This window comes from Argopecten irradians, chromosome 10, assembly GCF_041381155.1.
Source record: "Argopecten irradians isolate NY chromosome 10, Ai_NY, whole genome shotgun sequence".
Classification (NCBI taxonomy): domain Eukaryota; kingdom Metazoa; phylum Mollusca; class Bivalvia; order Pectinida; family Pectinidae; genus Argopecten; species Argopecten irradians.
Window position 1 is genome coordinate 21,549,553 of NC_091143.1, and position 288,358 is coordinate 21,837,910.

The window sequence follows — 288,358 nt, forward strand, 5'->3', positions numbered from 1 at the left end:
TAAGTGTAAAACATAATATAGCTTTCACTGAATGTGACGAGAAACAACGTCACAACGGTATAAATGTAGAGTTAAAATTTATTATTTTTATTAAATTCATATCGTTTTTTAATCAAAATGATAAACAGCAGTCACTTGTAAGGGGACTTCTATTTATCACATAACTCGCCTAATATCCAGTGACTTCGTTCGTGCAATATCTTTGCTTCTACCACAATAGTTTAATCAACTCTACTCTCAGGACAATGAATAAACACTGCAGCTGTTGATTAACACTTTGTTTATACCACACGTGGTATAAACTCTGAGCGCATTCTGATTGGTTGACACGGTGAACTTTGACCGAACTACTTCTTTCCTAGTGTCACGTCTTCATTGTCAACGTCCTCAATAATCAAATGACGTCATTTTATGTTGTGATCGCCGCTTGACGTCCAAAACTGCTGTTGGTAAGCGTATGCGTCGTGGTCGTGTCAAAATGTGTGACGTTTTCATACTTGTAAAATTGACCTTTAGTACTAATAATACATCTTGACAGACAAGAATATTACTGATGAGTTTCGTAGATTTAACGTGTATGAAACGAAGTTGATATTGATGGTAATGGATTGATGATTATCTGGCAGGAAATAAACGATGTGTATACATGTAGTCTGCCATTGTGTTTTAATTTCTGGAAGCAACTATGAAGATTTGAACTCAATAAGACGTTGAATGAGTATTATTTAACCCTAAAGATGTTCCCAATTAGAAGAACAAACATCGATGGATTCATTATCAAACGGTGACTTTTGAATACTAATTAGTGTCTTTTTGCTGATGAAAATATTACTACACCTTTTTTCGGTAAATACATGTTACCGTATCCCCGCAGTATTTCTATCGGCTAAAACGAATATGATTGTGATAGAAACAGGTCACACTACACGTGGTTGTTGAATATTAAATTTATTCCACTCTTGTAAGTTATGTTTTAAAAGTTACAAAAGACACTCGCTACAACTTGTGTCTTTTGTAACTTTTAAAAAATAACTCACTCGTGTAGAATAAATTCCATATTCAACAACCACTCAATGTGTAACATCTATATATACCACTAGTGTAACATAACCGAGTTCCATTGAACATGCAGTGTTACAACCCACTATGAAAAAATAACGCACTTTCAAATATATTTTCAAAGTGCGTCATTTTTTTAAAGTGGATTTTAACATATGCAGAGTACCCTTCGTGAAGTTGCAATAGACACTCCTAAACTTATTATGTAAATTTTCATATGAAATATAGATTCATTTTAAATACTATATAATTACCATTGACTGCTACCATCTCCGGTGATTATTTATTACTGGTAACATATCAAGCATTTACATAAATACAAAGTCCGAATTAAAAGTATAAATATACCCGTTTATTATACAGCTGTTGATGATGATGTTTATCTTTGTGGTAAATCATATATTAAAGTAAGATGATAATCAATAGTTTGCAGCCCTGGCGAGCAAAAATCAAAACTTCGACACGAGATTCATTAAATCGCATAAGAAATAAAAATTTAAGATACTTTTTATCATATAACTACGTATACCACAACTTACATTTCGATACGTATTGCCAATGGAGGCCGATATTTTCTCCAGCCTTCCTCGAAATCCTGACGTCATGTCATTTCTCCTGATGTCATATTATTGTTTCTGTCTGCACATCAAAATAAAGCCTGCCAATAAAACTCGCTCCAGGTCATACTACACACAAATGACATATGTAAGATCATCCCACTGGATGTCAAGCAGATAAGGTGATAAATATTGTTAATAACGTTTAAATTACTATATGTTTGATTCACTGATTTTGTAAATCATCACATATTAGCATATGGAAAAGTTAAGAAAATTTCTGCTAAAATCCATCATTACTTTCTTCAAATCTTAAAGTATACAATTATTGCCAAAACATGTAAAGAAACTACATTAACAAGTAAATTTTTGTCATAATAAATAACAAAAATAGAAAAGTTAAATCGTTCGTCAGGAAAAACGTGTTCTCTCTTTTCTTACTGGATTTAATCCCGGTTCTACCACAGTAAGCGTCTTGATGATACAGAGAAGACACAGACAATCAATGGAACAAACTATTACCTCGATTATGTCTGTTTCTATCAGAAAATAAAATGCATTATACCGCTTTACGACGCTTTAGAATCACAGTTACATGTACAGTATTCAAGACACAACACTCTTTGACAGTTCCTAAACGAAACAACAGAATAGAATCTTCTTGACTTTGAGTCAGAGTAGACTAAAAGTTGAAGTGAGGGTATCGTTTGAATGTAACCGTGTAAGCTTACTGTCACCGACAGGATATTCTTTCCTTATTTGATATGTCGTATGTTGCTATATTTTGTAACTGTGCATACTGAAGAAAATTAAGAAAAAAGTGCGATGTGCGATGTATAAAATAATGCTTAATCAGTGTATTAAGTAATCACTTTAGACCTTTTTAAAGTTTAACTTTATAACCCAAATCGTATGCTGCTGTTTGTCGTGTTTTTACTGAAATAGTCCTTGCGGACTAACTGCGAACCACACAACTGAAGTAATCGCGGTAATGTAAAGTTCATCAATAGGATTTAACGCTGTGCTGATATAGTTTTTAACTTGATCGACATATTTCTTTAAAAGGTCGACCGAGTTTGATTAATCAATATATTGTAATACAACCTTACACCAACAATACACAAGTATTCTGAATAGTCATGCCCCACATGTTTTCAAAAGGTTAAAGGTTAATGTGATTTATGGTCATGAACGACACAGGGAAAGTCTTACGTTTCTACTTGTACTAGAACGGTGTGGTAATGTTGGTGTCTGGTTACCAAATATCACTAATATATACTAATGTTGCGTTTTGTATTATCTCTCTTATTGATAGATATTTAAAGATAAGCACTGAAAGGGAAATTTCGCTTACGCTAAAGTGTATATCAAAATTATCCTGCATTTGAATAATTTCTGAACGAAAACGCAAATACTCTTTGTGTCAGTTAAAAAGGATCGTAAATGTGATATGTGCATATATATGTGTACATATCACATTGCATTTCGTAGATTTAAAATGCTTTCTTCTATTCAATGCTTTGTTATGCCTGGGATCTGCGCATACATTCTGCTACAACACTAGGCTCAGCTATGGATTGGATGTTAGGTCTGGGGGCCAATGAAGAAAAATTAATTATTAGCAGGGCACCTTTAATACCGTGATCTATCCTATTCGGCGTAATGTCGGACCTCCGCTCGCACTAACCTTTATGAGTAGTGCATTGCGTATGGGACGTATCCACGCAAAGGTCTGTAGCAAGTTGTCCCCTCGTTGCCCAATATCGTGAGAGTTGACAACCCTAATAACACTAAATAAGTTCTGCTAGTCACAATTAAGTACAACCCAGGGATGTTAGCCATTGTTTTCGAGTTAAGTGCTTTAGAAGAAGCATTATTTGATGTTTGATATTTGCGGATATTCCGTGTCCGAAAATGCATAATATCTAATAAAGGATATACGTCTCAAAGCTAAAAGAGCTTTGATACCAATTCGATGCCAGAAAGATTGATAACCGTTCAGTAGGTCTTTAATCGTCGTTAGACAAGAGTACACACTCGGTTTCTTCCTGTTTCCGCACATATTGAAATGTTACATTGTATATATATATAATACGGAAATGCTTCATGCACTTTTTGCATTGGACTGGCATGAAGACGTTTTGATCAAAAGTATAATTTGTACATGCATTTGACATATATTTATGTTTTATTTTAGTAAATGAGGCAAAATATACCACTTCTACATACCTTATAGTCATTGGCGACATATCTCTCGTTGGTGCTGTGAAATACACAGCGCTTTTTATATCAATGTAATGTATCAAACATTATCAATAGTTATTGTATGGACGAGGAATATGGATAATTGTAGCATTTTCAACGACTTGATAAAGATACTAACATCGGGGACTACTTTAACATCCATTAATGTATTTATAGTATAATCGGTATTTAACAGATTTGGAAGAAAAATAAAAATAACAAAAATATTATTACGGCACTTTTTATGTTCACACATCTTTAAACATTATATCAATTATTGTAGACTTTTGCAATGTGACTGAGCATGTATAATCTACGTCGTTTATTTAAGGATTAACTTTAATAGATTTTTTATGTTATGGAAATATGACATAAAAATCTGAGTGTACTCTAAATAAACCGCGAAGCGGTTTATAATGAGAGTAAACTCAGATTTTTGTGTTATATCTCCATAACATAAAAAATCTATTCAAATTAGTCCTTTTAATCAATTTACTAAATATAATCTCTTCAATACATTTTGAGACTCTTTTGTCTATGAAATAATTACTCCGTCATCTCAGCCAATCAGAAGCAACATTTCAAACGGCGACGCAATTTTTTCCATTATGGGCTGATAAAGTAAATTTTTAAGCCAATGAAAATGCTCGTAACAAGCAAAATTGAATTATAATCATATAATGTTATCAGAATCAATTAAGCATACAACCGTACATTGCAAACGAGGTAGAAAAGGGTCGAAAACCTCACAGGTGAATTGAGCATAGGATGCTACTGTGGTTTAGGATGCGTGTTCATTTTGTGTGGCATTAAATGACTTTTGATTTTATTCAAGGATTGATTGACAATCGTGTTGCTTGCATCGACTGATGAAGGAGTGCTAATCAAGTGCAAAGGAAGTGAATTTTAGTGTAACTGATGTACCTTTTGCACGAGATTTACTTCCTTCATCTGTCAATGCATGCAAAACCATTGATAACAATCAAAATCTACATTAAAAACAAAATTAAAATGTCGTCTGTCAAATAAGTCGCATTCAACGGATTCTATATAACATTGTGTGTATATTTGAAGCATAATCCTAAAAAATGTAGCTATCATACACCAACGGAACTACCTCCGGTAAAACTATATTATCGTCGTCAAGGCATCTTAAAATATACATCTGCAACTCCGAAAAACAATGCTTTTCACTATGGTGTTTAAACAATGTCTTTTATAAACGTAATAGCTAAGACATGATCAGAGAGGCTTGTCTGTATCTCTCCATCTTCGAATTCAAGGAGTTACTGCCACTGGCGTTATACAACAGTGTGATATATTTGGGATCTGATCACTCGTGTCTCTGGGTCCCAGATCTATTCATGTGTTTGATTGATGAAATTAACAGAGGATAAATCCCAATACTTAGTGTCCTTCCATTATCAAACCCTTTTAAAATAGATATAAATGACTTCAGAATGAAAGTAAATGTTCAGAAATATTACATATCTTAAAAAACTTTATTTTCAAATTTGTTGTAAACCCGAGTTTCTATCTTTAATCTACGCGGTTCGGTGAGTTCAAAACGTGTTAAACATGGTAGTTGCAGATTCTTGGATACTGTCTGCCGTTTATAATGAGGAAAAACCATTGTTGACTGGCGTTTTGGGATTTGACATCTGAATTAAAGAAGCAGATACGTTGACGGCAATCAACGATGTTCCTTTGTGTCGTGTTTAACTAAAGGGAATATGGTTTGTTGATAATAAACGTTAGTCCTTGTCTAAAGATAATCACAGTTTGTGCATTTGAACATGATTTCATGGACGTATTTTCTCACCTGACCCTGTATGTATATTATTCATTTTCGCCGATTCGGTTTCAATTTCGTCGATGGTGATCTCCAATAAGCATTACTAATAGTGCTACTATGTGTACAACAAAAATGGGCCGCCTTAGTGTATGCTTATTCAAAATTGAAGGGACATAAAACTATGTGCATATACAAAATCTGGATGTGCATTCTCAAGCCGGTCAACGCGTGATACATAGACTTCATTGAGAAATGAGATCAGAAACAATTTACTAGTTCCATTGCGGTTAAGTTAACTGAAATTGTGAATATCTGAATATCAATACAGCTCAGTTTTACAGACAATTGGCATTTTTTCTTGATTTTTGAAATATTGGGTTAAAACAAAAACATGGTAGAAAGTCAATATGCCACAATTCTTGTGGTATGTTTTGTATCGTAACATACAATGTAGACATCCTATCAATGTAACAAGCACATGTCTCATCATCAATCTGCCGTAGTTACACAAGAACACTACCTTCTTATACATATCCCTACTACTGCATTTCTTTAATGCTATTTTCAGGTTTGTTGTGATGGCTGTACGTCAATACCAATTAGAAGGTGGGCAAATAGACGTGACGTCAGTAGCGAGTGCCTTTCTGTTGGATCCATTCTACTGGAAAAAGTATTGTTGCAGCATACAAACCAGGCAGCAACCTATATAAACATTTATTTCCCAGTAAATTTCAGTCTTTAAATTCTATTAAGCGCTCAATGTAGACTCAGATCAACAGTTTGTTCCGGTTATAATAACTTCTACAGTCAGGCATGTATACCCGGAAGCATGTTGCACGCGAGAAACATGGCGTGTTTAAGCAATCTATTGAGTGTATCAGTTGTATTAAAGGAAGAATATATTTAATGATTAGTATACATAGCTAGATTGTGCTACAGGTACACGAAATATTGTAACCGACATAACTTTAGATTACTTGATCCGAATTTTACATTATATGTTATATCATGTTAGATATAGCTAGTATAATAGTTTGTAATCATAATAAACACAACCTTCCTTCACTGTGAAGGTTGTGATGATACATGACACACATTTACATGATAAACTTGTTTTGTGGCCATTCGATGGGGTTGGATTCCAAGAAAAGGGGCATTACTATATCAAGACGTTTTACTATCTCTATACCGATGTTTAAGTGTACATTTGGGTCAGATTTTCTCTTTTAGTATAGGATTCGGTAAACGCTTAGATGCACAATGCAATTTATTTCATTGCTTCTGTTTACAAAGACAACTTATTGTGTTACTTCCGTTGTTCTACAATGTAACTTAAGTATTTTGCACATGATATATGTTAAGTACTGCATTTGTAATCTAATGCAATATACGCTTCATTCATTACTGCAAAAGAAATACATCACACATATTATCACTGTCTGTACACTGTCAATGCGATGGACGAACGCATTGTTCAGCACAAAGCATTCCGTACACACACCACAGTACAGTTTACTATAATGCATACAACTGATAAAGAAGACTGTATATCACCGTGCAATATTTACAATAACGTACAATATTCACCAATTGATTGATGACTTCAGATCAACTGCTCAAACCACCTGCCAGTTGTCCATAAGCTGTAATAATGATTTTACCTATTATAAGTGCATTACCCTTACAAATCTAAAACTTAAACACAAACAGTGCGTGTCCCTATCAGACGAACGGCATCGTTATTTTGAAACTCTATCAAGAGCACAAAGTCAGTCATGATAGGTTACACATGTAAACATGTCAACACACCTCACTGCTGATGTGGTATAAATGTTTAGTTTAGAAGGAAACATATTTATAAAAAATCACTTTATACACACGGTGAAATAAGATTCTAGAACCATGATTAGCATTTTAATTCGACCGCGTGTACTCGCTTTACTGCACAGTAGACGTAAATATTATATAGTTATGTATTTGTCATTACTGCCTAATTCTATTGTCATTTATTGTCACTTGTTTGTAAAATCAAAACCTATGTAGTGTAAGTATTGTAATATTCACAGCGTTGGTAACTCTTGATGTTTGCTTACAAATAAGGACGTCTTCATGATTTCCCATGTATGAAATTACGACATGCACATTAAACTGTAATAGCCCCCAATGCGAGAGGATGAAGATCACACAATTTCGATACAAAACATTAAGCGAACCTCGGTGGACAACCATTGCGAGTCACCATTTCATTTACTAAAGACATATATCCTGGTTCTCATTCTTACATGTTCTTAAAACTTTTCGTTATAGTTTGGCTAACGTCAACAAAAGTTGGGATATGCATGTACAATAAAGTATAATTTAAAATGAACAGTTAATTCCTCTAAAGAAACTGAGTCTGTCTGATAGTGTAAAACTGAGCTAGACGTTGCTGGTGGTATACAAAAAAAGTTAATTAAGAATTTCAAGAAAATGTTCTTTTTCTAAAAGTTATACTTTTAATTTTGCAAATTGATGAACTTACCATGAATGAGGGCCAGGAGTGCGGCCCTTTACCAGTACGATATGGTGAACTTATCATGAATGGGGGCCAGGAGTGCGGCCCTCTCCCAGTACGATATGGTGAACTTATCATGAATGGGGGCCAGGAGTGCGGCCCTCTCCCAGTACGATATGGTGAATTTATCATGAATGGGGGCCAGAAGTGAGGCCCTCTCCCAGTACGATATGGTGAACTTATCATGAATGGGGGCCAGGAGTGCGGCCCCTCTCCCAGTACGATACGGTGAACTTTATCATGAATGGGGGCCAGGAGTGCGGCCCTCTCCCAGTACGATATGGTGAACTTATCATGAATGGGGGCCAGGAGTGCGGCCCTCTCCCAGTACGATATGGTGAACTTATCATGAATGGGGGCCAGGAGTGCGGCCCTCTCCCAGTACGATATGGTGAACTTATCATGAATGGGGGCCAGAAGTGCGGCCCTCTCCCAGTACGATATGGTGAACTTATCATGAATGGGGGCCAGGAGTGCGGCCCTCTCCCAGTACGGGCCAGGAGTGCGGCCCTCTCCCAGTACGATATGACTACTACTTTAAAGCTTACTTACGTCTTGTATCATTAAACACACATTAGCCAGATAGCACAATTACAAAACCATATGTCTGTTTTCCAAATATTTGTTGGACATGTACTCTTCCGTCGGTACGAAACACCCTATCTCCCAATTACCCCGCAATATCATCTAACAACGACCTCCTTCCCTTGGCCAGGGGTCGGTAGTGCTACATTACTAGTTAACAACTGCGAATTGTCGTGCCAGATTTTGTCTAATAGGCCTAGACGTCCAATTAAATACCAAACCCAATATATTCTTATTTTAGTTATAATTAGTTTCGGACGAATTGTAGACACACTCTTGGATCCCATTCCTACCAACTTTATAAATGTGCCGATCAAATGTACAGGTGTGTGAACGGATACGAAAGCAAACCAAGTACGATACTGGGTATGTTCGACGTACAACTGTATATATCTAAGTGACTTTTCTGCGAGTTATTTGTGTTGTTCCTTATTCTTAGATGTTGTTCTCCATCATTCGGTTCTTCCTGTTTTCAAAATTGTGTATATTTTTAACGCTATCAATTTACCTATGCTACGTGTGTTTATTGTTAAAGCTTAGAAATAGAATAAATCCTGTTAGTATGCGTTCTGTAGCATTCATCTGTATTTGATGTAGATTTAGTCTTTTATACGATGAGTATTTGCAATTGTGTATCCTAAGCGTCCGTGGATTACATCGCGTTTTATTCTGTGTTAAGAAAGCGATGTTTTTCCGTCTATTTCCAGAGCAATTTCCAGATCACAAAAGCAAAGACATTTATTTTTGAATATGCTGCATACATTGAGCTTAAGTTATCAATGTTTACGATTTTCCGAAGCGCTTTGCCATATGAAATTTTGTGTTAAAGAGTAACATTTTTAATTTATCGCAGGCGTTCTACTGTAATCGTTTTGCATTAAGCAAATAAAAGTAAACATATTTGTGACAGTGAAAAAAGACACACAACGCTAATCATACTTATAAACATTAATTGAATGAACTACAGTTATTGCAATAAGTACATGAATCTTAAACAATCTAATATCCACACTTGTGAAATGCTGATATCAAATATTGGCAATTCGGTTTACTGAAAAGCGAAGGCGACAAATACGGATGGCATCTTCAATCTATATTTTATTGAACAGAAACAGTTGGTCTTTTCTCTCCCATTTTTAAGTGTCAGGTCTTTTCTTTCCCATTTTTAAGTGTATTGCAAACGAATTGTGAATCTTTATTTCTTCTTTTTTAACTACAAATGTTATAACTATACCGCCTTTTAATACATTTTGTTACAGTTCATACAGCGTATATATAGTGTAATATCATACAAACTACGCAGTGTTTAGATATAATGATCTTATATTGCTTCCATACAGTGAGAATTACATGATACTAAATGCTTTTTAGAAATTAATTTCGAAATGCACTCGTGTGGAACGGAAAACATGTGTTTAATCCCTTTTGTGAAAATATTGGCAAATATTTTATTTTATTTTCTTGTTGATTCGACCAAGATTTTCTTTTATTTTTTTCTCTCTCGTTAATTCACCAGATTAACATTCCAATATAAGTATTGTGTTAATTGACAAGGACCGGGTGGGGAGAGGCGATCACTCACGGGTGTCAAACTCTGATTTACATAAGGTGTTACACATTAATATTTCAGCACAAATGTTTAACCCTTGACCTCTGGGATTGTATTTCAAATGCGACTTTGTAGCAATGTGTGGGTAAGCTGAGGATTAAATGACGATTCTCCTAAATAAGCCATACCCGTTCTACATATGCCGTAAACAGCCGTCGTGTGTACTTCAGAATGTATAACTATGACTCTAGCGGTATATGATTTAAGTGACAATGTCCCGCTGTGACATTTTAACTCCATTATCCGAAAATCACTTCTATCCATAAATATATCCCGGTACCCGTAGGTGATATGCTGATAGATTTACGACTGCCACAAACACTCGAGTTATGTATAGAATAACAAAATAAGACGGAATCTTCTAAATTTAACCACTTTGCCCTTATGGCAGATAAATCGGTTTTATTTTTGCGATATATATTTGCTAGGATGTTTTTTTCCTGACAATTGCTTCCAGGATGGTTCCCAGGTTGATGGAGTGATTCTGTGACACGCAGACGCTCGGATTTTATAGCAGTTCCTATGTAATAAAAACTTTTATTTACTGTAAAGCTTTCCGTGTATTTGATTGGCACTTTGGCGCGAGGACATACCCATTTTCTGTCCATGATACCTTGAATCTTTAATTGAGTCTGTTATTTCACAGACTTGGCGATTGGTGAGTGACACGTATGATGATCAGGATATGGTACAATCTAGTCCGTGTCGCGAGAGGTATGGAGGTGACGGGACAGTAATCAGCACCACAGACACGACATTATTACTTACAACACAGACATGGATCAAGGTCGACATCAAATGGAGGATGTAAAGTGATGTGTGATTTTAACAAGAAATAAAAGTTGTCTGCGTCCGTTCCCCCTGGCCGATCATGTTACATTGACAGTTATGATTAGATTGACTTAATGTAACATTTAGCTCTGTTAGTGTAGGCAGACAGCAGGACCTTATATCAGAAAAATATAAATTGTGATATTAAAACAGTGTTATTGCGAACCTCTAAGGACCAACAAAATTACATCGTGATAAGCATAGTTCGTTATATACAACGTGGATAAATCTCGTAGGAATATTGATAGGAATTGGAAGCTTCTACGTTATAACCTTGAATTCGTCTTGTAAGCGTGTTTATAATAGGCTTGAAATCGGCTTTCATTATTTGTTATTTAATCCATTATTCAAATAAATGTTATGGTATATATGGTGCGAAATGGTACGATATTAACTTGAATTGTTATTCTACCGATTCTCTGACCAAAAACCATATTTTTTCCAAGTGATTACCTAAGACAAGCACCATATAGATGATTTAAATGAATTACATTAAAGGTAGTTATTTTCGGCAAATGATATAAACATGTGTGCAATTAACAAATGTTGTTAACCAATACAAATTGATTACAGATAACCTTATTTGGTTTAAGGTCGTATTGGTTATGGGTACACTCTAATACGAATTGTATACTGACAGTTTGTCGTTGTTGGATTGTACTCTTACACTGCAACAACACATAATATCTGTTAATTATATTGTATATTGATATGGTTGATTTAAGTTACATACTATGTCTTCATTTTGAATTCAGTGATATGTCTTACACGTATATTGACTCCAATATACTGTAATACAGTTTCCTTTGAAAGTAATACATTTTGTTTGATTTATCTGTGCTTATCATATGCATACATCATTTTCATCTGATAAATTGCATAAAAGTACGAAATATTACATATATTGCTATCACAAAGCACAATGATAACTGCACGTCAGGAGTGGCATAGTTAAAAATATTTCACAAAAGACATAAAAAATAACAATGGTTAGATGACGTCTTCGAATTTACATTCGTAATACTACAGTATTAATGTACCCGATTAAACCTCCCCTATTACTGTAACACCCATTCTCACTATCGGGACACGCCGAGCTGTGATGACTGTCAGTAAGGAAGTGTGAGAGCATAGTACTACACTTAAATACCCTGAACGTTGTGCTCAGCCTCAGTAGCTGTCCGACCTGAACAGTAGCACGCACGGATCACAGGGATCGCTGGAACCTGGTCTAGATGGGGTGCCTGTTAATAGCGGTGTATTGATGAGGTTGTAGATCACTGTACGAGCAGACTAGTCAACAGTATAACAGATAACGGACACTCATTTAAAATAGATTATTACCAAGGAGATGTCAAGTGATATCGAGAGTAGGCAAATGTTGTTGATTTAGTGAGCAAAAGTTGCTTATATTGTGTTTGATAACCACTTGCTATTAGACATTTACAAATATTTGTTCCTTGCAGATACGTAGGTTTAAATGACGGATATAAGACCGGCATTGGTGTCGACTTAAATATTACCAGATTGAAAATGTGTTGATACTATGTATTAGATTATTTTAACAAGAATTTAATAACGGAACTTCCTGCATTGTTTAAAGGATTAACTTCGAGACTGATTCCAATGGATTATTTCTCTGTGTAAACTCCACCCAGAAAAACTTCCTAAAGTTTTAGAATTATCGGGTGGGTGTATTTGGTGCGGGCTTGTTTACATATATGGCCTACCCGTCACTTGTTACATTTGTGTATAGCGGTACACGTGTTTGTGATTTGTTAGTCCGAGAGGACAGTTGAGGAACACTTACGTATCGGGTGTACCATATGAGGACAGACATTATGGATGTTACAATGATAGACACCTTTAGGTGTGCTGTTAATACACGGAATATTCTTCTATCATGGATAATATTGAGCCTGATGACAGGTAGGTTACTTTTTAAATTGAATATTAATACCTTTTAAATTTTCTCATTCGAATTTCAAATGCGGGTAACCATCCTTGTGAATTTTGTACAATGTAATTTTACGCTCGAGTAACGTATTAAGGTTTAGTGTAGAAATTATTCAATTCTAAAAGTTAAAGATGTTACACTCAGATAAAACATCATTTAAGATACTGTCTAGAATTTAATGTAACCCCGATTACATTAAGAGAAAGGAGATTAGAGGAACACACACATCAGTATAATGTAAGTGGAATGCATACGGAATTAGAGAAATCTGTCATGTGATAAGACTTATAGAAGATACGAGCACTGACATTTACTCTGTCGGGGTAGCCAGTGGTTTACATGCGTGTATACGCGCGTCAAGTTTAATAAATCGCAGAGGATAAAAAACTAATCCGTATTTCTTTTTAAAGGGGATAACAAACCGAGGGCTGTCAAGATAATGTTGTCAACATATATGTTTGTTTTGTAGGGCAAATACCTTTACCTATTCGTTTGGCTTTTGGCAGGAAAATAAAATCTATATACATTACGGGTTTTAGTTGAAATGTAAATGTTACTTATATAATACACCTGCACCGAGAGTGTCTAGGCTGTTTCTGTTTAATTATATATTTCTTCATTAAATTACTTCCACTTAACGATTACTTTATTCTTAACCTCTAGCTAGATAAATATGTTGTTAAACTGTGTAAATAGAAAATTAATTTCTACAATATAATGCTAGCCTGTTAGGGTTAAATAAATTTCAGACAATGTTAGAATTGAAAGCATGCCAACACGATCTTCGGAACAGTAGCCAGTGACATTTTGTACCTATTTTGAGAATGACAAGAATAACCTTTCCACAATGAGACGGAGAAACTGAATTCAATTTGGATTCAATGAAGGGATTTAGCTGTTCATTGGGTAGTTTACGATATAGTTGTCTGGCTCATCAGGGGCAAGGTGTTGAAAGTGTTATCGGCGTAATATATTGATAGGTAAACAACACGCGTTATTGATGAAAAGAAAAAGGAGATCTAGATTAAAAGATAAAAGATAATGTTGTTCAACAAAAACACTGCTTGTTGGGAAACATAAAGACATATAGATTAAATTATTAAAACATAATGTTGTGCAACAAATCACTGCTTGGTGGAAAATATAAAGAAATCTAAATTAAATTGTTAAAACATAATGATGTGCAACAAAAAACACTGCTTGATGGAAACTATAAAGAGATCTAGTTTAAATTGTTAAAACATAATGTTGTGCAACAGAAACATTGCTTGATGGAAAACATAAAGAAATATAGATTAAATTGTTAAAACATAATATTATGCAACAAAACAAAACAGAATGATTGTCTCAATATAGACGAACCCCTGACTTTTTCATTTATAACATATAACTGATACATATAAATGATGAAATCTATTTCCTATAAGGCTTGAAGTGTTTATTTAGATTATTTCTCCTACAAGGTGGTATATGTCCCCATACCGTTTTACAACCGGATAGTACCTTTCATGTTACACTTGAGGATAAGGGGCTCGCAGCTGGCCACTGCTTCCAGCGCTTAGTACTTGTACTAGAACTGGGAAATGCGACGTCGTTACCGTCAAGCTTATAGTACCCATCATTGAATTCTCGTGTTTTCTCAAAGAATGGAACGCCTAGGCAAATTGTCGACATAATGCACAATATTCGTTTATTGATGAATGGTCGCGTTTTTTATCGAACATATGTTACTATCTGAGCACATGTTGAAATGACATCAGTAGGATAATTACTTGTGTTGGTAGATTTGCCTTTCTGGTTAGATGTTGATGTAGACCATCGAGTAAGGCCACAGAAGTGGATCACTTGACTAGGACTGGGATGCTTCAGTGCGCTTATCTCGATGAATGGATAATTCTGATTAAACGTATGCAGTATATCCTATACTCTGCTATAGATCGTTAATGGTAAGGTGATAAACAGGTTATCACAAAGACAAGCATACTCCATCTTATCAGCGTCAAACATGGCGTCCTAATCAACTCAAAGTTCACACGTTGTATGACGTTTTTTGATGATTCTTTTCACACAAGTGCATAGTGTTTTTATCATATGCTTAAATGACCTCCATATGACCTATCCTAAACTTAACGTTATGTATCTTTATCTTCACACAGCGTCTTAATTATTGTCGTCACACGATGTTACGGTGTTTCTAGACGTCGAACCATATATACAATGTATATATATAATTGTTGATTATAAATGTGTACATGAAATCAATGGTAATTTGATGACTACTGTTTACGTCTAAATATTTTAACGAAATTGTTTGTAATATACTAATCCGGATCTCCTGATCGGTCCCATGGGGTACAGATAAACAAATAGTACTTTATAGTACAATAATTGAACATGTATGGATGCAGCAGTACGTTCAGTGGGTCGTTATCCTCCCTTAGACACTGTCATTCGGTGAAAATGATCAAAGAAGCGAGTATTTAAAAATTCATGTGCAATCAGCAATATATAATCGAATAGATGTATGATAAGATAAGCAGGCTGGTGACTTTACGTCTATACAGTTCACTTTGTATACCCCTACCGACATCAAAGTCTTTATGGTAACAATACTATCACGAGATAAGTACGTTTATTGTAGCAGTGATATTGATAGTGTTACAGTATCAAATCGGAATGGTAACAGACATCCGCGCCTTTCATATTACTACATTTTTCTAATGATGAAATAACCTCATTAAAAGTCAAAGAAAATAATTCAGTTTTTAACCTATAAGTGTCTTACTTTTAAATAGTTTTCAGCATTAGAAATCTTACTAATAAAACAATGATAACTTTAATATTATATATTTGTCTCCATTTTAGACAATCATTTGAAAAAGCAATATTAAAAAAACATAGAAAACAATGAGAAAAGAATGTCCTCCGATGAAATTGGAGCATCTTTTCCGAATAATATAACAGCATCGCTAGTTTCTTACGTTTTGAAATTATTTCAAGTATTCAAAACCGTATATGCATCGATATCAACACTAATGAAGTTAATAAAGAGAAGTGTTTTATCTAGCCATCATTAGTCAGATTTCCCGAGGGTAAAGCTAATGAGATTTTAATGACATTGTTTTCGAATATTTTTTCCTCATTTCCACATTCTGCGACAGAAACAAACAAAATGACGTTTACGCATGACAGTTGTATCGCATAAAAATCTGAAGAACTCCACAAACACTTTAATTGGTTTGTTTTTAGATTTGTCATGATGCGTGCTTTTTATTTATATTATAAACATTCAACATAAAAAGCCATATCTAAATATACCGATGAAAATTTTCCGTCATAAAATACATATAGATTCAATCAATCTGCTTATTTTCTTTGAAAGCAATATTTCAGTATTGAACATATTTATTGTTTGATTAAATATACTGGTCCTTTTCTCACTCTCATTCTGTCTCATCCATTCTGATTAATAAACATACTACATCATAAAGAATGAGAATGATGTTCATTTGTAGTTGGAACCACGGTTGTTAATACCTTTGCTTTATTTGAATAACTTCACGTTCCAGTGACGAATAGGTCCACTCTTCTCTCGAAAGGTAATTGCTATTGTTCAGAGCAGACGTGAACAATTGATAAATGTGAATTTCACATCACAAACAGAGTTTGCATACTGGTTGAATAATAGTCTGCTGCATGAAATATCCATCAAGTAATATTTATAATAATATTGTAAAACATGTCGCGCTGATGACATATGAAGTGGTCTGAAAAACAACAGATTACATCTCTTTTAAAAATTTGATACTCACATCATAATGTCACACACTCGTTATAATAACCCGTACAATATACTCGACTCTCAAACTTTAAAAGAAAGGTTTTAAGAAATATTCTTAAAAGGAATTGACATGTTTTACCTAATGATCGCTAGAACATTTTCTTCTTTTACATATTTGTTTAAATTTTAAGGTTTTCATTGATATGAGATAAAATCAACAACTTAATGATTAGGACCAGGCGTCACTGAGACACAGGTGCATTCTAATTAAATCATAACGGAATCCACAATACAACTGTCTACCATGAAGGTAAAAATTCTATGGAAAGCGAATTTTGACATTGTACCACATGGTAAATCTTATCAATTTCTAAACATACATCTTATCTTAAATAGATATTTCAACATCCATTCCTTATAATGGCGTTCAATTATCAATGATGTAAGCGTTACTATTCTTTTTATGTCCGATGATGTAACTTATGTCAAACAATAATTGTTCACTAGTGAACGAATTCCCATCGTTATGCAGTGGTAAGCATTCATGGATTCATCTATTATCTCAGATATAAACATAATTGATAAGGACATGTCTACCGAATTTTGCTGACGTACGGTTCTGTACTTTACCAGTAAACAAATGTGAACAGACTTCCGCTACATACAACAATACCAAACCTCGCGACTACTGCTGTAAATGAAGTCGTTTATAACTCCACAGGCGGTACAACAGTAATGATGTAACTCTATACTCCATTAATTCATTGAATGACATATAAACACATGAACACTTCGTCAACCTCTAGTGCAGCTTCTTTACATCTAACACAAAACAATACTAACACAAACGTATAGAAACTGGCTAGCGTTAGCTGTATACCCGGAAAGTAGATTCGAGAACTAAGTTGGCTTGCCCCAGGATACATGTCTGCTTCCGAATACTGAGTAATTGTATTTGCAGTCAATATAATCTAATCAAATAAGTCGAAATTATATTCTTCTTTTGACCTTGCTAATGCTGGATTAAACACCAGGCGGTCTCATATTAGTCTTTTCCTTAAGCAATGATACCGGCCAACGATAAGTATTTTTATGTAATATATTATCATCAGATGTCTGATGTCATTTTCTGTATCACTTTGTGAAGCAACGTGTGCCCGTCGACGGTAACATGCTTTGGGTGTGTTGTTCTGTGTTTTGCAGTATGGTACAGTGTGATACGATGTAGCACCATATATTACACAATGGTTCTGTAATTATAAGAGAACTCACAGAAAGATGTTCTAAACAAACCAACACTTACATCATAATGTCACCCTGGAATTCCCTATCTACTCATAAATAAAAAATAACAATTATATCAAACATGTTATTCATCATAACACCCTATGTAAATATTTAGATAAGGCCTTCGGACTGCATCCTATTCCTTTTGACGATATAACAAAAATTACATTATAAAGTTCGGTTCAATGACCCATGCTACTAGGGATAGGATATATAATAGGACGTGTTCGAGTGACATCTTTTAAAAGAAGAGAACATGTATAAACCAAAATTATATTCGCCTTTTCTATTAACAAACCCCTCGCCAAATTTGCACTTCAATAAAAGAGAGCTTTGTCTCTGGTAATTTGTGTTTGAAATTAAGCCTTCAGCTTTATGAACTGTTCCTCACAAGTGTACAATGATATGTGGCAATTTGCATGTCACTACTTGTGAAAAGCACACGTCTCTTTGATTGATCACGCACCATAACAACAAAGGATTTTAGAATATTTCGAATTTTCCATTTTGTTCACAGCCTTTTCGATTATTTAACAGTTTGATGATAGCGTGACAAAAATCACTATACAATTCTACATATGCTGGGCGTGACAGAATCCCAATACAATTGTTACATATGTTATCAGGGATTGATATAATCGGAGTGTAAGCTCGGGACGATCACGATACACAGTTCCGTGTGCGATTCCTACCAGGGAATCACCCGTTTATCCTCTGTAGTCACAAATCATACCTTTGCCATTCATGCAGCCATTGGCATCAATTCCTTTAGGCTGGTTACCGTGCACACGAGCAACAACGAAACAACATAACTATATGCCATGCATTGGAGTCAAGAACTGGGAAATATACGGTTTTTTTTACATCGGCAATGACACGTTTGACTATAAAATGTCAATGGACAGTTAGAAGTGATATAGTATCATGCTATTACTACAACTATATTGTAACGGTGTTCTCTAGCTGATAATTAGTCTCGTGTAGACCTGCTAGGATGTAAACCTCGCTAGCTTGATATTTAACCCTGATTTCGTAATTTAAAGAGAACTGGATCGTTAAATATCCCATATATAAGATTATGGCCTCACAAACAAGACTATGCAGCTGAAATGTCGAAAGAAAAACATTGTATGAAATTAGTATGCTTAGCAGGGGATGTAATAAATATTTAAATAAATTCCCTCTTCCACCAGTTTCGGGTCACATTTACGCAACATGACGCGGATTAACAGTAGGAAATATGATAAGATTTAAAATGCAATTGTGTCGAGTATACTCCCATTATAGTGGCCTACACAGAAACACAGCGTTGTGGAAAAATCTATGGAAGGTAACGAGGGTTCGCCTTACCTGTCTGAGATAAACGTTAAACTATCGCCTCAGACAGTCTCATTCCCCTGGAGTATATTAGCCACATCTTGGCGCACTCGTGGTATCCGTTAGGCGTCCGGGTTAATGAAACAATTCAGTAAAGGTGTCAAGTTTATCGCGGCTTTCTTCTATCGTGAACACATAAACAGGTTTAGCTTAAACTGCAGAGTACTAGTAAGGACAATGCGCCAAACATTCGTATAGACGTCTGGTTAATTCGTGAACCTAATTAGTATTGTTTATTTATATCCCACTATGTTGTATCTAATCTTATACTCAAAATAGATTTTTTCTAACGTCTATGCATGATATGATTCCTTCTCAATGACCTGGAAAATCCTCTGACCAGCAGACAGGTCAAAACGATATCATTTTAAGTTAGATGTAGACATAATGTCAATACGGGTATGTATTAACATTTCTAAACCTGCGGAATTAGTTTCGGAAGAGGCAAATTTTGAATTTCATCGAATGCGTTCGCAAATCAAAACCAACGGGATCAAAACTGTAACTATTCTATTTGCTAAACGAAAAAGTGAAAACAATCATAACTGATTTATATCAAAATTTAAGTCATGGCCGACATGCCCATTTTCCACAAGGATAACATCAGGAGTATTTAAATATAAAAAAAGAACGGACGTGCTGGTGATCTCTTAGATAATAACCAAGAACAGGTATCATACGAAATACATTCGGATTTACAGTTCTTAACGAATTCATGATGTAGCCTTAGATATCTGATGCATAAATATAATGTTCTTAATTCTGTAATATAATTTTGCAGGTTCATGCAATGATACATGTAATTCAGGGCAGTTGCTTGATCAACTATGATAAAAGTAATAAATGTCAATTTATCTGACATACAGCTTGATTATCAAGAATGGTAAACATTTTAATTAAAAAAGATCATTGAGTTTGTAATACAAGCCGTGATAACATTTCATCATGAAAAATATAATTATGTTAGGAATGTATAATATAATATTTAGAAGTGCTATGTGTGCCTCTATACGTGGTAAGATTACCCTATATTCCATAAACATAGTTTCGTCTATCATTAAGATTTGTTACCGAGATATTTTTTCTCTGGATTCTGGTTACACTCCCACGGCTGTGATTGCACGGAATGCTTTTATACTACATCACAGCCTTGTCAATAGTTTAGCGAGCATTGCATTACCTCCTTTGGTGCACAACTCTTGCCATTTCTAATCAAAAACGTTACAAGTTAATATTATACGTTGTGTTTATAACCAATTGAATTTAGGTGACACCACAGATGAATATTATACACTGTTACATGTATCGTTTCATTTACATATCTCGGTAGGTTAGATTAGACTATATTTAGTGGTATTCTCGTGGAGTTCGAGTAGCATCAGTATGTATTTTTATCTATTTATAACCTTCGGTCAACAGTTTCTGGATAAACTTATCTTTATATTAACGAATATATGTTATCCTGTGGATTGATGAAAAGTTTTAGAGGATAAATATGGATACATATATTCAATGAGAGCTAGTGTACATTGAAATATATATCAAGTGTGATTTTAGAAGACTCATTTACGTCCGCTGAGATTTTTTTTCTGGTTTTGAAATTACAAAATGTTTTACCCCCACATCCGGGTCAAACGCATATTACCATCAGCTATTGTCGAGATGTCATTGTTACACATCGGTTTTGTCACACTTGTCTAGGTAAAGTTATTCTGTAGGGATGAAAGTCAGACGCTTTCCTTACAAAGAAGAGTGTAACATCTAAACACACGACACATTTGCTTTCTCACAAACTACACTCCAGTGGATCTTTGTAAAGCCATTCTGTATACAGATACAGATTTTTTTAAAATCGTGTCTCTCTTCATTTTTAGGACAATCGATCTTTAAAAAAACGAAGTTTGTATGATTTATTTATCTAAAGATTGATAATTTTAGAATATAGATAGATGTATTTAGTATACAACGCATCACTTGTGATGTAAGTACTATCTCTACGCCCTACGATTCATAACCGACAGAGACCGGTAACCGCTTACAGTGTTTCGCGACTATGGTTTGTGTGTTTGTACTTAAGATTTTCGGTCAAGTCGTTTTGTATTTGTGAGACAGATGTCGGGCTTGGAGTGAGGTCCCGTGGAATTGATATCACCTCCTTAAGTGGTGTCTGGATGGCTTTGTTGTGGTCACCTTCAGTGTTAGATGGAGAGGAAACATTGATCCCGAGGCCACTGTAAATTGTCCTGTTAAACACCCATAAATACACACTGTAACCACTGTCCTCATCTCCATCGGGAAATAGTATCGTCACAATAGACAGGTTAAACTATTTCTTATCGAAGTGTACAACACTTTAAAACTGATTCGGTGCTTTTGTAGTCATTTAAACATTTTACTATAGTAAATCAAATTATGAAATAAATTTTTCCACAAGATAACCTAAATAGGTCGATTTGCCTTTTCTTGGTCAAAACGACACTATTTTAATTGATAGCGCTTGATAGCGATATAGGAACACTTTAAAAACAACGCTTTAATATCAATTGTATATATAATTTCGATGTTACTGTAGTACATTTAAATATGCATTTTTTACATTACATTTATACATGTTGATGGTTTATTTTACTCGATAACAAGTTACATAGTAATTGGTAATCTCTTTACGTATTGTTCACCCATATATAAAGATTGTCTCAGGCAATCAACAATCCAATCAAGCTAAAACGATATCAAACAGTCTAATCGATTTTAGTTGTTATGACAACATTCTGCCGATCTCTTGGAAAGTATTTATTCTCTGTCTGTGTATAGGAGTTAGGCTGATGATATTGTTTTCGGTTTATTATACCTTTAAACTTTACACAAAAATCTTTAAAACATGCATTTGTCGTTATCTAGGTTATTACACCGCACGCAAAGCCAACAATACGCTGGCCACACGTAGCAATGGTCATATTTATATCCATAGTTATAATAGTGATTTGTATGTACTCGTCATACTATTACAAGAGGTGTTAGATAGACTGGCATGTTGTCCAGTACCCATTGTCGCTTACATCCAGAAAATATTAAGCAATGACCAGACTTTATATTGAGACAAACTATTTTGTCTGAATAAATAAAGATGTACTGGGTGTTCTAACACTCCCCTCCTGAATAATTATAAGTGTAGAGTAGTTGAGATTTAAACACAAATTTCCTATTGATTGTCATTTCTCACAGCATGACTGATCTGCCTTGTTCACAGAGCGTTTTGTAAGCAACGTTCAGACACCGCGAGATGTCTATTTTAGTAGAGGAAATAGGCATTGATTGATGTCGACTTGCTCTAACAGACAGACTGTCTCATATAAAAAATGTTATCGTAGATATATCCCCTACTTTGGATATCCCTCGCTGAATATTCCAAAACTGCTTAAATATTTTCAGAGGGTAAATATCTGTTTACATATATGATTACTAATTCCAATTAAACTTTAACATCACTAGCCAGATGTTTGTCCTGAGGCTGAATGCACGATGTTCATTGAAAACTTTTAAGGTATTCGCTAAGCTTAGATTAAAATGTATGGTTTGTTATTGCGAATCATAATGTATTATTTAAATATCGTTGAAAGTCATTCACTTTTAGGACTTCCCTCACACTTAAAGATTTAATTCGAATTAGTATGAACTAGATTTTTATACCTGTGTGTCAGAACCTTTATATGTATGCACTTATGCTATTCACTCCTAGTCTCCGACTGAATCACACTCCGGCTACAAATAATATTCTAAATAGTTGATATCATTGGGTTGAAAATGATATAACAACCAAATTGTCTATTTAAAATTTGCATTTTTGTCTGTGCGATTATAATCAAAGTTCTAATGACTGTGCCTTCGGAAGTCATATTGATTATCCGTGTCTCTTTGTTGTCAGCAGAACGCCTATTATTTTTTATCAGCCTGATTGACTTTTCAATAAAGACATTGGCAAGTGTTCTAGTTATCCTTTATATAACCCTTGCTGATTGATCCACCCCAAAAAAGGATTCAGATGAATCATGTTTCTTTGTCATATTTGTTCTTTGTCTAATGTTCTCCAATCACTCAGGATTGTTGTCTTGTTTTTTCATTACTGTCTCTGGTGATGACGTATCACGGCTATACCCATATGTCTTTAATCCTTATGAAGCAATAGCGCATGCGTCGATGCATTCATCCATAGCGAGATCAGGGTAACCGTGACGCTTAGTCACCAGCATGAATTATATATCTAAACCATCCGTCCAAATGACTCGCTAGAGTGCCTGGAGCGTGTGGCCAGCGTAAAAATCTAATAATGACTAATTGTTTCATCCAGATGAAGTGGCTAACACCTGCCATGACCGGCCTCTGATATTTGTTTATTGATCTGAGGTCAAGGTTCGACACGTCTTTGTTTCATCACTGGTAATGACTAATTTGTCACCATTTGTACACGACGTAATCTGTAGAAACCAGCAACATAGCAACCTTGTGCATGTGCACGGATAATTGATTTCGTGGTATTTGTACCAGATTGATCCTACTTCCATGGACTTTTGATGCCAATAAAGAGTCCATTCTATTTTACACCAAAAGGAAAAAAATAACAACAAATCAATGTAGCAGTAACGACATTTGTACCTATACATATTGATGCCGAGATTTGTTTTTAAACGATTTACCTTTACAACATGTAATCCCAAAAGAGGTCATAATATGACAACATAAATCATGTTTAAGTACCGGAGCATAGTCCGTATACTAATAATGAAAACAAAAATTGTATCGATACAAATGTTGCATTTGATAACGGATATTAACATTTCAATTCCAATGCATTGTCAAAAAGTGGTAATGCTGCATTATCATCAGATATGTAACTAGCAAATATCAAATATCAAATATCAAAAATAGCAAATATCAAAGAACGACCGCTAGCACCACATTGTTCATATAATATGGAGCTGAGTAACTACATATATATACATGCATTTGTTCCTCATTCGTTTTAAAATCTGAAACAACATAAAGCAATAAGATGATTTATTTTAATATAATGCTAAAGATAGTATTGTAGTCCAGCTCCAAGAATAATATCACAAAAGAATGGGAGATAAAGTTATGTGCCTCCTAAATACTAAAAATATATGTCTTTGTGGAGCACACATAGAAAAAAATCGCAAAAAAACAACTGAATTGATTTTATTGTACTCTGCTGATAAGCGCTTTATGGATGGGTAAGGTTTATTTGAGAACTGGATGGCAGATATAGAAATCACATCTAGACATATGTCTTACTTGGGACTCGTATATACATAACAAAGCTTACTGAAAGATACCTTAACCTGTGAAGGAGAACCGGCGTCTATCCTTTCATTGTTTTGATATAAATAGTAACGAAAAGATTATCTTAAATTTCGGATATATCAGTAAAAATCCAAAACAATATGTTACTCTGATGTTTTCGCCCGAAGCCGTTTGATAATTTTATTTCTTACTCGCATACATATATATATGATATAAGAACTAAGTATGCACTGCTACCTAAGGAAATGTCACCTTTATGGTAAAACTATATATACTCATTCTGGACGACTCTGCTTCCTCGGAGGAAGCATTCTCAGACCGTCTGTTTTTATGATGCATATATCCTAAGAATGGGTGTTATAGTGATATATCGTGTTGTTTGTCAGTAACCTTTATAAACAATGTCATTGCGTGTATATTCTATTCCCACATTTAAATCGACTGATGTTGACATTTCAGGCCCAGATGAGTGTGTTAAGATAACATCTAAAAAATCATAAAAGTAACGCAACTGTCGCACCACCGACTGAGGCATGAGCTCAATTGTTGCCACCTAGATGAAGCCAACTGCCATCTGTAGAGAAAGTTAGCGGGATAGGATATAATTTTAATCAATATTTCGTTGATAAATCCGTGGATTTTTATCGCCGTATGACAAATAACTCCATTTACACAAAAATGTTTTGCTCTGATCTGCCTTGCTTTAGCATTGTTTTTTAAAACATTGTACAACTATTTGGGAAATGCGGATCACAATGAAATAAACGTTATCTACAGTGTATATGATAATTATGTATGTATATCCAGCACATTGTACTAAGTAAAAATTACAGTAAATGAATGAAAAACAATACCTTTCGACATAAAATGTGGTCTTATGATCATAAACGAAAATACTATATGCAGAATGATATAGTTTATAACATACTTATCATGATACATTCAATTTTAACATTTATCAATCCTATCGTTCTTTGATTAACTTTCATAATTTTCGATCGTTTTCAAGTCTGACAAAAACTGTCATGGATTACTGGATAGGTTGTCTCTGTATTATATCTTGTTGATATACTTGTATTTCTTCATAATAAGATATTTCTGCTTGTTCAAATAATCTCCTATTACCGATGATGTTTTCTTGTTCCTTGTAACCCGATGTGGACATAAGGTCATCTAAGATCCTTTTAAAAATAATATATATATAACGAGGATATTTATCTTTATGAAACCTGTATAAATTCTATACGAATCTCACCAATATCTGACGTATATGTCATTCAAGTTTCTTGGTTTATATCATTCATTTTATATCATTATATCATGGATGCGTATACGCTTCTGAAGAGGTGCAAGGTTACCATAGGCTTGATCAGAATCAATAGATGTCTTTGAGTCCTAAAAAATTACCCATAACAGCGAAAGGCAAGCTTGAATGAACGATGGACCGCGGACCAACGCAAGTCGATGTACCGCTCGCTGTGTGATAAGGGCACTAAAGCGCAGTCCATCACCCGATGAAACATGGAAAACGAAACTTTGCGGAAAATTCACATTCAAAGCAATTTTAGATATAATAGAAATGTAAAATGGGTTCGAAATTGAGAAAGAAACGAGATTGTATCGACCTTGCTGGACCATAATACAGCCGTAAGACTGGTGAAAATCGACGAGAAAGATAATTCCTTTATTGTATAAAAATGGTTGCGTGACTGACATGGAAGTCCACTTGCAGAGGAGACTTGTACACAATAGAATCACACGCCAGGCTGAAGTTATCCTATAACGTAACGGCCATGCATGTAAAAACGACAAAATATGACACACATTGTTGATGGCTTCCGATCACTTCTGGAGCATTATCAAATAATACCGGTAGTTTAATACAATACCGAGGATAGAATTAGCCGTAATCTAGAGACAGGCGACAGGCTGCTTCCAATATCGGCACGGGTCGGGGTATTGTTCGGCTGCAGGGTTGCATCAACAGAAAGCCACGCAAAGATATAATTGTATAACGGGTAATGATGAGCTGCATTTGGAATTCTGGAGATCGTGTCACATCAGCCAATTGACATGGACAATTCGATATAATAACAGGGGTGCTTTCTCCATTAGAACTCTGCTCAAAGTACACGCAGGATTATAAACGCATTGTTATTTTTCATATAATTGAGTTATGCTTAATAATCCAATGAATGATAATCAAAAGAAAACGCCAAACATGCTATAAAGATTTAGAGTATCTAACTTAAGATTTAAACCAATTATATATAATGTTTTTAAACTGCTTTCAGCGTATTGCTTAGAAGAGTGAAAATAACACTACTTCGCTCGCTTATAATTAGGTACTCCCTACCAAATCACATGTATTAGAATTTGAATCGCAAGTGTTATAGATCGGACTACTATATTTGGCTCGTTAGGGAGGTTCTTGACCTTTCTGTTGCATGAGTCTACTGTGATTATCTCAAATCGTGATTTCTGTAGTTTACATTAATCCATGTACAACTAATACGGCCGTTTGGGTATCACGGTGCATGCGTACCAATCCTTATCCAGTTCACAGTTCACAGAATGAGGATTCCTGAGTTCGATACATGGAAAATAGATACTGTGAATGTAATTTATACCGTTAAGCCGTCTTTTTATGTTTCATTTATTTATCGTGTTTATTGCCTTAGTTATTTTAGTATATAGAATACGTTGGCGAAAAACTTATACACAATACGTTGGGAAATAAATCCATTATTCTAAGGTCAGTATGATATTGTCGCCAGACCAGAGTGTAAAGGCTAGTCAAGGTGTCCTCTCTATGTACCTACCCTACATATATTGGTTGAATGGTAAGTCTATTCATAGACAATATCTTCAGTTGATTATTCATCAAATGTACTTTCTGAATGTGAAACATATCTATAATTTACAGGGATTCAGCGAGTTGATAACCGATAAAATAAACCAAGAATATATCTGCTACAAATTACGTCGTTTATGTGTTAATAGTTAGTAACTGCAAATCTTTCTTACCGTCTTAGACAGTCATTTATTTACCCAGTTTAATAAATCATCAGGGACTCGATATTTACTTTATTGTTACAAATAATTACGAAAAGATTCCATATAGAAACATGATTACATATACTATACATGTATATACTTAAATACACATTAAGAATAGATCAACGGTATCGCACCCATAAAAGTGCACATCATCGAAGCATAACACTTTCTATTGATGGTTCAGATAATGTATCATACACTGATGGCGTTAAGCGATCAGGTCAGTTAGGCATGAATGTTGTAATTAATGTATTCTGATAGCTTTATATGTGTTAAAGGTTCTTTTGTATCGATCTCAGGTTCTCTTAATTACAGGAGTGGCATGTAAAGTGGGTTTGGAAAAGTCATGGTAACATTAATGGTGAAAATCTAATTGAGATGCTCGGAAACATTATCCCACCGCAATACATTTGTTTTTCTTCTTTTTATTAAAAGATCAATTAACTAAAGTTCATGTAGGACATGCCTGACCATGTGATGTGTTTACATTCAAACACCAAAACAGTTGGTAAACTAAGGTTTTGGGTGTTCAATCTGATTATGATTTATCAAACTAAACACTCTTTGCGTACAAAGATGATGTGAAGATAAAAATTTGAAATCTGTAAAATATAGCAGCAAAACACTTAATATACACTTAACAGTACATTTTCCCACAAAACAATCATATTGCCATAACTACCTTAGTACTATAGCATTACACTTTTATGTAGTTTTTCTTATAGATTCCTAAGACCATACTAAGGTTATTTTTTTCACTTGGCATCCAAATGTACTATGATTGCATGCCTTACCGAGAAGATTATCGCCACTGAAACCAGTATACTGCTATCAAACTCCTATCTATACTACATTTTGTAGTATGCGTAAAAACTCGAATGGTACACCTAAGACAGAACGACAATAAAGTCAGATTTCCAACAATGTCACCAATTCGGCCATTTCAACATTTGACACTTCAACTCCCAAGATTGAAATTTTCTACTGTGCTTTTCAAATTGTCACATAAAACGTATCAAGCATAAATATTAATTTCCCTTCTGTCACCAAGTGCGGTCACTGGACAACAGATGGCGCTCAGTATCTTATTTCCGTTTCTTCTGCCGAGGACATAAAATGAACATTTGACTGGTTATTTTGGGAAATGAAGCAGCACTAATCTGAAGGTTATAGAATCAGATACTAACAACTGTAGAAGGTCATTGTGTCAACAGATAATAAAGACGGACCCTTCTAGACTAATTGATTTTATATCTGTCGGTGATCTATGAAACCATTTGTGATTATCGTTTTCGTTTCGTTTTATGTTGTATCAATATCACGATTTAATCATAAGTCAAAATTGCATGCCTTAAAGGGCCACTACATTTCCGGAGCAAAATTTATAGGTTTCTTAAAAACATTAATAACAAAAGAAAATATATATCGATGGCTTAAGATGAGGTTACAGCACCAAACATATGCAAGATTTCCTGTCTAATGTACGATAACAGTGGAAATTCATTTCGCTGTTTTGCCGTCTGGCGCAGTGATAGTCAACTACCGCGCGGCATTTAGGACGACGGCGGGAAACATAAAACGACCCGCGTTATGAAAATTAACATTTTATTTATTCTAATTAAACAGTTCTGAAGGTGGTGATAAGTGTGCTAGTAAACGTATAGTTAATAACTTCTGCGACTCTACAAAATTATTGATCTCGTTTCACATTCCTATTTTAAAAATTAAAAGCCGTTTCGGAAAGGTAGTGGCCCTTTAATGATATCCATAATTAATGAAAAAATAGCAACCAAACGATAATTGCATACATACCAAACTATTATTATTTTAAACTGTGACACACCTTTGTTTCAATTGTAGAAATAAATAAGAACAAAAGTAAACACTCAGTCCCTGTGTTGTTTTCTAAAATATAAGAAAAAAAAATCCGGAAAATATGTTTAAACATTTATGACATTAATATTTTTGATATCATGAGACTTGTTATACAATAAACAGTGACTACACTGATACTAAAGCAAGTCGAAGAATGCATTATATGAATTGCAGATAATGGCGATATAAACTTTCAAGGGATTGGCAAAGCATCGCCCACTTAATATAGACGGAGCGAGATACTGGAGCGCGTGAACGAAATCAGTCCCGTGATATATGGGCTGGACAGTGGAATGTACTATAGGGAGACAAATCACATCGTTTCCTAGGATATCTAGGGAGAAATCCACGGGAGGTCAGACACGTATTGTTTATGCAAGGAAATTATGAAATCGTACATAATATATATGGGTCTGCTGGAAACTCCTTGTTTGGCGTTCTATTGTCGATGCCTCTGTTGGATTCAATGGCTGATAACACACAACGTGCATCACGATGATTGTAGTGCTGCACCAGAAAGTTATTCACCCTAATAAACAACACTGGAGATTAGTACCAACGACACGTATACTACAGTATATAGTCACACAGCTTTTACATTGTGGTGTTAGTTTGTCGTTCTGTCGGAAAAATGCCTACCGTCATTGACACAAACTCTTATACAAAATTGACTCGTACAAAACTAGCAGTTACAGTTACATAATGTTTTTAATGGATTTTAACATGTTGACAAAATAACGTTTTATAGGTAATATTATATTGAGACGTTTCTCATTATAAGATATCGAAATTCACTCGAAAAAATACTCTATTCACGTCGTACGGGATACTGGAAATTCCTTTGTCGAGTCCCAATGAATAAGTTAAATCAAGATACAGTAGAAAACAAAGGATGATATCGGTTTACAGCCATAAGTCCCTTGAAAGGGTATTCACGATGAGATTGGTTTTGAAGACATTTGACAACATGGAGATGGTGAATGGTGATCGTTCGCAGCAATAGCATTGCTCTCTATGATTTATATAGCCCTGTACTAAAATATTAATGTTTCAAAAACATTTACAACTTTTATATTTTGATCTATATTATCGCAGGACAAAAGATAACATCTTTCATGCAATAACATTAATATTCCTAGGGCCAATATATCCACTGAAGTACTAAAACTCGAGTTCCCTCGCATTCGAAAAGTAATGGAAAAGTGCAAAGCGTAATATAGAATAGAACAAATTTTGTTTACAAACATTTGTCAGAGCTTTGTAGCTGACATCTAATCAAGCATTTTTGGCGAAGGGTTTCTATTGCTGAATTTTAACAAATACCCATATCTAATTCACACCAAATCAAGCATGTTTGCGTTGATTTTCTATTACATTTGTTGAATTTGATGACATATTAAAGCTCGTGTCTTTTCAAAATTTGAAAATTAACTAACTCGAGTTTGATAAACATAATAACCAATAGTCACTTGTTGAGGAACCACTATTTAAAACATAAATATCGTTATTTGTAACTTTTAACCGTTATATAGTAATTTGCTTACTGCTGGCCTTTTTGTAAACATCATCGGCAATACAACGATTCCCATCTATAATTTTAATCATTTCTGGTTTAATACAGAACTATGGAGCACGTTTTGGACTTATTTTGTGAACTATTTCTAATGAACATGAAATCAATGCAGTTTTCATTTGTTATTAATAATATTGTAACAGGCGAGGTTTTCACCTGTCTAGATGTGAACAAATATAGTTACCCAGGTTCGGTATTCTGGGTTCCGTACCAGTTATGACATAAAACAAGAAGGCAAATAAACATTAACTAACATATATTTATTATACCCCGTGGATATTAGACAAGTAAATACAATATGAAAGGCTACAGAATATTCCCTATAACCTACATGTCAAGCTGCCCTCACAGTAGTTACTATATAACTTCACATACTGGGGACAGTGTGCGTGCGTAATAAGCCACCCCCGACCCGGTTCCACAGGACAATTTACTTAACCTATAATAATACCCCTACACGTGCGTATATACCTAAATCCTACATTAGAAAAGGAGAGAAAGTTAGAAAGGTGAGCTGACCTGCGACTCAACGCATCCGTCTGACTAACGATTTACACGTGCGCTCGCTATTTATACCCATAGCTAACAATACCCTGTGTCAACCAATGAACGATAAGGTTACATAATGCTTACGGAATTGATTCAAGAGCGGAAGTAGATAGACTTCCGGAATATTACTAACGACGCTAACTGCGAACACAAGGTGAAACATTTAAGTATATATAGATTATCCATTCCCGTTACAATATGATTAAAAAGAGTGATGGCTAACAATACACTGTTATAGATTATAGCAAGCATACCTGTGCAATAAAATGCGGTGTAGATAAGGGAAAGAAAGAAAGGAGAAGGATTAGAGTGTCGGTTTGGTTGTATTAGGGTCAAGGCTAGTGTGAACGTGATGGTGAAAAACAAAAAGGAAATTTCATTACCCGTGGAGACAATTGTCGTGTCATAAACCAGGTGTGTGGGTGTGTAGAAGTAATTCATTATTTTGGTTCGCAATTAAAGAAGGCGATGTCGGTACTATACTCAGTAGTGTTTCTCAACAGAAATAAAAAAAAATGTCATATGTAAATATGTTTTCAGTTGAAAAAAGGTTGAGTTACAAAATATACAATATAATGTATTGCGACTAACTACACTTCCGTTTCATTTCAAGTAAATACGATGTAATTTAAATAACATTTTATAATAAAAAAAAACTTTTTGATACGAATGAATATCATGAGCCAGTTAAGTAAACAGTTTGCTCTTGTAGTGAGTATGTGGTGGATGTTTTATTTTTCCAAACTTTGAACCTTCATAAAGAAACAGCGTGGCATTTGTGTGGATGAATGAAATTGATATCTGGAGCAGGTGTCCACTCCCTACAAGTGCTATCTGAGTGGTTGTTAGACTGTATGTTTTTCCTGTTACGGAGAAAAATATTACCGCTTCCTTACGGCATCACAAAGCAACAAGCGGAACTGCTAAGGATGTTGACCCCAGACGCATCGTCACTACCAACGATACAAAGTCAATTAAAAATTGTATCAATCTAATAGTATGGTGTTACGATTACTGAAAATAAGTATAGATTCAAAACAAGAATAATCAAAGACGAAAAAATATAAAACGAACATCGAATGCCAAACATAGACGATAGCAAAGATACATGTAGGTTATTGTTAATGTAAATCTGATGCTTCAACAGCGAAGAACGTTTCTGTGATAGAAGCAATTTAGTATCAAATAATGGTTAACGGACTTAAGCGATATGTTGGTTAAATCCATGATTTAGATATATTTTCTTGGTATTAAAGGTAATGTGTACGAAGACTTGGCTAATGACGCACTCAATTGTACCGAATGACACTGTGCGGGTCTCTGTGATTGGTAGTCGTTGGGACAATGCCTTGAGGTTAGAACAGGTGTGATTGGACTGTCTTCACGTTGGCCAAGCACCCGTATTCTAAGTCTCTCTCCTCCTTTGTAATTACCCATAGTAATTTATCACCGGTACATGTGTACGGGGGCTAGCTGCCCCCGGGGACATTGGGCCTGATAGGAAATGTGCTCTGCTTTCCTAATCTATCATGTGCTGTGTAAATTAGCCTATATTCTGGGTCTGTTGTGCCAATAGAGAATACCAATATTGTCTGTGCCAGCGAATGCTTTAAAGATCGCGTAGCTTTAGACCTTTCAAATTTTATATACATTTGATTAATACGGCCTTATTTCTGACGACCGAACTATCCCACTGACATTATATCAGTAAGATCTGTAAATACACTATAGATAGAATCTCCGATAGGGACATTAAAAACGGGGGAACAAGTGTTTGTTCTTTCGATTTTCATAACATGGATCCGTAGGAATTAATCAGTGCGATACTTTACCCGTCGATTTTATAAAGTTATAACGTTCCGAGCGCGGATATACCGCTGATCCACTGATTCCCCCACGAGACACGGCACGGTTTCCACCAGACGTGCCAGGAAAGGGAGAGTCTTCTGTTTGTGTATTCATGCTTAATTGACCTTTGCCAGCCAAGCAGAATACTACCAAGTCGTCAGACCTAATGTGGGCATCCCGACACTGAGGAATTGATGAGTTTGAAATATCTACGTTCTCATTTGTGATTCTCGATAGTTAGCGCTGAATTGACATCGATTAGCGATCTAAGTTTAGGTCGTCTGCCGATAAAGTGACGGAATCACTACCGACCGATTATTGATGCGCTCCCTCATTTACAGTCGGCGGGGTACGATTTTACGGTATCGGCTCAATATCTTTGGTCTCATTTACTTCTGATTCTGCAATTTGTTGTTTAATGTTACGCATGCATATCAGTGTCATAAACACACTCCACAAATACTGTAATAATAATATAAGTACATTTTATATTTCGTTTCTAAACCCCTAATATACGTTCATTACACAATATATGCAAAATAACCCTCCATGTTATTGAAATATTTTGACAGACATGTACGAAAAGAAGAACGTTGTTGATATGAAAAAGCATTGTCCTTTTCTTGAGATTTCCTACAATATTCAAAACAGGATATTTAAATGAATGTTCATTGTAAAACTTTACGAGAACATGAATACGCGAAAAGAAGTTTGATTATTATTTCAGTATTAATGATTCATATGTACCATTCGTAGGAACCTTGTGAAGTAGAATAGATATACATTATAATGTATACCATACACCATTTACTGGCTCTATCCTCTCAGGACATTTCATTAATATTTTATCCATAAAATGGGGATCTGTAGATGTTATTGCTGATTTACATGAACAGGTTTACGGTGTCGTTACAAGGTAACCAAGTATTCCCTCAACACTTGTAGTCGGTTTTCGCGCGGTATCAGTGACCGCTAATTAGCATAGATTAAGAATACTAGTACACTTGGGTTAATTATCGAGGGACTACGGAGGGATATAAACTCTTGTTCTAATTATATATGCATGAATGATTTTGACCGTATCAAATCCGGAGTAGATAAAGTCTTCGATAGAGCATAATAGCGTGATATCTGTTTCAACGATAAAGAGAAACTCCTAGATCAGTGGCTTAGCGCCCGTGCACGCTTGCATGCTCAAGCATGCAAAAACAAAATCTGACTTACATTTTTGAACAGTCAGAAAAAACACAACATTTGAATACACGTAACGCTGCAGAATATAAATACATATGTCCAACTGTATGCCTGACATAACTTTGTGCACATTTGAAAGACTTGAAGATTGGCCATTCTGGAATTTTATTAGAATAGTCTATATATTTCCGGTTACCAAGTTGTAAAATATGTTTGAATTTTGTCGAAGACAATATTAGACTTAAACTAAAGAAGAAGACTTCTTCACCAAAATCCATCAAGCAATTGTGGATTTTTAATCGGGAAACACTTACGAATACCAAAATAAACAACATCGCATGAAAAGTTAGAAATATTCTAAAAACATATACTCATCTTAAAAATGATAGCAAAACAACATAATTAAAGCAATTGAAACATGTTCTTGGCCTTAGTAACGAAAAAGTGAATTGATCAATTTTGGTTCACTTCCCGCCCCGTTAAAACGAGTGTTAATCCGTGATTTCCGGTGTCACGAAATAGTTTACTTTTATTTTTGTCGAATATGAACAGATTTTTTTTATTTAGAAAAGAATTTTTGTTGTTGTAATTGTTAGAAATATAACAGAATAAGTAGAAAAATAGGTCATTAATACAATATATTTTTTTTATTGAGGTGGTCGAGGACTGGTCCCTTCTTACGCAATTTCCACCATTTTGACAGTGGTCTTTGACTCGCTGTCATAAACAAACCAACACGTAAACTTAATTTTAATTTTGTTTAAAATATTCTCCATAAGTTTTTCATCAGTTAAAATAACACAAAATTCTCTCATTACTTACTAATTTGATATTTACAGCCAAAATCCGTGTTTTTTGTTCGAGCACTTGTCACGGGAGTTTAGTATGTATACAATGTATATAGATTTACATGGTTATCACCTAAATATCGTGACCTCCATTTAACCATTGGTAAATACGTTAAAAGTTACCAAAGAAGTAAAATGGTTACTACATTGTAACAATTTCCCGTCAGCTTCTGGGGGGGCTTCGCCCCCCCATACCCCCTACCGAGGCTTCGCCCCTGGACCCTGAGCAGGGGGCTGTCGCCCCCTGCACCCCCAGGCATGCAGGCCTATCCAGACCTAGCTACGCCGCTGTAAATAGGGAAGCAATGCCGATGTACTTACTTAATGCCTTCACGTGCATCTGTCGATATCTGTCCCATATCATATTCATTCAATAAGAAGCGATAAAATAGTTTAATTTATCAATAAATCATAAGAAATGCTGCTATCGGTACTTACAATTTCTCTTTATGCAAAACTAATTCGATTAGCTTACGGTTTGACGTATTTTGCTCCCTTTCGCCCTTATCAACAGTGAAAAAATTCATGTTGTTTTTCAAAAAATGGAGTGTCATCACATTTCAATTCCTCCTACATACAGTGAATACTACTCCAAGGCATTTAAATACGACTATATTTAAAACACTTCCTCTTTTTCGTTTCTCTTTTTTCCCCACGATATTTAGTTCATTTTTTTAGATTTTAATCATACATATTTCCAAGCACGATGTGATTATTATTTTTAATGAGAACCCACCTTCACTCACCAGTAACATTTTTGTACCGTTTTAATCAAACTTGATACAGATATGTAACGTGTATGATTTTAAAGTACAACGTGTATGAATCTAAAGTAGCATCTACCTGATTCCAAAAAACATGGAATCTCATATTTGCGAAACACGAATGTTGAAAAACAATCTAAAGTTGATATAGGAATTTTTTGATATCGTATTCCTTGTTACCGGATGCAAATACAAGTGCACATTACAGACAAATGCGTATAGTACTACTTTTTGTATTTCTGCATTTTTCGAAATGACAATAACATATCATTTATCATTTTATGATTGATGTGAAAATCTCGAGAACAGTATCACATTCGGACATATCGATATTAAACATAAAGCGAATACCCGCTGCGAGTAGTTATTGTTTTAGATATTTGTACAGTTAGTAATACGATGCGCGTGAACATTTATGATCAATTCCTGCTCCACCTGCTTCCCATGTCACTCACCATAATGGTCGATTTACAACCGATCTATCATGTTACCTAATCCCGCAGTGAATCACCACGGAACATCAGTCCGTTTGTAATTCCGTTATCGCTGATTGGTATAAACGAAAGTTAAAACATCAATGCTCAATTATCCCCATCATAAAATCCCATTCAATGCTGGGTTTTTTTTCGAAGACTACAATGCTTCCAATTAAGGTTTCGCAACGTTCTGTTTTTTGCCAATAGTTAATTAAATTGTTGAGCAGACACATGGCTAAGGTCTGCTTTAGCCTGCTTACACAGGCTTTACAAACCGATCCAAATCGTGGATGGAAGCAATTTATCCTCTGCGATCGGGAGACAAATTGATTTTTTCTTGCTTTAAATGAAAATTAATAACAGCCGGGGAAATCTCTGTGATTGGGTCAATGTCGACACGAGCTCTTATTTGATATGCTTTAAACCCCGGAATTCCGTGATCGGTTTATAGTGGGAAAATGTATTGTCTCTCGTCAGTGACTGATTAGAAAACAGGTGTCCTAACCATCTCAGTATTCTGATGCATGCACTCGTGATTACCAGATGTCAGCCGGCGTAATAACATACACGTTGTTACCGAGCCCCATCCTGGTTTGTTTTCTGATAATTGCATAATGAGTCATTACCTTGAAATGCTTTGTATCAAATTAGAATGTTTAATTTTAATCAAGATGTTCAGTTTTGGGTGTTTTATTTCAATCAATAATCAATATATCTTTACAGTGTCAAAGAAACATCGCCATTCATTAATTAATATCAGAGAAGTGGTCATCATTCAAAAAATGACAGCGGAAACTGGCGAGCATAACGACCAACTGTTTCTCATCTTTAACAATAGTTGCACAACCAAGGGATTGTAAAAAACGGTGTTAGTGCATCAAGGTGATGGTCCGCTTTATCGATAATAATGATCCAACCTTTAAACCTGATTGTATTCCTTCTGACTCTAATGGCTGCATTATAGTAAATGACAAATATTAGTCAGAACTGTTAAGATGATATCCGCTTCGAAAACAAGAATTAGAATGTAGTGATTGACGTATTCTTTAATCATAGTGATTTTATATAGGGTTGGTGTAACATAGGCCAGAGCAACACATCTAGGGTGGCCGAAGGCTACTCGTTCTGAAAATATATATTTATTCTTTACCAACAAGAAATATATTTAGTCTCGAGAGTAATCCCAATAGTGGGCAGATGGATTTGCTACACAGGTATTGATAATGTTTATTGTATAGTTTAATGAAGGCTGAATGAATTGCAAATAAGTATGCTTGGTTTCATTGTGTCCACGATATTTCAAACTTACAAAAATACAAAAATAAGTATAAACAAAGACCAAAAACAACGAAGCACTGATTTACAAAGGGCAATGATAATGAATGTAGCTCTTGAATGAGCTGGGTAGAAACGAAGCCATGTCTGTAATTTTTATATGAGTTAAATAGCAGAAAAAACTGATATTTGATTTCTAAATTTCAGTATATTAGGGAATTCTGTCATGATACGACATTTCTTTTCACTTTTCATTGTCGGGTCAAGATAGAGTTTCAGGTATTTTAAATAAAGTTTGGAATTTTATATTTCAGGTCTGTAATCTTCTAATTGATGATAATACACCAGCTTTTAAAATACAAAAATAACAGTCTGAAAATTGGACTCCATCTCACCACGAAGGCAATATCAAAATATTTAAATGATATTTCTGTAAAAAAAATTAAAATCCAATACACTGCATTACTATTCAGCGTGTATCCAAAATCGCTGATTGATAATAAAACCGATTCAAGTCTTCTCTCTTCAAATAAAACGTTCAAAATCGTTTGATTTTATTAAAAATATCGTAATTACTGAATGATAATGTGTCAGGTGCCTCCAGATTGCAGCTATCGGAGTTCTAGATGGCAATATCTCTTGAAGGGTTAACACTAACGAAATGGCATGGGATCACACTTGAAATAAAACGAAAATTAAAATTGTTGGAACAGAGAACTTTCTCTCAGATAAGATGACACTTTGATGTGGAATTATTGTTCATCAAAACGGTTTTGTATTTTAAAGGGATATGACAGATGGAAATTAATTTGCTAAAAAGTCATAGCATGGCATTTGTATCTGTTGATTTCACCTGAAGGAAAAGGTTAATGAAATTCGCAATCTGGCGAGACAGGACAGCAAGACAGTGCACAACCCTGGTCCCATAAGGCGTAGGTGCGTAAGCAAAATGCTTGATTAGAACTTCAGCAAAGTCATCATCATTAGGTTAGAAAAACGTGTCAGGTTCAATGAGGAGGAAACCCAAGGGTCATAATCAATTGACTAGTATATGACGAGTATCGCCAATAGGAGAAGGATGGGTTATTGTTTTAGCAAAATGTTCCCTTGAGTGTTGAAACGTACGGAAATTAAGGTGCATATTAAATTGTAAAGGCCTAAAGATCTCGATCTCAAATCATTTGTAATGTTCAGTGGACATAACGTAAACTATACGTGACAGACAGTGCAGTGTTTAACATTCATCAAATATTAACAGCTAAAGATAGGATACCAAATTAATCATAACTCTCATTTTTTCCAAGGTTGAAATAATGATGCCATACTGGTTATGAAAGAAAGCATGGTCGGTGAGATATGTTAACAGTGCACCCGTTGACACAATTGTCGGCCGACGATTTAAAACATCATTAGAACCTGCAGCCACAGCTGCCAGTCAATGAGGCGTGTTGATTAGACCTAATGTGAATTTATATCACGAATGCTAACAGGTTTTCGATCAGCTTATATTTAGCTCCTCCTCATACATCTTTGAAATGTTAATGCTAATAAATCCTTAAAACACTAGCACTAATCATTAGCCTAAACTCTTTTCTATCGATATCTTTATTTCTCTTTCAACTTGATGATTCATTTTCATTTATTACTTTTTGCAGCTGATTTTTCAAAAGCAAGTAAACCAACGAGAGCAAGTACGAGGTCCGAACATCAGTCATCGTTTCGACGGATGCATCCAAAGGAGAAAGGTTTGTATAATTAGAAAATTGTCTCAATTACGTTTTTTACAAATGCTTTTACCACTACTCGTTCTGGTTAGGGAGTGGACACACACAGAGACGTGATGTCCTTTAGCAGTGTGCAATGATATTGAATTTTGCAGCGTGCAATTTTTACGATTGACTGACCTAAAGTAGACAAACTCTCAAATTATCTTACAATTCCCTGGATCTCTCAATAATAATCCGTCAATACCAAAATACAGTGTTGCGTTACCAGATTGTTTTTATACGCTAAGTTTGATCATTTCGGTGTATATAAATGTATGAAAGCAAAAACCAGCCTTGCTGGCTGAGAGCAGCTCAGACAATATCGAGTAAAATCTTTCGGAGAACAAAATCTTTGAAGAGAGTATAACAATCGGTGGAAAATGAGATAGATATTGACAACTAACACAGATAGCCTTCTCCCACGGAACGTTTATGTCGATATTATGACAGAGGCACAGCAAACGCTCGGTTTATTTGAAAAGAGAAGCCATTTACGTCTTATTCAAAAACCTTCATATGCATTCGTTCGTACGTATCGATCCTCACGGTAGACTTGCATCCATGTAACCTTTAACTGTACCTCTTGTGACAATCGGAGATCATGTAGCGTAGGGCGTACAGCTCTCCCCGTTAGTAACTGCTATGTAGTGAATGGTTCAACATCAGCCTTTTAATGTTTGTAATTGTGAATAACATTGTTTCTTTAATAAAATAGGCTGTTTTAAAAATTCACATTGTGTCGAATAATATCATCATTGGATATTTTAGTTTCATTATAAAATTATTTCTATCTTTTTATTCGAGTGAGAGTATTTAAAATTCATTTTCTTCGGTGGCTTTTAATTTCATTTCAATTGAATAATGTATTCCTCGGTGGGTTAATAGTCATGCTTTTATATCCGTTCAGTCCTCCTTTATAGTTCAGCTGAGTACTAAGATGACATACATGACATACATAAATGCACTGACCGATCGCCAGACGTTAAACAGCGACGCTCGTGCATGCACACGCGCACATACCCATCCAATGTCAGAACAAATTCCGCAGCACACAAAGTGTAAAATGCAATGTTAGATGCGGTGGCAAGGTGGTGTGATAGACAACTAGCGAACCGTCACTTGACAGATGTGTAACAGGGACTGCTAACAGTTTAGGTAAAATATCCACAGATAACCACGAACCATTACTGGTGGTCATAAGTAGCTGTCCAAGTTACGTTTGACCGTCTTTCATAATTTTGACAGCTTTTCCATCATTATGTTCTATTTTTGACAATTCTATCCGATTTATTCTCCCATAACACACATTGTCTGTCTATTCTGTACGTCACGTGACCAGAACAAAAATGTCGTGCCACTTGATCGTAAGGTTATGACATTCTGCTATCAACTCATTCCGTCTCTGTGGTGTTATTGCTTACAACAAGCAAATGTTCAAATGACTTCCACTATCAACTGACATTAATAGCCAACTGAAGTCATAATCAAATCGAACTGAAATTGAATTTTAAATGCATTTTGAAGATGAAGTCTAAATGGCGACTTCTAAATCCGTAAACATCTATGTGTCTGCGAATAGACTCTCTGTATCAATCTTAAAACTTAAATGATGTTTTGATTGGCTCCAGAGGAAGATCATTACATTTATCGTTCTTCATTTATCGAAACTACAAAATGAGGTTGCCGTATAGCTCGGACTCTTTTAACGTTAACATGGAATGAAAATAAATACGAAAGGCGAGAATAACACCAGGGGAGTGAAATACAGCTATAAAACAAGATACTGCAGCCAATGCCAAAGGTTGCAGGAAAGAACCGCTCTTTTCTGAGAATATTAGGAATGCAAAGTTTTTCCTTTTTGTACTGTATTGTCTAGAATGACAAAAGTCCTTCTTTTTCGTTGATGCTAGCACTTGGCTAGACTTACACAAAGCACTATAACAGGTTTTTATAAAATATTTTAAATCACCAAGCCTTATTATAATCACGAATATTTCCAGACCAACATCCCAATGAAAGATTATTTGATACTGTATAGAATTGAAAAAGAAAATCAGTAAACCGATCGGTTCAATGAAGATATTTATCATTGAACCTGACGTCCCAGTAGTGTTAATGATGTATATGATGGCGATGTTATTGGTAACTCAACTGTTTAAAAATAACAATATCTGCAGCATGATGTTGTGTTGTAATATAAACAAATAACATGTATTTCACGTGGGCGTTTATGGTTAATTATGCATGAAACAATCCATCAAATGGCGGACATTCCTTGTCGACGCGCCTCTCCTCTGAGCGTTTCCAATCATTAGATGAGATTTTAATCATTGTATCATATACCCCATATAAACCTCAATATTATTTTATTACTCCTTACAATCTTGTGTCGATATCAACCGAGATGTCATTTTATTACTCTATATCCTTACAATGTCGTATCGATATTAACCGTAAAATCGTTTTATTACTCTATATCCTTACAATGTCGTATCGATATTAACCGTAAAATCGTTTTATTACTCTATATCCTTACAATGTCACATCGATATCAACCGAAATGTCATTTTATTACTCTATATCCTTACAATGTCGTATCGATATTAACCGTAAAATCGTTTTATTACTCTATATCCTTACAATGTCACATCGATATCAACCGAAATGTCATTTTATTACTCTATATCCTTACAATGTCGCATCGATATCGACGATATTAACTTACTCGGTGTTTGAAAGAAATTTTGTTTGCAAACTATGTGAATCCGCGTAGCGTATTCTCACAAAAGCATCAATGCTTGAAATTTATTTTTAAGACTACTTGATAACATAAAATACGTTCAAACGTACGATTTCACTGATTTTCTTCGTGGATTATTTTTTACTGAAACAATACACAACATCGACATCTCTATCGTGACGTCATGATAACGTCGGTGTTTCGCGCCATTCTCGGATTGAATAAAAAAATCTGCCCTTCAGAAAGTCGGTTTTAGTATGAAAAAAATTTAATTATTACTCTATATCCTTACAAAATAGTATTGATATCAACCTATATTTTACATAAGTTTGACAACCAGAGTACATAGTTGATTCCTTTTCAGATACATCAAAACCCGATACCCTATGTTGTCTTCAGCGCTGACCATTCGAACCTACACATTGCACTACCCGATTATTTTGACATTTGTAGCCGCTAACTGATCATAAATGTCCCATCAGTCCACTCCAGACTTGAAGGTCCTCTTGGGATGATCATTAACAGTAGTAATATGTATATTAGAAATTCTGATAATTTGGTATTTTAATATTCATAACATAGATAATGATGTTCGATTTTTCCATTGTCTTTCTCAATCAGGTTATTTTTGTGTAGGCCAAGTGTACTGTTATCGACGAGATGTCTAACAAGGATTAATAGTTTTTATAACTTTTATGGCCGTCTCTATTTTTCAACTATTATGTATGTAAAATACACTTTCCAAAATCTCCAGTTTTTGTAAATTAAATGTAATTTGTAAATTAAACTTCTAGAAATTTAGAAAAATCAGCTCTAATAGTTACTATTATGTTCAAATAAAATTTCATTTCCGGGGGTCATTCCCTAATTATAGTTTTGTTATTGATAATTGTACACAGGAGCAACTATGTTCTCATCGCAGACCAAATCATCTGCATATACGAATCTGTTCTCGCCCAGATCAAATATTTTACGACACAGATTATTCCGATCGGCCGACAGACTTACCAATATTGGTCTCCAGACATGTGTGCCGCTGCTTAACGGAAGTTTATATACTAGAGCGCAGTTTGCCATAGCAATGCCTGCCCACGAGACACTTAACATAAACTGCGGAACTTTTGGTCCTCATGGATCGGGAATTGTCACGACCTAACCATCGTTCTAGTAAATCACGGACGCATAAGTTAACTCCTTGTATATGAATAAGTAAAGTACATACACACACTGTCATGTCTCGGCAAAACATTTCCGTTTATAGAAGTCTCGAACGGATTTCCGGTCTCATAACCTCAATTTTCATTACAGTATCATATGCAATTTGTCGACATAGATTTTCTTCATTAGTTCTTTTCTTTTGTTATATACTAATCAAACGACGTCACTCACTGCATTCCGTCTTTTCATAAACAGTTTTTTTACTATGGAGTATTTAATACACCAAGTATTTATAAGGCTACAGGCCGATCTTGGTAGAATTTCATTAGTAAAAATACAACTGTATCTCTAATGTGACACTCGCTTACATGTATATGTAACAATGATATCCGTGAGAACATGTCTGCTCAACATTTACATCTTAAAAACCAGTAAAGGTATTCTTTACACTACAACATGCCTTTTTTCTTCTATGAGAACAAGTTGTATGTCTTAGTATGTGATATCAAACGACACTTAATTGTACAGGCAATATAAGAGTTATTACATTTACGTTTAATTAGTTAAACAGTTACTTGTCTAAGCTATTTGTTTTCAACAAACAGACCTACAAATACGAGTTATGGATTGGTTAACAAACTGTCGATAAAGATATTTATGATCATTCTAAGTTATATATTCATATACATACATCGATCTGGTATGCTAGAGTGAGTTTTCATCATCTGACCTGGTCACAGCTGGCGATGTAATACAATATGGATGAGTGGTTACATTTGTGAGATATTTACAGCTGCATACCCGATACAGAGCTGTAACACAAATGATAGTGTGCATAAACATTTGTATGTTTAAAGAACCTAGAGTGTAGAAACTATTACCACTATTAGATATGCGTTGTTTTTGACATCGCAATTAACAGTAAAAAGTAAGGAGTTTCCTAAAAAAAAAAATTTTCATCAGTAAGCTTAAAACACAAAAGGAAATAATTAGACAATTATGTCACCTGGGATTCTGATCGTATGGTGTTAATATTGAATACAATTCCTTGTTTTACGACGATGTAGGAAGTTTCAATCCCTGGACACTACACCAGATCATTTCAAAGTTCTGTCGGCTATAGTTCAGGCTCCGCTTCCACGGCGCCAAGACAAGCCCGACTGTGTTAACATTTGGCCGGTGGTGAAGAGATTGCTATTTAATAATTTAAATCTTTACTTACTGTTCATGTTCTGGTTTTCGTGTCCGACAACATAACGTTACCTTAACTCTTCTGATTAGAAATTATGGTGAAGCGCTTTTTGTCCAATCCAAGTCACTCTTACATCATTTTGTCCTTTATTTTTTTTTTTTTTAAATTTGTTTTGATAATAGTTTAATTGTTTTCCAATGTTTTTATTTTCTATTGCTCACGTACAGTATTAGATAGGTAATTTCCGGGCGATAATTCCACTGGGGTTAGCATCAGGAATTTAATGACATCCACAGCGATAATTGGAATTCCCTTCACCAGTCCAATCTTACCAGATATGTAAACACGGCATGTTTTGCTTGTCTATCGCTCCCCCACCCTCCCTTGTTACCATATTGATTGCTGAAAGTAGTTTGTTAACACCATAGATAATGTATTACGAGACAGGTTTTGCATGAGTTGTGCGTTCATGCCCTTAAATTATGATCCCAAGCCGTTTCTGTTTCTAATAAGTTTCACATGTCATTTTTTAATAAACCGCGGTGTCGACAGAAAAAAAATGATTGATAGTCTGTCACATGTTTTTTTCCTTTCTATTTTTTATACTTATTCTTGTTCAAGGGAACCTTGACATAGACTCCTCGTTGGCGTTGAGAGGAATTTTAAAACTTTCACAACAAATATTTTGTGTTTCCAGTGAGACCAGATACAAAAATAACTAACGGATTCTCACAAAAATTTGCATAAAAAATATTTCATAAGTCGATGGAATTAACAAATAGTGACATGAAAGCTTATAAGTATTTTCCAGACTACTTGATAAAATAAAATACGTTTACACATATAATTCCATAGATTTTCCAAGGTTTTTTTTCCAAATCAGTACGTAACGCCAATGTTTCTATTGTGACGTCAAGATAACGTTAGGTTTCCGTGTCTTTCTCGTATTATTTTCAATAGTGGTATGAAAAAATAGTTCGCCAATCAGAAAGTCAGATTTAGAATGAAAACAGAGAAAATTTAAACATATGCAAAACTATTACACGTGCGATGCCACTGGATATCAGATGAATCATATGATAAAAATAAAAACAATTTTCAATTCGAAATTGACAATTTCTTATAGGTAACGCAAAATCCCAGTTCAACCAGTGAAATCGGTTATATTTTAAGTATTTCATTTGATTATGTATTTAACTCCACTTAGAAAAAGTAAATCACAGTAAAGATATGTACAGTCCTGGTGTTCCGCGACCTATAAAAGTAACCTTAAGTCGTATGGTTGTTAAATAAATATATAATAATGGCTAACTGTTGTCAGAGTACGTGCACCCCTCGTGTGTTATCATTATAGTATAATCTGGGAGGGGGACAATAAGTGGTCTAGTCTGACTGCTATGACACACACCAGACAGTCGAGGCTAGCGACGGTGTGTCCGGTCATTTCACTTCTTGTCTCTATCATTACACATCACTTCCAGTCCATACAGTCTCCGACCTTCCCCCACTACCGCATCTTAACCATCATTCTTTGTCAATATTTGGCTTTATTCCCGATCCAAACTTTGAGTAATTCAAAATTTTGGAATCTTATTCGACAATCTCGAACATAGGGAAATAATTTTGATATCAATAATGCTAATCAATACAAAATGTTTATTGAAATTTAAACCTGGTTCTGTTCTGTTGCCTTCCCTCTCAAAAATCGCACTGAATAGCAGAAAGCTCAGCATATTCAATAGCAGAACAATGCCAACTACACAGAGTGTATGTTGTTAACTTTACAAAATTATACGTCTGTCAAGATATAATGCACACCACTGTTTAGTAAGTTTCAGCATGTTTGGTATTTTGATTTATTCTGTAACAAATGTTTAATACATATCATACTTTCCTGATGGACGGCGCGATATACAACTATCAGGAGGCAACAACCGTAACGTAATACATTGTAACGCCTGCACATGCCTGAGAAGCATGTGTGGTAGTAAGCTACGTTATCAGTAGACACGCAGTCGTGAGGTTCGGAGCGAGGACGGATTGGGCTCCCGGCTGCTACTCTCAAACGACCGATTGACATTCGAATCCTTCTGCGACGTGATATATATAGTTCGCCTGTCTAGCTTATTGTTCTGGAATTTATATATAGATATTTGTCATTATACTAGAACGTATTATATATGTAAATTGTTCGAAATATCCTTGGTATTACAGCTATTTTACCGTAGCTATTGTCGATTGAGCATGAATTGCTATACCACAACTGCATCTATTTGAAATCGACATTGTATTCTTGCAAATTAAATAGACTTGCTTTAAGTTGAACCACAAGGAATGTTGCCAAGCATTAGTATATTAGAATAATATATATCAATCAATATCCTTCAAAACCTAATCATGTTTGGAGTAAAATCATCTAAGATAAAATCTAAACTTTAGCAGATACAAAATTGATTGTTCCGAGTTTTACTTGTTGTATACGACAAATGAGATAAAATGCCATAGAAATCCAAAAATAACATCATAAATATATCAAGATTGCTTTTAGTCAGCGGTTGTAAGATGTTTCCCCATTAACAACACAGATCTAAACAAACATCAGACCCTGGACACTGGGCAGTCCTTCCTCCTCTATAATCTGTACTCAGTCTGTACTCTATGAAGCTATGAATTAACTGTCGTATTTTGTTTCACGTCACAGGCTCCGTAATATGTCGGCTGTCAAACAGCCTCACATCTGAGACCTCTCACAGCGGAAACGTGGTCAGCGGAAGTGAGAGGTTAGACCAATCAAATTTGCTGATCTCTATCGGTATTGACATAGTGTACGCGGTCATGTGAAAGTCGTTTTATTCCACAATAACATGTCGGCAATAATCGGCCTTTGATATATGCACTGCCTGGGATAATATTGTTATTAGTGATACAATGGTTTCCTAAAAGAAACTGTCTGCTTCGGCGTGATATTTGATGGTTAATCTATAACCAATGTCGTTATACCCAGGGTCGACAATGTTTCTCTTTATCGAAAATTATTGCGTCAGAGGAATAAAATGACGTTTCAACATTTATAACCCACTTTAGATACGTCCTTAACATCTTTTATCTGGACACTTTTCTGACCATTCACACAGAACATATAATATTAGTTGTAAACTCCACCACGACCACGGACAGGACAGTTATGATATTATCAGTGTCAGGACTGTACAGTACAAATCGTTACCTTGGAGACAAACCCAGCCAGTATTTAGTTTCGTATAATTTGATAACAGCCACCCTCCGTTGGGTGTTTAGTAGTTATTTAAGACGACAGGCGAAGAGACTTCTCGCGATCTAGCGCCGCCCGTATTTCCTTGTGGAATATATATAGTGACATTAAAGTCTTATTCCATCATGTTTAAAAGGTATACTGTTGTTTTAGTTGCCCGTAATTTATTTTACTGCGACCATAATGTAATTAGTAAGTATATGTGTCAATGACCTCTGAAACTCAGTTCAAATATATATGTATATATATAGTGCTTACCGTCAAACCTCTATGTAAGGACAGCCTGCTTACCACTATCTTAGAGTTCCAAGTTGGTAGTCGCTCTATGTATCGCTTGGCTACATTGTATAAAGACAATTTTTCCTGGTTTCTTCGGTGGTCGTCATAGATCGGATTGACTATATATATTTTAATGGTTAAGATAGGTAAAGTGTACCATTCCCAATCATATGAAGGCTGCCATAAGTGAATCAATGAATAAAATGATACATGTTTTCATTTTTAGAACCAGGAGTATCCGCCTTTCTGGTATTACATACTATCTATAAAGTGAACTCTACCAGACGCGATTGAGAGAGTTTTAAACGCACATGACATAAACATCATAGCATATATGTAATGTTACAATTTATGTCCCAGACAAGATATTCGGATTTTGTAACAATTGCTTGATAAAGTGTTCCGTGATATCAAATTCTTTGTACCTTCCAGATTTCGAATTTGATCACAACGCTTTGCAAAAATTACCTTACAAGTGATGTTATCTCTGTGTGTTAGAAAACATTCCTGACAACCACCGTGTGTCACTTTACAGCACATGATTGGTAAATTCATAGATATGATAAGAAATGTGGTTTTATAATCAAAGAGGTAATAGTGAAAACAGCTGGTGATCAGATAAGTCAACATGTTTTCTCGCTCAGCAAAAAATGCCACAGAAAATATTTGCACGTTATTTTAGACATTGTGATCGGGTATTTTAATTAAGACATGTGGAAAACTGGAAGTTTATCAAAGACACATTATTTGATATTGTTATCATTAAGTATTGCTTACAAGGTCACATAAGACACATTGGTCAAAATCAAAATATTTTTGATATATGTCCTGACCAAAACTATAATATAGACGACAGTATAACATATTTTGTTTGGTTTCCGTGGACGCAAGGAGGAGATTCTAGCTAAATTCGATACGTACTACCCCACAATGTAATATAATATTTTATCACCGCCTAACTGTCATTCGTTAATGCTGCTTTAATGATGGTAATTTTAGAATTTTGTATTTTCTTGATAACAATCTTAATAGTGCAAATCCTTTGCTGAGATATCATTAATATGAAACGGGGATGTGTCACTTTGATGGGAATATCAAATTTTATATCACTGCGAGATAAAATTTTATCGGCCAGAATGAGAGAAAGCAATAATTAGGTTAGAATTTTATTGACCACAAGTCATGTCGATGGTGAGTTCGCATTCGCTGTGAATGGATGTGTAGAGTTTAATACAGAATGGCGGTCAGTGTGAAATTGATCTGATAATTATTTTTGTTTGGTTACAGGTCATCGTTTCTTTACAGATCGGGGATATGCCACCCGGACACCGGAAATACTCGCTACAAAGAAAAACTATACCGTGAAAAGGGGTAACCTCGCTATCCTACACTGCACGGTCCAGAACTTAGGTACAAAAACGGTAAGTACCATCGCATAACAAATAAATAAACAATAAGATTAAGGCCAAACCTTAGGTACTAAAACGGTAAGTACCATCGCATAACAAATAAATAAACAATCAGAATTTGACTTATTGGAATGATAGACAAAATAGACATACAAATCATTGGTTTTGTTTTGTCCCCAAATATCTGGTGGTTTTAATCAAATTATCATTTATTATACAATATTTAAAACATTAACATTTTAGATTTTTTTTATCAGAAACTAATTGATCAGAGTTGATAAGAACGACTGCTTGTTTATATAACTATACTAATGAGAATCGGATAAAGAATGCTGTGAAATATTTGATGTTAGTAGATAAAAGATAAAGAAATGTCTACCGATTATGTAAGCTGGGGCGTTTCTTGCTTTCAAACTTGCTTTGTCATACTGAGGTTAAATCAAAGGTCGATAACTCCCGCAATGCATATCAAACAGTTTCTTCTTACATTAATCTTATGTATGGACAGAAAAGACATTTAGTGATTAAAGGATTCAATGAAAAAATAATACAGCATTGATCTTTAAATCCTGATAGAGCGCCACCCAACAACAGCCACACAGACAGGAATTGTTTCATATCCTGAAAAGTGTGTAGTGAGACTCCACAGTAGGCCCAGAGAAGCGTTTGTTGCGTCTGTCAGATGAATGAAAATATGATATTGTTAGTGTACTGAGAGTGTATTTTAGGATGACCTAAGCATTGGCAAGCGACATTTTATTGGAAAGAAGTTATGAATACATATATAATAACATATATGTATGTATAGTCTGCATTGGCGTTCTTTATAAGACACTTCTTAACGAGGACGCTGCACTAATCTGATCTATATACTAGTATACAGTACAAATGTACCTACAATGTAATTTCTATGTATCTTTCTGATGCTTCTTTGTTATCTAACTTTTCCTAAGGCAAGGATTTAGCCGATGCGTACTCTGTGAATTGTGATCGTTTCCTGCCTAGCCTACATCTATATATGTGATGAGGGTTAGATACAGTGCTTTTGATGTAAATAATTTATTGTATTGATGGAAGCATCAGTCGATTGGGAGTCAGCCAGGCCAATATAAACCCAATCACGATAAGCTTGTTCTGTATATAAACTGACAATCCCCGTGCTGTCTTCATCTTAAATTGACTGCCAATCTCCATTACACTGCGGCTAAGGATGTCGAGGCTTGGGTAGATAACGGGTGGATTAGTATATCGTTTTATAGGCTTCTTGTTGTGCGAATTGACGGTTTGACGGCTTACTTTCTGCCATAAAAGAATTTATAATTTTGCTTTTTGTTGAATAAAAAAAACTTTTCATGCAACCAATGAAGATTATTTGCTTTAATGGATAATAATGTTTGTAAAAGGCTAAACTAAAGTTATATTTGTTAATAGTAACGTTATGACTACAAATGTAACGTTACCAAGTGCATCAAGTCTTACTCTTATCCTCTCATTTGACTATTTGAAGTGAATCTCATTTTCGCTTCACTATAGTCGTGCCAACTATAATGGAAGATGTGACAGTATGAACTGACCGATCCACTCTTGACGATAACAAGTAGTTTGTTCATAATAGTTGCGAAATATATCTAAATGTTTTAAGATGTTATCATATATAAATAAACGTGTACGGCATTGAACTGCATTTAGACGATGATTTACAATTAGACGACAGCAAACTGTTACATTATGTATGTTGAAATTTCCGTTGTCAAGTTGACATTCGCGCTTCCATATTTTCTAATTGAAAGTGGTTAATTCTTAAATAGCACAAGAAACATATCTATATAATGCTTTTAAATTGATAAGTTGTGTACATCGATACAAAACTGATAGTTTTTGCATTAAAGATATTAATTTTTATCCAAAATTTCCTATCGTTGTTTGACACGATGACATTAGTTCAAAAAGAACAAACTGAAACTAATATAATTGATTAATGGAAGCTTCCTTCATACAACTTTATTTATGCATGATATTAATGGACTTAAAGCATAAGGTATATATATTTACATTTTTGTATACTCTTTTCTGTATAACCTTACCAACTGCGAAATCGTTTACACTTGCATAAACGCAGTGGTTGTCGCGTAAGAATACACACACCGGAACACTGACTTCCGCAAATAGTGTGAATGCGCATCCGATTAGGCCTATTGTATCTGTATAACAAATCTTCAATATACTGCATGTATGAATGTAATGTAAATTTTAAATTAATAAAATATTTAACAAATATTGTATGAATGGGATGAAAAAATATAGTAAATATGGAACTATATTTTGTGTACACTCTAACTTTGACAACATTTCCCGTAAAATTGAAGCCAGCTGTTCCGGGAATCCATCAATCGACCGGCGGTTGTTCCAATAATAAAATAACATTGAAAAAAAACCTGAGTTTTATTTTATTTGATCACTTAATTTTTAAAGATGCTCCACCGCCGACAGAGCATAAATGATATTCATCATTTGAACAATAATTGGTGTTTCATCGTGTATATATATGTCTTATTAACACAAAAATAATAATAAATAATTTATTTTGCTTTGGTGCATGCGCAATCGGTACATCTTTCCATATAGAATATAGTGCCACGGAATTTTTTCGGGGTGCAATTAATTATTTTTTCATATTTTTAACTTGAAGTAAAATTAGAAGCTCAAACTTTTCAACGGTGGTAATGGTGTAAAGTAAGTAACTTTTATAACTTAAGAAAAATGCTAAATCAACTACTCCTGTTTTTGATAGTGAACAAATACCATTTGTAAGCGGTGGAGCATCTTTAATGAAATGGTCGGTCGAAATGTAAATAAAAGGAATGATTGTTATTGTTTGTTGTTTACTGGTGTGTAAACTCCATTTTTTATATTATTTCAACATGACGCGTCATTTAAAATATCTACACAAAAATGCAGTTAACACACCAGTAAGCAACAAACAATAAAAACCATTCCTTAAATTAACAATATATTACACGAATACAAGGCAACGGTACACATGTAAAAAGAAAGGAATAAATTATGCCATACGTGGTATTTAACTTATGAAATCGTCATTAATCATTTTATGACATTTATAGTTTAGTTAAAGTTATATATTAGGATATATGTACTCAGTGAGACAACAATGAGTTACATAGCTTTTTTTCTTTCTTTTGGTTACTACTATCAATATATGATGATTAATGACAGTACTTAGAGGATTAAGTTCCGGCAAATCACAACCATTGGGTTACTGACGCGTAAGAAAATAAGCATTGAATGACATGCCGGTATATGTGAGAAGCATCGATATCCTGTCATATCTAATGACACGGCCCATTAAGGACAACATGAAGCGAATTATTAGGATACATTGACGACAGTGTAGCATCTATAGCATGGGTTCAGGGGTACCGTTAACGACATAGTATACTGGTCAATAGCAGAGATTAGAATATCTCTTTAGATTATTCAAATGACCTATCAATAAGAAGGCAATCTCGTTATTGTATCAGTCGACATGGAAGTGGTAAATGAGGCGTTTTTATTATCAAAGACTAGTATGGTAATTTTCTCTTTAGTAGATGATGTGCAGCATTGTTTACATACCAATAGATCCTTGAGTAACGTTGCGTAGTTTTGTGATATGTAAACTTATAGTAAGATACTGGGATGATATGGCCACAAACTCACGCTCTGGAAAATTGAACTTCAGCCAAACGGTAGCAGTAATCTATACCATGACTTTCATCTTCTATTGTGTGTTTCAGTCGACTGGACTCTTTATGCAATAACTCAGACAGATAATACGGTTAAATGAGGGCTTTGTCTGCAAATATTGATATGTACTACTTAGCATTGTAGCTACATACCCGAACATGTTATAATGGGGCCTATAATAGACATGGTCATTAACTTCAAAGATGGATTGTAATATCCTATTAAAGCCGACTGTTAAATTGTCAAAATGAGCTACTGCATACTAGTCATGCTACATGCATCATGATTAATCTGTTATAAGCGTCCGTTATATAGAGTCACAGTCAGAGTGGTACGGTTTCCGATAGTATACGTTCATTATCATTGAAAGTACCAATGTTACATCTGTAATAGTTTTGTTTCAATAGAAGGTATGATACTCAAATTCACGTCTGTTTCCTTGAAATTCTATTTACCATCTTAACTTATATTGTCTCAAACAAATTAAACTAAATTACTGAGAGCTCTAATAGAGAGAAGTTCCATTTCAACGTAAAACATGAATCGATTGATGCCGATTTGTTAGTGTCAAAACAACATTTTAAAATCAAATGACCATTATACATAGTATTACTATGTACGTACATTATGTGGCAAATTATAAAAAGAGTATGAAGTGGACGATTTTGCTGAAATTGCATATACAGATGAATTAACTACCTGGAATGGTAAGATAATGAAATAAGATTATAGGTGGTTATCAGTAAAGGAAAGAACATAAGGATATAGTGAAGAAAAAGTGTTTTTGATTAAGTTCAAAAAAGCGTCTTACGTTCACATGTTTAATTTTGATAAAGAAATAAAGGTAATAGTTTCAACGAAATGTTTATACACCTGTCGTAACACACCTCAATTAGAATGTGGTGTATGTGATAACAAATGGTACATTATAGCATAATTTTAATTCATAAAACCATAAAAAAAATATAAAACAAAAACATGTCAGTAAAATTTTCCATGACACTACAACCACAGCCGTAGGTAGCTAAATGATTCAATGCGTGCGGAGGCTACTATCATACTGGTCATCATCTACCTCCATATTAAAGGCAAATACTTCCAATCAGATTTGTCTATTTATTTACTGCGATTACCGAACATATATATTGTTGCTTACGGTGTCAATTGCACTTCTAAAAGTGCATATTATTACTACAGTCCTGACTGTAGTTCACAACATTTATTATCTTAATAGATAAGCCGTCCTTGGAAAAAGATGTTGTAATTGTTCAAATAAAGCTCATGAAATATTTATGAAATTTATGTTAGAAAAAAACTTTGAAATTCGATATTTCGTAGCCTTGACGATGCTAATGACTATATTTTGGGGAAATTATTTCCGGAACTTATATTTTTTCTACAATAGGCCATCTATCTTCTTCATTGTAAATTATGCATAGTTACACGAGAAACGTTTTAAGTAAGAATGATTGATATTCCTATAAAGAGCACCATTACGCCGAAGCATGCTCAGTACACGTTCTATTTGTCAACTTGTCATTTTAGGAAATAACGTTTTTTATAAAATGGGTATTATCAAAACCAATTTGGCTTCATGACCAGTTGCTCCCGGTGGATGGTGAATTATAAATGTCCCTAACATGTATGCCGAAGTATGATTAATTGTAAGATTTTGGTATGGCGTGACAGAAATTTAACGCAAGTTATTTCTGTTGACCTTGCACACTAGTACCGTTCGTATAGGAGCACTGGATACATACCTAGGGGCATATCTTCAATAATTTATCAAGGCATTCTGAAACCTACTCGAACATCTCACAATCGTTAGGGAATCAAAATGTGATAATGATTTACCTGTTTCACAAACCGTACAAACAACGAACAAGGGTAACGCACCTAGATGCATTAGATAATCCTGCACTAAAACTAATCTTATACTAACGCGAAATGTTACATGTAACTTGATAAAAACACATAGGCAGCCTAAATGGATTAACACTGACTTTAAACCGCAACATTACGAGTATGAAATCTGTTATTAATTCGTTTTAAGAAAGGTAAAAATATTTTAGTCCTTTAGTATTGTATGATATTTCTTTGATTAAAAAATAAGTAATTACGAAGTTTCATAACGATAAGATGTCGATATTTATACGAGGTTTTTTAGATATCTAAACGACATGAGTGAAGTAGGCCTTCAGTTTACCGTCGATTAACCCCACCTTCCATTTGTTGTGACAACACACATATCACGTCAACTTATGACGTCATAATCACCGGAAGGTGAAATTAATCGATAGCAAATTATATTTTACACACAACATTTACATATATCGAAACTTATTATGAATAATGTAGCGTATGACTTAATGTTATTTCGAACATATTGATAAATTGGTCGCGATTGAAAGTGCACAGCCATATACCATATGATATTATTTCACGTGATCTATACTATTATTAATGATAATGCACCATAATTTAAACATGAAATTTTACAATAAAATTAACCAACTATTTTATTCCACGTCAACATTTCCAATATCTTTCAAGAAATATACGCTTGTAGATAATAATAATACCATTCTTAACGCAAGTGTGTTAGTAATAACATTTCCTCCTATTTTGAAAAGGAGGTGTTAATACAAATAAAAATATATTTTCCTATAGCTAAGTACTTAACGAGCTTACTAAGTGTATTATAATATAATTTCCTGGAAGTGACGATAAAAGTGCTAACTTCCGTTTACACCCCCATAAGGAGATAACACTTTCCTGTCAATTACAGAGAGTTCACACTAAGTCACGTGGCTTTTAATGCACGCTGCAAGTCATAAGTGTTGTAAAAATAACCACGGCGTAATGGTATTCAAAACTAAGGAAAATGCATGTCAGCTCTTTTCCCTTATGGTATTGCTTATCTAAAGTACATTGTATTCTATGAGCTCTTTAATCATTCAAGCGACGTCTAACTGAAATCCATTAATCAATACAAAAACATATACACTATTGTGTTTTACTAAAATAAGATAAAGAAATATAGAATACAACATAGACAATATAAGAAAATGAATGACAAAACTAGGCCACCACAGAAGAACGAATTGATATTGCTATGAAACACCAATATATCTGTACAGACCCTTATTCAATTCATCGTAGGGCAAGCTTTCGGAAACAAGTTCCTTTCAATTGCTTCCAAAGATGTGAAATAGTCAATTGGATTTGAGTATTGTGCGAATACTGATTATATATATCAAACTGAGATGCATCAAGCACCTAATTCGTTATACTATTAATTAGGTTTGCTTGGCGAACATGTGTGGGGGAAAGCAGCAATGCTCAAAACGCATTACCAATGGTTCGTTACAGTGTTATTGGTTTCTTAGAAAATCATGGTCCTCTCCACCAAACACTTTTGTATACTGGTTAGTAGGAGGCCTTCTGACTTGCTGTCCAGTTTGTATTTCGATTGTTTTCTTCAACAAACAGAAGGCTGAAGAAACTAACGACATTGGAACTTTCTGCCTAGAGTTAAAAATATATGGTTTCAAACAACAACAGGAAAGCTTTGCAAAAAGTGGCTTCCTGAAGATATATGAACGCCCAGCAATCAATAAGTTTAGGATTTGTCCTAGAAACATTTGCTTAAAAAAGCTTTATGCTTGACCTCTGAACGTCCTTGCCACCTTTGTCCTGTGTGAGTTTATGGTAGTGCCATAGAGAACGTGATGCCCACTTTTCAGGATATATTTATATCTATGTCCTGGTGACCTTGGAACAGTCCTGACTGAATCTGTGATGTATTAAGGTCACGTAGTTTCTTAATCTAGCTTCGATCATCATTCCACCTTGTAGCTTGTGTATAAACGATGATTTGTAGCTCTAAGTCAGGTGTCATGTTTTATTAAGAGTATGTGTGTTTGTCGGCTTTGTGGTGCTTTTCTGTTAAGCAATCCCTAATGGATGATATCATTACCATGGTTTGAAAAATGTCCTCACACATTCGATTGGCTTCGCTTTGAACCAATACCCTGGCGGACTTTTTCCTTTTGCTCATTTTCAACTGGTCCCATGGGTAATAAGAAAAGGAGCAGTGTTAGATCAGCATGAAAGGAAGAGGTTCTTCGCATTACGACATATAACCTTGTACACGGTTGTTATGGTTTCTGATTGAAGTAGTTAAAACATATTTATCGGTTAGTACTGTGTTCGCAGGAAGTAATTCCCTGTTCTCTCAGTGAGATTAAGAAATAAAACAAAAACGATCAACATAAATAGGAAGATTAATGTTGAAGTAAACACGATCTGACGTATGGGTAGATGTAATAGTGGTTGGCTAGAAAGAATGATCCAAATAACAGTATCGAAGGATTTGATAAGTTCTATTACATCGCACGCGCAACATAACTGTATTTATACTTTGTACATGTAGCTTTACTTTCAATCAAGAACCTTTACTTTCAATCAAGAACATGTACAATCTTTTTGTGAGTGGAACTATTGTGACATTGTATTATCAAACACTTTATGACACTATATTTTTAGTTTTACGACCTCTGTCTATTTTAATGCGAAATTTGAGCACTTATGTCTTATGACTTTAAAATGACAAAAGCTATCTAAAATGGCATTTCGTAATATGTATTTGATCATTTGAAGTGCAATCAAGATAATCTGCCAAGTGCATCTGTAAATAAAATATTTCAACTTTATGACGTTTATCAGTTTTATGAGTTTGTCGTTTAGAATAAATGACACTTATAAATGAACAGTTCCTCCCCCTGAGTCTTTATGGCCTCAAATCTCATTACACAATAACAATGCATGATAATAACAAGTCGGTCCCAGGAGGGTTTCTTATGTAAACTAATTAATTTTAAGAAGTAAACAAAGTAATTTGATCGAAGTCCGGACGTGTTTAGTTACTTTGTTTATAGTTTTAATTTACGTATCTAGTTCAGACATACATGGTTCTAAAATCAATAGGCATTTATAAAGATGAATGACAAACTTAAATTTAAATGCAAAATAATAGTATTCGATTAATCCTTGAAGGCATGACGTTATCATTTAGGCATGACTTTGAATAGTAAAACCTTTTCCTCATGCATTTGTTAAAATACGATATAGACAACGTCTGACTAAATTACAAACGTGAATTATTGCATTTAAACAAAATGATAATTTTCGGAATTGTCAGTTTGAAATCTACATATTTTGCATTAGTAAACAACTTATTTCTGAAGACAATTTTCATTCACAGTCATATGTACATGACCATTATACTAGGCCTTTGGAAGCGAAAGGTTATACACAGGCAATATTTCTTATTTCACGTGATTTATACGTGACAAATTTCACGTGAATTACACATGACTGAATTTCACGTGAACCAGGGTAAAGAAGTGAACATTTTATATAATCTCATATATGGAATATTTGTTGTTCATTTAAACATTGCAATGCAAATATTTAAATGAGGGTATTTTTATAATTATTTTAAGTCGGTTCATTCTAATTCAAGTTAAATCAGGTGAAAGGAAATTGAGCACTTGGGTTCAGTTGCATTTAAAAGTTGAGAAATGGCTCTGCAGTACAAAGTTTAGAATATTCAAAATAAGCAAATAAGTATATCACTCATATAAATAGGAATAATTCGTCTAAATTTGTCGCTACGTTTGGTTTTTGAATCTGTTTAGGTTGTGTGGAGACGATCGTCAGAAGAAAATCCCTTAACTGTTGGGGAATATACGTACGTCTCTGACGCTCGGTTTAGTACACAACACAAGGTCAGGTTGGATCAATGGAATCTTCATATCCGAAACGTCAGTTTGGAGGACGCGGGGACGTACGAGTGTCAGGTCAGCACGAAGGACAGGAGTATCAGGCGTCAGTTTAACCTAGATGTTCAGGGTAAGATTCCACACGAAAACTATATATATATATAAGAAAGATACTGTAAGTTGCAATCACAAGTATATATTTTGATGTGTTTTATATAGCATAGTCACTATTATCCCATCGACTATGCCCACGAATATTTCTATCAACGAAATTATATCAAAGCTTCAAACCAAGGAACATAATTCAAAAGGATATCTTATAATATACAGTATCTGATATCTTGTGAAAATGGCCTCTGTAATTTAGAATAACTGAATAGAATTTGCTTGTTTCAAATTTCAATTATATCCTCCCTTTCCGGTCTAATTTGCGCTGCAGAAATGTCTTGTTTCAAATTGATTTGGTTGATTGAAATTCAATCACCAGACTCTAATTAGTGTTTGAATAGTTGTAACCTGATTACGGGTCGTATCAACCACGTGATATTGGCTCGGAAACATGACCTTCAATCTAACAATCGATTTAGGGCTGACCTGACTAGCTGATGTCCCTTTTCTGGACTGGGTGATATTTACACACAATCAGTCTCTCAAGGCCTGCCTAGCTAGTAGAGATGTATATTATCTAGATACAGAAAGATGATACACGATATCATTATAGCTGATACAGGCATGATTAGATGATTTCGATTCATATAACTCAGCAACATGATGCTCAAACTAACTTTCGCCGTGGCGATTGCATTAAATTACTGTAGCGAGAACAATTTCCCTCCGAATCGTAATAGGAAGATTCGTTTTCTATTGATTTAGCTTCAAGGTCATTCTCTTGCTAACTTGTTTAGAAACTTTAATTTATTGTATAACCAATTCGGACACCATTTTCAATTTTAAATGTAGAATTATTAGTTATGATAAACAAATAGTTTTGTAATACGAGCTTGGGTATCCTAACCTTGATTCTGGCTATGAAATCATCATTGGTCCTTGGCTTGGTTGGTGATTAGTTTATGTCTGTAAATTACAAAAAAAAAAAAAAAAAAAAAAAAAAAAACACCAACATCGAATATTTGACTAATTGCTTCAACATAACCATATTATACTTTATCACATTTCAAAAGCTCGCTGTTATGTTTGTCATTAGATATGAAAAATGTAATGATTTCAAGTACCGTCGTAATTAGATTACGAAATCCTTGATATGGTAATTGTCCTGAGAAATAAATGCAAAAACCATTACTTTAGCACGCACAATTAGATAGTGCGCTATTAATAGAAATATGCTTTTGTCAAAATTTCAACAAAATCAAGCATGCTTGTAAATCTTAAATCTGATCAACAGTAACAACATCACGAATTGAATGTTCCACACCTTATGTCATGGGATGATCTCACTATGCTTCCAATACCATGAATATTCACTTAGATTTTCAAATGAACAAGTGATGATAATGGTTGTGGTTTTTTTCCAGATTGGTCAGTATATAATGCAGGTAAGTACATTTTATTCAAACAATAAAATAAATGTGTATGTTCTATATTCGTTGCACATCATATTCGTATTTCAATTATAATTTTCCTTTTTGTTTCTGTTTCAATGGCAATGTTTCTTTTGTCACGTTATATTCTGTCAATATGAATTCTTGGCTGTCACACTTGTTTTAAAGTCTTGTGTATCACACATCTGTATCAATACAATGTTATGTTTGTTTTTTAACAAAGATGCCTATGTTAATGTCATATTAAATATTATTTCTATCCCAACATGATCTGATTAATAATTACCCTACTTTACGGTGTGAGTGTATTTTCGTTCGAATAAAACTTCCCATTGTATCATGTTCTGACTCATATTTTTGAAAACAAAAATGCTGACATTTTTAGTTAAAAATAAACGTCTTTTTCAGCTATTCAGATTACCGGCAAGCGGTATGTGGATAAGGGTGAGCCTATCTTATTAAGTTGTAACGCTACAGACTACTACGCCCCACACGATATAGACTGGTTCAAGGACGGGGACAAACTCGATTCGGACAGAAAAAGAGGCATAGAAATATCCAAAAGTTTATATCTGGCTCGGAAGACAATAACCAGTGTGCTGAAAATCAAACAGGCTAAAATGACAGACGCCGGCGACTATTTGTGTAGAACATCCGAGCGCTACATCACAACCATACACGTCCAAGTTTTAAATGGTATTACTTTCACGTTTACTTTCTTTATTTCCTTTGAAGATGAAATAGAAGTAGTTTCAGTGTTTGTTGTTATTTCCTGTTTGTAGTTTTAATTGCTACTGTAGTGTATCCGTTTACTATATTTATGTTTCCCTAAGTTATATCATCCCTTTGAAATATGATGGTATTGTCTTTTATTTCACTGTCGAGAATCTTTTTCTTTCCGTTATTGCTTTTAGCTTTCTTTCTTGTGTGACAATTCATTTACAATGTGTTACGGGTGTCAGGACTCTTCAGGGTCATGCCCACATACATGTTTGCCTTTAAACATTAGATTAAGATTTCAGTTTTTCATCTCTAGTAAAACAATGTATGGATGTATCCAACTTCACAAAAGCTATAAGGGTAAGGACAACCATAGAAAGTGTGTATAAATGTAATTACGATTTAAGAACTAAACGTAAGGTAAAATCCGTTTGATCATTACTTCTTACTCTCCCGTCAGTAACAGCAGGAAAATGTCACTTAACGGAATCATTTTTAATGATATTCAACACAGCTATGAATCCATTAAAAACCATTTGTCATCGTAAGTAAGCTGGCTATAATTAAGGATTAGTATTTGGTACAGATAATGATTGTTGGTTTGTACTCATAACCCGGTGACTGGAGTCGATAAAAGTATTCCAGATCACAGAACCATCACAGCACAGAAACAGTCACTAAACAATAGCTGATACATCTAAATAACGGTTTAAATGTAACTGTTAGAAGGTTTCAGAAAGTATATACCTCCCAAGCACTACACTAAAACATGCTTACTATGTTCCAACTACGCGGCAATACATGTCCTAAGGCGTCGTGTTGTCCATTTACAATAAAACGTTGGCATAGTATACATGTATACACAACACTCAACCTGCGCCAATATTCTCTTTCTGATGATGTAACAAAATAATTACCTAATAAGCATCACATTTGATTTTGATTAATCCATAGATTGATCAAACCTTGACAATTTCTCTAATCAATGTATGTTTTTTGAATATGTATCATTGGCAAATGAATCTCTTTTATAATTCAATCTATTATTACGAATAGGATTTGGATGATTCAAGATCATGATAAATGAACGGACTGAACCTTGTTCGTAGTTTTGACATATACATGCCTTTTTATTAAACATATTTGTCTGACTAGACTCCTCAAACAGCTGGCCAATACAGATACTAGACATTACATGGCAAACGTTTTACGTGTTGTTCATATTCCATTTTAGATGTTTGTTTGTCCTCCTATGAACATGGATGATGTTTCATGAAAAGTCCATAATTCTAAGCAATTTTATTACTTATTAATCTCAATAAAACTATAACAGAAGTTACAGGACATAGCATACGTTAGGGAACTTTTCTGATTTTTTTTTTTTTTTTTTTTTTTTTTTAATTTTGGCAATTGTTTATTTTTCAAGTCAGTTTAGATACAATGTAAAACAATATTACAGCGATCATCCATCAAACATGTACTCATCATACGTTCATCATCATCTTATCATCACCATCATCGCCATCATAATCATCCACATAATCAAATATCTTCAAAAATATTATCATCATCTTCATCACATCATCACAATAAACATCATAATTTCATCATAACGACAACATCTTGATCATTTTTATCATCATCATCTTCATCATATCATCAGCATGTCATCATCATCATCATTATCATCATCATTGCATTACATACACATACGCTTATATCCTTATACAACTTTTCTTAAAATTTGTAACACTATGAATAATGTTACATACCCTTTAAGTTAAAATTTGCTGATGAAACCAGGCCATGATCATAAAGCAGATATGTATCATATGTACTTTATTTCTACCCTCTTTGACATATCCCACCCAGGATTACACTTATCACAAAAGGTACAACTACACCATAGTTTGGCTAGAATAAGTGAATAGCAATAACAGCTTCCGTTCAGAAGCGCGGTTTCTAAAATGCATTTTACAGTATAACGCTGCAAATCTTTAGGGCATACCCTAACAAGTACAATTCAATTTCAAATATTTTTCTATTCGTTTTTTGAAAGTATTATTTGAGGAAACTTGATTTCCAGTACTAAAAATAGCTTTTCAAGGCTGACGAATATGGATTGGAGAGTCAGTTTTACTCTCTAGAGGCTTTCAACTCCGACAATGTTTTCAAGGGTTTCAGGAAACGTGCAATTTGCTCCCATTAATGTGGGATAATTCAAAAGAGTGAAAAAAATATAGCGATTAAAACGAAAATTTCCATAATGCTTTGGAAGTGATACTTTTTGTGTAATTGTGTCGTTTACGTTCTGTGAAGATTTTCGATAATTTACCACTAAAAAGAATTCCTGCTAGAACGATTGTGTCACCCGTCTCAAACATAATCTTATTATGTCACATCAGACACAAGTGAAGTCTCAAATGAGTAAATTTCGGAAATAATTCGGAAATAACATTGAACCATATATTCGAGATTGCATTAAATATCAATGAATGCATTGACGATCTCGATGAAAGCACCCAATACATAACAACGATTCCATGTGCTTGCCACAAATTCATTATTGTGTATTAGGTAATGACAAAGCAATCAATACACGTCCTTAGGAGCAGATGAGTGACGAGTTCAGGATGGCGAGCGTTCGCGAACGTTCGTGAGCGTTAGCGTTTGCTCGCTTCTGAACGGATATGAACGCTGAATAGAGATTTTTAAACGCATACTTATTCTTATAAAAATGCCAAAACAAGTGCACGAGAAACCACCATATCGAGTACGCGCCTGAGAATCCGCTGCCGTTCAGTAAATTTCTTGTCGCGCGATCGCTCGCTATCCTGAATACGCCTAAGCATTCGATAAGTGGTAGGGGATCTGTTGCTTCTCCATAGGTCTTAATACTATAGTAGCCTGCATAAAGCAAATCAACTCAACTCAACTTTAAGTCAAGTATGTTTATGGAATATATATTCTTTTAATTTTGATTAGAAGCTTTCAACGTTTAATTTAATATACAGCTTGAATGTATTGTTTATTTTTGATTTACTAATGATGATTTGCAGATTGAATCGTTTGGGTTCATACTTTTATATTTTCGACAGCACTTCCGTATAGCATTAAAACATTCCCATCAAAGAAGCTCTCCGTGTGTAGTGTTTAAATCGCATGAGGTTGGATATTTTAAATGGTAGATGGCATATGAGAACTTGCTTGGATATATGAAATTCAAAAATCTGAAATTATCAAATGAGTAAATGACCGAGTGAACAATAGTATGTAATGGGGTACACGTCCTGCTAAAGTGCATTCTTTAGAGTACTTCAATTGGTTTCTACATTAATTGTGTATATCAGTGTAGATAGGACGAATGTTGTATTACGTTTACGCTGTGACATTTCCACCTTTCCTCTATCAGATATACTCAAGATACAAGCCATTTCTGTGTTTTGATTAACCTTTATCACATTGTCTGTCAGTTTATCTGTGGTGCCACACGTGGTGCTATGGTTCCTGTGCTATTGTTAGAATATTGACACCTAATGCAGGGTCTTACTTACATAACGCAATCACTGTGCGATAAGGGCTTGTACTGATATATGCATAGGGGATGAGGATTACTGAGATATATAATTGTACAGGTTGTAAATCAAAATAACGCCTTTTATTTCGCCATAGTAGACTTTTACTTACAAAAACGATGCAGGTATTTGTTTTCATAATAAATGAATTTATATTTAAGACATATATTTGTACTAGTAAAATGTGTATGGAAATATCTAACCTGCTTTCGAAATGAGGTCATTTACAATAAAACGTGGCGTTTTTAGCCATTAAACAATGCTGATATACGTGATTTTGGTGTCATAACATGGCGTACATTTTCCTTACTAGAACGTTAGGATGTAGGAAATGTATTTTATCTTCGCTCTCATAGGACTCCTCGACAAGTCTTTGAGTTTATGATTATTAAATGAACAATACAGCTCTCATGGCATTATGACCCTATACAGTAATCAACCACATTTTACATGATACAGGTAATACAATGAACATAATAAACGTGAATGAGAAGCTCACACTGGCATTGTAGATACGTTGAGGTATAGTGTTCTCCGGGGAAATCATTGGAAGAATTAATCCTTTTATTTCCAGATTCTACCAAAATGTACGACGAAGACGCCTACTTTACATTTTTCACATTTCGTAAACATAAAATATCCGTTGCTGTTAAATAACTATTGGATTTGCAATGCATTTTTTATCTTCTTCACATATCATTTGCCGTAAACGTTGCTAAATATATAAATATCCGTCTGCTGTTAAATATTACTATTTGGGATTTGTCGCAATGCCATTTTTTATCTTCCGTTGTACGTATGTACAGTTTAGTAACTCTAACGAAATCATTTTTGAACTCATCTCTGAGACATATAGCAATATCATTTGAATGGAAGTTGTATTCACAAAATAATACGTTTAAGTGTTCAACTGTCGAATGATCATATGCAAATCAAACCAGACTAATTATTACTTTCTTTCTTTCCAGCGAATACAAGTAGAAACGTCAAAAGAGGTAAGGTCAAAATATTTAAGACAACCTTTTAAAAAAATCTTGCAAGATATACAAGTACTCATTTCAGACTTCAAATTGACAAAGATAATGATTATATTTTTGGTAGGCAGTGAGACCTTAAATACACAAATTCATTTTCAAATGTATACATGTTATGTGCTACCAATTAGCATTCATATGCCGAGGACACTTTATACATGTAACTAACTACGGTCATTAAAGACAGAGCGAGACATATGAAAGCCAGACTACCCCGAATAATATAATCGACATGCTATGAGTAATTTGCAACTGACCAAAGTTGGTCCATACTGATTCTGCTGTTGATAACGGTTTTATATCCCAAATAAGGTTTATTTTATCATTTGAACTTCCACAGTGATATCAGTAACTAACATGACTTTTAGTCTTTTTAATACAATAATATGTTAACCTTGTTATGTATAGATCTAATATAGTATCATTGCCTTGTTTCTTTTCTATGTCTTCAACCCTCTTTAATATCCGTTCTTGTTGCAGGCACACAGTCTGGATTTTCCCATGACGGCAATAGCGGTATCGTGATAACGCCAACACGATACGTGCTTCTACTGACAGTGCTACTCGTGTACCTCACCTGACAAATTTTGTGTTTAGTTACTTTATAACGACAAGTGCCTTGATGGGTAATAACATAAGAGTAACTACGAATGGTAATTCGGGAAAGATGCGCCAACGGAGTGTTCCGAGTGGAAATAGAGGACAAGCAACGCGACAATAGCCGTGTTCTTCGATTCTATACCGGCACCTCAACAAGGGACAGAAGTAATGATTCATCTGACACCAATAACCAGACGGATAATGTTAACTAAACTGTTCATGATAAGCCTACCGCGCAATGAGTAAACGTGGACAAAGAAATACGAAGACATTTGTAATTGCAAATGAGACTTGCTTCACGGAGTGTCGAGGTTACCAAATAGTTTAACACTATGCCAGAATAGACATGACAGCCAATGCGATGTTATATGTGATTTGACATAGACAACACATATACATATATTTTGATACTTCTCACTCATTCCAATCTAATCATTTTCATTTGTTCATACATGCCATCTATGATAAACATTAAACAATGGATTATAACGTGTTTAAATGATAACATGTAACTACTTGTCGTCATATAAACCACTGGAGACCGGCTCGGACAGCAATAACAAACATGTTCAGGTGTGCTAACGAAACCATTTTATCATACTTTTAGGAACATTGGTAAAGACATACATTCATGTAAAGTATTATATTTATATTGTTTCAATAAATAGTTTTTTTTTCTTTATGAAAATAAAATTAAAAAAAAACTATCATCTTGACATAGAACATTATAACTTAAATATTTCGACATTCTGAACGCGACATGATATCGATATATTTTTATCGCCATTTTTATTTACATATGCTGAAAGCAGATATTTCAGGTAATTTTCTTTACACCTTACCTTATTACGTATGGTATAAGTGATGTTACAATTCAACAAAAGTTTGTACATATATGCCTGCAGATCACTTATGATATGCCAATCAAAATTTAAATTTATATAATTTGTTCTGTTAAGTAAGTCTTCAAAGTCATGTTGATAATGTTATGAGACTGTGTAACTATAATGCAGCAGTGATATCAAGCGTTGTATCAGTTGAAAAACAAGCAGTAAGCAACATGCATTGCACACTAGTAATGTTATCTCATTATGTGAAATAAGTTGATATTTGTCAAACGCACAATTACGTGAATTACCATGCGAATTATGTGTTTTATTAAAGAAGTTAAATGTTTGGGGTCAAGGGAGGACCGGATGTAACGATGAGTAGGTGATAGCATGCCGCCAGTTAATGATATTACGGTCATTCAGTCGGTAATGTGGGAACCCTGTCCCTGGTCTGATTACACGTGCTAGTTATATAACAAATTAACCGTAATCTCGAGGTATAAATATCCACACTAAATTACTCTTGTTTACGTACAATTAATTTATTGGTCGAACATCTGTGGCTTGTCAACTACAGATTAGAAATGATAAGAACCCGTTCATTTAGTCATAAAACATGTAAGAATGTTTCGGAAGCAAACATATTCGATATACACAATTTCGTTAAAGGACCGCTACCGTTTTCGAAACATAGCCTAAACGTTTGTTATACCAATTATAACGCCAGGCTCTATCTATATCGATGACCGTAGATGACGTTGAACATCAAACAAATAAAAGTGTCCCTGTGTAAACATGTGTTACAATGAAGGTTAAATTTGATGTGTTGTGGCGCTTGGCGCAGTAATAGTCAACTACTGCGCGGTATTTAGGACAACGGCGGAAAACCTAAAACGACAAGTGGTATGGAAATCAACATTTAAGATAATTAGTATCTGTTTAAAATTTTTCATGAAGCGATGTTAAGCGCAGTATTAACAATACGGTTAATAGTTTGGGAATTACTTTAAGTGTCAAACTCGTTTTACTGTTAAAATTTCAAAATTAAAATCTGTTTCGGAAACATAATTGAGCTCTTTAACGCCATGGCTCCTCCGTTTTCTCAGTTGCAGATGCATTTTCTGTTAAACTCGGTACATATAAATGTAGATATTTCTGAAAAAATAAAAGGATAGGAATTCTGATGGGCAATGCAGAGACTGACGTATTAATGATGTTTTAATTGATATTAAATGGATGTGTCAGTTGATCAAATACATATGGAACCATAATTTTTACACATCTTACAACCCTTTTTGTTTGTAATTTCTCGTATCACATAATTGAGAGCTATTTTCTCTCATACCTACAAGTATCATACTGGCTTGTTTTACACTCATGTCGCTTGAGGTTGAGACGTCACAACGTCAACATAGTTACTATTTCCTCGGTACAACTTTAGCATTTCTTTTTTTCAGAAACTAGGCCAGTTTTACTTTAAAAGATGCAACCAACGGGATATGCATTGAAAATATCATGCAATTCTCATGTATGGAAAATTGACTTGCATGGTTTTTGTTCGAACATATATCAAGATGGCGGAATATCATAGTTGTAAAATGGCAATAAAACGTCGAGGTATGAGAAAAAATACTCTTTAATATGTAGATAGTTGGGTGGAATATCTCTATCCTCCATATTCGTGCATAAAAGAGTCTAATAATATATTTAAATGAATAGTATTTTATCTGATCGAGTTTGACATATTCGTCAACATTAACACTGTCTGTACATAGGCTACCTGTAATTTATATATGTGTCTAATTGAAGTATATTTGTTTCAATTTTGAATCAGTCCAGATTCACGCATGAATGAGTTTTGATTGAATTAAATATAGATTTTATGTAAATTAGCAAGCATCGAGACAAAAGAAAGAGAGAGAGAGAGAGAGAGAGAGAGAGAGAGAGAGAGAGAGAGAGAGAGAGATCGAGACAAAAGAAAGAGAGAGAGAGATGCAACAGAATACACGTGCGAGATGGGTTTATGTCAAACGGAGAGCCAGAACAATAATACATAAGACACGTTTGTTCATAATTTTGACAATGAGAGAGTAATAGATGAATGCGATTAAATGTATGAATGCAGTCAAGTGATACTTTTATTAAATTGTTGTTGAATATTATGGACACATCAATATGATCTATTTCGAGTAAGAAATATACTGGTTCTTGTAAAAAGACAAATATTCTATACATATGTGCATTTGTATTTCGAACATGTCAGGACTATTTTTGTGTTTAATATTCCCACCGTTACCAACAGGGTCATCGCACGTGCTATCGCTCGTTCATCAAGTGCATTGGACAATCTCCAGAAAGGTCCGTTATTTGTATTTGTATCCTTCGTCATCTTCATTATGTCGTTGAGCGTGGCCAGGCCCAAAATGTCTCATTCATAGGAATATCTGACAAAGAATAAAGATACTACTATTTTACATCTCACCAACATGTTGTTATCATTACATATCATAATAATTTCATTACCCTGGATATACGTTTACAGATTCAATTACAGCCCCTGGTGAAGTGATATTTACTGCTTCACCACACCCTTGATAGTATCTACTCGTTTACAAGATACTTTCAGTGAAGTTGTTTCATGTAACAAGGGAAGTTAACTATGAACTGTGTGAGGACAAAACTATGCTTTCACCAGTGCACCAATCATTAAATAAAACCATGCACAGCACATTTCAAATATTATTAAAATGCCTTGCATTTCATTACGAAATGCTGTAGAGATTTTGTATTCCTAAAATTCGTTAGCATCGTATCGTGGTATGCAGTAATAGCGTTCCAGGGTCACACTGGTTGCACCTACAATTACAAGGTCTTATGAATACATGTCTGAACTTTGATATAAAAATGATACATTCCCTTCACAAAAAAAGCAAAATTATGTCTATAAAATGTCTTTACCATTTTAGCTGTGATAAATGCCCATATGACAATCAGCTTAAAATAGTAAAACAGTTCAGGTTGCTAGCGTTAGTGTACTCTTTTCTGCAAATGTAGACATAATGATACCAATTTTGAACATATCCTATTCTGAGCACACTTGTCAATATAACAATAGCCAGCTATTTTAGAGTTATTTGTCCTTCAGGGTATGTGTTTATTGTAACATAATATTTTTTTCACAAAATGAGGACGTCATCCTATGTACCCACAAGGAAGATAACTCAGAGATTACTTTACATTCCGTCTCATATTAGCGATACTCATAGAGCTGAAATCGACCATCATTTCTCCCAAAGATATATACCGAACTTTAATTCAATTCAATCCTTACATATTTATTGCCTCATATCAGCGAAATCGATTTTGCCGAGAGTTTGTAAGTAGAGCATTCTAGCTGACAAAAGGAAATACATAGCGAATAGCAGTATAATGTGCTTAGAAATGATATTGTTTCTACGGTGCCATTCTAATAAATCAGAAAACGTTTGTTTAGTTTGACAAACCACTATTTTCCATTATGTTAGACATAAGAAATAAAAAAAAATACGATCTTTTGAATCACAAACACTTAAATATGGACAAAAATTGAGAATACGATGAATATATAAATTATAGTATGAATTGTTAGTATTTTCCTGTCAAACGTTTGTTCGAAACACTTCACCAGCATCTTCAGTTTGTTTACAAAATTGTATAAGGGCTGCACATTTACCAATGCTTTTTTGTGATACTTCTGTTGATGTAAACAAGTGATAAACAATACATCATGTGATTGTAAAATGTTAGGAAATTGTGGATATTTGTTTTCCTATTCTCCTGAATGGCATATACAAATGTATGCATTGTTTTATCTCCTGTCGCCGTCTTACTTTAGCATTGAGTGTTCATCCCTCTTGGTGTTATCCCTTGGTCGAGCTACAGGCGTAAAGCGGTAGTATAGAAAATGTAGTTTCTGCTCCTTAACGTTAGCATAGGTGGGACGACTGCTTTGCAGGTTATCAACATAACCTGTTTAACCATAAATGACGGCTGTTTGTAATCATCAGCATAATGTTTAGCTGAAATGCCACTATAAAAGGTAACTAAAGACATTATCAGTGCATGATATCAAGACTTTTGTTTAGATACGCATTTCTCAAGCTATAGATTTACCAATTATTTGATGTGATGTCAACATTAAATAAACCATTGGTTATATATTTTAGAAATAATGGGTATTTAAGGATGCATTAGGTTTCAGGAATGCCTAATAATGTCACTAGTCATTACCTGTAGTACAGTATGCCTCATACGTCCTACGTAGTTTAGATCAATTCTTTATTTCTGTGATAAATTACCTCATCGCGACCATAACAAGATGCGAATCACTTCACAAACTAGATATACTATATGTTTACTTATTAGTGATAGCATTTTGCTGCAGTCCCCAAGGGTAGAGACGAGAGAGTTTTCGATACTAACTCTTACTTTAAAATGAAGGTAGGCAATATTCTGCAATCTCGTTTCACGAAAATCTGCGTTTTTTCTTATTTCTAAAGCACAAGTAGTGCTCATTACAATTAAATGGGGCACGTAGAGTATATTTTGCTCCAAGTTGCAAATCTTTTGTCTCATAGAATATGATACTACAATGACTAGTGTAGTGAAAATCTTAATCTGAACCAGTACCACTTTCTTACTTTAATTCAAAGAAAACCTACAACATACAGGAACATCGTTTGTTATGATTGAGTCATTTACGCAATCGTAGCTGATGCCATTTGCTTTTGGTTTAGATATGATTGTAAGATAGCGAACACCGCAATGACATGCGATGCAATCTTATATTTTAGTTATATCAAATTTGTTGACAGAGTGCGGGCTGATCAGATCTCAAAGACACTCTCAAGAGATAAAACGTACCGTACAGGACTGATACGGTATTATACGATCAGCATCTTCACTCATCTTTAGGCAGTCCTGAATGATTTTAGTTTTTTTTATACATATTTGTTTTCAATGTACAATATCTTGTCAATATAAATTTTACTTTTCTATTGTCACTGAATTGTTTGTGAAAGACGACGACATGCATATAGAGCGCCAGTTTGTTTAAAAGAACAGTGTATGACTGTGGGCTAGATGTTTTAACTTCCATATTGAATCATTATCTCGTCCTCGCCATATATTATTGATCTTTGTTATCTAAACCATATCAGCTTTATAAAAACGTTTCTTTTTATATGTGCAGTCTTTGTTTGATATTGTTCATATATCACTTTTAATCTATTACATCTTGATATTTGATTTCTCTGTATATGTGGACGGAGTCTGGATTTATATCTATGTGATAAGCACAGCATTACAATCTTTCAAATATGACTAAAACTTCTAACAAATTACAAATAGGATAGAATTTACTACGGTAAGACTTGTTTTCCAAGGACTTTCAAATTAATGTCAACGTCTGTTAAAGAAATCCGTGAATTTTTGATACTTCACAGTGCGAAGTTAGAAACGATACACAGACAGTACGTACATGTACATTGTATATCAGAACAATTTCCACTATGTGACAGAAAGTATATATTGTGCTCCCTTAATATCATTTACTTTCTCCCCGTGGATTAAAAATGTATTTTAATCGATATATATCACCCATTTGAAAAAAAAAATAACTGAAACGATGAAATACTGAGGAGGACAGATTTTGTTTTAAGTCGCATTGTATAACAATGGGGACATTGTTGATTAATTGTGTTCTCCATAACTCAGTTGTCAGATGATGTGATACATGTACAAAATGTATATGCCTCTTCTATCTAGGAAATGGATACCGCTTCTTGAACGCCGCAAACTCAACAAAAGACAACTCATTTTAGTTGCATGCTCATCTATCAATTATAAAGTATTTTGCTATATAAATAACTATACGGTATATAACTACTTTTGGTCATTTGAATGTATTTAAACATTAAACTGTATTTACTTGACAATAATTGAAAGATGCATGCCAATTATAGAAAGACAGAATTATGGAAGCGCGTCATGTTGACTTTTTATCCAGCTGGTATTTATCCTTTATCAATTGCCAATTGAAAGAAAAAAGTAACAATGCTTGTATTTATATTTGATGTCATGACATGTTGCGCAAATAATGCATAATAATGTTATTATCGTCAGCTTCAATGATGGATCAGCCGCTTCAACAGCCATCTCCCTTGATCGCAGACACGATAACTGTGAGATTGCAATGACAATAACCTAAAACAAATGGCTTGCAGTAATACATTGATGAAAACTCACTGTGTTTGGTAAGATCACACAGTAAGTGAAGAATATAAATCACATTTAATGGTCAAAGTTATATGTGCCGTATTTTTCATACTCACGAATCAAGATGAGCTTTTAATATATTATTCATTACCAAAAAAAACCATCATTTTGAGAATTTCACTACTTTCAATCCATAGGTTTTTATTTTACAAGCACATATAAGAGGTGAAAATGAGTTTTTGGCAGTACTGCCAAAAATCATGATATTTACATCTATAGTGAATTGAAATGAGTACATACAGTCAGACCATGAAGCTAATTTTTGGTCTACACTTTCATTTCACATTTTTTACAGTGTTATCAGTAATTGGTATATAATGTAGGTGTTGTAGCTAATATTTACAAGGCGTCTGAAGTCAATTGAATGACTTTCACAGTTTAATTCATTAAACCTTGTGGTTTGCAATAGATTAATGAAGAAAAAATAACATGTCAAAATTTTTGCCCAGTTACGGCACATATAACTTTAAATAGATGTTAAATCCCCAGGAAACACAACGCTCATTATGATGTCAAAGCATGCAGCATACTGCTAAATATCCAAACTATGAACAAATATTTAATTAAAGTAGTGTGTGAATTAAATTGATAGTACATTTAAAGAGGATTGGTGTTTCGAACACACCTAATGAAGCGGCGGATTTCAGCAGACCCTATACTTTTTCATTGGAATTCATCGGATCGCTGCAGAACGATGAAACGTTTGGTTTTTCTCATTGTTATTCATCAACATATATTTTACGTTTTGATGTGATCAATATGAAGTGTACAAAACTGGTGTTTAATCAGCAGAAGGTACCACTTTTTTCGGACAATACCACGAAACTTTTGATTAATTCAAAATGCCAATCTATATATTGTCTGAACCAAATACACGAAACGTCTGGGTGATGCACATTTACATTTTAACGTGAAGCATGAAAACAGTCCTACATTCACGACGTTCTACAAATACTTCTTGACAGGCCAATCAGCTCCAATGAAACTTTGAAATAAATGGTTCGTGATATGAACACTGTATACACCATGTCTGACCAAGTCTGTTATCAATAGGACGTCACGGGAGATATAGATCAACAGAACTGGACATGCCTTGTAGCCATTTATCTGATGAACATAGAGGGGAATGTTCGGAGGGGGGGGGGGTCAATACTTCTATACCTTCATACATAAATCATTTATCGTCCCCTCAGTTGTGTATCGGATAGAGATATTCTATAGTATTCTAATTACATAAGGTGACCACTATAAAACGAACCTTTATAAATCAGTTTGCAATTTGTATGAAATATCACTATGACAATTCATATTCAAACTAAATTTTTTTTCCTTTATGGTCACCTGCATCAAAAGCGCTGACAATGATGTAACATTGTGTCATCATAGCAAAACTGTTGTGAATTTTACTTCTACCATCAGACTACTTAGTTTCGTCCATAATTCAAAGGTCGTCTCATGGTCGGGAGTACAACTGTGCAAGGACAATACGCATAACATGTACTGGAACGTCTTCAAAAACGTTTAAATTCTATTCCGTCTTTGCATATTTCAGTTATCTCCCTTGCATGTCGTTGTCTCTGATTTCTCGCATTCCCCAGACTCTCGCCGCCCTGAACGAAAGTCTTGTCCTGTTTGTGTTTGAATTTTGCTACCGGTAGAGGGCGCGCTGAAACGGTAAACAAACATGGATGGCAGCTGACGTTAACTGATAATTTGTTTTTCGTTTTTTAAGTGTGGCTAACAATGTCTTTTCAAATTTTTTATTCGTCATATTTGTGAGTGTGTATGTATCAGCCAATGATAAGCTTTAACGATTTTTCGGTAAGCCTCGATTTGAAATCACAAAACGGAAATACGAACCGGACCAAATTCTCGTTCAGGGCGGCGAGAGTCTTGGAAATGCCAGAATACGAACAAATATGACATTGCGCTCGCAAACATATGGCGTCATAATCAATACCTACCGGCAAGGACTGATAACTCTGTAATACACAAATACAGAATACCTCACTGGAGTTCTTTGTAAAACTGACAACATTGGTATAGGTACTTATTCGTATCAAGAATTACCAGTATGATGTTCTAGCAACACAGCAAAAAAAAGAGAAGATTTATGTAGTTATGCCGTCAAATAAATATAAATTGAAATGCATATTTTTAAACGTTGAAAAAATAACCGATATCTAATGATAAATCCAGGTACACTGAACCTTCTAAGTCAAGGCACGTTATGAATTCGACCACTAATCGAGTTAATTACGACAAAAAGAAATCACAGTATTTGCTTCTATTTTGTTCACTCCGTCCTCCATATAGTAAATTTGTTTCTTTTACTGACATGAACTTTAAAACGCATATACATAGCAGGATATTTAAACATATCAAAAGCTAAAGAAATTGTTACGGACACTAAACCGTTATAAATACTTACATTTTATCTACCCGTTCGTCCAACCGAATACCATCTTCTAATCTTATGATTTTGATGTAACTACACATGTAAGTGACGCTTTAGTCAGGCTCTGTTTTCCCTATCTTACCGTTGGATGTGTACTTCAGACAAGGTTCACTATTCCTGTAGCGACTTTTAGTTGTCATATCGTCATTCAAAATCACATTTGCTGTCGTGACTAGACACGAAATTGCAGGTTGTCATGACGAAAACTACTTTCGGCCGGTAGAATGTTTCCTGTCCTAGAATTATTCATTAACGGCGGTGGAGGCATATTAGCATTATCTTCTTACTACTTCTTCCTAACTTATTTACACACCTTATTGTACATCTCCATCAAACGGAATTTTGCCGGAAATGCCAAACATTTTAATGTAAACTTAAAATGCCAAAAATGATTAAAACAAAGCTGAAAAGTGCTAGATTAGATACATGAAACTTTAGTACTTCCCTTACAGAGCGACTACAGTGTCTGCGTTATAGACCAATAAAGGTACCTTTGTCCTTCCTTACTGAGCAACTAAGAGTCTTCCTTACTAAGCGACAGAGATCGTTCGCTACACAATTCGACCAAAAGTCTTCTTTTAAGACCGACCCTTTAACTTCCTTATGGAGTAAAGAACCCTTTTTAAAGAATGACCAGGTGTGTTAATTAAAGAGTCACCCATTTTCGTCCTTACAGAGCCACAAATAAAGTCCCTCTTACAGAGCGATTTAAGAGATTTCCCTCTGCAGCGACCAAAATCCTTTCTAAAAGAGCGATCAAGATACATCCTTACAGAGTTACCATGATCCATCCTTACGGACCAACCGATTACCTTCATTACAGATCGACAGAGTACCTTCATCACAAAGCGACCAAGTACCTTCATTACAGAGCGACCAAGTACCTTCATTACAGAGCGACCAAGTACCTTCATTACAGAGCGACCAAGTACCTTCATTACAGAGCGACCAAGTACCTTCATTACAGATCGACAGAGTACCTTCATCACAAAGCGACCAAGTACCTTCATTACAGAGCGACCAAGTACCTTCATTACAGAGCGACCAAGTACCTTCATTACAGAGCGACCAAGTACCTTCATCACAGAGCGACCAAGTACCTTCACCACAGAGCGACCAAGTACCTTCACCACAGAGCGACCAAGTACCTTCATCACAGAGCGAACAAGAACCTTCATCACAGAGCGATCAGGTACCTTCATCACAGAGCGACGGAGAACCTTAATTACAGAGCGACCAAGTACCTTCATCACAGAGCGACCAAATACCTTCATCACAGAACGACCAAGTACCTTCATCACAGAGCGACCAGGTACCTTCATTACAGAGCGACCAAGTACCTTCATCGCAGAGCGACTAGGTACCTTTATTACAGAGCGACCGAGGACATTAATCACAGAGCGACCAAGTACCTTCATCACAGAGCGACCAAGTACCTTCATCACAGATCGACTAAGTACCTTTATTACAGAGCGACCTATAATCTTCATCACAGAGCGACCTAGTACCTTCATCACAGAGCGACTTATAGATTTCATCACAGAGCGACCAAGTACCTTCATCACGGAGCGATCCAGTACCTTCATCACAGTGTGAGCAAGTACCTTCATCACAGAGCGACTAAGTACCTTCACCACAGAGCGACCAAGTACCTTCATCACAATGCGATCAAGTACCTTCATCACAGAGCGACCAAGTACCTTCATCACAATGCGATCAAGTACCTTCATCACACTGCGACGGAGAACCTTCATTACAGAGCGTCCAAGTACCTTCATCACAGAGCGAGTAGGTACCTTAATTACAGAGCGACCGACAACATTAATCACAGCGCGACCAAGTACCTTCATCACATATCGATCTATAACCTTCATAACAGAGCGACCAAGTACCTTCATTAAAACGACCAAGTACCTTCATCACAGAGCGACCGAGAACATTAATCACAGAGCGACCAAGTACCTTCATTACAGAGTGACCAAGTACCTTCATTACATAGCGAAGGAGAACCTTCATTACAGAGCGACCAAGTACCTTCATTACAGAGCGACCAAGTACCTTAATCACAGAGCGACCAAGTACCTTCATCACAGAACGACCAAGTACCTTCATCACAGAGCGACCAGGTACCTTCATTACAGAGCGACCAAGTACCTTCATCGCAGAGCGACTAGGTACCTTTATTACAGAGCGACCGAGGACATTAATCACAGAGCGACCAAGTACCTTCATCACAGAGCGACCAAGTACCTTCATCACAGAGCGACCAAGTACCTTCATCACAGAGCGACCAAGTACCTTGATCACAGAGCGACCAAGTACCTTCATCACAGAGCGACCAAGTACCTTCATTACAGAGTGACCAAGTACCTTCATTACATAGCGAAGGAGAACCTTCATTACAGAGCGACCAAGTACCTTCGTCACAGAGCGACCAAGTACCTTCATTACAGAGCGACCAAGTACCTTCATCACAGAGCGACCAAGTACCTTCATCACAGAGAGACCAAGTACCTTCATCACAGAGCGACCAAGTACCTTCATCACAGAGCGACCAGGTACCTTCATTACAGAGCGACCGAGGACATTAATCACAGAGCGACCAAGTACCTTCATCACAGAGCGACCAAGTACCTTCATCACAGAGCGACCAAGTACCTTTATTACATAGCGAAGGAGAACCCTCATTACAGAGCGACCAAATACCTTCGTCACAGATCGACCAAGTACCTTCATTACAGAGTGACCAAGTACCTTTATTACATAGCGAAGGAGAACCCTCATTACAGAGCGACCAAGTACCTTCGTCACAGAGCGACCAAGAACCTTCATTACAGAGTGACCAAGTATCTTCATCACAAAGCGACCAATTACCTTCATTACAGATCGACCAAGTACCTTTATCACAGAGTGACCAAGTACCTACATCACAGAGCGACCAAGTACCTTCATTACAGAGCGACCTATAATCTTCATTACAGGGCGACCAAGTACCTTCATCACAGAGCGACTAAGTGCCTTCACCACAGAGCCACCAATTACCTTCATCACAGAGTGACCAAATACTTTCATTACAGAGCGACTAAAGACCTTCATCACAGAGCAACCAAGTACTTTTATCACAGAGCGACCAGGTACCTTTATTACAGAGCGTCCAAGAATCTTCATTACAGAGCGACCAAGTACCGTCACCACAGAGCGACCAAGTACCTTCATCACAGAGCGACCAAGTACCTTCACCACAGAGCGACCAAGTACCTTCATCACAGAGCGACCAAGTACCTTTATCACAGAGCGACCAAGTACCTTTATTACAGAGCGTCCAAGGACCTTCATTACATAGCGACCAAGAACCTTCATCACAGAGCGACCAAGTACCTCCATTACCGAGCGACCAAGTACCTTCACCATAGAGCGACCAAGTACCTTCATCACAGAGCGACCCAGTACGTTCATCACAAAGCGACCAAGAACCTTCATCACAGATCTAGAGCGACCAAGTACCTTCATCACAGAGTGACCAAGTACCTTCATCAGAGCGACCAATGCAAGTGCCTTGTGCTAGTGCCAAAGTACATGTAGTATGATTCGAGGTAACATGCATATCTCGTATGCCTTCACCATAGAGCGACCAAGTACCTTTATCACAGAGTGACCAAATACCTTCATTACAGAGCGACCAAAGAACTTCATTACAGAGCCACCAATTACCTTCATCACAGAGTGACCAAATACTTTCATTACAGAGCGACTAAAGACCTTCATCACAGAGCGACCAAGTACTTTTATCACAGAGCGACCAGGTACCTTTATTACAGAGCGTCCAAGAATCTTCATTACAGAGCGACCAAGTACCTTCATCACAGAGCGACCAAGTACCTTCATCACAGAGCGACCAAGTACCTTCATCACAGAGCGACCAAGTACCTTCATCACAGAGCGACCAAGTACCTTCATCACAGAGCGACCAAGTACCTTTATTACAGAGCGACCAAGGACCTTCATTACAGAGCGACCAAGTACCTTCATCCACAGAGCGACCAAGTACCTTCATCACAGAGCGACCAAGTACCTTCATCACAGAGCGACCAAGTACCTTCATCACAGAGCGACCAAGTACCTTCATCACATCTAGAGCGACCAAGAACCTTCACCACAGAGCGACCAAGTACCTTCATCAAAGAGCGACCAAGTACCTTCATCACAGAGCGACCAAGTACCTTCATCAGAGCGACCAATGCAAGTGCCTAGTGCTAGTGTCAAAGTACATGTAGTATGATTCGAGGTAACATGCATATCTCGTATGCATGAAGTATTTGTTTGGTCATTATTTGCCTGCGGGATGTCGCCCATAAGCCTTACAATAGCCAATCTATTCCGGGAAGTTTCCAATCGTGGAAAGCAGCAATGCGTAGTTACATCTTCTGATTAACCTATTACCTACAAACTGTTATCCTGCTTGATTTAATATCGTACAGCAACAATTATCTAATTATTCAATTACCAGGCAAGAAAATCGATAATCGGTGATTCTTTATTACACCCACTCACTGATACGTTAGGTTCCTTCTACCGGTTTGTATCCTGTTGTCTGGGGAATAGCAATAAAGTCATTAACAGAAAAGTGAAATATAATGACACAAGTTATCGGAGATTTCGGTCTCCACACATTAAAAGTTCGTTAGAATACATATAGATTGAAGCAAAAGTCTCTTGAGTTTACCTACCTTTTTGCTATTGTCAGATACAGAAAAAAAGTTTAACGTATATTAAGCAAATGCTTCCGACAACGGTATAAGTAATTCGGAGCCCTACATAGCACTGATTATTTTTTAAATATATTACGGACAATATTAAAATCAATTATCGATGATTGAAACTAATGCGTGAGAATATATCCTTTGAGTAAATGGTTACTTCCGATATCGTTATATGGTATTTTCACTTTAAATATGCCCAAAAGGAGTGTATTAGCTGCATTATAGATTCTCCTTTTCCTGTGTTAAAAATATCAATCTTTATGGTGTTTCTTCAACGCTACAGCCTAACAGTCAGACACAACAATTTTCCACATCATTTAGTGTATCTAATATATCTCAGTGATGTATAATTGCAATGCCTGATCTTTGGTTATTAATGTGGATGTGTCGACAATTCAGTAAAGCCGTTGTGACCGCGGTTTTACATCCCTAACTATGATCGACCGTGTCTCCCGATTTACATGTAGTGACTTCCCATCTGCATAGTTTCCTGGTAATATTACATTGTATCACCATTCAGAATTTTCCTAAAAATCAAACAATCCACCTGTTAATTCCATGTTGAACGGTTTTTTAAAATACAAAATCCTTCTTTATAACACTTTGACTGTCAATATCTTGAAAATTAATTTAGAACCTTACGGTTAATCAATAGATACTGTAATTATACATTAAAATCACGTTAACCACTTGTAAAATACGGTCAAGTGTGGCTTTGAAGGAATAAGTGTGTCAGTGGTTATATATTAAACAGGCAATGAGTGAACTATTACGTAACGTTATGATTAGATTACCATCAATCTGAGGAGGGATTAATGAGCAAAGCAATAATGCGATGGAAGTTTGATATCTGTTGTATAATTTTATACTACATCTTCACAGTATGACGTAACGGGAAGTCAGTTAACTCGAGTAATCTTCCTTCTTTTTATCTTATCAATTAAGAAATGTTTCAGCTCTGAAGCCTAGCAACCTAGCAGCCATGAGGAGGTTGAGATATTACGATTGAAGCCCTTATAGAATGTATATTCTCAATTTATACAATACTAGATTGATTGAACACTACCTTCGTAACGTTTATTCTCCAAAAACAAATCCAAGCACGCATATATCTTAATAAGTTTCACGAATGTGTATATCTATGACGCATTACTGATATGATTAATTTGTTAGAATCTTTGGATTGTTTGTGAATGTGAATAAATTGACAAAGGATAAATTAATGTGGTGTTTAAACAACTATTCATTCATATCACAAATTTAATTTTCTCTCGTTAAATGTCGAGTTTGAAATATATTTCTGAGAAATCTTTTGAAACATCTTTGAATTGCTAAACGCGAATTATAAAATAACACGCACATGGATCAAAAACAGTTCTGAAATACGTAAACGATATAACACGCAATATCAAAAAAAAAATATTTAGATACTGCATTTCGTACCAACAATCAGCATATACGTTGAATGATGTAAAGGAAATGTGGCAAACTGAAATATGAAAATCAAGTGATATTAGTTCAAGATTAGTTTAACACAAACATGTTTATTATGCACACACATTAAACAGTTTATTGATTTTGTTATGTTGACGAGCGTTTGTTTTAACAGATATCTATCCTCGTGATCAACCAAACACCTTCCTTTACAGCTTTTTGCATAATGATGCGATATGCATATACATTTATGTTTAACTGCATATGTTACGTTTTAGTCAGTAAAATGAAATGAGTGAAAATAATAGTGCGTTGGTTTTATTTGGAATATATTTCTGTATCCATGAAAATTTCTACTGGAATTTCCATTTTTTTTTTTTTTATTTCTTTTTAGAGAGAGAGATCTATGTTAAGTATAAGAGATGAACGATTTGGGGAAGATCGTACTTAATAACTCCATCAAAGCTCCAGCTTAACAAAGCTACTTTTATTGTTTGTTCATACGTTGCTTCCAATTATTCTGGGAGTTAAATCTGCAGTTTACCGCTGGTCGGGAAGACTAATCAACAAAACTGAAAATAATGATTGGTTAATCAGAGTGTTTAGCAGGCGGTATGAGTATGTATGACCTGTTTTTCTTTCTACATGTAGACTTGTCGAATAAGGACCAAGCCAAAGAGAGATAACTCGCACTTACTCAGGACACGTATACTGAGGGTAAACACCTGACAACTATTTTTCAAGTGAAATCATATTAAGGATATACTTTGCTGTGTTCCATGAAATCAAATTAAATATGATTCACCTATTAATTAAAAGAGTTATCTCGCATGCACCTACCTGCTACATTACATGGAATGAAAATATTGACCGTTAAACTTAAATACGTCTACTTCAATTAACTTATTTCCACTGAGTCCTATCATATTTTGTTTTCAAACCAATCCAACACTGTTTCCATATCAATGATGTGTCAATCAGTTTAGCCAGGTTATTCAGCTTACCAGTATTATACAACGATGAAGCATTGTTCTTCAATAGTTTCTATTTTGTAGTATTGTCTATAAGAAACAATGGTACTTTATTTATTATCTTTAATCTTTCATAAGATACTTAGATTAAGTTGCATATGTATAGAAGAAATACACCATACTGTATATTAGTCAACATTGTGGACAATGTATGACCTGCTGTTCTGTCTGACTGGGCAAAAATGCATCTTAATATTTCAATAATGAAATTAAAATGAACTTATATCAAAGCCTGTTGGTAATTTTACTAAAATGGGAAGGTATTTCTATTGGCAAAAGGCGATATGATGTTATAATCTATTGGATAGAATTAATTCAAAATCAACCGACAAACTTAGCCTTGAAAGAGATCGAAAATATGTCAAGCTGTCGCTAATACTCTATAGTTGAGAAACAAATCGCCCTATGATGACAAACACAACATCTATGACTAAGTACTTCAATTTCTGACAATTATGTCTCTGTTCCAAATTTCCAAACTACTGGAAAAATGACATCTTTACACTGTACATAAAATTGTTACATGTACACAATACTATTTTACTTGAATTTGACCCTTCTGTACGAGTTGTCTCCCTTCCGAGAACGTAAGTTAAACGTTGAAATAATAATACACGCAAATGAACTATACCAGAGGCATTGAGTATATTTGTTTGTATAAGATTAATTACTCGTCTGGTCGGGACGGGGTGGGATAATATATAGATTTACAAGAGGTACTGATGTCAGACACTTTCATTAAGTTGTAACTACTGCTCAACTATTCGAAATAACCGTAAAAGCATGGTTCCTTCTGGGGCTGGGTAACAAATAAACCATTAAAAATATACAAGAATCACGGAGCTACTACAATTGTGATTTATATATTTCTGTATTTTCTGTATCAACACCAAGAAGTTGACGTGCTTTTCTCACAAAACAAATGTGTACAACAAAATTGTAAACTGCCTATACGCTTGTCATACATCATGTACTTCACATGAAATTTGCTTAAAGTTCTATACCAATATTCGTACTAGATTAGTATTTGTGAGTTTAAATTTACTCATTCTGGGCAGAGCGCTACAAGAGGCAACGTGGTGGACAAAAATCGGATCTTTATGAAACTACCCAGATGATTACTGGTATCATTTTTTTCATTAAGGAAATAAGGTTTTTGTTTATATTTCAATTTAGCTGTTGTTAATGTTTGGAATAGACCATTCACTTTGATATAACCTTTTAGAATTTTGACAGGGTTTAGAGGATTACTTAAGTGAAATCCACGCAGATTTCCAGATTTCGCGTAACATTCGGTTTGTGAGAACTTCAAATTATATTTATTAGAAGTCATTTCTAAAAATACGAAGACAGCAGAGAACCATTAGTACTGGATGTATTATTTAGCGCTTAGATTCCAATATTAACTTTTTAAATACATGCATTACTCTAAGCCTGTCTCTTTCTCTAACCCCCCCCCCCCCCCCCCCCCCCCCCCATCCCCTCATCCCCCACCACCCAACCTCAACCCAACCTTCCTTTCTCTATCCCCTCTCTATATACATCTCTCTCTTTCTGCAACCAATTATCATTCCTTGAACATTCTCCATATCTAATTTGTCGAAAAGTATTTCAACTTACAATTTTTACAAGAAAGTTTTGCATTCCACATGAAACGGAACCAAAGATAAATTTTGATTGGAACAAATTACCTGTAAAATTTATTTTTGCCCCCATTCATGTGAAATCCATTCAAGTGAAAGAGAATTACATGGATATATAATTATCAATTAAAAGTTATTAGTAAAACAAAACAGTACATCTATACGGGTACAACCGATGTATAATATTTCAAATTAGTATCAGTGATGAATATCCGATAAGTTACTGGCCACACCATTTACTGAATATTACATAATGTTTTAAAAACGTACTCTTAACTACACTTCGAGGAAGGGAATTGATTTCACAGAAGTTCGTATATCCAATGGTTTATGCATTAGCGAGTTTAAGATAGGAACATTCCAACCGAACTCTTGGGTATACAGATAAAGCGAAGTAATAGGCAAGTTGTTCAAAAATACGCAAATGAATGCTTTAATTCATCGCTGCTTACGAGATACTGTTATCAACACCGCATTTCGAAAATAGTTGAAAAGTTTAATCACAATATTTGGAGTTATTTTATTACCCAGGAGACCATTTGTGAAATCTAAAAAAAATGGATGTGTCTAAAAATGAGACAACATATCTCAATCATTTACTTATACTGATAGTCGTTACAAATTTCCGATTGTATTGTATACGTACATGTACTAGTAGGAGATATGTTCAAATGGAGATGGCTGCTCTGGATTGTCCTTCCTGTTATGTTATCTAAACGGGGCAGTTGGTTGTATTCCCCTATGATAAATACTCTGTCAGGGATAACTTTTCAATATATATGAACGTTCTTAATATTTTTCATCGACAAACACTTATACACAATCAATATTTGTTTCAATAAACTGTTGGATACTTGCACTTTTCATTTTCTGATACCCGGTATATATATATATATTCAAATAACTATTGGCGTGCTTAGGGATTGAAGTCACTCTTTCAGTTTCGACATGAAATAGATTAAATGTGTCTAAGTTAATTTGATTCTTCTTACACAACATGCTCGATACCTCATGGGTTTCAACGCATAGTATCATTGAATTATCGCCATGTATTGTTTTATAAAACAATAGTTTAAAGTACCAAACATTTTATCCATTTTATTCCGATATATGTTTTTAAAATACGCAGATTCACACAGTTTGCAAACAAAATTTCTTTCATTTTACTACGATAATATCAATGCTTAACTCAATTAATTTGTGCTTTACAGTTATACGTCATTGGAGAATTTCTTTTTCTTTTTCAGTAACTATTTTAATTCCTAAATAAAGATGGAGAACTTCAGTAGTACATGTTCATAATATCAACTCGGACAATAAAACCGTTTTCCTTGGATACGAAATAGCCATTTAAACAGATTTTAACCAGTGTTTCAACATTAATCTGTCAGTACTATTAAATCAATATTTGCAGACTTTTCTGTACAAAGACAGGCAACATCTCGTGACGTAAACGGGGGCAACAAAGTGAATTTCACGTAAATTTCACGTGAGGACATAATGTCTGTGTACATACTTTTTATCAGTTGCTCTTTCGTTTCATGTTACGTGTAACGATGTTACATGTTAAAAACACTAACGAGAAAATGTAGAGAGTTAGTGAATTGAAGCGGGAGACAACCGTATCACACAGTCTAGACATCATCCTTCCGCAGCTTCGAAACATGTTTCGTTTGGATTACATGAGACATTATTTTCTCACGTCTCTCGTTGTATACTAACTAGTCCTAACACACGTAATTTTTTTAATTAAGAAATGATTTTTATTTTTTGTTGTTTACTGGTGTGTAAACTGTATTTTTTGTACTGATATTTTAAATGACGCGACCGACATTTCATTTAAATTAAGCGTTAAAATAAAATAAAACTCTGTTTTTTCAATGTTATACGATTGTTAGTCAATTGATGGAATCCCGGAACAGCCGGCTTCAATTTCGCGGTAAATGTTGTCTAATTCAGAGTACACAAAATATAGTTCCTCATTAATTTTATCTTTTTTTTTCACCCCATTTACACAATATATGTTTTTTTTTTTTTATTTGATGATATATAATATATTGAAGATTTTTCATACAGGTACAATCGACCTAACCGGATGCGCATTCACACTACTTGCGGAAGTCAGTGTTCCGTTGTATGTATTTTTGCGCGGCAACCACTGCGTTAGTTGGTAAGGTTATATAGCAAAGAGAAAACGGAAATGTAAATATTAAAAAAATAACTACACGACTGGTTGATTTTATGAGGTGATAAATTGAGTTGCTCTTGACACAAATTCAACATGATTCATTCAATTTCTGAATTGAATTGCTCTTGAAACAAATTCAACCTGAACTGCTTTACTGCTTCGCAGTTCATTCAATTTGTTTCAAGAGCAACTAAATTCATCAGCCCATGAAATCGACCAAAGCAATTTTCAATCCTTAAATGTAAATTCAAAAGCATAGGCTCATCTCGATATATAATCAAACGGACAAATAATCATAATTACAGAATGTTATAAATTTGTTATATTTGAATTAAATCAAAACCTTTAATTGTAGTGAATTCAATAAATATGTCCATATACTAAACGTTTTATCCCCAGTCAAGTTATTAATTTTTTTTCTCTAAATAGTAGGTAAACCATTTAGTTTTGGATTGATGTTTTCACAAGAAACCAAACAAAATGAGAAGGTAAACTAAAAGATTGTCCATTTAAAACATTCAACCTTTCTGATCCGATTTATACCAAAAAAATATTAAATGTTGGTTTAACATATTCTCACAATAGTCCGTTATAGATATATCAACCCGATTGTTGGATTTCGTCTTATCAGCATGGTGCTTGTCTTAAAATGCCATCGAGGGTGCGGTATCCTTATCTAGCTGACAGACCTATGGTGTTTTTCTGTCACATATTTAAATGACAAGATGAAGTTCCATTCGTTTAGAACCAATCTGATTATGGTATCGTCAGTATGTGTCAAAATGTATGACGTTATCATCGTTGTTTTCTAGAGAGAATAAGGTACCTGTAAGCCGTGCCCTTCTGTAATGAGAACGGAACCGATCATTGTAAGGCCCAGGTTTTTTTGTTTTTAGTTTAAGAGACTTTCCTTCGGCTTAGGTTCAACATGTCTCCGGGAGATATAAACGCTAATGTTAATATCCCCCTATTGTATATAAATGATGATCTTATAAAGTAAGAGGTAGTGGAAATAACAAACATCGTCAATGAGTGACCAACAGCTGCTTTTTCTATTCGAAAAAGCCAAATAGCGATTGCTTATTTTTAATGAATTTACATTGATGGATCATACCATACAATCATACCATACAATCAGAGTGCACTATCATCACAAACCGCCTTTCGCCGTTTTTTGAGAGTACACACAGATGTTTGTGTACTACAATTCAATCTATACCCATGGAATTCCTTATCCGAGAGCCAATTTTTACTATGAAATCATTGTGCCATTGTTTCAGCCAATCAGAGACGGCTTTATCCATGACGACATGATTTTCAACGTTATGAGATGATGACATACAATCTTAAACCAATGAAAAAGCGTGTTACAAGCAAGATCATTCATATTGATCATTTCAAAATGTTCTGCTAAAAAAGCTAAAAAAAAGCAAATAATTTCGGTTTTAATCAGGATGCTACCATTTCCCGATGGCCCACCTTCAATCAGCACCAAAGCAAAATGAAGACGGAAAAGACACCATGGTCAGAGCAGCAGAGATAGAGAGAGCTACGGAGTCTACTGAATTGGACAGTCATTCAACACGTGGCCGCGTGTTCACACTGATAACGTACGCTAATCTCGTGTAATTATGGTTATTTCTTAAACAGAAACATATACATGTCACGTAAATCACCCAAGTGGATATTTGATTATATAGAACAAAAACCCACATCTCAATGGATACCAGGCGGACGTCAAATTGGCCCATCAAGCTTGTTAGAGGAGCTGACAGATAGAAAAGCACTGATGATAACGGGACTACACACTGTCTCCGTTATTAAACAGCGTGGAGTTATTACTGCGTGTACTGCTTATTTCTGTATACAATTTATCTATTCACGATTGGCTCATATCAGTAAAGTGTTTACGCTCTGTGTTGCACGTAGAGAATCCTGCTAATTAGAGGATAAATGTAAAAAAATCAAAATATTTATTTCTAAAATTACCTAGACAGACAGAACAGAAAACCACCTAGATAAACCAGTCGGCAGGGTACCTACTGGTTCATTTATTTCTTTTTCACTTTTATTGTTTTGAATTTATGACATTTAACGCAATATCAGTACACCTTCTACTCCTGCTTGACGCTATTTTTAGTGTTATGATTCGATGTTCAATTTCTAACTGATTACAGATGCAATTCGAGCGATGTTGTGTTTTGGTCTTACATTGGATTTGGAGAGTGAATTCTACGAACGAAATTATGACATTGTATCTCATGTTTAGTTGAAGTTTCATTCGTGAAATGTTTATTTTTTTTAAACATTTTTGGGATGCATTGTTTGCCAATTTTCTGTTTTATCAAATATAGCTGTCTTGTAATATGTTATCCTATATGTTTTTTTTGTTTTTGGTTTTTTTTTGGGAGGGGGGGATGGTGTTTGTATTTGTATTATTGCTACACAGATACTCTGTACCACTGTAGTCGGTAAAGGAAGGGTACCTTATTCATAAACAAAGATCTGGATCACATAACCTGAAGTCATATTGAAAAATAGGATTGTACTTAGGACCCGAGGGTCACAAATTAAAAATAGGAATGTATTTTTCTCTCATATCCAAGGTTTTAATACAATTTCACTATAACGATATCCCGCCTTTTTGAAATAAGCTCAATGTGTTGGCGCAATGACGTCACGAAGTGTATAACATGGGATAAACCAGTATTATATTCATAGGTATGAAAGAACATAAGACTCTTTCATATGTGGATATGAAGGATAGGGATATTCTACCCGAGGGTCACAAAATGTAGTAAAACCCGAGGCTTACCGAGGGTTTTGCAACATTTTGTGATCCCGAGGGTAGAATATCCCTATCCTTTATATCCACTTATGAAAGAGTATTTTTCTTTCATACCTCGACATTTTATTGCAATTTTTACAACTATAATATCCCGCCATTTTGAATAAATTCGAAGAAGTCCATGACTGAAAGTCAATTTTCCATACATGAAAAATAACGTGATATTTTCAAGAAAAATTGCGTTGGTTGCATCTTTTATAGTAAAACCAGTCAAGTTTGTGAAAAACAATGTTAAAATTTTACCCCGGAAATAGAAATTTTGTTGACGACGTGACGTCACGAGGCTTTATCGCATGGGTAGCCATGCAATGCAGCCTCAGACGGCATGAGTGTATTGCCCTGGATCAGCCAGTATTACACCCAAGGATATGAAAGAAAATGTGGTTTTCTGACACAATCTATACCATCCCTAGCATAAATCTTATACACGTGTGAGAATAAATATTTCTAATTACGGTTTTCTTTAACGATATATATTAATTGTATTATGATTTCGAAACAACGGAGAAGTATTAGACGGTAATGGAAATAATAATTTTACGATTACTTCTTGTATAAGTGTAAAATACTCATTTATTTACATATATGCACATTAAAATGTAACAAAACCTTTGGCAAGTTTCGTGTTTTGCCATGCATTACATGCCCGTGTTACGTATGGTAGCAAATAACAACATTCGGTTGGAACCACTTCAGGCAACGTTTGTGTCGTCTTGTGTTTAAATGTTAGACTTTGTAAAATAGTGACTTTTTTATTTTTTTTTTTAATTGTGAAAAGAAAATGTGATTTTTAGATAAAAAGAAGGACGTTCTGCCTTCAACGCCAATTAATGTGCTCGGGTATATAAGAAATGAAGACTTGATCACGTACATTTTAATTGTATTTTGTACTTAATTTTTCGCTAATTGACAGTAAGCAGCACAATCTACGTTTATGGTGACTGTGCTAATTTTGGACAGATTTTACACCATTTCCCCTACACTCTCCCACACACAATGAAAAGTAAGTGATTACAGTCCGGGCTATACCGTAACATGATGGCACGTCAGGTACAGCCATTTCGGCGAGATAACTTGATTTGGAGGCTGAATGATGGCTTCAGTCCCTGGCAAAATGTTACAGTTCTCCGGAGAATCACGTGTTATGTACCGATAAGGAATCGCTATTACCAGTTTTACAATCTCCACAATAGTTTCTTTTAAGTTTATGTTACTGTATAATTGTTTGAAATTCTTACCTTCTACTCACGCGAATCGTCAACGTGATGTTTGAGTAATACTGTAACACACCATACATGAATTACCCCGCACCATATATGAATTGTTCCGCGTGTTGATTGCCAAAATGACATACGGTTAAATGTTGTTATGTTGGTAATTGGCGGATTAAGATACGCTACACGACCTGTGTGCTACAGATACATTACTAAATAAATCATAACTTAATATTCCCACAATTCAAATGCAATTGTTAGATATTTACTATTTCTTTTGACGCTAACATGCATCCTCATATTCCCAATTCCCTTTACGTTGCATCGTACTATACTTACATAATATACTGGATTTCTCAATGATACAAATTTCATAGGCCGTTTAGTACATTTACTTTTGAGAAGAGTTGATTCTCCGTGGCCTGGTGATAAAACTGCTCGATACCATTTTAATTTGATATATAGCGTCTCCACTTATCATCGATGCCTTGCAATCTAATTCACACAGTGACATCCACAATCTTACGTTACATGCATAACAAGGTTTCCGAGAGTACGAACAATTATTTGTCATTCGATTACGTTTTATTCGAAATACCTACATCACTGTTGTAGCTCATTTAAAGAAGTTAAATGAGGTTGCATGATACGGCGTACATTAATTTGAATTACATGACATGTGACTTGATCTTTATTTACCACATTACCTTTTGTATTAATGCAATATCACTTGTGATAAGTAAAAGATCCATACCAATGCTATCACGACGTATGCAATTTCAATATTTTACGCATGATTCTCCACACACTTCGATTATTGTTTAAATCTATTGTCAGAGTGTAACTCATACGCCAGGTTTGGCTCTGAGTTACTTATTGTGTGCCTTTTTAACTAACTTGACTGAATACAATTGGAAATATTTGCTTGATTTTTTTTCGTTGTCTATGTGAACAGAATTTTTGAAGACTTTCATATGAATTTCTTAGATACATGCTTTTTGATGTTGTGTGTACTACGATGATATGCTTTTGCAAGATGCATGTTATTTATATGAAGGATGTGCATTACTAACCTACAATTCTGTAGCATTTGGTTTATCGTTGTTGACTTACAGTTGAATGTCATAAACATATTTTCTGTTTTGGGCATGTGTATGCAGAAATCATTTAAGCTCATACTGGTGATGTATGTATCTATTCCACGTGCACAAATTTTAATATTTTGATATGCATCTCATTTGTTAAAATAAATACATGGTATACAAGTACGTCATTGCCAATAACATTTGTCTTTGTGCATTGAGTATAACGAGAAGTGTGAATTTCCTTGCTTTAATTTCTAAGTTACGCTTGTATTTTTTTCATTATTTTCGAAATGGTGTTTTAAAGCTGTATATCATTTGATAAACAGAATAATGCAGTATTTTTTACAAATAACACAAATAAATATTCCAAACACAAATGTTACATTTTCTAGTTTAAATCAATTAAAAATAATGGAGATATTTAATTTCTTAATCTTTAATTATAATACAAATGGGCGAAACTGCACTCAAACATCTATGGACAATAACACATCCTAATATGGAAGTGGCGTGCGCATGTACCGCAGTTTTAGTCTTTTTTAAGGTCAAATGAAATTCTCGTTTTCCATGCGGGTTCCTAACATAAAAGTTTAGTACCAGTAGAAGATACTCACAATCAGGAACCTAGTGTTTGATTGATCTCCCAAACTTCACTCTGTACAAATGTTATTTCCTTTTGACTTCTTTCGAGCTAAGTAAAGGGCATATGCAACTTTTTTTCAGTTCAAGGTTATGACACCTGTGATATGTCATGCATAATGTAGCGGTATAAGAAATGCTGATCAGTTTGCTTGTTTTTGTTATCCCTTTCTCACAAAACTAGTCTCTAACATCAGGGTACCACTTTAGTAATGTTAGATGGTGTTACATGGCATTACATCATATTATCCTAATTGCTATCATTGTGATTAAATTTAAGCGTTGATGTCACTATTTTTTTTTTAAATTTCGACGGGGTATGAATTAAATCTTGTTTACAAACTGTATGAATCCGCGTAGCGATTTTTCAAAAAACCTTTGAAAACAAATTGTTATTAATTTTCCAAACTACTTTATAAAACAAATTCAATTACACGCACGATTCCATTGATTTCCATTAGGATATTTTTTTCCAAATTAATTTGCAACGTCAATGTTTCTAATGTGACGTCACGATAACCTCATTCTTGGATTTTTTTCATAGTTGTATGAAAAGAAGATTCGGCCAATCAGAAGGCCAGCTTTAGTATGAAAACAAAGCAAAATTAATTATTATTAGGTGGAAATCAAATCGAAAAATGTGAATGAATTATGCAGTGTAATTTGTCTAAACCAGATATCGCCAGGACCAGCATATTTAGTAGTTAGTTTTCTAGAGTATAATGTCTTAATTACTATAAACTAAATGTCATTCATGAGTTGAAAAAAACTGTAGTGGGATAAAAAGTAACGATCAGTTATCTATGTTTGTTAATGAATTATAACGCATATATGTTTTTTGCTTATTTGGATTAAAAAAGAACCACCAGATATCAATATATTGGTGCATCACCCTTTCCGAACTCTACTTATGGTCTGGCGTGATATATGATGGTGTGTAAAAGATCCGTGTCTGCTGGTTATATAAGTAATATAAAACAGGGAGTGCCGTCCTTAGACAGCGCCCTTTTTACACTGATCTCTCATCATGCTATTTATATTTCGGCCTTCATATTTCTTCTGAACAAGTTCTTGCAATATCAGTGACCTGGTAGGTATATAATACATTATACATTGCTATACCCCTATAAAATAGTCCCTATATAAACTCTATTGCCAAAAATGCCAATAAATGAACTGTTCCGTCGAGCGGTCCAAAGAACTGTTAAAATCGACTGTTAAAATGTATGTGCTGTTGGACCGGAGTCTCTCATCATGCTATTTATATTTCGGCCTTCATATTTCTTCTGAACAAATTCTTACAATATCAGTGACCTGGTAGGTATATAATACATTATACATTGCTATACCCCTATAAAATAGTCCCTATATAAACTCTATTGCCAAAAATGCCAATAAATGAACTGTTCCGTCGAGCGGTCCAAAGAACTGTTAAAATCGACTGTTAAAATGTATGTGCTGTTGGACCGGAGTCTCTCATCATGCTATTTATATTTCGGCCTTCATATTTCTTCTGAACAAATTCTTACAATATCAGTGACCTGGTAGGTATATAATACATTATACATTGCTATACCCCTATAAAATAGTCCCTATATAAACTCTATTGCCAAAAATGCCAATAAGTGAATTGTTTCGTCGAGCGGTCCAAATAACTGTTAAAGTCGACTGTAAAAATGTATGTGCTGTTGGACCGGAGTGACGTCACACCTAAAATTCGTGACTTCAATGCATTGTTTTGAGTTAATGGGTATAACAAAACAGTTATCGACTGGGTTTTCGAGCAACAGATGATTTGTTGGACCCTCACACAAACTGTTACCCGAGGCCGAATTCGGTTCGGCCTCGGGCAACAGTTTGTCTTCGGGTTCAACAAATCATCTGTTGCCCTCAATTCCATTTAACAACTTATATTGCTATTCAAAACATATTATTCAAGGACATTTCCAAGTGACGAGTAATTGCATCATTATTTTTTTTGTAAACAATCCATTATATTCCTTTGTTAGACTTAAGAAGTTCTTATGGAGGCCAGGTGTAAATCGGGCAACTCCAAGCCCTGTAAACATTAATACCATAGCCAGTTTAAAACTCTACTCCACTCTGGATACTTTATTCTGCTTGACAAGTTATATGTTAATGTTTATTCTTTTATTTTTCTAGAAGAAGGAATTCGTTGAAAAAATATAATAGCCTGTGTTCTTTTATATTTAAACAAAAGAGTATATTAATTAAAGAGGGTATCTAGAATGCCGAAATTATGATAACAAAGTAGTAGAGGGATTGATATCTGGTAGCCAATCCATGACACATGCGCACATTAATTCTGTACCAGCGTTTTCAAAAAATAAATCGTAGACCATTCACAGTTTAATTATACTCAAAAGACATGACTATAATATATGCAGATGGATTGTTAAATCAGTTCACATTGCATACTTTACGATATCCCCGTCGAGTTGTCTCTCTTCTCCTTGCCACTCTGAACTTGATGAAGAGTCTGTTGTCGATGTATTCTTCACTTCATGCGGTAGTTAATCATTGAAAAACTCAAATGGTTGCAACTAGCTACACTTATGTTTTTTTTTAATATAAAGTCTATTCTTTGTCTTAAAAACAAATCGATCGTTCTACGTCGTTCTACTGAATATTTCCATCCGTCAACCTTTTCCCTTTTCTATCCAATACTAATTGTTTTGATGACAAATTATGTAATATATCAATTGCACGTTGCAAAGCAATTTTTTTTCTTGTTTAAAATGTCTCTAGATCATTGATATCTTAAAATTGATTCAAATGTTATATATACCCTCTGATGCTGATTTATACGGTATATATACATGTGTGTGTGTCTATTACCTCTGAGGAGTTGTGGTTTTAAGCTTGTTTTACAATGTATAATCTTCAACAAATGACAACAACTGATATATATTATTTACAATATCAAACTGTCAATTTATGGATGTGATCTTTGAATAATAAAATATTTTGATTTCAATGTTGTATCCAGAAACCAAACAAGACCATAATTATCTTTCCGAGGTCAAACCAAAGTAAACAAATAGTCTTGTGACCTATGCTTCACATCAAGGACTGTTTAAATCATGTTTAAGGCCCCCTCTGGGAACAAAAATGCTTATATAGGCCAACATATCGGGATATTCTTATAACACTGTTTAAAAATCTTTTACAGTTTATTTGACATAGAATGCGGTCAAAGGAAAGCAGTAATAATTATTTGATTAATGCTTCTAAAACTTCAAAATACGTAGAAGGAGGATTTACATGATAAATATGTATTATAACCAACACTTTACCGAAATGGCAGTTCTGTCGTCACGTGAACTAATCCATAGGCGGAATGGAACCGAAGATGATTTGCCGGTGAAGACCGCTTAACAGGTAATATCCCCACTTACGACATTGATGAGAGAAGAAAGGCTGGATGGGTTTTTCACTGCAAACTTGTATCAGAATTTACTTTATAAGGGTGACTCCAATAAAAAGCAACATCTTCAGTATACAGGCAGAGTCCCTGTAATCTTACTATAAATTCTAATAATACTTCGACAAGCATTAATCCAATTGCTCTAGTAACATATTTCTTCACTTGAAAATGTAATGACTATGCTGATGTGCTCTAGTTTCACGTTAAAGGTTCCATGAAGTACCGCTGTTAACATTCCGTTCTCACTTGGGATTGTCTCCACATTTTGTATATATCTATATAACATGTCCGTTCAAAGAAATAAAGAGTGCTGTATCTTTGGTTAGAGCTGGGATATGATTAGGTCGTGTCTAGGCTCTCATTTGGTTGATATGTCGATTCCATGGTATAGGTAGTGGATCCTGGTGCAGAATAATCATTTATTCTCATTTCGTATTGGTTTGACTGTACTATATATACATTATGTTTTTCTTGAGCATTTTCTTTATGGATGGTCTAACAGTAGCGGATCGTAGATGTAATATCTTGATATTATCAGAAATATCCTTTTGGTAAGCTTGACAACAAGCGATTATTCACATGCGATATGAAAGTACCTTCATTATTACATTCCTTCGTTTTCATTTCTTTTACTTTTATGATGATTGAAATGCATAACCACGACTTGTAAATTCACAAAATAGAGAAATTGTTTCTGTTCACCTTTTCATCTACATCAATAGTCATTAAAGTGTCTTAATTTGACTTGTAAAATACTTATAAAATCTAGATGAACTATTTAATACATATACATGTATGTGGTATTACAACAGATTATTTTATAGCATAGTATATACGTACATGAAGTACATGAGCTTGTATATTAATGTGATGTTTTTAAGAAAATGAAACTTCTTTTCTGTTCGTGATTTAGCCTTCGTTGTCATTTTCAGTAAATCTACCTGCAGCTAACATACCTTCAATTTGAAGAAGACTGTTGTTCTTTGTGTTACATTACTTATGGATTTAAATTATTTTGTTTGAAATAATAATTTTACTAACATATGCATTATTTTGGAGAAACCGAAAACCAATATTGTTTTTATCATATCATTTCACCCTTTTGAAAGGTGTGTTCATCTTTTACAGTCCCTTTAATGCTTTCTGGATATTTTTTGTCAATCTTTAAATAAGCTTCAAAAAGGAAATCCGGGAAAATTGGTTTTGGTTAATGTGGAATAAAATATTGCAGCATTTCGTAGTTAATACTCCTAGCAATCCATTTCCAGTTTTAAATTAGAGTAAAACAAGTGTATAAAATAATTTTGCATGCTGAGTGTTATGATAATATTTCGAAATTATTGATTTCCATGGTAACAAAATGTTGTCTCTGGTTTAACCATTTAAACTGAACAATCCATATCAATGTGATCAAAAATAATCCCTATCAGTTATTCTTTAAATCATTATTTTGTCAATAACTGTTCAGTTCCTATATTTGTATATAATCAAGATTTTTAGAATATTTCTTATCAATATCAGTACTAAACTGATTCATTTAATGACAGTGTCAATTTTCGCGTGCGGACGAAAACAGGACTCCCATTCATCACTATATGTATTACTACGCCAAGTCTAGGCTGCATTTAGTCTCTCATATTGCAGATCATGATTAATGAGAATCTGTATGTAAAATGTAAATAAACAGCAAAAAATGTACATGAACCTTAACACCCAAATCTTATCAATATTAAGAGCATGGGCGGATTTTACAACCTCACCTTTATACTTTGCTTAAATGATTTTTGTCTCATTTTTGTTTTCAAAAGTATCAAAGCGTTTGTGTCCAATTGACTTTTTTATTTCCTAAGTCATTAAATGCGTTCCTTCATTATTGTCTGTAGACAGTCGATCTATCATTGCTTGATGTTTGGTAAATATATTTGTTAAGCTTTCACATGATCTTCCACAACCTTATCGCGTCAGGGATGACGGTATATCTACCCATAATGTCCGTCTGCAGCGGCATTGTATTAAGTTTCAAGACGCAGTAATGTTACAGAGAACACATCTTCCATCAGAGTGGTTCTGTATATAGACGTCCGTTCAATGAACAGTCAATTGTGAGGAAATACCATCCTATATTATAAAAAACTAGGGGCAACTTGTCTATCTTCAATGACCAGTCCCTTGTCATAAAATACCATCCTGTATAATATAAAACAAGGGGCAAATTGTCTATCTTCAATGACCAGTCCCTTGTGATGAAATACCATCCTGTATTATATATAAAAGCAAGGGGCAAATTGTCTATCATATCTAATCAGAATGTATCAAATGCCTATTGCGTTGATATTGATGATATATATGTTTTCTAATTTTGATGTTTGAGGAATCATTTCTCATCGTCTACATAACACCAAACCATTTTTTATATTTGAAAAACCCACTTAATTATATTCTTGAGTGTTTGAAATTTTATTTTATATGTAATAGACGTAATTGTATAAATTTAACATGTTAATCCAGTTTAGTTATCAATAATAACCTTCAGTATCAGACATAATTGGATTTTTCCAGGCAGAAAAATATCAATTGTTTTCATCCAATTAGTTTTACCGTTTCTAACGCAGATCATAGCTTATCAATTTTTTTTTTTCAACGGGGCAACTATCTGCTGTCTTAAAAGAGGAATCTTGAATAGTTTAATTCACTTAATATAGCAAAACTATCTTTGTTAGTGATATCATGTTTACAATCACTATAAAATCATTTTATATTATACTTTCCACAAAGGTTATACAGATTTTATTCACAATAAAAAACAACAACTTGTGTTTGTACGACTGGTTACCCGCGAGAGGTGTAAACTTACATGAGGGTCCGTGGTTTCTTCCTGTTCCTGTGCTTCATTGCCTCCTTATAGTAGGATGCCTGTGCTAAGTAATACTTTTCTTACATATGTATATCAAAATTCAGATTTTGTAAATTGATTTTGTAGCTGCATCTACTTATTCCATTTTTTCGCATACTAAAGAGTTATATTCACTAGTGGGTAGATATCGATTGCGATATCATGTGTTTTTCTAGTGTTACGTCATATTGTGCTCAGAGAGAAAGACATCCATTAGATCGCAAAATAATGCCGTAACTATCGAAACATAATGTACCTCTTGGCAAGGACGATAACTCCGTGATATAAAAAAGACGGAATTGAGATGAAGATGAATACTTTCAACTTATCATCTTACAAGTTTGAATGATCTTACATATGTTGTAAATGTATTTGTAGTATACTCAAAACAATTTTATCACGTAAGCAATCTACGCGACATCTTGTAATAAAAAACAGTATTGAAATTTAAGTAAAATATAAAATTTATTACACATAATCTGCATAGTATTAATTGATAAGAGAGAAAAATAACGATTTATTTGACAACAACAAATAATTGGATCACGTTGAAGTAAGAATATATAACGTCCATGGAATTGTACATATGGGTAATAAAACAAATAGAGATGATGATGCTGCCGATGAATAACCATTAGTAGATTCTGTCTCCACTGTCTCTGTAACGAGATAAACACACGTGAATCAGGACATACACACACACACATATGTACTAAGTTCTCTGCTATTAAAATGTCAGTTGCACCATTTGTATTAAGTTCTAATGATCTCAAATATATTATCCAGAAAGAATCTATTGAACAACAATTGAAATTCTGCCTGTGCTGTGGTAAATCGCCGATGTGCATGTTGTAATAGTCAATATTGTGTCAAATTTAATGAGATATAATCAGTATTTAAAACGCCACCATATATGGCAACAAAGAATGAGTCATTATTGTATATTTCTTGCGCGGAGGAAAATGTAATGGTAAAAATGACCAACGAATTCACACGCTGAAGATGCGTGACAATTTAAAAGTATTTTACATTTTCTTATCACGGAGTTTATCTCCATCACAAACTTGCTTTTAGCAATAAAATGAACTTAAGAAATATTGGCTTGTTGGGCGGTATTTTTGTCGCCAGCATGTTAATTTTTGACAATTGTCTTTGATAGAAATCGACTAACTAAATCCATTTAAATATGAATTCAGAGAATAGAATTAAACGGGATCTTCCTTTATAATTTCAGTAGGAATAATGAGTTATTGTTCATTCTTACAGACACAGGACAAAGACGAAATGAAACCAGAAGAATCATCTTAATAAAGCCTTTCCTCCCACGCGAATTGCAGTTTTATTGCATGCCAGCGTAACCTAAACAACTCCATTACTGTGTATTGAAACATTTCTTCCACATAATTAGGCCCGATACCAGTTATAGAGTGTGTACGAGACATCCTCAGACACTTTAATACCCCGGGGGACGGGCCGTGGAGTACCCTATCATCCCTACCGTGTAGCTACATAACTGTAAATTCGCTTAAGAATGTATCAGAAGATGGATCGCTTGCACAACTGAAGCCTATAGGCTTTTAACGAATATTTGTTTCGGATGCCATATACTTATCTCCATTTGTCATCGTATAAACAGATTTGGCAGAGGCAGGTTGATCGTATTATCTCACTGTATCAACAATAGACAGTTATCACAAACGGTATTCGTTTTCAACCGGTATTCGTGCTTTTTTTTCTGATTGTTGAATCAATGCTTATTTACATGAATTGGATAGTACCAAGCGTGAGTGAAATATACAGTAAGTTCTAGCAACTCAAACAGATGTGGACGGTGCCCATCTTTCGAATTTTTTCAGCTATCAGAGATTGATCTATACCGATTAAACACATACATGTTTAATTGCTTTTCTTTTCTCTACATTAAGTAATTTATGTCTTGTTAACTTGAATGGTAGAAATAAAAATTGTAATATAATAGATATTAGTATATCAATTCGGTATATTTACATAGACTATAAAGGCCAGTGTCAAGACCAGATATGTAAAGCCATGTTAGAGGGACTCTTTTGTATCTATGTGTCTTTTTAAGGTTTTTATAAACCATAAATCTAGCTGAACACGTTTAAATCACTACTCTGGCGCATGTTTGTAAACGTAACATAATTAAGTATATATATATTTATCATGGATAATCACATATCTATGATAAGACAACACTTGGTTTATAAGCATTGGGAGCTTGGCAGACAATGAGAACGAAACTACATCAACGAGTGTTCAGGGATGCATATCCCTGTGATGTAGTTGTACATAGGAGGTAAACCTTTAACCATTGACTATTGTACTCACCACTCCTCCTTATAATAGATGATTTAGCTGGAAAAAAAAGATGAAACATATTTAGATCGATAACACATTAACACGGACGGTGTAAATAATATACATGCTCAAATATGAGATGTTGTCGAAGTTCCAAGGTTGGACAGGAAATTTTAATTGTGTAATTAGTGTTACATAAAAAGAAACTGGCGAAATAATTGTTTTTAAAATGACATTCTGACATTATAAACAATCTTCTAAGAACTAGCATGAGTACTAAATGAAAAATGAAATGCAATATAGATACAAGAATAGTATTCATTTCCATTGAGATTACTAAATGATAACTATTATCAAACAAGATTCAGGTTTATAAATGAATACCAAACATTCATGCATAAAAAATGTGCTAAGATCCAAATGCATACAACCAAGAGTTTGTCATCCATGCCACTTTAAATGTGGAACTTTGCGATTAGATCTTTAATGCGATGTTTTGAAAATAATGAAATATGTTGGTTTGATAGTATTGGTATTAATTTTTTCCTCTCAATATGTATTTTATTTTAATGTGATATTTTTCATATTTGGTTTTTTTTTCATTTAATAAAATGCATACACCAAAAGAATGTGTTCTTGTGCAATCGGGAATTATTTTTTATTGGTGACAATTTGTGAAGCTTATAAAGATTATAGTAGTATCCTTCTGGCCCAAAAATTTATTTATGATAAAACCTTTAAAATGGCAATTGTGCATAATTCCCATGTAATCAAAATGGAAAAGCTGCCGAATACTTTACTGTTCTTTATTTCTAGGCACATGGAAAACTGAAGCGTTATACATTAATTACAGGAAGAAACAAGACGAGACGACATAGATATTTGGCATATCGGTATCATGCAAGGATCAAAAGGAAGCCGACCACACTCATAATTTATTTGCTTATGTAGCAATTGATGTAGAGTTTCGTTAAGATAATTCTTGGACGCAGTAGTACAAGTGTGATTGGCGTGGCTGTGAACTTCCAGGCAATAATCTCTAGCTAGTAATTTGTCCCAAACCAAATAACCCTTTTGCCAAAAACGATAGTTAAAATTATATTTTCAAATAAAAACCAGCATGATTGTACTTTAAACCTTTAATCAAAGTCAAGTTAATCATTTTGTTACATCATCTTTGTTTCGTGTTTAATTAATCGACGTTTAACCAAGGGATATGATTACCCCTTGATATTGAACGCAGACCGCCCAATGCTAGCAACGTGATTAAAGCCTCATGATACAGGGGAGCCCATGGGACGACAAGTGAGGACAACATAAAGTGGGGATAAAAGACACGATGTTTACCACCGGGTGGTTGGGTAGGATCTATCAGCTCCCCGTGCTTGTCAGGCTCTGCAATGATTGGCCAAGTTTCACAAATTCAAAAATAAAGTTATGCCGAGTGACACATTTCAAAATACGAAACACATCACGTTATTGACAATTTCACAAATGCAACACAAAAAAAAAAATGGTTAAAGTCAGCAAAAGATATTGACATGGGTTTGTTTATATTTTCGATAGGTAATAGCAGCATTTCGTTTAAATATATAACATATCACTAGAAACAAAAGGGCATATGCATACAAGTTTGATAATAACGTAGTAAAAACTAAACAATGACCTCAAAGTTCATTATGTACAGTTAATTTCAATTCAGTGCATTATTTCTAACAATAGATTGATTATAGGCCTTAGAAAACAAATTGATGAATCATAACAGTTATAATTATATGTACATTAGTAATATTTATCATCAACTATGTTCTGGAAATGAATTAGTGTTATTATCACACAAACGCTGCATAAGATAATTAATACAATTGTATTGAAGCAATCAATATTAAAAATAATGCGTTATACATTGGACCAGAAAATTATTTTACACGTGTAACTCACATGCAGAAACGTTGTCAGGAAAAATCACAAGGGTAAACAGACTGTAATAAGCCATATCATTGATCACAAATGAATAAGGAAAACACAATGACGGTGGAAATATTTCTCAAAACCGAAGGGTAAGTGTAATGCTCGATAATTAGTTAACTTCCTAATTAGGGATTATTAAGTCTGGCATACGGGAATGTATTAGGTACCCAGTATCAAATGTAATGAATATAGAGTTTCCTGATCACCATGCTCAGCAGACAGTTTGGTAGACAATTGTGCATCATGTGTCCATGCAGACAGATTACCATTGAATATAATACTATCATATTACACGGTCTGACGTCATATCGTCCACAATTTCATCATGCATCTATTTCATGCTGTCCATAAGAAGCACAACTAGATGTCGTTGATTATCCATTGCTCTAAATCTAATGGCCTCATTCGAATGATACGTGCGTCTGTTTGATTTTGAAAATAAAGAATATTATGGAATATCTCCAACTAAGTAAATTCTCATTATATGCGACAAAAATATTATTCAACGATTCATTTTGAAGAAAAACGAAAATGCGTGGTCAAAGCTGCTTCCATTGTTTGTTTTCCATGTTCCATAGCTATTGTGCGTACGTAAACATCGTTTGCAGCTTAACGAAATTACAAAGAACGCTTCCTGCAAAACCTAAAGCTTCATCACTAATCAAATAACACAAGCCTTTACCACTTCAATAAGGCCAGGGAATCAACAGTCTTTCTCATTCTCCCAGTAAACGGACTAATTTAATAACCCTCCATCTGGAGACGAGGCTAGCTTTCCTTTGTTTTTCTATAACCAATTATGCAGAATGTCCCCGGTTTTCAAAGAAAACAATATTTTCAAAGGAATGCCAACACTTTCCCAGAATTGCCCTTTGCTCCTGACCAACTGTTGCCAACATCGGTATCATTGTTGGCGTCATGTCTGCTTTAGTTTGTTGCGGAATTTATCTCAGAGAACAATTTACGCCCGCTTTGCAAAGAACGTAAACGTGTGATCCTAAGTTTTTGTAATTGTAGATCCAGCTATTTGATACTATGCCATTTTTATATTGTTGAAAATAAAATCATCACGATACACTATATACGTAGTATTACGCTTTGTTCGGTCAACATATATCATTGTCATGCGGTCGTTCCAGCGTAAAATTAACATACGTGATGCATGAAATAAGTTTGTAAAAATAAGATTAGCATTGAACAAGTGTAACCGAAAATCAATTAAAGTGTGTAAACATTTGATAAACGGAACGTTTACCATTAGATACAATGTTGTCGCCAAGATACATGCTAGAAATACCATTTATAGCCTAATTTTGAACAGCAGTCCCGGTATTAAGTATCACAGAGTTATCTACACTTGAGGACAACCACAGGCTGTTACGTCACGACTTTATGTGCAAACTCATCCTAGTATATAACACCCACAGACAGCACGGCGAACAGTCAATAGCTATCCGGAAGGAAAGATAACTCTGCTCATATTTAAAACCGGAACACAATCTCTCTCCACGATAAAACCATCACCTACATCACGACAAAATCCTTACATGCAAAGCAAGAATTCCAACAACCGATACACAGACCTCCATGCATCTACTTGTACGAGACATATTATCTATCTAGTTAAGTCCCTTTGATAAACGTCATACTCACCACTGAGGACGTTGACCAGTGTACTTGTAATATGGAGGTCGGAGGTTCTACACACATATTTCCCGGCATCCTCCAGTTTCACATTATTAACAGTCAATACACTGTATATAAGTTTATCTATCAATGACACGAATTTCGTTATACTGATATGTTGGTCATTATCATTTTGTAAAATTTCGTGTCCATCTTTAAACCAGTCTAAATCGTCATTAGGGAAATCGTCTGTGGTAGCGTTACACATGAGGTATATTTTGTTGCCTATCTCTACGTACTGGGATCCGGTGATTAAAATTTCTGAAACGATATACAAAACGACTGACAGTCTACTAAAATCAGGTATACTTAACCCTATATAGAAAACCATGCAAACAAATCAAGATATTGACATAATACGCATTATAGCTTATGTTATCGTCATTGTCATCCATAACGTATGATTAAAGATATGTTTCAGGCCACAAAAAACAACATCCAGTAGATAACGCTCATGTAATCGCTTATTAGTGGTATTTGTTATAAATGTTAAACGTTTCAGTTGTATCTAAATGTCGGTATTTTAATTTTTAATGCTGACTTTCAAATTATGCTGCATTGGTAGACATTGTAACAGTTTTGCAGACTGTCACGCCGTATCTGATTTCCTAGAAAATTGTGAGCATGAAACGCTGCTTGCAAAAATTTATCCTTACCAGATAGGTACAGCTAAGATATCTATATCAAGTATCATGATATGAGAATGACCGAGACAATAGCGTATTTGTTAACAAAAAGCAATTTTACTACACTCTAGAGAGTCACGGCATCATGACATATAGGATAGATGTCTGGATCGAGACTGTGCCATCTTATTACTGAAACTCCATTAGTTCTTAGAAAAACAGCAATCCTGATTAAGATAAGAAACACGATACCGGCTAAGCAGTGTCATGTTCGATGTGGACCTTGATGTAATAGTCAAGGCATACAGAGTCATTTCAAGCATATCGCTTCACTGTAGTCGTGAAACTCCGAAATCAGTTTTGACATTACAGATTCTGAAGCCAGTAGGGCAATATATCGAGCACCACTCACCAAAAGGCAAATGAATTATATCTATAAGTGATCTGACACATTCAAATTGAGCCGCCTAATGTCATTAAGGGGTTTTGGCAAATGATAACTTTAGATTTGCAGTATATAGAATCGATATCATTTTCTTCGACTTGTAATTCCTTCTCTGCAAACGGATACACGCAATTATAAGCAATGAAATGGTACTTATACAAACATATACAAGACTTCACGCGCTAGTCTTTAGCACGACTAAGTATCAGTTGTAAAACTCGAGGAATGTCTGCTTTTTTCTGCAGCCTCAAACAATTTAAGTGGTATTTTCTATAATACTTTTCCTAATGACAATGATTTGAAACGCATTATGCCTACATTTGCAATGTTCCTAAGGAACAAGACATAACTGTAGGCACACAGTTACATTGGATTTATATACATTTGTTTATCGCTAAGTATAAACCAATAAACTTTGTTGCGAAACCCCTATTAATCGTTTCTACATATATTAAACCATATTGATAAAAATGCCAATAGATGAAATGTTCCGTCGAGTAGTTCAAAGAACTGTTAAAATCGACTGTTAAAATGTGCTGTTGGACCGGAGTGACGTTTTGAGTCAATGTGAATACCTAAACAGTTATCGACTGGGTTTTCGGGCATGAGATGATTTGTTGGACCCTCAAACAAACTGTTGCCCTCGGCCTTTGGCCTGTGATAACAGGCTGTCTTCGGGTCCAACAAATCATCTGTTGCCCCCAATCCCAGTCAACAACTGTATATTGCAATATTGGTTTTCAACTTTCTTAATTATTTTGTTGTGGCATGAATGAATTCCGTATTATAAAACAATGGACATATTTGCTAAAGGGAGATATTAAAACCTTTATTAAGTTATACACATTGATTCGCCAAACCACACCGTTTTAAGAGTTATACGAATCTCAAGCCTGGTTAGATTGGACAGCACTACTTCAGTCAAATGGTTTCTCGAGAAGGTTCTGATGCGTGCTTGTCACTCCCTTGGAACTACTTAAACCATCACACGGGCTTAGTATATATTTGACATCAATTACAGCGATATATGCAGATCATTGAGTATATAGAAAATGTCGCTTATTGCAAGTAGTAAAGTCTAACGTAAGATGAAAGTGGCGAATATAAACATGCTTTTGGGAAGCATTAAGAACGGGGAACCGTCCAAACGGTCACTTAACACAAAAAACATATTCACAAACCGTTAAACAGATCGGTGTTGAGTTGTCTTAAACAGGCAAAGTGAATTAATCTTTGGCCCTTATCACATTAGCAGACGAATGGGTAATTGGCGTTCGAGACAGAATCCATAATATCCGGGAAAAGAACGTCCCTGTCCATTACAGGAGAAGTGCCTTTCCCGAACGCTACTTACATGTATTAAATTGGACTTGCTGGACAAGCTCCCCTTACCGTACTGAAGAAGACAAGTTATCGCCATTTTTGTGGATGTTATTACTACAGATATGTCAATATGGAATTCTCAATTGCATTTGAATCAACTATGACATTACGCCGCGCCATAAAAATATCCGAAGTCATCATATAACTTGACACAAGTCAAGTAGTAAAATCAGTTTTCATATTTCTTTAGTATTTGAAATTAACGCATGATTGATCTGTATACCACATTCGTTTGACACATATAGTTAGTTACAGGAAATCCGGAAATAATTACCCTTATCGTTTTGTTCAATAAAAATATGTTTTCAATTTCGAATGTATACATGTCTGTTACTGATTCGCCGTTTTAAAAATACGCAATGTCAAAGATTAAATTGACAGAACATATCTTCATGTAATAATTACATGTGATAGATCGGTGACATGCGGGTCTCCAACTTTCCGTTGGGGAGATCTTCGAGTTTGCAGTCAGAAAACTGGTCACGTATTCACACAGCGGAAGTAAGAAAACATAAATCAGAAAAAAAAAACGAAGTTTGAAAAATACATCATTGATTTTTTACTTGAAGGTGGAATTAAATAAAACATAAACTACAATTTCTGAAAATTAAGAATTGCTCTCCGTTACGATTTCGACCATGTTGTATTTTCTAAAACTCAGGGGAATGTTGTAAATATATAGACGGAGCTAAGACGCCAAGTGTTGCCAGACACATAACTGATGAGTCGACAAAGGAGTTGCCTCCCCTGAGATCGTCTTGTTCAAATGAAGTATGGTTCCCTGTGGACAAAAGGATTTCCGTTTCCACATTAAATCATTGTCTCTTTGGCTGGCATCATTAGCCGACAAGCCAGCACTAAGTAACACCTACACTAGAGGGTGGCACTTTTTTCTAGCCGCGAAGTGGTACATGATCTAACCTCCTTTATTGAATTCCCATCATCGTTTAAGCTTTATTATAGTATCTTATTGGGTTTTATCAACTTAATTTTCTAAACCGCCAGTGTTCATTTAGGTAGGAAAATAAAGTAATTCCCCTGAAGCCTTATATTCTGTAACAAACAATATCGGGGATTAAATTTACCCTTTCTTTAACTATCAGCTACTTGAATTGCATGTGAGTTCGTTACTAAATATTGGCGGTTTTTTAAGATATAAAGAATGCGATATTGCGATTATTTGTATAAATCCTTTCCAGTTTCCATTACGTAAGGATTTCTTCCTAAAGGTGAGTAAACTTATTTAAATGAAAACTATGAGGGGATCAACCAAAGAGGGAAGCAAAATACAACAAGTGTGTAAGGGATTGGGCCAGTGTAACGATCAGTACGAAAACACCGAGGGACATTTAAACTTCAAAACATGATTTTAAGAATTATCGCCATTTAATTAATGATTAATGAACAATGAGCATCGCCATGCATAAAGCCTTTAATGATATTATGCATTAGACATAATGAATGTTTGTCGTTGTTTTTATGATAATCATACATCATCTCTTAAATATGAAATACCTAACTGAAATATCAACATACCGTGAATTATACACATGCACAATGGGATTACACTGCAATATATCAGCAAATTAAGATAATTTAGCCATAACACATTGATAAAAGTATTGGGATAATAGGTAATGAAAACAAAATCAATATTATATATTGATTTCCCTTATTTAACAAAAACAATGATCTATTTAATTACTTACTTGGCTTAGGTGTTGGTTTTGGACTTGTAGCTGGTGGTTCTGGAAAATAAATCAGGACAACTATACATAAATAGCTGATCTAAATCACAACTCAAAGTATTTTCACTCCGCTTTATATCTGTTACCTATCTTTGATGGCAGAATTCTAGCACCAGCAAAACATTGTTAAACTTTAAGTTAAAACGATAGCCAAAACTCACAGCATTGATTTAAATGTATAAATGTATTAAAAACGGGTTTCTGGGATGGAACGCCTACACTTCAAATATAATTCAAATGAGTTGATGATCTTCGATGGAATCACAGATCCATGAGATATATTACATAACACTGACAGTATTAAGACAACGGAAAACATCACAGGGATCTGGGAATCAGTTGTTATACATTAAGACTCATAGAACATTTAAGACGTTTTAGATTAAAAAAAATCGCTAAAATTTACTCTTAATGGTTATAATATAGGAGAAAGGAGGAAATCTCATCACGGTGTTAGCGGCAAGAAACTTAAATTATGCATACTTCAAGCGAGTTTTTCAAAACAATTAAGATCTTCTGATCCCTATAAAAAAACACTTGGTCAGTTATCGGCCAAACGACATCCGCCTTCCCCTCAATCAAAGGTTATGGGATACAAAATTGTTCATGATTTCCCTAATAATTACTTTTAACATAAAACTAAGCTCTAGATCCTCCCAACCGCTATCAGGGAATATTGTCGACCAAAATGAAATGTGCATTAAAAAGTCGGTCATTGATATATGTCACCGATCTATGCAAGACATACATTACAGGTAAATGACAATGTAGAGAAGAAAACACACGTAACGTGTTCTGCTTCTAAAGAGGTAAATACAAGGGAGACACTTTTTCATCGTGTATCATAGAACGTGTAAATATTACTGTTTTTGAGCGGTTTGAAGAAGATTTAAACATGCGGTTTTAAAATCGATGTAATTATATCATAAAAAGAACTGTAAGGGTTTATAAATCTTCGCAAACCTTATAAATCTTCGCAAACCTTGACACATTTCATTGTCTGATATAACATACAGTTCAACTGGTATTTGGTGGTGAGATATCATGTCTAACTACGAATTGATAGCCATGCCTTGCGTGAGACGCCCCTCCTTTCCGCCTATCGAGTGTGTACACTAGGTGTGTGATAATGTAACGGCCCATTTCCATTAAATTCGGAAAATTTGGAAGATGGTCAGAGATGTTTTCACTTTGAATAAATCCCTGTCGGAGAGAACGGTAGACGTCTGCTTACACCGAGGCTTTTGTTTGGACCACAGCCATTGATTAACAGTCAGAAGGAGAAGAGAAACACGCGACTTAGCTTAGCCCCTAAGGATAGTTTGTACAGTGTTCCGTCATAAAGACGCTTCCAACCACGTACGAGGTATTGGCCCTTCGTTTCCAATTGTCGAAAACATTTCGAAAGTGTATTTTAAATAATCGTTTCTGCGTCAAGTGTCTGTATTGTGTATTGCTTTCAATGCTTTATGGACATTGCCAACTGTTTGCTTCACTACTGAAATAATAGCTCTTGAGAGAGGAAATCTATAGTCTACGTCTTCCTCGATTCATGTATTACAGAATGTTTGGTTTCTTTCTCGGATCATCAATAAAACTGGAAGCTAATGTTTTGATTTTAGATAATCTGGATTAGTGAGGTTAACTGGTCTTTGAGGCAGTAGATATTTTATCATCTTTGTTAATATAATGGTTGTGTCTTTAGAGATATACTTGTTTATCTTAATGGATATTAACGAACAAATATTTGCACAGCAGCAGCAACATATACATTAACTAGTTCTTCCACATACACTATATCTATCAAGATAATGTCATGCTTTGGGGACTTTCGTTTGAATGGTTATTGTTGAATTTGGTTATTGATGTGTGTTGTTTGTATCTTTTGTTTTGTTCTGTAGTTTTATTTATTTATTATCGTGGTTTTTTTTTCTTTTGGGAGGTGGGAGGGGGATAGTTGTCAGTAGCTAATTCGGAACATTTTCAAACATGACCTATCCGTTACACTGTATCTAGATTTTCTGGTATATTGTTATCAGAAAACACATTAATATTCTTACATTATGATTAAAACAATGAATTATTATTCTTACATTATGATTAAAACAGTGAATTATAATTATAAAATCAAAATTGCACTGCAAAAAGACGTAATACATACGTAGCGATATTCTAAGTATTATGATCAGAATAATTGAAACTTAGCATAGATAATTGTACACTCACTTTCCATAGGGATTATTGTCAACACTGAAGAACCTTTATTGTAATGGTTTAACTGTTCAAAGATATAGATGTAGATACAACATACCTATAACTGTTAGAAACACGACCCGTCTGATATTACGTTCCCGTGAGCTGACCTGACATTCATAAAGACCAGCGTCCTTCTGACTAACGTTTTTGATATATAGATCCCATTGTACTCTGTAGTCTATGTAATTCACGTGATAACGGTCATCTGCTACAAATACAGTCTTTCCTATGGATAGTGGGTTCGGATCTGCCGTCCGGCGCCAAATCACCTGAAATATATATCAATAGAAATAAGGACAAATGGAATAATGATCAATATATAATAACTTATCTTACAAATTATAGAAATGCTGGTGTATTTTTGATCGACTACATTTGTATAATAAGTTTCACGAGTGGTGTACAGACACCTTATAAATTCAGCGTATGGATGCATTTGCACTCGTTAGAGATATAGACAGATTCTTAGAATTAAGTTATATATTTTCATTTCTTTGTGAAAAAACATTCCTGAAGTATCCATTGACGCAGAACCAGTTTTTTTTTAATTTTTTTTATTGCGTATAGAGTTTGTCTTTCTGAAATAGTTTCTGAAATTGTAAGTCATGCTCAGGAAATATTCTTATATTTTTTTCATATATTCGGAAATGGAAGTACTAGTCTGATAATCAATAATTAATACGTGTGTTGAGATCATATCATGCAAGGTCATGTCACTAAGGACCTAAGGATTCATGTACCAGTGCTTGAAACTGGAATGAACCTAGTTGTATGATTTCCTGTTAGATCATTCTAGGACACACACATGATCCCGTTCATGTTTTATTTTACCCAATGCAAATCATTGAATGTAACATTTTGAACGGGGAACATTAAGCTTCACGACTGAACAATAAGCTGTTTTTTCATTATACACTAAAATATTTAATTTTTCATTTTCCCATTTTATGATATAATAAATAGACATGTACGGCCATTATCATTAGCGATTCATGTGTATTTGTCTTGCTATATATCAGCTTTTCCTTTTTTATAGGCAGTACATAGTTGCTCAGTTGCTCAAGTTTTCTATTATTAGAATAATTGTCAGAATAATTCAATCACAATAAAAAAGCAACATTTCAAGCACAATTTTCAATGTATTGACAAGAACACCAGTCCCGAATAGTTGACTATTTTATATGGCAGTAGCTCCGAAAATACTGCATCCAATCTAGGATCAGTTTGATTAATTGTGATTGGATAAGAAAAGACACAATATCAACTGACATTAAATGCAAGTTTTGAACGTATATATAGCTCGCGCTGAATTAAAACACACGATGCTGACTGTGTATGAAAAGGGCAAACGTATCACCTAAAGGTCACAAAGGTCACAGGTAAATGTCAAGTCACCAAGATATCTACAGCCAAGTTTATTGTCAGGTTTGTTTATAGTGTCAAGTATAAAGACTTGACCAAGGTCGTAGGGACTAATTGTAAGTAATGTTCTGTCAACTTTCTCTGACATAAACATGATAATGTTATTAAACGAGCACTTGTCAGGGTGGTAGGGGATTAGTGTTCATTTTGACAATTACACAGGAGCAGGTGCCAGTTCCAGAACACGCTGATAATTGGAATTATATCCCATCTATTGCCATTTCAAAACAACGAAATAGATTTCTATATTAAGGAGTTACCAGTGATTGAAAGAAATAAACAGATATATCAAAACAGTGCAAATTATGCAAGTTAAAATAAAGATTATATATATGCTTGATACGCAAATATTCATTATCCATTGGAATATTATTCATATTTAACTCATTGTATTGTGTACAAAGTGCACTAAAGTACATCTTCTAAACTTTGATCTACTGCAGGTCAATTGATGGAGTAGCTTAATTAGAGGACTGCAACCATATTCTTAAGCTTTAAGTATAGGGTAAGCATTACCAATCTGCTGATGCCATTGAATCACGTATTTAGGCCTGCCACTTACTAGGCATGAGGTTTGTGATTGATTCTCGGGCATAACGAAACTCACTCGTAATTTAGAACAAAAATAGCCTATCGAATGTAATTTTCCCTTCTTTTTGCAATTAACAAATTGCATGTTTGTCAACTTCATTCTCGCTTCTCTGACATATGTTGTTACGTGGTAGCACGTGGACACAAAAGTGCAACTGCTTTAATTTCTAGAAATATAACAGCTAGAATGATAGTATTTTCAAGTCTTTAGACGGTATAAAATGCATTCAAATCGAGAGAAAAATGTCAATTTTATTTTGCGCACAACCACGCAAAATGTTAGAGTTTAAACTATGTATAAGATTGTATAGTGTTCAGTATTTCTATCATATAAAAGCGTCAGGATGCTTTGTCTTTTAGTTAGGGTCAGGAAATAGTAATGAAAGTAAAATTGTAATTCAATTGATTCATTACTCGGAGGAATGGACTTGTTATTAAAAAGGGTTATCTGAAAAATGACATAAAATCAATTAATCTAAAATATATAGGAACATCGGAAATGAAAATATCAACTATGATGAAATGCTATCAAATTTTCATTATTTGTTGAGTTCAATGTTTATCCCAACATTAAAGCTGACAATGCAAGTTAAAAAATACATTTGAGATTTTAAAAAAAATACTTAAGTTTCTAAGGACGGGCAGTCGCCATTTTGTTTTATCTCCCTATGGATAAAATACGCCTACCGACCCCTATATATAATGCGTGAATCGACACACGTGCGCTCATTCAGGTAAATCTAGCAGTTGTCCACTGTATATCACCTACCAATACGTTAACAAATCCCTTACCGGTAAATCTGTGTAGGACTTGTTTAGGCAAAAAATGTCAACTCCTCTAAAGCTGTCATTTAGATGTTTCACAAAATGAACTTTCCACACAAATGGATAGAAATCCTTATAATAACATTTCTCCACGTATAATATCGTTCCCTATGTTCTCGACTGGCTATGTACATGAACACCTGTTCCGAACAAGTGACGCTTCCATATAAAAACTACCGAAGACACACACGTGTACATGTGTGTGTAATATCACGTGTATATCGAAGTGTTGTATTTCCTCGTAATTGACATATTTTGGGATCTAGCTCACAATATTACTTCATTGAAACAAAGTCAGGTGAGTGCAGTTTTAATTTTTAGTTTGAACAACTGCTATTAGAGTTTGTTTACGTTATAATAAAATTGGATCTCGCAAGTGGAAAGAAGGTATGATGTTTTTCATTTCTTTTTATTCAACTGTATACATGATTACATCTATACATGTATATAGTTCTCAGAAACATTATTTGATAAAAAATTGAAAGTACTAACCATTTTATTCTAATTACGTCTTTGGTATATAGTACAGGAGATCTAGAGCCGGTCAGGTGTTAGTTGTTACACCTTGAACAGCGAGCGTTCGACTGATTGCACGTGTATGCAGTTCACGCGCTTTAAATGGGGGTCAGTAATCAGAGTTAAAACAAATTGGCGACTGCCCGTCCTTAAACACGCCAGGGGTTGTCTCAGAAACGAGTTTTGAAGAAAAAACACTTTAGTAGTTCATGTTTAATCTCAAATACATACTTTTAAACTTGCATTATCATCTTTAACTGTACAATTCAGCGAATTAGTAGAGATGGATGGATAACTGTATTTTCATTTCGCATCATATATGTTTTTGTATCGGTATTGCTTTAGCCTTTTCCACAAAGAGATAATGGAGAAAGTAAAATTCTTATGACTAGATCAATCAAAGGTAAGGTCATTTTTTCCCGTCGAAAAAAATAAGACGATCAGAGTTTTACCTCGCGGAAATTTCTATCACCCACGTGTAAAATGAGTTTGTATTGAAATATAGAATATATTTAAATAAACTATAGCTCATATGTAATGAGCTACCCAATCGAGAGCATGCTTCCATTAGGGTTAATATATTGCTGTCGATATTTTGTCGTATAAGTAACATTGATACAGAGATGTAATGCACCTTCTCGCCATTACTGATGATATAGAACATTTAAGAAGTAAGCTGTCGGATTTATAACACATAAAGCATCTACAGAACCCAAATGTCAATCAATAGTCATTTAAACGCAACATAAATAGAGGCATTAAAAACATGAAAAAATTAATATCTTATTTTTTGTTTTTGTGAATCCGATTTTGTCACACTACATAAACAAAGCTGACGAAGTTGGCATAAAATTATCTGATCGGCAACAAGTAGAAGGATCGGTGCACCTAGGTATCTATGATTAATCAAAATGAGTGCAATAAAAAAAGAAGCACATTCAGCGACTTGATCGTTGGACGTACGCATGCTTGCAGCGCAAACCGCGCTAACTCAGTATATTGTGTACAAGTGCGGTATGTAAGTACATAAGTGTTGATTATTATGTAAACAGTCTGCACTTCTTTGTGTTGTGTTTTTATAAATGATGCAACTGTCACTTCTTTTGACTTTGCGCACATGTTGCTGCGGCCTCGTTTTGGAAAAAATACGTCATGTTCTATGTAAAGCTTGACTTCGCTCTATTTTAGGAGTATTTTCCTGGTCAAGCTAGGCAACTGACCACCCATATTGTTCGCTGTATGCATTGAAATGATCTGAAGATTATATCTATGTATAGGATAAATTTCAATTTCGTAGTCTTTATATTTCATTGGGCGAAACCTACCTTTAAATCCAGCTAGATCTCAGTGTAGCTAAGTTAAAGCTGACAATGCAAGTTAAAATTAGTAAAATGATATATTTTTTAAATAAGTATACTCGTTGTTCAAGAATCGTTTATGAGACATTCCCGGTTGAGAACAGCCATTTTTGTTTTACATTCGACGACTCACCGACCCCTATATAAAGCGCGTGAATCGACACACGTGCGCTCATTCATGTACCCATACACCTAGCTAGCAGTCCACAGTATATATCACCTACAAATAGGTAAACAAAACCCTCACCTGTAAAACTATATGGGACTTTTTTTTAGCAAGAAAACATGTCAACTCCTCTAAGATGTCATTTAGATGTTTCTCAAAATAAAATTCCAACGCAAGTGAATAGAAACCCAAACAATAATCCGTCCAAATATCTCCACGTATATCATCGTACTCGATGCACTCAACTGACCATGTACACGTGACTACGTACGTACCTGACCCGAACGAGCGACAACTATCAAGGACACACACGTGTCGATGTACATGTACGTTTAAAACTTGGTGTATATTGAAGTGTTTTATTAGTTCGTATTGGACATATGTTGGGATATAGCTGACAACACATTCATCTATTACATCAATGAAATATTGTCAGGTGAGTGCAGTGTTTATTTTCAATTTGACAATGTTATTTGCAATATCGGGGCATGTGTATCTGAGACAAAACATGTTTAGAATGACACACGTGTGTCAAGTGTCCCGTGCTTTATATAGGGGGTTGGCCAGTGAAGGTTACTAAGCAGAACAAAAGAAAAATGGCTGCCACTTCCTTAGATACCACACTGTCATAACTAGGGAATGTCTCAGAAACAATTTAAAAAAAATATTTCGTTAAATTATTTTTTTTTAATTTCAAATGCATGTTTTTAACTTGCATTGTCAGCTTTAAATATCTTGTTCAAGTCAATGGTGTTTGGGCCCGGGAGAAAATTACTTCGCTATTCTTTATTTAGGTATCGGATCCCGATCTATAGCTTCATGATCACCAATTTATCTGTCTGTCATCCTCTACAGAACGGATCGTCCAATGGTCTACTGAATACTTTCTACCGAATATACATCTGTAACTACTGTCATATAACACAAGAACGTGAAACAACGAAAAATGTATAGGATGCTTTTTATACAAACAGTTCCAACTCTTTGTGTATGATCAAGACTTTTTTTATTAAATTAGTAGACAAGTTTGAAATTAAACGATCACTCGAACTTTTGTATTACAGCCAAAACACATTGATCAAGTCTCACAGGGACAAGATACATTACAACGTAATATTGCTGTTAAGAAATAATGATACCATGCACGATAAAAGCACTTGTATTTCGCAGGGGAAATTAACACGTTTAGTTTACACCTACACAGGGTATCCGCATCTCTACGTCTACGTGTATTGTCTCCCGTAACGGAAGAATTAGTTAAGCAATAGCAGAGTAAACATTAGACCTCGATATAACTAATCAACAGTATGTGAGGGAATAGACAACAATGCAGTTTGATCATGTCAAGAAAAGGTATCACTTTCCTGCAGAGAAACCAGAGCTCCGGGATAACTATTAAACCAGGACGCATGGTATTAGAGTTGCTAGTGATTTCAACATGATGTTAAGTTTAAAGTGGGTTTTTTTATATTATTTTTTCTTAAGTTTCGACCAATTTTCAAACAAAAACATCAACAAAATTAAGGGGTATAGAACCTGTACATTTTTACAAATTTTGCAGTGAAAAATCATAAATCCTATTTTCATTACTTTTTTATGCTTAAACCTACTTTTTCATTTCTGATTGCTTTTTAGAGAAACTAACTGAGATGTCCGGTATGTTGTAGTTTGTTGGATATATTATATATATAAGTGTCTCTTTAATTTTCAATTACTTCATCAGTGTTTCACATACATGTGTATGCATATAGAATAGCTTTCAATAACTGTTGAGTTACATATGTCCAGATTCTGAAATCTCTGATTTTTAATCATTCTTTTTAGGTAATACTTACAAATTTTGTGCCCAGGTTTTCAACTGAACATGATAAAATGGCTAAATCTCCTCTCATGAATGTGACATTGGTGGGGGTGGGGTTAAATTTGGGATCTAGAGTCGACTGGAAATCAATCGCTGTCATCAATGGAATTCCTGGAAAAGAAGAAAAAATTATATTACCTTTATCATATTCACAAAACTAATGACCAACTTTTAAAAAAATTGTCACAACATCAAGTTAACATACAAATACTAATGGAAATACAAGTGTTTAGTTTGCATTTGCAGTGATAGTATAGTTTTAAAACCCCTATTGTTGCAGGTTCCCGTCAACGGACCCAAGCCTGACCGTGCAGTTATGGTGAACAGAACTTGAAGCGGCGTAAGATCCGCTGACAAAGAAACACCTGAGTCCGGTACCATAAAATTATTCTCAGACAGATTTTTTACTCAAGCATATGATTTTACATAGACTTGAGTAAAAATATGTCTGAGAAAGTTATATGGTGCCGGGCCCTGAACTGAGTCGTAGGAGACCAAGCAAACCAGGACAATGTGTGCGAGTACTTGTGTCATCATGTAATTTTTTTTTCCAGGTTATATTCACAAGCATGTTGTGCAACTTTTATAGATTATATTATTAAAAAAAAATATTGTTCGACATATATTTTTAACAACTATGCGTATTTTGCTATAAGCAATATTAGATAACATATGGGATAGCTTCCGGTAACGCTATGTACGATATACTAAACACAAGGACAGTGAACTGAAATAAAAGGATAAAAAGGGAAAGTTAATATATCGTGTTTATACAGAACCAGCAGCTGTGACTTTAGGGTATTACATCATATTAGGTTTGCAACACATATTTCAGTAATCGTATTTCATCATCATAAATAGGAAGGACGCTTGGAACCACAAATATCATCATCACGTGCTTGTGAATCTGTAGAACACCAGAGGCCGTTTGGTAAATTTGGAGTTATAGGTGTAAAATATTTGATTTTCGAACGAAACAGGATAGCAATGCTATCAGTATTAATTTACCCCTCGGGACCATACGGTAGGAAACCAGTCAATAACATAGTGGTGAGGTCATAACCTTCCATTTAGTGTTAATATATCAACTGCTAGTAGATTGATAAAACATATACCTTAAAAAGGAATTCAATGAATCATTTTATTATTTTGGCATTTCATCTTGCAAATTCTTTATGCTTCGATCGGAAAACAGTATATTCAATATGATAACTCTACTAAGACCGTGTATGGCTATTATACAGTTCTCAAGGGACAAACTAAACTGATTACACATTGCCACTGAAAACTTTTTTTCTTGATGGTAAATAAAGATAAATCGTAAAAATGATGACGTTCATTGTCATATTATTTCTGCTCATAGTTTATCTGCTCTGTGAAGTCAAGAAACGGTCAGCAGACCAACATACAATCACTATGGTAACCTTCAATAAGACCACTGCGTAACTCCTATTTTGGAAATAGCATTCATCATGAGAATCTATTCACGTAAATTAATTGAAATTCGAATTGATTTACGTTGTTATCGATAACTTCTAACACCAAATCGTTTTTATCGTACGTAAACATATCCTAAAAATTAAAACCAGGTGATCAAATCAGATCTAGTCGAATGACTGCGTTCCTGCAGAAATAAGCTAGAATACACAGGTGAAAGATCTAAAATATTTGATAAATAAACAAACGTATGCCCTGCAATAATCTGGAAGAGTGTGTGTCAATTTCAGTGCTGTACAAGTTACTCTTACAGACTATGGACAGATGATAATAAAAATGCTTTTTGCACTGTTTTAGATGAAACTTGTAAGGACAGCTCGAGAATAGGACATACGAGAACAATCAACAATCTGGTTTTAACTCGACAGTCTATATCAGACGTACACTGTGTATTTATCTTGTCTTGTGTAGATTCAAAGTTGACCTCATTTCAGACAGAGCGGAAGGTCAAGCAATAACAAAAACACGACTCATGACCTTTATCGCGTGCATGGGTAGCCTAGACTACAAGACACAAAGTATGTGGTATCAGACAGTCATGTTTATGGTCGTACAATTAGCGGTTGAATACCATTATGGACTCAATGTCTGACGGAAATTTGATTTATTTTTCTTTGGTAATTAAACATATCGTGATATGACAAATTGGTGTTGAGGTGTAATTTGAAGCATCCATAAAAACTCTGTATCGAGCTATTCTCGATCTTAAGTATATAAAACATATTAGCATTATATAAAGATTTTTTTTTTTAATTTCGAAAGACATTGGTTAGTCTACATTACCCAAAAGCGTAAAGGAGTACAGGCTTACAAGAAACGAGACATACATTTAATGTCGGATTTAAAGTACGGTAAATTTGTAAATATAAAATGACCCGATTTCCAATAGAGATACATAAGAGAAAGGGTAAGTGTACAAACCTCATTGTTTTCTGCAAATGTGATTTATCATATTTAGATTACTACCGTACTTCAAACACTTCACACCAACATTATGCCCTACTCTCACAGGCGGTTCGGGTTCTTTGTTTGTTTTGTACGTGAATAAGAAGGAGTATAAAATAGGAAAGACAATCGTTTATCTGTTTTAAACATCCGGTGACATATGGAATACACAATTGTTAGTGCATTATATAATATCAGCTGTCGGACCACCCATCCGTACAGTCAAGAAACATGGATTAACTTAGACAACACCACATGTTAGGAATAAATCACCATTGTTTTAAATGTACAGATCACAATAATGTGCTGGAATGTTAGAAAGCGGCAGAAAATTATTTTAAAAAAGTATTACAGTATGGAATCAGAGTCTCGTGATAGATGTTGATGGATGTCATATTTGGTAATTTACTGGGTAACATAACGATACATCCTTCCATTTCTAATACAGAAAGAATGTTAGATTGATTCAACAGCAGGTGCCCGAAAAAACCGTGCTGTTTTATCAAACTATGCAATCCCATTATGTTTATTTGCCACATGCACAAAATATATTGTCGTGTTAATAATGTTGGTAGATAAAGGCTTTGTATCCCGCCTCTTCTTTCTCATAACCGTCAGATAATAGTAACAATGTAAGAGAATATCTACAGACGTTATTACTTTTATTTTAGTCCCTTGCAAAAACAGTCTGTGAAGGTTATTTACCGAGGAGGCTGTTGCGAAAATGGAATGCAAATTAATCCAAAGACTTGATTTTTATATAAGGACGTAAATTGAGTTTAGGAATAATTGGTAAGGACCAATTCTGTAAAATCGGGCATGCGATATGATAGACTGTACCATATCACGCTTAACTTTATTATAGAATGACACCGCTACTACATTAACTTACTCCACGTTTATATGGCAGATACGTAGTGCGCAATTTTGATACTGAAATGGTTCACGAATAGGTGTCTTTGTGTTTCTGTTTTTTTCATTGTTGTTATTCTTTTATTTTAGCTTTACTTGAATGCGGGAAGATTTTACATAAAGTATTCGATATTGTTATATTCTTAATGATCAGCCAAATCATAAACGTTGTATAACCAATTAATGTTATAAGGCTGTAAAGGAGTTTCATTGGTACATATGTAAATATTTGCTGGCAGTTTATCTCTGAAACAAAGTCCCGAAAAAAGTATTAATGAGAAACAGAAGATAAATAAATCGGTAAATAATGTTACACTTTTTCTGTACTTGATATATATTTGTAAAACTGCACTTGTAACAGAACGTTTGGAGGGCAGAGTAGTATAGAGTTTTATATTGATGAAGAATTCTTACAACAATATATTTGTATCATATCGCATACTTACATGTAGATCCATTTTCAACCAACAGGTATTTACCTCAATATTGCAATTGGACTACATTACCGCTATCTTTTACAAGTTAAGATAGTAAAGCAAACAAGTCCAGTTGTTATATAAGACACATATGGATGAAGTGAACTATGTTTTAAAGCACACTGCGAACGTTCTCTAGGGTCAACGACATTATGAAGAAGAATCAGTAGTTGCCACCAGAGAGTTTGCCATCTGAGAATTTGGACACCGTAGGAGCTGTCAAAATGTAAATATTGCTATTATCCACAGACCATTACTCTTAGTTAATATTTTTTTTAAATGTTATTAATATTTCATGTATTTTTTACTGTTAAAGGATGTATTCTTCTGAGGTTTCAGTCCCGTCGAAGTCGACAAAGATCAAAGAAGTTATGAGATTTTCAAATAAAATTTATCAATTGTAGCAAGTTGCCAGATGAAAATTTTGTCAAAATTTGCATTTCTATTTTCAGTATATTTTTTATACAGAGATTTTAAGAAATGGCCCATTTGGCGGCCATTTTTAAATTGTGTGGGTTTTTTTTTTTCGTTTTGAGTGGAGCCATAGTTTTACCATATTTTACTGAAATTGGTCTTACTTAAATCATCACTGCGACAGCAATTTTAGCTGTATCAAGCTATTTTTAGCTGTAAATCTTTACTAGATTCTTTGTAATTAAAATAATGAGCATTAGTACGTGAAATGATATACTTTTGTCACTTTATATTTACATTTAATGCTAATTTGAGCACTTTTAGTTTTTACTCTAAAATACTGAAAAATAACAAATATTCAAATGGGGCAAAAACTTAAGCACACAGACCCCCAATTTTTCTGCCTAAATTAGAAAGAACAACCCATTCCCTATTGATATGCAAAATATTAACAAAAGTTTAATACAATGGTGTATTTTTTAGCTGAAAAGTAAGGGGAAGGGGTAGCATATGTTGTTAATCTGAGAAAAATATTAGTCTTTTTGATCAGAACTGGTATATTTGTAGAGAAGACTACATGAAAATAAATTCTGCAAACAATCATACATATCAAACATCTAATTAGGAAATTATGGCTTTAATCTCTTGTGTATATAGTCAAAACGGCAAAATTCCATCAAAAAAACAATATTATGTCAACTAGGTATCTTTGAGTGACAATAGCTCAAAAATGAGCACACAGACATATGTTTTTTTCTCTATTTTCTTTTAAAGCAAGAACTCCAATATTCTGTGTGAGAAAAAAAGTTTGATACAAGAAAATTTTGACTTCTCAGAGGAGTACATCCAAAGTCTTTTGTTTATTATTTGCTTTTTTTTTATTTCTGTTTTTCAATTTCTGTTGCCGTAACACCAATTATTTTAGGGTATTACTTATTATACCAGATAGAGCAAAACTCGCCATTTGTTTACCTGAATACAATCAATTAATAGCATTGCGACCTTTATCACATACAGAGAATGGTATACATGCAGCGTGTATTTACAAACCACAAAACAGACCCAGGCGTGATATAGCGGGCTATGTTCTTTACCAGATAATTGACGATTAGGGAACTGCATGTTATTGTGTTATCTTAAGAATCGGTGTTATCGACAACAAATAGTTCAGCGCGGCTCGACTGTCTGTCAGCTGAGCTCTTTCATCCTAAATGCCGATTCAACGCGGATAAATAAACAGTACGAAGCTAAAATACGTGCCTGTAATCAGACGGTAAAACAGCTGACATGTCGGTCGGCCTGTAGGAGAGAATGTGTGGGAGTGATTAGACCCCCTGTATAGTGCATAACAGTGAGGAGGATGTGATGGTCAAGTGATCAACCAATTAACAAAATGACGGACGGTATTTATAAGTACGACCTGTTAGTAAGAGAGGGTTAACGTCTGAGAGCTACCGTTTGCGTACTTACGCCAATTATCATTTTGATAATATCTTACAGAGCATCATTTGGTTTGATCGGTAGGTTGATTGTCCTCAACGTCCTATTAACAGTTAACATGATAAAGGTCATTTCAGGACGGCCTCCTTATGTAATGTATGGACGGATGTTTGTATATTTTCTACGTTTGTATTGCCATGCTTTGTAATAGTAGACCTATTGCCATTGTTATAGTGCGGTCTCACTGAATCATGTTACCGAAGATACCGAACAGTTCACTCAGCTCGGTCATACCACACTGACAAAGGACCATTGGACCAATTGTTTCTATCACTTTATGCTGCTCACTAAACAGAAACTACTACTTTTGAATTTTTCACTCGCCCTGATTAATCTTTGGTTTCGTACCAGAGAAGGTCCGGATCACAAAAAGCTATACAAAGTACATGCCTCTTCTTTTCCTCATATTAACCAGACATATCTCCCTCTAAAGAACACACTTATTCAACGATACAAATATGTTTCATTTGAGAAACTGCAGGTCATTGCTGTTCTAAGATGCTTGAAATGTTTTCTGCCTTCGGCCTATTTGACGATGGGAAGACGGAAGGACGTTTTGAAGGACAAATTGGTTAGATGGTATTGTTTGAATAGGTCACCACTGAGCATTCTAATGAAGATACACGATACGCTCTGGGAATGGAGCTGCGAGCAGCAAAAATTACCATTTATTAGCGGAAAGAAATGCATTTCCGTGTGTACTACCATATCTAAGACGTTGACTGGTTAAACCATAAGCGTCCTTTTACAACGAAAACACGCAGGCTATTCCGTATCTGGTTGTGCTGATTAGCGACATGTGAAGGTGGCCCCTACATCCGTCACCATTACGTGACGCCCTTAGTCCTTGTTAACGGTTGATGAATGGTTGGATACAGGTTTCAGTATGTATGTTTCTCTACTATGGACGTCAGCTAACTCACTGTGTGGCCGTAATGGTGATTGACGAATTATTCCGTCAATGGCAATTAGGGTGTATATCAATCACTGCTACGTCACAACATAGCATTCAGAGATCATCGTGAAGGACTATGATGGAAGGAGAGGCCGGTGACAGTGTTAGGGGTAATATCTACTTGTGTTATACGTTCTGTTAACTAGGACTGTCATCTAATATGTAAATGATATAATATGCTGTACATTAAAGGGAGACTGTGAAAATTGTAAAATCTGTATCAAATGTCGTGTAACGAGTCCAGTAAAATTGGAGACAATTAACAGGTCATATTTGTAATGATTGTAAAATAATGCGAACATACCAGCAACATGATGTGGTACAAAGCAAATAACAGTAAGTTTGCCGGATCGTAATGACAGACGTCAAGTTTCCCATGATACAAATTTGCAATAATGAATTTATTCCGTGTGCTAATATAGTATCAACAAATCAAATCTTATCTGACGCAATCAATGCTGCAATGAATTTTGACTTGAAAAAATGTTTTGATGAAATATAAATCTCTCATTTCCATTGTCTTAAATTAAATTATCATTGTTTATTTGACATTTTTTTCTGGTTCAAGCATCCGTTGATTTTTAAATCATAATTACTTAAAGAAGCAGAACATATCTGAAATAGGATAGTATCGTCAACAAGTTTTAGTTCAATTTCCTGTTTATGGTTGCAGTGCGATGAACTATTCATGATCACATATCTGGCTTTAGAATGTGATGGGCAGGGATTTTAAAATCACGCCATAGCATTTTTCATGATTCATAAAACCCTTATATAGATGGCCTTCATCGAAAGATGCTATACAATCCCTAACGAAGAGAAGGATTGGGTAACTACTAACAGTCTCTGTATGAAATAATTATGAATAATTTATCAGAATAGAGTAACAAATTGATTTGTGAAAACCCGCGGATGTTACACAGGAGAATTAAATATTGTAAAAATTAGTTAATACTATTTAAACGTGATGTTTTAAACAGACCGGATTATGCCCTTTCATCTAGTCGAAATCAATTCTTATAATGTTCTCTTAATTGCGCAAAAATGAGATTTCTTGAAAAAGAGATTTGACGGCTCTCTGATTGTGACTAGAATATGATGTACTATAAACACAAGGCTCGTGTACTGTTGCGGAGAAACCCATATTCTCTGAAATATTGAATATCTGTCATTTTTTTCGTTAAATTGACAAAGAAGGTTTAGCTGGAGACACCGTTGTGTCTTCTTTATAAGGAACTGCTTGGTATGCATGTTCATGGTAGCTATACATATCTAGAATTTGTAACTATGACATGAGTGACAACAAGACAAGATTGTTTAGAATATAATTTATAATCGGATTCAGGTCAAACACGTTGCACGATATGTTGGCTTACATCAAGATATCCGATAATATAATAATTAAAACACAATAACATATATATTGTGTTCCGCATTTACTGCCAATAGGTGCCATTTACTGCCAATAGGTGCCATTTACTGCCAATAGGTGCCAACGATTATCGATATTAAAACTTCCCGTAGCACGTCTATGCCAAGCTCCTCTTAAATTATCATGTAAGTAGATCTTTATTTACAATACAGTCCCTTGTAATTGTCTAAAACGGTGAGTGATTTGCCTATTTATTCTGTGAAGTAGTTTGTTTCTGATTACGTCTTATATACTGTAGATCTACACGTCTCATTGCCTTGGTTGCTTGTTCTGGAGAATAATACTACTACGTTCGGATTTAATTTTCGTGGTTTTCTGACCAGAAGAAACGTACCAACGTACTCTTTCTTAAAACTGCATACAATGGTTATAGTGTTATTACTCTGATACCTATATACTATACAAGCGTAAAACAATAAAATTTTATGTTGGTGGTACATATCCCAATATACATACCGATCATCCTTCTACCTGCAGCTTTTTGTACGACCAGAACTATATTTATTTCCATAAGTGGAATTGTAAAACCCACTAAGTGCGATACACAGCCATAAACGTCTGTACGAGACACCAAAACAAACTTAACTTGTTTTTTTCTCATGCAGAAAATCAAGTCATACGGACTTGTAACTTGACCAATCTAAGCATATGTCGTCAAACAGATGTGATATTCTGATATACGACATTTCCGCTGTCAAGGGAAACGTGATAAGCGTCGATTTGCAACGGTCGAAAATAGACGTGAAATTCCATCACAATTGAGACGAAGATCGGCGTCTGGCTGGCATCAAATCAAAATATACTCTCTCACTGGGGTAAAAATAGACGGAGTGCTTACTGAGCATTGGTGCATTTATATAGTTTATGAATATCAGGTGACAGTCGAGTCTACATCCAATTATCTTAAAACTTGCCTTATTCAGTAATCACCCACATGTTCGCTCATAACTTGGCGAAATAGATAGGTCTTCTTACACAAACGGAACTGCAAACGGCCAGCGCAAATGGTTGTTGTCGTATGGGAAAACTCTGTCCAAGTATGAAACACATTGATGGTATACATAATATGTCGCATTGGTATGTCAAAAGTTAGATATAGTAGATATGGTTAATGATAGATTATGGTTATTATATTCATAGGTTTACAATATCTAATATCATATTAGCAGAGTCTGTGCAAGTGGTGATATCAACATAATTTCAATAGATCATCGAGAGGTGACCTATGATGAAAAGTACACAAATTTGTCTTGACTGTCACCTCATTTCCAGAAACCGTGTCTTTGTATCAAATATATTTTTAACAAACTTTTAGACTAAAGTTAAAAAAAACTAATGCAGCATAGTCAAAATTCAGCTAAAGCCGTATCAATGCAGTTGAGTGTATTTGTGAACCGTACAGGTCCATGCTTGCTTATTTTAGTTGGCTATCTTAGTATTTCCCGAAATGTCATTTGGCCATAATTTAGTGTAATACCCCACGGGGCTGTAAAATGGCACGGGTATGAGAAATTGACATCTACGAACGTCAACCATAAAGTCTTATAGTTTTATATAAGTGACATTTCACGGTCTATAAAGAGAAAGAAATACCCTTTACTTGTGTAGACGGTCAGTATAAAGGCCAAAATTGTCCAGAAAATAAAGATGAGGTATTACAATATTTGTTCGATAAAAAGTGAATGTGTCTGGTTAAAAGTATGTACAGAGTTCTGTACAGAGTACATGTAAAGAGTAGATACACTATGAAGGTTGATAAAACTAAAATGCCTCCAATTGAGGATATCTATATTCACTTTTTCTGTAATGAATGACTAGTAATATCAATGACATGCAAATTTGAACAAAAGCATAAACAGATTTCTCTTCATCGCCTTTCTTAATTTTTTTTCAGGATTTCTTTGAAAAATAATTAAAATGGATACATGTCATTGATCAAAATATGAAACAAAAGTTAAGTAATGTTTTATTTTCTATTATTGTATAATTTCTTATTTTCGTTTTAACCTTTTGTACCAGTTTTTCAACACTAATTTTATTCTATCTTGAGGTCAGCCCTCAATATAGATCATGTCCCCACACAGGGGGGGGGGGGGGGGGCTCACACTCACCTCATTCCTAAGAAAGAAAGAAAGAAAAAACACGAACCCATACTGTAAACAACCTGTCAAATACATGAGTAATACTAATTTTAATGGTTCTTTTTATGTAGAGTGCTCATTAGGTGACCAGTTACAATTTGACGTTCTTTTGTGTCACTGATAGCGACCTTCAACACATATAACACACAAAAAAACACAAACCACTCAACGTATGACGTTTACTCGACGAAACACGATATGTGGTGCTCGTATATTACCAACGACAGGTTTTCATGGATGTAGTATTATGTTTGCTGCAGGCCATAACGCGCTCTCATCCATCAGGTTCGGAACCCGTCTTTTGGTCATAGCCCATATCGATAGAGAACCACGGCTGTACCAGATCTAGAACTAACATACATGTTTAGCATGGAGGCAACGTCTCGAGAGGAGGTCATTACTGCTACAAATGACAGTACATATCATATCGTAATGCCTTAGCAGTCCGATTCGTCAATAAAACCTTTCACAGAGTTTGACAATGCAACGGAGCATATCTCACTGAACATCTTGGTCTGTGCAGATATTTCTATGTCAGATTTAAAAGACTTTTTGTACCGTGATTTCTATACGTAGGGAAAGATAAATGACATCCCGATGACCCCGAGGAAATCTAGAATATTGGGTTGAAGCAGATTACATTGAAAGGCGGATAAGCATACATTTTATCGAGATAAAGATTTGTCTGTTCCTAGCAAGTCGATGCGGAGCTACAGAACTTGATGCCGAAAGTTGGCCGTATACAAGGCCACACAACAAACTATAACTAAAATACGTGCTTCGTTTTTACCAGACAAAGATATTCTAATATCAAAGTGGCTTAGAACAAAAGTATTGGAACCCGAACGATTCTTTCTATCGGTCTCTCTCTTTTTCTGTTTTTTGATCAGAATGAGAAATACTATGTTTTTAAGGCCAATTACGCTTCAAAAAGTTAAAGTTTCTCTTAAAAACATTAGTAACATACTGTAAAAATTGGAAATCGATGACCCAAGAGGATGTTACATCCCATTAATGTAAGATTTCCTGCGTAATGTTAACAGTGAAGATTCATTTCGTTAATTGCCGTCTGCCGCAGTGATGCAGGCATTGGCTAGAAACATAAGACGACCCACATGTAACATTAACGGTAAGCCAATAACTTTTGTGAATATAAAAAATGTCTCGTTATACATTGTTATTTTGAAAATTAGAAGTCGTTAAGGAAATGAGTGGACATGTAAATGATTAACCATGGCACAATAAGTTTGAGGTATAGTTCAATTTAAGTCCTTATTTTTTGCAATTATACCATTGATAAAAAATTCCTTTTTAGTTTATAATTGGTTCTTGATATGTCATTATACTATCATAAATTCACATAAAATCCAGTATACCACTGCATTTGTATCGGCTTGTTATGGTTTGTCATAGTAATTAGATATCTACATCGGTAGGAGGCATCAATTATTATACGCCATATGGAACACTGGGAAATAGACTACTCTGTAGTTCTGTCGTGTTTTATATGACTTATATTAAAACTAGTCTTTCACATAATCAAATATTGATAAATCTTGACATCCATTCAGAAATCGCCATATCACGATGATACCATCTTCACAAAACTGCGAACTTTGTGTGTTTCACGAGTATCAGTAATTACCATACATATTAAATGATAACCAATGGAGTGGAGAAAGATATTAAATCAAAGCCCAATGAAAGGCTCTGGAAGACTGACAGACAATTCTCGCTAATCTTTTTTTTGTTGTTTTATTGTTGTGTTCATATATTGAATAGACAAAGGTACGCTCTTTTCGTAATGTTGAAGGCAAAATATAAAACGTTACAATAACACACTTTGTGTTATGCATTAAATATTGCATTTTGAAGACATTATAATGTATCTAGTGTATGCGTAAATGTAGCAACACAAGCATACAACCAAATTTGTTATTTATAATTCTTATAGTAATGAGACATTTGTTGATTTGGAATGTCGAAAAAAAACTGTTGTAACAGGGAGACCTACGGATAACGAGACTTTCGAATATCGCGATTATAATAGATTCCAAAAGATTAAATCCAATTACGTGTTCGAATATATCTGCTCTCTGTAGCGCGCATTGGTGGGGTACTTTATTAACGGCAGGCATACCGCCACAATCAAAGCCAGCCCAGAAATTTTAGTCATCACCCAAAATAAGAGAAAGAAAAAAGTAAATTCAGATATCTAATTCAGTTTGTCTGATCACAGGTTTCTGCTGGTAATATCGCCGACTTGGTGCTGAAACACCAACAAAATCAGTAGTAATCCCCACTCTGTGCCAACATTTACTTTGATTTGTGGTAAACAGATGATTAGTTTCCTATAAAATAGTATGACGACTTTGGATAGCTAAAACTGTTATGTTAAAGTTAAATCATAAATGATAAAATCGGTATACCATTCGATGAATAATATTCAGATATAACACTCTATTTATGCATTAAAAGTTGTATTAGTTATAGGCAATTTGAAGCGATACTAGAGTTTCGGACTTTAGGCAGACATCATAAAACCTTGACAAGGACAGACCTAACAAATATGTTCGGGAATGGTAGAATTGTCTGACGATTTTGAGAAAGTACATACTTCAGAGATGGCCGCAGACGATGTGATACAACTTGAATTATGGCAAACATAAGAATAATCACTTAGAATCCTTGTAGTGCAGACCGGTAAAACCCCCTATGTTTAAGTAGACTTGCTTAGCCCATACATCCGATTCTTCTTAACATAATTTGTAGGGAAGTTTTGGATCTGACAGTTTGATGCATTACATAACTCCCCGTTACTGTATCACTGGTGACTTGTTGTGTGCCACCATAATTCAGTCTATAGAGATATACCATTATGTTTTGCTGTTTTTATAACCTGATGTGATGTTATTCATTTGCAAAGATATATAAAACTTCACAAGGACATACATATGAGTATGAGTTTGAATTTCAAAGTAAACAATAGTTATTGAGCCGTCTATACTTTCGGTATGTAGACTGTTGGTGATACCTGAATGTCATGTCAACTTATTTTAAGGTTTTGTTTAGATGATTTCTTATTTGGAAAGGTTTATCTTTAATAGATTCTATTGTCACGCCATCAAGTTGATATTTGCTTGGTTAAGCTGACCCAGGTTTGATAATAATAGCATAGCTTTGTACAATTAACCGTAGGTTCCCGGTGATAATTATCGTTTTAACAGAACTTAGCAAACCAGATGTACCATGACATATTAATATCATCCAAGATAGTTATCTTAGCACTCCTCCGATACCACTGGTTCGCACCACGCGCCCACAAATACACTTCAACAAGATTAATAAGGAAATGCGAACACAGATTTTAATGGTCTGTGTTGTCGGTTTAATTTTGAAAAAGAATTTTTATGATTCAACATCTGAAATTAAATTTTGATATGGAAAGGTTACACAAATGATCTGTGACATATGCGAATTATCGGCATTGTAGCAGATTAGTAGGTTCGATAAAATGAAAACGGAAGTGGGATAACTTAAGCTATGTCGGTTTGATAGACATGACATTTAAGTCTTCAGTACCATGATTTACGTAACGATTAATCTGAGAATGTTAAATAAATTAATTCGATTAAAGTGTAGTGAATGCATACAAATCAGATCACACTATCATTCAAATTGTCGTGATTTGCAATTTATGTGCTGTTGAGAACGGGAAAGTCTAAATCTTTGAACAAATATTGTTGGTGATTCCGTTAGTTTGTCCATATTTTTCTTCTGACGAATTATGATTTTTAATTCTGTGATGATTCGATTATGTACCCAATACTATATAAGATTGAATTCCAATTTTCTTATGGGAAACCGAATCAACACTATAGTGAAATAAATATTTTCAATAAAGTGTTCGTTGAAGAACAAGTGGAACTATGTTTTTGATATAAAAACCGAAATCCTTTTTCTAATTTTGAAACACTTCCTTCCCTTTGTATTAATTTTGTTAATGATACACACCGAACTTATTTTTCTATTCTGGATATATGATGATAAAGCTCTCTGTTTAAGATTAACATAGATTGTTTATTCTTAATCATTTTTGTTGCACCGTTCTCTATCCAATTACTTTCCGGCAGTTTTTGACAATGTTCTTCGTAGTCTAGTGTGCTTCATTTTAAAGGACAAGACCGATCCTGAATGGCTATTCGATTGCTGTTCACCCCGATGCAGTAAAGATGACATGAGTTTTACATCAAGCGAAGGACCAGACGGACGAGGAAGGTTCCAGTATTACTCAACTTCCGTGAAGGCTACCGTTGTGTTTATTAATCTGAAATCTCCGGAGACGGATGTAATGCACGAATGTTGGAACTCAAGTGTTACTCACAGCCTTGCTATCACAAGTTCCATAGCCAGATAACTTAAACACGCAAGGAATACATATTATACAAACAGACGTCGAAATAAACGAACATTTAGATATGGTGTCTCGCACAAGAGAGAATTCCATCTCTTGCCTAATAGAAGAAATAAAAAAGTGTGATTTCCATTTAAGGATGAACTTTCATGCTGTCGTAACTGTAAATACTGAGCTATGTATATGTCTCGTCCATACATCACCTCGATTCACTACAGTAGATACGAGTCCTTCTCTATTGTTATGGACAATTCCTGCTGGACAAAGCTGCCGATAGTACATTAAACAATAGAGCCCCACCACAGAAATATAGCCACGGCACTATAACCATTGTCATACAGAATTGATAAGAAACAATGAAGAAACTAATGTAGAAAGATAAAGGTCCAAGCTACTGATAATAAAATCCAGACAAAACGTTTTATTGCAAACATTATCCAAATCCAAGGAACCATATCCATACCTTCATTCTGATTGGCTGGTTGGGAGATAAGTTTTCTGATGACAGCTAATGGTGAAGTGGGAACTGTCTTATTATATTGAGAAGATGGAGATAGGAACAAATTTAAATACAATTATCGAAACATTTAATTGAATTGTAATTGCAGAAGGAGTTCGGCTTAATAATGGTGATCGGCCTTGGTTATAAAGCAATAGTCAGTAAGGGATATTAACCAATTAATTCATGTACGAGGCAGTTGAAATATAAAGTCAATTAACTATCCTAAAAGAATATTGCCCTTACTAATAGAATATTGTTCCGCTGAATGCCTTTAAAATAAAATAAAACACTGTAATGCTGGTTAGATAACTAAAACACTCAGACGTAGGCCAGAACCGTGTTTTAACCATAATATACGAAACTAGAACAAATAAGACACTTTTACGTTATTCCAATTGGCGATATTCTTTCTTGTTGTCTTTTGTTTATCATTTCCATTATCAGGTAGATGTGGTTTCACTTAATGTAAACTTGAAGAAACTATAATGATATGCTTAATAATGTTATTGATTTCATTTCTTGTGTGTTTGGGTTTTGCTTTTGTTTATATGTCGACCATGTGTGCTCGCTTATCATACTGAACCGAGTTTGCAGATATGAGGAAATTATTTCCATAACATTGTCATATTAGGTTTAATGCATCATAAAAAATTGCCGAGATGACACTTAGAACACATGAACTAATTGTTTTAAGCATTAATCATTATTCAGTTGGCAATTATTGCAGTATGAATGCCAACTGAACGACGGGAAATTTGTTGAAACACTCTGGTTCTTCATGTTAGAATTGCCGTTTGATGATTAACGCAAACTGTGTCTGGTAAGATTGAATAGCTGTATTGCAGCACCTATGCAAATAATATTTGATAACGACATTTTATATAAGTTTTCCTATTGTTTATAATTTGATAGTTATTCTTCGGTCTGTAAAATACATATGACCATGGCGATTACAACAGCAAGCGATGAGATGAAAAACATGCACGTAATGTTTTTGACAATTTTAATTGAATGGTAAATAAAATATGATTTATAATTTGGAAGAAGGTATTTATTTCAAATGACAAAACAATTGATAGAATAGAAACAACGAAAGCTGGTTGATATGCGGTACTAACTTACAATCTTCTTTTTCCTCAAACATTGAATGAATTAAAACTGGATCACAATTAGTTAGACATTTTAGCTCAATGGTAAATAAACGTAAAAGGACAGTGTACATTGTTGATAACGAGCCATCAATCGTTTGAACTTAAAATGGTAACGATGTTTGGGGAAAAGACAACTAAAGGACACAGAAGACACAATGGTTGTTCATCTGTGGTTGTGTTTCGGCACTTTTCAGGTTTGTGTTGAGTGTGATGGAGAGGATCATGGCGTGACGTGATACCTCACAACCTGTCATCTCGCTCGTTTGTTTAGGGAAGGACCCAGATATAAACAGAATGCAGTTAAAATAAAACTGGCACTTGCTGTGTTTTAATTGTGCGGGAAAACTTTATGTAATTTCATAGTTTGTGTTTGCAGCTACCAGAAGGATTTCGTTACAACTCAGTTATCTGTACAAAGGTTTTGTTTGCTATGTTCTCTCTTTATCATAAATGTCGTGAAAAACGGGAAAACATTTTACAGACCAAACTGTCTTAGCGACTATCTCTATATAAAAACCTTCAGCTTGATAATATCATTTCTCTTTGTTTTGGTTTGATTAGCTTTATGACAACCTGGCAATGAAAATGTCACTATATTCATATTCTGTTTAGCTGTTGAGTGTGTTTTATGTGTTTATTGCTTTTATTTTTCATTCGTTCAAATAAAACCTCGATATCCTGAAGTGGTGGTTGAGCAGGATGACTCTACCGTTTATCTGTATCCCCAGCTGTTGGTCAGTAGAGCCAATTTGTTGCTGACAGCCGGACAACCTTCCGAGTCCTACCATGACCAATTAGTGTGTTATATAACCCGACGGTATCAATCAGAGCCGGGATATTGGTTTGATAGCAACGGAAGCCTGATCTAATAGTCTCATTGAGTTATATCTAGCCAACAAGTCGGAACTCATCAGGAACGTCAAAGCTGGCGTTATCATGAGATGGCTTCTTAAAGAGCATACAACAGCTTGATGGTTTAAAACATCGCAATGTCAGGAGGAGAAGGGGGTCACAGTTAGCATGAAAAGACGACGCATAGAAGGCATATTGGCGGTGGTTCAATATCATAAGAACTCTTCTACAAGATTAAACGCTGCTCATACGTTAACGACAGCACGAAAAAAAAGCGTGAGTTTAGAGTGCAACTCTAAAACTTATTTTAGAATTATTCAGATCTGAATTATTCAGCCCTTATATGTAACTACATGTATCTAAAAGATACAACACACAGAGACATCGCCGCAAATACTCAGTGTTGTCCATCTGAAAGGATGAAATACCATTAGTTTGTTTCGGGTAAGCTTTGAAAATAGAAACGAGGGCATTACTAGCAACACGCATTTACAACTATATACTTATACATCGAAGTATAAAGAAATCTCGACGATTTCATAGAATAAAAAAACATATCATCACACACAATTCAGAGCACATTGACTGAATTCATTTATCTTAAAATCCTTCAACTACATCTACAATTCGGCATCAAAGATGAAATGTTTTTTTAAATCTTGCTTTAGTAAAAACAGGGATTGCAATGTATTTGAGCAAAACAATTACAATTTTACGCGAACACCGAAGTAAAATAAAGGCAATGACTTATCTGTGGTAACAAATGCACACAAGGTTATGTTAACGTCAATGTCTTTATCTTAGAATGAGGAAAAGTCATCACCTTGTATCAACACAATTCTCATTTAACGTTCAAAAGACAAAAATCAATAGGTACTAATTTGTTTCAGATATGCATATTCCTGGAAATAAACATAATCGGGTGGAACGTGATTTCTACAACATGTTTTCATACACATATTTATATATCGTGTCTTCTGAATCATTGCACTTTAATCATCTGATCACACGTACGTTTCCCATAGAGAAATCACCAGACAATGCTAGTTCCATTAATTTATACTTAATGCTACACTTGAGTTTAGAAATTGGTGTAGAAGAATTTTTAATCAAAACATTTACTAAAATATGTATTCAGAAGTGGCTTGTCAGGCGAATGAAAACATACACGATAATGTTTGATAATTAGGAAAAATAAAACTAATCTTTGGTTTCGCTAGTTTATTACGTACATTCTCGAAAGTCTTAATGTTTTTGTTTTCAATTAATTTTTGATTTACATGACACATTTACTAAACAGTACCACTTACTGTAAATGCTTTGCACACTTTTTATTCATATCTTAACTTAAAAGAAAAAGTCACCCATCCGGAACACCTGATTCCCCACCTTTTGAATGTGTTATTCCTTGATTGATTTCACTTATAATGATGATTTTCTAGCCCATTTTGATATTGGTATCTATTGCATGGTGAAACACTTAAGGTTAATAAATGTGTGGCCAACAGTGATATTAAAATGCGCATAATTAATAAACATTATGTTACCATAGGTAAATCATAAATGTTATGCCCTCATTTGGTATTTGGTACGTCTATTATAAGTTTATATCTGAATACAATGTTAAATCAGGATAAATATAGACTAATACAACATTTCCCTATCTAGAGGATGTGACAACGAAATCACAACCCAAGTGGTAATTCATGAACGTCCAACCCAAAGCTTGCCGATGGATTTTATTGTCACCCTTTCATATGTAGGTAATGATTCTTTTTCTCCCATAAAAAAAAGAAAATGACTAAAACAGGTGACAAATCATTGAATGTTGGGAGAACATATTTTCTTTTTTTTTCAGTTTGCATTCTCTGTGTTGGTCTGCATCTAAATTATGTATTGCTGATTTCGTATTGCATCATCGATTATCATACAAACCCCTCATCAATATTTTTATATTTAATCATCACTAAAATTTATGAACTGTTCTGTGAAACCTAGAAACATCAGTATTTGCATTATCTCTATAAAATGCTTAATCTTAGTAAAGTAATGGTGAAGCATAATCGATATCTCAGTTGTCATCGCCATCCAGTTATAATACTCAGATTATACAGGTAGATACGTCACACGACTTAGCTGACTGCCTCTTAATTCAGATTAAATGTAAGTAATTATCCATATACGTATCATTGCTGATACCATTACAATAGACGGTAAGGCCAATGTCCAAGCAACCACGTTTTGATATACATTGTAGATACTAGGATCTATTGTCCCTTTGATATTCCTCTCATAAGTAGATTACATGTGAGTGTATCGTGTTTTCTCTAACGGATGCACTGTACGTATATCCCGGGTATTGAATCTTCAATAAGAGAAATTATTATAGTAAAATGATATGCTTGAAAATTCAAAATGTCGTTAGTTGTGATGAAATTGGTATAAGGTATTTCGTGGTAGTAGATCATATGTTTATCATGCTATTTCTGTTCCCATGTTTGCGCTATCTTGTTGTAGCGAAAAGTTGGCTTTGAACCAGTTAACGAAGTTAACGACATAGCGGATTCATGTATATTTAACGGCTGCTATATTAATGTCACCTTGTAAATGATATTACTGTTTTCATGTTCTAGAGGAGGACTGCTGTCTCGAAATCGTTCAACGGTGAAGATTACATTAAAATAACTCTGTACCAGTCAAATGATGTTTAAGGATCAGAGAACAAAGCTAATCATAAATTAAAACATAATTACTAATCAACATATCTCAATATAAAAATGGAGGTAATAAAACTTTTAAACTACACTACACCAATCTTTGTTATAAAGAAGAATACAGTTATGTTGTAGATGCACTCAAACTGGCATTAAATCAAGAGTAAGAGAGGTATTGACTTATATTCTCAAAACTTCTGTAATAGTATCAGTGGTTCTTTCAGCTATACAGACAACATAACATCACTGAACGACAATTCGATTACAATAACAAAAGAACGTCCAGTGATGGTGTCTACTGGGATCGACATTTGATGTGGTATGCACCGAACAGTGAAGGTTCAGACCAGTCGTATCGTAATTAAACATTAAAAGCTTTAACTCTGCTCTCCAGCTGCGGTCAGAAGTACTGCGAACATCACACCATAGCCACAATGATATAAGGTGTTTTTCTCTGATGAGACCTCCCTTATTTGACCTGAGCACACCATTCTGGTGTTTTCTCACTAGGTGCCGTCTGGGTGTAGACGGGGGATTTGTCAGAAGTTACCCGCGTTTCGGATTTGTAAACAAATCAATGTGTACTGTTAGAATGTTTTGTGAGTTTGTACTCCCGGTATTAGATGGGCTGTAAATAACGCTAAAATAATGTTATTGTTGCTAATATTCAAAGAATCACCTATCAGCACTATATCAAGAATACCGTTCAATCATTACTACTGTCTAATGACATTATGACATTCAGTCTTGTTATTGGGATATGGTTGTTGGTATAAAGTATATCTATAGAACATTGAGCTGATTACTTGACCAAGTAATTGAGAAAATAGTCCATGTCACTGATTTTCTGCAAATAAATTATAATGTAAATTTTAGTCAACAAAATTATATATATAAGATACAGCAGTAAAGTATAAGTCTTGCAGTCCATGTGGTGTCGCTACTACAGTAATCACACATTGAGGGTGCGCCAGACATACTCAAATTACACATTTTATGGAAACGAAACTGATAAATTTAATATTCCGTTTCAATTTCATGCCAATAGTGCTCCAAGATTGCTGTAAACATTGAATTATGTTTCTTAAGTGACAATTTCCTACCAGAATACAGAGAACAGGAGCCATGGATACTGGCCTTCGAATTCTCCAGATTCCCCACCAAACCAAGCTTTTTTTATATTGTCTCCGGAATCTAAACATTATTTACAATACCGGAGCCACAACATCTATTGTGCTTCACTTCCTTGTACTCAAAACGCATTAGGATTCATCTAAAGTCATTGGAAGACCAGAAAATATAAATAATTCGGACTCAAACCCAATATTAGTCATAGATTTGCCCGTTACTGACACACGTCATGTTGTATGTTTAATAATCAGTGATCTCCACAAACCTAGACAGTTATATGCAATCAGGTGATATTATATTCATGCAATGGGTGGTATATCAATTTTATATGTAGTGTATCTGTTAAAGTAAACATTAAACAACTACATGACTCCATCATTAAAGTACCTGTAATAACAAACTTCATCTAATTAGTCAAAGGGGTCGATATATATAGTATATTTAGATGCTCATTACACAACAATATTTGTATTGCATTAATTTTGTAACTGTAAACATAGATTAGATTGCATTAACAGCAGTACGTTTATTACATCTATATCACTGCGAGTGGTTAACAGAAATAGTATGCTTATAACTGGGAACAACCGATGTCGTTAATGCAACAGTATGTAGCACAATCGAATCGCTGTCTATATTGGTCCCCTTCAAATTCGGTTCTATTTCCAATACAAAAATGTAATTTGTATTGTATACACGACGAATTTGATAAAGAAATACCAAAATAATTCAATTTCTGATATTTAATTTTAATACCGTGTTGGCACCATTTTTGGAGTACCAATGTCACTAAATTCGATACTCAAAGGTGCGTTTCTATTATAACGATTTGTGTTAACGAGAACGGGTCCGGAAAATACCATGCCTAGAAGTTGTTTTGATCATCTCATTCTGTTATTAGTGACTGTGGCTCGCTATATATGACATTTAGACTTAGAGAGGATCCTCGTAATATGCGATACATTACAAGACCTCCACTGCTGGTTCGAGAGTTTCAAACAAATATGTGGCAGTTGCCAGGTAGTGACCGCATTTTGGTGTTTTTTTTATCTTTTCTGCAAGTACTCACACTTCATCCACGTCTTAAACCTGGAACGTCCTTGATTGATTCTAGTTGGTTATAAGTCATTGAACCAACCAAACCTCATTATTAATATAGGAAATATATTCGGAAATACTCTAATTCTTATCGTCAGAGCCTGGACGCGTCCATGGTGCACTTGCATCATTGTTCCACTACATAAAGCAATCCATGGAACTACGTCTTCTATCAAAATGGAGATTGGCAATTTACCTTGTATCGATTTAACCTTGTATATACAGAGGCAAGCAATATAGTCGGTAATTCGAATAATGCATGGCATTAAGACAGCTTCTGAGGCATACGCTGATGATATTCACTAGGATAGTTCAAAGATGTCGTTTTAATCAACTGTTCCTAGAATGCAGATCGCGAAAAATGCATTTAACATGAACACGTAACTGTAAAGCTTTCAGCTGGGGATACATGCTTGTATGCCTTATATTTGTTATACCGACAGTTTGGTAAAAGCAATGCGTTTACTTAAAACATTCTTTTTGATTGCCTGAATAAAATCCAAATGTGTTTATGAAGGATTAGAGAAACTTTAAGAGTTTGCAAATATTCAGTATATATAGAAAAGGGGTAGTTGTTCCTTCATTATGTAAGTAAACTTTCCGTCCTATCTTTCAAACAGTCGTTTTATTATTGTCTTTCTCATGTATGCCTCTTTTGTTTAGATAACATTTGCTGCTTTTCTAAACAAATCTTCTTTGTTGTCATTTTGCTTCGTATTTCATATTTTTCTTTGGTGTATATTCCATCGAGAACATTATGTACCACCTACTCAACACAGCAGCCTATAACTGACATATACCAACATAAGGAAGAAATAAATCAAGAAAATTGTTCTTTACTCTGCGTAGAAATGTCAAATTCAAACAAAGACTGACATGACATGGACACCCAGTACCTTACTTTGAGCAGGCTTGACAGTTGCTTGGCTTCTCGGTATTTCCTGGTATTGTTCGGATCCCTGTATACTAATACCAAACCGTCTGAGTTTTCGGATAAACCATATCATTACAGACGGAAATCATTTCCAGGGGATGGTAAATCGTCAAACCGCAATTTGTATATGGGCAATGTATGTGACGTAAAAACTACTAAATCAATCCCGCATGGTGTTATTTGGTCCACGTAAAATGTAACGATTATCAAAAAGGAAAATAATATTCAGTAATTTAAACAGTATTATCAAATTAATAGAGAATGTACCGTAATTGTCTTTTATGCAATTAATTAATTATATCTATTTCACAAATTTGGTCTCAGTAATTAATTAATTGGGGGCAACTTTGGTTATTTAAATGTTATGATATACTGGTGCTTACACACTTATGACAATTGAATTTGGCGGAACTGCCGTTAACATAATTCATTTATCCGTGTAATGATAAATAGATTCATATGAGTCTTCCCAAGACTGATAATAAGATCATTCCGAAAGATATGGTAATTTTCTGGAATTCAAGTAATGATTATTACCACAAATATTCAACATAAGAAAAAATGGTAAACATGACTTGGGAATTGTTGACGGACAGAGCGTGCCATCACGGACTACCTAGCCTTACAGTGGGGGAGTAACCTAATGACCTCGTTTTCTTAATGCACGTGCTATTAGGCATCAAGAGGTCCAGGGTTATTGTCGGTCATGCCATAAGTACCACAAGTAGCCACCAAATTACATTACACCCTAGTCATTGGAGAGTAAAAGCATCGAACAGAGGTATGAATCGTCATTGTTCAAATCCAGATTCCATAGTCAGAGCTACATCAAAGAATTCCTTCCGAAGTGTTTTGGTCTTAACTCTCCACATACATTTGTCGCGGTCATAAGAGTAATGTAATTATCAAATATCAATCATCCCAGATCATCTTGTGTTCATCGGGACACTATCGAAATAACGAATAAGGCATTAGTATTAAGATCGAACCAGACATATTTTGTTTAAACCAACATCAAAAGCGACCTGATCATGATTAATCTATCACACACGTCAGCTGATCATATTAGTTGGCCACCTGTTCTGTGTCAATCGTATCAAGGGAAACACGACCGTTTTACTGTCTAGTGTACTAGGCGACACTGGAACCAGCAGGTCCTAGGGGAAACGGCAGCATGAGAAGTCGTTATGTAGACGATCATTGAAGAACAAAAAGCATATGGACGATATAGTATTCAGTAGACTTGCTTGGTCAACAAAAGGCAGGCAGACAGTGGATTGCAACATACATCATTTCTTTAATCGTTTTTAATTTTTATTCAACTGTATATGACCAGTTAGGATGAAGTACATACAAAGTAAAACCCCTTCAATCTAGATTTGTTGAGTATATGTAGTTAATACATTGTATAATCAGTGTGCTAGCCTTGTCATGAAATGTTGGTTTGATTTCCTATACAATGTTTACACATGTACCTACTTTTTGAAGCACGTCAACAAAAACATAATCACATTTTGTTTATATCTAATGAAATAAATAGCAGATCATATAAAGGTCATACCCCGAGTAGGATATTTGTCAACACAAGGAAATCGTGTTACGCATCACTTTATCATTGATAGCCGCAGAGAAGAGTGTCATTTATCAAAAGAATGTATGTTGATTTGTGATTGCCTAAAGGAAAACAATTCATAAATGTCTATAACCATCACAGTAATTACATCCCTAACGACGTTATTGCATCCGACTTTTTTGAAATAACAAATAATTCGTTATAAGTATTTACTATTAAACGTAAATATATAAGTAAATCTGTATCACTACCACAGATATTCATCTCGATATATATTCATACATTTGTACTCCGTTCGAGGATTCGAATTTCAAAGCTAATTATCTGATAATGTTATGCTATCAAAGACTGTAAAATAACCAAATGTCTTATTTATTAAATAGAAAACAAACTTACAATATCAATGGCATACGACATGAGAGCATTAAGATCATATCTTTAAAGGAAATTAATGGAAAACATTGCAATATTGGTTATGGAATAATTACTTATTTTTGACATTATGTCTAAGTAAAGAACAGCTGACTCAGATAGCATGATTTGATACACCCAGTAATATCAAATATATGTAATTGTAATATTTTGTTTACTCACCATTTATCAATCGCCTTTTCCAGTGCATAGATATGTAAATCAAATATATTTTATACAGTAGTGTTTACAAAAAGGAAGAAGATGTTATATCAATATACTATATACTAACTTAGTATAGACATTTACTAAACATGATTAAGTAGATCCCACGCACAGCGAGATTATGAGTCTGTTTCATGCACAGGATAAATAAATTAAACTAGGAACTATCGAATGTTGCATTTCGGGACCAAACGCGTGCATCGCAGACTTGATTACATATTTGCCATAGACATGGTAATGCAAAGAGTATACATATTACTGGGTGTATTTAAATAAGGAAGGGGATCGTGTCAGCATTAATATAGAGCCGGTAATGTCTGGACCTCTGTAGCGCCATAGACTACTGACATTGACGGCACACATTATTACTCTATCACCTATCATCTCCCGTGTCATCTACAGATGATCATTTACATGTCTGAGCAAGCTCTGTCGAGATTGCTCGGATCGAACCCTGGCGATATGGCGTGTAGTGTTGCGGCAAATGATGTTAATTTGCCCACAAAGGTCTTGAGAATATCCCTTCATACTGATGAGAAAAGATAACATGTTTATATTGATTTCTTGATCCAGGATGTCCATGGAACTTTAAGGAAATACTTCCCGAAAGCATATACTTTATACGGATTTCTCCTAACTTTCTATAGAATACGGTGTTCGAAACATTCTCTTGTTAGATGCACCCAAAAAGTGTATACAAAACAAGACTATAAAACGTAAATGCCGGAATGCAATAAATGACGACCCGATACCAATCTGAAATAAAGAACCAATACTACACTTTAGTTAATGAAACTTAAGACTCTGAATCGCTTCACCCAGGTGTTTGATGGTATCATGCCGAAAATTTATTTTGTTACACATTAATGATATACCAAATGAATAGAAACAGTTGAAAATACTTAACATTGCCAAGCTTCAATGTATCTGATGGAACATCTGATACCTTCTAATCGATTCTAATTAATAAAAAGGGGCTGGTATTATTCAACAATTAAATAACCTAACGAAGATGCATAGCAAAGTTTATTTTCATTATTGCTCATAGAGAGAATTAAAACTTGTATTCTTCTTAAATCCAAACCTTTGTCTTTGAAATAATCATGATCTGATAAGGAAAAGTCATTAATATCTTTCCCATTTATGCTTATGACAAGCAAATTCTTGACAACAGACATTAAAATAAAGATGGATTTAAAAACGATAAAAATATCGTAAATGAATATACTGTCTTTTATCGTTATAGGAGTTGACTGAAGATTTGGATTGAAAGTATACGATGAGAAAATAGTTGGAAAATGTTGTCGATTTCCTTATTGGATATTTGCATTACATACAAATTCTATACACATGGTAATATACACTGAACGTACATGTTCAAGTGTATTGTTTACATTTGGCCGGCCAATCGCACCATTGACACTTTTGATAGATATATTGATGTCATAGTAACACAGCAATTACAGCAAGCAAATATCAGAACCCTAACTGGAACAAATCATCAACCCAGCGTACACTTCCAAATATTACTACAAAATCCTATCTGGAACCAATTACCAAAACAGTGTATACTTCCATATACTACAACGGAGCATGAATCTTCCCTTTATTTTTTATTATTTTTTTCAAGGCTTTCTGCTGGAATAAAACACACAAGAACAAATAGTATCAGAGGTATTTTTCTCCTGGATTATTTCTAGGACGTAATTGTATGTTTAAGTGGTCAATTTATTGTCGGCTTTATGTCGATGAGATGTAACGCTAGCGGCATATCAAAGAAAATAGCTTTCCCTTGTCGACAGTAAGATATAAGCCTAGTTCAAAAAAATAATGAAGCAATGTATTTATTATAACCTTAAGTGGTCTTCAGGACGACTCAAGTTTTATTGTGTATGTCGCTTGTAGCAATCCAAAGAATGGTGAATCCTCATTGAGGATCACACGATAATCTGCAACACGCCTTTATGTCGAGGGGAATGTCAGAGGTGATGACGGCAGAAATATGATGTAGAAGCATTTGATGTTTCGTGGTATTTTGAATTAGAATTAGTTTCCATTTGCTTGATAATTGCTTTTAAAGTAGGGCGTGGTAAAGCCGTCCTTGATTTAACATTTTTGAGAAGCTGAGATGCATGTTTAATTAATATTACACCTGCATCCTTCATAATTAAAAATAGTTTCCACTGTAACATGCACTTAGGGACATGGATGTAATATGCACTATATATTAACTGGTACTTTAACATTTGTACAGGTCAGCGAATACAAATAATACAAATAATGCCATTTATGTCATAATGTCATTTATACATTATCTATCCATAATTACGTTTGACGCACTGAAACGTCGGGAAAACCTGCCAGAACCTATTCTATTGGACGGTAAATTGGTCAATCAACATCCTCAATTATTTGTATTTATTTTTTTATTTTTATTGATTTATTTTTTTATTCAGTATTATATTACAGACATTGATGTACCATATTACAGACATTGATGTACCAGAAACCCATACATACGAGTTTTAACTCCAAAGTTTGGTATATGATGCTTTACCACCACGCGCTAAGTAAGATTTACAAATACGATAATGGCAGTATAGTTAATGTTTCTTGCTTACTTTGAGCTTCAGCTCGGAAACCGGATCTTCGGGTCAAATAACACATATTACATACATTATCAGCCGTATACGGTCCCAGGCAGTGGGAAGACGTGCTCGTGCACGACTTTTGAAGGTAGCTGCCATCTCAGTGGTTCCCATGAAACATTCCATAGCAATCTAATTAGGATTGAAAGAGGATTGAACCTTCAGCACTGGGTGGGAGAGTGGATCCCTTACAAAAAACTCCATCTTGTATACATTATCAGCCTATACGGTCCAAGGCAGTGGGAAGACGTGCTCGTGCACGACGTTTGAAGGGGCCTGCCATCTCAGAGGTTCCCATTGAACATCTAATTTACCAAAACGAAATGATATAGAGAATGATATAAAGTACTTATATGATATTCAACAGTATAATTGTCGTGAAGTTCCAATACTGGAAGAATCGAAATTATCAACAGCTTCTACGATAGACAATAGGCGATAAAAGAACGTTATCCCTAATTCCCCTACCCATTCAATGCATCCATACAACACATGCAGTATAATCTGTGATTTGTCAATTGGCCGACAGTTGCACTGGTGATTGTTACCTTCAATAAATGCTCTCAAAAAGCACTACGATAAAAAGCACTATATCAAAATGATCTCCAAGTAAATTTGTACTTAAACACATGAACCTGACGAAAAACAAATCGCTGAAAATACCTAAAATGGATTCGGAAGGTTGCTCGTTATCTACCTAATTAACTATGATCACCGTATACATCTAGGTGAATATCCAGGTCATCAAGTAGATTTTGAAAGTATTACATTTGTAAAACGACTAAAAAGGTTTAAAGATCAAAACAATTTTTCAATGAGAGAAAATGTTTCGTGTTTGATGGATTTGTCTAGAGAAAGTTTTTAATGGGTCTCCAGGAAAACAATTGACGCCGTCTTACATATTGACAGATATTAACGGGTGTTTGTGGTAGCCATACAATAACAAGGAACTTGTGCCATTACGGAGGGGTAGAGGTCGACAAACAAAGGTGACAGAGATAAATACCTTAATACAGGCATCCAAAACTAGACTCATGGCACAGTGACAAAGACAGATACCTCAATACAGGCATCCAAAACCAGACTCATGGCACATTGCCTTACACCATTTGTTTTAACTTGACTGGAAGGTATTGTCAAAGAACATATATAGTGTAGTGGAAGAAGAGGCGACACGCGCTATATTTAGAAAGTAAAAATACCGTCTATTTCAATTAGCTCCACATTCAAGGCTAAATGGGTCGTCTGCAGTAGGAAAGTATCCGAATCAAGACTCTCTTTGTTTCGAGTAATAACGATCAGCATGTTCTAGTCTTGCGACTGACTCGAGCTTTGCTGAAGGCATAAATGAATTCATCAAGGTGACATTAACATAGTCTATGAATACATTTCTAGGATTCAGGCGCAGTTGATGATGTAAATCAATGTGTTTAATTAATAAAAATGATATACTACTCGTACTTGTTATAGACTAGTCATTTATCCTAGATGTGATTATTGGAGTAATTTACCGCTTAATCACCCCATTTGACATGATAGTGATACGCTTCGCTGAATGTCGCATTCATATTCACACAATTTGCCATTGTCGGAATTATTTGCTTTCCTTTCTATAAGTCAAGAAGACTCGACAGGGCTATCAACTCCATAGCCGATTTATTATTACCAATAATGACAGCTCAATCGTATATTAACAGTCAGCTAACATTGCAATCAATCCTTAATTAGATCGGGATTCGTCTTTATGACCATTTTTATTGCTGAGCTAAAATAATTAATAAACCATCTCTTTCGGACAAACACTTATATATAACAGCAACAGAGACTTATTATGTACATGTATGTATCATTTAAAATGCAAATGATTGTTTTTGTTGCGGTTAATACATTTCGATTGTAGGCGCGTGTCGACTTCACGTGTAGTACATAATGAATATACCCAGTACACCCACATGTAATATTTTCCTACACATTTTAGTTTGGATAAGACTAGTGTATACAGACGACTTATGTGATGCGCATGAGAGAAATAAACCAGAGTAAGAAATTATCTGTCGCCCTTGAGATTTATTTCTTTATCTTCTTTATTGATTTAAACTAAAGAATGAAAAACGTTCTGCTATTTTATGGACTCGCCATATAGTTTACTATGAGGGTATGGTATATAAAGAAACTATTCAGGGGCCTTGAAGGCTCTATGCTTCACTAATGCTACATAATAATCACCACATATTCCCTTATGTAAGCTTGATGCCCGCCCAAAATAAGTACTAGTCGCTATTGATCGTAAACTGAGAAGTATTTAACTTAACGTCACCCATGGTCTCGAGCGACTTTTTTCCTGTTAGATGCCGACAATATCTTTTATGAATGTCGAATGACGTAAGTCCTGTCACTATTTTTGGCCGTGTTCTTACAGCGAGATATTATAGACATCAATACGTATAAATCGTCATCCTTCTTACCTCCGCTATCTTTGCTTTAGTCATTGTCTTTTCAAACCAGGGCAATACAAATCTATCGTTAAAGTGCCGTAATTTCCATGCTCACAAATCAAAATTTTAATGTGTTATTCACCACCATAAATCACCAACCTTTTCAGATTTACAATACTTATATGAATGGGATTTAGTTTTTCAATTAGAGCTGAAAATCGATTTTGGCAGTTCTACATTGCAATGAGTAAATTATGTTATACCACGAAACAAGTATTATAAGTGATTATAAAAGTATTTATGCAGGTATGATTATTATTTATAAGGCATCATACATGGTTGTCTATCCATTGAAATGATTTCACAACTTAATTCATCAAACTTATGACTTTTGATAGATAACCGTAGAAAATATAAAATGTCAAATTTCCGTCCAAATATGGCACATACTATATCGTTAAAGTTTGCCTATACTACACTTACTCCGAAGGCGTCATGAATCACCAGTTGTTGTTATAACCCATGGTGTATCATTAATTGTCTGTACGTGAAACACTGCAGTTGACCCTTACCTATTCACGCTGTAGCGGGTTAATTCATTGTGCAGGAGGGAAGATGATTTATACACACAAAGCAGTAATCATGCAACCTGCTATATATTATTCATGTACTGGCTGTTTGAATACAAATCATGCGGGGGTATCCGTGAGCTTTCCGAAATTTGTGACAAGAGTATTTCATTAAAAGAATTATGCCCTCTAACGGTATTGAAATTTTACAGCTGCAACATTCCTACACATACCGGTTATTTACTCATTTACATTATTTATAATAATACGTTTCGATAATATTTTATTAGTATCTTTACATTAAAGTTACATATTAAGGCCAAACATTACTTTGAATAGTTTGATTGATTAGATTAACGTGCCATCAAAAGCCGGGTTTATTCAAACTCTTTCAATAAAACGGATGAAGTGTAAATGTAATGATACCCAGTTTTATTTATAGCATAACAACATTGTTAATGACGTTTATTATTACTTACAGTGGAGCAATGACAAATATTGCCGACCCGAAAATCACGTCACAGAATAAGCTGAAAGTGTTCCCTTGACATTTATCCTGTATTGTACTTTTATATAATGGCTAGATCAGGTTACAAAATGTTTAACATTAATGTCATCAGATTACTGCCGCTTTCCGAGGCCATTCACCTTTACCAGAAATATCTTAATGGTCATAATGTCAAAGAGTCAGATGTAATTTGCACTAGTCCATTTCCGCATATAAAAAGCAGTTATTCTAAATGCTACGCAAGGGCAAAAAATATTCGTTTATATTTTGCTACACTGTGCCTGCTACGCAATTATATCATTAAACATCCTATGCTCAGAATATACTCATTTCGAAATAATAATTTTATGTCATTTGCATTCAAAATCTAGTACAATTTAGGAAAAAAGTCAGTAAAATTATAAACTTATCAACAGAACCTAATTGTGAATATAAAATCATATCTGCCATGCATGCTATAGATAAGACAATACTTTAGAGGCTAAATATATACCCGGTATTGTTCTATTATCTCCCATATAAGAGTGTTTTACGAAAGGCATGTTTGCTTTACATAGCTTATCATTCAGATATTTTGATAATGGCAGCGCAACCACAAATTACAATTTTTATCCTCACATTATTTGGTCGGTTTTCAAATGTTGTAATGCTTTATAGCAAACACATGGCGTACGAGCTCGTCTTCCATTTGTAATAAGTAGATATGCACGCTGTATGATATTGATACATGTATATAAACACAAATGAGCAGATAATTAAATAAACTAACGAGAAATGGTGTGAAGCGGTCTCAACTAGCTCGCCGCTCTCTTTGATACTGGCCCTGTCATAATGATAACGTATACCACTTACATTGATTAACGCCAATTGCGTATACCTATGAATTTGAGGTATTTTGGTCCTTGCTGACTTCTTTTTTTACTACACTGTATTTGCGCAAACACTTCCCTCTACAACATCATGGAGTCCTTATTTTGGAAATGCGTCAGAGAAATGCCAGTATTTATTGTAACTTTGTACTAACAGCACCAGTGTTCCATGATGAGAAAACCTGTAATCAGCGTATATGTAATAATGACTTTAATAGTACATTATCGTTGTCACAACTAGCACCTGTTCACATAGGTTTCTATAGATAGACTCACACTATCAACTCATTATGTATCTACATGTGTCTGATTTCAGTTTGTTTTGTGTGCGTCCTAGTAAGAGCCCGGAACTCTTAATTGAATATTCAAGGTTTCTGTACTGGGGAGGGAGGTATGTGAGGGAATTAAGACGGTCAGGAGTGGAAGTGGTAGAGTTTGCTGGCAACTATCCTTCATTTACCACAAGCCTAATAGTCAGGCCAGAGGGAAAGGGATGGTAACAATTCCTGAAATCAAATGACCGACGCGAACACTTCACATGAATCATAAAAACTTTCGATTGATGCAATACGAAATCAAGAGAACAGTTATTACTTGACCATCATGTCCTGAAAGACATTTCTTGTTATTATAATACTCTTTCATATGTGGATATGAAGGATAGGGATATACCACTTGTCATTAACTATACCACCTGTCATTGACTATACCACCTGTCGTTGACTATACTACCTGTCGTTGACTATACCACCTGTCGTTGACTATACCACCTGTCGTTGACTATACCACCTGTCGTTGACTATACCACCTGTCGTTGACTATACCACCTGTCGTTGACTATACCACCTGTCGTTGATAATACCACCTGTCGTTGAATATACCACCTGTCGTTGACTATACCACCTGTCGTTGACTATACCACCTGTCGTTGACTATACCACCTGTCGTTGACTATACCACCTGTCGTTGACTATACCACCTGTCGTTGACTATACCACCTGTCGTTGATAATACCACCTGTCGTTGAATATACCACCTGTCGTTGACAATACCAACTATCGTTGACTATACCACCTGTCGTTGACTATACCAACTGTCGTTGACTATACCACATGTCGTTGACTATACCACATGTCGTTGACTATACCACCTGTCGTTGATAATACCACCTGTCGTTGACTATACCACCTGTCGTTGACTATACCACCTGTCGTTGACTATACCACCTGTCGTTGACTATACCACCTGTCGTTGACTATACCACCTGTCGTTGACTATACCACCTGTCGTTGATAATACCACCTGTCGTTGATAATACCACCTGTCGTTGACAATACCAACTATCGTTGACTATACCACCTGTCGTTGACTATACCAACTGTCGTTGACTATACCACATGTCGTTGACTATACCACCTGTCGTTGACTATACCACCTGTCGTTGACTATACCACCTGTCGTTGACTATACCACCTGTCGTTGACTATACCACCTGTCGTTGACTATACCACCTGTCGTTGACTATACCACCTGTCGTTGACTATACCACCTGTCGTTGACAATACCACCTGTCGTTGACAATACCACTGTCGTTGACAATACCAACCTGTCGTTGACACGTATGACTATACCTGTCGTTGACTATACCACCTGTCGTTGACTATACCACCTGTCGTTGACTATACCACCTGTCGTTGACTATACCACCTGTCGTTGACTATACCACCTGTCGTTGACTATACCACCTGTCGTTGAATATACCACCTGTCGTTGAATATACCACCTGTCGTTGAATATACCACCTGTCGTTGAATATACCACCTGTCGTTGAATATACCACCTGTCGTTGACTATACCACCTGTCGTTGACTATACCACCTGTCGTTGACTATACCACCTGTCGTTGACTATACTGTCGTTGACTACCACTGTCGTTGACTATACCACCTGTCGTTGACTATACCACCTGTCGTTGACTATACCACCTGTCGTTGACTATACCACCTGTCGTTGACTATACCACCTGTCGTTGACTATACCACCTGTCGTTGACTACTTCTATCACCTGTCGTTGACTATACCACCTGTCGTTGACTTACACTGTCGTTGATACCACCTGTCGTTGACTATACCACCTGTCGTTGACTATACCACCTGTCGTTGACTATACCACCTGTCGTTGACTATACCACCTGTCGTTGACTATACCACCTGTCGTTGACTATACCACCTGTCGTTGACTATACCACCTGTCGTTGACTATACCACCTGTCGTTGACTATACCACCTGTCGTTGACACTATACCACCTGTCGTTGACTATACCACCTGTCGTTGACTATACCACCTGTCGTTGACTATACCACCTGTCGTTGACTATACCACCTGTCGTTGACTATACCACCTGTCGTTGACTAATACCACCTGTCGTTGACTATACCACCTGTCGTTGACTACCACCTGTCGTTGACTATAACGTACTAATACCACCTGTCGTTATTGACTATACCACCTGTCGTTGACTATACCACCTGATCACGTTGATATACACTGTCGTTGATGACTATACCACCTGTCGTTGACTATACCACCTGTCGTTGACTATACCACCTGTCGTTGACTATACCACCTGTCGTTGACTATACCACCTGTCGTTGACTATACCACATGTCGTTGACTATACCACCTGCCGTTGACTATACCACCTGTCGTTGACTATACCACCTGGCGATACTGATCATTAAACTTAATTGTTTTTAAACATATTGGACTCAACTTTTTCTTGTGATATTAATTCTATATTATTGTAATAATGTCAATTGACGCATTACTTAATACATTCAGAGAGAAAACTTACATGAGCATTGCCGGTTGTACAATATCTTTTCAATTTAATGTGAAATGATATTTTGTTGAAATTTAAACTTGATAGGTCTGAATGGAATTATGTATTTACTGTGTTTAATGTCGAATTTACAATCATGGCCATTAAAGGAGGTGACAGCATTATTGGGCGAAGAAAACTTAAGTATCCAGGGAAAAAGCACCGACCCGCGGCCAGTACCTTGCAATATCCTCAATAGCTATTCAAACGCACAACCCAGAGGTTGAGGGCTTTTGATAATATGTCGATACATCTTAACCACTCGGCCATTGCGACCTTATATATTTAACATCACTATCAGTGATTATTTTTATTATAGCATATGGTCATCTAGATATTTTTCTGAGTTGCATATCGAGTGATTAATCTTTAAGATTATTAATAAAATCAGTTAAAGAAATTGAAGTCTAGAATTGAACTGACGAGAAAGCGCAGATGTTGCCTTTGATGTGGAGCAGTTAATTAATTTATTGAAACACTATTCTAATTTCGTCCTATATTTCACCCAACTGATTGCATCAGGAGAATTACGTCAGGTAATTACTGGCATCAATTTACAGGCAGGAGGTAGCTACGGAAAAATAAAACGGCGCCAAATGTATTAGGTTTATTAATCCGAATTCATTTGAAACTCTTCACGTCTCTAAAGCAGATCGGCTAAAATTCTTGATATTAAAACCGACATCAGCTGAAATTCTGAATACATCGTTTTCGGGAAGAAAGACTATTTGATATTGCATTGATTGATCTGTGGGCGGCTATTTTGATGTTAGCTTGCTTTTTAGTCATATACTAAAAGGAAAATAAGTGGAATAGGAAAAATACCACTCATTAAAATACTCAAATCAAAAAGTGATCATGTTATTGAAAGTTAATTGCAATAATGTAAATTATTGTAATGCATGCTTTCGAATTAATTAGTATATCAAAATAAATCAGCATGGGGTGCTTTTTTGTTCTGCATTAATTATACTCATGCCTGTCTGAAAAAAAACCCATTTTGTTGCAATTATTTTGGGTTCAAAAACTGTTTTTAGTGCATTAAAGGGTTTAGCTGTATAGTCGGGCAAGGATGGCTAAAGTCGGTAAAAATGGTGTGAATGTATCCAGTATAATTTCTTATGAAATGGAAAAATAAAATCTCTCGTCAAAATCTGTCTGCGTACAAAGAAATTAATTTAAAGTATGGAAATTCTAAAACGTCCTCCCGGCTCACTATGTCCGTGGTTACATTTCCACGCAGCCTCGCTTTCAATGCTTTCAACTTTTCTTTACTTTAATGGTCAGAACTGGGAAACTAAACAGAACTTGGCCGTCGTATTAATATGTGAGAACTTTTGGAAGGCCAATGAACGCATTTAGACTGGTTTTCTTTGCCCGACTTTTTAGTGCATTAAAGGGTTTAGCTGTATACTTAACCTAAATATAATCTTTTGTTTATCTAGAATACATATATTTGACATAATACTTATTATTTTGAACTATCCGTGCTTCTTTTATCGATCAAATTCACATTTTGAACATATTACAATTCATTGAAAACCCATGCAACTTATATTGCTCTTACTGTGCCACACCGTACAGTATCCACATCTAGGTCATATCGACTTATTAGTTTTAAGTTTTTTCTTGGAAATAAAGACATTTACTACTTTTACTGGATATCATTTAATTATTTAACCTAATTCTATTTTACTAGTATAATTAAGTTAAATAATCAAATACATACATACCGATCATCATAGCATTCATAATATACTGTAGCGTCATTTTTTCATTATCTAACTTAGGCCTTTTTATTTTATTTATTCCATCATTGCACATTAAAGAGTTACCTTCCCTGGTGGGTAAGAATTATGTGTTTACGACCGTAAATGTCATATTATCACAGACACACAAAGTAATTACGTCACAATCGGTAACTTCCCGCAAATATCTCCTGGTGGGTAAGAATTATGTGTTTACGACCGTAAATGTCATATTATCACAGACACACAAAGTAATTACGTCACAATCGGTAACTTCCCGCAAATATCTCCTCAATATACAAGAATGAATGACACGTCTTACATTAGTGATGTAAGACACGGTGACGTCCAATTAGTCCATTCCTATCAGGCGCAAGAGTGTTCAGAATCAGAGATCGATCGTTTAACTTCTATAAGATAAACTTAGCAATTTCTGCGATCTGGTTTTCTAATGTCAATATTAGAATATTAGCTAATGCATCCATCCTTCTCTATAAGCGTGAAAAGTAGTAAAATCGATTGTCACATCAGTTCTTTGTCACTTGACGGTCACTGTGCAGAACCCGTCCATCTTCATCTGTGTTATTGATTTGGGTGTTATTGTATATACGCTCTAAACCCGTATAGTTAGCATTCTGCCACTGCTTCGTATATTGCTTATATCAGATATACTGGGAACCCATTTCCATACTACTGTATATCAATGTATCTGAAATAAGTGTGTTAGTCGAGTTAATATGTTGAGTGTTTTGTGACCTAGTGGTGATTTTGGTCGCTTTCAATATCTGTTATTATACCGTGTATTATATCTGGATGTTATTAGGGCAATTAAAGACACACATATATAGCCATTTTAGGAAGTACGTTCCATCAAGATCCATTTTCAAAAATGTTAGGTAGTACATATCAATTTAAGTGTTTATGTACACACGACGTGATGTCTTAGTCAGTCACACACTACGTCGAAGAAGTCAGTTTTTGTTAAGTGAAGGTAAATGTTATCAAATCACTCACCAAACAATGGAATCGAACCGTGTTAATGACCATAGCTTCTAAAATATTGATTAAAACGCAAACAGTAATTCTTCAGGAAAAAAACCCCATTGTTCCTATATTGATTATTTCTGTAAAACTATGCAGTGTATTTTGGATATTATCAGAAGTTGATTGTCCCGGGGACAATGGTTCTCTGCAACTGCTGAGACACAAAAATCGTCTACGTAGTGTATGTATATTAGCAGTCGACAAGAGGACTTTTTATGAAAACTGTTATATTTCTCTAATGTTCTGAAGCAGATATTTCACTGAATAACGGTTGTATAAAGCGATAGACCAGACATGTTAATATGGAGAGGACCTTTATCGTACATGCCTATATGACTGCGGTATTGATAATTCGGACAGTTTAACGACATGAGAATTATAAGATGCAGAACACTTCCTGTTTTAGTACCCATCGTGTAGCCTTTAGCTATAAAAAATGTCTTACTGAATGCCTTCGGGAATGACTGACATTTCCACGGCCTTGTATTACATATTACATTCTTATTTACAATAATAACAAATGCAATATCAGTGTAACAACATTTTGTATATCATCTTTCTTCCTTGTAAGGATTGGGACATTATTAAAAATGAGCATTGAAGTGTAAAAACAGATAAGAATGATTAATTTTACTATTGAGCCAACCATTGCTTATCGGAGAGGCGTTATGCATATATTGAATAATTTATTATTCTTCTTGGAACGTTGTTGGAAATCTGAACCCTGGGTTCTTTGACCGTTTAAAAAATGTCATTTAAAAGTCGTAATGTGTCATAATGGATGAAGCCATTGATATTAATATTGAAGATATATTGGAGATAATGATTATGTTGTTGGAGATAACGATTATGTTAAGTAATTGTCTAGCGTGCTAGTTAAATGGCTTAAGCATTTCCCATACAGGATACGTATATTCTTTATCAACCACAAAGCCTAAGGTTAGCAGCAAATATTGTTGATAATTTGGCAGAATAACGATTTGTGATAATTTGCCATAAATACTATTCCATAAACATTTGTGTATGTAAAGAACTTCAATGGCACAAACATACGCTACGGAATCTTTCAAGATAAACTTATAGATATGGTAGATAGACACATTACAAACCCAATGCATTCTTAATTCAGACGTTATAGAGAAGAAAAACACTTGATAACATGTAATTTAGGGTTTTATTGTTTTTGATGTAATAGCATCGATGTGGTGTCCGATAATATGAAGCGCTGGTACATGTTTTGAGCCTTTTTTCGTTTTCGCTATTGAATAAATCTCATGAATACAAAATGAAAGCAAATAACTTGATGCACGAAATGTCTACAACTGCTTTCTTTGTTTTCAAAATGATTGTTGTCTAATCATCGCGTGCGCGATAACAATTATAGCGTGCATATCATAATCCAAATAAAATTGAAAAGGTTTTCTTCCAAGCATTTTTATTTACGATCATCATAAACAGTTATCCTGAATGTAGGCACCAATTATGGTGTCGTGTGTCTGTTAATTCTGTACAAAAAACTTGAAAGTTCTTTTATTTGTAGACAGCGTTCTTATCGTTGCTTTAGCATCATGGTCCTTTTGGGCTGCAAGCACACTTTAGGAGTCGACAGGTCCACTGTAGTACAGTAACTGAGTAGTGGTACCAGCAGACAGGGAAAGAGGGGTATACAGCCGCGACACCATTACAGATTCCAATACAACGAGGTGTGACTGTCTCAAATACCAATTTCTAGAAAACAATCGCCTACATAAAACTTTGATTTGATTCTATATATGGCGCTGTGGCTAAGGTACACGTATATTGAGTAAAAATCCTAACCTAGGACAATGCACGTGTAAACATGTCTGTGCACTTGGTATGCTTTTGTTATAATAGAATAAAACCTTTTTTATGGACAATAACTCTATTCGTTGAAATAGAAATTAAAATGGCTCTAGCTTGTGTAAAAGACATGCATATTCCCTCCATTTTGAAAATGTCAGCTTTCTGCTTGATTGCCATAACAAACATTAACAAAATTATAAAAACTCGTTTTTGATAACGTCATAGAGATTTAGATTTAATTGTTTGAATGCAATGAGATAACGGGACGAAACAAGAATTGATCAGTGGGGAAAAGTACATTAGCTGTTGCATATATGTATCAACAAAGCAATACATATATCACAGAGTAAATAGATAAATAATGCTGATACATTTATCACCTCAGCAACACAGATACATTGAACATTCATCATTTAAAATTTTCTGCAATACGTGGGTAATAAATGTCCCTACATTTGTCACAATTTCTTCTTAAGCATAGAGTTCGCTTCTCTTGGTACATCTTTAATGGTGTTGCATTTCAAGATATTTTCAAGAAGACAACTGGGCGTTTATAATTCAAATCACCTCATTTCACTCATACCAAAGGTAGTTGTTACAGACAATCAAGTATAATTATTGATTTTTTTCTGCTTCAATCGCAGCACCAGAAACCCCTTATCATGATTACGATCCGTCTAATCATTCTGCCAAGTAATGTGCTGTTTGCGATCCGTTGTCAGAACAATGTGACCGGAGTCAAACTGCGGATACAGCTCGGCAGTAGGTGACCTCCCAACATTACAGATGGGTTACCCTACTATTAGAACAGTGAAAGCTGAACTAATGTGTCACAGTGACCTACATATTTGGAGACGACCATCTACAATCTACCAGACTATGGCGATAGAAAGTATTTGTATCATTTTAAACAAAACTATTCTCAAACTACTTATATCACCTTCAATTCTCTGTGTCTCGATTTTTTTTTCATTCACGCAATTTTCTCAATTCTCATATCAAATTGATGCCATTTTTGTCTCGAAATCTTTTTTAAGGGGGTGAGGGGGGTGAGACGGTGGTTCATTCTTGATAACATTTTTTCTCGGATCCTCATATGACCTTCTATCTCGACAGTTCCTTAGATGTTTGATCCGACCATAACTTCTCATCAGTATGACTTCTGAAGTCATGATATGTGACATATTTGCTCTGTGGGAGGCCCTTCCCTATGGGTTTGATTCAATTTCATGCTTTTCCGAGAAAGGTGTTTAGAGAAGAAAGAATTTATTTTCAATCTGACCTATGCTGTGTTTTAAATCAAATCGTTTAATACTGATATATGTATTTTTGTCGGTTGCAATGACGCTTCCTCGTAACCATGCTATCCATTACATGGCACTGGATGATAGCAGGTACCAGTCGTATTACCCAATAAATTATTCGGTTTTTTGTTTGTTTTTTTTTTTAAACATATTTGAATAGATACTGTCATAAATACGCTCACTGAATATAAATAAAACTTACTATCAGTTTGTTTACCAGAACCGGGTTTTTTTAAGTTTTTCAAACCGACAATTCCTTGAATAACTCTATCATGAAGCGAGCCACACAAGCAGTTACTCATATCTATTTTTGATCTCTTGTGTCGATAAGATTTAGGGCTAATATATCATTTATATAGTTATTGTGAACATTTCATTTTGTCATGGATGTAGTGTAACTGTTTCGTTAAATTGCGGTCGACAGAAAAGTCACGTGCAAATGTAAAATCTTCTCAAAATGATAACGACGACAGTCTATGTTCGCAGCAATATTCATATGTGTCCGATAGGCTCTTTATGAATTCATATTATCTGACTTTATTATTTGTAATAAAACGAAGAAACATTTATCTACATGTTATCGAAAAAACACCATACAATTGTATAATGCAATAGTACGTAATGATATAGGTACTGTGTAATCTGTTTGATATGGACTTCATTCCGTATCTATTTTTGCGTGTCTAATTTCGAACGTCTGTAATTGGCGATGGTTTTATAAAGGGACATTATGTTTCCCTTGTTTGTTACGAGAACAAATACAGAAACATCGTGATTATAGTTTTCCCCTGCTAATGAATTTCTAAGAGCAATATGAATGTTTACTATCAATAGATAATTGAAAAAAAAAATCGTTTCGGTGATTTAATAGAATGAAATCACAATGCAATGTTCTTTTTTAAAATAAGTAGTGTTTTATTCAAATAAGTAACACTTTATAGTAAAACAATCCGTATATGTTTTGTTTAATTTATATATCAACGACAAGCCATCAGTTTCCAATATAGCATAGTGGAGCTATATATAGGTCCGTGTATCAGATTTCTGACAACTTTATTGAAGGTTAATGTTTACAATACATTTTACCAGCTTAAAACTCTTTGCTTTTCAGATGGCCCTTGAATGCTGTCAATAAAACCGTTAAAGTAAAATGAATGAAAACTTCAAGTAATTAATGGATCACATTGATGTCATCAAATCATTTATAAATAAACAAGTAACGCCCTGGCTATTCTAACCTTGAACAAATCTTTTTCTAAACTGAATATGTCGACTAAAATGTTATGTGTTTAGCGTCGCGTTTCCTCGTTGTTATTGCACCGAAAAAGTAGCGACATACCATGGAATTCATTTCAAATTTAATGAAAGCTCAACGTTTGTTTTGAAACGATGAAGAATTGTAATCACATAACAAATATGAATCTAAATCTGCCTCCAATTTCATATTTGTAACAGCAAGTAAGAATTGAAACACTTTTTCTTCTTATTTTCTTCTGCCGTTTGTTTTTTTTTTTTTTTTTTTTTTTTGTCGTTGTCTTTAAAGTGAACAGTCGGGCAAGGATGGCTAAAGTCGGTAAAAATGGTGTGAATGTATCCAGTATAATTTCTTATGAAATGGACAAATAAAATCTCTCGTCAAAATCTGTCTGCGTACAAAGAAATTAATTTAAAGTATGGAAATTCTAAAACGTCCTCCCGACTCACTATGTCCGTGGTTACATTTCCACGCAGCCTCGCTTTCAATGCTTTCAACTTTTCTTTACTTTAATGGTCAGAACAGGGAAACTAAGTTGGCCGTCGTATTAATATGTGAGAACTTTTGGAAGGCCAATGAACGCATTTAGACTGGTTTTCTTTGCCCGACTATTCACTTTAACTAACTATATTTATATTTGATAATACTCATTAATGCGATCGAGAGTAGTTATGTTATTAAGGTCATGCTAAGACCATTGCAAATCATGTTTAATACATTTCATTCTAATTGGGGTTTTATCAAAATTAATTGCGTAACCAAGTGAGATATACAAAATATGATGTGCCCACCACCACCACCACATCCACAACCACCCCTACGAATTATAGTTACAATGTAACCCATGTCTGTCATTTAGCCTTAGTCCTACTTACCTTTTGCTATGTTAGTTTCAATGAATTCTTTGTTCTAATAGGTTGATCAAGTCTTGCAAAAACACTTCCTCAATGTAGAAAATCTCAGTTCACTTTTACGTGAATGTAGGTAGGTTATTATCATGTTTTAAATATGTCAAAAGGCCACGTTAATCGGATTGAATACGATTGTGTCCGTAGTAGTGAGTCAATGTATTGTATTATCTGCTGATAAAGGTTACCTCATCTAGAAATGGTATGTTCTGGCATAGGAAATAGTGAATACATAAACTTCTATTAAAGTCTAGTTAACATCCAATAAGAACAAATAGCTCATCTCAATCGCAGCGTGATGATGCAATTTGTAGATAGCTTACAAAAGTTGTCTTGCCATGAATCCTAACGAGTTGTGTATGTACTTGAAGTATGATATAAATCGAATGGGCGGTTTCCTGTAGTGCACAGCGGCCCATGCCGAATCCCGGATAAAGCAATCAGGAAAGCAAACCTCTATCAGACACGTCCATAATTATCATGATATTTTTTTCGGTTTTCGTCGATTCTCATTCTATGTTATTACATAGGGCTAGGTAGTGAATGGTAAAAGAAGAGTGAAAAAAAAACACTAAAAATTCCAATGAATAAATCAAGGTGAGTGATTAACTTACGTTGACCCAATATTGAATGTTCCCTTTGTTGGTTTCTTAAGTACATATATATGTAATAAGATATTTTCTGATGGCAGATGTGCTTCCATTTGTACGAAAATTTATCAAAGTTTTAAACAATGATCTACATGACAACGATAACCTTGACAACAAGACGTTGTAGGCCTTAGGCAAGACTGCGAAGCTTGGATGGAAGCCTGTAAAGGGCGACACATTTCCAGAATATGGAAATATGGTTCTTTCCGACATCCCCATAAAAACAGTCAATTTATTGGCAATGTATTCGTACCTATTATCCGTATTGGTTTCCTTCAAAGCCAATGTATCATCTATATATTAACATCATTTTAGTCAGAGCCTTAATTATATTCTACGGAAAGACATTTCCAATGTTCCTATTTATAGTCGTTTGTCGGAATGATCATGACCTATTCTGAATATCTCGTTTGTTCACATATTGCTTTGGTATAAACATAATTTCTTATTTTAACAATTGCAATATACATTTGTATTTGGAATTACTGTTGACGATGCTTAGCATTTCAATGAATGTCGTATGTTTGAAATTACATATAACGATGGACACTTTTGAAGTGAATATACACCAAACAGTCTGGTTGAGATAGGTTATGGCAAGTCGTCTGTAGGATTGGAAGCCATTTAGTCATACATCACTAATTGAATGTTCGTGTTGTAGTTATGAACAATACGCTACTCAATCAACTCGTCAGGTTTACGACAGACTATCATCAGTCAGCACCAAATGATGGTGTTAAGTAAACGGCGGCGTTATTACGCTGGCTTCATCAGCGATAATCTCAGTAATACTAGTGCTTCCGACTCATCACATAAACGTCTGCATAAACAGTCACAGTGGACAGACATTTTATATTGCCATCACGTTTAGATATAGACATATTCTCTTTTAGCCGGATGCAATATGCATTATTATTATCTTTCAATCACATTTGGAACATCGTCTTCTATATATGTCTTACATCACGAAATCTTATCAGCCAATTCCAAGTATACGATTGGGTTGCATCAGCAACACGAACGGGTTGTTGATATCACCCAGTCCATGGTTCACGGAACGGATAATTTTTTATGCAATGATGATGTCTTATTTAACAGATTATATGTCTATCGAGCTGTAGGGAAGCGTGCTGCTACGATTAACCGAGAAAGTCCTAACAATTTATTTATGATGTGTTTCACCAGTATACATATTTGTGCAATCAGTAAGGTAAAAAAACGGCCCTCTCTGATACCAGAGTTAGCTTACGCTGGCTGCTGATAAGAAAAGATAAGATGATAATTTCCTAATGTACTTAGGGACTCAACAAAGCTAATTCGATAGGCTGCAAATTGGTCTCCAGCGTAATGAAGACCTTCAGTTAACCGAGCACGGCTAATTTTTACCGAGGTTTTCATTAATCCCCCGGCCGCCGTTAAACGTCTATACGTGCTTATCTGAGACGAGCCAGAATTACACTCCATACCAAAGACACAGGAAAGAAAATATAAAGCCAGCAGAAGTCCAGGTTTATTAGGTGATGGTGATGTAATACGTAGATCGTAAATTCCACCGACACCTATTCTACATTAAAAACACATTCATATATTTCAGTATTTTTACAATGCTGTCAAAAGCGTTTATTTGACATCGTCGGCGGTTGGAACTTGGAAAGAGATATCAGACCGATACTATGGACAAAAGGCTATAGCAGGGATCCAAGAACAGAAACTGATATAAAGGGACAACGATTTTATTACAAAAGTCGAGTTCTCTTGGATTCATGTTTAAAAAGAAAATGAAAGGTTTTTTTTTTTTTTTTTACAGCAAAGAAGATTCCATCCATAATATTACAGACAAATATTCAAGAAACACGTGGTTGACATCAAATAACAAAAATTCCTTCATTATAGAGGTATGACAATAATTTACAAACATTTTGGATACATAAAGAGTGTAATCATTAGAGAGAGCGTGTAAATGATTTGGATACAGCAAGATTGTGTTCATTAAAGAGAATGTGTAAATGATTTGGATACAGCAAGATTGTGTTCATTAAAGAGAATGTGTAAATGATTTGGATAAAACAAGATTGTGTTCACTAGAAACAATAGAAAAAATAGAAAGAACGTGTAAATGATTGGGATACAGCAAGATTGTGTTCATTAGAAAGAGTGTGTAAATGATCGAGATATAAAACAAGTGTTCATTAGAGAGAGCGTGTAAATGTTTGAATACAGCAAGATTGTGTTCATTAGAGAGAGCGTGTAAATGTTTGGGTACAGCAAGTGTGTGGTCATTAGAGAGAGCGTGTAAATGATTGGATACAGCAAGTGTGTGTTTATTAGAGAGAGCGTGTAAATGATTGAGATACAGCAAATGTGTGTTCATTAGAAAGAATGTGTAAATGTTAGAATACAGCAAGTTTATGTTTATTAGAGAGAGTATGTAAAGGTTTGAATACAGCAAGTGTATGTTCATTAGAGAGAGCATGTAAATGATTGAGATACAGCAAATGTTTGTTCATTAGAGAGAGCGTGTAACTGTTTAAATACAGCAAGTTTATGTTCATTAGAGAGAGTATGTAAATGTTTGAATACAGCAAGTGTATGTTCATTAGAGAGAGCGTGTAAATGTTTGGATACAGCAAGTGTGTGTTCATTAGAAAGAGCGTGTAAATGATTGAGGTACAGCAAGTGTATGTTCATTAGAGAGAGCGTGTGTAGATGATTAAGATACAGCAAGAGTATGTTCATAAATACAAGAAGCATCACTATGAAAAAAGCTATTTTATTCAAAAAGTTGTAGCATGGAACCTTTTTGCAGTACTTTCCTTTTTCACATGTTTATGTATTTTATCAGAATACGCAATAATCATCATTTAGTTTAGTGTCAAACACTGTTCGAAAATAGAAGATGCATTCATCTCAACAGTATGTTTTTGCAAAGCAATTATTGTGATATGCATTAGGTGGGTTTTTTTTCATGTTGACGCTTCCAATCTCATTGTTTTAGGCATTCTTTAACTTAGCTACGTTGTGGAAGTAATATATACGCTATCTGTATGCGAACGTTAATGATACCATGGAGATCGTACCAGGGAAGGTGTTGTGAAGGTATAGGTTTCTTGTCTTAAGGGAGATCGATAAATTAGTCCTTATTACCAAAGTTGTAATTCCGCGAGATTTATATGTGCCCACGTGGGGCGAGCAAGGTGTCGGAGTAAATAAATAATTCAACAAAAGGATATATCCTGTCGGGTGAAGTATATAAAATGAGGTTGACAAATGCTCCAGAATTACCATAGCTAGTAATAATTGTCGACTCATTCTTATAGTAATCCTGCAGCCAGAATATAGCGAGCTGCTCATAATCCATAGCTATAACCTTACTCTGGTTTCCATAGAGGCATGGTTTAAATAATCCAAATAGGCTTTGATATTACAATTCCTGTTTATATATATATATTATTTTTTTACATAATGTTTTATTCAAATAACGTTTATACCAAGCATGACAAGGGGATACACTAAGAAACAAAGAATGATATCCTTTTCGCTGAAGGTTTTGTAAGAAATGTATACATCAAACGGGCCGAGACATTTCGTACCTGCACACAATAGATGTAAACAAACATGTAGACGAACACGTTGTGTTAGTGTTATTTCGGACTGTAGAAGGCCCTATAGTGGCTGAATATATATTCCATAGAAATGATTTTGATTTTACTTTGAATTTATTTTGGCCTTTTATTTCGGATTATTGATATACTAGCTTTATACACTAAGAAACAAAGAATGATATCCTTTTCGCTGAAGGTTTTGTAAGAAATGTAACAATACCATGCTGCTTTCCATTTCTCGCTATAATTTAATTTCAGAACCAAATCGATTTACCTTGCTTTACTACTAGCCTGTTAAAACACCTTCCGGGTTGTTCATTTTAGAGATTTTTACATTGTTAGAGTTCAATTCACATTCAATTCTTTTACTTCCGTGAGTTTACAACTTATTGGAATAATGAAATATAACAAACGCATATAGATATATATACACTCACTTGAAAATTAGTACAATATCAAAATCAAGTTATTGTTATACATATATAAACGTTTAGATAAATTAATTATAACCCAACTCTTACCTAACGTTTCCGAAAGGGAGGTAACTCGTCCAGAAAGTATCATACTTCTCGTCAATTGCGACATTTTCCGTGAATCTTTGGAAATATATATATCAAATAGGGTCTGATTGACTAAGTGTTTGTATGGTCTAAGTCTACTTACATACTTACTCAGCTCAAGAAGCAATCGGAATCACTAGGCTTCTTTCGCAAGCAACTGAACACTATTTCCGACTTACAACAGCACATGTGTACAGTTACAATTGAACGTGTCAGTTTTCTGACGTGTACTTGACATTCCACCCTACCACCCTACAAGGTTATTTTCTTATATAAAAATGTGTCTAATGACAGCCGTACAACTCTTTTACATATCAATGTGTCATCAACCGTTTACATTACGTTTTCGGAAGGGAGGTAACTCGTACAGTAAGTTTTGCACTTGAAGATAATAGTAATCTGAGGCCTAAAATCAATATGTACTGTAATGCTGTCATTTTTACAGTCATTCATTGTTTTGAATAGATGTAACAAAGCCCAAAATCGCAGAAAATCGAAAGTTTGATCATCAATCCGGTGTCTGTCATCATAGAGGATTTTGTTCCGGCTCTATACATGTGTCAATAACGACGGCCTGTGATGTTTTCGATTACTTCAATGTTTGATGTGTACATATGCTGAACTAAATTCCGAACTATATGATAAAACCCCATTTTGGTTTCAATAGAATCCCCCTTTAAAAATTGTACTGATACAATAAAGGCCCGAAATGACGCTATATTCAAACACTAGTTTAAAATAATACCGTTGTAAAGGCTGCACATGATAAAATATACGCTTAAAATAATACCATTGTAAAGGTTGCACGTGATAAAATATACGCTAAAAATAATACCGTTGTAAAGACTGCACGTGTGCATCTGTTGATACTGATACAATAAAGGCCCGAAATAACGCTATATTCAAACACTAATATGATTTTTCTTTTAGACACTTGCTATTTTTTTACGTGAAATTGTGACAATATGGCCACGTGCGATGTTTGCCCAGAATATATTATACTATGAAATATTTGATATTTTATCACAGTCTAGCTATTTCCAATACCTTCCGGACACATTTTAAAGAAGAATTTTAATGTAAAATGTAAAAGTTAAAAATTAGAGTTGTCGTCCCTTTTAAGTGGTTAATGATTCCATCTGCCTTTCTAGACAAACTTAAACTGCGAACGCGATCTATCAACTATAGATATAGATATATGTTTTGGCTTGTTACTGATACTATATTGTATACAGCCAAATTTGTATGAAATAATGGCACGCAGGTCCATAAACAGAATACAACTAATTACTAAGTGTGATTTAAACATTAAATATGCGTGAACGCTTCCTAAATATCAATATACCAAGTTGAGGTCGTCTATTCCTTTAAGTCAAATTTGTCATTGAGAATATTATTCAAAATTAACAACTTAACTTTCGAAAAATGAGCCTCGTACGCTGACGGCAGATGGGGATTTATATCAGAATTGGTATCTAGGTGGAGTGATCCAGTGACTGATTTTTGTAAAGATAATTTACAAAAGGGGTGTGCACTTTTAACTTTAGCGCTTTCATTGCATTCTTCCCTCACAGGCCATTATGCTTCCGGGGGTTTGCACCGAAAACCAATTCTAAATGCATTATGTAAATTGGTTTACATGATGAAAGGCTGCACTTTTAGAGGGAGTCATTGATTGTATATTCCTTATATACAAATACTCCTAATATAATACAGTTTGAATCGCCCAGTAAAATAAGATCCTGATGTAGTAGGGCACACAACATGTTCTTGTTCGTAGCTATTTCCATGTGATGGTATAGGTTTATGCAATGTGGTCGTGGAAATTCGTAACTAAAACTAGTTCCAATGAAGATGTATACAATGTTACATGTATGTGTACGTCCTGGAAACAAACAGAATCCTTCTGAAACCAAACTAACGAAATACATGTAGTATATGACCATTAGAATTGGCTGATTCCATTTTATTGTATCACATTAACAGCTTAGATTTAAAGACAGATTAATGACAAACAATCGGATCACATGGTCTTTATTCCGTGTTCGCACATTAAAGGATTATCTGCCCTTGCTGGCAGGTATTGGTTGTGACGTCATGTGTTTGCGAACTTAACATCATATTTTTCAGAGAGAATGAAAGCGTTTCGCTCACTTTAATAATGACGTCACAATCCATAACTTTCCACAAAGAAGATACCTTTTACCGGAATAACCTCTGTTCTGTTCTTTCAGTAAGTGGTGTTATGTAGTGTGATTTTTATAATGATCAATTTTATCAGTTATTGTATAAATCGTTGCTATTTTTTTATTTTCATTACATTATATGGATATCAAGGACATAGGTTTATAAATCCTTGATATTAACTATATATAGCCACTGGGTTACTGGATGAGAAATTTAATACATTTCGTCTTTCCGTTTCGTTGCCAGAGAATTGTTAACACTGCAATTATATTAACAAATAGTTTCTTTATGGGATCTGCACATGCATATGTAAAGTATCTGAAGACTATAATTGCCAGTTGAATCCCCTAGACGATGTGTATCAGATGTCCCCGTATCGACCTTTAAACACAGATGTCAGTGATATGCCATGTATGATTTAATTTGCTATAACCCATATTTAATCAGTAGACGTTTAATGCAGCTTTTGATTCCGCAGATTGGTATCAACCAAACCTATAATTCAGTCCGGGTTTCTTACATTCCTTTGTTATCTTATCAATTTGTTTTATCTTGAAACAAGCTTTTAGACAATCCGGCACAAGTATCAGAACATACATTGGTATAAAATCACAATAAGAGGATTATAGTGTACAAGCTATTTTTTCAGAATATGTTATTCTCTGATGTTGCGTATTGGGTAGCATATCAATTCCATAAAAGTCATCTCCTTCTAGAAAAAATAACATATACATTGCCATGAACAATGGCACATAGAAAAAATGGATTATATATCAGTTAAATGTCTAAGAATTGTGTACTCTACAACCATCTGATATCAATAATGAATAAATATGTCGTGGATAGATTAATTAAATGTTCATTGTGACGTCATTTTTATGCGCGAATTAACTTTTTAACGTTTTCTTTGACATGTATGACATTACGCCCACGAACTGATGACTTCACAACCACTACCTATTCACGAGGTAACAGAACTATGTTCTATACTGATACAGAATGAATATAAAGCAACAAACGTCATACTTTGATTGGAGTTTTTGAATTGACTTCTGCTAAATTGACCTTTTGTTATGAGCGTTACTCTCTGTACATCTTCAAACGAAGTCTCTGCAGTCTAATGAATGGTCAGAGTTTTCTCCTGGTTCAGAAGTGCCTTCATTTTAGCGATGACATAGCTCAGGTGTGGATATAAAAACAGCGATAGTGACCCCTGGAACATCGAGGATGATCGCTGCTGTGTTGTGATGCTGATAGTGTGAAAGTCAAACTGATACGTCCAGTGTTCTCCCTATTAGATGACGTTGCGAACATTTTGCTAACAAGCTATCAGTAATGGCCCTGTCGAAGCGCGATTTCGGTTTTTAATGAAAGCCTACTCGAAATTGTAGTTTTCATTATATATGGAGTCGTGCTGTTTTACAACTGTTCCTTACAGTACAGGGAACCAGGCTTGTCTCATATGAAAAATAACCGAACATGACCTAGAGCGGGTTTAACCATCAACGCCAGAGAGACATACTTTAAATACAAATTGATAATTAGGCATAATGAAAAATATCGCTTAGATGGGGATATATATGTATCAAAAATTGGTATATGGAGAATAATAGGGATTTCCCAGAGGTGTAGATTTTTTCTTGCATATGATTTAAAAAGGAGTGAGGGTTAACAAAACTTAACTAAGGTGTAAAATTGGGGTATTGTTTTATAAAATGCTTATATTTATCAATCAAAGAGTTTAACCCGCAGTCAGCAATGTTGTACAATCATTTTTTTTATATAAATAAAACTAACACAATTAAAAGACATTGAAACATTTCAGAAATACTGATGAAAAACTTTTCATTTAAGGTTTCGATAATACAATGACCCTCTGTGATAGATCTGAATTTACATATACGTTACCGAACCGAGCATTTAAGAGGGTAGTCTCTTACAAGATGTGACTGCTGTAATCGAGCTCTGGATTACCTTCGGCTTATACGAATGATAAAAGCCTACTAGTCTGAATGAACCGTACAGCAATATTAGGGCAGGTTAGGACATAAATACCATCATTGTTACCTATCTTATCAGTGTAATGTTATATCAAATCGTTCATTTCAAGTACTGATATAAACAAGGGTAGAAAATTAATATAAAAACTTTTGTCATAAACGTTAGGACCAGATGTTTCTGTTGAAAACACTATAATGAAGTACGGAGTTATGTTTTGTATTTTATGTTTTGTTGACACATAATCAAGGTCCATGCCTTTGTTCTAGATTGATTCAAAAGCGACAAAATTAGATTTTTCATCCAGATGTGTTTTTCAATTTAACGATAAGCTGATGTGTTGCCTAATAATACGCCCAAGGAATAGAAAGTTATATAATAATGTCAATTTCAGTTAAGCGGTAGATGGTTTGTGGTATCATTTCTAAGTGAAAATCTTTTTAATCAAAAAACACATTATGCTCAAGGCTGGCATATATGCAAAGGATGCGACTAACTGTCTGCTGAGAGAAACCGGCGTGGCAAAAAGTTGGATTGCAATTGCAATGACAGTGCTTATTACATGGATTTCAAAGGAAATATGTGATTCGAAAGCGTTAATAAAGCGCACGTGCTATCACGGCGGTGTGAACTATTTGTATTATAATCATCTCATTGTCATGTCTCATGACCTCAATTTAGACAGATAATACACTGTACCAAAAATATTATTTACAATAATGATTACCGGTGTGATTTAGTGAATGGCATGCGTTCGTTCTGTTTAACCTTGTACTGGATTTGCCTCATATGTAATATCTCTTCACTGCTCTTTTACCTGGTCTCTGATTTGAATACATAGTTTTACCTTGGAATAGTATTTTTTTTTAAACTTAGATATGTTCAAGTTCAAAGAATTATGAAATAACATCATGATCCGCTTTGTCGTCAAATTTATAGACAGTTGCATGTATGACTATGGTTTTTGCTCTGAGTATTCTATATAAACCGAGCGAGCAATAATTGTAGTATGAGCATGGCTGTAAGTGAAAGTGAACTACCTTATAATTGCTTATATATAAGATCTCATCAATTTATTTTTAATGTGCCAATATGATTAATTTAGTACCACAAAACAAGCCACTCGCGCAACGAGGTTTACATCGCACTCAGTAGGGCGGAAAACCGGATGATTACACTAACGATAACACCTGTAAAGCCGGATCCGGGTCCGGGATTCCGGAACACTGAATTCCAACATATCTATGTTGGCGCTGAATATACTCAAACTGAACGACAGAATACGGATTGGCAATTTGAGTATTGTATTCGTCCGTTTTTGTTTGAATACAATGATTTATTATCATAATACAATGTTCCAGTCATTGTCTTATGCCATTTAAGCATACCATATTCAAAATAAGTTTACGAAGATATAATCTAGATGAATGCGGATTCCTGTTGACCCAAATCAATAGCGAAAACATAATATATGTATCTCTTGCATTGATACCAATTAAAGTGAATAGTCGGGCAAAGAAAACCAGTCTAAATGCGTTCATTGGCCTTCCAAAAGTTCTCACATATTAATACGACGGTCGAGTTCTGCTTAGTTTCCCAGTTCTGACCATTAAAGTAAAGAAAAGTTGAAAGCATTGAATGGGAGGCTGCGTGGAAATGTAACCACGGACATAGTGAGCCGGGAGGACGTTTTAGAATTTCTATACTTTAAATTTATTTCTTCGTACGCAGACAGATTTTGACGAGAGATTTGATTTTTCCATTTCATAAGAAATTATACTGGATACATTCACACCATTTTTACCGACTTTAGCCATCCTTGCCCGACTGTTCACTTTAAGCAAATGTTAAGAAATATTAATTTGGGGCAGATGAATTGTGTCTAGATACTAATTAATTAATCAAGGTGCAATATTGTTGAATTGGAATTTAGTTACCATTGTATTAAGGACGTATGTCTTGTGCATACAAATCTGACAGCGTTGGGTCCGAATTCGAGCAAGAAATATATATTGTGTGGTTCATCGATTTTATGTTAAAGATTATGCAATCGCACGCAAAAACATATGAATCAAGACCCGTAAATACATACGTTTCACAGGAACGTCAGGACGCATTCTTTTTTTATTCTAAACTTGTATTGATTTTCCAGAAAATTCCAAATTGTCTTGAATTGAAAAAAGGAATAAAAACATCATTTTTCTTTATTTCCCTCTACGTGAACAGTAACATATCTTGAACAATTTTTATTTTTTTTTTTATTTTTTAGCGGAATATCGATGTCCGTGACGTAATTTATGAGTGCAATTATAAATAATAAATTATTAGATATGTATTTCAGAAAAAAATCGAATCTACATGCAAATATTATTACTTTTTTTCAATATTCGCTTTATAATTTATTTATTTTTCATTTCTACCACACCAGAGTATAGTAGTAATATTTTAGTATGTAAGATTAGAAATAACTGGTGTTTACTTCACATACTCGAATACACTTTTGATGCTGAGGGAGCGTGGTTGTTGTATCTGTAGGAATTCGGTCCATATATAACATAAATCCAAAAAAAAAAAAAACGGTTTACAGAATACATACTCTAACGGTACATTATATCAAAGGGAGACCGTCAAAGCCGAGTGATAGATATTCTATAGGTAGATATCATGTAATAAACGTCAAAACAGAGTGATAGGCGTATTAATCCACGTCCAACACAGCCAACTATTACTTCATCTTAGGCTGTACAATGCATGCTTTGACAGACAGCATTATTAATTCAAATCATGGTTTATCGAGATGGTTTGTTGTGTTGGCCTCTATACAAGGCACAAGAGTTTGTACTTTTTGAAATATCGGTACGCATTAACTCAAATAGGGGGGTCGTAAATTCACAGATTCAATCAAAAACGGAATGATGTTTTACGATTTTATCGTACTAGTTTTTATTCCGCCCCATGTGAGTGGCAGCCTTTCCATCAGCAAACGTCGATAAATGCGAAATTATCAGACGGCATACACAGATATTTATGTTTTCAAACGTACCTACTCCCACGTGAGTAGGTTCCGAATTGGAGTATTGCACTGTATAATGCTTATCCGGAACACTTCATGTCTTATCATAAGCAACATTTTATATATACCATTGTTTAATTGTCACTGGCACACATCGAGATCCAATTCAAAATAAGATTCGAGATTAATCATTCCATCTCGGTAACAAGATATCTTGGCAATGAAGAATACTTCAACAACTTGGATAGGTATTTTGACAACATTGCACCAATAAAAATAGTAAATGCTTTATCCTTACCCGCGATTGCTTTAGTTCATAATCGTGTTTTGTACATATTTCAACCAGGTGACTAAATTTACAATTGGCAATTTTTTAAAATTCTGGAATTGAGTCAATTATGTAACAATTTTTCTGTTGTCATTTGTCATAGCTAACTCATGAACAGTTGTTTCGTACTGTATGGTTAAATTGTATGATTGTAATCAATGTCCTGGTAGTGACTTATACATCGGAATTGGTGTATACCCTTTCTCACAGAAACAACAGTGGTAAATACATTTGTTTTGTAATATGTTAAAATGAATAATAAAAACAAAACTCCATCCCAGGAAATATCAAATAGCATTGACCTAGCAGATAAACTTGTCTTGTAATCTGATCGAGCAAAGCTTACCACGTGGAAGGAAATAATGCAATGTATCCGTGCCCAATGTTAGCTGTAACGAGTCCCGTTTAGTCAGTTTATGCTGCTAAATGATTCAAAGACTCGGTATAAGTGATAAACTTCTTTACTGCCTTGATTGTCCATGCTCGAATATTAGATATAAATTGCTGAATAAAAGTAAAGATGTAACACGTAATCACGGTAGACTAGAAAGGTGGAGTTCAATCCACTTAATATCTGTGTATACTTGATCCGATGGATTGTCGATACCCACACAAATCAGACAACAACTGATTTATATTATGTGATGTGCGTTATAGCAGTGATAATGGTTCCTATATTGAGTGTTGCAGACTAATGCAATCGCCACATAAACAATAGAGACATTGTCCATAACTAATCCTGTTAAAATATAACATTTCTAAAATAGTTGAATTTAACCATACTGGGAGGTTAGGATCTATGGGATGGAACGTGTGTGGTTGTTTTATTGAAAACAACAATTTATGTTGTATCTTTGAACACCTTTCTATGCTACCGGCAAATATGTTATTCATGGAATTGACACATCAATGTTAAACGCAGCGCTTTCTAAAGGAACGGGAAACTATACTCATCCAACTTGGCTTAATGTTGTATTTAGTACGATATTTTCATGGACTTGTTTGAGTAAAAAAAGTATAGCATTGTGACACATTAAGGTAGACTATTCGCCCACTCTGTAGTGCTGTCTTAAAGAGGTGTAACATCAGGACATGCCCTACCTATAGAGGTTTAAAACAAAAACCGACAGTTCAATTCCCAAGAAACCGAAAGTCTATAAGAGCAGGAAACTCAATATCAAAAGACTCTTGTGTATCTCAATATCTTATTGAACTGATTCAAATAAATAAGTTTGACAGGATTTAAACCACTACAGCAACAATTCCACATTGCTACAAACATCCCTACCTATCATGGTGTAAATAAGTTACAGCGTGTTCTAATCAACTACGTCAACTTAGTACAATGCACGATAGTTGTGCGCGTTATAGCCTAAATACATAAATCCGAAACAAATAAACACTGGACAAGCATTGTTAATTCTTCTATGTTTCCTGCTATACCCATTCACTTACATGATACTACTAAACTCCAGGTTGATATGCGGGTTTCACTGTTATTCGTGTCAATTCCAGTGTTTTTTATTGGATGTTAATGAGCTGACTTAAGTTCAATAGGTTCTACAATCAACATTTTATTACGTTCAATAATGTAATAACGAACTGGGGTACATTAGTTAGATACTAATGCTTAGACACGACAAACTGGCGCGGTGTTGCTCGTTTGACACTAACCAGCCATATCTTGATTAACAAGATCAAAGATTACATGCATTATTAATATTCGACACTTAATTCGCGAAGATCACGTGACTATGGGTTTCAGTTTACAAAATCGTTCAAGCTAATTAATATTGTTTTAATAATGCATTAAATATCCAACAGTTTGTGTATTGGCTATGCCTAGTGAATTACTGTGGCGTCTCGTTCTGTTAGTCTCCATCAGTGCTAAATAACGAGTGCTGATATTTCCTCGTAATGTCATCTTGAGTAGTCTTTTTCCTAGGTTTTGATACGTCCTGGAACGGAACTAAAACTTTTCTATTGTGAATGCAATTCTTCATATGTCCACAAATTCTTTGTAAACGTACAGTGTACTTATTTTAGTGCAAGCAAATATTTGCGTAAAATTGATATTGAAGAGGTTAGCGCAGTGATGGATTCACACATTCGTACACGTAATGATAGCCATTTAAAGTTGTAAAAAATGCAACTGGCACCGTTATGTACAGTATTAGCGCAAAATGTCTACCATATGATCACTACTAAAATATGAACATGTCCAGTTTAAATATCGACATTCTGCATAGGTACTGTCCAGGTTTACAAAGCCAGTAATGTTATGTTACAGGTTTACATGTAAACTCATGGAAAATTCGATGAATAACAAATAAACTCATAGGTCGAGTACTTTCCGACATAGTTACATTTAACTACATCTTTTAATATTCAGCTAAATTGAAGAATATTTGACTAACAGAGCGTTCTTCATAGGTACTGTCCAGGTTTACAAAGCCAGTAATGTTATGTTGCAGGTTTACATGTAAACTCATGGAAAATTCGATGAATAACAAATAAACTCATAGGTCGAGTACTTTCCGACATAGTTACATTTAACTACATCTTTTAATATTCAGCTAAATTGAAGAATATTTGACTAACAGAGCGTTCCATGAGAATCACCAAGAGTGCTGTATGCCCAGGGTTTCCATCAAGAAAGAATATTCATGTCGAGCCAGCCATTAATGGTCGACAGCCTATGCATTATGGAACAAACAAGTACACATAGCTGATTATGAATACAACACATACAGATTTTATAACATCATCACTACAACCAAGCAATATCTCTGACCGTTATAGCTCTACATCAGTAGGCAGACAATGATTTTGTTTACACGAAACTGGCCCAATTTTAAGTGTTAGGAATAACAACATCACGCCCTAGTACGTATACTCCAATTACCCTGGGTAATATAATAAACGAAAACGTCGACGGAGTGGTGGAGTCGGCATTTCATGTGCCAATAAAAATGTTCTCGAGACAAATTGACATTTATCTATCATGTTGTAATTGTGAACTGGTGGTTTGTAGTACAGAAAAAATGTATTTTCAAAAAATGATTATATGGATGTCGTTACATTTTTAATTTAACCAGATATGAATTCTGGTCATGAATTTGCAAAGATATGTTAAATACATATATCATATAATTCAATCTGCACAAAGATGATTATATAAAAAAAAAAAAAAAAAAACATTTAATATATATGAATTTTTGTTCTATAAGATTTATATTTCAGCAGGACGTATCAGACAACAACTGCTAAGCAGAAACAAATAAGTATGGATGACGTCACTCTTGACAATGTTTTCGAAAATGTGTTGGCTAAACTCTCTTAAATAGGTACATTTTTGATTTAGGAAACGATAGGGACGTAAACATTGTATCTATACCATTATCATTTTCCTTTTCAATGATCTTATTCAATATCAAACATACGTGCTTACATTTCTACTTAAATCTTTAAGGTACCTATTAATCTATTGGTTGCCATATAGAGGGAAACAGTTGTTGGGATAAAGCCGTTAGCGTTTCAGAGAAAGATGACGCGGTCATTGTAGGATATGAATAGCGTGTTTCGAACATATATTTTTTTGAAGTCGGTCAATGTTTTTGATGGATGAGAATGGTGGTGAAAGCACAGTATAATAATTCATTTCCATTTTAAGATCAAAATTTTGAATTGACAGAGTTGGAGACAGGCATACGTTGGATGGCGAATGGGAAGCCTTGAACCAAATCTCGTCCCATTTATCAAATTTCCCGGTAGTATAAAAATGCTCCCCAAGAACAGATTTATATAAAAGGATGGCTCAGTCAGTCGAATTCTGCATTACTCCACGATTTATACATATATTGATTATGCCATCCTCATAAGATATTGCTTGTGCAATTGCGACTCCACCAATCCTATTTCCAATGAACCAGTTTGATGACTATTGCATCAATCATTCGGTATTAAACAATGAACATATGCAGTAACAGAAAACACTCTTCCCAGATATAATCAAGCGAACAGAGGCTGAATCTATCATACCACAACCTAAATATAGGATTCAGGAATTTGAGGGTAGGCTCTTGATTTACGTTAATTTGGTCATACCTGAGGTACTCTTTGTTATTTACAAGAAAAGAAGTGGTACGAGAGTAAAACAAATTTTCACATAGCACAACTGTACAGTAGATTACACGTAATAAAGACATGTCATTTCCAGGTCATAATTACTGTCCCTGGGCTCCAATACTTATACTAGTCAGATGGCGTAGATTGAATATTATAGGTCTATAAAATGTTTTGGATAGATTGAGGACAAGCATATCTATTATATCCGACATTTAGTCACATTTTGTGGAACAGGCCACCCAAGGCTCATCATAACTCTCACGTGTAATTCTCGTTGAAAATCTATCTTTGCGGCATTAGCTCCAATGCGCCATTTACTAAACTTGATATTCCTGCGGGGTTTTCCTCTAAAACGTTTTCCCTGCGAGAGGAAATTGCTTTTTATAATATGCTCATTGTGGTAGTTTGTATGATGAATATAAGTGTATACTGATACAGAAATCAATTTCATGACACAAATGCATAATTAATAATCCATAACGAATCCATATCAAAAACTAAAATGTGTAACATCATTGAATTAAAAATAATTTTGGTTCGTTACAGTGGATATAATCTCTTTATTTGAAAACAATATATGCAAATGGCGAGCTCTCTGTAATCGGTACCATAGACCATAGTTCAAAGACAAATACTTCCAATTGTAGCGCTATCGGAGAAAAGCTCTAACAATTATTTCAAACCAAGCTCCAAAATTACCAAACAGCAATGAAGTATTGACAAGGAAAAGATATGTCTGTTTGTATAAATGGTAATTTGGTTGATCCCAGCACAAACTAACTACATAATGTATTACAGCCTTCAAACAATTGAATAATACATTACATACAGCACATAAAACAAAATCATATCACCATGTAGCTGTATTTCTACTGAGGTTCTCTGAACAGCTCCAAATAGGAGGCTCGGCGGAGATCATTGCTGCTAAATGCAGAGCGAGATACATCCCAGAGGAGCCGTCTCCCCTCTGATATGTAAATATAAACGATAGCGAGACGTACGGGATCGGAATTGGGGCTTCACAACATTGGTATAGGCTTCAGATACAGCAGGGCAAATAGTCAGTTGGATAAAATGTAGATCACACTCGCGCCATTGTGAGAGACATTGGGTCGGCAGGCAACGACACCAACATAATTATAAGAAATAAACGTATTTGATAATACGCCGTTTATCTTATTTTGCATGTTTTATAAAAAAACTTTCTTGATCAATTCATGGTATATTCAAAACAACTATGAAGCAAGCGAAACAACCCTTCTCTCTAAGCCTGCCTTCGGATATGTATCATTGTTCCATGCATTTGATGTAAATCAATCCTCGAAATCTTCATATTCAGAAGAAACAAATGCGGGGAAGCATAGTTTTTGTATCGTTTACTAATGGTTACATACATATAACAATGACTATTTTATATGACATTTTCTTACATACCTACGGGTGTAATACTGGTCTATTCCATGCAATACACTCATATCGTCTGCGGCTGAATTGCATGGTTATCCGTGGAACACAACCTCATGACGTCACTGCATCAATATGATTATAATTTTTTCAGTAAAATGCTAACGTCATTTTCAAAACCAACGCACATTTTACTATAGAACGCAAATAACGAGTGTATCACTATAGTCTCATGTGTGGATAATTTACATGCTGTCGTAGTTTTCTTCGAAATTATTTCGAAAGAAGAGAACAATGCTATTTCATATATGGACATAAAGGATGGGGATATCCTTCCCTTGGGATCACAAAATGTTGCAAAACCCTTAAGGCGTTGGCTTTTACAACATTTTATGATCCTCTAATAGGAGGCATTTCCTACATGTCCACATACATGTTTGAAGGAGCCATATAGCATGCTATGATGTGCAGGTATATATACATGGAGATAGTAAATTACATCCTACGTGTGATGACTGTAAGTTAAATAGGTACAGACGTCTGCGTCTAAAGAGAATATCCACTCTACATTTTAAAGGAAGATATGTATCGTATAAGAGGCCTTGCAATCGGTTATCATTTTCTCTATTAAAGCGTCAGTCTGGATGTAGCGGTATTACCCAGAGTGCATACTGTTGCATGACTTTCAAATAGACACGGCGGGATACGACATGTTATCTGTTGTTGGGAGGGAACCATTTGTGTACGTCTGTGTTGATATGAGAAGTCAATCGAAGGCTGGGACGAGTAATGGTAAATAGAGAGTGGGTTCTCATTTACCACCCAAATTGTATCCGTGGTCGGATCTATACAGCAACGCCTTCGCTGGAACCACAGTGATGACACTTGTCTATAATAGTTAAGGATCTGTCATATCACGCGTTGTACTATTTGGTCTTGTTAAAACCTTCGTCAATGCAGTTTTCTTGCTAGTTTGAATGCATATATATTGTTTATCACCTGGAAACATACTATCATATTAAAAACTTCCTCCTCAGCAAAATGTAGTCATGCTAATTATGAACAATATTAAATCGTTTCTGATATGATTATCACGACTTACGGTAAAACATTAAAATGATACCTATCCTTTATACACATGTCAGATATTCGTGTTTCTATCACAATACGTCATGTTATTCCACTCTCAGGCCATGGTATAAATGTGCTGTGTGTTGGATAAATATATTGATAGTCCACTGGTGGAATAACATCTTCCGGTCTTTTGATTGGACTGAATTTTAAACTTTGACCCGAACTGCCTTTCTCCTCATTTTACGTCACAAATTGTTAACTTCATCGATCATCCATTGACGTCATGTTCCTGAACTCCGATCGCTGTTGGCACGAATGTGTGACGGCGTCGGAATCTCCATGTTCGTAGCATACACTATTGACTCGAAATTCATAAACGTCTTTTTAGTGGTATATCTTACTGTACGGGGACGCTGGGATGATTTCAGTAGAATTAACGCTTCTAGGCTGGACTTAAACTTGGTTTACAATAAATTGATGATTATTTGGCGGGAAGTGGATGTCACAAATATGTCCGAATGTAGTTAGACAACTATTCATTCATTGTTCAAGTACCTATAGAAATCTAGATTCAAAAAGATATTCGGTGAGTAAGAATGCATGGAACAATGGTCCATACTTAAATGTTTGTTATAAATATATTCTTTTAGCAATTACGATTTTTGAAAATTAATGAATGCCTATTTGCTTATGATCACAGCACTATACTTATTTGCATACAGGTCTGTCGGCAAATGACGTTATCTTATTTTAGCCTTCTTGTAGATGATTTCATTCTGGTAGAAACAGGTCACCCACCTCTGGGTTATTGGATATGCAATTTATTTCACACTCGCGCCTTTTAAAACATAATTCACTCGTGTGCAATAAATTCCATATCCAAATATCACTCGATGTGTAACCTCTATTTACCATTTGACATCCTGCAAACATTCATAAGGAAATAAGAACGTGGTATTTATACAGAGGTGGTCGTTAATACAGGTTAAACTGTATGTGTCTATGGGTAGGAAATATAAACTATTTTTTATCTATTTATTTATTTTTTGTAATTCATTCAAAGAATGATAGCGATACACCATGCTAGGTTATATGACCTTATGTCATAATCACTCAAAACTGACTGAAGAACACAGATGGAGCTACCAATTCGGAGCTTATACTACACCCTGTAATTAACAAAATATTGAAACATTAACTAGTGTCCTTTCATCGGACTACAGTTCCTGTATACATAACGTGTATTACCAACTTCCCTGGTTATCACTATATCTCCATAAACAACGCCACGAATGGTAGCCATTGTATCCTGCACAATCCATACATTATACATTACTGGCAGTAATTACATTAATGTCTAACATGGAAGCCTGTCTGCAGGAGAGACTGCATATAGCAATCGTAATGAAATTCGTCTATCATTACTGCGCTGCAATGTTATTTGTAATTTGTATGCAATTCGATGTGTTGTTCACGTAAAACCTCGCCAATGTAATATACCACAGTATGAAGCTGACGCTTTAGATAGATTAACATATGCTGATATTGAGACTTAATTGCCAATGGAAATTAATAAATGACGAAAATGAACTATACGGCAGCACAAACTGTCGACAGAATAATCCCTACATCTACAACTTTCTATAGATAACACGTTATCTGGTTTGCCAAGCCTACTCTAATTCCGGTTTACGTACAATTATAATAGATCCATATTCAGCATTGTTGCAGTATACATAGAATGTAAAGCAACATGCGATTCGGGGACACTGTGGCCAGATGGATAATATGTGTCGACATATGGTTAAGATGTCCCTAAGGCTCCAGTTCGCCAGTTCGAATCCCGTGTAGGGCAGTTAAAAGGCTCTGACTGCTGGCCAATGGTTCTCAATCGGGTATGCTTGCTTTCCCCACTATTCTAAATCCAGCACGCCCTGAAATGACACTGGCAGTTGAACAAATCACATCAATCCGTGTAGATTTTATTCTGTCCCTTGGTCAGAGCAAGACTGTGTTTATCACTCCCATCTGCCATCACATGCTGCCGAATTCACAGAGGAACGTCCAATAAAGCATCACGCAATACACGGTTCTAGGCTCCAGTTTCAGGAGGTGATTTCACAAAATATCCAAGCAACATTTGGTGCGCATTTAAATGATTGACTGACCACTTCCGTTTTTTTTTCTTTCAAATACGAGCGCGTTGTTGCAGTCTATACCCAAACAGGACGTTTCAGACGACATGACCAGAGTATTTAAACGTTAAATACATGTTATTGACGTATCTTGTGTGTTTGTACAAAATACATCAGACAGACTATCCCTTCGTTCTCTGTGTGTGTTGGTGCTGTGAGGTTATTTAAAATCATTGGAACGGTTCGGTACCGCAAGGTTCAATGACATCAATTTAACTTTTATCATACAAATAGCTTTAACTTTTCTATTTATATATCAAGATAAAGTAACACCACACGTTTTTGCGTTATTTCAAACAGTACTCATGACATTTCCAATTAATGGTGTCAATAGGAAAAAAATGGTTACAACATGGTATGGAATTACCATCATAATTCTGAGGATCATGCCTCAAATAACTTACCAGATTATGGTCCAAAACACATTTCCACAAGGACATTACAAGCATGTGCGTTGCAGTTGGTCTCAATATATACTAGCTAAGCGAAAATGACAACTCTTTTATCTATCTCTAACAACCCCCACATAGAATATTTGTACAACTTATTAAGTTAATTAATGATATACAAAAATGCAGGAAACACTAAAACAACTGAACTGGCGCTAATATTTATCACATCCTTTTCGGTATAGTTCAGCACAATGCTCTGTTATTGATTGAAAGATCCAATTACTACCGATATATGTAAATCGTCCGAAAGCATTTGTTAATATTAAGCTCAATATTGGATTTTCTTTGTAGTTCGTTGAAATGCCAGATGACCTGAAATTGATACAAAGTGGAAATTACACGATAACACCATTCATGTCTATGGCGGCAACATTGCTGGACTCAACTTGGTTCCGTATGCTTTTAATATAGCCAGACTGGTCTTCTCAAGAAGTGATTACATTTACTTTTTTGGGGGAAATGAAACACTAAGATCAAAACCATCACTCATATCTGTAATTGAGTCTGCAACTCAACAACTGAACCTGTGGCGTAGTGTCACTTTACATTAATATTATGATATTTGGACATGGATATTCTTCGCGTTATGACATTAGTTTGTGTTGAGGAAAACAATAGATGTTTTATATGACCAAATGTGAAAAATGTTCAGTAGGAACGATGTTCTTTTTATTTTCTGTAAATCACTTTTTTGTTTGTATACCATGAATAGTTCACATCTTTTTTTTTTCTTTTTTTTTTTTGGCATATTTATGAATACATCAATTATTACTGACAACCGTGCATACATTTAACTTTTACACAACTAATGTGTTCGATTACACTCGCGACAATAAAGTGATTTACAGAAGTATCTGTCTTAATAATAACCATAGACCATCATTATACATTTATGGCCCATGTGGCAGTATGATATGATGGTTTATTTAGATGTAATATTTCCCTAAAACCGGAACATAAATAGTATATTATACAGAAATTAATCAGCAATTCATTATTAGTTTGGAATATATAACTGTGATTAGTAAAATTTGTCGTTTCATACTTCGCTCACCATTGTGTTGTACAATCGGAAAGGGAGATGACTCTGTGTGAAAGATGGGCGGTCACCTTTGGGCCTGCCCCCAGGGAAATACGATATTTGTTCCCTCAAAAGGAAATACTAATGTTTTATTTCCTTGTGATGTGATGTTTTCTCACTAATCACAGACACTGTTATGAGCATGAGGTATAACAATATACAATATTATATAACAGTTTGATTACATGTTTTCAATCTTACCTGGATTCATCAGAACAGGACAGTGCTAAAGTTATATAAACTGTAAGATGTTGGGGAAAGAAAGCGTCTGTACACGCAGAAATCATTTTGTTAGTTTCTCCTTGAAACAAATTGTATAAGACAGACGGCTTGCAGCATGAGATCCTCTCCATCCAAGCATTGCAGTATGTTTACGACATGTAATTACCCGTCCATCATTTTACACACAAGTCATGCAACATTGATGAAGTTTACGCTTAGCAAAGTGATATTTATCTTCCCATCCGAGGTTTAACATCCGCTCACGTTATATTTTCTCAGCACGAAACACGTTGTAATGCTTAATTCCTGAGAATCTTAAGATCAATTAAAATTAAATTTATTGAAAAACGTCCTTAAATTAACTACCTGATGTTTTAAATAAGCGTTTTCTCCTTGAACAGGAGAACATTTGCGCTGCCTCATCATGCCTGACTAATTGTCAAATTGTGGACAATCGCACGTCAATACACCAACTGTCTTTTTTATTAATATGGTTAGTATATTATCGGGTTGCTACAAAGACAGTTTAAACGAAACCCTATAAAAATACCTTTAACAATTTGTTTTGAGTGTTGTTCCTCCGTGCTAGTCTTCGACGGAACATCTTCATCCAAATAGCGTTCTTTTATATCCTTATTGTGATCAATTAAAATGTTAATGATAAGAATTACAAGTAATTACCCCTGCGAATAACGTCATACTAGTTATATAAGTCATCGTTTCAATATTACAATTCAGGATTGTCATTGTACAGCATGTAACTGAGTGCACAGCGATAGGACAACAAGCATGGTTTATATCACTCTACACCTGGAGGTACGGGGAGGACACGGAAAGTGAAGGACGAGCGTCGGAATCAAATGTCAACGTTTATTCCAATCTTGTACGTTATCTATAGTTACAGGGTAATAATAATGATCTAGGGAATAGGTTCCGAGTTTCGTGTCCTCAGTGTAATCCGGATGTCAATTTGTGTTTACTAAATGCGTATATATCTGTCAACAACTGCAATCACGTTACCATGGTTACGATCAGCAGGGTTCACGAATAAATGGTCACATCAAGGAGGAGAAAATAAAGTAGCTACGCATTGAAAGTACGCATGATATTTTTGAAATAAATTTTGAAACACTTAAGTACAAGTCAATGTGTCGTAAAGTTACTGCTACGTACATGTACTTCATACACATTATGAATTTTGTCTTCCTATAAAGTTTGAACTATTGCTTTTAAACGTAAGCACACACAATCGATTATATAGATATTATGTCAAATTAAAATGTCATTTGTGGTTCCTGATTTAATCACTGTTTTACATCTCTGCTTACAAAAGACGCACCACACAAGGGTCACGGTATGTTAACCAACTGTTCTGCCTCCAGAATGCATTTAAACTTTAATGAGACGAATGTTTTAGAATATGTTCCCGTTGTAGGTCATAGCGATTAAGATTATACCTCTTTGTCATTTAATATAAATCATCGATAGCGCCTGATATAGCAAAATATGAAGTGAAATGGCAGTCTAGAAGTAATCAGAACGTCTACCATAACTACAGGATATCTAGGTCTGCTCTTCTTGAAGCAAAAGAAGAAGAATAGAAACACGTCAACAAACTTTTGCCTGAATGGTTTATAAACTCCACTGCATCTATTTTTGTTTTCCAATCTACCGTCTGATAGCTAAGACAAAAACTCAAAATCCTGAACACTTATTTTAGCTTAAGAGTTGACTCCATTTAAAGCATGACACTTAACATCCCTCTAGGAGAAATTGTAGAAGAATGCATCAGGGCCGAGTGTCACAAACATTCCTAGATTTGAGAAATTTCTTAACTTACAATTTCCCATAGTAAAGTATTACAGAAGAGAGTTCCACAAAATTTAGTTAATGCATGATTGTGAAACATACCGTAAACGTCTGAGAAGAGCAATCCATATGTGGATGGCTAATTAGCCAGTGATATGTGACGGATATATTGGTTTTTTGGTGGTGTAAAACATGAATAACCAGGTAAATTATCGCCCAAAGCCGCTTACTATGGCCAATAGTGGTCTGCAATAAAGACAGCATGCATACACGTGATATGGTGTAATGATGGCCTTCTTCCACCTTGTATACATCGTTAGATCGCCTTACATTAGGAATTACAATGCTGTACCATGGCTACAAGCGGACATTCATTTGGTGGTTAATGTGAATCTAATAAGGATTTTGCATGTTCACGGAAATGTATACGTCTAGCATGTAATCCGCACCAACCGTTTGGTAATATATAACTCACTTGGACATTGACCGAGACGTAACTGACCAGCGATACCCTTCGCCATTTCGACAGTTGATATCGATAAAGTAGAATATGATTGGATACTAACATGCACTTAGACCTGACCAGGTCCTACTGAAATGGCATTACTAGACCCGCTATATAGATGGACATAAACGTATACTGACATTTATAGGAATGCGGTATAAGGTCAGAAGTTGAAATAAAATAGAGTCCTCGTATATGTCAGTTGTGCACGGTTGTCACTGAGAACAGTGATGGGCGAAATTGTGATATAATTCTATAGTATAAGCGTAACAAACGAGATATATTACTCTCAGTCGACATTTAACAGCAAAACGTTATATAAAAACTTAGTCCATTCTGTCAAACCAAGGCAAGAATTCATTTACGCATGGACATTTTAAGAAAAGTGTCTTTGTATACGTTTCCACCTGAAGTACATCTCAAAACCCAAACACAAAATGTTAAAGAGGCATGTGTAGTTCGACAACCCTTTTATATCCACGTTTATTCTTGGCTTAAGGCTGTGCGTCTCAACAGGTCATTGGATAGTCATAAACGCAGTTCTTATAAGGTTACATGGGTCTCTTCATGCCTGCTAGATGATACATACGTGGTTTGATGTTCCAATCCCTAAGGTATTAGAAAAGCAATGGGATCGGAACCGTGTGTGTGTCGTGACCACAGTACCACCTCCCTAGGGAGTCGTATCATGCCATTGCTCGCCATATCATGTTTTTCGTGTGGCCATATGGTTTTACATCGAGATTCCGGCTACACATCGATGTCATTAAGCGTTATGATATTGACTTTGTAACTTCGTGGAGCCCGTGTGATCAGTCATTGACGAGACTATATCTCTTTACTAACTGTCTGTATCTTAGATCTGTATTTCTAGCATACACTAATTATAGACCTTGAAGATGTCTCCCAATCCACCAATCGTAAAGTCAAACCCTCTTGATGACCAATTTTATTTTGAAATCAACAAAATCCATAATTGGGTCATTTTTAATGAGGTATATAAAATGACCGATTATTAATGTCTTTTCTCTGATGCTTTGGACGTTATACTCACATAGGACGACCTTATGGTTGTTGAACTTAACTCAGAATTGATTGTCTTTCCCTCACAACTTAATATTATGTATCGAAGTATATCCACCACCATGCGTTTATTGGATGCATAGTCTAGGTATGTTTACATTATGTGTAAATAAATCGGTTAATTTATTCTTTGTTTATACTTTTTGAACATAAATGTGTACTTTTGGTAGTAATTTCCTTTTCTTGGGAGTTAAATGTCCACAGAGACATAACCAAAACACGTATATAGAAAAAATTTAAAGCAGACGACACAAATCAGTAGTAACGGTGGCCTTTCCCTTGAGCCTAGCTTATGTGTTTTAAACCTATTTAACTATTTACGCTGTGTTTAAAGTCGGAGACATCTTAATACGGGTTAATGGCTGCAGTGGTGTTTCCCAATCCAATGGAATGTCTCTCTGCCAGGCAGCCTTGTTCATACTACGTGAACGAGTCAGTGATATCGACTACCATGTACTTCCTCTAGTATCTTTACACTATTACTTGTAGAATTTTCCTGACCCCTATAAACTGGGTAACTAAGTCTTTTATCTTCTATCCCTAATTGATAAATCTGTGTTTTTGCCTTGTTCTATTGTTTGGTATCTTAAGTCCATAACAACAATGAGAACAAGACATCTTGAATCCATAACAACAATGAGAACAAGGCATCGTACAATACCAGCTGTTCTGGTCTCTAGCTTTACTTAACTAGACTAGAGTAATGGCATACTTTCTATGGAGGTTTCGAACTACGTGTCAGCACTTGAATTATATATATTCGTTATTTCTACAGTACAGACTTACCTCATCTTCAGGTAGGTATCGACTAACGTCAGCATTTCCTGAGCGAAAATTACGTCATTCCTTCTCGCCAAATATGACGTTACGCTTACAACGTTTGAACTGTAAATTAATAATACTTTCAAGCAATTTTGTAATATGTAAATGCAGCATATCTCTAATTGGTGCGTTTATAGCCAATCATTAACTAAATACCCCTGATATCTTTAAGTCATCGCACATAGATATAAATACACTGTGAAATAGGTTGTGTAATGATAAGCATTGTAAATCAAACTTTCTGTATCTATTTGCCTTTTTTAAGAAGCTTCGTAACAAGTCAAAGTGGACTGCATCTGTATAATAAATCAGCACGCTTTTTTGATGTTTGATTACTCCAAAGAGAAGATTAACATCTCAGGAAATAACAATTAGCCTTTAAGTTATTGCACATTGTAGAATATCATTTCGTAATTAGCTTAATGTTATTAAAGACTAGCAATTTACAAAATGTTGATCCATGTTACACAGTAAATACGCAGAGTTGATCTTAAGCCTTTGAAGTATGAAGTTCTTACAGATGCCTAGATGTACGGTTCTGTGTGGTGGTAGCTGGGAGTAACTGGGTATCTACATGCATTGCGGTTGTAGGTGAAGAAGAGGTGCATACCTTACGTAGGCTTGATTGTCCACGTCAGTAGTATGGTGTAACAATTTCGCGCTTCTTTCGACGTTTTTTTCTGCAAATACCGTCATGACAGCAAATACTTGCACAAACCAACATCAACTGACCGGTTTCACTATCTTAAGGTTATACCCTGATAGACTAGAAATAAGATCCAATAAAATCAGTCGGAAAAACAGACGTCACAATGACAAAACGAGATTTTGAGAATCTTTGTACATACCTTTTCTGATATTTATATATTTCCATTTATATGACTTATTTTTTGAAGTATTAAGAACTGAAACAAACGATAGTTGGGAGAATAAAAACAACATAAAAACCATCAGTCCAGTAAACTTCAAAAAATGACAAATGGCAATGTCTAGTTGGAGAATGGTCGTCATTCATTACAATGGTATAAACTACATTTATTTCATGCACTTCAATAAGACCTGATATGCTACATCAACGATAGATGTCATAGAATGATACATTAAGGACACCCTACTGTAGTCTAAGATACGTGTCTCTGGCAGGCCTCTCTATCGGTGCTTCCTAGCGTGGATGGTGTCGCATGATCATTAGACTGAACATAAGAGAAATGTACACGGACCTTTTTATGCAAACAATTACAAAGTTAGCATCGCTATCGGATGCTCGCGGTCGATTGAAATGAACAAATGTTTGCTATTCATGTAAGACACAAAGGAAAGCGAATTTGTGGAGACAATTAAAACTGGAACCAGGCACAACGCAAGTCCACTTCAGTTACAAAAATCGATAGCATTTCTTGTCGAGCTGTAATTGAGATTTATGTGATTTTAATCTCTTATCTTTAAAAATGTATTACCGCTGTTTCGTTTGCAATAATTACGTTAGCGTTGTAATGTGAAGTTTCGATGTTGTCTGGATTTAAAGTGATGATAAAGTTATGTGATGTACGCTTGATGAAATGCACTTACATGTCGGACCGGTGTAACTGCCATTAAAGCTATATATGTTGAATACATTGTTATTTTTATAGAGTTAGATGAATGGTCTAATGTGTTAGTTTTTGTCGTATATTAAGCAGCCGAAGACATATTCGAAATTTGCGATTCCAAAAGCGATCAATAATTAATTTCCATTAAATAAGTAAAGGCATTCATTGTGAATTGGTTCAGAATTACTTATTATCATGTATATATGGTACGGTTTTAAAGATAGACGTGAATCTGTTTATTTTGCATTTTCCTTGTAAAAGCTCTTTATCGTATTGCTATGCATGTTTTGTCAGCTAACCGATCGAGATAACAAAGACTTTCTCTGCTTCGTGTGTTATATATTACACTGTACTTCTCTCTACTATGTTGGTTGACACTGCATGTAAATGTATCATATTTTTATATCCTTATACTTTTTTGTCTTTGTATTCATGCTTAATCTGATTTTTTATTAGGCGAATCTTTCGTTCATATCTGAATGAGAAACATCTATCCGAGAATGGCGATAAAGGCGAACGTTGTCGGCGCCACCATAGAGACATTGAAATTGCGTACTGATTTGGAGAAATACTTCATGGATAAATCAAATGAATCGCACAGTAACATAGTTTTTTGTCAAGTAGTCTAAAGTATTTTCATACGGGTATGAAGCAAATTGTTTGCTATGATGATTCGCACATTTTGGAAGCCTTTCTTTATAAGTGTATGAAATTAAACGAAAGTGATATCAAGCATTAATTACATTAATACCATGTTTACAATGTATAAGTTTAAATAAACCACTGTTAATAAAATTGCCATTACAAATATAATTATACTATACTATAAAGTAGATCAACAATGCATTGGGCTACAATAACGGGAAAGACTTAACTGTTAACTATCCATGAAATAAAAGTAAATTGCTCATTATATGTATCATCTGGGGTTGATGTGAAGTAAACAAGTGCGTGATATAATGCATTACCCGTTTGATCATCCTCGTGTTGAGGTCTGACAGGTCTATAAAATCCCTTAGCATTTGTTTTTAACGGGAGATAATCTCCCGATTATCTGAGGATTACAATATAATTCGTGACACGCAATGTTTGACTGACTAGAGTCACGGGAATCGTGAATACAAAACATGAATTCTGTTAATGATGTCTGTTACTGAATAAGAAATAAATAATGAATTCACCTTCTACGGAAATATCTCAAATTTGTCACGTGATAAAAAATATATTTTAGAATATCGAAAAACTGCATAGTGCTAGCTTTTTATGTATTTTACTAGCTTAACTGGTGTTAACGACTAGACCAGTCGATGGCATAGTTATGATGTAGAATTGCAATTACGGCTAAAAACGGAGTAAGGATTATTCTTATATTGCTCTTTCACACGCGACCCATAAGCTTGCATGACATTTGTTGTAGGTCCGTGGCGTCTTCTAGACATCGATCTACGTATATGGAGAATGTTTGGGAGCCAGGCAGTTCATAAAATGCAACGTCTCTGGTGTTAAACGGCTGCAGTAACGTGCAAAGTAATGTGCATGAAATCCAGTCGCTCCGACGAGCAGATACGGGGTAGATATAACGCGATGGTGTACTTTGACACGTTCGTGTCTGCATAAAATGGTTGTTGACCTGTATAATGAACAGACATCTGCCGATCTCCGCAATTAGTTCGCTGTTGCCGCCATAGCAGGCTTTAGTCAGTGAGGAAAGTTTAACGTGTTTTATAATATGTAGACTATGATAAGTTTACTGCTAAAAGGAAGGGCGTGACATGTGAACATACCGATTATAGAAGGACCATTTAAACAAAGGTACTAACATAGGTCTCGGTTTACAGATATAAACGCTCCCTGTAAAGCCACACGCACATGAGTCTCCCCGTGGGTCTGTCCCTCTTAGTCCAGGATCGTGTAGTATCAACTCCAATTACGGGAATCCATGGACTCTTTATTTCAGTTCAAACAGACCATCATAGATCTTTAATGATTTCAGGCCTTTCGTGCCGTGTTGATTGATTGAATCACGTGATGAATCACGTGATATGATAGCGACTAATTACCTGTACCAGTCACAGCCGTGCATGATAGCATCAATCTCATTACTATTACATGGACATACGGCACAACACCCCAAACATCGATCATCCCCCGAACCCCTAAGAAAGCTGCTCGTACTGTCTGCGAATTGGGCAACGCCGTCCCATGCTTGTGTTAAAAAGGAGGAAGGCAGACCCGCGTAGAGGCCGTAACCTAAATCTTGACTTTAAACAACCAACTCAATCGTCGAGAAACTTGACTCATCAATGTGCATTGCGCAGTCTATGTAAATAAAATCTATGAACGGTTGAATTAAATACATTGGTATAACCTTATCATATATAAAGGACAACATCTATCTAATTGACATTCCTCATATCGACATCATCATAATTCACTAGCTACAAGGAAGGTCATTTAGAATTTTACCAGCAAAGACCAATTGGGTTGGTTTCTGAAACCTTGATAGACTTCCAAGCAATCAAAATAAGCATGCAAAGCTACTCAACACATTTCATTCATGTTGATCAGTTTTTAGTGACTGAAATCATCGTGAATCCTGGATAGGGCGAGAAAGGCATTTTATGCCACACGCTCATACATGTTCTTTTAACGACTCGAATTGGCGCTCTCACTAGTCTATAGTCGAGAAATTCCTTGGCATTTGTCGGAATGGCAACACAATACTATCTATCAACCGCCCGATTTAATCTAGATTCCATTTCATCTAGAACCTATCGAAAGTGATATACCCAGAGAATGCATCTTGATATTAAATTGTTGAAAGGCAAAACTTCCAGGAAATGCATGGTTACCTAAAAAACGTATATGCTATGTATCTAAAAACAATTGTTTGTTCTTATTGAACTTGCGTTGTTGACTTGTTTTCTGATTAATTGATAAGTGTTACCATGTGTTTTGTGTTTGCAGTAAATGTGTATCAAGAATTGTTCAATTATGTTATAATATCTCTGGTAGCTGCGGAATTCCATACAGATGTTTCAGCTGAAGACTCGTATGCTAACACTTGTTACCTATGTTGTTTAATAGTTAACTTGGCTTCGACTCCCCAAAGCGTGCAGCCCGTACTTCTACACATGGTACCACCACATTGATATCTCCGGAATAAAAAGTCTAGGGAACACGAAGCAGTGCGATTGTTCTATGTTACGAAACACATCTTATTATCGAGAAAATCCCTCGCTCATGTAATTCTTGCAAGATAAGGAACAGAGATTTTTGATTTCGGATACATAACGATCTTCAAATTGATTAATCGATTGCTGTAATCAATATGGTGGATATTATCACAAAAAAAACATCAGGCTGATACACGCCCCGGAGGGGTTACTATTTAGCCGCATCAGAGATCTGGGAATTAATACGTAAATCCTTACATTTATCTCTGAGGAAAATAATCAGTGTCAATAAACTGAAAACTATCAGCTGTTTTGTTACCTTTGTGTTTGATTCCTTTAGCCAAGAAATGCTTTATTCTGGTGCATATTGCTTGATGATTCATGTCCCCCTCATCGCGATTTAATAAATTTGTTTTTTTTTCTTTTATTTTTATTTCCACGACGCTGCGAGAACAATGTATGCGTGAAGGTGTGTATTTCAACATTAAACAAGTGTTTAATATAATCCATAGAAAATATTCTGCCATCAGATATCTAAATACTCGCGTATTGAGTGTTTCGGGAAAAAATTTATTCGGAGTAGAAGCTGTTTCATGCAAGCAATGTACAATGTAGGGGAATATATATGACACATTGATTTACATGTTATGATGTCCTTGTGATACAGTGTAGCTGGGACCAACTTCTTATGCTGACCCTCAGGAATCAAATATATTCTATTTAAACTCTCGTTGGCTACTTTAATGCCTACATTAACAATAAACTATGTGGATTTTATCTAGGATATATTTCAAAATCTGGCTTTACCAATTTGGACATTTTTAAATACCTTCGTCTAATGTGCACACATATAGAAATCTACAATACGATTTTAGCTTCACTCAACTATCATGGGGGTCTATCTAATATAAAGTCTCCAGCATTCCAACCAGCGCACAAGATTAGTTTTAGTTCCATTAAACAAGATATTCTATTATTGTTATAGAAGAGGTAAAATTTACATAAATATGTTATAAAAACATCAAACCATACACTTTTTTAATATAACTTCGAAATTATGACACTGAAAATGGAAGTTGCAGGTGGGTGTGCCATTAATGTTATACATTTTATGTATATACTACCCCATCAGCAGTGCTCCGTCAGGTGTACTCTGATACCACGAACAACTGACGACAAGAACAGGGCATGTCGTCTCTAGCATAATTATCTTAATACGTCTAATCATTATCACAAGTGTTCGGTGAATCTGTATAAACACTTATCACAAATTGAATTTAGAAAATTCTCGTCTTAACAGGTAATGAATCTAACCAGCCTTGATAAAATAAGTTTAAAATCGATACACTCTCAGCTAAATGTGTTTTAACGCAGTTAGAGGATATTACGCTCCAGTGTGAGCACCCAAAGGAATAGCTGTAGCCCAGCTTAACTACAATGTGTTACAACACCTGATCGTGTCCCTGTGACATAACACTACTGTTTTATCCGATGTCAGCATCTGCGTATTGTCTTATTGCAGACATAAATTCGGGCTACATTATTGTAAATAAAACATGTTACGAATGAAACGACAAAAAGTTAAGTCTTCCGCAGAAATAACGGAAAATAAACGAAAGTAAATCAAAATGCAAGGTCTTGTGATTAGAACCAGACTTTACAAAAGGGTAAGCGTCATCTACCATACAAACGAAATTGTTAATGTGAAAACGATGATATGACAAGTACATGTCCATGACGTATATAGGCGATAAATTAAGTATACTAGATTTAGTACAGTTTTACAAAATGTCCTACAGACGTTGCTGTTTATAAGGGAATGGGAACAGAATCAGTCTATATGGTTATTTTACAATTATGGTACATTGAGCATTTCAAACCAAGTAATTATCAAAATAAAAAAGTATGCACACATCCTTCAATTATAACAAAACTTTGTACGTATAATGTGATAGCATTATAAATGGAAATATGACTAAAGAAGACCAAAACATCAGGAAGGGACCAGACAATTATCACTGTGTTTCGTGAGTACGTTTGTGTGTTGTAGTTGATAACTGATCTCCTTTCATCCTCGGTTGAATCAAGTTTGCCAATTTTTAAACTGTAAGATATAGAAGGATCACTTTTGAATTGAGGAAGATCCTCGGTTTCGTCACCTGTCTAGAGGTCCCTATAATTGGTGAGAATTTAAATCAGCTTTCGTTTAAGCTGTGATAAATAAAACATCAAGTACGTAAAATTTTCTCTCGGATGTCGAATATGCATTTTGACTCATAGCCCAAATCAAAAACGAATATCTTTATATGAACTGAAATATTACACAGTGATTGTTTCACATTTATGGTATTAGTTCCAATGCAGAAAATCACAGGTTTACACTTTAACGCGAATAGCAAAGATTTTACCAAACGAAAGAAACCATATAATAAATGTGGCAGAAATGTTACGAAATATCATATATATATATATATATATATATATCTAAGCAACAACATATCTATTTTAAATACCGAAAGTTGCAAACTTGCATTCCATAGGTAATTGCCGGTAACCTCGCAAAGTTGGTTAAAATTTAACCCATTATACCTTATATATAACGGTTGTTTTCAATCGAACACATGACATTCGTTATCTAAACACACATCCAATTAACCCCTTGTAGGAAATACGCCATCTTGCCAGAATCATATCGTTAGATAGACTACATTGCAATCCGACACTTAAAATAGATTCATCAACGCCCATTTTAAATGCTAACGATAAGAAATGCAGTTATGCGGTTTAACGACCAAACTTATCTGTCAATCAAAACGTATGTTTTTCCTCCGGTCTACATACCGTCTCAGTGATTATTACCAAGTAAGTATAAAAATATTTCAAATACAGCATTACTGATTTGCCTGGGATACTTGATAATTTTGATAATTGTGATAAATGTGTTCCTGTCCCATCTAAATGGCTAGTAATAGTTCTATAATACGACTGAAGGTCATGCCTTTAAGGGCGCAGCCAATGTTTCAGTAACCATTAATTATGCAATGTTAAAAAGTTCAATCTATGGAAATAACAGAGCCGAATTTTCTGTTTATTTTTATTCATATGTTCATACTCTATCCTTGTCCCAAAACCCCGATTTGAGAAGGAAATCCACATAAGAGAAAGAATGATTTTTTATTTCCGTAACAGATATTATGTTTTGGGTCAGCTATATATTGGAAGGTGGTCTATCACTTGAACGCTTGCAAATATAGAGCAATAGCACTGAGCTTCTGCCGAATGAAGATTATGTTCGTCGGATCATATAAACGCGTTTGAACCGCTTGATTATATAATGAGCTGACAAAGCATCGTATTCACGTTGATGGGATTTCTTACAATGGGTGAAAAAATGGCGGCCGCAAACTGAAGCTGTCAATATGTAGGATTGAATTTTGAAGATTGTTTTTTCTTTCTTTCTTATATTTTCATGTATGTGTTACCTTAGAAGAGCTTCGCACTTCGTGCCCGAAGGCACGAAGGCTACATCCTTATTACTTGTAGTTGAATATGACCAGTATTCAAGGTTACTGTTTTAGTATTTGTTGACGTGAAATTCATCACCCAAGCGTTTGTAAATTGTGACTGAAAAATTCTGGCAAATGGTCTTTTGAGGATTTTTTTTATGTTTTTCTTTGTTAATATGAAGTTATAATGCTCTATTTAAATTGATTTATTTCATTGTAATCTTAAGATCCTTATCACAACTACATGCATGATTTAAACCTTATATATCATGTAGACAGAAGGATCGGTCTCTATTCCATACATTTTCTTGAGAATTCAAGCTTCTATTGCATATCTATTTATATCATCATTCGGTTTTATGTCTGTTTCTGTAACGTTCTATAGTGCCAAAAAGAGCGATGCAGCGTTTGGTAAGACTATGTAAACAGATTATCACACTTGAATCCGTCTACCTTGTAAGATAGTGTAGATACTGTGAATAGTAACATCAGACACAGCCATCTAACGGCAATGTGCACTATCCGAGTCTAGTATAGGGCACCAAGGACACAATAAAGCACAAGAAAACGGCGAACATTCTCCCTGGAGGAACAGTAGAGTACTGCTGTTCTATTTCTATACAACACTAACTGACTGTTTGGTAGTTTAGACGGTCTACGGTAAAACCTCAGGAGTCACCATGTTAAGTTCGTTTTACCTCTAGCACAACTCTTAAAAAGCTGACAATTCTGAGAGGGAGACACGATCAGCACACTGACACACATATATATATATAGAGATCGCTGGATTAACAGGTAAGTCACCTAGTTACTGCAGCAAAACTTTAATCAAATATTCACTACATAATAAATTTCCTATAATTGATTTCGGACTTAATATACGATATCATAATTGTAAGTAAGGAAAGATAAGTTAATATTCAAGATCCTTCTCCTTATCAAGTAGATAGAAAATATCAGAATCTTAAAAAATATCAGTACGTTTATATCATTGCATAGATTGTTCTCAATTCATACCCAAAAACTCCCTTAAAGGAATTATAAACGCAAAATAAAAAGTGTTTATATATAGTGACCTACTTCTGAGTTATATATATATATTTATTTTCTTAACATATCAGAATAATATGACAAAAATAACTGGTTTCGTCATAATTTGACCAAGCAGTGCTTTAATTTGTAGGGGCCATTTTTGAGTTATACGGAATTAAACAATCCCGTATAACTAAAAAATGGCCCCTGACTTGACATACACAATATATCATATCATGGTCATTTAACTAGCAGACACATCGAAACATTTAAACCTTTGGGGCAAAAGTTGCTAGTCCTTTAAATATTTTAGTAGAATACGTATCGATAATCATGATTAGCATTCGATGACAATAATGTACTGTTTTTGAGATAGAAACACTAATGATATGCAATATCAGCGAAAATATCTAGAACGTGGAGTAAACTCAAGCAAGGAGTTGAATATATTTGATTCTAGCTCTCTGGTCAAAATTGGCTTGACAGTGCATCTCTTTATTTAAGGGTTGTAAAGAAAATTAAAACCAATACAACTATATCATACAACTATGATTAAGACCTTATTTTGAGGAACCAACATGAACTTTGTGTATATAAGTTTTCAGGTGTATGCTGATAGAATCAATGCTTTGATAAAGGGAATATATCGTATATTACTTTTACGTTTTAATCATGATATATTTAGACTGGTAAAAGTGGTGTATAAGAGAGTGAGTAGGGCGGAACTGATAAAATATCTCCAATAGTGCTTAAATGTAACACACTACCGACAGACAGTTTACGTAATCCCGAACAAAAAAACTAAAATTGGATTTCAATATGTCGCAAAACCATGAATATTTCTATAAAATCCGAGTGTTTTTCGAGGCCTAATGAGCTATTAGATATAAAAATGTTGTTTTTGGAAATACAAAAAACCTCCAAACTGTTGAAAACAGTACGCCCTAGGTTTGTTTAAGTGTTAGTTGGGTCACACTAAGTACGCTATTCTGCAATCGAAATGGTGCCGCCACATAATGAGAAGAAGCGTGCTTCATATCCCAGTCATCTTGATTACAATCTGTGGCATAATAAAGATTTATTGCATAGACTTCTGTTTTTTAATTCAATTTACAGCTGTATTGCTTATGGTTCTACTTAATATCGGTATATCTTCCATATATCTTATGCACATCCCACGTTTGTTTTTTGGTTGTTTTTTTCCCTCTCTTTCGCCACAAAGAACGTTGCAAACCATTTGTTACATTTGCTCATCTTATAACAACTGAATCTGTATGAGAATGTGTTTAATATGATGGTATGTTCCCCACGTGTGATCAGAAGCCACCGTATAGAATGTGATGACAGTTTGATATATCGACATGGTCTGTTCACAGCCTGTACCAGTTAACACTGCACTGCCGGATATTGCGTACCGTCAACGTTTTTCCTAATTACCGATGACATGCAAGACAACCGCAAAAGTTCGAACCAGTATCGATTACCAAATGACAGCGAAATATGTTCATCAATAGTTAAAAAGTCGGAGATTTTTTGTTTGAAAGTCGTCAATCTTTTAATGCTTTTGTCAGTATCAATAAAAACACCATGTCACTGTACGGTTCTCTCTGCGCACTTCTCAAACTCGGCTGCCAAGCTTTGTTATCAGGCTCGATCGTGTTCGACCGGTCCCCGCCTGTAACTGCTTGTTTAGGTAGCTGTAAATCAACTCTGTGTGATGTGACAAGTGTTTATTAATCGTCTAATTAACTTTAATTATTAATATCTAATATCAATTAGCGCGGCAATACGTAGCTAATTATTCATGATGTGTCATCATCTCCAATAAACAACTCATAATACTGTATCCTACACCATCAGACTGATCTTACCCGGGAACAAGTTTTGTAGTGCATATTGATTATGAATCTATTCTAATCAAAATGTACAAGTCTACACCATTTTAAAGTGTTTTATCAAATGCAGTTCAAAAGTTATGTTCATATATTCACATCAATTGATTGCATCCAAATTACTTAAGAAGTTACAATAATTTGCTGTACCACTAACCATTGAATATAAATGGATGGAACAGAGCGGTTTCAGACATAACGATTATATTCCAATAAAACATCGAACGAGTTAGATCATGCATTTCAGCTATCGGACTTCCAACATCCAACATCGACTACGATTTACAGCAATAGAGCAAAACGACATTTCCATACATTATTTTGAATTCATTTAATGGTCAGCTGAAAAGGAATTGAAGACAACGAAACCAAATTATTTGATACAGTACGGAAAAACATTATTTAATGATAATTATATGTGATGCTCGATAGAAATAGAATGTGTTATTACACAATTACTCATACAATAATCAAGGTATGATGTTTGTCGCCGAAGTGATATAAAAAGATGTCCACAACACACGAAACAAAACACAAATGTACAACAGTCTCCCAAAACACACCTCGCATTTCACACACACAAGACAACACATACTTGGTAGGTGAGACAATCACATACTTTGATAGCAAGGGATCACATACTTGGGTGGCCAGACATCACATATGTTGGTTAATAAATGCCCCTTACTAGTACTGTTAATAGGACATCGATGTACACTTAACAACAAAATACCTAACGAATAAATACATCTAACATTTACTTTCATTTTGATTATGTTGTTGATTCTCAACTTTATCGTCTGCGGTATGCAAGGATTCTTGGATTACAGGCGTTCTCTCTTTGGATAAGGGAGTTTCCTGTTGACCTAGAATGTTGTGTTAAACTGACATCATCGAAACCCGTCATTTACAAGCAACATATAACTCATAAATTGCAAGACGAGAACAAGATATAATTGGATAATTTGAAACCGAAACGTAAAAATAAATGTCAGCTGCTGGAGCCAGCATTAATTGGCAGAGGGAGGGAAAATAATGTCTCCGTCGAGTGAGATACAACGACCTGTTCACATATATATATAACATCAGCATTACATCAAACTCATGTTTAAAACAAATATTACAACGCAGATAGAGGAAAAGAATTTACCTTGCATATATTAATAGTACCACAAATAAAAAGATACATTTGAAATGACTCTTTTAAAGATAAGATGTGGCAAAAAGAATATGCATCCTAGGCAATGGGGTTACTTGATATATGTGCCTTGCTCTTTTTTCTCATGCGCCCTTCCCGATTCGCATTATATTTATATTTACCCTCACAAACCCTTTTAAGTTCGGATTACGGCTCCAAATTCAGGAAGTATCCATCTCTGTTCTGTACGTTAGTTGTTATCGTCTTGACATCGTAGGTCATATTCATAAAAGCCCATAGACAAATTAGTCACCCACGTACCAATTTTATGTGTCACAAAATATCATATACATGTATCAGTATCCGACAAAAAATCAAATCAGGGTGAGATGAAAAGAAACATGCATTATTGGCGAGACGACGCAACACCAACAACACGGAAATATTAGCCAAAGGAAGTTAGGTCTCCATATTAGGCCATGTAATGAAGATCAATATATATTGTAAGTGACAATGATATTGCTTTTTTGTCATATTTTCGTCCTCCTATATATTGTTATAGACTATAGACTATCTCAAATCGCCGTCGTGTCAAATTATTGTCCTGAGTTTTTACAGTTTATCTACCTACATTATACAGGTGTGAAACAGCTCCGTCAAATCATAATTTTCAATTATTAAAGACATCTCTTTACATTTCAAAGGGCGTTTTATCATGTACTCTATATTACATTATAAAGTGAATTAATGGAACATATTATATTAAAAATAAGTCACAAAAAACAGACATAGATATTTGGCAGTGTTCCAGATCAGCGGTGAAAGTTCACCAAAAGAACCATCGATTGAACTTCAGTCCCATAACGTATGACACAAACTTGTGTAGTTATTTTAAAAAAACTTCATGTTAGGTAAGTGTAGGATAGGGGAGAACAATAGAACGCTTCAGACAGGAATTTGACTGCATACTAGCCCAGCACAGGACAACACATCGATTTCCAAGCGATGCGCGGCTTCGTTTCCGGTTGTGTGGGTTCCCACGATAGTGTTTGTTTTTCTGTGATTTGTTGTCTTGTCTATTTAAATCATTCTTGTTAGTTCGAGAAAAAGATAAAGATTTTTTTATTATTTCGTTTCTGCCAAAGGTTCGAACGATATCTTACTCGACTTGTTTTCTAATACGAATCACGATTCATTACATCTGATACAAGTCCGGTCCTTTTGTTAAATAACCAGTAAATATGTCTGGGAGTACATCTGTCACAGAAACAGTTACCCCTGATACAAGTCTGTTCCTTATGTTAAATGACCAGTAAATATGTTCCAGGAGTAGATATGTCACAGAAACAGTTACCTCTTAAACAAGTCTGTTCCTTATGTTAAATAACCAGTAAATGTGTCCGGGATTACATCTGTCACAGAAACAGTTACCCCTGATACAAGTCTGTTCCTTATGTTAAATGACAAGTAAATATGTCCGGGATTACATCTTTCATAGAAATAGTTACCTCTGATAGAAGTCTGTTCCTTATGTTAAATGACCAATAAATATGTCTGGGAGTACATCTGTCATAGAAACAGTTACCCATGATACAAGCCTATTCCTTATGTGAAATCATCTGTCATAGAAACAGTTACCCATGATACAAGTCCGGTCCTTATGTTAAATAACCAGTAAATATGTCCGGGAGTACAGCTGTCATAGAAACAGTTACCCCTGATACAAGTCTGTTCCTTATGTTAAATGACCAGAAAATATGTCCGGGATTACATCTGTCATAGAAATAGTTACCTCTGATAGAAGTCTGTTCCTTATCTTAAATGACCAGTAAATATGTCTGGGAGTACATCTGTCACAGAAACAGTTACCCCTGATACAAGTCTGTTCCTTATGTTAAATGACCAGTTTGTTTGTTTGTTTGTTTGATTAATTAACGTCCTATTAACAGCTATGGTCATGTAAGGACGGCCTCCCATGTATGCGGTGTGTTGCGTGTATGTTGTGCGAGGTGCGTGTTTTGGGAGACTGCGGTAAATTCATGTTATGTCTTCTTGTATAGTGGAACTATTGCCCTTTTTATAGTGCTATATCACTGATGCATGCCGCCGAAGACACCAAGCAACACACCCCACCCGGTCACATTATACTGACAACGGGCGAACCAGTCGTCCCATTCCCCGTTTGCTGAGCGCTAAGCAGGAGCAGAAACTACCACTTTTATAGACTTTGGTGTGTCTCGGCCAGGGGACAGAACCCAGAGCCTTCCTCACAGGGGCGAACGCTCAACGCAAGGCCAAAAGTGAGGCGATGCCAAGGAAGGCATTAGGAAAGATAAAGTCAGTTAGGAAGAAAAGAAATGATAAGATCCTAAATTTAATGACCAGTAAATATGTTCCAGGAGTAGATATGTCACAGAAACAGTTACCTCTTAAACAAGTTTGTTTCTTATGTTAAATAACCAGTAAATATATCCGGGATTACATCTGTCACAGAAACAGTTACCCATGATACAAGTGTATTCCTTATGTTAAATGACCAGTAAATATGTCTAGGAGTACATCTGTCATAGAAACAGTTACCCATGATACAAGTCCGGTCCTTATGTTAAATGACCAGTAAATATGTCTGGGAGTACAGCTGTCATAGAAACAGTTACCCCAGATACATTTCTGTTCCTTATGTTAAATGACCATAAATATGTCCGGGATTACATCTGTCACAGAACAGTTACCCCTGATACAAGTCTGTTCCTTATGTTAAATGACCAGTAAATATGTCTGGGAGTACAGCTGTCATAGGAACAGTTACCCCTGATACAAGTCTGTTCCTTATGTTAAATGACCAGTAAATATGTCCGGGATTACATCTGTCACAGAAACAGTTACCACTGATACAAGTCTGTTCCTTATGTTAAATGACCAGTAAATGTGTCTGGGAGTACATCTGTCACAGAAACAGTTACTTCTGATACAAGTCTGTTCCTTATGTTAAATGACCAGTAAATATGTCTGGGAGTACATCTGTCACAGAAACAGTTACCACTGATACAAGTCTGTTCCTTATGTTAAATGACCAGTAAATGTGTCTGGGAGTACATCTGTCACAGAAACAGTTACTTCTGATACAAGTCTGTTCCTTATGTTAAATGACCAGTAAATATGTCTGGGAGTACATCTGTCACAGAAACAGTTACCACTGATACAAGTCTGTTCCTTATGTTAAATGACCAGTAAATGTGTCTGGGAGTACATCTGTCATAGAAACAGTTACTTCTGATACAAGTCTGTTTCTTATGTTAAATGACCAGTAAATATGTCTGGGAGTACATCTGCACTGATACAAGTCTGTTCCTTACGTTAAATGACCAGTAAATATGTTCCAGGAGTAGATATGTCACAGAAACAGTTACCTCTTAAACAAGTCTGGTCCTAATGTTGAAAGACCAGTAAATACCCTAGCATTTACCATTATATACTGAGGTGGCGTCTTGTGTTGACTTTCAGAGTTGATCATTTATCATATGACCCCATGAAACCTAAGACCCGACAACGCAAGATAATTCAGAGCACTGAGAAATAATATAATTTGAAATGACAGCATAATATTTAACAAGATCAATAAACACGACAAAAGAATTCAAAAGTATTTACTAGATAAAAATCATATATTATTCTATTGTATATATATAAATTAACTCGTTAGCGACGACAGGTACTCACAACAGTTTACGATTACTTTTACATATGAAATGAAAAACAAGACATTCTTCAGAGATTAAATGTCTTGATAAACATTAAATTGATATAAACGGTAAGTGTGTCAGTTATAGCAATGATGTGGTTAGTGTAAGGATTTAGGATTTTTAAAAGCAACGGTGTTATACATTCTTAATCCACTATTCTTCCTTTATCTGTTCGCATCACCGATTGAGATTATCTTTGTATTGACATATTCTAAAAAAAGAGAATTAAAATCAGAATTACGGATGCTAATCAACACCAACTATACGCTGGTTATTCAATTAGTTGATGTCATTGACATCATGAATGGTTCAATAAAGCAATTTCTCAGAAGAGAGTATTACTTAATCGTATTGCAATTTTATAAGGAAATAATTCTAAACTCTTTCAGAAAAGTACTAAAAGATGAAAACAAGATTACCAAATTCAAGAATAACTCATAATTCTATTGTATTTGCTGATTACGTTACAAATATTTCAGATACACACAGGCATATTACCATTACATTATATCGTTATCACTGTCTTTCTTCATGAAAAGAAGCACCTGTGTATTTGTACATGATATAGGTGATGTCAGGAAAAATCCCGGTATCTGTTTTAAGTTTAAGGAGAATTTGTTACTTATGTAACGTGTACATCACCATTAAATTTCTATCACTCCAGATCTCAGCCATCTTCACTATCTTACCCTAACCTTCCATAAAGCATGTTATACATTCACTGGTGTACGGAGTTTTTGATAGCAGATTTTAGTCCATTTTAACACACATTAAGCACGTGGAACATGAGAGCTACTAGGGCAGCATTTCCCTGCATTAAATCCAGCGTATAATGCAGAAAATTGGTTTTTGTTTACTTGATAACATTGTTATTTTATATGAAACTTTACAAATGTAGATAGTTGAATGAGAGAATATTTAAATAGTTATGTTATATGCATCAGACGATATGGTATTTAAACAAACGTTGTAATTTTCTGAAGGCCAAAGAAATCTAAAAGCATTCATTGACGTCTTTATGGGTAAATACCTGAGTAATACTAAATTTTACTCGTTGATATGAAGTCCGAATTGCTAAACACAAACATTTCTCCATAACGCTATTTGAATGGAATAGTTCATTGAATATCGGAAAAACTATTCGTGAAATACAAGGGATGGTAAGACAAGTATGTTTCAAAATTAAAATGGAGCATACCGGTAGTTGGAAACATTAGTAAGTATGCTTACAGTGTACGCAATGCACGTCATCTGTTTATCTTTGACGTGTGTTGAAATAAGATGGTTTACTTCAATACGAGTTTTTTTAATAACATATAATTATGTAACTATTCAATTACGTAACTTCCATTCAATAATTTATTCAATTATTTCGATATCAAGTTGTCGCCACTTGATAAATTCCAGCTAGCCTACATACCGTTAGATCTACAATGCAAACGTCTCCACGCATTCAAATTATTTATTCCGGAGGTATTATATAATCGTTTGTGCACCCTTTAAAGATCTGCTGGATATCGTTTTTAAATCCATTAGTCAACAATTTTTTTTTGAAAACCAATTGAACGTATTTTGAACGCATGCGTTCTTAGGTCATTGTAAATGCATATTTTTCGTATCATTTTTAAAGTTCATTTAATTCAGGAAAACACAACCACAGGATATTGCAATTAATATATTTCGACTGGATGAATTAAACAGTTGTCCAAACGGTTAGTTTTATATCTACGAGTTAAATAAATTAGGTTTTAGTATATTGTAAACGTGCATAATAATTGTACGCTAATCTACGCAAATTCCTTATGTGTGCAAAATACTTTTCTATGACGTAATATTTGATGTAAATATGAAACTACGTGTCGAAATGTTAACAATTGTATTTTTCGCAAAAAGTAACAAGACCACAAAAAGCTTACGCATGCAAATCGCAAATTTAAGCACTCACAAATACTTCCACATGTACAGTCGTCAGTGACCAGGTTGAACCAAGACAGAAAGGATTTATCAGACTTCAGCAAACAGCGTTTCCGTAAATATTTTGCGTGTTTAATATGAAGCTAAGCCTGCGGACAACTACCGTGCACAGGTGTTGACTCTAAATTACCAGCGGGAGCAGAAGCTGAACGGATCACCTAACGCGTCGACACAGCTCTTACTCTCACGGTTCATCTTTTATATTTTATAAAAAATTACAGCCAAACATGACTATTATCCAAGGAATAACGAAAATTAGCTTTCTGCATATGTGATCTTTATACGCGGGTCGAATAATGTTAAAATGGGCCGTTAGGGACTGAATAGAAGTGTTTTATTAGATAGGTGGTCTACGTGGTAAGTCAGTCGATAAGACAGGTTTTACTGTAGATGTTTTAAAATATACAGCCTAGGCTAACGGCATCGATGAAACAATGGGTAAAGGATGGTAGCAATGTTGATCGTTATAATATTATACTATAACACCCAGGTTCACAAATGACCATAAGCAATCTTTTTGAATGGACAGACATTTCATATTTATTGTATTCATTATGTTTTGTACTCACTGTGATCAATAAGTAAATTAAACATAGTATGATGAGTATTCTGCGATAAGGATCGACATGAGTTTGACATCACTGGAAATTTTTGTTTTCTTCTCATTTATACAAAATATCTCAACAGCAATTGCAAATTTATAAAATACAGCTGAATAGATTTATATAAATGTTAACATTAAAGGCTTATTGGTACCTTTTATCCGTCGTGTGAAAGCAACCAATGTCATTTATTACCCGGGACTTGCCGTATCCGGTTCGTTTTTCGATGAATGTTTCATGAAGTGAACACATCTAAAAGCGGACGACCAGTGTACTTTAATCCCAGTACCATGTGATTAGGGTAACAGGGTAGGGTCTCTTCAATTAACCAACCCACAATCGACACAAGTCAAGGAAAGGGATATAATTAAGGATCAGTCAAATGATGTAAAAAGTCGCTAGTTGAATTTCCATCGTTAAAGAAATCAATGTAGAAGTTCCTGACAATTTCACAATTCTTGCATCAAGTCTAAAATCAATTAACTACATTATCCGTTCACTTTTCCGGCCGAATTAAGACATGTTCAGAAACGGAACATATCCCACATATCCCACAAATGAGTCGTCTCCCGACTTGGCCTTACAACGTCGTTTTCCGAAATAGACAGCAGCTTACATCTGATCCACTTACTAAACGCTTCATTTTCAATTAACTTTGTGATTAATTAGGATCACATTTTGATAATAATGTTAATTTTGAAAAATTAATGTAGGTGAGTTTGTTGTACCGAGGTTTGCCGAACAAACGAGAATAGTTGTTTTCTCTGTATATCCAGTAAGAAAAGCTATTATCATATATTAATACACCAGTTGTTGACTATCATTACATAAGTTTTTACATATTAAAAATATATTTTCAATACAATAATTAAATATTTGATTGATTCACAGAATTTAGATTTATGCCGTTCGTTTGTGAAGTGGAACAGGTTGGCTATAATCTCCTTATAAACTATGGCAGATAGTCAGTCAGAGGAATCCATATTTTGGATTTTCTGTTTCTAAACACTTTAATTGAACCTGTGTTGTAACAGGAATGCCGTCTTCAAACAAATTCGATATTTCCGAAATCCCATTATTCATAACCAGATAATATGCATACACTCACTGAAAACCATCTGACGCATATTTCATCCGGAGCAGCATGGAACACTTGTTCAACTCCTTTGTAATTTCTGATAGAATTGTGGTGAAGTATGGGAAATTTCTCTGTACACAATTAGATTTGGTGGAAATATTGAATTAGCCAATTTTATATCGGAATAATCTTAATTATCTTTAAAGAAATGATCAGAAAAAATATCATGCTGATATTATTGTAAAGAAATAATTGGAGTCAAAATGTAAAGGTCAAAGAACAATTACTAACACATAAGATGGGGGCTGAGTGGTAAAACAGAACTTCATCGCATTGCGTTGTAAAGAAAGATTCAACATGACAAATAACAAGAATGATATCACCTTTAAATTTAATTAATCTACAGGAAAATCACCTGGGTTAAAATATTCTTTTATTATTTTCGTGTCTCATTTGAATCAAATTTATATAGCAGTATTAGCTTTTTCTCCTCGCAAACACATCAGAAGAGAATATCACATCTCGTCAATGGAGTTTCTGAAATTCCAACTAGTATTGCGAATACAAAATGTATATTTTCAATTGCATATTAAAGACAATAATAGCAATAAAATCCTATACATGTATTTCCTTGTTTTAATCAAATCATTAAAATTTAGACGATTCATCTTATTAACTAGTACATCAATATTTCTACAGAAAAGTGAATTAAAACAAAAAGTCAAACAAAAAAATCTTACCTGCTAAAAATACTGCAAACAAATGAACGAATGATCCAACATGTAAAATCCAACACAAGCAATATAAACGGCCAAACGAGGCTCTGATCACATGAAAAACTTCCATATATCCCATGTTTCTGGTGGTGGATAAAGTTAAAAGTGTCCTGCTTCCATCCGTGATGGACTGATTTGATCAAGCTTACATCCACAACATGGAACAATTGCACGATTAATTCGTAACTGAAAGGTCTTTAAGGATGTAAGTCAAACATTATGATGGTACATTGATTTAAGATATCTATAAATACTTTAATGGGACAAGATTAATCCGTAGGTAAGTATTACAACACAACAGGTGTATACACAAGCGGAGTAGGTAGTTAATTCGACCGACTGCCCTCATACACTGCCACATCCGGTGACGGAATCAAATCACGTGGTAGATCTTATGAAGTGATCACGAAGAATAGTTTTCCGATATCCAAAGTACTGGGAAACAAGCAGGTCGTAGTACTGGGACGAGCATTGTTCAAAATGCTTTAAAAATTTCCGGAAATTCCTGAACGATTGTAACAAACGGAGTTTCTAGGCTCATTTAAGAAATAACTTTTAACACCGCCATATCAATTAATGTTTAAGCAATATAAATGTTACAAGTTTATGATAGATGTTGATTTACAGATAAACGGTATCGAGAGCTAGGTCACCCGTTTTAGGTGATTTCCATGCCACCGCCGATCACTCTGGCGCGTGCACTATGTACTGTCCGCTACCACGTGCTCTAGACGCTGTTCACTCTGTAACTGTTAGGTTGTGTATGAATTGTGAAGCCTATCCTCGTGTTACAGTAGAACGCTATCAGGCTCAGCAGCAGCAAGCTCATACGGTCTATGTTATAGATTTCTGTGGACAGCGAGTACGGAGTATTGTACCTTAGAAGTACCCAGGTGGGATACCTTTGACAACGAGTGCGGAACAGAGTACTGCACATTATAAGTACCCAGGTGGGATACCATTGACAGCGAGTGCGGAACAGAGTACTGTACTTCATAAGTACCCAGGTGTGATACCTTTGACAACGAGTGCGGAACAGAGTACTGCACATTATAAGTACCCAGGAGGGATACCTTTGACAGCGAGTGCGGAACAGAGTACTGTACCATATAAGTACCCAGGTGGGATACCTTTGACAACGAGTTCGGAACAGAGTACTGTACATTATAAGTACCCAGGTGGGATACCTTTGACAACGAGTGCGGAACAGAGTACTGTACATTATAAGTACCCAGGTGGGATACCTTTGACAACGAGTGCGGAACAGAGTATTGTACCTCATAAGTACCCAGGTGTGTTGCCTTTGACAATGTGTACGAAACAGAGTATTGTACCTTAGAAATACCCAGGTGTAATACATTTGACAGCGAGTGCGGAACAGAGGAACAGAGTATTGTACATTATAAGTACCCAGGTGTGATACATTTGACAGCGAGTGCGGAACACAGAAACAGAGTATTGTACCTTAGAAGTACCCAGGTGTGATACATTTGACAGCGAGTGCGGAACAGAGGAACAGAGTATTGTACCTTAGAAGTACCCATGTGTAATACATTTGACAGCGAGTGCGGAACAGAGGAACAGAGTATTGTACCCAAGGACGTACCCAAAAATATTCACATATGGAGTCTTAAAAGTATAATGACTATGCTGCAGCGTTTAAAAACACGTAGACCAATGTTTCATTCGAACGACCAAATTTCTGTGAATTCTAATAGATTATAAACGTGATTTCATAATCTTAGATTTATAATGTCAGCATGTTAAAAAGAATGACGTCACACATAAAGGGTGCGCAATGTATTTAACAATCGGCATGACGTAATATTCTGTGATCCAACGTCAACAGCCGGCCAGTTCGTGAGCCGTTGACAGAGGTGAATGTGGAGACCGCAACGAACCCTAGGAGAGATCGCACTTTCATCTCTTTCAATGGCTCACGAACTGACCGTCTGTTGACTTCGGGTCACAGAATATAACGTCATGACGATTGTTTTATACATTGCGCCCTTTTATATATGACGTCACAGTGATTGTTTTTAAAAGGCGGACGTCGTATGCAAATTGTGGTTATTACTTACAAGTGAATCTAGTGGATCCGCAAAAGAATCCATCATTGTTTTGTTTGATATTGAATGATCAAATGATATAATTTTAGAACTGACAGTCATTTACAGGAAAATGATACAAAGGGGAACTTAAGAATTTTGTATTTGTACAAAATACTTTTTTTAAGAATCATGAAATTTCGCTTGGCTGTTTACAAAGGTGATATTGTGGGGACCGCAATGCATCCTGGGAGATATTGAATGTAACGTTCGTCGCTATAAATGATAAGTGGGGACTCATCCTAAGCGAAATTCCGGAATTCCAAAGAAATTGCCTAGAGATTTGATGAAAACACAAAATATGGAGAAAATGATAAAAATAAACAGACATAAACCAGACACGAAAAACACAAAAAAAAACCTTATGTACTGGTGTGGAATGAGTTTTTTTTTTTACTTTTTTTCGTGGCATGATTTTCAAAAAATTCACAAATATGACCAATCTTAGCGCTGGATGAACTGGGAGTAGGGTTGTGAGTTGCAAACTTCAAGCTTACAAAAAAAGTGAAAATTTGATCGAGAACCCCATGTTTTTATATGATATTGTAACTTTTAAAAAATAATTCAACGAGAGGGAAATTAATTCAATATCCAATAGTTGCGAGTGGTGTGACCTGTTTCTACCACAATGTTTTTCGCGACAATAGGCCCACGTTTTTTTTACTAGAGTTCCGTATGCAAATTAGGCGTAGTGATATAACCTGTATGATACAGAAACTAATTAATATGCAAAACATTCAATTTCGTAATTATTTTTTATTACTTTAATAATTGATAGTACACAAATATTTCTATAAAATAATGATAATTAAATGTATTTGATATCCGAAACCCAGTCATTTCGTTCTCTTTAAATCATATTGACCGGGGACAATATGCGCGCAAATTTAACAGTTGTGTGGCCTCGGCATGTGACGTAATTTTCCCGCGCGGAATGTTCAACCCACTCTAGTCCGTGTCACTGTCGGAGTAAAGCACCCTTGGCCTTTGGCGTTTCCTACAAGTACACACGGACTTGTTTTTGATGTTTATTGTGAAAGATCCACCATTAATGGGTCCCGAAAACAATGACGGGAGCGTGTTTGGTAATGGTGGTCTGTTTGATACGTTTTGAAGTTGAACATCACCGTTTGATGACACTAGTGATGATGGCCGGGGGCCGGATCACAGGGACCTGGCACGAAAATTTTTAACCAATAGTATACATATATATATTAAAGTATCAAGGGTATGAACTCGGCGGTCGAGAAAAACGGACCTATTTTTTTAAAACCATGATTATTTTAATAAATGGGTTATATACAACATTGACGGATATCTTACCTTAAAGAGAAATAATTTATCTTTCCATTGAGTATTTGATGAACAAAATTGGCCAAGTATTGACGAAGTTATGGCTTGATGAATCGGGAAATTTACGAAAAATATGCTAGGTAGACATTTCCCTGTCCGGTCGAAATGTCGTCACGGCTCTAATGGGTACCTCAAAAACCAAGCCAAAATCACAAAATCTACGCTTGTGGTGGTAAACAGTATCCATAACTGTGTTCATCCACAATCTCCTTTGGAGGTGTCATGACCCGTACTTTGTAGAAACTCCATTTAAACATCGTGTAGCTCACTTACTTTAACCGTCACCGCCATGTTCATTTTTCTCTCGGAACGCTTCTCGACTTTACATATCGTGACTGCATTATGCAAATTATGTAATGTTGTGCTTGTAGGTAAACTCTGATTTTATCTAAATCAGTTTTTTTCTTAGTGTTTTTGTTGACCTCTGAAGCAATGAATCTGTCAACATCAAAATCTTCTAATGAATCTTTGTCTGACAAATATAGATCATGGGGCTTATCAACTGGGGGTGTTAATGTACTCTGAATGGTTTCCGATATCGTGACAGATCTAACGTTAGTTTGTGATATTGTAACGTCGCGAACCGGGCATGACGGTATGACGTCGAACCGATACCGGGCTTCAGTTGCTATTTTGCCTGAATCAAACTGAATTTCAAATCGGTCGAAACTATAATTAGTGTCTGCCTTTGAAATAGCCTTGATTACTCCCCTTTCCCCGTCACATAGCTTCACTCTGTCGCCAATATTGACCAAATCTTCGTCCATCGCAGCCATGATGTTGACGTTGAAAGCAGACGACGTAAACATTGATCACGTGGGGTAGAAAAAGTAGTACCGGTCAAAGGTCAATTTCTCCACCAATCAAAACGCCGGAAGGTTATATTCCACTAGTGGAATATCAATATATATAATCAACGGTGTGTACATATAACCAATGGCCTGAGAGTTGAATAAATCGACACATTGTGGTAGAAATATATATTATTACATTGATTTAGTACTATAACAATTTAACATGAAAACATAAAACGTTATCCCGTGGTATGTAACAGGTTTTCATAAAACCTGCTGATAGATATCGACTGACGCTAATCTCTGTAGTAGACGGGCATAAAACCACATTAGGTGTATTTCTTAAGTTGTTATAAGAACGAAAACCTCTAACGTCACATTAGAAGTTTTTTGCTAATTCATTGGTTTTGTTGTCCCTGACGTCGAGTTACAACTACAAATAATGTCCTACACATTAATTTAGTTTTAAGCTGATTACAGACACAAAGTGGCACGCAGCCGGTGGCTGTCACACGGCCACTCGAATATTGACCGGTGTTATTTGTTTTGCAAAAATAAACGATTAGTAATGGTTTGGCGAGAGTAAATACAACTTTTATCCAATACTTTTAAAAGGTCGTGATGTATATGGACCTACAACACAGGCTGAGCCGCAAATCAGATTACACTCGTCCCAAGGTACTTTCCTCAATGCGCTGCGTAATTCAATTCCATCCCAATGGCTTGTGAGCGGACATCTTACTTCTATAATACGGGCATGCAGGCTGGCGAACTTTTCCGAATGAATTCGCTTTTCGACTGACAAGCAGGGAAAGTGAATATCGTCTGTCAGAAGACTTTATGTCTGTAGCGTTGATCCAGTGAAAATATGACCATTACGATAATCGTATCGGTATCGAATATTCCTACACGGTGTAACTTATGGCGCCATATGTATGGTTTCAACGTCGACACCTATAGCTAGAGCTGTCACTCCATGGACGAACGTCAGTCAGTGAACCATGGACGTACGTCGGTCAGTGAACCATAGCAAAACTGTTTAAGAATTACACAGGTAAAACAGTTTTGCCAACCGCATACAACCATCCAGCTATACCAGCATTGTAGAGTAAAAAAGTTCCACCAAGTTACATTACTATTTATGATAGTACAAATATTCCCGCTGATTTTGAAACAAGAGATGTTTATCTATATTGTCGAAAGTGTCTGTTATCTCTTCGAAATTTCAAAATTCTTCGGGTAGTGTGATAAATGCATTTAACTAAAGCTGATTTAAGACGTCATTAAATATTCTTTTATTAATATTTCAATTGGTGTAATTGTTACAAAACATTTAAAAAGACGCATTAAAGCAAATAATATGAGGAAAACAATAGCATACATGTAGGACATTACAATTTTACTAGTAAGTAAAGAATCTACTTTTGAATATGTCATGATGAATATAATGGACTTGGAATAGAGATTTACAGCAGTTTACAGACATTATAAACATTCAAACATTAAAGTAGAGAGTCATCGATTATTATCAGAGTATCAGCATGTCTAGGTTGTTTATTACACTTGCATTATTCTCATTTTGGAGACATTGGTTGATAATTTCCATAATACCACGTTTACTAGTCTCTATTTAGTGAAGCACCTATGTGCTTTGGTCTGATTTATATATCGATAATGACCTATGTTGCGTGAATAGTGTCGTTACATGATCTTACAAAACCATAAAAAAACACTTGTCACCAATCTATGTTTACTTAGTATACGGGATATGATGTCAAATTGATTGTGTAATACACATGAATTTCTTAATATCAATATTGCAGTATAACCTATATTTCCTATCTTAATTTGCCTATTGTTAATAGATAATCGACTTATTTGTTTTCTAACGATTTAAGCGGTTCCTTCTAACGTCTAGATCTTTGGGCCAGCTGCGGCTTAACACATTAGTGCGCACGTATCAGAAATATCCAAGCCATGTAACACTAGTATTACATGGTATACGATTTACACGCTTTTGTGACATTTTACATGGGTTTGGATTTTATTTCAAATGTTCAGTATATCAATTTCGCAGTTTAAAATCAATCATTTTATTCCTCGATGGCAATATTTACAAAACAAAATACTTTCTTTTGTTGTTGTTGTTGTAGCCATTATTATACATGTACGTTAATTTTTATTTGCAGCAAGCACATAATATAGCTTGACTTTTGTTAAATCTATTTCAAGTTCATATTAGAGAATCAACTTTTGTGTTAGAAATTTCCAAAAAAATACGCTTAGTTTGTATTCTTCTCATTTTCAATGCGCTTCAATTTATCCCTAATAATATTCTCAAAAGATTTTCATGAGAAAAATCTTCGAGCACATTACCTACTTCGGTCCAAATGTAGGGAGGTTAAACAATATATCTACTAAAGTACCTGTTGTTTTATATCAATACAATGTATGTTGATAGGACGTTAAGCCAAATGAACCGACCAATCAGCTAGCTACCAGTGACATGAAATAACTTATAAATCATGGTTAATAACAAGATACAACATCAAGTGAAAAAAGGTCCAAATTTTTAAAATTGTGATGCATGCTATGAATTCCAATTTTTTAATATAAAACTCTTCATGCATTCAGTGGATAGCCTTCACTCCATGTAATTGATCCTGTTTCGTAAACCCGATAAATTTATTACCCCATTTCCTAGATTTATTGCAAAAGTCGATTAATGTGTAAACAAAACATATGAATTCCGAAATGCAATTATTTCAACCAACGCCATTGTGCTATTTGACGTAATTGGCGGCTGTGTGTCGTCCGTCTGTGACTTATCGGTGGGATGTTAGCAACGTGACAGGACAAAAAGATAGGTATCTCAGTGCAGACTAAAATAACACAACTGCTTTGTTTGAAGTAATTACATCGGGTATCATAGAATACAATCAGTATTGATACATTGTACTATAGTGTGTGCATAATCATATAGACTAGAGATGAGAGACATGGAATGGGAAGGTGCCAAGAGAGAAATCACTCGATATTCACGATATCACCTAGCTATAGTCATTTTAGTCTTAGACAAAAAACTTCTACATAGCATCTCACGGGAGAAAGACAATCAGTAACTTTATACACTAATACATACAAATGATAAAACCCTTGTCGAGAACGAAAATTATATACTATGTCAATTTATTGCACGTCATGATAAGATCTCTCTAAACGTGTATTGTTGATTACGTTAATTCAGTCCGCAATTTATCCGAGCATAAAATTATGTTAAACACATGATGTGCAATTCATGTTTTCCTTTGAAGATACACCGATAGCAAATACCACGAACTAAGCTGAATTCGATATACAATTGGTTATAATGATCAAAATAAGAACAAGACAACATGAATTGTTTTACATGAAAGCATGAAGATGCAAATTTTATAATTCCATAAGAAAACGTATTCTCTACCTAACCAATGGTCAAAATCCCATGATGCGAAAACGAATCTTCTTCTTGATTCGGACAAAATATTTCACATTTAGTACACATAAAAATGTCTATGTGATAGTCACATGAAAAACATAACTTCGTATGAATTCAAAAATGTAACATACACAAATATAAGCTTATAAGGAAACTTTTTATTTATTTTCTACTTGGAAATTGATTGAGAATTCACGTGAAAATCAAAGGAGGAGGTACTTTAAGACTCGAAAATGGCCGCAAAATTAATTCTCCAGTAAAGAACAACATATTTTGCCATATAACAGTTGAATACATTTGCTAACACATTACATCCCGAAAATATCCCGCATACGCCAATTATGTTCACTATGACGTCATCAACATGCAGTTTCCCGCCATTTTTCACAAAAATACTTGAAAAATCATACATTTTGAGTGGTTTTCTCTAAAAATGATTGTGATCGCCTTCGTGGAGCAGAAAGAGATTTTCACACGTTGTGTATCGTGTATTTACGCATATCCATGCAAAATATTAAGTTGCTCCAAGGTGGCGGCCAAATCCATTTCAAGCCTTTTCTAACCTAAAGATGATGAATTTCTAGCAAAATTTGGCGAGAAGAGGAAAATCATCAATTTGATGACGTCATAGGTGGAGCACATCGTGTATAGGTTATGAAAAGTTATGTTTTGATGAATGGCAAGTATGAGAGTATTTATTGATGTGAAATTGATGTGGATCGGAGCTAATATTAAAATACTGGTCCTATCATATCTACTCCTTTATTTTCTGTTTCTTTCAAATAACAAAACTGTCTATGGGAGAAAATTTCACAAAAAACAAATATGTTATCATTAACATATGTCTAAAAGAACATCCTAACAAATCCATAAGAAAAATAAAAGACGTTCGCGTAGCTTAAAAAAATAATTCCACGTTGAAAATGAAATACAAAGCGACATAATACATGGCAGGAAAAGTAAAATCTAGACAACAACGCATTTGAAGAATGTTTCAATAATATTAAGTTGATAGAGGAAAGGCGAAAAGAGCAGTAGAAAGACATAATGTGATTTAAACATTCATTATGTTTAGATATGTAAATTGTTACATTATAAACACTTTTTAATAATACATATATGTATTCCTCCATATAGAAAAGGATGTATATATATATGTATACAGTTGTATATGTTATAAAAACTTGGACACCACATGATAGTTCCAATCTAAAATAAGCATATGTCATTATGAAGCAAACGTTTTAAAACGTTTTAAGCAAAACCTGCGGGAGCGCGCAGATATACAGGATCTCTTGGAGATTATTTCATTCTCTGACTGTTACTGGGGTACATACGTTCTCGTATATGTCAGTATTGCACGGAATACTTTTCTGAGTGGGAACTTCAAAGTCAGTGGCCATAATACAATACGCAAACGATTTTTTACCATATATTTGTACTCATTTTATTTTTAAAGTCTCCGTCTGTCTGAGTTTTAAACTTTCTAATTTTGGAAGTATTTTTTTTCTTTTATTTATGAAAGCAAACAATTTTTAAAAACAGGCTCGAACGATGCCGAAACATTCCGAACTCTTCCGAACATCACCGCGACAATCTCGAAGTAACACGAGAGTTGTGAAACCAAGAGAAATTGTCAACATTTTTTCATAAAAAAACATGTGGTCGACCTCAGCAGACTGGATCTACAAAGAAAATAATGCTTGCACGTTACAATATTTGATACTCACAATATTATGACAATGTGTAAACTGGATGTACCAGCATGAGTTGCTCATATTAGCCAGGTCTTGTCGAACGTCAGTCACGTGATACGATCCGGAATCCTACAAAACCCGAAGTCATTGAACATGGCGTTGATTGAAGGCGTTTTGTTCAAAACCAGGAATATCATTCTTTAGATATCGGTTCCCTTGAAGGCCAACATATACTTTGGGGGAGCTATATCATCAAGTTACATGCCAATGTTCAAATATCAAATGTTTAATTGAAATATTGTTACAGTGAAATTAGCATGCAATATAACTTTTAAAAAAAACTTCTCTCGAGAAATCAATTACAAACGTAAGCAATTCAAATTTGACAACATGAAACTAGTTACCTAGCGCTTATTTTGAAATAATGATCATGTTCTTCCGCTTCAATATGTCCTGTGAGCGTTTATATTCAAACAACATTTGGTGCCAACGCCATTTTCTTCTTTGTCTATAGTAAAATTATAATTAATTTCTCAATAAACGTGTCACGGAAAATAATCTAGATAATTTACTTAGGATGCTAAAATAAGTCTGAGTCAGTAAATAAAATCTTGTTACGAATGAATACAAAATGAGGTTAGGAATAACAATAAAAAACATGTAAAATTACTAATAATATATAGCAAACTTTTTACTTACGTACTGTATTATGGCCACTTACTGTAGTCTACAGCCCATTAACTTTCTTGTACAGACGTAGTAGGCGCTTGTTTCTTCATCGTTTTTAATAGGTCACACTTTTGTCATTTCTGAAACAATAGTTTATGTACTGTACGTCCAGAACGAAACTGGCAGCTCTGAGTTGTTTTTTCTCGAGCTGGTCAACGTACTTTTATTCTAGCGAGCATTATGAAGAATGTCTGCAAAGCTCTGGCATCTATATAGACCATATATGTCATAGGACGATAGTTTAATAATTAAATAGAATGTAATTTTCATGTGTCTTTTACTTAATAAAAACTAATACAATAAAATCCAATAAATAAATGGTAATCTTCTATTATACCCAGTGTCTGAAATCCTGCGTGTTATAAATGGTTGAATGTCTGGATGGTACATCGAAATCAAGTTACATTTAAATCAAGTTTTCATTACCGTTATGTCCAGAAAAACTTAAAAGTGTTTTCAATATCAGTTCACATATTTGTATTGCTTTAGGTTGTATGTCATTAGTATGAAATTTTAAATTTGGTATATTCGCAATTCATGCGGGTCTCTATAGCGGGACTTCACCCTAGTACAGTTCATACTGTACCAATAGTTTATGGTGCGTGGCATGTCATGGCCACAGGACAGTCCACAATGGTGAAAATACATTGGTATTGACGTATGAAGTCTAGTCTTGTAGCTGGAAAATGTTCCCGAATAACTTCATTACCGGCGTCACACTTAATCTACTGAAGGGTGTACATTCGTGATTCGATTCAGTTCTCTACCGTTCAGCTTATCTCGATATACATTATGTTGTAGTACTCCAATACACAGTGTATAGCGTCCGTATCACGAAATGTGATGTTCGACAAAATCGATACGAGGGGGTAAGACTACAAATATATTAAATATGTAAACATTCACTGCAAATATGGAAGATTGATAAAATGACAGGCAACTCGCCTTAGCGACTCCCTCTTTATAGCGATACTCGCTAATTAAGACCACTTTTTCATGGCCCCAGATGGTTCATTACAACATAATCGGCCCTGTGTATAAAAACCTCCTGGCAATAAAGACCATTCCCTTGGTTGGTCTTTATAGACATGCCAACTAGTCCCAACATCGATGATACATTATTGCAGTGGATGGAACCGAGATACAAAACGTTTACGGTAGCAAAATCTAACCGAGTAGCCTCTTCTTCAATGTGGAGGCAGGGGAAGAGTATTTCAATGTAAATGTCGTTTGAAGTATAGTTACATATACCTGTGATAAACGTATCGCCGATGGTGAAGTAGTTGCTACGACCGCGTGTCCGAAGTTTGTATTGTACTCATCAGTGTGTTAAAGGTCATGAGTACGATTTCCTGTGATGTCACGTGGTTTGTTGTTAACGTCGACCCAGCAGTCAATAGAGCCATGAAGACGGTATCTGGGGACAAAAAAGGTATCTAACAGAGAAGTTAGAGCGGAAGTGATGGAGAAATAATAAACTTACTGATATAGTCCTGAAGGAATTGCCCTGGTAACCGAAAACTGGTGTAGAGGAAATATCGGTTAAATAAACGGGATCTGAATGTAACATAACAGTTCTCCGAAACCATGTCGTAATAAATGTAATTACAAAATAAACTAATGTATCTTTGATATGAATGAAAAGCATTTTACAAGATAAACACAACTTGACATGTCCATTATTTTGAAAACTGTTTTTTTAAAAAAAAAAAAAAAAAAAAAAAACAAACAAACAAACAAAAGACTTTCATTATTAACTGTTAAATATTTAAATGTATGTATTGCTCAACAAAATGAATCAAATCACATTATTCAGATTTTAATAATCCATTTATAGGTTAAGTAGTTATTTTTTTTTTTAAATAATACTCCCTTAATGTATTTTTAATACACAAATCTCTTGCAAGTAGTGGTAGCATTACACGTGCTGCCCCCATTGCATAAATATCGTTCATTCTTCTTTTTTCCTCTTGCCAACGTCGCTCTTAACTCAATCGTCGTATTGAAGTGAGAACTTCATTTAACCGATTATCCTTTCAGTCAACTGACCTGGTAGTTTCTGTGTATTCTAAGCCCTTTTCATGCACATCGATGTGAACTGATTTGCTCGTTGTCAAGGTAATGTTTAACAACAAATAACATCTCCACTATTTAATATTGAGTAAAAATAAACAAGTTCCGCTATTTAATACTAAAGAAACAACCATTCCTTTATCTAATTAAGCATTGACTGTAATAGTTCAGTCATACATTGGTGTGTGGCATACCTTAGGTGTTCTAGTGTATCCAACGGTGCGCATTGCAATCAATGTTTATGTTTACATTTAACTAGTATTCCCGTTATAAAAAAAAAAATAGAAAAAAAATTAACGCGTACGTAAGCATAGGAAAAAATATCATTTTCTGAAATAGCGGATGACTTGGTGGAAAGTTCCAGGTTCCGACGATTTCCGGTTATTGTCATGGAAATTTCACTAAAAATAATAAATAAAATAATGTCATCGATAAACTAGATACACAAAAGCATTTAGTATATTTGCGTGACCTTTTCAACTCTAATGAAAGAATTACCACATCCGAGACGAACTACTAATGCAGATACTGAAAATTACCATACATCGGCTTGACCAGCAACATATACATGTAGATAATTTGCAGTGGTAATGTAAATATAAAATATGTAACAATAAACAACATTTCACATGTCTAGTGATATGTAAAAGTGAAAAACAACGAAACTTTTGCTTCAGGTGTAACACAATTCCGTGAAAACGAGCAAACCAACTAAGGATACCGAAGTCTCCCAAACCTCACACGCTGTCCCTAGATCGCATATATAGGGTGAAACGTTCTTAGATAACCTCAGAAACGTTTGATGTCAATATAACGTAAAAGCGAACATATGAGAGCAGATGTCTCTTGGCTTTTATTTTACTACAGTTAATAAGAACAGGGAATCAATAAGAAATAGAGTTGGTATGATTGCCTATCACAAAACCAACATTCGGAGAAGTAATATTTATATAGCATCCAGACTGATCATCATAAAACATCAACGTTAATGCGATATGACATTCAGAATAGCTATGTAAATGTGTGTATTGAGTTTTCTGTGTTCTTTAATCTCATAAGTGTCTCCATCAACAAGTATGTTAAGGGAAATACGTACGCTTTATTCTCAGTAACTTCTCAACATAAAGCCACTATAACCTTTGAAACTATCATAACCAGAGTGTACAAGACGGTACGGGAAGTAACTCCAGCAGTTTAAGTAACATTAGCAAGCTAATACACAATTTCATGAAATATGCGTTTTTCCCTGTAAATAGTATAAGGAAATCGATACTGAAATACATCAAAGCCATATACGACTTGTCTAATATTTCAAAAAGCTTTTGAGAATTCTATATTTGAATTAGCGTTCCACGTAGATATCTGCAAGATGTTAAATGTGCCAAAGATCATACGCCTGATTTGTATTGTGAGTTCCACTATGATTTATTTGTTCAGTCAGTCTTGGCAAAAATATTTCACCATGATTAAAATTATGTTTCATTGTAATAGAAAATGTAATGTTTCTTCTGTGAATCACCATTGGAAATGAACACACCCGGCATTAGTCATGTTTGATGTAATTTACAATATCAGCTTATTTGTAATAAACACAACCTCGTAAGGTGTAGATAAATAAAAATATTACAGTCAAGTAAAATCGCAACATGAAGACGGGCTCGAAAAAGAGGATGGTTTTAGTTTTACAGAACCTTATACAGTGAAATATTTTAAGTATCTTTAAATCATGCTATAAACGTTAAAAACCAATTACAAAAACACATACTATTAATGGGTTGATACTCACATTGACTGCTATTTTAAGGTTCTTCTCATTGCACAGATCAAAATATAAACAAAAGTTATAGTTAAACAGAACATTGCTTCCTTTTTCAATATCAAGAGATACGTATTTGATGACCATAAAAATATCAGCGAAACGTTACGACACCTGACTCGTATGTTAGATCGTACCTTGATATGAATTACACATGCATTGTTTATGACACCGAGACACTTTACAGAGTCAGAACATCTGATACTACCTAGCTTATACGATACCCATTTCAATCCGAACTCAGCTTGGCTATCGTTTTATGCATGTGCAATGCGATATATACAATCTTCAGCTGTGGATACAATGGAACTGTTTATAGTACCTATGAGTTTTTTGTTTTCAATATCATTTGCTTAAAACACGTGCTTGTGGTTTTTTCGACAGTTGCTGAGGATGTCACTGGTTATACCAGTCGATTGTTGATTGATATTTGTTTAGATTGATATCATCGGTAATACATAACCTCTTTACAAATAAATAAAGATTATTAAATTTGTAGATACACACTCGGTCGGTGACAAATTCAGCTGATGCTGGAACCATACTAATAATGCCAACCGATGTCAGAGACCACACAGGCCAGAAGGACAATGGAGTAAGTATACGGCACTACTATATCTCGTGATTTGTCTTCGTTACCAGGCTAACCTTTTTACACGAGGACAGTATGATAATGACGTAGAATGGGGGTGGAATGTCACCTTACCAGTCGTAAATGTCGGGAAAGGTTCTAAATTCCTCAGATTGACAGTAAACTCGGAATAAGAGTCATCTCCAGTAGTAATTATAGAGACAACTTGATAACCGGAGAACCAATGTATACCACTAATGTAGGCTAATGTGTTAACTGTTAAGGTCACATCATTTAGTGTAAATTATACAAAATTTAGGATAACAGAAAAAATAAACACAAATTTTATCGTTTATTTACTAACTTACATTCCATATTACGTATCACTGGACGTACATTAATCCGGAATAAAGTAAGGAGTTTCAATAATATGTTCATAAGAAGCCTTAATGCAAACTTTTGCCATTCATAATTTGCAAAGTGCAAACCATTGGTTATGACATAGGCCTAATACAATGCAAAATAACGAACAATAACTAAAAATAACTATAGCCATATCTCATGCATAGTAACTTTGATACCATTTCATTTTATAAACGATATATAAATTTTCGGTACTTATAGTTGAAGTCTTTGTAATAGAAAATATGAGTTGGATCTAAAGTTTGGATTTTGTCAAGAATTAAGCATGAAATACACGATGTTTATTAAGCAAGCTTTTAGCCTCGTATGACGAATACTACTAGACGATTTACCATGAGACAGGTTGGTCAACAAACTCAGATCATCATCTCTAAACCTTGGTATCTGACAGGGTCTAAAGCACCAGATTGTATTTAAGAGGTTTGATCTGAATGGATCGATCCCCCTTGAGAGTATAAATTCCTAATATTAAATCCGTATTAAAGTGAGATACCTCCTAAATAAGGTGTGTGTGATAGACTTCCGACATTCGCACGCGCATGACATAATATCAAATCCATGATATGCCGTTACGTCAAAATGTCAGACCCAGTGAAAGAACACAAAATTACCTCCGATGAGTAGATCTGAAATTTTGTCTGTAATCTTGTCTGGGGCTTTGGATATCGAGCATAACAAATAACGTCGACGACAGACGCATTACAAATGCTTTACATAAATAGTAAGTAAATATCAACATCTCTTATGCCGCCCCTAAGCGTTTCAATAATGAATCAACTGTTATATTTAATCCTTGGCGCCTTGTTCGTCCTCCAGAAAAATAGTCATTCGACACATCGTAATAAAACGTTTTAGAAATACTTTTGAATCATCTAAATAAGCATAGATAATCTGTCAATAAGAGGTTGATTTATTAAACCCGAACTTAGCCCGTGAGTTGATTGTTCGAGGCAATTGCAAGAAAAACGGCCAATGGAATGGGAATCCCTAACCTAGATTGTGTGTGTTATCCTCTTGTCAAAGACAATTCCGAACCTGTCATGAGTTGATATTTCTTGTCAAATGAATCGATCAAGCTGTAATTACACAACGATTTGGGTAACAAACAAGAACTTCAGGTATTCTGTCGAGTTGGTACGTAAATTGACAGAACCTCGAGCATAACGATCGTTTGGTATCTCGAAGAATTTATTCATAATAAAACAAGTGACAAATTATCCCTTTTGGGACCGGATCGCTACACCAACTGGTAATCGTATATAAATCTTAACGATCTTTTCAGCTGATCATAAAATTGTATAAATGTATTAAACCATACTAGTTACGCCAGTAACATTGGTGTGTCAGATTTATATGACACCATAACATACTATTTTTATCCGTGGACAAATTTCCAGTGATTCTTTTGCAGAGATTTAACACGTTGATGTAATAGTATATGAATTTAATGTACATCTGGTGATTTACAAATTGAAAGAATGCATTTCTCTGCAATAGAGTTGTTACCAAAACATGCCGAGAGGGACACTTCACTCAACACAGCGGTTAATGATGGAACGAGAAATATATAACTTACTTCAAATAGCTTGATAAAACAATCCCGAGTGGGCTTAATTCCTTAAGCTTATTCCGGCATTCCAATACACATTGTTATGCTAAAAACTGAAATGAGACTTTGGATAATTAATAAGACATCGACATCTTTATAGGTGTCAAAATCGAAACAAGTATATCCCCTTCGTCAATACGTAGAATTACTGTACGATGAATAATTGATGAATTTAGAAATGTGTTTTACATAATCTGCCAGCTGAACAAATAAAATGATTGTGGGTGGTATGGAAGGTAGGTTAACCATTTGTAAACAATACACTGCCTTAACCAGAACACTTCTGACATTGCCAATGCAATGGTTATACATGCATCTTTATTTAGACGACAGTCACATGAAACAAAGCAGCACCAAACAGTAAACTATTTCTATATTCATATACAATTCAGACGGTTATGTCGCTGGAAAAGAACAAGGAGGATCTCAACACTGGATTAGTGTATGATTATTCGTTTGGTATTATTCGAGAGTAAATTGAAAATATGAAATTCTTACACTATACAGTTTAAATGAGCGAAACAAACACTATTGGATATTACATCATTATATATTTTTAATTCATTTAAGCAATTAGTTCAAAAATTAATAATAAGCATTGGTTTCATTATCCCCTATAGAAATATAAAATGGTGACACCAATGCCTTAAATATATAGAACTATGAAGTTCTGCATGAACAATGTTTTGTATACTTTATCCGCCGCTATTGGCTCCAAACAAGGACACAGAATTCAAGAAAACATTGAACATCTTCTGAATGTTAACGACACTGTACAGCTGTTTCTTTTTTTGTGACTCATCAGCAATGCTGAGACTGAAAAAGATTGATACGTAAAGGCAACTGAGAAAGACACAAGTCGATCAAACAAAATGTCAACAACACAGAGTGGATCAGAAGGACATGCTTAAGGTGGCCATATCTTGGGCAACTGGAAATTAGGTCCATGTTCTGTTTCTTATTCAATAGACACCTTCCATTCCAAACATACATGTAGCATTTATTTGTATAGCTCCATATTTCCAATGATATTCAGAGGTTACTACAAGATTATCTCGCTGCATTTATAATATTTTTTTTCAGTGATAATATACAAATACCAAAACAACGCGCATCTGTTCACGGAAAGGAGTGTTTTTGCAATTTTTTCGACAATATAGCTAGAACATCGATGTAAACCTGTCTGGTTTATCATGCATTTAAATGTAAAAGACATTTAAATCAAACAAGACAAATATTGTTTTGTACATGCCTTTTTTTATGTTTCTCAGCCATTTGAACAGGAGGCGTTGTCGCGCAAGAACATTATTTATCCACGAGAGTATGACAACAGTGGGGAAAATCAAACACAATAAAATGTTCCTGTTATCATATGTAATTCAAAGTTCAAGGTGAATTTGCTCGAATTAGGAACAAGTTGGCAATAGATAAGTAAACTCTTGATTGTTTGACAAATTTGTTTTTGTTTACGTTGATAAATCAAATTGAAAGTAGTCAGGTAATATGTGGCACAAAGGCTTGTGGATCGTATTGGTGTTGCCGGATGAAATATATATTCATTAGGCAATACCTGGCAGTAGTAGTAATTGTAACATTTGCGAGATAACGCATTTATTTTTTAAAGAATAATTTTATTGTCATTTCAGTATAGATTTTGTCACTTTTAAGCACTGCCGTACAATTAGGGCGTTATACCAACGTACCTGCTTCTCTATGTATAGCTGTCTAATTTGCAATATACTATTTCGGTTTCCTAGCTGACTTCTAAGTTAACACACTTACTTTTGACATTGAAATGATTATTCGGCCTAGTAAGGAAGACTTTGGAATCGTCTGAAACATTATATACAGTAGTTTCAGCTCTTGTCTATCGTAATGATATGTTGAATGAAAGACAATAAACTGTTGAAAACATAACTGAATCCACATTAGTTTAGTTTATCAGTTTATTTCACAAATGTATAAGAAGCGTTGCTTTCACTATATTTCTTATTTTCAACAATTGAATGGTGACTGCTATGCCTGAATGATATAAGTTTCTAGAGTTATGAAGCTCTGCCTATGTTATTAAACGTGTTCCTAGACAATTTTCCGTATAGGATGCACTCATGTTATTCCGTATTTATCCGCTTCTTATTAGCTCAATACAAGGACACAGCGTCCATGGAAGATAACTAACACCTTCTGAATGTTAACGGTTTCGGTTTTCTCGTACTCATCAGCGATGCAGAGAGTAAAAAAGATTGATACGTGAAAGCAACAAAGTCAGACTCATGTCCATCGAACAAAAGGCTAATAACATCGAGTGGGGCAGAAGGACATGTTAAAGCTGGTCACGTGTCTGACATGTGAATATTAAGTCTAAGTTCTATTCAGTAGCCATCCTCCATTCCAAAACAAAGCATTTAGTGTGTGTAGCTCCATTCTCCTAATGATATTTGGAAGTTAAACTGGCTAACAAATCTGTTTTTATCACAACTATATGATATGGAAAGACTGAAACAAAACACACCTGATGTCGGTGAAGGGTGTTTTGCGATTTTTGTGACAATATTTCATGGTTGGTTGATAGAAATATTTGTTTAACATCAGTGACCAAAATAACTTAAGTAAAGAGACACGAAGACACACTATCGCTCCTTATTAGGTGTTATGTAATTGTTGTTGTGTGGTAATGTACCCTACAGACACTGTGATAGCAGTAAGGGCTATTTGTAGAAGTGTCTGACAGATGATATACCCCTGTCCTGTCTGTCTGTATAGAATACCGTATCTACTTCACCAGGTAACTGAATTCTGTCGTGTTAAGAAACGTCCTGATATGCGCGCTATGATACATACAACGTGTCAGACCATGAGCGGCAGGGAAGGGGTGGTGATAACTTCATTATCGTCTAGGGGCACTGCACTATTAATGTTATAAGACGATCTTATAACTTGTAAATGAATGCATGATCGAAAATTGATCAGTTTTGTGAATTAAAAGACATAAAATGAAGGATAGCAAATAGAAATTATGTAAATACGGAGAGCAAGCATAAATCTCAAAAAGGTACATTTAACATACAATCGTGACCAACCTCGGGTGAGTCGAATACCCTGTTTTCCTTGAACTATTGATTTAGTTCATTGCTGTTCGAGTTATAGGGGTTTTACTGTATATGTTTTTGCATGTATCTGACATTAAGGATATATTGCCAATGCTAATTATGTAGATTTCCTGTCTCATTTCTAAAGAGCGATCAGAAATCGTTTACCATTTGTATTAAGTACTTGGATGGGCAGTCGTGCTGGGTGTTGTTCGCCAGTATAATTACTTCATTGAGTTCACGAACACACATACTCATCAAACTTGTAGGTGTAGGGTACGGAAAAGTCTACATAAAATGTGATCGATACCACAAAATACCGAAACAAACGAACCAATCCTACATATTGTGTTATCTAACTTCACTTTAAAATTGTTCAAAAGTGGAGAACTCACTCCATATCACAGCAATGCACTATGTTTCTTCCTTTTTTATTTATACTTAGTAATGATCAGACGTCATTCTCTTGTCCAATATGTATATTTAGCATATTGTCTTCGAGCATCAAGAAGTGGCGCATTACAGAGACCCATTGGTCGCATGTGAAAATACGTTTTTCTTTTTGAAAGTATATGCATTGCATTTTGCTTTTTTTTCCTTAACACACATTTACTTTTTCTTTTACTTTTTTTTGTGAATAAATTCAATAACTATTTCAAATAAACGCAATATCTTTCTGAATATACGCAATAATTACTCCAAGTATACGCAATCAAATTGCGAGTGTCCACAATATTTTCATACAATTTCATTCTCATCGTATATCTGGTGATGGGGATGTGTAATCGTACAGTTTCACTCTCACTTTAAATTTGGTGATGGGGTCGTGTCATCGTACAATTTCACTCTCACCTTATATCTGGTGATGGGGTCGTGTAATCGTACAATTTCACTCTCACATTATATCTGGTGATGGGGTCGTGTAATCGTACAGTTTCACTCTCGCCTTATATCTGGTGATAGGGTCCTGTAATCGTACAATTTCACTCTCACTTTATATCTGGTGATGGGGTCGTGTAATCGTACAGTTTCACTCTCACCTTATATCTGGTGATGGGGTCGTGTATCGTACAGTTTCACTCTCAACTTATATCTGGTGATGGGGTCGTGTATCGTACAGTTTCACTCTCAACTTATATCTGGTGATGGGGTCATGTAATCGTACAATTTCACTCTCACCTTATATCTGATGATGCGATCGTGTAATCGTACAGTTTCACTCTTACCTTATATCTGGTGATGGGGTCGTGTAATCGTACAGTTTCACTCTCACCTTATATGTGGTGATGGGGTCGTGTAATTGTACAATTTCACTCTCACCTTATATCTGGAGATTGGGTGGTGTAATCGTACAATTTCACTCTCACTTTATATCTGGTGATGGGGTCGTGTAATCGTACAATTTCACTCTCACTTTATTTATATCTGGTGATGGGGTAGTGAAATCGTGCAATTTCACTCTCACTTTATATCTGGTGATGGGATCGTGTAATCGTACAATTTCACTCTCACTTTATTTATATCTGGTGATGGGGTCGTGTAATCGTACAATTTCGCTCTCATCTTATATCTGGTGATGGGGTCGTGTAATCGTACAATTTCACTCTCACTTTATATCTGGTGATGGGGTCGTGTAATCGTACAATTTCACTCTCACTTTATTTATATCTGGTGATGGGGTCGTGTAATCGTGCATTTTCACTCTCACTTTATATCTGGTGATGGGGGTCGTGTAATCGTACAATTTCACTCTCACTTTATTTATATCTGGTGATGGGGTAGTGAAATCTGTACAATTTCACTCTCACTTTATATCTGGTGATGGGGTCGTGTAATCGTACAATTTCACTCTCACTTTATTTATATCTGGTGATGGGGTCGTGTAATCGTACAATTTCGCTCTCATCTTATATCTGGTGATGGGGTCGTGTAATCGTACAATGACTATACAGTTGTAACATCGTCTTGTCGTGCCATCCAAATCAGATAATACATTTTGAGTAATTAATGTTGGCCTCTTTGATAGTCCCAAATCCCTTGCACCTGTTACATGTGTCTCACTGCGGTAATTGACACAGAGCTACTTATAACGGGCAAACCAAAACGTCCCACTTCTAATGTCCTGAGCGCTAAGCAGGTGCAGAAACTACCACTTTTATAGACTAAGGTGTGTATCGGCCAGGTGACATACACCAGAGCCTTCCTCACAGAGGCAAGCGCTCAATTTATGGCCAAAACAGAGGCAGTGTTGTTACTTAAGACAAGCACATAACAAGCTAGTGCTAATAAAACGACGTAGGTATCATCTTGAGGTCTCCAAATACTAAATGTATACTACTATCATTATTGCGGATTGGCTCGAATCAGAGGCCAGGGCTGTAAATAATCTATAAAAACCTTGCTGGTACTGATATAACTAGAAATATACCAATTTCACCGACATCAAAATTCCAAATCCCTCATGAAGGAATAGTAAATCTGAACAAACTGCCTACACTTAAATTTTTGTTAACACAAACAATCGACAAAACGACTAAGAGTGTTGCTTTTATGGAAGTAATTTAAACTCAGGCTTCAGGTCATGTAGGTATGATCGTCAAAGTGGAAAGTTTATAAAGAAACATAGAAAAATACAGAAATATTTGCCGTTCACATCTTGATCAGTCTTTAAAATAACGTATTGTTGTGACTCTAACATCATAAAGAAACATGCTTTTATCCATGTATGAGATCCTTGCCTATGTGATTGATTGTGGTGAAAATTGTTATTGTGCAATTTGTAAAATTGACCGAAAATGAGTCTTAAACACTTTTTATAACCAGGTTTTGGGAAAGACTTCACTTTTAAACACTATAATTTAACATCTATCTAAGGTAAAATAGAACGAAATATGTTATGTTGGGAGCAGACATCGAGTACACAATATGTAATGTTGTATTTAACATAGAGCTATATTCACGATTGCTTATTATCATGCCTCATTGTTCTCATGAAAAACTATTTTAAATATAATGAAATTGATAACAATAATATTTTTTATCTTTACGATCTTTTAACAACGAGACATGAATACTTATCCGCCGTATACCGTATGGGCGAGAAAACATCATTGAAAAGCGATTGATTGTACACTGTTTCTTGTGACTATTTCAGAACTCCTTTTACTGTCCCATGGATCACTACCAGACATTGATTCGTCTTAGTTTGATAAATGAATGGCTCTGCTTAATCAAGGTCGTATTGCCTAATTTGCTACAGAGAAGGAAAGTTATGTTATTAATCAAAGTAACTGTCGATTCTATCACGATTGACCTATCGATTGTTCTCTGATAGTTCATTCAATACATCACTTCTTTAGCTATTGCAGAGTGTACTTCATTTGTCTGATATTGTGGTTAAGGTACCTAACCACTTCCTAAACTTCTTAACTTTTGCTGCGAGCTCCCAGGATATTATCAATGCCTTTCAAAACAGTAATTTGTCAGTGCATACATATGTCTATGTAGGCGTCCATCATATCAACATATAGAGAGGAACTACATTATGTAACAATCAGTTATTTGATTATTCAATTCTTATTACTCTGACTATTTATGTAAGCATTTGTGTCACTGGTTTTTAATTTCATAATGATTTAAAAACAATTGTTCGCAAACTGTGCGCAAATTTGTATTTCTTTCATAATCCAATGAAATTATATTTATGCCATCAATGCTTCTAATTATTATTCTAAAATGATGTTAATGTAACGTCTGTTTTGGTTGGAGTATTTGCAAACTTCACAATATTTAGGCACTTTCATCAATGATAGAGACAAATATCATAGGATTCCTCAAGGACAGGCGTTTTAGAATGACCATAAATGCGTTGAAAAATAATCTAATTGGTGATTTTGACAGAAAATTCTGCAGATTTTACACCACACTCCACATCGCAGGATGCGATCAGCTGGGAAATATCATAATACAAGAAGCGATCTGATTGGCAAATAGGAAAGAAGCGTCGCGATCTTAAATTTCTTGTTTAAATGGCGATTTCTGATAAATTGTAAGGGAAAATACGACATGTACATCATAAACAATTATCAAATGTGGATACAATGCCTTTTTTCATGAATCTACCCATTCTACTCATGAATTTTGCCGATTTAACACTCGACGACTAATTTATGATCTTCTCTCAGGAAGATTCATGCAAAATTGCATTCTATCTTCTAATTCTTACATTATTCTGATATAACTTCTGTTTTGATCAGGCTATTTTCATGATCTAATCCGCGTTCGATTCGTAGAAATATATGTCGTGATTGCGGTAAAAGGTTATACGGCTTTTATAAGCCAGATGCCGATCGAGACGAAGGCCTACGTCAGTGACAGTGTATACGAACTGATTATTTTAAAATGAAATGTAGTTGATACATTGTAGAACTGAATCATACTGATTACACCAGGTGAAATTGTCAACAGTTTTCGGTCAGCTATTCAAAATACATGTAGGCATATTGGTTTATCGGCGGATCGATCGATAAACTTGATACGGTACTGGGTCACGACCAGTTACCGCGATTTTTCGAGGTTTTTTAAGGATTTTGTCAAACCTAACGCACAGAAAGCGTTGAAAATCGACATAAATCACCAGTAGGCCAAGATTCTTCAGTAACGATAGTCGTTGTTTTATTTAAAGAAAATATTTTTTTGACCAGACGCCATTTATTTTCACCGCTAATTGATACAGTTGACCGTATCTACTGGACCAGTTACCGTGATTTCAAAATAAAAAGGAAATGATTTTGTTTGTTTGTTTGTTTGATTTATTAACGTCCTATTAACAGCTATGGTCATGTAAGGACGGCCTCCCATGTATGCGTAGTGTTGCGTGTATGTTGTGCGAGGTGCGTGTTTTGGGAGACTGCGGTATATTCGTGTTGTGTCTTCTTGTATAGTGGAACTATTGCCCTTTTTATAGTGCTATATCACTGAAGCATGCCGCCGAAGACACCAAGCAACACACCCCAGAGCTTTTCAAAATAAGCGTATTGCACCAAACCTTAGTTTGTGTTTCATCAAAGCGACCAATATTTATTCGATATCTTTTAGTGGAATAATATAATCATCACGGATAAAATGACTGTTTAATGGTGCGTTCGATAGGTGACCAGGGAATTCAGCTCTGCGCAGGTGTAAATTTAAACAAAAAAAGGGTGTAGACGTACTTAAACTTACAGAAATTCAATAATCACGTATTATTTTTTTATATATATACAAAGTTAACAAAAGACATATGCACCTGGTAAAAACTACCTCCTGTTTTACGATCCTGGCCATCCATGCCCGATCAGTAACTTGCCATACACCCATTTTGCATACTTTGACCTACTTTGATGCAGACTATTTTTGAAAACGACTGACAAACAAAATAAACGATGATTTCATGATTAATATGCAAGTAAGTCATGATTTCAAGCTATCCCCCGCTGTGATTGAGTGTTGCAAACTTTTATTTCAAAAGGCAAACGTAGATTTGTTAGCAATAACGGTTGCAAATGAACAACATTTTGTTGAATGAACACTTCCATGGCAATCGTGATTTAGCTGTTCAAAAAAATCCCAAAAATTGTGCGGGAGATAGAGCGTGCGCAAAAATCACGATAATTGGTACATCACGGTAACTGGTACATCATGGTAACTGGTTCATCACGGTAACTGGTCGCGACCCAGTAGAACACTGTTTTAGAGATATATTTTAAAAGCTTTTATACGTAACTGGTAGTTCTGTTTTTTTTTGTTTTTTTTTTTTAATTTTAGTCAAAAACATAATGCAAATCTCTTAATCCCAAAATATCCATTCGAAACCATCGTAAGCCTCAAATTTTGTGATCTAGGCCAATCGATCACACAACAAACTCCACAACAATTTCGGCCGTTTCGTCGATGTTAGAAAAAAGATGTAAGATTCCTCATAGATAGTTGTCTTGGAAAGACCCTAAATGCATTGAGAAATTATCGAATAGGTATTTCTGGTAGAAAAAGCTGCACTTTTTACACCACATACCACATCACGGGATCAACAATACGACCAGAAGGGAAAATTTGAAGAGGGCGGAGCTTTGAGATATCGGAATGTAAGAACTGATCAGATTGATAAATGGCAAGGTAGCGGTGATTCTCCAATTTCTTTATTTTTACATATAAGCATCACTGCATTCTAAATAATTGAAGGATGGAAATATCATATAATTTTTAATCTATTGGAGATTAGATCATGGATTTTGCCGTTTTAACACTCAATTTCGCCTTATATTAAAACTGAAGTTCAAGATCTAATATCTAGTAGGTTCATGAAAAATGACATTCTATCTCCTAATTTCATACTGATTGATAAAATGAAATATTTTTTAAAGACTTGTTATCTAAAGCAATACACAACATCAATGTGTTAGTGACGATAATAGAAGGTTTAAAATTATTCTGCATTGATTTCATATTTCTATGAAAGGAAAAAAGAATCGGTCAATTAGAATGTAAGATTTAGTATGAAAACAAAGAACAAATAATTTCACAATGAACACAAAATGCGATAACGTTTATGGTTGTTGATTATTGTTTATGTTAAATATATAGTGTTTACATACACACACATACCGGTGTTAAAGCACCTACAGCGACTCTTATCGGTCATCATCATTCCCTCTTAGTTCCGATCGGCTTTCAAAGTCGGACTACGTGTTACAGCGCACTTTTAATTGCATTTATGTGGCTATTTAAAGCATAAATAACATAATATTGGCTCTCTATTTAGGCACTATATTATATGGCGGAAATATATCATGACACAAATGATTTTGAATAAATATAGAGTTATAGGTTAAACCAGTTCGTTAAAGCTTGTGTTTTTATCAAAGTTTGAACACTAGCTTTGGAGAGTTTATATAAACATAATAAACAACAGTCACACACAGGAGAACCTCTTTTTATGAGTATGTAAATCCGTTTACAATGATATATGACTCTTTCATATTTGGATATGAAGGATTAGGATATTCTACCCGAGGGTCAAAAAAAGTAGTAAAACCCGAGGCTTGCCGAAGATTTTGCAACATTTTGTGATCCCGAGGGTAGAATATCCCTATCCTTCATACCCACTGATGAAACAGTATTTTTCTTTCATACCCCGCGTTTTACAACTATAATATCCCGCCATTTTAAATCATATTCGAAGAAATCCACGGCTGGAAGTCAATTTTTCATACATGAAAAAATACGCGATATTTTCAACAAAAAAACCATTGTTTGCATCTTTTATAGTAAAACCAGTCAAGTTTGTGAAAAAAATGTTAAAATTTTACCAAGGAAATAGAAATTCTGTTGACGCCGTGACGTCACGAGGCTTTATTGCATAGGTAACCATGCAATACAGCCTCAGGCGGCATGAGTGTATTGCCCTAGACCAGCCAGTATTACACACAGATATGAAAGAAATGCTGGTAAGGACCACCATATGGACCAAGAAAAATGGTCTTTATAGCCAAGAGCCTATTTTGTTGAATTGACTATTTGGGATACCACAAAAGAGGTCTTTTAAAGCGTACAATCGTTATACAGAGGTGATCTGTAGGGCAGGATTTACTGTGTCTGTGTCCGACGTTCTGTTCTATGAATGTTCTAATTGACACCGTAACATCGTCGCCTTTATTCTTATCCGATTTACAAATGTTGTTATGAGAGCACAATCATATTAACCATGTGACCTCGCTAATTGATAGGGCTCATTACTCCGAACAATGTCATGCTTATTTGTCTGTGAAGGCGGTTCAGTGCCCCATTGTCTGTGTGGCCTTGTACACATACATGATTATGCCAATTTCCACACGTACGGAGAAATGTTAACTCGAACAAATGGACAGAACTTATGAACCGTTATCATACAGTTGCTTTAATTTTCCGCCGTTCTGCTCTCTTCTTTTATTACATCAACATACCAACTATCAGCATTATTGGATTTGGAAAAATATAATAATTGTAACTAAATCTAACATTCATGCAAAAAACAAGCCGTTAAGAAACAAATTCAAATGACACCTTGTGTACCCGATGTAATGTATTTGCCTTTTCTAAATACCATAACAGCCTTTAACCAACATTTGTAACGTAACCTCGACGCGATTTAGCATATTAATAATCCATTGTCCATAAGTCTTCCAAAATATCACAGTCCTTATGAACAAGATGTCTCATGGTGTAAATCAATACAACTTGTGAAACAAACCTTTCGCGTGTGTTTGAAACTCTTTTTTCAATAAAACTGATTTATAACGACGATTACGAGTAATCCTATCGTCACAGGCTTCTAAATATTTGACAGCAGACCTCTTTAACCGATTGGCGTTATGTAAACGACTGTGGGTGTTGTACTCCCACGATTAGAACACGCAGATACAGAATACCTTCTGTGTTATTGAACCGTCGTCCAACCATCCTATACATCCGCTGGTGTACGAAATAAAATAGGGAAACGGATTACAGATGTCATGGAGTTGAAATCAATTGAATTGATTTTAGTTCCTTGATTTATTAATACCGAACCGTTAGTAAGTAGATCATGTACATTGTGCATGTTAAAATGTACACTGTGTCTTGATACAAATAGATAAGGACAAAGAATTGGATAAAATTTTCTTGTTCCATTTGCTCATCACTTGAAAGCAAATTGTTTTTGCCCTATTCCATACGTCAATGATGAAAAGGAATGGAAACACAATTGCAACGTTACACAATAATAATGATGTTGATAAATTGATTTAATACCTATGTATCAACAACTAAAAACTACATCATTTTCACTTATACAAGTTTGGTTTTTGATTCCGATGTTATGTTCATATCCTTTGTTCATTGTTTATTCTTTCTTGTTTCTTATAACACACTAAAAACTAGGTATAACATTACGTCTTTTATTCTTCATTGCAGTTTGGGTTTTGAATCAGATATCATATTCATATTTTTTGTTCGTTTTTGTCTTTCTAAGTTTCTTATATCGCTGCAAAATTATGGTTCTTGTTCTTCTTTTTTCTTCCTTCCGATTTTCTGCCCATATCTTTTAATACATTTTAAAGTCTTTTCATCTGCAAAAAAGTGTTTCTTTTAAAAAAGTGTAAAGCCTCTGCTTAATGTGTTCATTGTAGAGACATTTCCTGACTGTATTTTTATATGGAACCTTTAATGTTAGACTGGCCACCAGGCCCTAAGTTGTTGATAAGACCTTCTCAGCAGAGTTCTTTACTAGATCATCTCCCACTAGACTGGCCACCAAGGCTCTAAGATGTTGATAAGACTTTCTCCGCAGAGTTCTTTACTAGATTATCTATTCTTAATTTCAAACTTATGCTACTCAGACATTTAGTAAAACAAATATCATCAAGGCAAATTTTGGTGATTTTTTTCAATATTCTAGAAATTGGTAGTCACTCTACGTTAATGCCAACAAGTGTATCCGGTACAGCATATTGATACTGATATGACATTTAATATATCTGTTCAAAACAAATGATACTACCTAGTGAAATAAAGAGGATTACGAGACTGCTCCAAGTCAGTGTCACATCAATCTACCTACTAAATGTGGGCACGATATTAACCACCCATTGCATTATTTGGTAAGACGTCTTTATAACCACATCCCTCCTGTGTGAATATCTCCAAACAGTAAAAGGTGCAGTAAGAGAGGTATAACGCCTACGACATCCTGATTTAGTCTCACACTCATATTCGCTTTTAATGAATTGTTGAATAATGCAATTTACAAAAATTGAAAAACCTCTATATTGTCTTAGTCGTGCTTGACAAGACTAAGGATGCACAGGCTGACAACTGAAATTGTGTCTCTCCAGATATCTCATGACAAATGCTTTACTCAGAGGAATATCACAACAACGTGATCGACAATAAAGCCGAGCTAAACTAAAGACATGTTGTGTGCTGATGTTCTATACAGAATGCACAGATCTATCTTCTGTGTCGAGGTGTCATAAATGAGCAATTGTTTCGGAGATTCAGTGAACCTATTTGACACGATTGTTTGAATGATGCATTAACTTTTTTTAATGGAGTAACATATAATATTGCAAAATGTAAAATATACTGGCGAGGGCTTGGATAAGATGGATCAACATTGGATTAAGGAGATTTTAAGGCAATAGAAATGATGATAAAGGGACGTTATAATAACATTATGAATGTTTACAGAAAAACACACACATGTACCTTCAGTATGCAGAATTACAATAACTTAAAATTTGAAATAAATCGATCTTACCACTACTGTGTGAACATAGTCGTCTATATAACATTTAGATGTGATGTCATCCATTGTGATTTAAGTACAATAGCCACAGAAATCACAGACCCCACCTGTTGCTATCCGATATGTTGTATTTTGCAGTCCATAATTTACCTGCAGCTGTTTATTACGTTCTAAATCATTCCATAGCTATAAGTTAAATACTTGACTGACCGAGGAAATAAAACGGACATCAACAGGACGTTTAGTACATTTAATTCAAAATTAGCACGAGAAAGATAAGAGTCGTAATGAAGTTGGAAAATTATGAAGATCAATAATGTCAGACACTACATGAAAGCATTCCTTTCCAAAGATACAGAGGTTACTCAAAAACCTGTAGAGAAAATGTCACAGGGCTAAATACTGACGAAATGAGACAATATCTATCTATCACAATCAATTGTATACAATATACTATCTGAATCCTTTGTACATTTAGGGTCATTCGACAGTTGTGGTAAATATTTGTGGGGCAGGGTGCCTACTGAATCTTTTAACAGTACAAGTTTGTCAGCATTTTCACTGTGTGGCGTAAATTCTGACGAATCCCCACAATAGGGCAAATATTTTGTAATGTTTTATTTTATCTTCCTTGTTCTCTATTTGAAAAGAAAATAGGTATGTTTATTGGAATGTCCATTTTTAGTCTCCAGCTAGAATGTATGTGTTGATTAAATATGGAGTCCTAATTATTATGATGTCTTGACCATTCCATTATTTTGTATGCATCATTTGATAATTTTCATGTTATATTCAACATGCTTTAGTTTGAATAAACCGTCATCTTATACTATACATTTGAGGTTGAGGGACATACTTGTAACACGTTTCTGGTTTCTTGAGACTTTTCTATTTTCCGAGGCGGAGCCAAGGGAAATAAGCAAAGGCGAGGAAACCAGAAACTTGATATATCAACCAATCCCATACTTTAACTGTTTTGATATGCCGATACCTAAACAAGCTACGATTAGACTAAAATATTTATTTGTCTCATACGCTATATCAATGTCGCGTCAACCCCGATAATTCAATTGTCATGGCTATAAGAGATTGAATATACATTAATCTTTAAACATTTCAAATTATTCCGAGATGACATTTGTGATTTAATGTCCGTTTTGTTTTACTTCTTTTAAACCCGTGGGGTAAAATTTTATGCCGCTATTATTTCTCAATATTTCAACATTTCCTACCACTAGACATAAGCCTCGAGCGAGCGAGCGCGGTGATACGCCCTTATATCGGCCTAGATCTTGAGAGGAGAATGAGCGCAGGTCTAGGAAAAACATGATTAAGGCATCGTGGTTTCGACCAGCTAACACCGTAATTTTCGTACCACCAACTCCTGGTGCACAACTTGCCAGACGTGTACGAGGGGTGACAGCGATCCTGGGGCCCAGACTTGGCGTTTACATCATGGTGGTTAAAACAGCAGAAACTTCGTCGTACTGACACTGAATCTGGTGATGAGTGTCAACGAGGAGAGTGTGTGCTATGTCCGAGCAACCCTGGTTCAAGGATTTGGTCATTGCACTTCCGTTCCGGAGCACTGTTGTGAGCCACATGCAAAATCTTTGACAAGCACAACACAGTGACTGAGTAGATTGGTGAAACCGGCTGGAATGCTTATACTCGGTTCCAAAAACACAGTCGCCATATAGAGAGCGGTAATCTCTCCAATTCTCCGGATAAGCACTTGCTCGACGAACACTCATGTCACGAAGGTGACATTAGAAAGTGTGAAGTCATCAAAACCTTCTCCGAGCCACTCGAACGAAAAGTATCAAAGGCGGTCGCTATACACGGATCAGTTGCCAACAAGCTCCTCAATTCTAAATCGGATTGGGTGAAACCTGACGTAGAGAGATTGGTGAACAGCAATATCACGGGGGTAATCGTGGTACATCGGTTTTTCAATTCCGGCAGAGTGGTACAACGGTATTTCAATTCCGTCAGAGCAAAATGTTGGCTACAAATTCCGTCAGAGGAAAACAAGTCACACTTGCACTTTGAAGCACAAAAAAGAAAGCATATGTGATTAAAACCATCTTTTTACTTGCGAAATATGAATATAGATACATTTTAATGTCTAGCTATGGTAATACATATCTATTGATAGTTTTTATGGAATTATATCACGATTGCCTTGAAAGTTGGTAAAAATTTATTTTTGTATTTCTTTAGATGTATTTCGTATTGTACATAGATCATAACTAGAGTAACTATCAAGATAATCGTTATATTTGTGCAATTAGTGACCTTTTGGTAGGTAAAATCATGGTTAATAAAAAAAATTCACTGTATGTAAAATTCAATGATACAATTTCCGTCAAGTTAAAAATGTAGGATGATACAAATTCCGTTGAAGTACGATACAATTTCCGTTCATGTCTTTAGATATCACATTTACATCAATGAAGGCATTTGTAGCTTATATATCTATATTTCTTATTCCAATCGTTTTATTTTGTTGTTACAGAACTAATTTTATCTGTTTTGTTCATTAGAAGACCATTTCAGGTTCAGTTTTCTTGTTTTGAAGGGAATAAACACAAAATTCAAAACAAGCACGATAATTTACCATTGTATTACAGTAGTGTTGTGGTTTTCTTTGTTGTAATTATTTCTTTTTCAGTAATACACGTATACTGATCTACACGCAAAGTGCATGTACAAAGTAGATATGATAGGACCAGTAATTGGCCTTAATTTTTAAGGCCGAAAAAAAATTAACTCTGATCCCCATCAATTTCATATCAATAAATACTCTCATACTTGCCATTCATCAAAACATATTTTTTCATAACCATTTACACGATGTGTCCCACCTATGACGTAATCAAATTGATGATTTTCCTCTTCTCGCCACATTTTGCTAGAAATTCATCATCTATAGGTTAGAAAAGGCTTGAAATGGATTTGGCCGCCACCTTGGAGCAACTTTACATTTTGCATGGATATAAGTAAATACACGATACACAACGTGTGAAAATCTCTTTCTGCTCCACGAAGGCGGCCACATTCATTTATAGAGAAAACCATTCAAAAAGTATGATTTTTCAAGGATTTTTGTGAAAATTGGCGGGAAACTGCATGTTGATGTCGTCATAGTGAACATAATAGGCACATGCGGAATATTTTCGAGATGTAATGTGTTAGCAAATGTATTCAGCTGTTATATGGCAAAATATGTTGTTCTTTACTGGAGAATTAATTGTGAGGCCATATTCGAGTCTTAACGTACCTTCTCCTTTCTGTATATATATACACATAATTTTGATTACCACGACTTAGTGTTAATGTCATTAATCGCCTTGTACTGATCAGAATACGGTATTTGCTGTATTGTTATAACCCTAGAAGGAAAGCATTGATTGTTACGCATGTCCTAATTTTGTGTGCGAAAATTATGTTATTTCCTAATCTCTACCAGGTATTTTTTCGGTCTCTCAATATGACAAACATAAGACTATTAACCGATACGGTGGACCGTACCTACCCGAAAGGAATGATAGCTCAATAAGTGATTGTAAGTAACTCTGGTAGATTGAGAGTTTGCATTTGATGGAACCGGTGAAAGGAAGCGAGCAAAATGTAATTAATAGTAAACTGAATAAAATAGTTTTTTCACAACTCCACCACAGCGGATGAACCATCACTATCATTCACCAAGAGACATGGAATAACCCTGTATATTAGAATGCATTAAATTCACAATGTCCGGTAACATCATGCTGTTATTAAAACTAGAACACAAATATGTTACTTATTTTATTGGAATATTCCTTATTTTGCCCTTGTTTTACTCTCAACTCTTACATTGTACAAGAAATTCACAAATGCTTTTTGTCAGAACACAGGTTTACGACGTCGCGAGCGCGCGCAAAAAAAAAAAAACTAAAAGCTTACAAATGGTTGTTTACGTTACACGTGTATCCCATTTCCAGAAAATGCAATCTGGGTAATTAATTTTACAAATAATAATATAATATACGATCGTGTAACGACTCGTTATGTTCGGAAAAGTACACGCTACATCCCCAGGTCACGATTCCCTAATGAGCACAGACCGACCGAAAAAACGGTCCAGTCTATCCAACAAATACATCCCTGGAAGTGCAGATCCTCACAATATAAAACTCACTTACATATAAAAATTGCACATAAGTATCCCTTAGCGTAATTCCCCACGCTCCATTTATTGTCATGCAGGAACAGATGATCACCGATCCCGGTTCAATTTTGTGTCTGTTGTCTCCGATTTGTTTATAAGCTATCTGATTGGTCCACTCGCTCCTAGTAGTCAATCAGAGACCTTGTATCAAATCGGAGCGACGTCAGACAAATATTTTTTTTTTTGAGCGCGTCGTAAACCTGTGGTCAGAAAATACATACATACTCAGACTTGTATTACATGAACAAACAGTACTGCCCACTCATTTGAAGACTGGCTATAACTACTGAATAACAGGACATAGGAAGAATTTATAAAATATCCGTTTCCCAAATAAGTAAACATCTGATCTCAGAGAGTATCGACGACAGGGGATTAATAATAAGTACATCATTCCGTCATCAGGTGGATCCTCACTTCCGCGATTGTTTCAGCGCTGTCCACTACAATCTGCAGAAGTACGCGAGTGGGATGATCATAATCCCAGCGGGAACACTCAGCTATCCGACAATCTAGAATGGCTGCAATCAGTTTTGGTATGTTTCGGAGGAATGATCATACCACAGTAGGTCTTACTTGTGTAGCACTTTCTAACAGATCCTTCGTTTCCTCCACAGCCTGAAGCTCGTTCCACCCCCCCCCCCCACAGCATATATATTTCTGTCTCCCGGCAACACACATCCAGTCAACTTCTTTCTCTCTGCTCAGGTGGCACCAATGGGATTCGCATATCCACTGGAATGCATCATACCTTCCATTTTCCATTCTCTTTGCTGACAAACTGCTCCTAGATCCTGGTATTTGGCTCCCTTTCTTTCATACGTGTTTTTTTTTCCCACCCCCCTCCACCAAGATAACCTGTTGGGTAGACCATATGACAATACCTGGTCTTTGATTTGTCGTTGTTATCTCTGGGTGGAAACTGCAATCGGCATTCTAGATTTGCTCGCCAAAGTAGCGCACTTCCTTACACACCGTCTTTCGTAATCTGCTCTCCTGTTCGGACAAATGTGACAAATTCCATACACCCTTTGCCCTTCTCTGGCTTTTTCTGTTCTTCTCTAATGCATTTGCAAGGACAGATATAACCTTGTTGTGACGCCTATGCATATCGTCCATCCAACGTAACTGAGCATGAAGACAGGATGTGCTCTACATTTGCTGGTTTTCCCCAGGGCTTGCAATGGGTTCCTCTTATATCCCATGTTACAAAGTTTGTTGGCGAGGGCAAAACATCATATACGGACTTTCAGCTTGAACTGCAGTTTCTGCGCGTCTATAGACAAGGACTGTAGTTTCACTAAAAGGACGTAAGTCTACACGTAGACGTAAACGTAAAAAAAGACGTAGACGTAAGTTACGTCTAAAAAAGTGTTTTAACTTAAGGTCGTAACTTTACGTGCAGCGAAGTTACGATTAATTTAACACGTGAACTCTACGGCTACTGTGGAGTACACGTAGAATTAAACGTAACCCACTTCACAACAATCAACATTACGCTAGTTTCCCGGTTGAGTAGAAATGATATTTTTAGGATACTGTACATTTACAACCGACCCGTTCAAACAGGTTTAAATCAACAGCAGACGTCTTTGTAGATTACGGAATGCAATCACGTCAAACTAAAGGAAAAACCCAAGTGACGGATCTTTGATCCGGATGCATATTCACCCAACACTTACAAAATGCAAAATAAAAAAAACAAGAGAACCCAGAGGGATCCTGGCGCCCTCCAAAGAATGACATCTATGTCTGACAAATGAAAGAGGGATTTTAGTCCTCTTGCTTTTCAAACTAATTTACTACATATTGTACTACATATTGTAAAATTTGAGAAAGATCCTTTGAGAACTATCCTAGATAAATAACATTAACAAATATCAACTATCAAATTCCCAGATGGTGGCTTGTCGGCCATATAATTGTTGACCGAATGGTCCTAAAAATTCAACATGCACAACTAAACCAGTAGGGGAACCTGCAGAAATTGAGACAGATCCCCTTCATTACTTTTTGAGAAAATAGAGGTAACAAGGCTTCCAAGCTAACAAAATCCAAAATTGAGGCCTGCTGTCCGGCCATCTTTGCACATCAATCGGTCTCAAAATGCAATAAATGCACAACTAGAGCCCATAGGGGAACATGGACAATGCAATTTGGAGACAGAATCCCATACAGTACTTTCTGAGAAATAGTGGTAACAAGCTTCTATAAACTATCAAAATCCAAGATGGCGGCCTGTCGGCCATCTTGTTCACCGATCGATGCAATAATGCACAACTAGGGCCCTAGGGGAACCAACATGTGAAATTTGAGAACAATCCCTTCGATGCTTTGTGAGAAATAGCAGTAACAAACTTTATTTATCAAAATCCAAGATTGCGGCCTGTTAGCTTGACCATGATTGTACATATCGATCGGTCCCAAAAATGCAATATGCACAACTAGGGCCCTAGGGGGAACCTACATGTGAGATTTGAGAAGAATCCCATCAGTACTATCTGAGAAATATCGGTAACAAACTTTTATCTATCAAAATCCATGATGGCGGCCTGTCGGCCATCTGTGTTGACCGATTGGTCCAAAAATGCAATATGCACAACAGGGGCCCTAGAGGGAACCTTCATATTAAATTTGAGAAAGATCCCTTCAGCACTTTTTGAGAAATGGGGATATCAAACCTTAACTATCAAAAATCCAAGATGGCCGCCTGGCAGCCATCTTGTTTTTCCTATCAGCCTCAAAATCTGTATGGCACTTAATAGGGACCAAGGGTAACCTCCATGTGAAGTTTGAAACAAAATTCCTTCGGTAGTTCTCAAGAAATATCGATAACAAACTTCAACTGCCAAAATCAAAGATGCTGCCTGGCGGCCATCTTGTTTTTCCGATCAGCCTCAAAATCTGTATGGCACAACTAGGGACCAAGGGTAACCTCACCATGTGAAGATTGAAAACAAAATCCCTTCAGTAGTTCTCAAGAAATATCGATTAACAAACTTCAACTGCCAAAATCAAAGAATGGCTGCCTGGCGGCCATCATCTTTTTTATTTTTCCGATCCGCCTCAAAATCTGAATGGCACAAATATGGACCAAGGGGACCCTCCCATGTGAAGTTTGAACAAAAATCCCTGCAGCAGTTTTTAAGAAATAAGTGGATAACAAGCATTGTTTACGGACACTAGACGACGGACGAACCGGACCACGGACGCAGGGCGATTTGAATAACCCACCATCAGAATAAGTGGGCCTTAAAAATTTTATAATATACCAAGTTCGCTATGCAGCTCGTTATAAAGGTTGGATTTTTTCAATAACAATAATATTTGTAATGGGACCAAAAAACGGTTTAACTATAAAACAATCTTAGGAACAAATTCTCCTGTTTATTTAATTGTACATATGCATAAGTACATGAAGAATGTATCGTTTACTTTACCGTAAGAATAAATGCGGATGAAAGTTGTTAACCAAATATAGATATTTTTGAAAGAGAATTAAATAAATCCAATCTTCTTGCAGAATGTTAGTCCGAAAATGTGTAGTTTAATTATTGCATTGCATGCTGTAAAGAGCAAATACGCAACTTGTACACATATTTCTGAAATGGAATAATGAAACTGATAGAAACGAAAAACTAAAGTAGTATCTACTCTAATAATGAGTACCGTACATGACCCAAGAATCGGTTACTACTTTTATCATTCTAAGCATTGATAGAAGTTTATATTTATAGTAAATCTGTCTCCAAAATTATAGTTATACACATACATCGGAGACACGCAGCACAGCAACCTTCCGCGGCTTAATTCTAACTAACAGTATAAAATATCATTCACAGAGTGTCTTTCAAAATTTCTTTTATTGGTGGTAAGTGATGAATACATCTGAAACAAGTTTAACAGCATAACAAATGTTTTAATCACAAACGAGCGTATATCAATTTTATTTTTTTCAATTTATCAATTGGTATATACAGGTATTTATTATCTTGTTGATTTCGATTATTAGCCGAACGATTTGCCGATTATTTGTCATAATTTAGGTGTATTTTAAAAGTAAAATCATTGAATTTCGTTATTTCATGAAATCCATAATATGCAGATGACGCTCAAAAGCGAAGATTAACAAATGACTCTAATCTCTATCTTGACGGCAATATTGACAGCAATATTAACAAACGTTTAAAGTGAATAGTCGTGGCAAAGAAAAACCAGTCTAAATGCGTTCATTGGCCTTCCAAAAGATTCTTACAATATTAATACGACATAGCCAAGTTCTGCTTAGTTTCCCAGTTCTGACCATTAAAGTAAAGGAAAGTTGAAAGCATTGAAAGCGAGGGCTGCGTGTAAAGTGTAACCACTTGGTCATAGTCCAGTCCGGGAGGGACGTTATTTAGGATTCCTATACTTTAAATTAATTTCTTCGTACCGCAGACAGATTTTGGCGAGAGATTTTATTTATTCCATTTCATAAGAAATCATACTGGATACATTCACACCATATTTTACCGACTTTAGCCATCCTTGCCCGACTGTTCACTTTAATACCAGAGCTTTTTCTATAAAGGGTTAAATGGCAAAAAATGGCCGAAAATGGTGCAATTTTTGTAAGCTCAAAATTAAGAGGTAGGGACAGCATGTAGTCTTATCAATTAAAAATGGTATATTTTTAAAGAAGAAAGGGTGAGGAAAATAAATTCCACAAACATTCATACATATCACACCACCCTCATTAGGAAATTATGATTTTAAATCTCCTGTGTATATGTCAAAACGGCAAAAATTTCCATAAAATCCAATATTTTGTCAACTAGGTATCTTTGAGTGACAATAGCTCAAAAACGACTAGCACATGGACAATATGTTTTTTTCTTAAATTTTCTTTTATGGTATGAACTCCTAGAACCGAAAATCTATATGCTGAAAAAAAAAGTTTGATAAAATAAAATTGTTGAAATAGTGGAATAACATTCCGATAAATGGTCGATAGGGTAAATATATATCCAGTTAAATGGTGACCAAAATAGTAGGATATTCCGATAAATCTCTGTCTTGACGGCAATGCAAATAAAGTATACATAATGTACATGCAGTTTCATAATTGTCCTCTTTTTAATAATAAATTAACGATGTTTTTAAATACATGTATACATGTAAACTTCAGTCCTGCAAAAATGATTTTCAAATTTGCTCCTGACAATTTTGATATATAGAGAACGCATCGACTTTTATACAAATATTTTTTCATGTCAATAATAAATGGCATGTTTTGATTTGTACACGATATAAAACATAAGAATATTAATCATAATGACAATAAGCCCGGGATATAAAACACCCCGCCAAATTTGATCGGTACCAAGTCGAATCAGCCAATCAGACGCGATGATACAAATTTGATTTTCAGACGCAAGTTTTACGCAAAATCCAACGTCTACGTTTACACGTACGTGCAGAGTTACGCCCCTTTAGTGAAACACATCTTACGCTCACGTAAAGTTCGGACGTAAGGTCTACGTTTACGTCTACGTCTACGTGTAGACTTACGACCATTAGTGAAACTCAATCCAAATATCGCTCCATGTTAACTTCTTTTGACGAGTACCTTCCAAATTTAACCAACTGCCCTGATGGGCGTCTAGCTTTGTTGCCCGGACCGTTCTTGTTAGAACGAATATACGTACACGGCCTATTATACCTTTCGGCCGGGTACGAATTGTCCCTATGTGTCGTAGTTGGAGCACTGCCTCCGAAAATCACTCGAGCACAGTTTTCTATACTTTTTTGTAGGTTTCCAATTATTTAATGCGTATACATGCATTTACATATTTTGTTTTGTTCAAAACAAAACATAACTACCATTCTTAATATCTACCGTTCCGCTTACAAGACGTCAAATTCACAATTTGTCGGGTTTTGCCGTAAATATTCCCCTTCAGAAAGACCTTCATATATATCATGTTAAAAAAATAACGCCTCAATGAGAATTTGATATTTCATGTTGTTCAGTTTTATTCCCTAGTAAGTAAGCGATATCAACCAAGTATGATAAAATGCAAACAAACGTTTTATAGATGGTTTGCATTATTTTGCTCCATTAGCAGTAGTAGGAACAAATTGTAGCTCTCAAGACGACACCATTTTCTGTCTAAAAAGTCTTTTGAGCTACAAAATTGCAGCTACGTTCTTGTGTGTTCCTCCATCAGGCGGACTTCCTTCTGTACAAGCTGTCTCTTCTCATCCGTAGTTGTTCCCCATCTTGCTCTAGTTGTTACACCAAGTGCTTGCTGTGCACTACCCACTGCCACACTTCACACGATGTCACCATGCCTCAAAAATGACTACTCTCTCTCATTCACTGTCCTCTTTGCTAACCATTTTCTCCCAGATGTGATGTCTCCCTTCGCTCCTCTCACCTTAGCATCTCTGCTGTCCCCTTAACATTAGTAGCTGTCTAACTTTGGTGATCTTGTACTCCTCTGTTAGTGATATCAGGGAAAGTGTAACTTTTTTTTGACCTGCCAGCCGACTGCCGTCATTTTCATTTCGTACACTAGTAGAGGCCAAAATGATTCGAGGTAACACGCCGTGTTGATAAATCCAGGGCTTGTATTTCCCAGGTAGACCGCTTCTTTCTATTGTGTCTATCCACTTCTCCAGCTGTTTCGTTTCACTCACGTTCTTGGTGTCACTCAATGAGCCGTTGTAGTATTTATTTACCAAGGCATTTCCATTGGCTTCGTGGACACGGTTGGAATAGTGACTTCTCCTATCTCTAATGTGTGTTGGTAACCTTCCCTTTCTTCGATACCATGCTCCACCTATATCGACACTGTCGTCTTTGTGCTTACAGGCATGTCGTCCCCATGAAAGCTCCTACTGGGGTTTTCAAATACCTGCTTTCATCCATGGCCCCTACTCATCTTTTCCACAGATTTAACCATCAGGTTCATAGGCGTAGAGAATAAAAGCACTGACACAGTGCATTCCGGTAACTATTTCAGCTACTAGACACTGTCAGGTGGTTGTGTAATCCAGCACTGTAATTTTTTTTGTTTGTTTTGTTTGAATTAATTAACGTCCTATGAACAGCTATGGTCATGTAAGGACGGCCTCCTATGTATGCGGTGTGTTGCGTGTATGTTGTGCAGGTTCAAAGGTATCCTTAAGCAGATGGCTTATCTTCTCCCGGCACATGGTACCTCTACAGCGTAAACCATACGCAGTTTCCAGGTTTAACAACATGACAGCAAGATCCCCTTTCCTTTTCTTGGCCTCTCTGATGATCTGTGTTAGAACACTATTAAATGCATCCTGACACACCTGGTACTTCTTCTTCCTGCACAGCAATGTCTATTATTTCCATTGGTCAGCATATATTAATACTTTTCATTGACTTTTGATTTAAAAGGTATTAGACCATTTTAGTGCATTTTCGCAGTAAAATATAAGGTTAACATAAAAACGATATACTTCACTCCAGTGAAAATATCAATTGTTATTTTTTCACTCGCTTTTCACCAATATGAATACAGCATTAGCATTGAAAATGTCACTTTGATTGCTACGTCATTAGTTTATAGTTAATAATCGAAAAGGTAAATAACTTTTAAAATGCAATGACGGAATAACCTTTGACGAAACTAGTAGTGATGGTTTTTGTAGATGAGAGCGAGTAAAAATGTACATTTTTGTAATAAATAGAATATTCCTTGTTTCTTCATGAACACCAATGATATTTCATCTAGTGTGGATGTTTATTGTGCTTCGCATACTTTATGTACATTTCCCCAATTAAAACGGTAATAAAACTTTTTCTTTCTTAATTGACGATGAACGGAAAATGTATCATTGTTCCAAATACTTTATTTCGATTAAAGCAAACTGCCATAAAATTCTTTTTCGCCGACTTTGATCTGTCATTATGATCAAATGATTATATCCTTATACTGTTTGGTTAACAAAATACTTTTCAGAACTCTTTTATGTATCCAAAACGTAATTTCAACTAATTGACATATTTCCTATACAAATATGCATTTAACTGGAGTTATATATTCACACTCGCCAAAAATCAAATAATAAAGTGTTCGAAATAGTGATGTTGTGACATACCGCAATAATCGAGGCATATTACACAATATAAATCTTTCTACAGTAATTAAAGTCACATATGTCTCACATTTTGCTCTGACGGAATTTGTAGCCACCATTTTACTCTGACGGAATTGAAATACCGTTGTACCACTCTGACGGAATTAAAAAACCGATGTACCACGATTACCCCCGTGAATACAGATGTATGTGTTAGGCAATCTGATTAAAATGCAGATTCTTATAACCACTCCGGTGAATAGAGGATCTGACAATGTCCCATGGGGGTCATATGACCTTTATACCACGTGTACTTAAGATCACATGCATGCTATGCACCTTGCTGCATGAAGTGAAAACGATATTTCGTCCCAGTGTACATATACGGTTAGCCGTATTGTGCGCTTGGGGCGAGATGACTACATCAATGTAAAAAGTTTTTGCAGGCAGCAATTTGATTGGCTGTTCTCAATGGTTACATAGACGTGGCCCCTAGTTGGATTTTCTCATATCCTTTTATCAAACGTAGTGATAATGGGGATCTGTATTGTATTAGATTGATGTGATAGGCACTATGTTTGCAGCACAGTGTGAGGTACGAGTTGTCTCAAAATAATAACACACTCTTGCTCGATTGTCAGACATTTAGACCGCACTTTTTATTTTGTTTTGATTGCCATCTCGAAAAACTGATATATCCGACGTTTTGACCGCGCATGTGATTGCATATAATATCTCAATTGATACGTCAGTGGCATGTATATCGCTAAAAGAATCTATCTGGCAAAGTATCTTGTGGTTATAAATGTCGTTTGAACAGACTGGGGTTGATTTAGGGCACATAACAGGTTGGGCCGAAATAACCTACCATAAACATCAAGCGAGCCTGGACATGTCATACATGCGCGCTATAGATGTAAACAAACATGTAGACAAACACGTTGTGTAAGTGTCTTAAGAAACCCCTATAGTGGATGAAAATATATTCCATAGAAAAGATTTTTGATGTTACTTTGAATTAATTTTGGCCTTTCTTAATTAAAAAAACTTGCTTACATGTTGCCTACATTGTGATCGAAATTTAGATCCGCAACTTTTACGTCTCCTGGCAACCGATGGCGTTATCGGAAACAAGTGACGTCCACCTCGAATCTGATTGGAAATACCCGAGTGCGGATGTGTGTTAGCTTCCAGGGGTGTGATAGTTCGAAATCCACAGCTGAACGAGGGTTTTGGGAAAATAAGTAGGGAGATTTGACCAAGTAAAGTAGAGGTATATATACAAAAGATGGCCATTTTCAATAATGAAACATATGGTAGTCGTGCAGGCTGTGTTAATTGGTTTTGCTTTCTTTTTTTTTCAGGACTGTTGTTAGTTACTGTCATTTTAGTTGGCATTAGAATTTTATAAATCAATAATCGATGACATATGATATCCCTAGCTTTCATAAGAAGCTATAAAATAATTTCATTGTAATATTTGAATTGTTCTATCTTTATACTACAATTCCCCTTTCTTCATTTGTATTTTGTTAGCTCGATGTGATTGTGGCATATTCTATTTTTTTCCCTTTCCATGAAAAAAGAACGGTGGCTAGTTTTATTAAACTTAAACGTGTAGTTCATTGAAGTCCAAGCATAATTTACCATAGTTCATGATTTATAATACTCGGAAAAATAGAACATATTCCATAGTGACAATCACATTGATGCCAGATTCAGAACTTCCGGTAAACTGACACAATATGTTCCATAGAACATAACGTGTCTGCCTGTTTGATCTGTTCCCACCAATAGTTTAGCGTCAGAGCATTAACCCCAAACTTGTGAAATATAAAACCTCCCGTTCAATATTTAGATAGAGCATTGCATATTACGGGTATTATATTTCAATACTTTCATAAACGTATGGTTAATAGCTCTGATTTGAAACTTGACAAGTCGCAACTTTGAAATGATTATTCAAATAATGTAGGAACGAACAGTTCACTGTATGAATAAAACATTGCCGTTAGGATGATAGGCAAATACGCGCTGTATATGTCAGTATGCAGATTTTCAATGCATACATAGATACTTTCATTCAAAATGAATACATAAAAATTCTTACTTGTAGATAAGATACAACGTACATATAATATGTAATATGGGGAAGAATATGCTTGCAGGAGAATTAACATCACAATTATACTATTTAATTTTGAGGTAATTGGCAACTGTCATCCACTTTGTGATGGGTTGAATAAACAGTCGTACAACGTAAATTTTGCGATGGAAATGGTGTCTCTACATCAAACTCCACTGACTAAATATACAGGAGAAATGCAATACGGAATCCACACAAATTCCTTGATTACCATTGTGAATAAGATATATTATTGAAAAAGTATGTTCTTATAAACATGTTTAACATTTATTTTTATATAAATTGTTTGAACCTCCTCATTAGTAAACATTAAACATTCTTTTTAATGGATAACAAATTTGGATTGGTTGTTTCTCTGTCTTTAGGATTTACTTAAGCTTAGTTTGGCAGATGATTCATAAATATGACATTTTTATACAATATGACATTTTTCATACAATATGACATTTTTAAGGTCATTGGACAATAAAATGTCCTTGTCACGCGACCTGATCAGTTGGCGACGCGGAGTGTGATGTTCTCATACATGGGAATTAACATGATGTTGTAAAGACGCTGGCAACACGTCGCATTATTGAGCTATTTTACAATAAACGTAGACTGGTCACTCTCATTAAACATGCCATTCAGGACCGGCCTCAAGGAGAGACGAACATTCAATAGGGAAGTCAGATGCTGAATTTGTCAGCTACTGACTACTTGGCCAATTAAGTGGAATCGTTGGAGATGTTCAAGGACAGAGTTCCTGTGTTGAGGGCTTATGTAAAATGCCTAAAGGAAGATATGCAAATCTTACGTTATTACGGCCAAAGGAACGCAAAACCGCGATACGTTAATCATTGGACTGTATCACGGTCGAAAGACCTGTTTTATTACTTATTTGTGATCCAAATTACAGTACTGTTATGATAAAACCCAATATATCATTAGATAACGTCATTTACATCAGTGGTGACGTTTTTGTCTGCCGTATTTGTTCTTACTTCATTATGAAAACACATACAAATCTGATCACTTACATACCATGCTATTAGATTACTAAATAAATATCGGGTTTCCTTCCTATTCTCTTATCTTTTTGACCTTTAGGAAACATTCATTTGGTGTGAGGGATATCCTGGATTTGACCAGTGAATTGAGTATGTTCAATGTTTGCATTAACGCTGGTCACCACCGGACTGTAAGAACAGCGCGTAGTTCAATAACTGACCGATACGTAACGGCCAATTTGTTACAGCTTAGGCTGATTAATCTACCTTATACTGGTCATCCGCTAGGTCGTCGGTGACAAAATGGTCATCTCTCCGTTACCATGGTGAACAGACTGTGTTACTTGTTTTCAATTTGGCGATTTATTTCCGATAGACTTGACTGTATTAACACGCCGAATCTCCCGTGGCGAAACGGCTGGTTATTTGGACGAAATTACGATCGCAGAATGACCATAGGGACCGCCAGCGTAATCATTCATTTGAATACGTGAAAAAACCGTGACACTTCTTCATAAATTGTCTCCAAGGTTCATAATTTACGGGAAAACCTTTCTGTACATTTCATCACACGAAATATGGTTTTTGGGATTATCGAAAAATCATTTGTTGAGGAAACTTCGAACAAAACTTTTAATACAATTTATAATTTATGTTATACGTCTACATCACTCTGACTAAAAGACACAACTTAAGCTAAGTTTTTGGGGTATACAATGTATTTAATAAATTACAATAGAGAATGAAAATGTCCAGTTAATGTCATTTTTATTAAATAACGAGTAATAGAATGGCAGACATGGTAACAACAATGTCAGCCATGCTGCATAAACATATAAACAACATAAGTAAATATTTTGATTTAACTAAAAAGGTGGAGCATTAAAACATGCCATCAACATACAGTTGCATACATACAACAATAAATGAGTTCATCAACATACAGTTACATACATAAAACATAATATGAGTTCTAGTACAATATTGATTGAAAAAAAATATTATATAGAAAAAGATTACTATCAGGAGTACATGACAAAGTATGATAGTTAGGAGAAAGAAACATGTGAAAATGGGTAGGATGGTGGGAAATCAGAATTCCGAGCACCGCTCTTCCCAAGCAAATTTTTTTCGTTGTTTTGTCACGTGACCGAATGACCAGTTCTGATTGGCTTATCACCTAAATCAGTATTGGGATAACTCGATTTACTTCATCTCTGGTCAATCATACCCAAAAAGTATTGTCCCTCTTGAATCCGATCTAATTTCTTCGAAATTTAAAGAACACAATGCAAATAAAAGCAGATAAACATAAGAATTCTGGAGCACCGATCTTCTCAAGCTAATTTTTTTCTTTGTTTTGTCACGTGGCCGAATAACCAGTTCTGATAAGCTTATATTATCACCTAAATCGGTATAGGGATAACTCGATTTACTTTATCTTTCAAGGTACATAGCCATATGTCTAAATCGGTTCAGGTGAACTCGATTTACATAACATTTCGACGCCATCATCAAGCACTCGTTATTTAAATTACCCTTGGTTTACAGCTTCATCATTTACCACACCATCATCAAGCACTCGTTATTTAAATTACCCTTGGTTTCGAATTTCAGAAGACCAATAGGCGTAAATGTATCACATCAATTTGACATTATTTAAGGAATAGATGTTTATTTTGTTGAGGTTATGAGGGTATAATGATAATGGAGCACGTGTAAATTATGTAACCCCGGCGAAGCCGGGTTACATGAAATTTACATGGGCTCCATTATCATTATTCCCTGATAACCTCAACAATATAAACATCTGTTTCTTATATTTACAGTTTTTCAAGTAAATGAATATTATTTTTTCCCGCGGCAGTTGCATATTTTTTTATCAAAATACCCATATTTTTTTTCTCTCCCGTCATCGTCAACGAATTCGATTGAACAGCTGATTGGAATCGGTTCATTCATATGTTCCCGCCAAAAGTGGGGTCATGGCCCTACGTTCCTACGCCATCGACTATTCGCGTAACAATAGAATCGCCGCGCGTGTTGTGCTAACATTATACACTGATAATGATAAGACTAGAAAGCATAGTAATTGAGTTCATGTCAGTGCAAACTGTAAATATAAAGCATTAAATATTAATTTTGTAGTTTTTAAAGAGCAAGAATTGTTTTAATTAAACAGTCTTTAGTTTGTAATGATACATCTGTTTATCACCTTTTGTGATATATTTTGATCTACTAGATCAGTCGGAAATAATTTATTTTACCTACCGTCATTTAAAACTAAAACGTTTCAGATATCTGTTATATACCAGGGTCCTTCTACATGGAATGTTTTACCTGAACATGTCAGGAATGCCACATCATTTTCATATTTTAAACAAAGTGCAAAAAAAAATTTTCCGGACTCATTCTAATGTACTAATAAGACTTATTTTATCTTCATTATAGTTTGACTCTGATCTATACTCTGTGAAATGTTTTTATTTGTGAATACTGTACATTCTTGTGTATACTTGACCAAAATTAAGACTAGTCTTTTACTCATTTTGTCATCAATGATAAATAAAGACTTAATAATTATTATACATATGTATAATGTTATTATTATCATAACTATTTGATACCTGTATGATATGTTTTTTTTCCTGGTCAATGCGATATTTCTTTGAAAATTACACTGTTCTCTTCCATAATTCACAGAGGTATCCTGTGAATGATATTGAAAATTTAACAATATCTTTCACACAGGGTCCACACGTACAGCTCACATGGACTAGATGATTACGTGACATTACATACATATATGTATCTATGTATTTGGAGTGAGAGGGTCATCGATTTTGACATATAACGACATTTAAGTGGTGATGACTGCTTCAAACAGACTTAGATTAAATACATTTAGTATAAGTATGAAGACGGAATAACCAAACACGAGTGTGTCTAGAGGACAGGGATACATCAACCCACGTGTACGATATTTTGCTGTCTGCACACGGCAAGCTTCGTGTTGCCTAGCCATAATCAAACAGTCGATTGAGATGTCACAGTCCATACAAATGTAAGAGTATATGCATTCATTGATATGTATACCATGTATGCGACTGATCATTACATATTTTATTTGGATACAATATTTAGATTCTTGTCCAGAGAGTTATAAACTGTCGTAAACTTCTTTAGTTAGCTAGGATGATATATATGTTTTCTCCTCTAAATTATAAAATTGTGTCTATTAAAAACGTACCAACCAAGTTTGAAATGGCAGAAACGCCGAACTAACGTCATAACCCCCTTTGGCGGCGATAAACGTATCAAACATTTTTTTGGTGTGTATCGTATTGTTTTATAGTCTAGTATTTAATGGTACAGTACTTATTCGTATGACATTACCAGCCATCTGACGTTGGTTAGTTCAACAGAGTACAGAAAGTCACTGAGCTGTGTTTATAGTGTGTTTGGATGATCCGTTATATATTAGGCAATAAACTGTACGGTACATAACACAACATATTACGTAAATATTTCAAATAAAGTCATGCATAATTACACATAAAAAGAACCAGTTCCTTGAGTTCTTCGGTTATTGTCGGCTTACCCTCAAAGGTTCATCCTAGATGTTGCGATGCCTACACATTTATGAGTGAAATAGTGTTTTATGTCGAGTGTCGGTAGACAGTACCGCGGTAACTTTCCAAGAAAAGAGAAACAAGGTCATCCGTTTTCCTGGCTGAGTGCTGGTTTACTGTCTGTTTATACATTAAAGCATTGGCAGCGACACAGTGAATAAAGATATAAAAGAATCATCACATGTACATCTTCAGTCTGACGTCCAGGGTATGTTTAATATAAGCGGGGAGGTGTGGTTGTGGGAGCGGCGCCTCAGCACGCCAGCTCTGTTATAATTCGGAATCAGGGACTGGTATTGTCAATGATACCTTAAAAGTGATAGCCTGAAAATCACATACATCACCCCATCATTACCACTGGGAGTAGGGCATATCAAATATTGATAATGTTGCTTTTGGCGTATTTTGTCCGGCCAAACGATCTACAGAAATGTATTGAATGCATTGGAAGGAATTGTTTTGTGTGATTGATGACAGGGTTGTAGAGATCGACTGCTGCGGACGACAAGAACTGTCTGGTATCTACCAGCTCTAGACGACAACGGTGTGATATTTTTTCTTAATTTGTATTGTCAAAAATGCTGTCCCTGACAGTCTGGCCAGTAGACAATGGTATATCCCCGATCACTAGGGGACACATACCCATTGTGGAACGCCTGATCTATCCTCATAACCACCAGCTACATGGACCTTCAGGGACGGTTCCATATCAATATGTGTATTGGTAGGCCTAAATGCGAATTAGTCTATGTTTCAGTCGATATGGTTAGAACCTTGAAATAAAGTTACTCTTGTGTTGCTTCAGAATAATGAATAAACCACGCTCTGACATATGGCCAATGGATAAGCAGGGTAACCAATCGGCAGATTTTTCAAAGAGAGATATTTTCTAGTAGTGGATTTTTCAAAGAGTGTTTTGTAACGTGAATTACATGTTGTACATTATATCATAGTATCAACTTAAAACATAATGAGCATTACTTACCATAGCTGACAAGCAAGAACAAACAATCAAAATTACTCTGGATTTAGTCATCATATCACAGTTCCGCAAATGCTATTAGTTGATATCAAACAATGTCAGGTCTTCCCCATAAAAAACATGATTATGCCATGTCGACGTCTCACCGGCTAGCGAACATAATAATTCATTAGAAAAAAATGCATTTTACGTCAGTATTCACAATTGCTGTGGGTTCTCTTCGAAATGAAATGTGACTAGTTTCGAATACTCGCTTCATACATTTGATGTCAGTGAAATGAAATACATATGCAGTTTGCTCTGCTCTGTTTTATTTGAAAGTTTTATATACAAGATTTACTTTCATGGGAATACCTGTTTATATACATGAGGTTCAAATACGTCTTTCAGACAATGTCCATATCTTATAATACTTAAAACCTATACATACAACATACCATGACTACCGTTATCGCGCTGTATTCAAACACATTATGTATGTGTATTCATGCCATCCATTTGTAGAAAATATATATGTGAAATAAACATTGTTTAAAAAAGTAGCTCCAGCAACGTCTTGGGCTTTAACATTCCACATACACATTTACAGAAAGTAATTAATTTTGATATACAACAACTTATATACAAAAACAGACAAATCACAATTTCAGACAAAACACGTTCTAACCTAACGCCATGTTTCTCCTATATTAGACTTGAAATAATGCAATAGTCAATGTTTGTCTATAACTATATCAATAACAGTATGTAAAAGTACTCAACAATTGTTCAGATACACTTTATCATACTGTTAATGGTTGATCCTGACGTGGGCGGCGGTTGGTACAGCCAAACTGTTATTCCGTGCCAGGCAGAAACATCTTAGCACCGTAATTAAACCATGAGAATGGTATTTATCCTGCAACTGTTCCACACACGGACAGATAACTACTGCCGGATAAACTTGTGCTTTATCCTTCAATACGAAATGCTTTATCAGTCAATACGATAACGTGTTTTTGATCCATATCCGACGGAACAATTTCTAACTTGACCCAGAACTTGAATCTTCGGTGAATGAAACGTCATTCAGTCCCGTTAAAACGTGACGTCACATTCACTGGAATGACGTCAGATTTACGATATCGAAAATCTCGTATGGCGGTGGCGTCTTTTTCTTGGCTCATGGCAAAGGTATGTATTGTAAAGTAATTTTTAACGGGTATTTATTGTTTTTTGAGTATTTTTATATTGTTTCAGTGATATATCACACTGAATAGAATTACGGATTCTGTTTGTGAATGCGCTTATTTATTTCCCACGGCAGTAAAAAGGAGTACACTCTCATTCGGTTTAGTGAATGAATCTTTACCTCCGCATCAAAGAAGCGTCTCGCTTCAAGCGAAACCAAGCAAATAGCTGCCAATTTGCTTTCGTTTTGAATGCCATAAGGGTTGCAGGATAAATAGAATACACGGTTAGTATCTTAAAATGCAAGGTTTATTTTGGTGCTCGACATGGAAAGACGAGATCACTCGGCAAAGCCTCGTCATCTCGGCTTTCCTAAGTCTCGCACCAAAATAAACCTTGTATTGTAAGATAATAACTATGTATTCTCTATTTATCCTGCAACTGCCCCACATGCTGACAGATAACTACTGCCGGATAAACTTATGCTTTATCCGTCAATACGAAATGCTTTATCCGTAAATACGATCACGTGAATTTGTTCCACATCTGACGGAATATTTTCTAACTTGACCCCGAACTTTAACCTTACGGTGAATGAAACGTCATTCAGTCCCGCTAAAAAGTGACGTCACTTTTGCCGAAATGACGTCATTTTTACTGTATCGAAAATCTCGCATGGCGGTGTCGTCTTTTTCTTTGTTCATGGTAAAGGTATGTACTGTAAGGTAACTCTTTGATGTGTAATTATTGGTTTTTTCAGTATTTTCACATTGTTTCAGTGATATGACACACTGAATAGAATTACTCGTACCCTTGCGAGATGGTATTTATGACATCATGAATATTCATGAATGATTCATGAACTTTCAAGAATATTAGCAGATTGTGGTTCATGAAAAAAATTCATGAATATTCATCAAATGGCTCTCATGAACTATTCATGAAGTTTTATGAATCCATGAAACATTCATGATTGTTCAAATTAAGAAATCCAGGAATGGAATAATCCGTTCACTAATGTGCCAAATCTTCCATTTCAAGATGAATAATGTTTCCCCTTCGAGTTATGTTTTGATGCTTTTGGCTGATGCATGTAATAAGTCTCGTTTGATTTGCAGATTTTAAAAACCTGATTTACCTGTAACCGTTCATAAATGGCAAGACTTCAAATCGCCTTACCTTCAGTGAAAATTTATCTTCCTTGCCAACAGTGTAGTAACCATCATATGTAGGGCTTTTTAAAAGAAAAACAACACAAAAAACTACTGTTTTTAATATATTTATTTATTTATTTTTGCTTTATGATATGATTTAATAACAGCTTCAATGTTTTAGGTTTGAAAGAACCTAAGGATATAATGGTATGATTACCAGTGCTGACCATTCATAGAGTAAATATAGAATCAAGCATACGTTAATAATTTAGTACATCTGATTGATCCCACCAATCAAACACATATCAATGTTTTAGCGTATCTGAGAGATTCAACGATGGGAGGTTAATTGTATCAGCGACAGACACATCATTATTACGTAAGGCGCGGGAGATAATTGGCACGTACAGCAGATATCCGCAAACGCGATGAGGTTTAACCCAAGTGTCCGAGACCGCCGAGAAAAAGTCAAGAGATAGCCGGCGTTTCCGGATGATCCATCCATCACTATGTAACACTACAACCAGCAGACGATATAATCTTAACACCTACAGCAAACTCGGTTTTTATCGAATTTTGAGAAAGAGAATAGGAAGCAGAGTCGTTCACAGTTTGCGTTTATCTGATAGAAGAAAAAAGAAAATGGACATTCTTCCAGAGAAAAATAGTTATCTTTGTTTTTGATATACAATCCTTTGTAGCATGGGTAGTTTCCCCATCTGATAACGGCATGTGTGAGGGTTCCATGCAGACACTAGGGTCAGTGGCGGATGTTGGCAATGGAGTAAGCTGATAAACTATTGGCCGGTGAAGGCCAAAACACTCAGATCGAACATCCGACACGCGCACAGTATCTCAACGTCACGGGAGCATGTTTTACTGTGAAACACTGCCATTGAAATCGGCCGGGGACAAATACAGATAATGCCTGATTGTTAAATCTATATCGCATCTGTTTCAGGAGGGCTTCATGATTTAACTTGCTGGAATTCCGATTGTGTACCGATAACCACTAGATGCTATTAACTTTAAGACTAGTGTACGATGCCTGATTCACTGGAGAGCGGGGCTTCACTTTCGATCTTTGCCATTAAACGGATACCATTCATTATTGGTGCCAGAAAAATGTACAAAATTAGAAACAAAGAGATGTTTTGTTCAATTTAAAACAAATTGCAAGTCAAGTTGAGAAAACTCGGTAACATTAAAAAAAAACAAAAAAACACAGGGATAGAACGTGTCAACTTGTCAGATATTTAGGTCAAGAACATGTCACTTTCTATCACAAATTCTGCGTTAATAAAATTACAAAAAGTGTACATTGTGCTTTATCGCTCCAGTGACCATATACAGTTATGACAAACCATATACATTTTGTATGTTACAGGAGTTTGGATTTTAGGACTAGTTTTGGTTTAATTTGGAACGATTATTGCCCGTGGAATTGCTAGAAGCTAAGGTTTCATATGAAAATGCTTAATATTTATATCGTGAAGTAAATGATGCTACACCGCTGACGAAAGGTATATTTTATATATTAAGAACAAAAGCCAACGTATCTGTGTCTTGTGTTTGTGTTTTTCACTTACAAAATTACTTACTTTACACTATTACCACCATTGAAAAGGTTGCGCTTTTATTTCTCATCCAGAAAAAATCATAAAAATGATCAATTGCTTCCCGAAAAATATTCAAACATTATGCCCTACATATATATGGAATGGAATACTGGTTGTGCATGTACCAAAAGCAAAATATGTTTATATGTATTTTGTATTAATTAGACACATGTATAGGTTAAGGAGATAACTCGAAACTGCACTATATGTGTGAGAGGGCACAGCTATACAGAATATATGTATAGTTCAAAATATTTTAATCGCGTAATAACCTAAGGTGTGAAAAATGTCAACGCCAAAGATATCCAGCAAAGGTCGCTATTTTGTCATAGCGTTCTCGAATTCTGACGTCACATCTTTTATGCACTGACGTCAAGCCATGACGTCATAAAAAGTTCCAGATGAAACAAAACTATTACATGGGCAAAGCCACTTGATATCGGATGGATTGTTTCATAAAACAATTTAATGCGAATATTATATATATCCTTTACAAACCCCTTTAAAGCATATTCATAGCCAAATCAATTATTTTTACGTAAGAGATTGTGTTACCTGAACTAACGACGAAACAGATAATGATTAAAGTTGAAGATCACTCTGCATGATATAAAACTGTATCTTTTGATAAGGGGTTAGAAAGGGTTCACCTGTACGTGAATGTTATTATTATTTAAACTTCAATTAAGGTGTACATCATCTTTACCTGGCGCTGTCGTCTTCCATGTCTGATCCCATGTAAAAGTGGTAATTCATTCAGCCTGTCTGAGGAGCAGGGGGATCAGACAGGCCAACGTATCAGCACGCTACATGTACACGAAGGCAGCGATTAAGTCATCTCTCCCGGGTATGTATATCGCAGATAGCACATCATGGAAATATATATGGTAGTCTGGCATCATCTTAACTATCAAAACCATAACAACAAACATACAAATCATGTTACGGTTTAGGCAGTCAGTGACTTCTATCCATTTTGATGCACATGCTATCAATATCACTATGAAAGACAGTTGACCTATGGAGAATGGAGAGTATCCATATGTACAAGAATCATTATCTATCCACCCGATCTGAGGGATTCTTTATTTGCATTTTTTTTTCATCTAGGTGTATTCGTCCAAAGAACTAGACCGCAAAGATGTAACCAAATACATCCTGACTTAATAGTGCAGATTCATTTATGACATAGACTCATTTGACACAGAAACAGAACTTACAGAAATAAATCGTCAAGATGGAATTTCTAAAACCATTGTTATATTGAAAAGAAAGTGTTGTGCTAGACAATCTTTTTTTCCTTATTTTGTATCTAAGCTTTTTCATTTGTAAAAAGGAAATTGATGAATAAATTAACTTATCGCAAATTAATGCCAACAGCTCTTAGACTAGCAGTATCATGCTATTTGAACAGAAGTGTTTCATATAAAATACGGCTTTTGTTACATGTTTATAACATATGCTTATCGTATGTTGCCATTTAAGTCTTATGTTGATAGGCACTTAAATATAGGTGCAGATAGAAAACAAATGAATGTTAATGAACTTTCTCTTAACATGTTAAATGTGCAAATGCTCGCATAATGATTCAACTACAACGACGACCACCCAGCACGTACAACCGTGTCGGCATTCGGCTATTAAACTAGGTTTTGCCATTAATAAGTGTTTTAAAACAACTTATTTACTTTTTTATCAAAGGGATTTATGCATTGCGAATGTTTGATAAAACTGTACAGATAATGACAAAACATCCTTCCCAGAGGTTAATCATTTATAAACAATTTCATACGATATCTCAGTGCATGGTGAGATGCATTAGATATATGGAAAAGTCATTGAAGAAATATCCTGAGTAATATCAGCAATATCATTTAAATTAGAAGATAATCAAAAATACATTAAGTCGGTATATGACTATTCAAATTATTTACGGATTGTGTAGTCAATAAAACAATATCAGCAAAAATATATAAGATCTTATATTGGTTCTAGCTCAAACGAAACACTTAATATTTTTACCAGTATCAAATGAAAAACAACAAGAGATTTATTAGAGAGATGACAATCATGCAATCCAAGACTTAAGAGATAGATAGCATGATTTCATTTATATATATGATGAATTAGCCGGAACAAAACGGAAACTTATGGATTCAACTTTATAAGAAGAATAAGTAAATCAAGATAAGAAATATATCGATCTACAGTAAGATCATGTCCCTACATAATGCAAACTTGCAGCCAAGTTGTCAAACAGTCAAATAAAACCTATGTTTTTCAGCGCGGATATAAATTGGCGCAAGTCGGTGGTTCAATACTGGAAATACTCTTTTAAAACTTTAAGCGCTGTTCATGAATTACCGCTTCAACCAACAACAGCGCGAAAGGGCTAAAATATAGCTATAAAATCAGGCTAAATAAGGATGTGTACAGTATTCTGTAATTGTATATTACCAAGTTATCTGCTCTTGTGATTAGGTACTGATTTGTTTGGGTGTAGTGTCATATGTTTCAGAGTACGTTTTATTTGCTTACCAAGTAATAATATCTCTGTAATATGTATACACGGAATAGGTATACAAATCACATTCCATGCTAATTGTGTGTTACACGAAAAAAGGACAGACGGGCTTGGTCCGAACTATGGGTGTTTGCGTTCAATTAACAACTTTATAGCCAACGTTAACGGACTTTCTCCCACATGGAGCATGTCAGAGCCAACAAGAAGTAGTGTTTACCATGAGTGGTGCGACTTATCCACCGGTAGCTTGTGAAGAGTGACTTCAACGGTAATTTGCAATGAGTTGAAACTCTACAATGCCAAGAAGCAGTTGATCAGACAGTCCCAAATATAGCCTAATCTCCCTAACTACTCATGCTATCACTCCATACATTTAGGGAAAACCGTCCTTCAGCAAACATATATCTTATCTATTTATTAGACAATGCACACGCGAAAACCAGACAAACGTTAAAAGGCATTCGCAGATTAAATGTTCAGTTTTATTCGGACAAATGTGTTGTTTATCTAAGAAATCTTGTATGGAAGTAAGAAGATAAAATCTGTAGCAGCCTTCGAGCGCTAAATGTATTAAAACCAAGAACAGCTCTTAATGTTGGGAAACCAGATAGGCCATACTTCATTTTCCAAAACGCCGTGCTTGTCTTGTAAGTTAATTATCATTTCACATTTGCGCTGTTGAACAAAGTTTATTTAATTTTCACATTACTTGGCCCTGTAATTATCCCCCTATGGAATATAAATCTCTTATAGAAATTTTACTAATGCGACTTCCGACAATAAACGTCAGCAGGGTTCTTCTTTTTCGATTCATTAAATATAATAATATCAGAAACGTTAGAAGTTTAAAGCTAACAACAGTCGGCGTTGACAAGCACTAAAATTCCTTGAACAGTTAAAACATAATCCATATTACATACAGGGTCGATAAAGGAAATGCGACCGGCTTTACCTTTCCGAGATAATGATTCTTCGTTGCATATAAAAATGTGCCAAATGCATGCCTTTTCTGTACCGTACTCGTCACAAATAGAAGACCAAGATCCCTATATCAAACAGATAAAGTTGTTTGAACACTTACAATTGTGTTTCCTCTCTTAGGAAAAGGAATGGCTTTATTTTTCCCAAATGAAAATATTGGCTTCCAAACGTTAAACCTGATTCAAGTGATTAAAAAAACAATTGAACCATCACATCAGAACAAAGGATGTGTATAAAGCATTTTACTTTGTAAACCCCACATTGGCTTTTTGGTTTATTTAATTCTTGAAGCAAATATTGTTAAACTCTGTATTTCACATAAATTTTGTCATGTATTTTATTGATTATCATTTGCTGTTGATTTAATAAATACCCTGTCACCCTCTGTGAGGGTGGCCTTATTCATTCAATATGGTTGTTGAGTTGTTACTTGTAAGTGTGTAGATGCATAAAGCAAATTTAATTTTTATGTAATCTTTAATCGCCAACAACAAAAATCGAAATTAACTTTACATGACAACTTTTTCTAGAAAACGCAGTTGTATGATATCAATACTAGATATTAATTTTGTGTAAACAAAGAGCTGATACAATGTATATTTATTTATATGTTATTGCCTTCTTTTCAGGGCATTATGCCTTAAAGTGTTGTCGAGGGATGGCTTCTTTTCAGGGTTCTATGGTCTTATATTGTTGTCGAGGGATGGCTCCTTTTCAGGGCACTATGGTCTTATAGTGTTGTCGAGGGATGGCTCCTTTTCAGGGCACTATGGTCTTATAGTCTTGTCGAGGAATGGTTCCTTTTCAGGGCACTATGGTCTTATAGTCTTGTCGAGGAATGGTTCTTTTTCAGGGCACTATGGTCTTATAGTGTGTCGAGGAATGGTTCTTTTTCAGGGCACTATTGTCCTATAGTCTTGTCGAGAAATGGTTCCTTTTCAGGGCACTATGGTCTTATAGTGGTGTCGAGGGATGGCTACTCTTCAGGGCACTATGGTCTTAAAGAGTCGTCGAGGGATGGCATCTATTCAGGGCACTATGGTCTTATAGTGTTGTCGAGGGATGGCATATATTGTTATCCATCAATACTCGGCCAGAAAAAACTAGAAGGTTTGAAATGAGTACTAAGGTAATTCTTCAAGACACTGCTGCATAAGTGTGAATAAAGGAAGTAACTGTCATTTACTTTCCTAAAAATCACAAATAAATATTGATGTTACAGTGATTTTTTCTGCAACTCTGCAAAAAATATCAAGCTTTACAATGTACGTATCTTTTTCATTATCTTGTAAAAACACAATTAAAGAAATTGTTGTTTTTGTCTTCTAAAGTTTTAAAGATGAATATGTTTTGCAATAATTCCTTGAAAAGATCCTTATACAAAATGTTTTTGGTGAAACGTTCATGTCAACGGAGTCTTTTTTTATAAAGATTATTTACTAAGTATATAAAGGTTGCTTACTTTATCATACTCAATGAACATAACTGCAATACGTCGTCTACGCGCTTGAATGTCTTTTACAATAGTTGCAAGTTTTGAAACGCACTTTTTCTCCATTGAATGAAATAATTAACTTTAGCTATTTAGATAAACCTCTAAATGTTTATATTAATTAGTGATTCCTGACATTTCTGTAAGGACCTCCATTATTCCTCCTAGTTTATAACCTTCTTATGTTTGTGACTTATCTAATTACACGTTGACTGGTTCACTGTTCGATGTTACATCCGTCAACATGAATTATGTGAAAACAACCGAGTCTGACACCGACTCCACAGCCTTGTTAAAACAGTAATTCCAACTACACCCCGGGGACCAATCGCCACTTCTTACATGTTTGAAAAAGATTAGATTAGTACAAAAGGTGCAGTCTATTTCTTCCAGAGAACAGTGAAATATTACAAGCATGTGATAAATGTTTAATTGTTTCCCATGAATCTTTATCATCTCCCTTAAGGGAAAGGCGCGGTGCTAATAAAATGCAAGAATATGCCGCCACTCTCCTTAAAAGTAACTATGAAAAACAGTAAAGTTAACAAATTTTGATAATACTTAATGACTTCTGCAAAACTGCCATTCTTTCTATCTAGATCTGTTCAATGCATTTCCATCTCTCCTTCGGGAGACAAAACTTGAATATATATTTGAGAAGCATTTCAGTTTCAGCACTATGAAGCAAAATCGATAATAACACGGTGAAGAATCGCCACCGCCATACTTGTAACCTTTGGGAGGCCAATTGTAAAAAATGAAGAGTTTTTTTATGGATTTTGCCTTGAGTTTCATGTGCTGTTTATTAGTGTAACTACAATTCAGCTCGGTTGGTAGATATAAGTTGTCTTTCATTTCTCTTTACTTTTCTATCAGAGGAAATTATATATCGGTATGTCGTACATACATTGAATGTCCAAGTCAACAGGACGCTTATAAACGATATTGATGTGTTCATGTAAGTGTTCTCTGATGGAATTAATATAAAAAAAACCACCAACATTGTAGATGCTATGTTGTTTTATCGTCTCGGTTGCGTACAGAGCGAAATGAAACATGACATTTTAAGACATAAAAAGACCAAAGTAGGTACTGCGTTTGTTTCTGCACGTGTACGTACAATTGTAACATTTTTGATAAGTGCATATAATGTCGATAGGGTAGAAAGTGTAATTTTTACGGAGAATCTGCCCTTCAGCAAAAAAATGCAATCATTTGTTACATCAGGAATACAAAGGTATAGACAAATTAATTTAATTAAACAGCCGCTAGCAAAGTATCGTTATGGATCATTCGACTAGCATATCAATGTGAATGACAGTGAACCTAGTAATTTTCTTGTGCGAATCACTATGGCGGTCGAAGGAAATGCAAATGAATGTTAATAACGATGTTTCAAAATTGATGATAAGATATATATGGACTGGTTTTGAGAACTAAGTTGTTGTGATATTCTGAGGGTGACCGTGCCATCCGAGGGGTGACACTTGGCACTGTCACCCTCTAATGAAGGTTGTACATGTACTTATTCTATTATGTCAAAAATCTAGAAACAAAACTTGTTTTCTAGTATTTACAATCTATTGAAACATTTTAACTTAATTTATCAATGGTCGAACACTCACCGTCGGCAGTAAAATAGCATATCAGCTTCACTCAGTAGCGCTTATTATCATTGCATTATAAAAAAGAATACTCACAATAAGCAATAAGTGAAATATGCTTGTTGTCTTGTCTCCTTTGTTGTTAAAATCTTGTTAAAACGTTTTTGTAAATCAAAAATTTTGTAAAGAATTTTGGTTTCCTCCCGTCGTCTGTTAATAGCATTAACAACGTCACGAAGACGCTTGAAATCGCATGTCTTTCGTTCACCTAATCACTAACGGTTTGATATAAACCTACATTTAACGCTTGGACGGTAAGCGAAAAGGCGTAAACGGAAAGCTCCGTCCTTAATTTTTAAAAAATTATTGATAAACAGACTAATTTGGCAAAAACTCTTACTAAATAGTTCCAGATAAATTTTGAAGCGTCGCTTAAAAAAACAAAGATGGGTTCAAAAAAAAAGGAGAGCGCATCTTTTTCGGACGGTTGATACTTTGCAGTCAAAAATATACTATCACCCGTTGCTATGGGCTTGCTACGAACGTGTCTATTGTCTCATATTGTTCTTATGCTAACTGCCGTGTGATAGTGTAAAATACTATCTATCTCTCGACCGATCATGCAGAAGAAAGGTTCTGATTAACCAGTTGGTATATTGCGACTAAAATTTGACCAGTGCTACACATTAAACCTGAAATTAAGTTTGAAATCAAAAGCTTCAATTTCTCAAAATAATTACTATTAAACAGAACGTAATCAACGACAAAATACCATCCTTTTTATATTAAAAAAACTACAAAACATATATTTTAAACGATGGAGTTGTAAGTCTGTAAATCTGACATGTTTTTCTTATCTTTTTATCTGCAGTTTCTATTAACTTTACAGGAACTATTGAATAGGTTTACCAAATATTAAAGAAATGAAAAGAAAATACTTTACCATTAATGTAAATGCATCTATTGCTCTTAACATGTTAAAATATACATTTTTGTTGCATAGCTTTGTTAATGGAGCGTTGTTTTACGAGAGCACTTTTTCTTATTTGTTTTATTGTTGGTTGAGGTATGGAAAAACAAACTCCGCATATCTTATTTCAGCACTAGGTGAGTGCCTTCTTCCTGTTTGATGACGCCATTTTGTCATAAAACTGTACTTTTCACGTGCACTTTTATCCTAGACTAACTCCCATTTTTGATGTATACACATCGTAACAATAAGCATGCACAAAGTTTTATGAACATGTTGATATCTACACAAAGAAAAAAGAAAACATGTTTTATGACTTTGACTGGTGTTGATACGTAATTACCATTTTCCCATCCTTCATAATGAAAGAATATTGCATCTATACATATGTGTGTGATGTGTATAGTGTGATGTATTAGATATATGATAAGGATTTAAATGAGTGTCAGTTCATATACGATTTTATAAAACGAGTCAGGGAGGTTTTATTTGCGCGAGTCTTAGCGAGTGCGCTTGAGTTTCATATTAAATCATATGCAATGAACATAAAAAGGCACTTTCATCATAACTACAACAACCTCCATTTGTAAGAATATCAACGTCAAAATGTATTGCAAAAGGTTCTGCGTTTGCCGCCATTTTGTCAAGACATTCTCGAATTCTGACGTCATTTAATGTTTACCGACGTCTAGCCATGACGTCACAAGGGAAAATCAGCAAGAGAAATGTTTGTTTGTTTGTTTGCTTGTTTGATTCAATCAGCGTCCTATTAACAGCTAGAGTCATGTAATAACGGCCTCCCATGTGTGCGGTGAATTGTGTGTATGTAATGCGAGGTGCGTATTTTGGGAAACTGTGGTATATTTGTGTTGTGTCTTCTTGTATAGTGGAACTTTTGTACTTTTTATAGTACTATATCACTGAAGCATGCCACCAAAGACACCATGTAACACACCCCACCCGGTCACATTATACTTATACTGACGACGGGCGAACCAGTCGTTCCACTTCCGGTATGCTGAGCGCAAAGCAGGAGCAGAAACTACTAATTTTATAGACTTTGGTGTTTCTCGGCCAGAGGACACAACCCAGAGCCTACTTCACAGGGGCGAGCGCTCAACAAAAGGCCAAAAATGAGTCGGTGTCAAGGGAAACGTTAGGAAAAATAAAGACAGTTAGGGAGAAGATAAAAGATCAGATCCTAAATTTAGTCGCCTTTAACGATCATATAATAGGGGCAGCAGGTTAATTCTAACGCCTTACCTTTCCAAAGAAATGAGTTCAATGTTACACTACAATAAGGAAATACGCAAATATTATATGGGTAACATCATTGGATATGAGCTAGATTTTGTGATAAATTGTGGAATGCACGAGTCACTCTTTCTATAATAAACATGTGGAATATAAAGACTTCATGTAACCTAACTATAATGGTCAAAGAGGTCCAAAAATGTCAAGTAGATTGGGTTTAGGGTTAATCTTCAAATCATCATCAAAATCTGAAGAATTCAAATGTATTTCTTCTAAATAGCATCATATTAAGGCGCACTTTTCGTAGCGCACAAACAGGAAGATATGCAACACTTTGTTTCGTGATTCAGATGCAATAGCTTTACAATAAACAATTTTTGATTTTTTTTTTTTAATTTTTCCAACACAAACGAAAAAGGTCAATATTCTGTGAACGTGCCTATCAGTTGTTTTCTGCATGCATGGAAGCATGTTTGCATGCAAGTTATATTATGGCATCTTCAAAAATCGTCAAACAAAAGGTAATAAAGTAGCACGTGAATACACTTTTACCAGGAACAGAGTTACTGTGCTCAACACGCAAAATGTTAGTAACTTTAAAATCTCGTCATCTCGTATATTTGTGACCTATCGCAAGCAAAAAGCCTTCAAGAAGTACACATAATAATCCAGATCATTGACATTTTACATTTACTATTTATTCTAATGTTTGCAGCATTCTTATTATTTGTTTACGTGTATTTATTTACTAGTTTTATTGATTTTTGATGTTTGTCATCTTTTCACTTGTATTGGTTAACATTGAAATGAGGATAATTACGTTTCTTAATGTGACACGAGTAAAGACGTGATATAAATTCCACCTGCAATTAGTTCATTGGCTGACATCAATATAATTTCAAACGTTGCTTCAACAATGGATAATAACATTGCGAAAAATATAGACAATATTTTCATTGTCAGTGCACACTGGCTTGTCAAGTAGTTGAATCAACTAAGCCAAATGTAACTTATTTATGTGTAACAATATTGGAGCCTTTGTGATGTCGATCATCAATGGTGTCGGAACTGCAACGCCGGAAGTAATTCTGTCAGTTGGTGTTTTTTCTCTAAAACAACACATCAGATAATGTGTAACTTTTTATAATTATTAGTAATCAGTTTCATGTCTTATCTGCTAAAATGATAACATAAGGAATGGTTTCATTTCTGTGACATTTTTGGTGCAAGCACATCAAGTTGACTATGTGGAATATACAAAGTTATGTTTAATTACATAAAAGACAATATTTGACGTACATCGGTATGTAACATATATTGGGGTGTCGTCATTTCATTTCAACCAATTTTATTGATAATAATCAATAGGATTGGGCAACATGCCTGTTTATGCCCTCAATTGAGATACCTTCATAACTACATTCAACATATACAACATGTAACACACTCCTTTACCTATAAAGGTAGTCCCATGCATGTTTCTCACCTACTATATATTTACTTTGCATAAAGTTTAGTAAATAAAATTCTATTTTTTCAATTGAACAGATAAAGTTTAGTAAATAAAATTCTATTTTTTCAATTGAACAGATAATAACATAATCTCATGGTAATAAATTGGTGTTATTTCTCGTAGAATTTTAGTGTTAAGTAAGTTAATTGAGGAAGATTCTACAGGGGGTACATATATTGTGGAACATATTCTGGAACTTCATGATGTTATGTGTTATGTATAAGACGTTCCTGGAATAATTTTCATGACATACGTTGAGAACGCGTTTGATTCTGCGTACTAAAATAGATTGTTAATGTGCTGAATTATTTCGATGTTTAGGTAGGCATGAGTGAATGGACCAAAAGCATGAAGTAAAATACAAAATTTTCAAATTGATACAATTAGTAAATAGATATATAGAAAAAAAGATCATTCCCTACCTAGTGAGTAGGACAGATAAATCACGGCAAGCCTCGGGTTAGGCAGTCGTAAATTTCCTTCGGTAGATTTCTCTGTCCTACCTTAAGGTAGGAAAAATTCCTGCCTATAGGAAATCTTCCTACCTATGTTAATCTCTTATTCTTGTCTCTATGTCTTTCCTTACCTTTGGTAAATCTTTGTATGTATCTTGTGTCGGTCTGTCTGTTTGTCCATGTGTATGTATGACTGTTTTCTAATTTGTCTTTCTGTCTGTTTGTCCATTCTTTTGTCAGTTTTATGGATGTTTGAATGTTTAGGAAATGTTACTGTTTTTCCAAATGAAAATAAATGATATTCATATAAGTATATATACTATATTTGTGTCTTTTTGATCTTGTAGATCGAAAAATAATGAATATGATGTGTTTTTTGTTTGTTTGTTTGGTTAGATTAACGTCCTATAAGCAGCCAAGGTTATTTACGGACGGCTTCCCATGTATGTGGTCTACTGCGTGTGCGAGATGCGTGTTTTGGGAGACTGGTATGTTCGTGTTGTGTCTTCATGTATAGTGGAACACTTGCCCTTTTTATAATGTTATGTCACTGAAACATGTCATCGAAGCCACTCAAGCAAAACACTCCACCCGTCACATGATACTAACAAGGCTGAGCCCTCAGCAGTGGCAGAATCTACCATGTTTATAGACTAGTCTCGGCCAGGGACAGAACCCAGAGCTTACTTCACAGGGGCGAACGCTCAGGGGAAGGCTACATGTGATGAGGGGTAAATAGAGACGTTAGAAAGAAGAATGAGAAGTAGAAAAAAGAAAAGATAATATCCTAAATTTAGTCGCCTTTTTACGATGTTTCTTCATCAGATGAAAATTAGCATCACGGAAATTAGCATCACGGAAATGTTAATGAGTTTCATTGCATAATTGGTGTTTAATCGTGTATAAAATAACACAAAAGTAATATAAACAGAGAGGCGGCCATTTTCGATTTTAGGATATAACGGATAGCAATTAATTATTTTTCATATTTTTTAGTAAATTAATTACAATGGTGGGAATGTAAAGTAATATTGAAAATACTAGCTCCTGTTTTTATAGTGAAAAATAATTTTCAGCGGTGATTGCAAAATGATAATTTTCGATTTGTAAGGAGTCACAAAAAATAAATAATCTTACTGCAGACACTATGATACATTTGAGAGTCTTCCTTCGACTTTAACATAAAAAGGTAGAAAGATTTGCGTGTAAAATAACACTTCTCAAGCCTCGGTTTATTGTTAGTTACAACACTATAATCAGAAAACGCCTAGCGCGGAATGAAACCAGGAAGTGTTTGTTAGAATTGAACATCTTATTTACTTTTGGCGTTTATTGCTAGAATAGCATAAAAGCATGTAATCACTAAAAACTACCATCATGCGTGGAACTTACTGGCATAAATAATAGATAAATAGATCCAGATGCATCCATAAATCTACGTACAGTACACCTAATATGATGTAGGTTTTCATCTTTTCGGGAAGTTTTGGTTGAATAGAGAATGATATGAGAAACAAAATTAGAACGTCTCCAAATAAATTATCTTGGAAGGGAGAATGAAAAATACACCTATATCAGACTCCGTTGAATAAGAATCTATCCATAGTTATTTGCTTTCAATGCTCTTCATAAGAGCCCTAGTCAGTTAATTTACAACGTAGCTATCTTGATTATATACATATATTGCTGGTCCTTATTGAAACAGAAGTTCACTTTCACAGGTGAACGAATGACTTATTTGACTTTTAATGATAAATTGCTATAAAACTGTAAAATATAATTGTTAAATATTAAAAAGTCACACCTCATAATATATATGTTAAGTAAATAACTGCTGTAAATGGTACCCATACAAAACAACGTAACAGCTCTAAGAAAGATGTTATGCCGTATGGACCCGCCGTCACACTTATGTATCAATGCCGACACACCTTGTGTTGACATGTTTTTTTATGTTTTTATGATCGGCCATGGTAGTCCCACTGCTATTGTTCTACATCATTACTCACATGACTTCACGTTGGCGTACCATAAGATCACTGGAACTATTCTTAGCGGCGCATTTGACACATTTTCATGTAGGTCACTGCCATGTTGTTGAGTAGCTTTATTTTTAGAACATTGGTACTGTGCCTTTTGTTTCCGTTATGTTACTGATTAATCCCTGCGCCATAGCACAATGTCTTTGTTGATGATATGCCTCGCTAACCTTTATGAAATAAACCACGATCGTGTATCGTGTTAATATCAGATCATTATACAGGATGTATATTTGCTTGGTGCTGTCGACGAAGGGTACAAAAACATGGAACTGCACTAATAAAACAACATCTTTTTGTTAAATTTTCTTATAAGTTTAATTATATAAGAACGAGTATTAAGAAACACGAAATACGTAAAATAATAATTCAATTTTCTACAGCCAGACTGTACCTCTGCTTTACTTCTGGAATATGTGTGAAATTGTGTTGTTGCTAGAAGATAATTTCTGGGTTTAGTTGCCAGTACGATACGCCAACATTTCGACCGGAAGGAGGAAGGAAAATTGAAAATTATGTGTATCACTAGAATTATTCGCGTGCGCTTTTTTAATCATTTTTAATTCCACTCTCATTTGCAATATCCTTCAAATTGTTGTTTGATTTACGGGTCCGATTTTCTTTTCTTCTGCTTACACGATAATAGGAGTTGTACGTACGAGATCTTTGGTTTGCCGCAGTCCAAAATAAATACTAGCTCAAAAACTTGAGTGCAAACTAATAGGAATTTGGGAAACGAAAAGTCAATTAAGGTAAAAAAAAATAAAATGTTGCAATTGACGCGCAGAACCTTCGTAACGCATCTTCATTATAATGCGAATATCCAATTTCAACGATATGTGTATCATTTAACATTCTGTCGTGCATCGTATGGGGGACAGTTTTAACTACAGAATTAGAAACAGGTCTATCGATTCGGCCAGGAATACACTCTTGTGACGCAACTCTCCTAATTTTGTCAGGTTTAATTGCAGTGTCCCTGATCCGTTAATACATCGAATTGTGGGTTCTGATACCTCGGCAGATACCTAATTGTACTTATCTATCCTACAAGTGACGTCCTGCTGCTACCACTGTAATACACCCGCTCTTTGTATTCTCACCGTACATGCTGAAATGTAAGAATCGTGTTGCATTCAAAGACACCAAGTTTAACTGCATCTGTAAAATTCAACTTCATCATTAAAGGTCACAGCAATGGTTGGTAATTTGGTATTTGTCATATACCTTCTAAAAACGAAATTCATACCCATGAGTTATTAAATTCGGATTTCAATCATAGTTAATGCTACTCCTCTTCTGTCTTTTAATCTTCTTCCATTAAGAAGGCATTGACTCATATTATCATTTCTGAATTGTGTAACGTAATTTACGCAGTTGTGTCTAATTTACCTAGCACAATGCCTACAATTTCTCTAACTAGTTTGGATAATTAATTCCTCTGGGTTTCAGAAGTGTATCTGTCGAAAAATCAAGTTAAAATGGTTAATACCAACTCAAACGGAGGCCGTGTTGGATTTCTATTTCCGATAATTTTGTTGGCATTTGTCCATACAACTTTGTATTAAGAAAGCGTAAATTGCGTACAAATATATCGCACATCATGAAATTGCTCTAGTGTTCTTGTACTCGGTCGAACTCAAACTCTGTCAGGATGTAAAATTGTTATGGTAAAATCATTGTTTAGTAAAAGTAAACAAGAGGCCCATGGGCCTTAGCGGTCACCTGAGTTCGGATACAGAATGAAACAAAGACACAAAAACACTATATATTGGCCCATCAGGCCCTTGAAACCAGTCAGTGATTTTATAACTGACTTTTCAATCTATGAAGATGGTTCAATCAAATCTGTGAATTCAGAAGATTTGTTTCTCTTATTTTAGTCATTTTGACCCCTTTTGGCCCCACCCATCTACCCCTGGAGGGTGACCAGGACCAATATGGATATGATGATGCTATCACAGGGTAATAATTCTAACCAAGTTTGACCTATTGAAAATTATGCTCATAAATGTGTTTTCCCTATATAAACTAAAGTAAACTTGACCCCCCTCCCCAGGGGGGAACCTGAGACCCCAGGGTCATATAATTCACCATTTTTGTAAAGGACCTCAAGACCTTTCAATCTATGAAGAGTATTTGATTCTGCCATTTCTGGAATTTCAGAAGAAGATTTTTGAAGTTTTAGCCTATTTACCCCTTTTGGCCCCACCTCTCAGGCCCCTGGGGTTCAGTCGTGGAAAAATTGTTAATATGATCCAATGGCCTTCTCATACTGATAATTCTGACAACATTTGACTTATTTCCTATTACAAATGACCAAATAATGCTCAAAAATGTCTTTTCCCTGTATAAACTACAGTAAACTTGATCCCCTCCCCAGGGGGGAACGTGAGACTATGGGGTGTGACTATCAACCTTTGTCGATGCGAAATCACTACAACGTAAATGTTACAGGTATCATAAAGAGAAAAAACGAAACACTTGTATGCTCACAGATCTGTACATTCCGTATGCAGAGGAAAAGAACCTTTGTAGCTATAAATATAATATCTGAGATGGTTAATCTGAACCAGAAACAAAAGACAAAGTGTCATAAAGTTACAGCTTTCTAACATCACGACCCTTTTTTTTCAAAGACTACATAACGACTAATGAATGGCCCGTCTTCAGTATGAGTGACGGCACATCTTCAGTTTCAGTTCAATGCAGAAAATCTCATTAAAATGTTATTCCATCGTAGGCAGCTTCGCCTGTCTGGTCTGGTATCACTCAGGGAAAGTGAAAGTTGTGTCAAAATGATGTTAAATAACATTCCAGTCGCTATTGATAAGAACATAATAACTTCAGCAGGTATACAACGCACTTGTCTAGCATTTAAAAATCAGATTGAACAACATAACATTTACGCAGTCAATCAGGTGATATGGCTTTCGTGTTTCATCGCGGATATCATAAGGTGATGAGCTGGTGTAGCGGTCCAACAACACGCCTTTAACTTAACCAGCTAGACTGGCTACCAGTCTCTAGGATATTGAAAATATCACTTAATTTGGCTTGAATATTTTTGTCTATACTACATGTCTGATTCTAGCCTGAGATTCAAACTAAGGAGAGAGAATCTAGAAAAGAACTTTGCTTGGAAAGCCTACTGAACAACTTAGGGTCTGGTGGCCAGTCTACTAACCAGCATACAGTCGGAATTCGATCCCCGAAACGTACGTGAAATGTCAATGGTTATTGTCCGATCATATGGGTTTCCTTAAGTCTCTCCAGTTTCCTCTCACTCCAAGAACCACCGCACACTTACATATAACTTGTTCCGTGCTATTTGTAAAATAAAGTTGCTTTCCAGGGAAAATAGGTTTTATGCTTAGCAAACATTGATAAGTTTTGTTTTTTTGTTTAGAGTTACATATACTGTACCAGAGAGTGAAATCTAAAGACGTCACAATAACAATTTATATATTGAAGGATAATTTAACGATATTAATTAAAAGTATGGAATTTAATATCTATCCAAATGAAAACGAATATTATTCAAGGGTTTTAAAATTAGTACATTAGTATTAGCCTCTTCATATTAATTACAGCGGTTAGTATTTCCAAAATGTGATATGTTTGTGCTGTACATAGCAGAAATGATGTAGAAAAAGTACTTACAGACAAACAAAGCAGTAAGTAGTTGAAACTCCCTCTTGCAAGCTTATGGTAAAGAGTAACCCATTAACAATATTACAACATAGTCATAAACATATGCAAGATAATGCCTACCTAGAGCTCGTTATTCTGTTATCGTGTGTTTGTTCAGTGATCATAGAACCTGCAGTAACCGACTACACGATAGATCACAGCGTTGTTCTGATAACCAGCCACAGGTAAATCATTAATTAGACATTCCTACTGCAGATAGTTACTGCATGGTGTGATTAGCATCAAAGCTACTTCAGATTTTTATGTATTTCTTGTTTAGATTTAACTTAATTTTTCAATGGGCTGGGTTGATACAATCAACATGAATACAGACTTTCTAAGAAGGTTGCACGTGATTCGGACGGTAGTTAAACCTTGTTTAAAGTGCATCTAAGTTAAGTACTCATCATATTGCATTTCAGTTGATTCAGGTGTGTTGTAATGGATTGTTATTATAGTTACACTTGTCTATACAGATCGCCGAAGTGACCAAGACAAAATGTTTTTTATAGATCTTTACACAAAGGTCGTATTGTGTTGAAAATGAATATTGGGGACTCTGGGAAAGAGGTCTTTAAATATACAGAGTGGTCGCTAAGGCAGTTATGACTACATATCCTTATCTCAGCTTAATACCAAAGTATTTATTGATGAAACTATTTCATCTACTATAATTCTCTATTCGGTTGTCCAAGCAACACATCGGAACAGACTAACTAACCTCCCCCCCCCCCTAATTCCCACCAAATCATCGACTGTTCCATCAAGTATTATGTTTTCTCTATGCAAGCATAGAAGGATAATTTTCATGCTTTATTTTTTATCTATTTCCATTTTTATAACGGAAATGTCTAATTAAATGTAAATATAAGCATTGTTTGTTTTATTTTGATATGCATAAGTGTGTAGCAAATATTGGGTGTTGCAGCATTTTAAACAAAATGCAACCTTCTGGAATAATCTTTTCCAACACTTGCCAAACATCCTTTATTCTAATATCTTAATTGGTGCAAGATTGAATATGTAACTTTAAGTATTTATTTATTTTATCTTCTCTCTCATAATATCTTTTTACAATTCATTATATATGTGAGCATTAGATCCATCCATATGCATGTTATAAAACAAGTATTGAAGGTTTTCGTTTATGACCAATTATGGATTTCGCGGAGACAAAATTTTAAAGAAAATGTTAAGGTTTTTATCATTATAATTTAATGATGATCCACCGCTGAAGAATAATATTTTTTTCTATATCAAAAACCTAAGTAGACAATATAGTTTTTTTCTTCGGTTAACAAAATTTACTTACTTTACATCATTACCACCATTAAAAAATTTTAGCTTCTTATTTTACATCAAGGTCAAAATATAAAAAAATAACTAATTGCGTCCCGACAACAATCCTCAAAAAGTAATCTTTGCGCATGTGCAAAAGCAAAATAAATTGGGTTATTTTCGTTTTAATTAGACACAAATATACACGATTAAACATCGGTTATTGTTCAAATTATGGGTATTGTTTATGTTATTTCGGTGGGGGAACATCTTTAAATTATGTTTTTAATTTGTCTTGACTTTATCAGTAGCCTAACGAAAGCAATAATCATCTGATAACCTGCTCTTCATAGTGTTCATAATGAAAACAAAAAATAAACATGACCTTGCAAAAATATAACAGTATAAATATACTTGTATAGAAATGCAAATTGTACACATCACGATTATGTATTCTTACTGTTTCTTAATAAAAAGTATAAGAGATAATACATTTGCTGGGATAGGAAGAGAAATGTGAAACCAGTCTCCGCACATCACCTGCTATTAAAGGAATTTACGTTGTGATGGAATGGAAGTTGGTTTGAAAAATATTGAAGAAAAAAAACATTCCTGTGTATCAAAAAATATGTGATCTCTGTGGAAATATTAATACCTTGAATTCAATATTGATCCGGCTTTACCAATTTTCCATCGTTTTATTTATCCAAAACCGAATTACTGAAGTCTCCCTGGTGCTACATAAAACAGAGTTCTAAAATTATGCCACACGATGTCACTACAAATTGATAGAATTAGGAAACCTTGGAGACATTACTTCTGATCACCTTCCTATTCCTAACCTCATCAGAGTAGATTTAAGGCCTTGACCAGCTGATCGTTGGACGATTTTATACAGACTAATTTACAAAGGAATTACCGTGATATTAGACACAATACCATTCCTCGATCAACAATTGTTATTGCAAGTAATATAGATATATTATGCTTTATCATTCAGAATTATGCTCCACTATAAAGCAATGATGAACAGATGATTATTTGAATTTCATTTCAAAGATATGAGACATAAATCCTTATTGTCATTGTTACACATGGCGATCAATATCAAATTAAACGAAACTTTCGAAAAATCCAACTAGCATTTGCCGTAAACGCATTTATCCATAGTACCTAAAGTGATGCATTTTAACCTCATCATACACATACGTACATTATACCTAACCTTGTACATACTTACATTGGAACTTACCACACATACAAATGTACACTTATATTTGATCATGATCTCACCACACAAAATATTCACATTCGAACTCACCACACATATATATACATTCGAACTCACAACAGACATATTTACATTCGAACTCACCACACACATATATGCATTTGGACTAACCACACACATATTTACATTCGAACTCGCCACGCACATATTTACATTCGAACTCACCATACACATATATACATTTGAACTCACCACACACATACATGTATATACATTTGAAATCACCACACAAATATATACATTTGAACTCAACACACACATATATACATCTGAACTCATCATACACACATATAAATACATTAGAACTCACTACAAACACATATATATACATTTGAACTCACCACACATATATATATATATATATACATTTGAACTCGCCACACATATATGAACATTTGAACTAACCACACATGTTAGAATTATTGGAATAATTCACCGGTTTTGATATTTATGACGATCTATCAGGAAACCCTTTTAGAATATTTATAAAACATTTGAAATCTCATTTTGTCAGAGTCAAGACCAATTCTGTCTCCAAAACACAAATGGTCTATTCTATTCTAGGCACAAGATTAATGTGGTATGCTGTACCTAATGAACCCGTAAAAACCTACTGAAATGACAGAATTTAAATCAAACGGAACGTGTCCAGGTCAGCACGAATAGAGGACGCACCGCCTTAGCTATAACCTCGACTGGCTTCCATCTGAATCCTTACTAGCAAAAGGTGGCTCCTTCAGAAGCGACAAAAACAGACAGAAATGACACAAATATGATTACAACAGAATCCATTCAAATGCAAAGGCAACATAACCTCTTTATTTGGACGGTGTACTAATGTAAATATATTGATCATTTTTATTCATACAAGACATCCTGCAGAATTATTTCATGTGCTGGTATATACTCCCAACATGTAATGTTGAGTTTCACTATTTACAGGCAATGGAACAGGCCCGGGGCTTCGGTGCGTCAACTCAATCTGGTACTGCAATTCTGTTGTTCAAGGTCGTGTAACGAGGTTTTGATAGATTTGATTAGAATTTAATACATCGCTCTTCTATGTGGAAATGCCTTCTGGAATCTGGACAGACAAAACACCTATCGAGTCCCAACAGGACAATGCATCGTTGTGATAAGGTAATCCAGTCTAGCAGAAAACAAAAAAAAACTATGATTTTCGATTAAAATCAAATACACAATTGTCCCTGAACGACAGTCGTTTTTCCTCAGAGATAGGTTAATCCAAAGCAAGGTTTTTGATATTTCCACTTTTGGACTAGAATTTCATATTAAATGCTTAGTGTGTTGCAGGTTTTTGTTTCCAGCAACACATATTGCCAATTAGACGCAAGAGACGAAAGGGTCATTCAAATACAACAAAAGCTTTGAGTGTGAACATTGGGACACCTAAACCAGAACAAAATTGCCTTACTTGTGGGCGGTCATTTGTTTTTATTCCCAAGGTATCTTCAGGACTTTGCGCGTCTTTTTACTGACTAGATTATACTTGTAGTAATTTCCGTCGTCCTTCTAAAGAACTCTCACTATTATAACGAATATATCTACATTTACATGTCCTTTTTCAATAAAAGATCAAATTTGTTTTTTGTTCCTTTCTGTGGAAAATAAAAATGCATGCATACACAGTATATGTTTTTAGATTTTATATGAGCTTACCAACGATACATTTTCTGACCTAGGGAATAGGTTAGTAACAACCACTTCCTAATGTTGATCATGTTTTGTTTTTGTTCAGAAGTTCACTTTTATAACGGGTCTATCGATAGAGAGTTTTAGTCCAGAGATTCTGAGGTGAAGACAAAGAAATGAGAAAGACTTAAGTTTCAAAATATCATCTTTTTCATTGCTTATACTTATGAATCAATGCTTAATTCATCTCTTTGTCTAGAGGGAAAACGTATACATTTCGTGTCATTAGGTACGCCCAACACTACGCTGTATGACATTATAAGATATAGATTAAGACAGTCTGTAGGTGATTGTAATTATCAATCCAATACAGAAGATTCAAAGCTTTACGATGTCTAGCCCTGGAATGGAATTCATCATCGTCAATCTTACTCCAGCAAAAGGCTTCTTGCTGACACCGTCTGAACATATTTGAAACATACGCATTAATACTATAGAAAATAGAGGTGAAGCTGTAAACACGAATAGTAGATTGTAATATGTCAACTTATCTTTTTACCATCAGGAGGATCAGATCTGTTGATACACAATACATTTCAAATAACAATTTAAAATATGCATCCATCTCAAAATATATAAAGCTGTACGTAAATCCTAAAGTAAACGAGTCTCATAGATATCTGGTTCTGCTTGATACATTCCAATAAAACCTCAATTTTTTATATCGCCAAACAAAATTTTAATCTCTGAGTTTCTACATTTTATTACACCCATTGTATAGCATGAAGTGTTCTGCACTAGTCTTATAACAACGATTAGAGTCAGTATACAAAACATACCTGTACGAGTATTTCGTTGGTTTTGTATTCTTGGTTTCATAGCAACAACAAAACAACGAACGTTTCCACACAACAACACATCCATATTATACCTACCGATATCATGTTAGATCACGTTTATATTTTGTCTTTAGATAGAGTTTTATAATGCTACATTTTGTGTAATTGTTGAAACATCCTTTAACCTTGAATGACACTTAATTTGGATTCATTCGATTGTACCTTATTAATTTTTCTGAAAGAATTATGCATTCTCTTTATCTCTCTTTAGAATTCAAGATGATTATTGTACTTTCAAGGAGAAATGAGTGTATGAAATTTGAGCTGAATACGACTCATCGCACGAGAATTTTTCTGAGGACGCCACCATCAATGAAAACGACGATGGCATAACGATATGTACATGTGTCATAAAAGACACAGACATATCTAGTTCCTGTGGTGCTCTCGGTTGCATACGAATGATCGGCGTATCCGTTGTTTCAGATTTTTGACGAGTGTATATAAATTTCATCATATCGTATAATCTATGTTAATTTGTTGTAATCCAAAACATCTTAATAACAACAATGTAATTAACGTAGTGTATATTTCTATCACATGCAATTGACTACTTATCAAAATTATAAATAGAAATGACGAAATAATGCAAAACTGTTCACTGATGGAGAGAAACTGACTCTTACTGATGAGACACACTGACTCTTACTGATGGGAACACTGACTCTTACTGATGGAGATACACTGACTCTAACTGATGGAGATACACTGACTCTCGTTGGATGGAGACACACTGACTCTTACTGATGGAGACACACTGACTCTTAATGATGGAGACACACTGACTCTTACTGATGGAGACACACTGACTCTTACTGATGGAGACACACTGACTCTTACTGATGGAGACACACTGACTCTTACTGATGGAGACACACTGACTCTTAATGATGGAGACACACTGACTCTTACTGATGGAGACACACTGACTCTTACTGATGGAGACACACTGACTCTTACTGATGGAGACACACTGACTCTTACTGATGGAGACACACTGACTCTTACTGATGGAGACACACTGACTCTTACTGATGGAGACACACTGACTCTTACTGATGGAGACACACTGACTCTTACTGATGGAGACACACTGACTCTCACTGATGGAGACACACTGACTCTTAATGATGGAGACACACTGACTCTTACTGATGGAGACACACTAACTCTTACTGATGGAGATACACTGACTCTTACTGATGGAGACACACTGACTCTTACTGATGGAGACACACTTACTCTTAATGATGGAGACACACTGACTCTTACTGATGGAGACACACTGACTCTTAATGATGGAGATACACTGACTCTTACTGATGGAGACACACTGACTCTTACTGATGGAGACACACTGACTCTTACTGATGGATGACTCTTACTGATGGAGACACACTGACTCTTACTGATGGAGACACACTGACTCTTACTGATTGAGACACACTGACTCTTAATGATGGAGACACACTGACTCTTAATGATGGAGACACACTGACTCTTACTGATGGAGACACACTGACTCTCACTGATGGAGACACACTAACTCTGGAGACACACTTCCTAATGATGGAGACACACTGACTCTTACTGATGGAGACACACTGACTCTTAATGATGGAGACACACTGACTCTTACTGATGGAGACACACTGACTCTTACTGATGGAGACACACTGACTCTTAATGATGGAGACACACTGACTCTTAATGATGGAGACACACTGACTCTCACTGATGGAGACACACTGACTCTTACTGATGGAGACACACTGACTCTCACTGATGGAGACACACTGACTCTTAATGATGGAGACACACTGACTCTCTTAATGATGGAGACACACTGACTCTTAATGATGGAGACACACTGACTCTTACTGATGGAGACACACTGACTCTTACTGATGGAGACACACTGACTCTTACTGATGGAGACACACTGACTCTTACTGATGGAGACACACTGACTCTTACTGATGGAGACACACTGACTCTTACTGATGGAGACACACTGACTCTTACTGATAGAGACACACTGACTCTTACTGATTGAGACACACTGACTCTTACTGATGGAGACACACTGACTCTTACTGATGGAGACACACTGACTCTTACTGATGGAGATACACTATTTCCTAATGATGGAGACACACTGACTCTTACTGATGAGATACACTAACTTCTACTGATGGAGACACACTGACTCTTACTGATGGAGACACACTGACTCTTACTGATGGAGACACACTGACTCTTACTGATGGGGACACACTGACTCTTACTGATGGAGACACACTGACTCTTACTGATGGAGACACACTGACTCTTAATGATGGAGACACACTGACTCTTACTGATGGAGACACACTGACTCTTAATGATGGAGACACACTGACTCTCACTGATGGAGACACACTGACTCTTACTGATGGAGACACACTGACTCTTAATGATGGAGACACACTGACTCTTACTGATGGAACACTGACACTGATGGAGACTGACTCTTAATGATGGAGACACACTGACTCTCACTGATGGAGACACACTGACTCTTAATGATG

At 35.1% G+C, this 288,358-nt stretch overlaps 5 protein-coding genes across 6 annotated transcripts; 3 read left to right on the top strand and 2 right to left on the bottom strand.

Annotated features, from left to right (window-relative positions):
* The first annotated feature begins 12,330 nt into the window (after nt 1-12,330).
* LOC138333387 (zwei Ig domain protein zig-8-like) lies at nt 12,331-70,057 on the top strand. Its single transcript, XM_069281732.1, has 8 exons — nt 12,331-13,163; nt 40,073-40,162; nt 50,111-50,244; nt 59,679-59,892; nt 61,295-61,315; nt 61,730-62,017; nt 66,585-66,611; nt 67,131-70,057. The coding sequence occupies exons 1-8, from the start codon at nt 13,061-13,063 to the stop codon at nt 67,229-67,231; spliced, it is 978 nt and encodes a 325-aa protein (XP_069137833.1). The 5' UTR covers nt 12,331-13,060; the 3' UTR covers nt 67,232-70,057.
* Nucleotides 67,301-78,449, top strand: LOC138332597 (protein PRQFV-amide-like). Its single transcript, XM_069280597.1, has 2 exons — nt 67,301-67,415; nt 77,677-78,449. Exons 1-2 carry the CDS (start codon nt 67,301-67,303, stop codon nt 78,447-78,449), a joined length of 888 nt encoding a protein of 295 aa, XP_069136698.1.
* Nucleotides 78,450-79,775: 1,326 nt separating this feature from the next.
* On the bottom strand, nt 79,776-80,387 carry LOC138332598 (uncharacterized). Its single transcript, XM_069280598.1, has one exon. It carries the CDS (start codon nt 80,385-80,387, stop codon nt 79,776-79,778), a length of 612 nt encoding a protein of 203 aa, XP_069136699.1.
* An 11-nt stretch (nt 80,388-80,398) lies between these two features.
* Nucleotides 80,399-81,127, top strand: LOC138332599 (uncharacterized). The gene is made up of 2 exons (XM_069280599.1): nt 80,399-80,425; nt 80,696-81,127. The coding sequence occupies exons 1-2, from the start codon at nt 80,399-80,401 to the stop codon at nt 81,125-81,127; spliced, it is 459 nt and encodes a 152-aa protein (XP_069136700.1).
* A 19,393-nt stretch (nt 81,128-100,520) lies between these two features.
* LOC138333388 (lachesin-like) lies at nt 100,521-210,874 on the bottom strand. 2 transcript variants are annotated; one of them, XM_069281733.1, is made up of 8 exons: nt 210,065-210,874; nt 119,184-119,320; nt 112,526-112,739; nt 110,176-110,214; nt 105,980-106,273; nt 103,703-103,750; nt 102,386-102,412; nt 100,521-100,695 (listed from the first exon to the last, which is right to left on the bottom strand). In XM_069281733.1, the coding sequence occupies exons 1-8, from the start codon at nt 210,177-210,179 to the stop codon at nt 100,580-100,582; spliced, it is 990 nt and encodes a 329-aa protein (XP_069137834.1). In that variant the 5' UTR covers nt 210,180-210,874; the 3' UTR covers nt 100,521-100,579. The 2 variants fall into 2 exon arrangements, with proteins under 2 accessions (XP_069137834.1, XP_069137836.1); XM_069281735.1 differs by lacking the exon at nt 103,703-103,750 and having other exon boundaries at nt 210,065-210,873.
* Nucleotides 210,875-288,358: the final 77,484 nt, after the last annotated feature.

Excerpts from the sequence above, each read along its gene's own strand:
- LOC138332598 (XM_069280598.1), bottom strand. The coding sequence starts at position 80,387 with ATGAAGGTACTTGGTCACTCTGTGATGAAGGTACTTGGTCGCTCTAGA.
- LOC138333388 (XM_069281733.1), bottom strand. The coding sequence starts at position 210,179 with ATGGGATATATGGAAGTTTTTCATGTGATCAGAGCCTCGTTTGGCCGT. Across the intron at positions 119,321-210,064 it reads GTTTGCAGTATTTTTAGCAG|GAATTCCATTGATGACAGCG; the intron begins GTAAGATTTTTT and ends CTTCTTTTCCAG. Across the intron at positions 103,751-105,979 it reads ACTGGTCAACGTCCTCAGTG|AGCCTGACAAGCACGGGGAG; the intron begins GTGAGTATGACG and ends CAATCATTGCAG.
- LOC138332599 (XM_069280599.1), top strand. The coding sequence starts at position 80,399 with ATGCAAGTGCCTTGTGCTAGTGCCAAA. Across the intron at positions 80,426-80,695 it reads TGCCTTGTGCTAGTGCCAAA|AGCGACCAAGTACCTTCATC; the intron begins GTACATGTAGTA and ends TCTTCATTACAG.
- LOC138332597 (XM_069280597.1), top strand. The coding sequence starts at position 67,301 with ATGGTAATTCGGGAAAGATGCGCCAACGGAGTGTTCCGAGTGGAAATA. Across the intron at positions 67,416-77,676 it reads CACCTCAACAAGGGACAGAA|ATCGACAGAGTACCTTCATC; the intron begins GTAATGATTCAT and ends CCTTCATTACAG.
- LOC138333387 (XM_069281732.1), top strand. The coding sequence starts at position 13,061 with ATGAGGACAGACATTATGGATGTTACAATGATAGACACCTTTAGGTGT. Across the intron at positions 62,018-66,584 it reads ACACGTCCAAGTTTTAAATG|CGAATACAAGTAGAAACGTC; the intron begins GTATTACTTTCA and ends CTTTCTTTCCAG. Across the intron at positions 66,612-67,130 it reads AAGTAGAAACGTCAAAAGAG|GCACACAGTCTGGATTTTCC; the intron begins GTAAGGTCAAAA and ends TTCTTGTTGCAG.